We start from the raw sequence: 288,358 nt of genomic DNA on the forward strand, positions 1-288,358 counted from the left end.
TTCACATCAGGTGGCCAAAGTACTGGAGCTTCAGCTTCAGCATCAGTCCTTCCAATGAACATTTTAGGATTGACTGGTTTGATCTCCTTGCAGTACAAGGGACCCTCAAGAGTCTTCTCTTCACTATAAAATTCTTACATAGTCTTCAAATGTGAAAATGTCACATTAGTTATGGTAATGTATATTAAATAAATAACAATTGAGCTTGAATATCTCAGTACAGGAACATTGATTTACGGCTTATTTAATGTTTGGGACAGAATTGAGTACAAAACGTTGCTAGCACATTTCCCCAGCGTATAATCTACTATACCTTCAGGGTAAATTTTTCTTAAGGTACCTGTTTGGGCTCGCATATTGGTTGCTATTTTAAACTTGGGTTTTGGCATGGTCTCTGCTCCTTGGCTCTATGATAGGAATTCTCAGCCTAAGTGAGGTGTGACTGGGAAGGGGAAACACATTGAAACTACTTGGGGGAACTTGCTCAGACAGCACAGGTGTCACTGATTAGATTTATGTGAAGTCATCTGTGTGCATTTGCATTATTGCAGATTCTTCCATCTGTATTGCACTTTTTAAAACTTGGTATTTAATGAATACTTTCCCTGTCTGGCATATCAAACCATTTTGGTGTTGTTCCTTGTATTATTGAAATGTCAGGTTATCTGCTTGGTTTGTGAATGCATTATTTTGACATACATTGGGTTGAACTTTTTGGCCAACTCAATATTTTCTTTCATATTCTCCAACTTGTTGACTCTTTATTTTTTTCCTCTATATTCCTTTCAACCTCTAAGATGCCTTTGCATGACATTTTTAAAAGCTACTTAGGGTGATTTCATGTGCTGTCAGAGTTGAGAAACAATGCAAAGAACTTTTACTGGTAGCTCACTGGGAACCTGTGGGACTGGCATGTAAGACTTCATCCTGTTAATGTTTGTTTTTGCTGATAAAATACACAAGTAGATTGAAAAAGCTCCAGTAATAATAGATGCAGAGTAAGGAGGCTTTCTTTCGTAGGCCTTCTGAAGTAATGCTTCTCAACTTCAGATGCCATTAGAGTCATCTGAGGACCTTCTAAAGTTCCCAATTCCCAATCCTCACTCTATACCAATTAAGTTAGAATCTCTGGGGGGTTGGGGAAAATCCTCCTGAGATGATTCCAGTGAATAACCAAGTTTGGGAAGCATCATTATAAAGATATTTATTACCCCCAAATCATAAATTAGTGCACATTTGGTTTTAATTAACAGTTAAACTGCCTTTATTAGCTCCTGTTTATCAACTTTCAGAACCAACAGCATCAGTGGGTCTTGAAACATGAACCCCAGCCATCAGCATCAGCATCACCTGGTGTACTTACTAGAAATGAAAATTTGGGGGCCCTACCCCAGACCTAAAAAAAAAAAAAAAAACAGAAACTCTGATGTCTTTTTAAATAAGCCTTTCATGTGTTGGTTCATGGTCAAACTTGGGAACCATGAATCTATATATAGCATTGGAGACCGGTGAACTCTGCGGTGTTTGACTGTGATGTACTACTTGTATTTACTTTTAACAGTCCAAACTCAGATTACTTGTGTTTCTTGGGTTTGGATGCAAGTTTTTTGCTAACGTGTCTTCTCCAGTATGCCCCAGAAAGCCATGATCACTTGCTATATTTTAATAAAGTTTGCAGTTCTCCAGATTACAGCTTGGGAGGAAAACTATATGTGGATAGCTAAATCCACAGTTGTGATATAATCATTCCGATGCTGCTGCTGCTAAGTCGCTTCAGTCGTGTCCAACTCTGTGCGACTCCATAGACTGCAGCCCACCAGGCTCCCCCATCCCTGGGATTCTCCAGGCAAGAATACTGGAGTGGGGTGCCATTTCCTCCTCCAGTGCGTGAAAGTGAAGTCGATTAGCAAAACCATTTGGATTAGCAGAATTTAATAATAATTTACTGTTTGCTAAGCACTAGGCACTGTTTTAGCCACATGATTTCATGACACCGTAAGAACTGAACATGACTAAGTGACTGAGCAACAACACCACTATTAATATTATCCTTATTTTGCAGATGAGGAAATGTGGCTCAAGGAGGTAAGCCCTCTATCAAGGTCACATAACTTGGGAATGGTGGCACTCGATGGGAACCTAGGCAGTCTTTTTTCAAAACCTATGCTATGCTGCCCTCTTTTTGTTTTTTTTCCATTCCAGTTTTTATTTATTTATTTATTTTTTAAATTTTATTTTACTTTTGCTGCCCTCTTACAGTGTGTATGGTATGGAAGCACCATAATGATAAGAGCTGTTCTCTATTGATCCATTCCTGTGGCTGGTGCTGTGCTAAGCTACAGTAGCCCCTTACCACATTTAGCTCTCACAGTTAACCTATGAATTTAGTATATTTAAATACCATCCCACTCTTCTTTATAGATGAGGAAATTGAGCTCTAGAGGTGGAATAAGTTACCCAATGTTAGAATGCTTATAAGAAGTAAAGCCCAGGACTTGAAGCTCTTTTTTAAAACAATTATTTGACTTCTACTAACTTAAGAAATAACTAATATAGCATAGTGGCTAAGGGTGCAAGTGTTGGCGTCAGAAAACTTGTATTCATGTGCTAACTCTGTTGCTTGGGCTGTGTCCTTTGGTCAAGTTAATTTCTCCCATAGAGGTATTACCTTTCTTATAGGGTTGTGAGGATTATGTGAGATAAATGGATGTAAATATGCTAAGAACAGGACCTGATTCACAAGCATTCTATAATGACTGCCAGTTCGGGGATGTTTAATGCACTAGTCCCTCTGTATTTCTAGATTTTTAAAGACATTCTACAGTGCATTTATATTTTTCTCAATATTTGGATCCAGTGTTTTAAATTTAAATATGTTTTAAGGTGGAAATAAAACATGTTGAGCGTATTATTTGAAAATAACTACATGCTGTTTAAAAATAAGTTTGTTATTTAGTCACTAAGTTGTGTCCGACTCTCTGCGACCCCATGGACTGTAGCCTGCCAGGCTTCTCTGTCTGTGGGATTTCCCAGGCAAGAATACTAGAGGGGTTGCCATTTCCTTCTCCAGGTGGTCTTCTTGACCCAGGAATCACACCCAGGTCTCCTGCCTTAGCAGGCAGATTCTTTACCACTAGCACTATTGGGAAGCCCAATATTACCAATAAATGCATAATACACAGTTTTTGGAAAATCATTGTGTAACATGAAAGAAACCAATAGAATATTATATAGCTATTTTTCTTATTAACATGAGAAATAATTTATATACAATAAAATACATCCATACATATGTTTAAAGACAACAATTCATTGACTTTGGCAGTTGTGTATACACACAGCACTATCAGCACAATTAAGACCATTTCCTGCATCTCCAGAAGAGTCTTCTGTCTCTCTGCAGTGCATCTCTCCCTTTGCTCCAGCTTTAGGCAACCACTGATCTGCTTTTGATCATCATAGATCTGTTTGCATTTTATATAAATGAAATCACACACACTGTAACATTTTGTACCTGGCTTCTTTCACTCATCCTAATTGAGATTCATCCATGTTGTGTGTGTCAGTTTCTTCCTTTTTAATTCTGAGTAGTATTCCATTGTATATATATTTACCCATTCACCTGTCAATAGCCATTTTGGTGGTTTGCAATTCTTCTGCTGTTGTGAATATGGCTGCTGTGAACATTCATATATAAGGCTTTGTATGAGCAAATTTTTTATTCTCGGGAAAATACCTTAGACATGGAATGTCTTGGTGAATATTTACCTTTTACAGAAACTACCAATTGGTGTGTCTGAAGTGGTTGTGTTACCTTTCATTTCAGCAGCAATATATGGGAGTTCCATTTGCTCCACATCCTTCCACATTTGGTACTGGCGATTTTTAAACTTTTACCCATCCCAGTGTGAAATGTGTGCATTGTGGTATGCAACTCTCTAGAGCCTACTCCTATGCATCTTTCCATGTGCTTATTGATTGTTCATATATCTGATGGGAAGTATTCGAAGTCCTTTGCCATTTAAAAATTTAGGTGGGTTTTTTTTCTTATTGAATTATGAGTTGTTTTTTTAAAATTCTGGATGCAAAGTTCTTTGTCACATATTGCAAGGTTGTAGCCATTTAAAAACAATGTTTTGTAACCAGTAACATTAGTTAGGTGCTTAAAAATAATAATGATCTCTGGCTGTGCCTCGGAGCAGTTGGGAGAGCAAACTGCTAAACTGAGAAATCTGTCAAGCCACGTCTATATTTTGTGCACTTGGAGTCCTGCTACCAAAGAGCCCATAACATAAAATATTACTCCTAAAGACCAACAGAGATAATATAGTATAAAATAAATAAAACAAAAATGTCTCTGTGACATATATCTTTGCTGATGATAGTCTGTGATCAGGGAAACTTTGAGCCATTTTGTATTATTGGGCATATCTTTCAAAGTGTTCAAGTTACCAATAAAGCATTCTTAGGATAATAATCATAAGCTAGACATACATATTAAACTGGGCTGATAAACTAGTAGGATGCTGGGCTTTCTGTTTGGCTTTGATCCTGAATCCTGGGCCACGAAATGGGCGGGGCTAGAGGGCGAATGAGATTGAGCTGACCGACAGTCACCTCGGGCAGCGCATGCGCCCGCAGTCCCCTCCCGTCTGGAAGGTGTGTTGGCGTTGCTGTGGTAACCGCTGTAAACGGAGAACTGGGACTGATGCTGTGACTGCGAAAGCCGAGAGCCCGTGGAGTACCTTAGGTAAGCCTGGCAGTTCCCACAACCTCCCCTTCAAATCTGTTAGTGAGTCAGGGCGCAGTGAGCTCTATTTGGACTTCTCTTAAACTGAACTAGTGTTTTCCGGACTTCGTTGAAACATATTCCTTATCCTGTCTGTGGATCAGTTTGCTAAACATTTGAAGTGACAGCATTCGCAGGAATGGGGTTCCACACTGTAGATACAAAGTGGACACGGTTCCTGCCTGCAAAAGCTCATAATCTAACTAGGGAGGAAGACAGGACAGCTGGAGTCTGAGTTAGACCCGGCTGAGCCAAAAGCCAGGGGGGTGGGGTGGTTGGTGGGAAAGTGCCTGGGTTCTCAGTCAACAAGACACCCCATCCCACACTAAGCGGTGTGACACTTGGCAGGTTGACCTTCTACACTTTAGTTTCCTCATCTAGGCAGGGAAGGTGGTGGTGCTTACTTCATGGGGTTCCTGTTACAATTAAATAGGATAATACAGGTCAAGTATGTAGCACATGCAAGATACAGTAGGATATAGTAGCATGCAAGTCGGCAGCATGTCCAGGCAACCGCTGAGTTGTCCCAGTTGGCTACTGACTAAAACTTTCTGGAAGGAGGAGGGGCTGAGGAGCGTTCAGGGAGGGGGAAGGTGACAGGAGATAAGCTGCAGACTTTACAGTGAAGGCCTTTGTGCCACGCCAAGGAATCTGAGTTCTTATTCTGCGGCAATGAGGAACCACAAAGTTTTAAACAAGAAGAGTGGCACACTAAAAGCTGAGTTTTAGACATATAAGAGGCAGTGTAGAAACGGACCAGAGAAAGAGAATGGGGCTGTGGTAATGGCAGAGGTGAGACAGGATGGGGACCAGAACTAGGATGGTGACAGTAGGACTAGAAGGCAGAGAATGGATACAAGAGGCACAACTGGACACTGGGCAACAGCACTTGGAACTCAATTGCATGAGCTGGGTGAGAGGAAAGAATTCAAAGAGTAACTGCTTTGCTTTCTCATCTGTAAAATGTACCTAACTCATGGAGTTTTGAGAAATACGTGAAACAGTAAACAGTATGTGTAAGATCCTCAGAACTGTGCTTGACACATGGTAAACATTAAAAAACAAAACAACAACAAAAAAACCCACAAGCTATTATTCTATCCACAGTTGTATTTCACACTATAAAGTAAAAACTGAGTGTCTGTTTTTATGCAGGAATCTATGACTCTCAACGTGAGCAGCTCTGGCACACAGTTCGTGAGAGTGGGGACTGACTCTGGAAATCTAGGAAATGAATCTGAGTAATGTCACCTTGGGGAGCTCTCTGTCTGGCTTCTAGCCAGCTTCCTTCTAGCAACACATACTCTGCATCACTGTGTACTGTAATTTTCTTTTTTCTTTATACTTCTTCAGGGTTGACTCAAAACTTCACAGTCTACCTAGTGAGTTGGTTAACAGGATTAGCCATAGGCTGGAACAGTGAGTGTGAGTCTAATGAAAATAGATGTAAGATAGTTCTACAAATAGACTCCCAAACCTAGCTAGTTTAGTTGTATAAGATAGGACATGGTTCAGTTCAGTTCAGTCACTCAGTCGTGTCCGACTCTTTGCGACCCCATGAATCGCAGCATGCCAGGCCTCCCTGTCCATCACCAACTCCCAGAGTTCACCCAAACTCATGTCCATTGAGTCAGTGATGCCATCCAGCCATCTCATCCTCTGTCATCCCCTTCTCCTCCTGCCCCCAAACCCTCCCAGCATCAGAGTCTTTTCCAATGAGTCAACTCTTCATGTGAGGTGGCCAAAGTATTGGAGTTTCAGCTTTAGCATCAGTCCTTCCAATGAACACCCAGGACTGATCTCCTTTAGAACGGACTGGTTGGATCTCCTTGCAGTCCAAGGGACTCTCAAGAGTCTTCTCCAACACCACAGTTCAAAAGCATCAATTCTTCGGTGCTCAGCTTTCTTCACAGTCCAACTCTCACATCCATACATGACCACTGGAAAAACCATAGCCTTGACTAGACGCACCTTTGTTGGTAAAGTAATGTCTCTGCTTTTGAATATGCTATCTAGGTTGGTCATAACTTTCCTTCCAAGGAGTAAGCGTCTTTTAATTTTATGGCTGCAGTCACCATCTGTAGTGATTTTGGAGCCCCCCAAAATTAGGAACACACAAATAAGGTTTAGTGATTCTAGTTGGCCACAAAGGGATTATGAAAACTCGGTATATAATGAGCCTGCTCATGGCACCTTTGCAGATAACGTAATATTAGGCTACCTTGAAAAAACACAATGTCCCTAACCAGTAAAGTGATGGTTCATATCTTCTGGAAAGTGTCCTGATCCTTCAAAGTACATATAAAATTGGGAGGGGTATATGATGCACTGGGAATTAATTTCTTGATCTGTCCAGATGTTGAAAAAAGTTGAAAACATGTTAGTGAGGAATAGTTGAAAGAATTGAGATGCTTTGGCTGGGAAAAGAGGATCTGGGGAGGAAAGTAAACCAGCTACAATTATTTGAATGGCTATAGTAAACAGAAAAACTTGTCCTATGTGTTCCCAGAAGAATAAGGGCCAAATAGATCCAAGCTGCAGAAAGGGAGATTTTGTATAATATAAAATGAGCTTACTAAGAAATAGTACTCATTAACAGAATGTGTTCACTCTCTTGATATGTTTAAATTGAAGCTGGTGTCTCTTGGTGTGTTCTTTCATTTGTTCCTTTATTCAGAAAGTGATACATTCATCCCGATTTTATATAGTGATTATCAGGTACTCTTCTTTGAAAACTTTACTGTATTAACTCACTGAGCTCTCAGAACAACCTTGTGAAGTAGATATTGCACTTTATAGATGAGAGGGCACAGAGAGGTTAAATACTGAGTCAACACCCCACAACTAGTAACAGGAAGAGCTGAGACTACTTTTCTAGCGGTGCTGGGCTTGAGCTGTAGATGTGTGACTTGGGTGAGAGGTTGGACCAGATTAGAACTCTTTCAACTGTCAAGATTGTATAGTCATATTTATTGAGCCCTCGCTGTATTAAAGAGAATGTATAGTAATCATAGTAAAATTCCCATTTTCCAGTACCTAACAAGGAGTTTGCTCTAAACCACTGATCTTTACCCCTGGTTTCTATTCTCTGTCTGCCCAAAATAATTATAGAGGGAGTGAGACCGTAAGAATGGTATGTTGTGAAACATTTCCCAAGTGATTGTAAAGTGCAGCCAGAGTTGAGAACTGTGGGTATAAAAGATCTCATTTGATATTTACAGTGATTCTGCCAGACAAGCTTATCATCTCTATTTTACATATAAAAGGACTAACAGGTTAAGGGATGTTAGGAGCTTGGCCTTTGGCCAAGCTAACCTTTTTTTCTTGGCCAAACAAGTCTCTCTGTCATCAAAGCCTCACCAGGTTACAACTTCCCAATTCCTTCATTCTAAAAGAATTAAAATGAACAAAAAAATCAAGAGGGGGCGTCATTATTATGTCAGTGCAAGAAAACAGATGGATTAAAGTATGTTCAGAAGATGAAGGTAGGTGGTAGTCATCCTACCCTCTCATGCACTGATCATGTAGTGTAGATCATAGCTGCTTTGGGGGTATAGTCTTCCTTTGGAGATCAGAATGGTATAATAATGCAGTAGTTCAGTTAATTTTCATAGTAGCCTTATAAGAAGTTTTCTCTACATTCCCATTTTACAGCTGAGGAATTGATGTAAAGTTTTATTAGCTAGTTATGTGGCAAAACTGGGATTGAAACCTGAATCTAACCACAAATCTGATCCAGATAGGACTTCTACTCCGCCTGCCAGCCATGCCATAGAAGGATGCTGAGGAAACAGGCAATGTTTAGTGCAGGAAAAGGAAGACTTAGAAGAAAGATATAGTAGGTGTTCTCATCTACAAGAGCTGCAATAGAGAGAGAGGACAGAGAAAATGTCTCATGTCATTCCCCTCCTTAAAGACCTTCAGTGGCATTCAATTTCCATAGAAATAAGTTCTAAACTCCGTAGCAAAACTTAGAGACAATTATATAACCTGCTGCCTGCCTCCTCTTCAATGTCCATTTTACTCTCCTGATCTAGCCAGTAGCCTGCTTTCAGCCCTTCATAGACGGAAGCATCTCTCTGAAGCTCCCTCACTTCCCACTTCATGCCTGGCCAACCTCTTCTAATGTCCCATCTCAAATGCCCCTTTGCTAACTCCAGACATGGTTTCATCTTCTTGCTATATGTGCCCACAGCACCCTAATTTTTGTAAAACTCATTACATTTTAATTGCTTGTTTAATACTTGTCTTTCTAAACAAGCTCCACTAAGTTAAGGGTTGTATCTTTGTAGTTCAGTACTGTAATTTATTGCCTAACATAAGACTTGATACAGAGAATATGTCCTCAACAAATATTTAAGTATTGAAATTGATTAGCAACACCAGGGGAGTTTGATGATGGGAAGAGGAAGCAGAGGGGATGAACCCGAGGCAGGATGGCAGAGGGTTAATTTTAATGGTGGAGCATTTAGGGAATGATGATGGGCTTGGGTGGCGTCTCACTGTGGGCCTCTGGAAAACCACAGCTTGTCTGGTGACAAGTTTGCCTGGAGGAAGGGAGTATCTGACTCTCTTTCGCCACACCGCAGAGGTCTCTGATGGTAGTTGTGGCCTCCCGCTGGTAAAGTCATTTCTGATACTGTGTAAATACACGATTGTCACCACATATGGTGTTTGGTGCTTGTGGAATTTGTTGAGAGGAAAAAAATTCTGATTTCTGTTTTATAGCTCTCTCCCTTTCTCTGTCTCAATTTTATGCTTACAGGGAAAATGAAGGAACCAGATGATCAGGATACTGATGAGGGGAAATCAGATAGGTCAAACAGTGACAGAAGGCAGTCTCATTCCTCTAGATCTCCATCAAGAAGTAAGTAAAGATTTTAGTATAAATTTAGGGTCTTTATTATTAAATTTAGGTAAAATAATTTTTAAAGAGTGTACGTCTAAGTTTATATGACAGAAAAGTTTACTTGTTGAATTCCCTTACTAAATTCTTGAGTTCTTTAGGGGGCAGATTCTGTGTTTTAATCATTTTATCTCTAGCTCCTAAAGAACAGAGAAGCTACTATCATCTCTATACTGATAGTGACCCATTTTCGCATCTGGTCTGGCTCCTTCCTGTCGGGTCTACAAGGTCTTTAATGGGCCCCTCTGATACAGTGTCGTGGAAAGAGAACTGGACTTCAGTTTTGAGTCCTGGGTCTACTATTTAGAGATGCTTGATCTTAGATAAATTATTTCAGCTTTCTGCGCCTCAATTTTCCTACCCACAAAATGACCATTGTGAGCTGTCTGAGAATTAAATTGGATACCATACATGGAAGAATATCACATGTAGATATAAGGGAAAGTGAAGACTTTGTAATAGGATTTTTAAAAGACTGCCAGTTCTTTCTGACTGGGCATCATGGGTGTGAGGTAGCTTAGTGGAATCTTGACTTTTTTTAGTTTCTAGTCCTAAATCTAGCTTCAGAAATACAATTTTTACTATTCACCTAGAGGAGATCAGGTCCTGGGGAAATCAATTTACTTATAAATTGTACATTAAATTCTTTCAGTTTATCTGAGGCATTATCTGGCCAACCCATGATTTCTCCATATTATGTTTTATTTTAGGTGTTTATCTTCTCTTTTAATTTCATGGCTGCAGTCACCATCTGCAGTGATTTTGGAGCCCAGAAAAATAAAGTCTGACACTGTTTCCCCATCTATTTCCCATGAAGTTGTGGGACCGGATGCCATGATCTTCATTTTCTGAATGTTGAGCTTTAAGCCAACTTTTTCACTCTCCACTTTCACTTTCACCAAGAGGCTTTTGAGTTCCTCTTCACTTTCTGCCATAAGGGTGGTGTCATCTGCATATCTGAGGTTATTGATATTTCTCCCAGCAATCTTGATTCCAGTTTGTGTTTCTTCCAGTCCAGCGTTTCTCATGATGTACTCTGCATATAAGTTAAATAAACAGGGTGACAATATTCAGCCTTGACGAACTCCTTTTCCTATTTGGAACCAGTCTGTTGTTCTATGTCCAGTTCTAACTGTTGCTTCCTGACCTGCATACAAATTTCTCAAGAGGCAGATCAGGTGGTCTGGTAGAGACATTACTTTGCCAACAAAGGTTCGTCTAGTCAAGGCTATGGTTTTTCCTTTGGTCATGTATGGATGTGAGAGTTGGACTGTGAAGAAGGCTGAGCACCGAAGAATTGATGCTTTTGAACTGTGGTGTTGGAGAAGACTCTTGAGAGTCCCTTGGACTGCAAGGAGATCCAACCAGTCCATTCTGAAGGAGATCAGCCCTGGGATTTCTTTGGAAGGAATGATGCTAAAGCTGAAACTCCAGTACTTTGGCCACCTCATGTGAAGAGTTGACTCATTGGAAAAGACTCTGATGCTGGGAGGGTTTGGGGGCAGGAGGAGGTGACTACAGAGGATGAGATGGCTGGATGGCATCATTGACTCGATGGACGTGAGTCTGAGTGAACTCTGGGAGTTGGTGATGGACAGGGAGGCCTGGCGTGCTGCGATTCATGGGGTCGCAAAGAGTCGGACACGACTGAGCGACTGATCTGATCTCTGATCTTCTCTTACTTGGACTTTTATAACAAGGATCTCTACTCAAGTCATCCTGTCCATACCTCCACTAGAATTATCCTGCCCAAATATCACTCTCCTCAAAAAACTTCAGTTTGCATCTCTTTTGTTTACACTTTTCTCTGCTTCCTGCACAGAGGATTCTCTACTTGATAGCTTCCAGTCCTTTGCAGCATTTTCCTGGATGGATGGATTTAATGATAATGACCCTTTGTCCAGCACTGCCTGTTAGTTTTTTCTTTCCAAGCTGCACTTTTGCTATCAGTGTCACAGCCCTTCAACTAGGCTCAGAATATTCATTTTTAGAAAAATGATTCACTCCCCTTCACCTGTATTCACTCCCACTTCCATTTTCCTAGCTGGCAGCCTTAATTCATTTCATGGCAGCTTGGGTGTCAAGCTTTTAATATTGTAATCTAGAGGCAGGGAAATAATAATTGATTGTGATAGTCACATGGAAGAGCTAAGATAGCTGTTCAGTGGTATTACTGGAGAATAGTTACCCAAGGGTCCCTCTTGGGGCAATTCAAGAAATGGGGCCACATTTAGGTGTCCAAGATTATTTTCTTTCCATCCAAATGCATGAATCCTATAGAACCCTATCCTGTTGTCTTGTTGATTGGCTTGGCCCAGCTTTCTCACCCCATTCATATTAGTCTTGGGCCTTGTTTCTCATCTTTTACCTTCATCTCAGCTAGATCTTGGCTCACACAGTAAAGAATCTGCTTGAGGGTTTGATCCCTAGGTTGGGAAGACCCCCTGGAGAAGGGAATGGCTACCCACTTCAGTATTCTTGCCTGGAGAATCTCATACACAGAGGAGCCTGGCGAGCTACAGTCCATGGGGTCGCAAAGAGTCAGACACGACTGAGGACTAACACTTTCACTTTCACAGCTAGATCTGCTAGGCGGTTCCACTTATGTCTAGCACACTTACCATTTCTGCCTTGTTATTCTGAAACTTTACCTGGCCCATTCACCTGCTCGACATGGTATATTTGAACAACACTCATGTTTGGACTTGGTCTGAATGTTAACTTAGACCTGTTAGTAGGTCTGTTTTACTCCCATTCCAATTCTCTTTTTCTTCTAGCTTGTTCTAAAGAGAATAATCTGACTTATTCCTGGGATATCATTCAGAGATAAATAGTCACACCCAGAGAAGTTTATTCTTGTCTGTGCTTAGTCACTCAGTCAGCTTTATTGATCTTTGACATAAAAGTTAAGTGAAAGTTGCTCAGTCACGTCTGACTCTTTGCAATCCCGTGGACTGGACTGGGTAGCTGTTCCCTTCTTCAGGGGATCTTCCCAACCCAGGGATCGAACCCAGGTCTCCCACATTACAGGCAGATTCTTTACCAGCTGAGCCACTAGGGAAGCCCTTAAAAGGTCCCATATAAATAATAGGTTGGTCAAATCAAATTAAATTGAAAAAATGACAGCAGCATACCAGCCAATCTTTTTTTCTTTACCTTTTACTTTCTTATAAGTCTGTTTTGATAGGAAATAGACTGGTAATGAAGTGAAAATGGAGATTAACTCACAGGAAAAGCTTGAAACAATTTTTGTAAAGCTACAAGAGTGACCAAATAAAATGATTTTTGTAAGAATTTTAGAGTTTAAAATTCATTCAATTTAGAGTACAAACGAATTGGACATATTAGCTTCTTTGAAAATAAGAAAATGTTTAATTCAAATTTAGAAATTATTAAAACAATTTATTTTTAATAGCTTCTATGAAAGAGGATCACAAGTCTATTGACAATACCACAGGTGAAGCATTTACTGAAGGGGAAGAATCATATATAGAGGATGATGAATCATATATGGAACGTTTGGAAGGAAGTTCAAGTTCATTTCAAGATGATTATGCAGAAAGCCTTGGAGGTAATTATTATTAGTTTTGTATCAGTGATTGTCCCTGTTTTAACTTAACAGTTGTAAATCCATAAAAGAAATGTTTGTAAGGTATGTGGGGAGTGATAAAAGGAAGAATATAAAACATGTTCTGATAGGGTGGTTTAGCAGCTCTGGAGCTGTACATTTCATTTCTGAGAATCACACACTCATACTGGATTTTTCTGGGCAGTGGGATGGTATAAGGAGGGATCAACCCTACATCAGTGAGAATAACTCTTCCTTGGAACTGATCATGTGCTGTCTTTTGAGACTACTGTAGCCAGGTGCTCCCTTGTGGTGCATCCTGTGTTCAGGCCAGAAGTAGTAGTTACTGCTAGAGTATTATGGGCTAGATACATTTTTCTTGTCTTCATGAAATATGATATTAGGATTGATCAGACACTCTTCTTAGTTAAAATATTTTTCACTTTTTAGAATCTCGGTATATGGAAACTCCTGCCCCAGATGCAGAGGAGGCAGAGGAGGAAGTTAAGAAGAAAATATCAGAAAGCTTCTTCTACGATTACATGGAGCTTGTCTCAATGCCTTTTGTGACTCCAGATTCAAACATACCGCTGGATCTTCTTACACTTGTGTATCCACTCCAATCTTGTATAATTTTGGATTTCAGCTTTTTAGGTCAGGGCTTGGCAAACTATAGCCATGGTCTTAATTTAGACTAAGCTTTTGTTAGAAGCCAAATAACCATAAAAAGAAATAATGCTTTTCTGGCTGTCATTTCAGGAGATCTGATGTGAAGGAAACCAGGAGGACTTTTATTCCCATTTATCACTACCAGCTTTGCCCCCTTTTTCAGTGCCTGTCAAGTGAAAATCATTGATCTCCCTTCTTAAAATACTAACATGGCCATTGTCAGGCCTTAGTACTTTCACATTATTTATCAGATAAGTTATAGAGAAGATAACCCTGAGGAGGAAGCAGGGAACAAAAGTACAGGTTTTAATAGGAGAATAAGAGTCTATAGAGAAATGTAAAAGTAGGATAATTAACAAGGAGATTTGGGGTTTGCTATCACTTTATGATGTAGGTTTGTAAGGCACTGGTTTGAAGACAGTTTCCATTAAGGCCTTTGTTTAGCAGTTTAGTATGCTTACCTTCCAAAGAGCAGTGTTTATGACCACATGGCCTGAACACTGAGGTTTAGGCCCTTTATAAAAGGGGTGCTTACAGAGGTAGGGCAGTGTTCTTCCTGACTCAGTATTGCTTTTTATTTAAAAATCGAACAGATTGTTATTTTAGCTTCTAACTCTGTTTCTCTAATCCTAGGTATAACTAAAACTAATTCACTCTGAAACTTGTAAACCTGGAGTTTTCTCTCGAGGGCCTTTTTAAAAAAAAATTGTAGCCCTTGGACAAGTTATCAATGAAAGTTATGCTGTTGGCTTTCTAGCCTATTTTTTCAAATGAGGTGGTTTATTAGTCATCCAGAAGCTTCTACTGACATGCGCATGCTCAGAAAGCTTCCTGGACCTACTGGCGTTATTTCCGTGAGGACGGGGCTTTGGGCATATGTCCTCTGAAAAACTTCTCAGGTGATTTTCATTGTGCTGCCTTCTCCTGGATGTCAACACTAGGGACTTGCTGCTTCAGAATACAAGGATCTCTGTTTTAGAGAGAGACGCCGAGTTTATAAATCAGGGAGCCAGAGAGATCTTGACTTTTGACTCAGTGCATGAATCCTTTCTACTCATGCTGGATGAGGGAATGTATAAGCTTTGGGCTTGTCTTGATCACTTTCAAAACCAGGGCAGTCACAAAGCAGCTGATCCCATTTTTGAATAGCTTCCATTGTTAGAGAGCTCTTCCAGATCTTGAATCAAAATCTGCCTTTATGGATGTCCTGCGTTAGACTATGTCCTACTCTCTGGAGATTGAACAAATAATCTCTGTTTCCTTGTGAGAAGCTCCAAGAACTCAGCTGTCATGTGTTCCCCAGGTACTTTTAAAATTCTTTGTATATATCAGATTTAACATTTATGTCTTCTAAATCAATCAATAAATGTGTGCTATATAAAATATCACCTAAACCACAGCATAATTTGTAAAAGACACTAAACAGAACTTAAGATAGTGTTTAAACACCATTTTAAAGTGGAGGTCCTAGGTGGCTATGGACAGACAGTGAAGTCCCTAAGCCTTTGGTAAGAAGTTAAAAGATGCCGGAAGAAAGGATGAAGTAAAACACAAGGGAGTTGGAGATGTATCAGAACACATTTTTACATTTTCAGAGCTCTGCTTATGGACTGTCTTGTCTTCTGGGTTTAAAAGGGGGAGTTCAGATTCTAGTTATGCATTCATTCATTTATTCATTTAGCCTAATGGGTTCAAGACTCTGGGGGGCATTCCAGGAAACATAAATGAGAAGCAGTCTCTGCCCTCAAGCAGGTTGTGATTGATTTAGAAAGAGTGTCTGGGAAGATACAGTCTTACCCATTCTGCATTTGAAAGGGCTCTCAATCCATGCAGCTGCAAGGCAAAGTTTCCCCCTTGAAATCAGAGATGATAATATTAGATTAATGAGCATGTCTCTGATTCTCTACTAACATCCAAATTAGTGAGGTGATTGTACCTCATTTCTCCCTTTATAATTACAGATGTACCTCTAGCCCTCTAGAGTGTTACACTGATATCTGGGAAAAGGGAAAAGAGAGGAAGAAGGAAAGGTGAGAGCAGTGATTAAGGAGAGGGAAAAGGAGGGTAGGCAGAACTTCCTGCCCCATACCAGGCTCTGTCAAGGCTGTATATTGTCACCCTGCTTATTTAACTTATATGCAGAGTAAGTGCAAGCGTGCTAAGTTGCTTCAGTCATGTCTGATTCTTTGTGACTCTATGGACTGTAGCCCGCCAGGCTCCTCTGTCCATTGGATTCTCCAGGCAAGAATAGTGGAGTGGATTACTGTGTCCTCCTCCAGGGGATCTTCCTGACCGAGGGATAGAACCAGTATCTCTTGTGTCTCCTGCATTGGCAGGCGGGTTCTTTACCACTAGCACCACCTGGAAAGCCCTATATGCAGAGTGAAAGTGAAAGTCACTCAGCCATGTCTGAGTGTCTATACAGTCCATGGAATTCTCCAGGTCAGAATACTGGAATGGGTAGCCTTTCCCTACTCTAGGGGATCTTCCCAACCCAGGGATCGAACCCAGGTCTCCCATACTGCAGGTGGATTCTTTACCAGCTGAGCCACAAGGGAAGCCCATGTGCAGAGTACATCACGTGAAATGCTGGGCTGGATGAAGCACAAGCTGGAATCAAGATTGCTGGGAGAAATGTCAACAATCACAGATATACAGATGATACCATTCTAATGGCAAAAAAAGAAGAGGAACTAAGGAAGAGGAACTCTTTTCATGAGGGTGAAAAGAGAAGACTGAAAAAGCTAGCTTAAAGCTCAACATTCAGAAAGCTAAATCATGGCATCCAGTCCCATCACTTCATGGCAAATAGATGGGGAAAAACTGGATACAGTGACAGACTTTATTTTCTTGGGCTCCAAAATCACCACAGAAGGTGACTGCAGCTGTGAAATTAAAAGACACTCCATGGAAGAAAAGCTATGACAAACCTAGATAGCGTATTAAAAAGCAGAAACGTCGCTTTTCCAACAAAAGTCCATATAGTCAGAGCTATGGTTTTTCCAGTAGTCATGTATGGATGTGAGAGTTGGACTGTAAAGAAAGCTGAGCACTGAAGAATTGATGCTTTTGAACTGTGGTGCTGGAGAAGGCTCTTGAGAGTTCCTTGGGCTGCAAGAAGATGAAACTAGTCAATCCTGAAGGAAATCAGTCCTGAATATTCATTAGAAGGACTGATGCTGAAGTTGAAGCTCCAATACTTGGGCCACCTTATGTGAAGAAGTGACTCATTGGAAAAGACCCTGATGCTGGGAAAGATTGAAGGCAGGAGGAGAAGAGGATGCCAGAGGATGAGATGATTGGATGGCATCACTGACTCAATGGACATGAGTTTGGGCAAACTCTGGGAGATGGTGAAGGACTGGCAAGCCTGGCATGCTGCAGTCCGTGGGGTCAAAAAGAGCTGGACACGACTGAGTGACTGAACAATAACAAAAACCAGGCTCTGTTAGATTCTAGTCTTTATTTGTGAGGCAGCCCCAGGTATTCTCCATAAGGCAAGAATACTTTCATCTAGATCTTAGATCGCATATTCATTTGCATTTCTACATAAGATTCCATTTTAGGCATTTGTGTCTTTAAATTTATAAAATTCCTTTTTATTGTACAAATGCCCCTGAAATGTTTTCTCTCTCTTTTTCAATTTAACTATTAGGCAATGAGATAGCTATAGTTACTTGTTGTTAGTTATAATTTATACTTCATAATTCAAATTGCACTAGTTAAAATTTGATCATTTTTTAACATCCTACAGATCCTCTTGTTAAAATCTCTGTATAATTTTTTTTGAAAGTATTTACTAAAAAATATGAGGAATCCTCTAAAATCAGATTAAAAAGAAAACCATGGGCTCAAAAAATAGATACTTGTCCTGTGAACCTTCAACTTTTGTGGTCAGCAATGAATTCTTGGAAAATAAGAATCTATCTATTTAAGTTACACTACGTAATATATTTCTTTGCAAACGATAATTTTTTAATAGATTGATTTCATTTAATTATTATAGTCATATTTTGGATTATATTAATTTGAGCTTGAGTATAATAACAATGTACATTTGAAAATAGTTTACAGCTCAATTTTTTAAACCTATTTTGAATTAATGAAGTTATACTCTGTAGCATAAATGCACACACATTCATCTATATACCTGTGTATACTGGTTAGTGATACAGAAAGGAAATGTTAGCAGGAGAGAGGAAAATGAAATTATTTAGGGAGCACCTTTGTCCTTGGTGGTGGTTTAGTCACTAAGTCATGTCCAACTGTTGTGACACCGTGGACTGTAGCCTGCCAGGCTCCTCAGTCCATAGGATTCTCTAGGCAAGAGTACTGGAGTGGGTTGCCATTTCCTTCTCCAGGGGATCTTCCTGATCCAGGAATTGAACCTGGGACTCCTGCATTGCAGGCAGATTCTTTACTGACTGAGCTACGAGGGAAACCTATAGTACTCAAATTGAAAGTTCAACTTTATTTTTTATTGAAAACAAAATTAAATACAATTAATGCTCTTTCAGGGTTTTCCTAGGAAAATTAAATTAACTTAGAGTATGAGAATTTTCACATAATTTAAAAATAAGGTTACATTAGTAATACATTAAAAAACTGTTTCACATAAAATTTAGCTACTAAGGGTATGGGTTTAAAAAATATATTCATTTCCTTGCTTACCCACCCCCCACCCCCCATGGTTACTTTGTTTCACTTCTTTTCCTTAGCAACTTACCCACAGACATTCCTTTGGTTATGACTGCAGAAAGCGGGCCAACCTACAACTTCTGGAAAGCAATACCGTGATGTACATTGCTGGGAACCAGTTGATTTTTCTGAATTTGAAAACCAAAGAACAGACCTACTTGCGAAGTAGCAGTGGAATAGGAATTGGTGTCATTGGGGTATGCCTTTGGTAATTTAGGGAAAAAAAATCCAATTGTGTGTTCGTTTGGAGTCTTATGGGATTGCATGAGGTGCACAGCAATCTTTATTCTAAGGCATTTTCAATTCGTGATTACAACCACTATGTTCACTGACATTAGCTCCAGGCAATATTACAGTATTTATATTGATATTAATAATAGTGTCATCTCATTTTGCAGATAAGGAAATGCAGTTAATAGAAGTTGAGTGACTTTCCTAGAGTCATTCAGGTTTTTTACACTAAATGCTATTTTGCCATTCTGCAAAAATACCAAGATGAATAACATGAGTGGTAATTCATGTAATAATTAGAGCTAAATGCCAGATAAAATGCAAGTATAGAGTTGAACATTAGGAGATGAAGTATAATTGTCTATTCAGTAATTTCAAGTAGTCGACAAAAAGATGTGTGATTTCAAGTCTGTCTTTTCCTTCCTCCCAGGTGTCTGTCTCCATTAGTCATTTTCTCTCTTGTATCTTCACCCTCTACCTCCTTGGGCATCTTCAGCATGAAAGCATACTATTAAATCAACTTGTTCTCATTTTAAAAGGCCCCTCTCTGGGACTTCACTGGGGGTCCACTGGTTACCCTTGTTGGGGAATTAAGATCCTGAAAGCCTCAAGCCCTGATTAAAAAAACAAACAAACAAACAAAACCCTTTTAACCATGTATTCTCTTTACCTACTGACTTTTTAAAATATATAATTTTAAAAATGTATTTTTGGATATGCTGAGTCTTCATTGCTGCACGGGCTTTTCTGTAGTTGCAGAGAGCAGGGGCGACTCTCTAGTGTGTTGAGTGGGCTTCTCATTGTGGTGGCTTCTCTTGCTGCAGAGCACAGGCTCTAGGGCACCTGGGCTTCAGTAGTTGTGGCTCCCTGGCTCTAGAGCACAGGCTCAAGAGTTGTGTGTGACACGTGGGTTTAGGTGCTCTGTGGCATGTGGGATCTTCCCGGATCAGGGGTTGAACTCGTTTCTTCTGCATGGGCAGGCAGATTCTTTACCACTGAGCCACCAGAGAAGCCCCACCCCCCTGATTTTTGATCTTCCCCTCAAAGCTGCTGAACTTCTGCTGTCTTCTTCCTGTCACCTCACTAAGGTGGCCAATGACCCTATTAGTGGCCACATCAAAAGAATACCTTTCTAACTATCTTACCTGACCTCTGAATAGCAATGGCTTTTCTCTTGGTTGTTTCTCTACTCTGTGCTCCTTAAAATAGGCATCCCAGATCTGTTCTCACCAGTAATAGGCAGCCTGAGTGGTCCTCTCAGCGTCACTGGTATCAGGAGAAGGGCATCTGTTGAGATTAATCTGTGAGAGACCTCACAGGGAAAGAGAAAGGAGGAGAAATGGACAGGATGTGGGGCTCATACAAGCAGCAGTTCCCTATGAGATGCTCAAGAGGGTTTCTAGAGGGATCGTGATCTGAACATCTAATCTTTCCCTTGCGCTTCCTACTGGTTGTGAGCAGACCAGACAGAACAAGTGCAGAGCCTGCTGTGAAGAAATGGATGTAAAATTACTGAAAGTGTGAAAGATACAATATCTCTAAGTCAGATGCAAAGGAAATACAGTAAATATTCCCTGGATAAACTATTTGTGTCAATGAACAGAAATAACAGGAATGAACATACGATTCCATCCAATGTATATGGCTATCATTTGAAATACTGAGATATGTATTGCTGGTTAGGTGAAATTTAAAAAATTGTGACACAGCTTACTCTGAGACATGAATTTTCTATTCAAGAAGCTAGGTTGATTTATATGCAAGGTAAACAGTCTGACTTAGTTGTTTTCAAAGAGCAGCCCCCAGATTCAGCAGCACCAGCATCACCTGGGCAACTGATAGAAGTGTAAATACACAATCTCAGATCTCAGCCGCAATTTACTGACTCAGACACTCCAGTGCTAAAGCTTGCAGTCTGCGCTTTAATAAGCCCTTCTTGTGATACTGATGCCTGCTAAAGATTGAGACCCACCGTTCTAGCTCTTCAGATGGCAATTTAAAAAATTGTAGAGTTAAACACGACTCTATTAATCAAAGTAAAACTTAAGTGCATACCCTTCTAGTTCTCAGTTTAAATTATATCCACTGTCACGTATTTAGTAGATGTCCAGCTTTGAGTTTTCTGTTGGAGTGGATCCTAATAAACCAATTATAAAGTAACAGGTTCTGAATACTTGTAACAATTTATATGAAAATCTCCCTTTTAATACTTGAGTGACCTTTTGTTTTTTATAGGTTCACCCCAATAAAACTTATTTCACAGTAGCAGAAAAAGGAGTTTTCCCAAAGATAATCATTTATGAATATCCTTCAATGAGGCCCTATAGAATTCTTCAAGGTGAGTCTTAGAATCTTTAAATATCTCATGTTTAAGGTGAACAGAATTCTCAAGATGACCTCACATTACTGTAGCAGTCAGGGTCTGCCAGAGAAACAGAACCGGTCTGCGAGAGAAGAGAGATTTATTTGAAGGAATTGGCTTATATAATTGGGGGCTGGCAGATCTGAAGTTTGTAGGGCACACTCACAGCGTGGAAATTCTTGGGCAGGAATTGATTCTATGTCTTCAGGCAGAAGTTCTTCCTTGGGGAAACCCCAGTTCTGCTTCTACATGCTTTCAGCTGATGGGATGAGGCCCACTCGGGTTATTAAGGATGATCCCTTTTTTGGTTCTTAGGATTTTCATCTCTTTGCTGACATTGCTCTTCTGCTCTTAATGTTGGCTACTTTATCCATTAGAGCTCTTAGCATATTAATTATAGTTGTTTTAAATTCCCAATCTGATAATTCCAGGATCTATGCCATGTCTGGTTGTGATGAATGCTTTATCTCTTCAAGTTGTCTTTTTTTTTTTTTTTGCTTTTTGGTATATGCCTTGACATTTTTTCTGAATAGCGAGACACGATGTGTTGGGTAAAAAGAACTGTGGTAAACAGGCGTTTGGTAACCTGATGGTAGGTTGCGGGGGAAGGAAAGAATTCTTTAGTCCTATGATTAGGTCTCTTTTTTTTGGTGAGCCTATGCCTCTGAACTCTGAACTTCACAAACATTTCTCAGCATTTTCTCCCAGCTTAGGTGGGAGAGGATGGCTGGAGTGGGCTGGGTTGGATATTTCCTTCTGCAGGGCAGTTAGGCCGCTGATAAACCCCAGCTGTTCAGGCTCTGGTTAATTAGTTAATGAGTTTCCCCTGAGGGCAGACCTTATTAAGACCAGAGGACTCTGGGGTATTTCAAAATGGCTCCTTTCTCCCTCCCTCTGTTGGAAGCCTCTGGAGATTTTTAGTTTAGGAATCTAGTCAAGCTCCTGGAGATAAATCTCACAACATTGTTGGGACCACCTTGTGACTGGTTCCCCTGGAGTTTTTAATTCCCAGACTTGTCCACAATGAGCTTCCTGCAATCAGAGTTCAGGTTTTATTGCCAGGCAGTGGTTCCTCAAGCTGTTTTGGCTGTTTCTGCTTGGAAGTCTCTGCTGTGGTGACTTGAGTATCTCTTATATTTTCCTGTCGGTTTCTCCGTTCTCACATTCTCAGGGGCAGGGCTTTGCCCCCGTTTCTTCCCTCTCTTACAGATTCAAGAAGAACTGTTGATTTTTTCATCTTTTCAGCTTTTTACTTGTTGTTAGGATGGAATGGTAACTTCTTAGCTCCTCACATGCATTACCAGAAACCGAGAGTCATCATTTTTATTTTGTGAAAAATTCAGTGGCAGATTTTAAATTGACTTCTCTCTGCTGTCTAACATGTTTTTGTTAGACATGCTCTCTAACATGTCTTCCCTGCTTCATAAAATAGAATATATTCTCAATGCATCTTTCTCAGGCAAAATGTGATTAAGACTTCTTCACGCTTACCCTTTCCCTCCATATCATGTAATACATTCTCCAGCCAGAGGTGATGAATGGTTTTGAAATTGTTTCTTTATGGGATTCTTGACATTCTTCCACCAATGCACGTCACTACGGGTGTTCTTTCTTGCCTTTTTATTTTGGAAATAATACAGTTTTGAAAATGAAATGTTATCTCTGTTATTAGACTCCCATTCATCTCCTCATCCTTTCAGATGGAACTGATCTGGCCTATGCGTACGTGGACTTTAACTTCGATGGTACCCTGCTGGCTTCTGTCGGTGGCAGCCCTGATCACACCCTGACCATCTGGAACTGGAAAGAAGAGAAGCCTCTACTGAGGACAAAAGCTTTCTCCCAGGAAGTTTTTAAGGTTACTTTCAATCCTGAAGATGACGAGCAGCTCACTACCTCGGGATCAGGCCACATCAAGTAGGTTGCGCACATGATACAGATGCTGGTCGTTTATCGTTGGGATCTTTTCTAAGAGGTTTGATCAGCTGGAGACAGCTTTTGCTGATGTTAACATTAGGATACTTTTTAAATGCGTTATGTTGAAAACCAACTATACTGCAACTTTTCTAGTTGGTTATGGAGATTTTATTACTGAAAACAGCATAGATAAAAGAAGGGCTTTGAATTTAGCCTGCTGCCTTCTTATAGGCTTCTCTTCCTGAGAGAGTTTGTGTAATGTCTTACTAACATTGGTGTGCTGTGTCCAAGTTCATACTGTGCTTTCAGATCCACTGTTCAGTGTGTTGAAGTGATTCTGTATGATGGACAAGTCATTTTGACGTCTCTGAACTCGGTCTTCACTTGTGAAATGAGAGTTATAACAGAGAGTTATATTCTTGACACCTGACTCTTAATACTAAATGGTAGCAGAGCCTATTCCTGGTCTCTGATATCTGGGTATTTTCACTGTATCACACACTGTTCTTTGTTCAGGATGGAATGATTTTTTGCCTTTTATTTAACAACCTTCTGGCACTACTCTCAAGCTGCCCATAACTTGCTTCCAGTGTCTCTTTATGAGAAATAATCTATCCTAAATTCTTTTTATTCCAACTTAAAACTGGTCTTTTTAAAATATAGAATAATTGAACAGGTTTTTGAATCTTGAGAAGTCTCAGCTAGCTCTCTGCTAACTATAGGTTGAAAAATTTTAACTTTCCTATTGCTTACTAAAGTGTATATTTTCTATGTACTATATCTTTGGAGACAGAGAGACTTTAAAGGATTTCATGTGTGATGTGGTATAAAAAGAAATGCAGAGGAAATGGAAATATATGATCAAGGACCTACCACAGCCTCTGAGAAGGATGTTGATTGTTGAGGCTCTTGGCTTCATATTATTAACTTGTTAATACTGTCCATTATCTATTTTACATCCAGTTGGTAGGTCAGATTCTTTTTTCAACATAACTTTCTTCATTCTGACTATTCACTTGTTTAGGTTATAAACAAGAAGATATTAGTAACTTAATATTTATTGATTTTATATACTAGACACTCTTCTAAGAGTTTTTTTCCAACAATTTCATAAGGTTGGTGCAAATAATATTCTCATTTTACACATAAGAGAATGAAGATACAATGTGATCAAGAAAATTACTCAAAGTTACACAGCAAGTAAATTAGAATTTTTGGAAAATATTTACATCTTCTAAAGCGGTACTATGTAGTAGAACTTTCTTCCAGGGTGGGAGTGTCCTGTGCTGGTCAATCTAGAGACACTGGCCACATGCAGCTACTGAATTCTTGAAACTGGTTGGTCTGAATAAAACACTAATTTTTAAATTTTATTTAATATTTACTACTTTAAATCTAAATAAAAATAGTCAAACGTATGGCTATTGCATAGGACAACACAACTCTGAAATGTAAGATTGACAAAGGCAGGAAATTTTTTCTTTCTGGACTATTTTGCTTGATGCCGAATTCATGTTGCCTAGAGCTTTGCCTGACAGGTGGTTGATGCTTAAAACAAATGAACTGAATGAATAGATAAATGAACTAATATGTGGCTTTTAAATATGTAAATGGTTGACATTAAAGTTAAAGTAAGATTTCTCTTAAGTACATTTAATCTCTCATTGTTTGCAGGTTCTGGGAAATGGCTCTAACATTCACTGGCCTCAAACTTCAGGGTTCACTGGGTCGATTTGGCAAAACAGCCACTACTGATATAGAAGGTTACATGGAGCTCCCGGATGGGAAGGTGAGTACAGCTGTTATTCTACAATAATGAAATTAATGAAATGAAGTGATGTACATGCATGAAAGCATGCTATACAGTCTAAAAAGCACTGCCAATATTGTCAATAACAGATACTATAATTGTAAATATAATGAGCATTTAATTTTGCCTTTTCAGATTATCAGTTTTAATTCTGTGAAACTAGTCCACATGTACATATCATTTTGTCTTTACAAATATTATATGTACGTAGAAAGTATGCCGGCATTTTCATATATTAATGTAGTGACATACTTGTCACTTTTAATTTTAATTATGTCATGGAGTTGCAATGTCTATAGTGTTTCTCTCCCGCCTGTCTTCTTTGCCATGATGCTTCAAGAGGATTTACTGGGTCAAAGGTTAAAAGATTTACTGGGTCAAAGGTTTACTGGGTCTTACAGCTTTTGTTTTTATTACCAGATTATTGCAGGGTGTCAGACATGACTGAGTGACTATCACTCACTCACTATTTCTCAGGAAGATTGAGACACTTTATAGTGATATCTGCAACACTGAAATTTTTTTTAAAAAAAGCTTTTAATTTTGTTTTAGTTAGTCGATTAACATGTTGTGATAGTTTCAGGTGAACAGTGAAGGAACTCAGCCATACATATACATGTATCCACTCTCCCCCAAACTACCCTTCTATCTAGGCTGCCATGTAACATTCAGCAGAATTCCATGTGCTATACAGAATTCCAACAAAGTAGGCTGTTGTTGGTTATCCATTTAAAAAATATCAGTGCAACATTGCAATTTTAATCCATTATTTTAGTCGTTTCTTCTTATAAAACTTATAGACATATTGCCTGTAGGATAAGTTTTCCATTAATATTGTATTTGGCTTTCTAGTGGGTTGAGTTGTGGGCTTCCCAGATGGTTCTAGTGGTAAAGAACCCACCTGCTAATGCAGGAGACATAAGAGACGTGGGTTATATAGTATTTGTGATCATCTCAAGTATAAGAAAGCGCCAATATACAAATACTACTCTGAGAAACCAAATGGTCTAGTCATTGCCTAGTGGAAAATTATCAACTTGAAATAATGATGTATGGGAGGAAATAAAAAGCCTTGGATGCTGGCTAAATCTTTAGTTATATATCTAAACCTATAAGATGATGATAAATCATTCTAGCTTCAAATTCTGCTAAGAATTAGGCTAAGATAAAGATCATTAAAAACTTGGTTTGAGATATATCTTGAAAAGTCTCAGTAGAGTTTGTGTAGATGTAGGGGAGAAAAGAAGTCATTTTAAATGAGAGCCACAAAAGGAAATAGTTAAAGTTAAGAGTAAATATTGGAAAAGGAAATGGCAACCCACTCCAGTATTCATGCCTGGAAAGTCCCATGGACCGAGGAGCTTGGTGGGCTATAGTCCATGGGGTCAAAAAGAGTAGGACACGACTGAGTGACTTCACTATTACATATTTACCGGATTAATTTGGAGCACTCATCTTGGGAAGGAGTGGGAAGTTAGATTGAAAAGTATGGTGGGCTCCTAAGGTACAAGGACTTGGTCAGGCAGAACTATTAAGCAATGAAGAGCAGAGATACAAGTGGAAAAAGTTATTTATAAGCTTGACCACAAAATGCCAAGCAAGTTAGGAAAATGGAGTCATGGAGATGAGCTCAGAGGAAGATACTGCTTTTATCCAAGAAGAGATGATGAGAGTCTGGACTCTTCTCAGGACAAATGGAAAAGGAAAGCTAGACACGAGTGACATTTCAGAAAGGAGTGAGTTGATAGACTTCAGTGACTTTGGGTGGCTTTAGTTACTGGACAGAAAAAAAGCAAGTCTAAAGAAAAACAAGTGGGCTGAGGCTCGACAGATAGAATAGATAATATGCAGGCTGGAGAAATAAAAAAAGACTGAGTAAGGTCGTAAGTGACTCTCAGTGAGAGGGCCATGGGGCTGCCAAGTCCTCGAGCAGGCAGGAAAGAATTAGATCAGAGTTCCCCAAAGGACATTTCATGCAGTATTCTTTTACGCAGAAGCTCTCTGATAATAAGACTTTCCTGGTCAAATTCCTTTGTTCCTAAAACTTTATTAAAGTGATTCCCAGTGAACACTTCTGTATTAAAGCTTCCAAGCAGTTCTAGAGAAAAGAAACTTGTTTGACTTTGTTTATCCTAGCATATGTCTACTGAGGCAGCGTTAGTTGAGCGCCTGGTTTAGAACCCTGACTCCTGGGTAATTTGGGGCAAGGTAATTAATATGCTTCCGGGTTTTTTTTGTTTTTTTTTCACTTTGTAAGATGGGGGATAACAATAGGACTTCCACTGGCCCTGTGGTTTCTTTGTGCCAATGAGAAAAACTGTGCCCAACCTGTACAACTGCACATGGTATCCTCGATAAATGTACCTAGTTCATATGGTTTTTAGGATTAAAGAATAACATGTGTTAAGTGCTCAAGCAGTGCTTGGCATGGAGTCAATATTCAATTAGTATTACTTACTATGTAATAGTAGTTCAGTTATCTTAAGAGTTGGTGTTTGGTGCTACATATTTTGGGATGTGCTGGATTAAATGCATTAATGTGAGGTGGTTCCAGATCATTGTCCTTGTTTGAAATTGGATATTGTTCTGCTATAATTTGCAGTAATGGCCTCACAATTTATCAAACATCTTATATAACATTTGACTATTATCACTCTCATCTATCAAGAACTTTAAACATATCTCTAAATTTTGACCCAGCAGTTCCACTCCTGGGTTGTGTCCTTAAGAGATATACAAAGAAATCTGCAGATGTGTTTGAAAATTTAACCACCAACATACTGCCCGACATCATTATGTAAAACTACAAATTGTGATAAGTGGTTGTTTCTGGGGTAGTAGATTTTCATTGCTGTGTTTTCGTGTTTTAAAAATAGAAATATTTATTTTCATAACCAGGAAAAATCTTTAAACATTTCTCATTAGCTATTTGAGGCAAATATATATGTTTTTCTGTCTCAAGTACATTCTTTCCTTTCCTCACACCTGCCAGGTGCTCTCAGGGTCAGAATGGGGCAACATGCTGCTTTGGGAAGGAGGCCACATCAAAGTGGAGTTGAGTCGAGCTGCAGGCAAGCCTTGTCACCAGGGTCCCATTAACCAGATAATGCTGGACGAGGGCGAAGTCATCACCATTGGGTCAGATGGATGTGTTAGGGTAAGTTTTCTCTAAACTTGAACAGTAGCACCTGCATCAAAGTCTTGTAGATGACCCTATGGGTTTTATCAAATTTTTATTTCTCACAAAGGTCACTTGAAGAAGGGCCAACTCATTTTAAGTAATGCTTCTCTTGTGGTAGATTTATAGTTGCTAATTCATGTCTGACTCTTTGTCACCCTCTTGGACTGTAGCATGCCAGGCTCCTCTGTCCTCCACTATTGCCTGGAGTTTGCTCAAACTCATGCCCATTGAGAAGGTGATGCTGTCTAACCATCTCATCCTCGCCACCCTCTTCTCCTTTGGCCTTCAATCTTTTTCCAGTATCAGGGTGTTTTCCAATGAGTTGGCTCTTCGTGTCAGGTAGCCAAAGTATTATAGCTTCAGCATCAGTCCTTCCAGTGAAGATTCAGGGTTGATTTTCTTTAGGACTGACTGGTTTGATCTCCTTGCAGTCCAAGGGACTCTCAAGAGTCTTCTCCAGCACCACAGTTTGAAAGCATCAATTCTTTGGCGCTCAGCCTTCTTTATGATCCAACTGTCTATGTAAATTCTAGTCAACATTCATTAATATCTTGCCACTGAAATTTTCTGAGGGGACCTTTTGTTATTTTGATTCTGTTGTTGAAATAGTCGCTTCGGAAAATGAATTAGCACAATGTTAACAGCAGACTCCAATGTCCTTCCAAAATGCCTATTATAAATGGGTCACTTTCTAGGGAAAACAAGGCCAAACATTTATTTATTTATTTATACTGACTTTACCAATTAGGAATACACAGGTGAGCTGATGGGGTTTGCCAATGGATGCTCCCCTTCCGCCACCCCCTATACTAATGAACGTGCTTGTCCTCACCCGTGGACACCGTCCTGCCCACAGGACTGATCTGGGACACTGCTCCTGCATTTCGGTCTTTCTGGCTGTTGTCACACCTCTTCTCCCATCCCCATGTGTAGTTACCCTGCTGTTGCTGGCCAACCTGCAGGCTTCTTTGCAGTCCCCTCAGTATGTGTTTCTTCTTGGGCCTTTCATAAGAAAATATTCTTAAGGTAGTATTCTCGGGACATTCTTTAGGAAGTGGTATTATCAGGAGTAAGACCATTTTTTTTTTTCCAACTATCTGGTTACTCTGACACTTACTGAGCTTACTTATGGCTCAGACAATATATTACAGCCATGTCTTTCACAGTTTGTCCTCTTACCGTTGCCTCTTTGAACCCTGTTAAGTTTAATTTTGTTCTGTTATGCTCATTTCTCTGATAATCTTTTATGTCCTTTATTATGTTACACAATACATTCACTATCCTTCCAAAGCATATGTCACCCCCAAATACATCAAGATACCAAGTGGAGGAAAACTTCGAGAGAAGTTGGATACTTCACAGAGGATTCCTTCATGGCCATCACTAATTTCTAAGCTTGCTTCCCCTTTGCAAAGCCCACTCTCATCTCTTCAGTCTTTTATATTGTAAATCTCTACCTCTCTCCCTTTAGGAAAAACCCACTCCAACTCCCAGGAGTTAGTCTGACCCTAGGATCTGGGACTCTCCTCCACGAGGGTACTCAATGGAACAACACCAGTCCTTCCCAAGTCTGAGTTGCTGAGTCTAGGATGATGTAGCAGGATGTGTCTGCAGAACCATCCAGCCTGGGCTTTGGCATTTCTCGGAGGAAGTCCCTCTGAGTCTCTCTACCACATTAAAAACTGTGCTCCCTCCTTCTTCCCCAGTGTTCTCTTGGTCTCCTATCCTAAGAACAACAGTCGTTACCTGAATAGTATAGTCTAAATCCATGGTAAGGAAGAGAAACATTATCTCATGAAGGCATTACCTACATCTTTTTTTTTCCCCCTGCTTAATGAAGATTGTTCTTGAATCATTCAGCAAGAAGATCTATGTCTCTTTTCTAGGGTCCCACGGGTCTAATATAATACAAGGCTTGTCATAATGTTTCAGTGAATGACCAAACCATTTATTCCTTACAGCCATGTTATATGCAGAAAGACCTAATAGAAACTTTGAAATAAAGTTTACTTTGGGCAAACTAGAATTCTTATTCAGAATGGACTTTTTCTCTCTAATCTCTATAAATAAGAGGAAATTATGATAATTTATTATTTCTCAGAGTAAAATCTCAGAGGTTAGGTTTTGTCTGGTGTTTTAATTATATCTACTCATCATTAATTTTCATGAAATAAGAAATGACTTGAAAAAATTGGGGTCTTTCCTGGCATAGAAAATATATATCCATTCTGACTTAGAAAATACATATTCAGAAACTGCTAACTCATTAAGGTATTTTCTTATTTTTTAAGATATGGGATTTTGAGACTATAGACACTGCTGATGTTATAGATGAGACTGGATTACTAGAGATTGAGCCCATTAATGAACTTCAAGTAGATAAAAATGTCAAACTCTTCTCTATGATAAAAATGAATGAAGTTGGAAATAACTTTTGGTTGGCTCAGGTAAGATACACCGTTTTCTCTTTGCTCTTTAAAGTTATCTGGACATAAAATTAACATAGTATTATAGTTTACTGTCACTTAAATCCACAGAACTATCAAGACTGCTATTGCTAGTATAATGAAGAGTTCCCTGAATTCTGATATTTAGAAGTGAAGTGAAGGGAAAGTCACTCAGTTGTGTCCAACTCTTTGCAACCCCATGGGCTATACAGTCCATGGAATCCTCCAGGCCAGAATACTGGAGGGGATAGCCTTTCCCTTCTCCAGGGGATCTTCCCAACCGAGGTGTTAAACCCAGGTCTTCCGCATTGCAGGTGGATTCTTTACCAGCTGACCCATAAGTGAAGCCCAACAATACTGGAGTGGGTAGCCTATCCCTTCTCCAGTGGATCTTCCCAAGCCAGGAATCGAACTGGGTTTTCCTGCACTGCAGGTGGATTCTTTACCAACTGAGCTATCAGGGAAGCCTAATATTTAATTGACCTATATTTTATACACAGAAAACCAGTTAGCATTTTTACTATGTTAAACTGACTACAAGGTTTATGAGATTGCTTTATTATGTGGTTGCTATTATTAAATTTCAATCACACTTTAAAATATATGTAAGTATTGGTATTGTTGGTCCTTTAAATCATAAAAAGAAAGTCCTTTAATTTGTTAAATTTCAAAATGGTGAACAATATATTATTGAGTATTTAATTTTTTAGGATTCCAATGGAGCCATATGGAAGCTTGACCTTAGCTTTTCAAACATTGTAAGTTGCCTGTTTTTATCATTTGTTTCAAACTCTCATAGTAAAATAGTCGTTATTCTTCTTTAAAAGATACCTTATCTTTCTCCATATTTGTTGTTCCCATCAAAAACTTGCTCAACATATCCAAAGAATTTATATTGTGTCTGTCTTTCTCTCGTTATGATTTTACATAAAAAATATGAAAAAGATTCTATCTCATTAAAAAATTTACGGGAAAAGTGGCAATGACAATGGCTAACGTTTTATGGTGCTTTATAGTTTTCATAAACATTTGACATTTTAATGTATATTATCTCAAACAATCCTCTCAACTGCTCAGTTTTGTAGGGAGGCAGTTGCCATCATCTCATTTTACTGATGAAGAAATAGAAACCGGCATTTGAAGTTACTTGTACCAAATCACACAGCTATCAAGTGTAAAGCCAGTATTCTCTTTCTCCTAATTCTGAACTTCAGCGTTCTTGCTGTCTTATAATGCCTTTTCTTATTTCTATTCAGATGAAGTCATACATGATACAGAGTTCTATTTGCATTTCTTTAAACTTGGCTTTAATTCTATGTTAACCTGACTTTGGGCTCTAATAGAATCTCTCTGTTATCAGACCCAAGATCCAGAATGCCTGTTCTCCTTCCATTCTGGAGCCATTGAAGCTCTGGCCGTCTCTCCTGTCACTTATCTCATGGCCACTACTGGCTTGGACTGTAAGTAAGAACTCATATCCGGCCTTTTGTGTTTTATTTTCAGTACATTTTAAAATGTGTTTGATTAAGGCATTTGAGAATTTTTCCAAAAGGGAAGCCTCCTGATACTAATGAGGTAAGTTTTTGCAGAGGGGAAGGGCCCAGAATATAGCAGCCTTGGTTATTGTGAGACATAAAAGATATATCAATAAATTACTCATGAAAATACCATTCATCTTGGTGTTCTCCACAGTAGTGCTTTTCCTTCTCTTTCCATGTCCTTCCTTTCTTCTTGACTTACAGTAAATCTATGGGGACTGTGAAAGGGGAAACTGACTCACTAGTCAATCAGCAGTTGTTTTCTTCAGTACAGTTGTCTCATTATCTGTGGTGGTGGTGGGGTTGGTTCCAGGACTCCACTGATACCAAAATCCATAGATGTTCAAGTCCCTTTTATAAAATGGCATAGCATTTATTCATGTTTATAAATTACCTGATTGAGGGTATACACGTAAAATTTTAACTAATGTAAAGAAAGACTACGTCAGTTGATTTTTCTATGACATTTCTTGTTATAGTGCTTAGATATAAATGAACCATGGTAATTAGAGCTGTTACATATATATATATACTACATATATAACTTGTTTCTTTAAAACTGTCTTTCTATAGGCTCTATTAGATTCTATGACTTTGCTGGCAAAACCCCTTTGCTTCAGATGAAATTCAAGCAAGGAGGTACTGCCCTTGCTTGGGTACCACGGCTGGTAAGCTTATTATAATGAATTTTACTAAAAATCTATTTGTAAATATGATATATCAGTGCTATTTCTTAGAAATATAGATATTTTCTGAATCTGGATTTTAGAGCAGAATAAAAATTCGAACTTAGTTTGTCCGTTCAGAATATGATAGAAATCATATCATGACTTTGTTATTGTGTTTTTAATGAAAAGTCTATTCTTATGCCACTTAAAGTTTAGAAATAGTTTTGTGTTAAAAAGTAATTACCTGATAGAACTTTGTGTATCTATCTTCTGTTTAACTCTGGTTCATTCTATGTACTTCTAGAATGTCTACAATGTGCTGGGCCTATTTCTAGATTCTGGGAATATAGCAGTAAACAAAAAGACAAAAATACTTGCCAGCATGAACCTTTACCCCGATAGGAGAATGTTACACCCCCATGGGAGATGGTGGGAAGGACAGACAATGAACAAAATAAGTAAATTTATGTGATATGTTAAATAATGGGAAAAAATTAGAGCTTTGTTCTAGTTGTCTGTGGCTGTGTAGTAAACCACTCCAAATGTAGTGGCATAAAAAAAGCAATCATTTTTTTGCTTACTCCGCTTTGGGAATTCAGACAGGTGACACCAGGGATGGTTTGTCTCTTCTTCACAGTATCCTGGCTTCAGTTGGGGAGATTTGAATGGCTGGGGCTGGGAGTCATCTAAAGGCTTCTTTGTCCCAAGTCTGGCACCTGGGTTGAAGGCTGGGTTAAGCTGTGATGCTAATAGGAGTGCTTACCTGAAGCCCATGCCACACAGAGAGGTCATTATCACAGCATGGTGGCCTCAGGGCAGTCAAACTTCTTCATGGTGGCTCAGGGCTCCAAGATCTTATGTTCCGACAAAGAAGGCAGAAGCTGCTATCATTTCATGACCTGGCCTTAGGAGTCACATATGATCACATGTACTATACTCAGTTAGGGGGTGAAACAGCCATAAGCACCACACAGATTCACAGAGAGAGGAAGTTCAACTATCTTTCTATGGGAGGTATGTCGATGAATTTGCAGCCATGTTTTTATAAAACATCATGGGAATATTTGGGGAATGGTTAATCCTTAATCCTTTGAGTTGAAATCAAAGAGAAAATGTTCCAGGCCCAAAGTAGATGTAGAGGTGGCTGGAATGGAGGGGACTTTCATGATGGGATCAAGATCAGAAGGAGAACTCAGGGCAGGAAATAGAAGCAGAACAATGATGAGGCTAGATTAAGTAGGAACCATGGAGTATTGTGGAAAAAGGAAGAGAGTTCCAGAAAAACATCTATTTCTGCTTTATTGACTATGCCAAAGCCTTTGACTGTGTGGACCACAATAAACTGTGGAAAATTCTTCAAGAGATGGGAATATCAGATCACCTGACCTGCCTCTTGAGAAATCTGTATGCAGGTCAGGAAGCAACAGTTAGAACTGGACATCGAACAACAGACTGGTTCCAAATAGGAAAAGGAGTACATCAAGGCTGTATATTGTCACCCTGCTTATTTAACTTATATGCAGAGTACATCACGAGAAACGCTGGGGTGGAAGAAGTACAAGCTGGAATCAAGACTGCCAGGAGAAATATCAATAACCTCAGATATGCAGATGACACCACCCTTATGGCAGAAAGTGAAGAGGAACTAAAAAGCCTCTTGATGAAAGTGAAAGAAGAGAGTGAAAAAGTTGGCTTAAAGCTCAACATTCAGAAAATGAAGATCATGGCATCTGGTCCCATCACTTCATGGGAAATAGATGGGGAAACAGTGGAAACAGTGTCAGACTTTATTTTTCTGGGCTCCAAAATCACTGCAGATGGTGATTGCAGCCATGAAATTAAAAGACGCTTACTCCTTGGAAGGAAAGTTATGACCAACCTAGACAGCATATTCAAAAGCAGAGATACTACTTTGCTAACAAAGGTCCATCTAGTCAAGGCTATGGTTTTTCCGGTGGTCATGTATGGATGTGAAAGTTGGACTGTGAAGAAAGCTTAGTGCCGAAGAATTGAAGCTTTTGAACTGTGGTGTTGGAGAAGACTCTTGAGAGTCCCTTGGACTGCAAGGAGATCCAACCAGTCCATTCTAAAGGAGATCAGTCCTGGGTGTTCATTGGAAGGACTGATGCTAAAGCTGAAACTCCACCTCATGCGAAGAGTTGACTCATTGGAAAAGACTCTGATGCAGGGAGGGATTGGGGGCAGGAGGAGAAGGGGATGACAGAGGATGAGATGGCTGGATGGCATCACTGACTCGATGGACTTGAGTTTGAGTGAACTCTGAGAGTTGGTGATGGACAGGGAGGCCTGGCGTGCTGCAATTTATGGGGTCGCAAAGAGTCGGACACGACTGAGTGACTGAACTGAACTGATGGAGTATTTAGATTACCAAACCTGGATCATTCTTTATCTAATCTATTTACACTCTTATCTGAAGTCTTTAAAATACAGCTTACCAAATTGAATCATTTTTTTCAGAGGTTTGTGGAATGTTCATAGAGCATTTAATTTTTAGCCTTAAATCCAAGTAATGATTTATAGATATTATGCTAGAATTTCCCCTTCTCCATACCCTCTTACCTTTCTGGAAAGCTGCATATCATTCTTCACAATTTAAGTATTAAGTGAAGTCACTCTGTCATGTCCAACTGTTTGTGACCCCATGGACTTTAGCCTACCGGGCTCCTCCGTCCATGGGATTTTCCAGGCAAGAATACTGGAATGGGTTGCCATTTCCTTCTCCAGGGGAACTTCCCAACCCAGGGATTGAACCCGGGTCTCCCGCATTGTAGGCAGACGCTTTACCGTCTGAGCCACAAGGGAAGCCCAAGTCAAATATCATCACCTCTTCCCAGCCGTCCACGAACCCATCTTGAAGGGTACTCCTTCCTTCATGATCTAGGACTGTGTTTAAGGAGTGTGTATATACCTCTTTTGTAGCACTTAATCACAGTGTACTAAGATGACTTGCTTCATTGTCTGTCTTTCTCACCAGGCTGTGTTCTTCATGGCAATACCATATCTTATTCTTCTTTGTGTTAATACTTCCAGTGCCTGTACACTTACTGGTACATATAGGCACTTAGTAGATTTGAATAAGCAACATTCAATCGGAATTGAATGTAGTTCTTATTCCCAAGACTTTCATAATTGCGTGGCCTAAGGGATGATCACTCCATTCTAAAGAATACCAGGTAGAAGATAGAATGGTAGAAATAAATGAATCAGAGAGGATAAAAGAAAAACGAATTAAAAGAAATGAGGACAATCTCAGAGACCTCCAGGACAATATTAAACGCTACAACATTCGAATCATAGGGATTCCAGAAGAAGAAGACAAAAAGAAAGACCATGAGAAAATACTTGAGGAGATAATAGTGGAAAACTTCCCTAAAATGGGGAAGGAAATAATCACCCAAGTCCAGGAAACCCAGAGAGTCCCAAACAGGATAAACCCAAGGAGAAACACCACAAGACACATATTAATCAAATTAACAAAGATCAAACACAAAGAACAAATATTAAAAGCAGCAAGGGAAAAACAACAAATAACACACAAGGGAATTCCCATAAGGATAACAGCTGATCTTTCAATAGAAACTCTTCAAGCCAGGAGGGAATGGCAAGACATACTTAAAATGATGAAAGAAAATAACCTACAGCCCAGATTATTGTACCCAGCAAGGATCTCATTTAAGTATGAAGGAGAAATCAAAAGCTTTTCAGACAAGCAAAAGCTGAGAGAATTCTGCACCACCAAATCAGCTCTCCAACAAATACTAAAGGATATTCTCTAGACAGGAAACACAAAAATGGTGTATAAACTCGAACCCAAAACAATAAAGTAAATGGCAACAGGATCATACTTATCAGTAATTACCTTAAACGTAAATGGGTTGAATGCCCCAACCAAAAGACAAAGACTGGCTGAATGGATACAAAAACAAGACCCCTACATATGTTGTCTACAAGAGACCCACCTCAAAACAGGGGACACATACAGACTGAAAGTGAAGGGCTGGAAAAAGATTTTCCATGCAAATAGGGACCAAAAGAAAGCAGGAGTCACAATACTCGTATCAGATAAATTAGACTTTAAAACAAAGGCTGTGAAAAGAGACAAAGAAGGTCACTACATAATGATCAAAGGATCAATCCAAGAAGAAGATATAACAATTATAAATATATATCCACCCAACATGGGAGCACCGCAGTATGTAAGACAAATCCTAACAAGTATGAAAGGAGAAATTAACAATAACACAATAATAGTGGGAGACTTTAATACCCCACTCACACTTATGGATAGATCAACTAAACAGAAAATTAACAAGGAAACACAAACTTTAAATGATACAATAGACCAGTTAGACCTAATTGATAGCTATAGGACATTTCATCCCAAAACAATGAATTTCACCTTTTTCTCAAGCGCACATGGAACCTTCTCCAGGATAGATCACATCCTGGGCCATAAAGCTAGTCTTGGTAAATTCAAAAAAATAGAAATCATTCCAAGCATCTTTTCTGACCACAATGCAGTAAGATTAGATCTCAATTACAGGAGAAAAACTATTAAAAATTCCAACATATGAAGGCTGAACAACACGCTGCTGAATAACCAACAAATCACAGAAGAAATCAAAAAAGAAATCAAAATTTGCATAGAAACGAATGAAAATGAAAACACAACAACCCAAAACCTGTGGGACACGGTAAAAGCAGTCCTAAGGGGAAAGTTCATAGCAATACAGGCACACCTCAAGAAACAAAAAAAAAGTCAAATAAATAACCTAACTCTACACCTAAAGCAACTAGAAAAGGAAGAAATGAAGAATCCCAGGGTTAGTAGAAGGAAAGAAATCTTAAAAATTAGAGCAGAAATAAATGCAAAAGAAACAAACAAACAAAAAAGAATACCAGGGCTCTTGCCCTTCTCCTAAATGCCTTCCAAGACAGCAGATTTAGTACATACAGACACTGCTAGATTTATATCTCCAGCCAAGACTTTTCTTCTAAGCTGCAGACTATTTGTCGTCTTCATTTTGAGATCTCCAGGGGGCCTCAAACTCAACATGTCCAAGATTAAATTCATGGTCTTCTACTGGTCCCCAGTCCCCCTCCCCCCACTTCAAAATAATAAATGCAACAACAGCCCACACACTCACATACCTGGCTCTCTTCCAGGATCTCCTGTCTCAGTAAGTATGTCATTCTTGACACCTCCCTCTGCCTCATTCCCCATATCTAGTCACCACCAAATAGGACCATTATACCCATCTCTAAAATGTGTCCAGGTCTCTCAGCTCCACAATACCACCTCAGACCACATGACATTAATCAGTCTCCAGGAGTAAAACAGCCATCATTTTAAAAGTCTCCCTACACAAAAATAAACTCAAAATTAATTAAAGATCTAAATGTAAGACCAGAAACTCCTAGAGGAAAACATAGGCAAACACTCTCTGACATAAATCACAGCAGGATCCTCTATGACCCACCTCCCAGAGTAATGGAAATAAAAGCAAAAATAAACAAATGGAACCTAATTAAACTTAAAAGCTTTTGCACAACGAAGGAAACTATAAGCAGGGTGAAAAGACAGCTTTTAGAATGGAAGAAAATAATAGCAAATGAAGCAACTGACAAAGAATTAATCTCAAAAATATACAAGCAGCTCAATACCAGAAAAATAAATGATCCAATCAAAAAATGGACCAGAGAACTAAATAGACAGTTCTCCAAAGAAGACATACAGATGGCTAACAAACACATGAAAAGATGTTCAACATCACTCATTATCAGAGAAATGCAAATCAAAACCACAGTGAGGCTCTATCTCACACTGGTCAGAATGGCTGCTATCAAAAAGTCTACAAACAATAAATGCTGGAGAGGGTGTGGAGAAAAGGGAACCCTCTTACACTATTAGTGGGAATACAAACTAGTACAGCCACTATGGAGAACAGTGTGGAAATTCCTTAAACTGGAAATAGAACTGCCATATGACCCAGCAATCCCACTGCTGGACATACACACCAAGGAAACCAGAATTGAAAGAGACACGTGTACCCCAATGTCCATTACAGCACTGTTTACAATAACCAGGACATGGAAGCAACCTAGATGTCCATCGGCAGACGAATGGGTAAGAAAGCTGTGGTACATTTACACAATAGAATATTACTCAGCCATTAAAAAGAATACATTTGAATCAGTTTTAATGAGGTGGATGAAACTGGAGCCTATTATACAGAGTGAAGTAAGTCAGAAAGAAAAACACCAAATACAGTGTATTAAATACAGCATATATATGGAATTTAGAAAGATGGTAACGACAACCCTATGTGCAAGACAGCAAGAGACACAGATATAAAGAACAGAATTTTGGATTCTGTGGGAGAAGGTGAGGGTGGGATGATTTGAGAAAATAGCACTAAAACATGTATATTATCACATGTGAAATAGATCACCAGTCCAAGTTCGATGCATGAGACAGGGCACTCAAAGCTGGTGCACCGGGACAACCCTGATGGATGGAGGTAGGAGGGGGGTTCAGGATGGGGGATACATGTATATCCATGGCTGATTCATGTCAATGTATGGCAAAAATTGCCAAAATATTGTAATTAGCTTCCAATTAAAATAAAATTAATGAAAAAAATAGTCTTCCTAAAGTTTCCCATGCATCCTGTCTCGGCCACCTCAGATCCATTCTCTGCATTATACCTAGGATGACTTTCCTGAAATAGTAGATCTGATCATGTCACCTCCCCACTCTACATCCCCAAACTAAAAACTGTTTGACTCCTTAGCTCTCTGGGATGAAAGCTATCCTTAATGTGACATATAAGCCATTTTGTGACCTAATGCTTGTGGAAGCACTGTTCCCTCACTCAGTCTGTTCTAGTCAAACTGACTCTTTCCTCTTACATTATTTCCTGCCACATGACCTGTGCACAAGCAATATCCTCTCCCAGAGGTATTTTTATGCTTCATTAACTCCTGGGCATCCCTCTGTTCTCAGCTTCACTGTATCTTCCTTAAGGAAGCTCTGAGTCTAGGTTAGCTTTCTTTGCTATACATTCTCACAGACTGTTTCTTTCCTTTAACACTTATTTAAGTTTATAATTCCACATTCCTTTGTGTGGTTGATTAATGAAGCTCCAATACTGTGGCCACCTGATGTGAAGAGCTGACTCATTGGAAAAGACCCTGACGCTGGGGAAGATTGAAGGCAAAAGGAGAAGGGGATGGCAGAGGATGAAATGGTTAGATAATATCACCAATTCAATGGACATGGATTTGAGCAAACTTCAGGAGATAGTGGAGGACAGAGGAGCCTGGTGTGCTACAATCCATGGGGTCACAAAGAGTAGGACATGACTTAGTGACTGAACAACAACAATATGTTCTCCCACTCAACCATTAATTTGTGAAAATGGGTTGAGACTGTCTATGCTTACTCTTGGGTTGCTGCTGACGGGTCTCTGGCACATAGTAGATAGATTGTCCTTGTTTACCTGTCTCATGGTCGGCAGTGATAATGGACTGTCCTGGAGGAGATGGAGTTTACCATAGAGAAGTATAAGGAATTATCAATGGGCCCTTATTTTCGTTCATTATTTAGTTAAATTACTGAAGTCTAAATAAAATACAGAAAATTCTCCAGGCAAGAGTACTGAAGTGGGTTGCCATTTCCTTCTCCAGGGAATCTGCCTGACCCAGGGATCAAACCCTGGTCTCCTGCATTGCAAGCAGATTCTTTACCAACTGAGCTACTAGGGAAGCCTAATTATTTAGTTAAGTTACTTAAGTCTAAATAAAATACAGAAATATCTGTAATTTGCTCAGTCATGTCTGACTCTTTGTGATCCTATGGACTATAGCTCACCAGGCTCCTCTGTTCATGGCATTTTCCAGGCAAGAATACTGGAGTGGTTGCCATTTCCTTCTCCAGGGGATCTTCCTGACCCAGGGATTGAACCAGGGTCTCCTTCATTGCAGGCAGATTCTTTACCATCTGAACTACCAGGAAAGCCCATAATGCAGTGTAGCTCTCTTAATTAACTAATTTTGGAAACCTTGCATTTCTTTTTTGTCCAAGATAAGCTATGGTGGAGCACAGATTACTGCAGGATTTGAAGATGGCGTTGTTCGAATTCTTGAACTTTATGATCCAAAAGGGCTCACGGTTTTTGTGGGACGGAAGAAAGTTTCGGAGGCAGATATTCGTTTGAAACAGGTTTTCAAACCTCATACTGCTGCTATCACTGCTTTAGCTTATGATCGTGATGGAGAAGTTCTGGCCACAGGGGTAAGGAGTAGATTTCCTTTTGTTTCCTATTGAGTTTTTGTGGTTAACCTTGCCTTATTAGTCGTCCTACTTAATGATGCCTTCTTTCCTTACATTTCTTTCCAAGAACGTATATCTATTTCTGGTTTTCTTTGTATTCACATTCTTTCAGTATAGTCTGTGCCTCGCTATAAAATATTAAAAATATTCTTACAAATCGAGTTGTAATGCTTATTTTAAATGAATAGAAATTCTCAACTGGGAATAATGCAACATGTTTTATGTATGGTCAGTGTTTTAAATGAAGAGAATAACCATGTAAATTCATTATGCATAAATAGGTGAGCATATGCATTGTGGAATTTTTTGTGAATTAATTTATACACAGGTATGGTGATCATTTTATTTTTATTTATTTATTTTTTTCTTTTTTTTTTCATTTTATTTTTAAAAACACAAGAAAACATGTGACAGGTTTGTCAAACATTCTCACAGGGAAAATGAAGCAAATATTTGAAATAAGAATGTTCCCAGAATAATCTAGGATATATGATCATTATAGATATAAGTATGCAGTGGGTATAATATAGCTGTTAAATATTTCTTTGTACTCTCTGGAATAGATTTCCATAATAATATATATTTGGATATCTCTCTTTTTCTTAGAGTAAAGATAAAACTGTCTTCTTTTTCGAAGTGGAAAGGGACTATAAGCCTATTGGTTATATTACTACTCCTGGACCTGTTTGCCAGCTAACATGGTCTTCAAGCTCTCATGTAAGTAGTTATTGTCTTCATGTTTAAATCTCAATTACTACATAGTGAAGTGATCTGGTAGAAAATAGTGGGTAGAATTACTAGCTCCGCTCTTGGGTCCTGCAGCAAGGGGCCAAGGAAGCTATTCAGCTTGACTAGTGAAACATCACTCGGGAGCTCCAAGCCACCACCCTCCATACTCCCACTACCTCCTCTCTCTTCTTTAATCTAATCAGTCTGTTATATCAGACTTTGCTTCAACAACAGAGACTTTATCATGAAACACAACACGTCAGAATGTGTTGACTTGGATCTGGCAGTCCTTCTGACATTAAGTTCATTTCTAAGGTCTGAATGTATTTGTCCTCATCTTTATCGTTTTCCTGCTCCTCTGTCTGAATTTCACCTCCATTTTCTTTTCTAACTTCCATTGCCTGTTTCCTAATGACAATGGTGATTCAGTATTAATTACTAATCTTATTAAATGCCTCTAATGTCCCTAATTTTGAGCATAGGATAATTCAATCACCTGAATATTGATTGTCTAAGCCAGGTACTGTACTAGGGTCCTAGCATAATAATAATACCAATGAACTATGTAGAAGTGCTATCAGAATTTTGGGGATAACATCTGTAACCTATTTTAAATAGTTATATTGTTCTGTGATAGAATTATTTAAGGTTTCACAAGGGAGTGGGTGACTAAAATATCAGTATCAGTGGTTTAGATAGTATGTACTATGAATATGGGGCTTTTCTGGTGGCTTAACAGTAAAGAATCTGCCTTCAATTCAGGAGCCCCAGGGAGACACAGGTTCAATTCCTCAGTCAGAAAGAGCCCCTGGAGAAGGGCATGGCAACCCACTCCAGTGTTCTTGCTTGGAGAATCCCATGGATAGAGGAGCCTGGCAGGCTACAGACCATGGGGTTGCAGAGTCGGACACGACTGGAGCGACTTAACAGGCACGTACGCACTATGAATATAGAGAAGGGGAATATCAAGAAAGGGGGAAGTTAACATGTTATGTTACATTATTCTATATTAATCTTAAGGAATTGGCAGAATGTGAGTCAGAGAGGAGGTGAGTGCAAGTGGTGTAGGTGAAGAGAATGAGAGCTGCAGAAGATGCTCTGTTAAAGCATGAGCCGTTATATCACAACATATTTGTGCATCCGTCAGTCATTTCTCTCGACATCAAAGTTACAAAAAAAAGCAGCCCAACATTTTTCAGGAGTCAGGAACGATGGGTGGGAAAGGAGTGGGTTTGACTCTATAAAGGGACAGCTTGAAGGAGATCTTTTCGGTGGTGGAGTAGTTTGTATTTTGCTTGCTATGGATGATTACTTGAATCTGCACATGTGATAAAATGACATGGAACTATACACACTGCTGCTGCTGCTGCTGCTAAGTCACTTCAGTCATGTCCAACTCTGTGTGACCCCATGGACTGCAGCCTACCAGGCTCCTCCACCCATGGGATTTTCCAGGCAAGAGTACTGGAGTGGGGTGCCATTGCCTTCTCCATAAGACTCTTAAGTTACTCCTATATCTGGCTTAAATGTCATGATTCTTTCTATCAATAAAGTTTAGTAACACTTTTCCAATGACTTGAGCTCCTTTCTCTTTTTTTCATACATTTCTGGCAAAAACCCATCCCTGACTGTCCCCAGTTGATCTATATTTGCCTACAGTGATTATCAAGGGCAGTTAGAGATAGTCATGCAACAGGAAAGATTAGCTTCTTCATGATTTAGTGACTCAAATGGCCTCAACACAATTCATAGTAGGGCTTAGTGATTCTATGATGTTGTTCTTATCAACTCTCTTTCACCCACAATCATCATTTAAAAACTCCTCCTCTCCTCAAAGCTTCAAGCCTCCAACTTGCTCACTCACTCTCATTCTCAGCATCACTTACTTCACAGAACAAGTAGGAGACCTCTGCCAGGAACTCGTTCACCTTCCCACTACCAAATGTAAAATCCTATTACTTCTGCAGGTACCTGTTTTTCCCCCCTCTATTTTTTTTCCTACAGTAGAGGAGCTATGTGTCTTCCTGCTTGAGGCCAATTCTCCCTTGTGACCTTGGGAATCTGCTCCCACTGTTTTCAACATTTCACACTGTTTTCTCTTTTCTGTCATATAAAATTAACCCCACCTGTTTAATGAATTACTTCCATTAATATTGAAATATATTCAAGCCCTCTTACTTATTGAGAAAAAATTCCTAGTCCTCATGTTCTCGTCTAGTCACTGCCCCATCTTTCTCCTTCCATTTTTCTCCTGGGGGTTGGTTATTCCCATGAACTGCATTTCCTTACATCCTACTTCTTCCTTCACATGCTCTCACAAGTTTGTTGTCTCATAATCCCACCAGGTTAACACTTCCAGAGATACCAGTGTATCCATTTAACAATTTTAGTTCTTATCTTTCTTGCTCTCTTAGCCTCAGTTGACCTTGTTGATCTTCATTTCCTCTTTGAAATACCATCTCCCTTTGACTTTTTGGGACATTATGCTCTCCTAGTTTCTTCTCCCATGTCTTGTCATTCTCAGCCTTCTTCGTTCAGGCATTAAGTGTTGCTTCCCGAGGCTGTGTCCCAATCTGTCTTCTCACTTCTGTTCTCTTGACCTTAGTGATACCACCAAGGCCATGGCTTTCTTAAAAGCCCATATGTGCCACAGGATATTTGCACATGGTGTATTCTTTACATAGCATATTCCCTCAAGCCCTCCCCCAAGTCATTATGGAAATAATCTACTCATCCTTCACATCGAGACTTAGGTACCACCTTCTCAGGAAACCTTTTACAACCTCCTTGTGGTACCTCTATAACACTAGTTGCAGTTCTTTTTTTTTTTTTTTTGCAGTTCTAATTTACATTTGTTTATATGATTTGTTAAGTGACAAGCTTTCCCATTGGAGGTAAGCTCCATAATGGCAGAGACAGTTCCTATTTTTATTATAATTTTACCTCTAGCACTTTATAAAATTCTGAGTACATAGTAGGTACGTAATAAAGAAGTATAGAATAAAATAACTGAATGAATAAACATTTTGAATAATGCACCTATGGAGTATCAAGATGGGAATTTCCCACATGTGGTTTAAATACATGATTTGGAAACTCAGAAGAGAGGTCTGGACTAGAGAGATGAATTCAGAGTCTAATTGCTTGTGAGTGGTAATAAAGCCATGATGGCTACAAGATTTCTCAGGGAATGTTTATGGAGAGGCAGAAAAAGAGGGGAGAGAACAAGAATCTTGGGACATTCACATTAAATGCATTCAAGCAGAGGATGATTCATCAAAGGAGGCAGAGGTTGTATATGCTGTCCACATACTGCAGATTTTCCTTGGAAGTCCTAATTTTAATATTCTGCCCTTTCAGCTGACATATTTTACAACCCAATTTTTGGCTCAGAAAAGAGGTCATCTATAAAACAAATATAAATCTAATTTTAACACTTGGTTTATTAATTAATAATGATATAACTGTATTAATGTGTATAGTGGTTGATAAGATTGACTTAGTTCCTCACTGTGGTTATTGCTGGTAATAGTATCTTTTTTAAATGGCTAGTATACATAGCAATTATAGTTTTTATAATTTTAAAATTATAGTTTAAAATATTTTTGAACTATGTTTCTAAAAGCTTGCCTAAATGTAAATGATATGTTTAATCTTTTTTTTTAGCCTGAAAGTACTTTACTGATTATTTGTGAGAATGGCTATGTTCTTGAAGCTCCGTTTCCAGCTATAAAGGAGGAAGAGGAGGACCATGATGTAGTTTCCTATGAAATCAAAGACATGTGTTTAAAATATTTCCATTTCACAAGTGTCAAATCTAAGATTCTGGTATGAAATATCCTTGAAGCATTGTCTTCTAATTATTTTCTTTCTTATGATATAAAACAGCCTGTGTTAAGTGCTAGGAAAATATGAAGAAGAAGATACAAACTTTTACTTTAAGGAGCTTATCTTGTAGAAAGCAGCTAACTGTATTAGAAGGAGGTAATGAATAGATACTAAAATCACAGTGCAAAGAAAAGAATTTTAGGGGCATGCAGAGGAAAGAATATATGGTTGTGATGGCGAGATGAGAGGAGATCAAGGATGACTTCATTGAGCAGACATTTAGTATTTAATGAAAGGGAAGGATTTTGAGAGGTTAAAAATGGGAAAGCAATAAAAGCTGGGAGAACATCCTGAGGGAAGGCAGAATTGCAAGAGTTTTGTTGTTTTCAAGAAATGAAGACTGGGCCACGAAACAAAGGGATGCAATTTGTGGAGGAGTTTGACAGGAGTCTGTGACCACCACAGAGGACCATTTAAATTTTAGCCAAGATGTTTTATTTCTCAGGCCACTGGAATAAATTGTGACAGGTTTTTTTTAAATTTAATTTTTAATTGCAGGATAATTACAATATTGTGATGGTTTCTCCCATACATCAGCTATAGGTATACATATGCCCCTCCCTCTAGTACCTCCCTCCCACCTCTCTCCCCACCCCACCTCTCTAGGTTGTCACAGAGCATGGGCACTGGCTATCTATTTTACATAAAGGACCGACCAAGGGATACCAAGGGAACATTTCACACAAAGATGGGCTCAATAAAGGACAGAAATGGTATGGACCTGACAAGCAGAAGATGTTAAGAAGAGGTGGCAAGAATATACAGAAGAACTGTACAAAAAAATCTTCATGACCAAGATAATCACGACGGTGTGATCACTCACCTAGAGCCAGACATCCTGGGATGTGAAGTCAAGTGGGCCTTAGAAAGCATCACTATGAACAAAGCTAGAGAAGGTAATGGAATTCCAGTTGAGCTATTTCAAATCCTAAAAGATGATGCTATCAAAGAGCTGCACTCAATATGTCAGCAAATTTGGAAAAGTCAGCAGTGGCCACAGACTGGAAAAGGTCAGTTTTCATTCCAATCACAAAGAAAGGCAATGTCAAATAATGCTCAAACTACTGCACAATTGCACTCATCTCACACACTGGTAAAGTAATGCTCAAAATTCTCCCAGCCAGGCTTCAGCAATACTTGAACCGTGAACTTCCAGATGTTCAAGCTGGTTTTAGAAAAGGCAGAGGAGCCAGAGATCAAATTGCCAATATCCGCTGGATCACTGAAAAAGCAAGAGAGTTCCAGAAAAACATCTGTTTCTGCTTTATTGACTATGCCAAAGTCTTTAACTGTGTATCACAATAAACTGTGGAAAATTCTGAAAGAGATGGGAATACCAGATCACCTGACCTGCCACTTGAGAAATCTGTATGCAGGTCAGGAAGCAACAGTTAGAACTGGATGTGGAACAACAGACTGGTTCCAAATAGGAAAAGGAGTACGTCAAGGCTGTATGCTGTCACCCTGCTTATTTAACTTATATGCAGAGAACATCATGAGAAACGCTGGGCTGGAGGAAGCACAAGCTGGAATCAAGATTGCTGGGAGAAATATCAATAACTTCAGATATGCAGATGACACCACCCTTATGGCAGAAAGTGAAGAAGAACTAAAGAGCCTCTTGGTGAAAGTGAAAGAGGAGAATGAAAAAGTTGGCTTAAAGCTCAACATTCAGAAAACTAAGATCATGGCATCTGGTCCCATCACTTCATGGCAAATAGATGGGAAACAGTGGAAACAGTGTCAGACTTTATTTTTCTGGGCTCCAAAATCACTGCAGATAGTGACTTGCAGCCATGAAATTAAAAGATGCTTACTCCTTGGAAGGAAAGTTATGACCAACCTAGATGGCATATTAAAAAGCAGAGACATTACTTTGCCAACAAAGGTCAATCTAATCAAGGGTATGGTTCTTCCAGTGGTCATGTATGGATGTGAGAGTTGGACTATAAGGAAAGCAGAACGCAGAGGAATTGATGCTTTTGAACTGTGGTGTTGGAGAAGACTCTTGAGAGTCCCTTGGACTGCAAGGAGATCCAACCAGTCCATCCTAAAGGAGATCAGTCCTGGGTGTTCATTGGAAGGTCTGATGTTGAAGCTGAAACTCCAATACTTTGGCCACCTGATATGAAGAGCTGACTCATTTGAAAAGACCCTGATGCTGGGAAAGATTGAGGGCAGGAGAAGAAGGGGACAACAGAGGATGAGATGGTTGGATGGCATCAGCGACTCAATGGACATGAGTTTGGGTAGGCTCTGGGAGCTAGTGTTGGACAGGAAGGCATGCTGCAGCTCATGGTGTTGCAAAGACTCAGACACGACTGAGCGACTGAACTGAACTGAAAGGACAGACTTTTGAACACAGTGGGGAAAGGAGAGGGTGGGATGATTCGAGAGAGTAGCATTTAAACATATATATTGTCAGTTTTTGAGGAGAGGATTGATATGATGGGTCACATAAATTTGGAAGTTAATTCTATAGGGTAAACAATAAAAAGGTGAAAGATGGGAGGTCAGGATGCTAGTGTTAGGGGGCTTTTGCAATAGCCAGTTGATAGAGGCTAAGGATATAAATCACTTTACCACCAAAGATAAGTCACCTTCTTTCATGGACTATTTCAATCCACAGAATTCATGGGTTGACAATGATAAGCTCTGAGAAAAATTTTACCTAGCTTCTCTATTAGGAAAAAAAGGCAAAATAATTTCCATAAAACCAGGATCAAATTCATATTGATGTATGAGGAAATCAAACTGATATTGTAAACCAATTATCAATCAATCAAAATAAATATTATAAAGAAAACAAAAAACCAGGATCAGTGGGAGTTATGAAGAAAGTCATTCCAATGATTTAAAAAATTTAATGGTAAAGATATATTCCCAAATTGATAATAATTAAAAAGAAATTTTATCTTTAAATTATGAAAGTATGATAACACATTTACAGGAGACTTGGAAAATACAGAACAAGGTTACATATAGTTCCACCATATATTACAATTATTTTTTTAAATAGATAAGAATTTTAGTTGGAGTATCAATATCAAACTCTCAAAAAGTAATAGAATGAATATATAGATAAGTAGAAGGATACAGTAGACCTGGAAAGCACTGTGAACCAATTCAACATAATTAAGATTTATATAATTTTCACACAGTAGTAGGATACAAATTCTGTTCAAGTTCCCATAGACAATAAACTAGCAGACTCTGGAGCATATCCAGGGACATAAAACAAGGTACAAAAATTTCATGGTCTAAAGGTATTGAAATAATACAAAGTCTGTTCTCTTACCAAATTGATAGTAATTTTTAAATGACATTATTTGTTGCATTAGAGCTATGAATTTTCCTAGGGCTCTATCTTCTATTTTCTAATTGTGTGAATGAATGAATTACAATTTTTTTCTTAAATCCCTTCATCTCTTTTGCTAAAGAGATTAATAGAAATTGAAAGGAGAAAGAAACAAAAGGAGCTGAAGGAGAAGGAAAAGCAAGAAAGAAGGAAAAGACTAGAAACAGAGATGGGTGAAGATGTGGAATGGGAACTCCAGGAAGAAGACGAGGAGGAGGAGGAGGAAGAGGAGCCCTTACCCGAAATCTTTGTTCCTTCAACCCCCTGTCACATCCTCTGTGGATTTTACTCTGAGCCAGGGAAGTTCTGGATTTCTTTGGTGAGTAATAATGTAATAAATTTTTATCTCAGTCCTAATCCAATATATGTATTATTTTCTATCACATTCTTAATTCCTTACTCTGTGCTAAGACTTCAGTTGTTTTCTACTATTGAAGGCTTGGATTTTGATAAATGAATGTGTTAATTTTTACATCATCTTTTATATGCCTGTCTACTATATCTTTTATCTATGATCATCACACATGTTTCAGAAGGTCAAAGGGAAGAAGAATCAAAGATAGAAGGGCAAAGGGCTAAGAGGTTTTCCAAGTGAGTCTGTCATTTTAAAATTTTGAGTATGATGGCAGCACAATCCACTGGACTTGCTTACCTTTCATTACCTACAACTATGCTATGTAGCCACATGGAAATCTGGGTAAATGGCTGTTTTTATTAATAGATGATCACAGTGCCACCATCAAAGAAATTGGGACTTGGCTAATAAGGAAGCACAGAAAAATGGGAGACAGGTACCTGGGAATGTTACCATAGTGTGACAATTACATCTCCTAAATACATATTTTCTACTCTAATAAAATATTTTATTGATCTATTGCAAAGCAAGATTTCCTTCACTGTATAAAAAATTTGTGTATAGTACCATAGCTTTCTTATCCATTCATCTGCTGATGGACATCTAGGTTGCTTCCATGTCCCGGCTATTATAAACAGTGCTGCGATGAACATTGGGGTACACGTGTCTCTTTCCCTTCTGGTTTCCTCAGTGTGTATGCCCAGCAGTGGGATTGCTGGATCATAAGGCAGTTCTATTTCCAGTTTTTTAAGGAATCTCCACACTGTTCTCCATAGTGGCTGTACTAGTTTGCATTCCCACCAACAGTGTAAGAGGGTTCCCTTTTCTCCACACCCTCTCCAGCATTTACTATTTGTAGACTTTTGGATCGCAGCCATTCTGACTGGTGTGAAATGGTACCTCATAGTGGTTTTGATTTGCATTTCTCTGATAATGAGTGATGTTGAGCATCTTTTCATGTGTTTGTTAGCCATCTGTATGTCTTCTTTGGAGAAATGTCTATTTAGTTCTTTGGCCCATTTTTTGATTGGGTCGTTTATTTTTCTGGAGTTGAGCTGTAGGAGTTGCTTGTATATTTTTGAGATTAGTTGTTTGTCAGTTGCTTCATTTGCTATTATTTTCTCCCATTCTGAAGGCTGTCTTTTCACCTTGCTAATAGTTTCCTTTGATGTGCAGAAGCTTTTAAGGTTAATTAGGTCCCATTTGTTTATTTTTGATTTTATTTCCAATATTCTGGGAGGTGGGTCATTTGAATCAGTTCTAATGAGGTGGATGAAACTGGAGCCTATTATACAGAGTGAAGTAAGCCAGAAGGAAAAACATAAATACAGTATACTAACGCATATATATGGAATTTAGAAAGATGGTAACAATAACCTGGTGTACGAGACAGCAAAAGAGACACTGATGTATAGAACAGTCTTATGGACTCTGTGGGAGAGGGAGAGGGTGGGAAGATTTGGGAGAATGACATTGAAACATGTAAAATATCATGTAAGAAACGAGTTGCCAGTCCAGGTTCGATGCACGATACTGGATGCTTGGGGCTAGTGCACTGGGACGACCCAGAGGGATGGTATGGGGAGGGAGGAGGGAGGAGGATTCAGGATGGGGAACACATGTATACCTGTGGCAGATTCATTTTGATATTTGGCAAAACTAATACAATTATGTAAAGTTTAAAAATAAAATAAAATTAAAAAAAATTTGTCACAAATTCACATAAAAATATATGTGAAAGGGGGCGGTCCTAATATGGTGGAGGAATAGGATGGGGAGACCACTTTCTCCCCCACAAATTCATTGAAAGAACATTTGAATGCTGAGAAAATTCCACAAAACAAGTTCTGAATGCTGGCAGAGGACATCAGGCACCCAGAAAGGCAGCCCATTATCTTCGAAAGGAGGTAGGACAAAATATAAAAAAATAAAAAGAGAGACAAAAGAGGTAGGGACGGAGATCTATCCCAGGAAGGAAGTATTAAAAAAGAGAGAAGTTTCCAAACACTAGGAAACACTGTCACCGGTGGGTCTGTGGTGAGCCTTGGAATCTCAGAGGGCAACATAACCAGGAGGAAAAATAAATAAATAAACCCCACAGATTACATGCCTAACGGCAACTCCCAGTGGAAAAGCAGCCCAGACGCTCGCATCTGCCACTAGCAAGCGGGGGCTGGACAGGGAGGCACGGGCTGCATTGCTTAGGGTAAGGACCCGGCCTGAATGCCCTGAGGGCAATCTTAGGGAACTAACTTGAGGTAGCAACCCAGACTGTGGGATAGCTATCCCACAAAAAAGCCCTAACCTAGAAGAAATAAAAAAGAGTCAATATATAATGAAAATGCAATAAATGAGATAAAAAAACACTTGGGAGGGAACCAACAGTAGAATAATGGAGGCAGAAGATAGGATAAGTGAGGTAGAAGATAGAATGGTAGAAATAAATGAAGTAGAGAGGAAAAAGGGAAAAAGAATTAAATGAGGACAACCTCAGAGGTCTCTAGGACAATGTTAAATGCCCAACATTAGAATCATAGGGGTCCCAGAAGAAGACAAGAAGAAAGACCATGAGAAAATACTTGAGGAGATAATACTTGAAAACTTCCCTAAAATGGGGAAGGAAATAGTCATCCAAGTCCAAAAAACCCAGAGAGTCCCAAACAGGATAAACCCAAGGTGAAACACCCCAAGACACATATTAATCAAATTAACAAAGATCAAATACAAAGAACAAATACTAAAATTGGTAAGGGAAAAACAACAATAACACACAAGGGGATTCCCATAAGGGTAAGAGCTGATCTTTCAGTAGAAACTCTTCAGGCCAGAAGGGAATGGTAGGACATACTTAAAGTGATGAAAGAGAAAAACCTACAGCCCAGATTACTGTACCCAGCAAGGATCTCATTCAAATATGAAGGAGAAATCAAAAGCTTTACAGACAAGCAAAAGCTGAGAGAATTCAGCACCACCAAACCAGCTCTCCAAAAAATGCTAAAGGATCTTCTCTAGACAGGAAACACAGAAAGGGTATATAAACTCGAGCCCAAAACAACAAAGTAAATGGCAATGGAATCATACTTATCAATAATTACCTCAAATGTAAATGAGTTTAATTCCCCAACCAAAAGACAAAGACTGGCTGAATGGATACAAAAATAAGACCCCTATGTATGTTGTCTACAAGAGACCCACCTCAAAAGGAGGGACACATACAGACTGAAAGTGAAGGGCTGGAAAAAGATATTCCATGCAAATAGAGACCAGAAGACAGCAGGAGTAGCAATACTCATATCAGATAAAATAGGCTTTAAAAAAAAGGCTGTGAAAAGAGACAAAGAAGGACACTACATAATGATCAAAGGATCAATCCAAGAAGAAGATATAACAATTATAAATATATATGCACCCAACATAGAAGCATTGCAATATGTAAGGCAAATGCTAACAAGTATGAAAGGGAAAATTAACAATAACACAATAATAGTGGGAGACTTTAATACCCCACTCACACCTATGGATAGATCAACTAAACAGAAAAAACAAGGAAACACAAACTTTAAATGATATAATAGTTAGACCTAATTGATGTCTATAGGACATTTCACCCCAAAACAATGAATTTCACCTTTTTCTCAAGTGCACATGGAACCTTCTCCAGGATAGATCACATCCTGGGCCATAAATCTAGCCTTGGTAAATTCAAATAAATTAAAATCATTCCAAGCATCTTTTCTGACCACAATACAGTAAGATTAGATGTCAATTACAGGAGAAAAACTATTAAAACTTGTATTCCTGCTTTCTGGAGGGTTTTTATCATAAATGGATGTTGAATTTTGTCAAAGGCTTTCTCTGCATCTATTGACATAATCATATGGTTTTTATCTTTCAATTTGTTAATGTGTATTACACTGATTGATTTGCAGATATTGAAGAATCCTTGCATCCCTGGGATAAAGCCCACTTGGTCATGATGTATGATCTTTTTAATATGTTCAGCCAACATATGGAGGCTAAACAACATGCTGCTGAATAACCAGCAAATCACAGAAGAAATAAAAAAAGAAAATATGCATAGAAATGAATGAAAATGAAAACACAGCAACCCAAAACCTATGGGACACTGTAAAAGCAGCGGTAAGGGGAAGGTTCATAGCAATACAGGCTTACCTCAAAAAAACAAGAAAAAAATCAAATAAATAACCTAACTTTACACCTCAAGCAACTAGAAAAGGAAGAAATGAAGAACCCCAGGGTTAGTAGAAGGAAAGAAATCTTAAAAATAAGGGCAGAAATAAATGCAAAAGAAACAAAAGAGACCAGAGCAAATATCAACAAAGCCAAAAGCTGATTCTTTGAGAAGATAAATAAAATTGACAAACCATTAGCCAGACTCATCAAGAAACAAAGGAAGAAGAATCAAATCAACAAAATTAGAAATGAAAATGGAGAGATTACAACAGACAACACAGAAATACAAAGGCTCTTAAGAGACTACTATCAGCAACTATATGCCAATAAAATGGACAACTTGGAAGAAATGAACAAATTCTTAGAAAACTACAACTTTCCAAAACTAAACTACGAAGAAATAGAAAATCTTAACAGACCATTACAAGCACATAAATTGAAACTATAATCAGAAATCTTCCAGCAAACAAAAGCCCAGGACCAGACAGCTTCACAGCTGATTCTACCAAAAATTTAGAGAACAGCTAACACCTATCCTACTCAAACTCTTCCAGAATTGCAGAGGAAGGTAAACTTCCAAACTCATTCTATGAGGCCACCATCACCCTAATACCAAAAACTGAAAAAGATGTCACAAAAAAAACTACAGGCCAATATCACTGATGAACATAGATGCAAAAATCCTTAACAAAATTCTAGCAAACAGAATCCAACAACATATTAAAAAGATCGTACATCATGACCAAGTAGGCTTTATCCCAGGGATGCAAGGATTCTTCAATATCTGCAAATCAATCAATGTAATACACCACGTTAACAAATTGAAAGATAAAAACCATATGATTATGTCAATAGATGCAGAGAAAGCCTTTGACAAAATTCAACATCCATTTGTGATAAAAACCCTCCAGAAAGCAGGAATACAAGGAACATACCTCAACATAATATCAGTTCTAATGAGATGGATGAAACTGGAACCTATTATACAGAGTTAAGTAAGCCAGAAAGAAAAACACCAATACAGTATACTAACGCATATATATGGAATTTAGAAAGATGGTAACAATAACCCTGTGTACGTGACAGCAAAAGAGACACCGATGTATAGATCAGTCTTATGGACTCTGTGGGAGAGGGAGAGGGTGGGGAGATTTGGGAGAATAGCATTGAAACATGTGTAATATCATGTATGAAATGAGTCGCCAGTCCAGGTTCGATGCACGGTACTGGATGCTTGGGGCTGGTGCACTGGGACGACCCAGAGGGAGGGTAGGGGAGGGAGGAGGGAGGAGGGTTCAGGATGGGGAATGTGGGTATACCTGTGGCAGATTCATTTCGATATTTGGCAAAACTAATACAATATTGTAAAAGTTTAAAAATAAAATAAAATTAAAAAAATAAATAAAAGCTATATATGACAAACCCACAGCAAACATTATCCTCAGTGGTGAAAAATTGAAAGCATTTCCCCTAAAGTCAGGAACAAGACAAGGGTGCCCACTCTCACCACTACTATTCAACATAGTTTTGGAAGTTTTGGCCACTGCAATCAGAGCAGAAAAAGAAATGAATCCAAATTGGAAAAGAAGAAGTAAAACTCTCACTGTTTGCAGATGACATGATCCTCTACATAGAAAACCCTAAAGACTCCACCAGAAAATTTCTAGAGCTAATCAATGAATACAGTAAAGTTGCAGGATATAAAATCAACACACAGAAATCCCTTGCATTCCTATATACTAACAATGAGAAAACAAAAAGAGAAATTAAGGAAACAATTCCATTCACCATTGCAACAAAAGAATAACATACTTAGGAATATATCTACCTAAAGAAACAAAAGACCTACATATAGAAAACTAGGAAACACTGATAAAGAAATCAAAGAGAACACAAAATAGATGGAGAAATATACCATGTTCATGGATTGGAAGAATCAATATAATGAAAATGAGTATACTACCCAAAGCAATCTATAGATTCAGTGCAATCCTTATCAAGCTACCAACGGTATTTTTCACAGAACTAGAACAAATAATTTCACAATTTGTATGGAAATACAAAAAACCTCAGATAGCCAAAGCAATCTTGAGAAAGAAGAATGGAACTGGAGGAATTAACCTGCCTGACTTCAGGCTCTATTACAAAGCCACAGTCATCAAGACAGGATGGTACTGGCACAAAGACAGAAATATAGATCATTGGAACAAAATAGAAAGCCCAGAGATATATCCACGCACCTATGGACACCTTATGTTCAACAAAGGAGGAAAGAATATACAATGGAGAAAAGACAATCTCTTTAACAAGTGGTGCTGGGAAAACTGATCAACCACTTGTAAAAGAATGAAACTAGAACACTTTCTAACACCATACACAAAAATAAACTCAAAATGGATTAAAGATCTAAATGTAAGACCAGAAACTATAAAACTCCTAGAGGAGAACATAGGCAAAACACTCTCCAATGTAAATCACAGAGTATTGGAAATAAAAGCAAAAAAACAAAAAACAAATGGGACCTAATTAAACTTAAAAGCTTCTGCAGAACAAAGGAAATGATAAGCAAGGTGAAAAGACAGCCTTCAGAATGGGAAAAAATAATAGCAAATGAAGCAACTGACAAAGAATTAATCTCAAAAATATACAAGCAACTCCTGCAGCTCAATTCCAGAAAAATAAATGACCCAATCAAAAAATAGGCCAAAGAACTAAACAGTTCTCCATAGAAGACATACAGATGGCTAACAAACACATGAAACGATGCTTAACATCACTTATTATCAGAGAAATGCAAATCAAAACCACAATGAGGTACCATTTCACACCAGTCAGAATGGTTGCTATCCAAAAGTCTACAAGCAATAAATGCCAGAGAGGATGTGGAGAAAAGGGAACCCTCTTACACTGTTGGTGGGAATGCAAACTAGTACAGCCACTATGGAGAACAGTGTGGAGATTCCTTAAAAAACTGAAAATAGAACTGCCATATGACCCAGCAATCTCACTGCAGGGCATACACACCAAGGAAATCAGAATTAAAAGAGACGCGTGTACCCCAATGTTCATCACAGCACTGTTTATAATAGCCAGGACATGGAAGCAACCTAGATGTCCATCAGCAGATGAATGGATAAGAAAGCTGTGGTACATATACACAATGGAATATTACTCAGCCATTAAAAAGAATACATTTGAATCAGTTCTAATGAGGTGGATGAAACTGGAACCTATTATACAGAGTGAAGTAAGCCAGAAAGAAAAACACCAAGACAGTATATTAATGCATATCTATGGAATTTAGTCCAACCAGTCCATTCTGAAGAAGATCAGCCCTGGGATTTCTTTGGAAGGAATGATGCTAAAGCTGAAACTCCAGTACTTTGGCCACCTCATGCGAAGAGTTGACTCATTGGAAAAGTCTCTGATGGTGGGAGGGATTGGGGGCAAGAAGAGAAGGGGACGACAGAGGATGAGATGGCTGGATGGCATCACTGACTCGATGGACGTGAGTCTGAGTGAACTCCAGGAGTTGGTGATGGACAGGGAGGCCTGGCGTGCTGAAATTCATGGGGTTGCAAAGAGTCAGACACGATTGAGCGACTGATCTGATCTGATCTGATGGAATTTAGAAAGATGGTAATGATGACCCTATATGTGAGACAGCAAAAGAGACACAGATGTAAAGAACAGACTTTTGGACTCTGTGGGAGAAGGTGAGGGTGGGATGCTTTGGGAGAATGGCATTGAAACATGTATATTATCATATGTGAAACGAATCGCCAGTCCAGGTTCGATGCATGAGACAGGGTGCTCAGGGCTGGTGCACTGGGATAACCCAGAGGGATGGGATGGGAAGGGAGATGGGAGGGGGGTTCAGGATGGGGAACACATGTATACCCGTGGTGGATTCATGTCAATGTATGGCAAAATCACTACAATATTGTAAAGTAATTAGCTTCCAAATAAAATAAATAAATTTATATTAAAAAAAAAGAAATACATGTGAAAGATTACCACTAGGTCATAAGTGGTCTCAGATCCTTGGCCAGGCCAGAGGACTGCCTAGCTAAGGACTGTTGTTGTAAGGAATGATGAGAGTTCATGCTACTCCTCATCAACATTTCTTAGAAATATATCTTTAATAGCAATTTTTAAGGAGGCAAGCAGCAAGAAGGATGGAAAGTAGTGATGAAGGCACCTTAGGATTCCATGTATTAGCGCCTTGACCCTTTGTTTTCTGTGCTTTATAAAACAATTATTGATGGGTTCTGTTGTGTGGGGTTCAAGGGGTAAAGAGATAAATAGGACATGGTCCTGCCCTCTGGAAACTTCCTCATATCATGAGGGAGAGAGGTACAGAAACAACTGTAATAGAATAGAGTTCTAGTGTCTTAAAACATGCAAAAGTTACTAATTATCTAACAAACATATTTAATGCTTATTAGCTTTAGGGTTGCCAGATATTACATGGGACATGCTTATACTAAAGATAAACTTGCTGATTATCTGAAATTCAAATTTACCCGTGCACCCTGGATTTAAAGTTTTTTTTCCCTAGTTTTACTGAGATATAATTAACATGCAGCACTGTATAATTTAAGGTACATAGCATAGTGATTTGACTTGCATGTATCATAAAATGACTACCATAATAAGTTCATTTTATGTTCATTCAGTTTTTTATTTGCAAAATCTGGAAACCTGATTACTCTATACCAAGCACTATTCTAAGTGGCCACCTTATAAAATAAGTGCTCTTAATAATTTGCATTTTACATAAGAAAAAACCATGGCAGGGAGAGGTTAGGTAACTTATTTGCAGTCATATAATTAGAGGTGGAACAGGATCTGGACTCAGGCAGTCGGGGTCTAAGCTCTTAACCATTAAACTACACCAGCAAACAAGGTTAAGGTATAGTTCAGAGACAGTGACACTAACCCTGTTTGACTCACTTGCCAGCTCTGTGCCTGTACCACACAGATGCTGTAGAAAACCAGCCTTGTTTTGAAGCCATGACCACAGTTCTCATATCTCACAGTGTTCACACTGTAGGCTGGTTCCACTTTCCCACTTTCCAAATGATCACTAATTCTTCTCCTGTCAGTCGTTTTCACCTTCCCTCAATTTCTAGTCATAACCTTACCTCACGTTTTCTTTTCTTTTTGTTTCTGTTTTGTTGTTTCTGGTTGTGCTGTGTGGCTTTCGGGATTTTAGATCCCCTATCAGGAATTTAACCCAGGCCCTGGTGGTGGAAGCACTGAGTCCTAACCACTGGACTGCCAGGGAATTCCCATCTCACATTTCACTGAGAAAATAAAAACAATCAGATGGCATTTCCTTATCTTGTCTTAGATCTCATGTTCTATGGGGATCCATACAAGTTTGTCTGCTACTGTTAACAATTGGTGAATCGTCTGTTACAACTTCCCAAGGACACTATTCCAAATGGCCTCTTGATCCCATCCCCTCTCACTTTCTCAAAGGTTTTACTTCTGAAATAAATGAGCTGGTCTCCTGTATCTTCAATCTCTCTCTGTTTACTCACTTCTTATCATCAGCATATAAACATGCTCCTAGTACTTACCAACTTAAATTTTTTTCTTTAACATCCTTTCTTCTCATCCATTGCTCCTTTATAGGAAAACTTCTTGAAAGAGTTGTGTGTAATCATTGGCTTAATTTCTTCATCTCCTGTTTGGTCTTTAACCCATTCCACTTGGGTTTTTATCTTCACAATTTCACATCATCAAAGATTTCCATACTGTAAAGCCCAGTGGCCACTTCTCTGTCCATTTGGCCTCTCAGAAGCATGTGATAGAGTTGACCTACCATCTTTCTTAAAGCATTTTTTTGGGGGGCCTGGCTTCTATGACACCACTTTCTGTTGGCCAGGCCACTCCTTTTTAGCTTCTCTTGCTGGCTTCTTATTTGTTGAACTAGCTTTTAACTTTGAAGAACTTGAGGATGTTCAAGTTCTTGGGCAGCCTCCTTCTTGCTAGATGATTTCATCTAGTCCCATGGCTTTAAATATCAATTATATGTCAGCAAATCTCATGTTTATCTCTAGTCTTGACCTCTCCTCTCATATTCAGCCTTGAACATCCAACTTGACATCTCTACTTGGCACCTCAAAATGAACATGTTCAAAATAGAACTTTAAAAATCACACTTTCCCTGTACAAACTTGCTCCATCTCCATCTCAGTAAATGGAACAACCATCCACCCAGTTTCTAAGCCAAAACTCAGAGCTGTTGATGATTCTTCTTTTTCCTTTACATTTCATATTCTTATTTTGAAGTATATCTTTTGTAAGCAGCACAAAGTTAGGCTTTTTCTTTTTAATCCTGTAGTAAAATCTTTATTTTAATAGAATGCTGTATCCATTTACATTTAATGTAGTGACTAATATATTTTAGATTAAAGCTACTGTCCTATTATTTCTATTTATCACATCAATTTCAGTTATATGTTCCCCTTTTCACCTTCTATCAGATAATTAGGTAGTTTCCCACCCCACCCCCCCAATTTTCCTCCTCTATTATACTTTTTTTTTTGTTTTTACTATTTTTAGTGGTGACTCTAAAGATCATAATATATACCCTTATTTTAATATGCATGCTCAGTTACTTCAGTCCTGTCTGACTCTTTGTGGTCCTGTGTACCATAGCTATGAAATCAAAAGATGCTTGCTCCTTGGAAGAAAAGCTATGAGAACCTTAGACAGCATATTAAAAAAGCAGAGACATTAATTTGCTAACAAAGGTCCATCTAGTCAAAGCTATGGTTTTTCCATTAGTCATGTATGAATATGAGAGTTGGACTAGAAAGAAAGCTGAGCACTGAAGAATTGATGCTTTTGAACTGTGGTGTTATAGAAGACTCTTGAGAGTCCCTTAGGCTGCAAGGAGATGAAACTTGTCTATCCTGAAGGAAATCAGTCCTGAATATTCATTGGAAGGACTGATGTTGAAGCTGAAGCTCCAATACTTTGGCCACCAGATGCAAAGAACTGACTCATTGGAAAAGACCCTGATGCTGGGAAAGATTGGAGGTGGGAGGAGAAGGGGACGACAAAGATTGAGATGATTGGATGGCATCACTGACTCGATGGACATGAGTTTGAGCAAGCTCTGGGAGTTGGTGAAGGACAAGGAAGCCTGACATGCTACAGTCCATGGGTTGCAGAGTCAGACATGACTGAGTGACTGAACTGAACTGTACCAAAGCCCTCCAGGTTCCTTTGTTCATGGGACTCTTCAGGCAATAATACCAGAGTGGGTTGCTATTCCCTTCTCCAGGGCATCTTTCCAAACCAGGGATTGAACCTCTGTCTCTTATGTCTCCTGCCTTGGCAGGTGGGTTCTTTACCACTAGCACCACCTTTGAAACCCATAATTTCACATAAATTTATTCTTTTACTAGCTCTAGAGAAAAAAAGATCTTTGTATGTTTAATGCTGTGTATCCTCCCCCACACCTCATTGTCAAATTATTTATATACACACACACATATATATATGTATATATGAGTTTGGGGTTTTTTTTTGCCTTATTGTGCCTATTTTGCCTTTAAATGTTTTTTATTTCTTCTGTATATTTTCTTTTCAAAACTATATTTTTATCATCTTTTGTCTTCCATTCTACCATCTACATCTTTTTATTATTCTTTATTTGTAATCTTATGCATCTTTCTTTCTCATTGTTTTGAAGATTTTGTGTTAAAATGTGTAAATTCTTTATTTTTTTATTGATGTATAGTTTTACAATATTGTGACAATCTCTGGCTATACAACAAAATGACTTGGTTATATACATATAGATATTCCTTTAAGAAAATTCTTTTGCTCTTATGGTTTATCACAGGATATTGAATATAGTTCCTTGGGCTATAAAGTAGGACCATGTTTGTTTATCCATCTGTAACAGTTTACATCTGTTAATCCTACACTCTCAGCCCTTCCCATCCCAGTCCCCTTGGCAACCGCAAGTATGTTCTCTATGTCTATGAGTGTTTCTGTTTTGTAGATAGGTTCATTTGTTTCATATTTTAGACTCCACATATTAGTGATATAGTATGGTATTTATTTTTCTCTTTTTGAGTTAACTTCACTTAGTATCATAAGCCCTAGTTGCATCCATGTTGCTGCAGATGGCATTATTTCGTTTTTTTTTATGGCTGAGTAGCATTCTATTGCACATGTGTACTTCATCTTCTTTATCCATCCATCTGTTAATGGACATTTAGGTTGTTTCCATGTTTTGGCTAATGAATAGTGCTGTTATGAGCATAAGGTTGCATGTATCTTTTTGAATTATGGTTTTGTCTGGACATACATATGCCCAAGAGTGGGAATGTTGAATCATACAGCAGTTCTATTTTTAGTCTTCATTGTAAATTTGAATTTTATTTCTCTAATTAGTGATATTAAGCATCTTTTCATGTGCCTGCTGGCCATCTATATGTCTTCTTTGCAGAAATGTCTATTAAAGTCTTCTGCCCATTTTTTGATTGGGTTGTTTGTTTTTCTGTGTGAAGTTGTATGAGCTGTTTGTATATTTTGGAGAGTAAGCCCCTGTCTTGTCACATTGTTTGCAAATATTTTCTCCTATTCCATAGACTGACTTTTTGTTGTTGTTGTTTTTATATGGTTTCCTTTGCTGTGCAAAAGCTTGTGAGTCTGATTAGGTTCCATTTGTTTTCATTCTTATTATTTTTTTTTTACTTCTATTGTGTTGGGAGACTGACCTAAGAAAACATTGGTATCATTTATGTCACAGAATGTTTTGCCTATGGGCTCTTCTAGGAGTTTTATGAAATTCATGTTAAAAGGTGTAAATTCTTCATATATCTTGCTTGTGGGTCACTGGCATTTCTTGCACTTTAACACATTTTTACTCAGTTTTAGAAAAGTTTCAGACATTTAAATATGGACTCTTTCTAGTCCATATTTTTGGTCTTGTGGAATTCCAATTTTATGTATATTAATCCTTATTATTACGCCTCATACAGATCTTACACTCCTTTTTAAAAATTTTTACATCTTTATTTTCTCTCTCCTGCCTTAGTCTATTTTTTTTCTGATCCTGTCTCACTTTCATAACTCTAGCTTTGGCTGTGTCTAATTGTTTTTAAACCAATCTATTGAATTCTAATTTCTGTCATTTTATTTTTCAGTTCTAGAATTTTCATTTTTCCCATTATCTACTTTTTCATAGATCCTAGTTGACTTCTAAATTTTTCTGCCTTCTAAAGTCCTTAAATATATTAATCATAGTTATTTTGGAGTCCATTTTGGAAACACCTCTATCAATATTTCTTATAATTTTGTTTCTTGGCTCTGTTTTTTTCTCTTGATTTTCAGTCAAGACTTTGTTAATACACTTAGTTGCTTTTTTGCTTTCTTTTTAGTTGAAAGCTAGACTTTATGAAAAACTGTAGCATCAACTTGAGTCTCTGTATATTGCTATTATCTCCTGGAAATTGATTTTCAGTTCTGGAAAGCAACTAGAAATCCTAGGTCAGTTTCATCCAGTCAGTGATTGAGATGACTTGAAATTAGGTTTTACTTTCTGCGAGGGCCAGTCTCTTTCTAGTTTCTTCATACATGTGGGATACAGTGCTTTGGGATTGCAACAGAAAGCCCAGTGGAAGGTGTGTTTACAATGGCTCCTTCTTTTTGGAGGACCCTGGGAATTCTTTGCCTTTTTCTAAGCTCATGAGACTACAGATTGCTCTGCTCAGCTTCTTAATTTCTCAGCTTCCATTTTCAAGATTAGCAATTGCTTTAGGGAGAAAAAAAATGTCCTAGACTGGAAATCTCTAAAAACCATGATCTATAAAACTCTATTGTTAAATACTACTTATACTGAATAATCCTTGAAATAAAATGGAATTCAGTATGTAGACAGAAGTGATATCTCTCTTGTGTTTTAAGTGGAAACAAATCATTGTAAGGTATTTTATTTTTATAATTGTATGGCTGAATATAAATGAATAATAGACATGCTTTATAAAACTTATTTATAATCATAGAAATTATATAAAATATATGTTTTAAGACATCTGTTGTATGTGTTAAAATTTGAAATTATCAAAAACTCCTCATGTGGTCACATGTGTCTTATCTTCAGGTACTATATTCTATGTGGTTTCACTCTTTTCTAGGGTGGCTATGATTCTGGTTTTCTGTATCACTGTGAATTCCCCTCAGATGACAAAAGCAGTGATAACACAGTAAGGAAAGATGAACCTTTTGATTTCCGTCTTCTTGAGGATACAGAGGATAATCCCATCACAACTATCACTTTCAGGTGACCAGAATTTCAGGATTCTTAAAAAAAAAAACTGTATCCCATTATTGTCTGTTTTTTCCATCATGAGTATTACGATTTCTAAAGATCTGTCCAAATGGAATACTCAATGTTTAGTTAAATCAAATGACTAAAGTAGAGTCAAAGCTAATCCTGAAACTACTTCAACCTTTTTATCAAACGTTCTGTCAGAATATATTACACAATTGAATTGTATCAATTTTCTTTTTGTTACTTAGGAGGATGCTACTGTGTAGTCAGATAGCAAAAGTTCCAGGTTACAATGATTCTGGAGAAATCACAAATTGAATAACTGAGAATTAAGCATATATGCTGATCATTCTTTTAAACCAAAATATAATAGCTCCAGATTTTAAATTGTCTTTTTCTCCTTCTACCCTTTTGTATTAATTTACTAGAGCTGCCATAGTTTTTTAGGGCTTCAGCATCTGAATTTTGTGGGGACACAATTTACTCCATAACATCTTTGTTGTTAAAACTTTAGCCATTTGTTGATTAATTTAAAATTAAACATTTTCAGATTAATATGAAAAACAATGTACTTTGCTTGTGTTTCATAGTATTAACCAAGAAATGATGTTTTGTGGAATGCAAAATGGAGCGATTCGAGTATATATCCTAAGTAAGAATGATTCTTCATTGACCAGCATGGAGGACTACTGGCATTTCAATATGCATGACAATAATTATGGACGTGTTAATGCCATCTCTACTAGCTTTGATGACCGGTTCTTGGTGACTGCTGGAGCAGATAGTAATATCTTTGTTTTCAACATTTTTTCTGAGTTTGAGTTAAAGAAAGTTGTGAAAGCCAAAGTGCCATCTCCCAGGGTATGTAACTGACTAATAACAGTAACAGCAACTTTGTTTTAATGTTTTGGTGTTAAAATGTTCACATTCAGTTAAAGATGAATTTGGATATAAATACCTTACAGTCTAATCTTCCTACCAGTATTATAATTTGGCCTTTCTGGTGTCTCTGTGATCAAATAATATGATCAAAGATATTGAATTCACTTTATTACTTTAGTTATTTGATATATTATTTAAAGATATAGAAGTCCCTCAAGTAAAAAGACTATTAATTCTTCTGTCTCCATCACTTTGCAAAGTTTTGTTTTCAGGATGCAGTTTTTTTTCAGATATATTTTGCTTTCTATTTATTCATTCACTCATTGAAGAGGCATATGTGGGATGTATACCATAATTTGTACCTTTGAAAGGGGTTGTAAAAATATTATCATCTTTACTATTAGAATGTGACAGTATTATCAAAGAGTCAAATTATTGTATTCTTAAAAAGAATGCATTACTGACTTTGTAAAGAAGATTGAAGGTTTGGATCCCCAAATTATATACCTTTACCCTATCACAAGACCTAAATTTTCTGTTATCAAAGTGATTCCTTTGGCTAAAATCACTAATAACTGTTAGAATTGCTTGTAAAGAATGAGTTGTATTCGACCAAAGTTAAAACTCCTGTGAACACATCAGCTTCCTGTTTAACAGGTAGCCCACTTCAAAAGAACATGCAGAGAAAGTAGGGAAGATTTGAGCAGGTAAATTTTCATTTCTATTAACTGCAGCAAAATTTGGAGAGTGAACTGTTGTCAAAAGAGATCCAGCTCAGGAAGAGAAAATTTCCAGCAGACAAAATAGATGAACAAGGTGAAAATCTTTATCTTTCTACTTAGTACCAACTCTCCATGGAAACCCATACTGAATAGAAAAAATCCATTCCACATTTTTATAATGGTCTCCTTTTATTTATGACTGCAATTAATGTTTAAGTCTCTGAAGCAGCCTTTAAGAAGGCAAAATCAGAAAGAATTGAATATGCAAAGTAAAAAAATTAAGCTCTGCACCAGTCTGAGTTTCTTAACCTATTTTAGAATCACTGGGGAGCTCTTAAAAGTATAGATGCCTGAGCCCATCCAAGAGGAATTAGGTCAGAATCTCAGAAAGTGAGTCCCAGGCATTAGTACAGATCTTCTTCAACCTATGATGCATTGGGGTTGTGTCCTGATAAGCCCATCATAAATTGAAAATATCTTAGGTTGAAAATGCATATAATACATCTAAGCTACTTAATATCACAGCTTAGCCTAGCCTAACTTAAACGTGCTTAGAACACTTACATTGGTGTACGGTTGGGCAAAATCATCTACCATGAAGCCTGTTTTATAATAAAGTGTTGACTATATCATATAATTTGTTGAATGCTGTACTGAAGTGAATATAATGGTTTTGTGGGTACAGCCAGTGGTGAGGGTACCAGTTGTTTACCCTTGTGGTTGGGTGGCTGCAGCAGCCGCCAGCATTGTGAAGGAGGATCTACTGCATGTCCTTTGCCAGGAAAAGGTCAAAATTCCGAACTTGAAGTATGCTTTCTACAAAATGCATATTGCTTTTGCACCATCATTAAGTCAAATAAATAGTCATTAAGTTGACCATCTTAAATGGTCACTAAGTTGACCATCATAAGTCAGAGACCATCTGTATTTTTTAAAACTTGCCTCTTCCCCAGCCCCAACAGTTCTAGAGTGCAGTCAGGATTAAGAACAATTAGCAGGTGTTTGGAACTCTTTGGAAGCACATCTGTTTAACTTATTTGCTGTAAACAGGAGATGGTTGGCTGTTATTAGTATCGTCTTGCAAATTGCAACTGATATTGGAGAAGCAAGGGGCTTAGCTCCGAGAAATAAAAAAACAAAGTTCAGTCAAGTTCTGTCCTAAATGATTAATAGTAACTAAAATGTATTAGCCATCCCTTGTCTCTGACATTAGTCGTGACCTTATGATCTTGTCTTACATAAATGTACGTTTATATTTTATGTGTATCAAGATGAGCACTTAAAAACCAACTTGATCAAAAGAGAATCATTATTTCTTTACAACAAATGACAGCAAAATAAAGACCCTATGTGGTATGAAAGAGAATAGAAAATAAGTTCAATTTTACTTAAGAACAGGTTAGCTAGAAAACTAGGACTTTTTGTTTCATTCATTGGGTCATAAATCCTTTTCAGCAACCTAAGACATTTTTCAGCACAGAACCTGTATTTTTAAAACAAAGTACTTTCAAGTGATTTACTTCATAGTACTTCTTAATTTAAGCTTCCTTTCTAAAGGAGAGTCATACTTCTGATTTCATATCCTTCTCAAGGAGAGGGATTATATTATTCTGTGTATTTCCCACTGAATGTTTTTGATAAGGTCAAGTGAAACACTTAAAATTTTTAAAATATATGTATTTGAAGTTTTTCATTGTATACGCATGAGGTATTTTGAAGGGACTCAAAACATGTATGAAAGGAATATGCTTTTTTAAAAAGAAGTATTTGAAAATAAATGACCTTGAGGATTTCTTTTGCTGTATTTTTGTTAGTAACACATGAATATCAATAATTCCTATTTGGAAGGGGAATGTGATGATATTAACATTTTGCATACTTGAGATTGGGTTTCTTTTTCTACTTACCCCTTTAACTGAAGTAAAAACAAATATAAGTTTTTTCCCTAGTTTATTTTTTTGTGAAAGTACTTTCTAGGCCTCCAACTGTTAGAAGAGAAAACCCCTCGATTTACTACTTACTAAGTCTTTTAAGGGAAATATGTGATTTAAAGGGGCTAACCTTTCATTCCTTCTCCTACAGTTTGGAATAGAAACAGAGCCAATTCCAGAAGATATTGAAGATCCTAAAGCCTACAGGTATGAGAATTTTTGATCAATACATACTAGGTCTGGGCTTTTGCAAACTACATCAACATTTTAACAAAGTTGACCAAGCTGAATGAATTTCCAAATTATTAAGTACTAGTTTTCTTTTTGCTATTTCTATATTAAAGTTATGTTATCTTTTAAAATTTCTATTTTCAGTATTGAGAATGCCAGAAGAAAAAGAGAACATGACAAGTTAATGAAAGAAGTAGAAGAAATTAAGGCTGGAAAGAGAGAACGGATCAAAGCTTTAAGGAATCAATTACAGAAACTACTACAGATGAATGAAGAATTACCCAAACATATGCAGTTTAAACGGACAGTAAGCCTCAAATAAATTTGATTTTAATTTTAACATATGTTGTTTCTGAATTGAGACTGCTATTTGACCAAGCAGAACACTTAAACCCATCTTTAAATTTCCCTTGCCTGGCCGGTCAGTGTTTTAACAACTAAACTACTGTAGAACTTGTCACACAAGTTGGTTTGGATGTAGATGAGTCTCTTTGTACAAAGTTTACTTCTGGATTTAGCTACTTCATATGCTTTTGGTAATAAGATAAATATAAATTTGAATCTGGTTATCAATCATTATCATACCTAACCAAGTTATCCAACCAAGTGTTGGATAGGCACATACTATGTAATTTGATTCTCTGTGATTTCTTTTGTATAATTCACCAGCTCTATTGGAAAGATAAAAACTGGTTCATCTACAAAGTTGCTAAAAAATATTTGCAGCTATGGGGACAGTCACCAAATTAAGCTGATTTTTTATTAAATTTTTCTCTTGTGCCTTATTGACAACCCCTTCTGAGCCACCAGGGAAGCCCAAAAAAGCTTCTCGGTGTGACCCAAATAGGATAACCACTTCTACCTGCTAGTAATATTTTCCCCCATTTTTGTTATCTTAAATGGAATTACTATCAAGAACCTAGTCAAATAAAAGCTCAGAATTTATTTTCTTGACTATACCCATGGATTACCCAGTCCTATAATTCTAGAAGCACTTAGCCAATTTCATTAAAAAAAAAAAAATTGGTGAAATCACATTGATAAACTCATATTGGCGAAAAGACCAACTTAATGGTTAAAAGATGTTTGTTATGGTACTAATAAAAGGATTGACACTTGCAGAATATGGGTGACTTAGTCCAAAATAAAGAACAACTGGGGCAAGTTCTGTGGCTGAGCATTTTACATACATCGTTACTAGAAGCACCAACACATCTGGAAAAAATAATTACTTGTAATTTAGTGTGAATGAGGGCCCTGTTATTTTTCCAGGAGTGAAGTAAAGAAACACGAGGTCCCTAAGTATCCTCATGGGGGAAATGGCCTCTTTGGTGAAGAATATTCAAGCCTGACTCGGTTTTATCAGCAAGTCGCCAAACACATTATGGCCTTTCCTAGGTGGGGTCACATGGGAGGGGAGGTTCAGCTGATGAACATGTGCCATGAACTTCTGCCCTGTGCACAGCTAGTTGTGTAATAGTAGCTGCTTCGGGGTAGAGGGAGTTCTTTTTTTTTTTTTTTTTTAATTTGGTACACTCTGCAAATGTTCTGTTAACATTCATTGTTTTCGATTGTGGGACTAATCTTTCAAGATGTAACTCTGTTTTCATCATTGTTAATTATTTCTGAGAACTTTTCTCCATATTTTGTGACAGTAAAATCAAAGTCTGCAGTTTCTAGAATCAGAGAGTTTATGATATGTAGGAGAGAGTTATGTGGCATGGAATGGAGGACAAACCTTAAATGTCTATATTTATGTATGAAATAGGATTGCTAAAGTCCATTGGTAACAGTACCCATTTTGGTGAACAAGTCTACTTATCTTCAGGATTTTGATCTAGATTCCAAAATTCGTGCTGAGATTGGCAGGAAAACAGCTAATAAAATTCAACGAGTGGAAAAGGAATTGGCTTGGGAAAAGGAGAAACACCAGCTTGGTCTAAAGAAGCTACAGAATAGGTAGGATCCATATTTCCTTCAAGTCAAGATGTTTATGAACAGATATTTGAATAAAGTAGTTTCCAGTGGTTTTATGGAAGTGGTCAAATAGTTGGTCTCCTATAGTACCTACTAATGCCTAAAACTCTGGTAATTCTCTCGTCACTGCTGCTATCTCCCTGAGCTCGTTCCTTTCTCGTTTAAATATGCAAAATTTTTACAAACCAAATTATGTCATATGTATTTGTTTTTGGTTTTTGACAAATTATTTATTTTATATTTAATTAACACAGTATGTATGTGTGCATGCTCAGTCGAGCGTAACTCTTTGCAACCCCATGGACTATAGTCCGCTGGCCCAGGCAAGTATACTGGAAGGGGTTGCTATTCCCTTCTGTAGGGGATCTTCCCAACCCAGGGATCAAACTCACGTCTCCTGCATTGAAGACAGATTCTTTACCACTAAATCACCCAGGAAGCATCAAAAATAAAATAGAGGCAAAGGACTTGTAATGAAAGATGACAACTTCCTATCTGATTCCTCTCATGCATTAATATGACTTCCCAGAGGAGACTGCTTTTTCTTTCTGCCTTTTTTAGATATAATTTACATACATAAATGCTTAAATCTCAATACATTTTTGTAGATACATAAACACAAATATCCACCACCTAGAGTAAGAACATTTGTAGCACTCCAGAAAGTTCCCTTGTGTCTTCCTCCCAGTATTTACTCTCTAGAGATGAATGTTTATCACCATAGGTTAGTTGTGTCTGTGAACTTTCATATATATGTAAAGCTTCAGTATGAACTCTCTTGTATCTGGCTTTTTTATGCAGTATCATGCCTAAGATTATCCATGTTGATGCAGGTAGCAGTTTTCATTACTTTGAAATATTCTATTCAATGGTTATACTACAATTTATTCATCTGTTTAACTGCTGATGGATATTTGAGTTTTTTCTATTTTTGGCTACAGCGAGTAATACTGTTATGAACATTCTTGTGTATATGCCTTTTGGTTGACATAAGCAGTTTTTTTTTCCCTCTAGATTTATCTATTTGTGGCTGTGCTGGATCTTACTGTGTGCAGGCTTTCTCCAGCTCCAATGAGCAGGCTTCCGTGGTGGCTCAGTGGTAAAGAATCTGCCTGCCAGTGCAGGGGACACAGGTTCAATTGCTGATCCAGGAAGATCCCACATGCTGCGGGACAACTAAGCCCTGTGCCACTATTGCTGAAACAGCACTCTAGGGGCTGAGACCTGCAAGTATTGTGCTTACATGCCGCAGCTACTGAGGCCTCCATGCCTAGACCCATGCTTAGCACTTATTTCAGTTTGCTTGTTGATATAGCACTCCAAACCTTCTGTCTTTATATGGAATTCTCTCTGTCTCTTCAGATATATTTCCTCTGTGCTCGTCCAAATTTCCTCTTTTTATAAGGATACCAGTCATGTTGGATGAGGATCCACCCTAATGATCTCATTTTAACTTGATTACCTCTGTCAAGACTTTATTTTCAGATAAGGTCATATTCTGAGCCACCTGGGATGGTTAGGACTTCAACATATTCTTTTTAGGTGACACAGTTCAACCTGTAACACTCATGCTTGCCATCACTGGGCAGTGTCAGATCTTTGCATTTCAGTTATTCTGTGGTAGTGTGTCAGTGTGATTTAAATTGACATTTCCTGGATGAGTGACAATTTTCACTCCCATTTCAAATACTTATTGATTACTTGTATATTCTCTTTCATTAGATGTTTGTTCAAGTCTTTTGCTCATTTAAAACTTGGGTTGTGGTAGTCATATTCTGGATGAGACTTTTGTCATATATGTGACACATGTATATAGTGACATATCTGTGCATGCGTGTATACATGCATGCATGTAAAATATCTTGCTCTACGCTGTAGCTTGTCTTTTCATCCTTATTATAGTGTCTTTTTGAACAGAAGTTTTTAATTTTGACAAAGTTCAGTTTACTGGTGTTTTTCTTTTCACTTTATCAACAGTTTCACCAACTTCAAAAAAAAAAGTTTATTTGGTTGTGCCGCATCTTAGTTGCAGCATGTGGGATCTAGTTCTCTGGCCAGGGATCAAATCTGAGCCCTCTGCATTGGGAGTGTGAAGTCTTAGCTACTGGGCCACCAGGAAAGTCCCTATATTTTCACTAACTTTTTATGGTTAGTGCTTTTATGGTGATTAAGGATTCTTGGCCTTTTTCCAGTTTGTGAAATAATCCTCCATTTTCTTCTAGAAGCTCTACTGTTTCGCCGTTTTCTGTCTTGGATAATTTTTGTGGGTGCTGTAAGAGAGATCAAGTGTCTTTTGTCTCTGTATTGATATCCAGTTGACCTACTATCCTTTGCTGATAGGTACATTCTTTCCTCACTAGATTGTAGTGATGCTTTTTTCAAAAGTCAGGTAACCATTATGTTGAATCTATAAATCAACTTAGATGCAACCGAGATTTTAAAGGAATGATTACATACATAAATTAAATTAAATCCTAAAGTTAAAAGATGAGGAAATGTGAACTGCTGCCAAAAAATAGCAACAATGAAATTGATGAAGAACTTTTAAAAGATAAATCTCTGTAGGCTATAAGAGGAAGGTAAACCAGAAAGTAGTATGAATTCCTGAGCTTAATGTTTTTGTAGAGAAAATAGGGTAATATATGATATACATTTATCATCTCCCCATCTATTATCTATCATAACTATATGAAATATGTATTATTTTGTATATGTACTATATGAGATAATAGGAAAATGAATTGCACTTCCTCAGAGTTTAATATGATCCACTTACCATAAACTGCAGTCTGTTTGAAAATTTTGACTCTTCTACATACTAGCAAAACCATGGTATGTTGTTAATAATGAGATGTTTAGTATTCTCATGAGAAAATTCTACTTTAAGAGCTATTCAACTTCCACTACATCCTTGTTGGTATATACATGGTTGAATTTTGGACTCAACATGATATAATGGTATTGTTTATCAGTATGTACATTGTGATCTTATTTTATTGTGTAATAATTGTGTAGCATGATTGAAATGGTGACCATTACAAGTACTTATTTTCCCCCAGATTTCGTGATTCATTGGAAAACGATATTATTGTAGTTCATGCCATTCAGAGTGATCACAAGATATCCTCCTATAGGCTTGTGAAACCCTCTAAGTACTCCAAAACCAAACGGGCAAGTCAATCAGAGAGAAGACCAAGCAAATTTGAGAGGTTTGAAAAAGAAGGAACTGGAAGAAAGGATAGCCAGAGAGATACAGGTAACATAAATGACAAGAAGGCTTTTGAGTCTATATTTATCAAAATTTCAAAATTGAATTCTCTTTTTGTGAGCAGAACCTTTTGATTCCCAGTCATGTGACTAAGGGTGGATAAGAGCACCAAGTACTACTGATTTCTTGCTTCCCTTGTCCACCTGTTCTTAAATCTAGGATTTTCCCAGATGCTAGTTTTCCTAGGAAGTGTATGTTCCCAGACTCCTGGGCCCCACTCTAGATTGTAGGGCTAGAACACAACTCACACTCTTTTCCAAGGACATAAACAGAATGAAGAGCTGAGAATACAGGTGTGAAAATAAATCTCTAATCCCTGCCTCCTGTGACTGCCCACAGGGTGACTGGGGTGAGAAGAAGCAAGACAGGAATTCTGGGAACAGATGTGGAGAGCCTAATCAAGGGTAAAGGGCACTGCAGCCTGGCCAGATGTAGGCTAGAGCCCATGATTCAGTACTGACATTATTACTGTTTCACACTCTTCATTGAGAAACATTTAATGGCTTCTTTCTGCTTCTAGGATAACTTCTGAAACCCTTATCACATATTTAATCCTTCTGCAACATATCTCTATTTTATCCCCAATAGTGTCTTCTCATACTGCTTGATTGGCACATTTAGCTTATTGTCCTGCTTGCTGCTTCCTAATTATGTCTGAAACGTCCACATGCAGGTTCCTAATGAAGTGACCAATTCACTCCTCTCCTCTCTGAATTCTACCATTTTGGGGGGATCCAGATCAAATTATACTTTTATTTTTTATTGATGTATAGTTGATTTACAGTGTGTGTTAGTTTCAGGTGTACAGCAAAGTGATTGTTCACACACACACACACACACACGCATATGTTCGTTAATCAGATTCTTTTCCCTTGTAGGTTATTACAAAGGTTGAGGATAGTACCTGTGCTATGCAGTGGGTCTTTGTTGGTTATTTATTTTATATATACGAAATACACTTTAATTATCAAATCTTTCTGTGGCCACCCAGGGCATATTTAACTTATTTTTCCACAGTACCATAAATTTGAAATATGAAATAAAATGGTAACCATGCATATTATTTAACATTTTTCATGTATATCTAAAGTGTTATCTCTATGTAGCTTGAACAAAAATTGAGTAATTCCTCTAGTAGGTACTTATAACTGATAAAACCAATAGTATTATTTTAATTAATTGTTACTGAAGTATAATTGACCTACAGAACTGTGTTAGTTCCAGGTTACAGTATAGTGATTCCATATTTCTATACAGCACAAAATGATCACCATGGTAGGTCTAGTTATTATCTGTTACCATACAAAGTTATTACTACATTATTGACTGTTTCCTGTGGTGTCCATTTCATCCCCCTGGCTCATTTATTTTGTAAGTGGAAGTTTGCACCTCTTAATCTCCCTCACCTATTTCATCCTTCGACCCCTTCCTCTCTGGCAACCAGCTATTTGTTTTCTGTATTATGAGTCTATTTCTGTTTTGTTATGTTTATTCATTTGTTTTGATTTTTTAGGCTCCACATATAAGAGAAATCATACAGTATTTGTTTTTCTTGTCTTATTTCAGTCAGCGCAACACTCTCTAGGTCATCCATGTTGTCACAAATGAAAATATTTTATTCTTTTTTTATGACTGAGTAATGTTCTATTGTGTGTGTATACCTCGTATTCTTTATCCATTCACCTATCAATGAACACTTAGTTTGCTTCTATATCTTGGCTGTTGTAAATCATACTGCAATGAACATAAGGGTGCGTATATCTTTTTGTGTTAGTGGAACTTTTTCCCTTGGAAAAATACCCAAAAGTGGAATCCTGGATCATCATATGGTAGTTCTGTTTTTAATTCTTGAGGAATCTCCTGCACCAACTTAGATTCCTACCAACAGTACACAAGTGTTCCTTTTTCCCTGTCTCCTCACCAACACTTGTTATTTGTCATCATTTTGATAATAGCCATTCTGGCAGGTATAAGGTGTTATCTCATTGTGGTTTTGATTTGCATTTCCCTCATGACTGGGCTTCCCTGGTGACTTAGACGGTAAAGAATCTGCCTGCAATGCAGGAGACCCGGGTTCAGTCCCTGGGTTGAGAAGATCCTCTGGAGGAGGAAATGAAATAATACTCCAGTATTATTGCCTGGAAAATCCCATGGACAGAGAAGCCTGACAGGCTACAGTCCATGGGATCGCAAAGAGTCGGACAAAGCTGAATGACTAACACCCTCCCTGATGACTAGTAATGTTGAACATCTTTTCATGTGTCTGTGATAAAGCCATTAATTTTAAGTTCTAGATTTGTGCGTTTCTGACCAGTTTTTAAATTGGCTGCAGACCACTACAGTTGATATATATCACCTCAAATTACACATCAAATATGACTCACTTGCTGTTTTCTTCCTCCATCATCATGTTACAGAACTCTTTCCCAGCTTCCCAGTATCTACCACTAGTCTGTTATTCATGATCATGTTCTTTACTTCTTTAATATATGTCTTATGTCACCAGTTTTTTAAAAAATAAATTTCTAAGGAGTAAAAATTGTGATTTATATCTCTTTATTTTGGTGTTCTAAAGTACTTATTGCTAAGTCATTTCAGTCGTGTCCGACTCTGTGCGACCCCATAGACAGCAACCCACCAGGCTCCCCCGTCCCTGGGATTCTCAGGCAAGAACACTGGAGTGGGTTGCCATTTCCTTCTCCAATGCATGAAAGTGAAAAGTGAAAGGGAAGTCGCTCAGTTGTGTCCAACCCTCAGCGACCCCATGGACTGCAGCCTTCCAGGCTCCTCCATCCATGGGATTTTCCAGGCAAGAGTACTGGAGTGGGGTGCCATTGCCTTCTCCGAAAGTACTTATGGTGGGGTTTAATTCATAGTGATTGCTTAATATACACCATAACTATGGATTCGGTATATTCTTGGATTTTTAAAATGTGGCAGATTGAAAACAATATTTGAGTTTTGCTTGATATTCCATAAAGATTGAAAACAATTGTTGGCTCTCTGTATAGGTGGAAGTATTAGTGTGCCAGAAGAATCAGTCATAGAGAAAGGGAAGAAATTTCGGCCTAAAACCCTAAGTGAAATTATGGTGGAAAATCAAATTGAGAAAACAAGGAAACTTATATTAAAAGCTGAAAGGGCCCAAATGAAGATTCAGCAACGAAAAAAAGAATGGGAGGAACTGTAAGTTTTTTTTTAATCTGAAATTGCACCACAGACTCAGAATTATGCTTTTGCTTTACGATTGAATTTGATTCTATACCTAGAATAAAGTAGAAAAGTTAGAGTTTATTTTTATGTTTATGGCTGTGTTTTCGGTTTTTCTGATAGGTACAAAAGTAAACCTGATGATGACTATGAAGATCCCAAAGATGTTCAGGCCATCAAAGAGGCCCAGTTATTTATGGGAGACTTTAATTTGAAGACAGCTGCAGACTATAAGATACCTGAACACATGAGAATAAATGCTGCCAAGAAGGAGGAGGAACTGGGATACCTAGACTCTATGGTACTTACCCGTAGTTTTTATGACAATGAGACATTCCTTTTTTTAAAAAAAAATTCTGCTAAGACCACCCATTTTGTTATCTGATCCATAAAGATATATAATCTTGGAAAAGGCCTGCATCATTTTCCTAGAGTAATGCCCATTTTTACACATGAGGAAATTGAGTCCTAAAGATAAGAGATTTATCCATGATTATTAACATCACAGAACCAGTGTTCAAATTAGTTTTTTGGTTCAATACCAGTTTCATGGGTGAAAGCAATATATTTTATGGACTTTGAACCTCTGAAATTCAAACACATCCTTATTGGATATTGTTTTTGGCTGCTGTGGACTACCAGAAACTTAGGAAAAGAGGCTACTGTGGTTAGCCTTTGTTTGAAGGACTTGCAGACTTTGTAGATGACTCAATACTAAACAATTAATATATTCCATTTTGATTCTCTCTGCATTCTTTCAAACTGCTTCTAGTCATCCTGATCTCTCATATCTGTTTTTGTACTAAAGTTTCCTCTCCCTGTCATAGTAATTACTTACTTTGAATTGACAAGTGACTTTTCACATTCAGAGGCTCAAAAGGCATCTGAGCTAATATTTTGAGGAGACTTTTGAATATGGTCACCTAGTATGACTCTGCACATTGCGCATTTCAAGGCATCACATTGGAAAGAGTGCCAAGTCATACCACAGATATGATACATTTGAATATTTTATAATTTTCTGAAAAATGGAAGTAAAGTATATTGAGGAAGGAGTGTCTCTTTCAATTTCACCGAAGATGCTGTACTTACCAGCATCAAATATTCAATAGCCACAGGTAAATTTTCATAGCTCATAACTATATTTTTCTGATCAAATGGACATTTTTAACATTTTATTAGTGACTGTTTGGATTGTTTTTCTAGCTGTTTGTCTAAGGAAATTCCTGTTTCCACTATCGTGTGTCATCCTTTCTTATAGAGAAATGTTTTTTCAACCACAATTTGCCAGTCAGCCAACCTGAAATGTCATGGTCCAGCTAGAGGTGATGGACAGGTGTGATGGACAGGTGTGATGTCCTGAACTGAACTGCACTATACTGAAATCTATTTTATTAAAGTAATAGCATTAAATAATGTAGAATACACTAGTGCACAGGTCAGAAGATCAGAGTTCTCTTCCACTTAATCTCTGCCATTTAGTAGTTCTATAAACTTGGCTAGTCATGTAAAGCTCCCAAAGCCTCAGTTGTGTTGTCTATTAAAAACAAATAGTATTTCTACCAATGAACAACAATAAGACAAGACATGTCTAGTCTTCTTTAGAGAGTTAATGAGCAGTCATTCTTTTTTAAAAAAATTAATTTATTTTTTATTGAAATATGATTGCTTTGTAAGTCATTCTTATCATGGTTAAATTCAAAGTCATTGAAAAGTATCAAGCATTTTATTTATTAAAAAAATTTTTTGGTGGCACCAGACATGTGCCATGCCATGCCATGCCATAGACATGGCATATTGGATCTTAATTCTCCGACCAGGAATCTAACCCACACCCCCTGCCTTGGAAGCGTGGAGTCTTAACCACTGGACCACCAGGGGAGTCCCTCCTCAAACATGTTAGAAATGGTATATTATACACCCCCCTCCCTGTGGCTAGTATTTAGTTTGTGAGATATTTGGAAAACTAGAAAAAGAAGCTTGGTATGTAAATAGGGCTCCTCAAAGACATCGGCCTTACAGGCATCAGGCTGGTTTGGGTTTGTTCTTCTCAGCTTAATTTCAATCCTCCAGGTACTTCAGATGTGGCCCCAACTCACCCAAGGGCTGGATTTTGACTTTAAATCTTAATGCTTTAAAGGTTTATTCTTAAGTATGTAAAACATGTCCTCTATTTTATTGCAATAGCTTGTAAATACATTGTAAGTTTTATAAGACTACTTGAAGAAGTGCCTTTTGATGTTTAATTTTTGTTAACCTGAATATTTATGCAAAGTTACTCTTAATAGCTTTGGGGCCATCTGATTGCCTAACTGCACACAGGAGTAGGGCTGCATGTGATTATAGGCTCTGGTAAACACATTTAAGAAAGACAGACTGGGGAGGGGACTGGCGGCGAGGAAGCACCTGTGGCACCAGGGAGCGGAAGCAGGGGTGTAGCCTGGCTTAGATAAATGGAGAAGGAACCAAGGAAGAATCCAGGAATGTCTTGGTGTGGCGTGATACTGAAATTCAGAATCATGACCTTGCCTGCACAAGGAGTTACAGACATTACGTGGCCAAAATACAGAATCAAAACAGGTTAAATTGTAGTTTGATACTAGGTGGATACCCCTGAGTCTAAGCCCATGGGACCTGAGTTAGGATGTTACTCGTGTGTTCCTAACTAAAGGATGACCTTCCCCCTCCTGGGATCTGGCTGAGTACAGGGCTCAAGAAGGACTTCTGTGAGTAGTGGGACGAGGACAGGGGAACTCAGCCTGATAAGCCAGTTGGGGGACACCAGAGGTCATATCCAGACTGTCTCCCCCTTATGGAGAGATGAAATAGGGAAAAGCCTAACCATCAGAGAAAATAACCTGGTAGTGAATAGGAATGATCAGAAAGATTTTTTTCTCAAATTTTTCTAGGCATACCAGTCAAGGGACAAAAATCAAGTCATGTTTCAGACTGCCCTTTGTGGCTGAGTTGTCATTTCACTTCCCTCCTGTTCCTTTTCTCAGGCCTATTCAAAGAAAATGCACATGAACAAGAGCATCGTCTCTCTTCGAGACCTTAAGGTGGCTGTCATCGAGGAAATACAGTGTCTGGTCCAAGAACTGAAGAACATTCAGTCGACTCTTCCCGTATTCAAGCACCTGCCCATTCCCCAGGTCCCTCAGATATACCCAGAAGAAGTTCCAGAAAAGAGATTTCAGTATGATGATGAAACCCTCCTAGCTTTTAAGCAACAGCAGGTGAAAAGTCAGGTTGAAAAGGCCCACCAGGTGGGACAGACAGCATTGGCAGGCTCAGCTGGAGGCTTCCTCAGACTCTCTTCTGGAAAGGAGCGGGATTTAACGACACGTGATTCATTGTCTAGAGCATCAAAAGCATCAGCATTCAGTCTGGACCTTCCAAAGTTCACAGAATTTGAAAAAGCAGATCCAACTGACGTGGAGCTGGAGATTATGAAGAGGGAGGAGATCAAACACGTGTACATGCAACAGTATTTGATCAGACGGGTAAGAAATGCGACTGCTTATTTAAAGCTGAAAGACGGAAGAGCTAGATCTAGATTCTTACTTATTTTTAACTTCTCTACATTAACCTCTTCCTAAACTCTGACCAGTCAACTCACTGATAGTTTGGCTTCCCTCCCCATCCCTGGACTTGTGAAAATCATTCTGTTCTGCCCAGAACTTTGGAGCTTATCAACTTTTTGAAAAGCTAGGAATCAAGGGCAAATCCATGTTAATTGGTATCTAAAGTCACGCTAAGGAAGTGATGGAGCAGCTTTCAGATGATGGCTGGAGCATGATTTAAAACCTTCCAGTGAAAGTGAGGCACCATCTGCCTTTCACCCCTGATCTTTCTCTAATGTATGGTTTGCCCTGTTAGTGGGAGTGTTCAGAATCATGGAATAGCAAATATTTTTATTTCTAGGAAAATCAGGACCAGGTTGGGGCCAGTTGCGTGCAGGAGGTGCTCTGAATAGGGGAGGAAAAAGTCCTTTCTGGGATGGAAAGCTCCCTCCTGCCAGCTGTACAGAGTCGCCTTGCTCAGTGTGTCTTTCTGGCCACACTCTGAAGGCACCCCTGTTACCCTGCCCCCAGCCTTACTCATCACCATTATGTCTACTTCTTCCAGTCCTGTTTTCTCAGTCTTCCTGTTTCTCCCCACTCACTTCCCTCCTTCTGAGTTTCATCTGTGCATTTTTCTTTGCTATTTCCTTCTGCCTGCAATGACTTCCTTTCAAAGTTGCCATCTTTTAAAACTCAGCTCACTTCCAGACTCGCTCCATAATCTTCTGCCTTCACTACATACTCTCGTTTCTTCTAAACTCCATTTGCACTTAAATCAGCACCTCATGCTTTATACTTATTTTTCCTGCTGTTTTGTATTGTTAGTTTTGTCTTATAACTTAGATTATACAATTTTTAATTGAGGTATAGTTGATATACAATGTTATATGTTGCTGCTGCTGCTGCTGCTGCTGCTGCTGCTAAGTCGCTTCAGTCATGTCCGACTCTGTGCGACCCCATAGATGGCAGCCCACCAGGCTCCCCAGTCCCTGGGATTCTCCAGGCAAGAACACTGGAGTGGGTTGCCATTTCCTTTTCCAATGCGGGAAAGTGAAAAGTGAAAGTGAAGTCGCTCAGTCGTGTCGGACTCTCAGCGACCCCATGGACTGCAGCCTACCAGGCTCCTCCATCCATGGGATTTTCCAGGCAAGAGGACTGGAATGGGGTGCCATTGCCTTCTCCGATGTTATATGTTACAGATGTATAATAAAGTGATTCACAGTTTTTAAAATTATACTCCATTTGTAGTTACTATAAAATATGGTGCACAATAATCACTGTAGCTTGTTTTATACCTAATAGTTTATACCTATTAATGTACCCTTATATTGCCCCTCTCTTCTTTCCTCTCCCAGCTTGTAACCGCTACATTGTTGTCTATATTTGTTTCCTTTTTGTTATGTTCACTCGTTTGCTTATTTTTTTTTTAGATTCCACATATTACTGCTAACATATAATATTTGTCTTTCTCTGACTGACTTATTTCACTAATCATAATATTCCCCGGGTCCATCCATGTCATTGCAAATGGAAAAATTTCATTCTTTTATATGGCTGAGTAGTATTACATTTCACATATGTATGCATCACATTTGATTTTTCTATTCATCTGTTTATGGACACTTAGGTTGCTTCCCAAGTGTTGCTTCCTTAGGTTGTATTTTGAGAGACCTCCCTCTCCACATTCTTGATAATATTTGTTATTTGTGTATGTATGTGTGTGTGTTTGATGATAGCCATTCTATGAGATGTGAGGTGATTATCTCACTGTGGTTTTGATTTGCATTTTCCTAGTGATTAGCAATATTGAGCATTTTTTCATGTGCCTATTGGCCACCTGCATTTCTTCTTTGGAAAAATGTCTATTCAGGTCTTCTGCCTATTTTTAAATCATTTTTTTGATGTTGAATTGTATGAGTTGTTTATACATGTTGGATATTAACCCCTTATCAGTCATATCATTTGCCAGTATTTTCTCCCATTCAATAGGTTGTATTTTCTTTCTTTCTTTCTTTTTTTTTTTTTGGTGATTTCCTTTGCTATCTTAAAGCTTTTAAGCTTAATTAGATTTGTCTATTTTTGTTTTTGTTTGCTGTAAGAGACAGAGCCAAAAAAAAATATATTGCTGTGATTTAATTTACGTCAAACAGTGTTCTACTTATGTTTTCCTCCAAGAATTTTATGGTTTCCAGTCTTACGTTTAGGTCTTTAATCCATTTTGAGTTTATTTTTGTGTATGGTGTTATAGAACTGTCCCATTTTCCCAGTATCACTTATTGAAGGGACTTCTCTCCATTGTATGTTCTTGTCTCCTTTGTCACTGATTAATTGACCGTATGTGCCTGAGTTTATTTCTGCGCTCTCTGTTCCCTTTCATTGATTGATGTGTCTGTATTTGTGCCAGTATCATACTGTTTGATCATTACAACTTTGTAGTATGACCTTGAAGTCAGGGAGTATGATTCCTCCAGCTCTGTTTTCTTTCTCAAGATTGTTTTGGCTATTTGGGGTCTTTTGTATTTCCATACAAATTAAAAAAAAAATTGTTCTGTTTCCGTGAAAATTGCCATTGGTATTTTGATAGGGATTGCATTGAATCTATAGGTTGCTTTAGATAGTATAGTATTTTAACAATGCTGATTCTTTCTATCCAAGAGCATAGTATATTTTTCCATCTGTTCCTGTGGTCTTCAGTTTCTTTCATCAGTTTCTTAGAGTTTTCTGAGTATAGGTCTTTTACCTCCCTAGGTAGATTTATTTCTAGGTATTTTGTTCATTTTGAGGTGATGGTAAATGAGATTGTTTCCTTAATTTCTCTTTCTGATAATTAATTTTTAGTATATAGAAATGCAAAAGATTTCTATATATTAACTTTATATCCTGCAACTTTACTAAATTCATTGATGAGCTCTAGTAGTTGTCTGGTGGTGTCTTTAGGATTTTCTGTGTATATGTCATCTGCAAACAGTAATAGTTTTGCTTCTTCTTTTTCAATTTGGATTCCTTTTATTTCTTGTATGACTGCTGTGGCTAGGATTTCCAATATTCTGTGGGATAAAAGTTGCAATAATGTGTATCCTTGTCTTGTTCCTGATCTTAGAGGAAATGCTTTCAGTTTTTCACCTTTTGAGTATGATATTAGCTATGGATTTGTCATATTATGACTTTTATTATGTTGAGCTATGTTCTCTCTCTGCCCCCTTTCTAAAAAGTTTTTATCATAAATAGATGTTAAATTTTGTCAAAAGTTTTTCTGCAGCGAGATAATCATGTGGCTTTTATTTTTCAGTTTGTTAATGTGGTGCAACACACTGATTTGTGTCTATTGAATTATCCTTGCATCCTTGGGATAAATCTCACTGATCATAATGTATGATTATTTAAGGTACTGTTGGGATCAGTTTGCTAATATTTTGTTAAGGACTTTTGCATCTATGTTCATCAGTGATATTGGGCTGTAATGCTCTTTTTTGCATGATATATTTGTCTGGTTTTAGTATCAGGATAATACTGGCCTTATAGAATGAGTTTGGAAGTGTTCCTTCATCTGCAATTTTTGGGGATAGTTTTAGGATGGTTGTTAACTCTCCTTTAAATGTTTGGTAGAATTCCCCTGTGAAGCTATCCAGTCTGATTTAACTTCATTACTGGTAATTGGTCTGTTCATTGCTGTGGTCTCAGTTGTACTGCTTTTTCATTTCTGATTTTATTGACTTAGGCCACCTCCCATTTTTTTCTTGATGAATTTGGATTAAGGTTTGTCAGTTTTATCTTTTCAAAGACCAGCCTTAGTTTTATTGATTTTTTTTTTTCCTCTAGTCTCTATTTCGTTAGATCATACAGTTCTTGAGGGAAGGGCCACATATACTTCTGATTCCTTTGAAGCGTCTAGGACAATTCTAGACATATAGTAGGTATTATGTAAAAAGTTTTGATTGATTTAACTAGTTATTAATTTAACAAATATTTATTGGCCATTCTATGTGTAGAAACAGTGTAAGTTAGGTAGTAGGGATGCAACAATTCCCAAGCCAGATATGTACTCTATCTTCATAAAGCTTACAGGTATGAAGTATAGTGAGAATAAAACAAGCATAACCCTTACAACCTTGGACACCTATGTGGTATAGTTGCAGAATGGTGTTGCACTAAAGACAATATAGTCCTGTCTCCAAAGAAGCTTAAAAATAATTCAGATTCATTAAGCCAGCATTAAAGCGGAACCCACTTAGTCTACGGTCAATCATTAAAAGTTTAATTTTTCTTTTCCTTGGTTTGTTTTTTGTTTCTGTTTTTTAGCTCTCTGAAATGCTTTAGCAGTTTCACTGCCCCAGACCCACAGATGTCTTCCTGCTTCTCAGCCTTAGGTTGAACCCACACTCACTATAGGCGTTACATAGTCAAGGCTTCCTATGTACAGCCTAATGACAAACATGGAATGGTGTGTATTCTTCCTGTTGTACTAGTTTCTTTAAGAGAATCTGCCCCTTGGGGCTGTCTTTTGCTTTCTTAATCTTCTTTGGGATGGGACAAGGGAGAAGCTGTGTCAAAATCAAAGTAAAACTGAGGATTTAAGATCATTTGAAATGGCAGTGGGATAAAGTCTAGACCAGGCCCTGAGTTACTTGAGTTCTTATCTGTAACAAATTAGTTTTGGTCTCAAGGAAATCATTTTTAGTCTTAATTTCTTCATCTATAAATAAACTAAGAAAAGAAGATTGAATAAATTTCTTATGGTTCCGCAATTATGTTTATCTATTTAAAAATATTTGCTGTTCCATAAGTTTGAAATTTTTGAAAATAAGGCGAGGGAAGTAAAAAATTTTTAGTGCTTACTGTGTGAAGGACAGTGTAGAGATACTGTGGGGACGGAGTGGAGACAAATACTAACAGTATCCATGAAGAGCTCGTAGTCTCCAATTTAAACAAAGATTTAATCAAGATTTGTTATAAAACTCTGATTTAAAGTAGGAAGGACATTCTTGATCAATGGGTTAATCAATGATGAAGAAATAGCTAGAAGGACTGCAACTTCTTCAAGACTTCCTACCACTTAATAAATTTAATTTATATTCATTTAATACCATTGATGAATTTATGTGACTACATACATACACATGTGCCTACTCACCCACCTTTATAATTTTCCACCAAAATAAGGGCAGAATAAACAAATGCTTTTACCCAAACAAATCAGTATTGTTGGGTAGTTTTAAAGATGCACTTATCTGTTTTAAGCTTCTAACATACCCTCATATCTTTTTGCACCTCAGATCAAAGAACTGATTGTCACCTTTGATGCAGAACTCCGTCTCCTGAGACATCAGAAACTGAAGTTAGATACTCAGATGAAATTATCTGACCTGCACCATGTCACATTATTTCAAGAAATGCTTCTCCTAAAGAACTTTGAAAAACAGGAGAACATACTTCAAGAGCGTGTTAATTCATTAGACAAAGAGGAACAGGACATGCAAGTATGAACGGTCGAAAGATTGCTAACTGGCTACAGCCTTAGTTATGGAGGGGACTCGATTCTTCTTTTCTTCTTCTTAATTTCCCCCCTTGTTCTAGTCTACATCTCTTTCTTGTCTTCTCTTCATCCTCCTCCTTCCTGTTATTCCTGTTTGCTCTCTATTTTTGGTAACCTTGCTCAGGGAACAGTGAATCATAATTTTTAATGAATTTGATCTGATATCTTATAAAGTAGGAGAATTAATTTTTCAAAAGTGACCCTTATGTTTTGTTTACCCTGGCTTTAAAATTATTTTTGTTGTTAGTAGCTATCATGTGAAGTTGAGTTTTGATTATATATTATCATTATGAATGAACATACGTGGAAAAGGAGTTGGTAAATTTCTTAAATACAATAGCTACTTTCAGAGTAATACATAATTGACTAGCACAGGAAATTTTCTTTATTATATATATTAATATGTAAATTTAAGGAGATTAATTATACCTTCTCTCTTTGTCATGAAGGAAGAAGGAGTCTATTACATAATGCATGCACAATAGTGATGTCAGTTTGTAGATATATCTGCTTCACTAAGAGCAAATTTGCCTTTTTGTTTTCAGTATCTTGTGTTGATATGAAAGAGAGTCTTTTTTGAGAGCACATACAGAAAAATATTAGCTGACATTCACATATAAGTAAAAATTTTAAATTAATTTAGTTTTTTGAGGAAATTAAACATCAAAAAAATCTATCTTATCTGATTCTGACCTTAATTGATTTTTACAAAAGAATTCTAAATTTTAACCAAATGAATGACTCTGCAAACATCAGCAATGTAAACTTCTATTAAGAAGATTTAAAAATGTTTGTAGGCTGTAACCTTGCACTGTAATGTACATTATTCTCTGATCCTGGTTTATCAGGAAATATTTTATTTATCATTTGTTCATATTCTTTTCCATTTAGTGGAAAATAAATGAAACTCTTAAAGAGATGGAAGAGAAAAAGAATGAAGTAGCCAAGCTCCAAGACCAAGAAAAAGCACTCTATTCTGGTTTCCAAACAGCGCTTGGAGAAAACAATAAATTTGCTAATTTCCTTATGAAGGTACTAAAGAAGAGGATTAAGCGGGTGAAGAAAAAAGAGGTCGAAGGAGATGTCGGTTTGTATTTCTTTCCTATATATGATTCTATTTTTTCTCATTAGCATGAAATAGAGAAATAACTAAGGGACATATTACACACTTTTTCTTTTTTTTTTCCCTACAACATAAGACAGTGTAGAGGCATGTGGGGTTACAGAGGAGAGGAGAGAAACCTTTAGGTCTCTGACCATCAGAAGTGTGTGTGCATATGCCATGAGATAGCACAGGGTAGTTTCATTTAACAAGCACTTCTTTCCATGTTTACTTGACACCTGTGTATCTTTGATAAAATTTCTCGTCCTGTCTTTTGCTCACGTTTGAATACAGTTGCTTGCTTTTGTACTGTTGAGTTTTGAGAACTCTACATATTATATCCACTAGTCCTTTGTCAAATATGTGGTTTGCAAATATTTTCTTCTAGTCTGTAGCTTGGTTTTTCATTCTCTGAATAGGATCATGTGCAGGGCAATAGTTTTGAATTTTGTCAATGCTCAATTTGTCATTTTTTCCTCTCTTGGATTTTGTTTTGTTGTCAAGTCTAAGAATTCTTTGCCTAGCCCTGGGTCCCAAAGATTTTCTTTTATTTTTTTTTCTAAAGGTTTTATAGGTTTACATTGAAATCAATGATCCATTTGGAGTTAAGTTTTCTGTAAGGTAGGAGACTTAGGTCAAGGTTTTTGTTTTCTCCTAGGAATGTCCAATTTTTCTAGCACCATTTGCTGAAAAGGCTGTCTCTCTTCTGTTGGATTGCCTTTATCTTTGTCAAAAATCATTTGAGCCTATCTATGTGGACCTATTTCTGTTTTTTTTTTTTTCTTTTTAATTCTGTTCTGTTGATCTGTGTGTTTATCTCTTCACCAATACTAAGGTCTTGAGTATGGTAGGTATTGAGTTCTAAAATCAGGTAGACTAATTCCTCCCACTTTTAAAAATTACATTAGCTATTCTGGTACCTTTATATTTCCATGTTTAATTTTTTTTATATATCTACAAAAGATATCATTGGAATTCTGACAGCAATTGTGTTAAACCTCTATCAGTTTGGGGAGAATTAGTGTCTTTCCTATATTGAGTCTTCCAATGCATGAACAGGGTATGTATTTATTTAAAGCTTTGATTTGTCATCAACACTGTGTAGTTTTCAACATACAATTCATGTTCATGTTTTACCTCTAAAGTACTTCTTTTTTATTTTTTTATTTTTTGAGTAATTTGTTTTTAATCTTGGTGTCCACATATCCATACTAGTATATAGAAATATGGTTGCTTTGGGGATATTTATCTTGTATCTTGTAACCTGACTTATTCTAGGAGTTTTTGATTGATTCCTTGGAAATTTCTAGCTCTAAAGGGCAATTTCATTTTTAGTCTGTATGCCAGTTACCATTTCTTGGCTTATTGCCCCGGTTAGAATTTTCAGTACTATCTTAAAATAGAGTGTTAAGAACAGACATCCTTGCCTTAGTCCAATCTTAGGGGGAAAGCATTCAATCTTTCACTATTAAGTATGCTGCCTATACCATTAAAAAACATCTGTAGGTGTTTCTTGGATACTTTTTACCAAGTTCAGGAAGTTCTCTTCTGTTTTGTTTTTCATGAATGAGTTTGAATTTTATCAGATGCTTTACTGTATTGATGATTATGTGACCTTTTTTTTCTCTTTAGCCTGTTAAGATGGTGGATTATATTGGCTGATTACTAATTACAAAACTAGGCTAGCATTCTGAAATGTTGGCTTCCTGGGTAGCTCAAATGGCAAAGAATCTGCCTGCAATGCAGGAGACCTGGGTTCGATCCCCGGGTTGGGAAGATCCCCTGGAGAAGGGCATGGTAACCCACTCAGTATTCTTCCCTGGAGAATTTCGTGGACAGAGGAGCCTGGCGGGCTACAGTCCATGGAGTCACAAAGAGTCAGACACGTCTGAGTGACTAACACTTTCACTTTCTGGTATAATGTAAAATTCTTTTTATGTATTGTTGAATTCTATTTGCTAATATTAAGAAATTTTATGGGAGGAGAACAAGATGGCAGAGGAGTAGGTGGACGTGGAGTACATCTCTCTCCATGGATACATCAGGAATACACCTTCAGACACAGAAGTGCATGCAAAACACCAGCTGAGAGTAGACAGGAGTACTCGACCAGAGGAAAAGAATATACAGAACCAGACAAAACTCTGTAGGACAAAGGAACTGGGGGGAAAAACAGGAGTGTTAGTAGGACTGGACCTGTCTTCAGTGGGTGGGGGAACTGAAGCAGGAGTCTGATCCCCACATTGGGGCAACTGTCTGAGTCAGAGGAGAAACATTTAAGGCTGAGAGTGAAACAGCTGATCTATGGCAGCCTAAATAGAATGAGACTCAGATAGACCTTGCTACAGCCATACGTATCTTGGACAGGAATGCTGGTCCCCTGGAAGGCACAGGGGCTGGGAGCTGGAGTTTGGGGCGTGTGGAGTGATCCCAGGATGAGGGCTGCTATTGACTGTGGAGAGATGGATCCAGGGGAGGTGAGGGAGGAGATTGTGCTGGGAAATGCCTGTGGAGGAAAGCCAGGCAGCCACCTAAGCAAGGCGATACTGCTTAGTCATGTGTAGGGGGTGGAGACATGACTATAGCCTCTCTCTCCCCACAGGCCAGCATCAGCAGCTGAACAATAGACAGGCTGGCCCATCAAATGCCTGAGGCACTGAACTACAGAGTAGGACCCCACCCAGGGTGCCCCTTTAAGTGCCTGACGTGCCAATCTACAGAGTAGGACCCCAGCAAGGGGGGGCCCTCTATGTGCCTGATGCTCCGAACAACAGAGAAGGACCCCAGGCAAAGGAGCCCTCTAAGTACCTGAATGGGCAGAGCTAAGGAGAAAGACTGGCCAAAGAGGCCTTCTGATCACTAGCTACAAGAGGCTCAAAAAAAGGCGCTGATAGGACCATAACTCCTGTGGCAGAGGCAGTCCATGTCCCTGCACACTTGGCACTGCCAGGGTCCCCGCAAGCCAAGCAGCTGCACCACCTGCACACTCAACTCTCACGGGGGCAGAGCTGCCACAGGCAAAAAAAAGTCTTGCATCTATGCCTACAGGGTCACTTCAGTAGTGTCTGACTCTTTGCAACCCTGTAGACTGTGGCCTGCCAGGCTTCTCTGTCAGGGAGGGGTTCTCCAGGCAAGAATACTGGAGAGTATTGACCAATACTGGTTGCCATACCCTACCAGAGCACTATATTTCCTGCTGCCCTGGCCGTCAACTCCCCTGAGTACCTGGTGCTGCCAGAACCCCTGTAACCCAAGCAGCTGCACCACCTCCACACCTGGCCCTCACAGAGGCAAACCTAAGTCCTCTAGGGCAGCCTCAGGAGCAAACCCCAGTGGACGAGCCACATGCAGAAGTGGAGATAAAACCACAGTTGAAACCAAGGGGCAGTGTGGCTAAGGAAGAAGGCCCAAAATCTTCCCACCAACTGTACAAGTTGCAGGTTAAATCCACATGATCAACTAGGCAGACTCTGTGTTGATGGAATATATAAAAAGTCATTGAGAGCTCCCACAAAAGAAAATGCACAAGTTCTGGTAGCTGAGGACATTGGAGGCAAGAACACATAGCAGTAGGACCAGATTAGACTCAGAGCTGCCCCCACAGCAGGTCCAGAGATCAGCACAGTGTTGGAGGGCATCCTAGGGAGGTAAGGTGGACTGTGACTCCCAGCAAGGGAAAGGACTCTGAGAGCAGTGATTCAAGAAAAACACTTATTATTCTTATGTTTTGACTTTCTCTGTAGATTCTTTTGGATTTTTTCCCCTTTATTCTCTCCCCCTATTGTAGTTGTTGATTTTATTGGCACTATGAAATCTAATTAAGCTTTTGAGCTTGTTTTTTTCCTCAGTCACATTTGTTAGTGCTGTTATAAACCTCTGCCTCTACATTGGGCTTTTGCAGTTATGTGGAGTTTTCCTTTTTTCTCTCTTTTTTAATTTTAATTTTTTTAAGCCTATTATATTTTTTTCTACATTTATTCCTTTGTTTGCCTTTCCTACTGTTCTTTTCCCCTTGCAGTTAATCTTTAATGTATATAAATCTTCTTCGTGTACCTCTATTTAACTTTGCATATCTATTCTTTCTTTCTTTTCTTTCTTTCCTTTCCTCTCAACATTTTGTCAGTTTTATTTTCATTGCTTTATTCCCCACTTAGCACCTTGCTTTAGTTTTGTTTTCCAGTTTTTGCTTTAGTTAGTTTTGTCCTGGTAGATATAATTTTTGGTTTCCTTTGTTTGCCAGGTCAGTCTATTGTACTTTATTTTTGTTGAACTGTTCTGATTTTGCTTATGGGTGTATATGTATGTGTGTATATTCAGTCACACTTTTATTGTTGCTATAAACCTCTGCCTTTACATTGAGCTTTTGCAGTTCTGTGGAGTTTTCCTTTTTTTCCCCTTTTTTCTTCCTTCTTCCATGTTCTTTCTTTTCTCTTTTATAATTTAAAAATTTTTTAAAAACCTATTATATTTTTTTCTACATTTATTCCTTTGTTTGCCTTTCCTATGGTTCTTTTCCCCTTGAAGTTTAATCTTTAATGTATATAAATCTTCTTTGTCTACCTCTGTTTAACTTTGCATATCTATTCTTTCTTTCTTTTCTTTCTTTCCTTTCCTCTCAACATATTTGTTAGTTTTGTTTTCAATACTTTATTCCCTACTTGGCACCTTGCTTTAGTTTTGTTTTCCAGTTTGTGCTTTAGTTAGTTTTGTTCTTAACTGGTAAATATAAATTTTGATTTACTTTGTTCACCCGACCAATCTATTGCACTTTATTTTTGTTGGACTGTTTTCACTTTGCTCATGGGTGTATATGTATATGTGTATATTCCATTATTTTAATTATTATTGCCTGATTTTGTAACTGCCATTTGTCTGGGGTTCATCTTTGGTTTCTCATTTTTGTATATTTGTTTTACTCTCACTTAATGCCACAACAAACCACTTGTGGAAACTTTGTTCCTGACCAGAGATCAAGCCCTGAGTCTTTGGAGTGGGAGCACTGACTCCAAACAACCAGACCACCAGAGAACTAACCCTAAGGAGTATCAAATAGTGAGAACTCACAAAGGAAACCACTTGAATACAAGACCGGCCATCACCCAATCATCAGTAGCACCCTGTGTAGGACACCTCATCTAAACAACAAACAAAATAAAAATACAAACCAAATCATCAGCAGACAGGATTACCACCTCACTCAGCCTTGCCTATCAGAGGAAAAACAAACAACCAAACAAAAAATCAGCACAAATCTCACCCTGTACGAAGCTCAAACAAACCACTGGACCAACCTTAGGAGGGCAGAAACCAAAAAGAAGAAAGAATTCAACCTTTAAACCTGGCAAAAGGAGACCTCAAACACAATAAGTTAAAAAAAAATAACAAAAAGGCATAGAAATATTATACAAATGAAGGAACAAGATAGAAACACTGAAGTCCAAATAAATGAAGAGGAAATAGGCAAACTACCTGAAAAAGAATTCAGAATAATGATAGTAAAGATGATCAAAAACCTTGAAAACAAAATGGAGAAAATGCAAGAATCAATTAACAAAAATCTAGAAGAATTAAAGAATAAACGTACAGAGACAAAGGACACAATGACTGAAATTAAAAATACTCTAGAAGGAATCAATAGCAGAATATCTGAAGCAAAAGAATGAATCAGTGAGCTGGAAGATAAAATGGTGGAAATAACTTCTGAAGAGCAGAATAAAGTAAAAAGAATGAACTGAGGATAGTTTCAAGACCTCTGGGACAATATCAAATGCACCAACATTTGAAGTATAGGGGTCCCAGAAGAAGAAGAAAAAAAGAAAGGGTATGAAATTTTTGAAAAGATTATAATTGAAAATTTCCCCAACATGGAAAAGGAAATAGTCAATCAAGTCCAAGAGGCACAAAGAGTCCCATACAGGATAAACCCAAGGAGAAACACACCAAGACACATACTAATCAAACTAACAAAGACTAAGCACAAAGAATATTAAAAGCAGCAAGGGAGAAGCAACAAGTAACATATAAGGGAAACCCCATACACTTAACTGCTGATCTTTAAGCAGAAACTGCAGGCCGGAAGGGAATGGCAAGATATATTTAAAGTACTGAAAGGGAAAAAACTGCAACCAAGTTTACTGTACTTGACAAGGATCTCATTCAAAATTGATAGAGAAATAAAAAGCTTTTCAGACAAGCAAAAGTTAAGAGAATTCAGTATCACCAAACCAGCTTTACAACAAATGTTAAAGGGATTTCTATAGTCAAGAAATACAAGAGAAGAAAATAGATCTACAAAATCAACTCCAAACATTTAAGAAAATAGCAATAGGAACATATATATCAATAATTACTTAAAATGTAAATGGATTAAATGCTCCAGCCAAAAGACACAGACTGGCTGAATGGATACAAAAATAAGACCCATATAAATGCTGTCTACAAGAAACCCACTTCAGACCTCAAGACACATAGAGACTGAAAGTGAGAGGATGGAAAAATATATTCCATGCAAATGGGAAGCAAAAGAAAGCTGGAGTAGCAATCCTTATATTGACAAAATAGTCCTTAAAGAAGATTCCAAGAGATAAGAAAGGACACTCCATAATGATCAAGGATCAGTTCAAGAGGAAGACATAACAGTTGTAAATATCTATGCACCCAACATAGGTGCACCTCAATAGTTAAGACAAACACTAACAGACATAAAAGGAGAAATTCACAGTTACACAATAATAGTAGGAGACTTTAACACCTCACTCACACCAATGGACAGATCATCAAGATAGAAAATTAATAAGGAAACACAAGTTTTAAATGATGCATTAGCTACGATGGATCTCATTGATATCTTCAGGACATTCCATCCAAATGCAGAAGAATACCCCTTCTTCTCAAGTGCACATGGAACATTCTCCAGGACAGATCACATCTTGGGTAAGAAATAAAACCTCAGTAAAATTTAAGAAAATTGAAGTCACATCAAGCATCTTCTCTGACCACAATGCTATGATTTGTAAGACATAAATTACAAGAAAAAAACTGTAAGAAACACAAACACATGGATGTTAAACAACACATTTCTAAATAACCAACACGTTACTGAAGAAATCAAAAGGGAAATGAAAAAAGTTCTGGAAACAAATGACAATGATAACATGACAGCTCAAAACCTATGGGATGCAGCAAAAGCAGTTCTAAGACGGAAGTTTATAGCAATACAATCCGACCTCAAGAAACAAGAAAAAAAATCAAATAGACATCCTAACTTTACACCTAAAACAACTGGAAATAGAAGAAGAAGAACAACAACAAACCGAAAATTAGTAGAAGGAAAGAAATCATAAAGATCTGAACAGAAATAAATGAAAAGCAAATGAAAGAAACAATAGTAAAGATTAATAAAACTAAAAGCTGGTTCTTTGAGAAGATCAACAAAATTGACAAGCCTTTAGTCAGGTTCATCAAGAAAAAAAGAGAGAAGAATCAAATCAACAAAATTAGAAATGAAAAAGGAGAGGTTACAACAAACAATGCAGAATACAAAGGATTATGAGAAACAATTATGAACAACTATATGGCAATAAAATCGAAGAAATGGACAAATTCTTAGAAAAGTTCAGTCTTCCAAGACTGAACCAGGAAGAAATAGAAATTATGAACAACCCAATTGCAAGCACTGAAATTGAAGCTGTGATCAAAAATCTCCCCCCAAACAAAAGCCCAGGACCAGATTACTTCACAGGGAAATTCTGTCAAACATTTAGAGAAGAGCTAATGCCTATCCTTCTAAAACTCTTTCAAAAAATTGCAGAGGAAGGAATATTTCCAAACTCATTCTACGAGGCCGCTTTCACCCTGATACCAAAACCAGACAAAGACAACACAAAAAGAGAAAACTACAGGCCAATATCACTGATGAACATAGATGAAAAAATCCTCAACAAAATTTTAGCAAACAGAATTCAGTAGCACATCAAGAAGCTCATACACCATGATCAAGTTGGGTTTATTCCAGGAATGCAAGGATTCTTCAATATATGAAAATCAATATGATACCCCATATTAACAAATTGAAAGATAGAAACCATATGATAATCTCAACAGATGCAGAGAAAACCTTTGACAAAATTCAGCACCCATTTGTGATTAAAACTCTTCAAAAAATGGTCATAGAAGGAATCTACCTCAACATGGTAAAGGCCATATATGATAAGCCTACAGCAAACATTATTCTCAGTGGTGAAAAACTGAAAGTGTTCCCCCTAAGGTCAGGAACAAGACAAGGGTGTCCACTCTCACCACTATTATTCAACATAGTTCTGGAAATTCTAGCTACAGCAGTCAGAGAAGAAAAAGAAATAAAAGAAACCCAGATAGGAAAAGAAGTAAAGCTCACACTGGTTGTAGATGACATGATACTATACATAGACAACCCTAAAGATAGTATCAGAAAATTACTATAGCTAATAAGTGAATTTAGCAAAGTTACAGGATACAAAATCAATACACAGAAATCACTTGCATTTCTATATACTAACAATGAAAAATCTGAAAGAGAGTTTAAGGAATCAATCCCATTCACCATTGCAACAAAAATAATTAAATATCTAGGAATAAACTTACCTAAGGAGACAAAAGAACTGTACACAGAAAATTATGACACTAATGAAAGAAATCAAAGATGACATAAACAGATGGAGAGATATTCCATGTTCCTGGGTAGAAAGAATCAATATTTTGAACATGACTATACTACCAAATGCAATCTACAAATTCAGTGTGATCCCTATCAAATCAGCAATGGCATTTTTCACAGAACTGGAACAAAAAATTTCACAATTCATGCAGAAAAACAAAAGACCCTGAATAGCCAAAGCAGTCTTGAGAAAGAAGAATGGAGCTGGAGGAATCAACCTTCCTGACTTCAGATTATACTACAAAGCTACAGTCATCAAGATAGTATGGTACTGGCAGAAAAACAGAAATATAGACCAATGGAACAAGATAGAAAGTCCGGAAATAACCCCATGCATACCTTATTTTTGACAAAGGAGGCAAGAATATACAATGGGGCAAAGACAGCCTCTTCAATAGTGCTAGGAAAACTGGACAGCTACATGTAAAACAATGAAATTAGAACACTTCCTAACACCATATACAAAGATAAACTCAAAATGCATTAAAGACCTAAATGTAAGACCAGAAACTATAAAACTCTTAGAGGAAAGCATAGGCCGAACACACGATGACATAAATCAAAGCAAGATTCTCTATGACCCACCTCCTAGAGTAATGGGAATAAAAACAAAAGTAAGCAAGTGGGACCTGATTAAACTTAAAGGCTTTTGCACAGCAAAGGAAACTATAATCAAGGTGGAAAGACAACCCTCAGAATGGGAGAAAGTGATAGCAAATGAAACAATTGACAAAGGATTAATTTCCAAAAATACAAGCAGCTCATACAATTCAATGCCAGAAAAGCAAACAACCCAATCAGAGTGGGGAAAAGACCTAAACAGACATTTCTCCAAAGAAGACATACAGATCACTAACAAACACATGAAAAGATGCTCAACATTGCTCATTATTAGAGAAATGCAAATCAAAACTACAATGAAATATCACCTCACATCAGTCAGAATGGCCATCATCAAAAAGTCTACAAATGGAAATGCTGGAGAGGTTGTAGAGAAAAGGGACCACTCTTGCACTGTTGGGAATGTAAATTGATACAGCCACTATGGAAGACAGTATGGAGATTCCTTAAAAACTAGGAATAAAACCATCATATGACCCAGCAACCCCACTCCTAGGCATATGATCTGAGGAAACCAAAATTGAAAAATGTGCATGTATCCCAATGCTCATTGCAGCACTATTTACAATAGCTAGAATGTGGAAGCAACCTAGGTGTCCATCGACAGATGAATGGATAAAGAAGTCATGGTACATTTACACAATGGACTATTACTCAGCCATAAAAAAGAACACATTTGAGTCCATTCTGATGAGGTGGATGAATCCTGAACCTATTATACAGAGTGAAGTGAGTCAGAAAGATATGTATTCTAATGCACATATATGGAATCTAGAAAAATGGTATTGAAGAATTTATTTACAGAGCAACAATGGAGAAACAGACAGAGAGTAGACTTATGGACATAGAGAGAGGGGAGGAGACGATGAGATGTATGGAGAGAGTAACATGGAAACTTACATTACCATATGTAAAATAGATAACCAACGGGAATTTGCTGTATGGCTCAGGAAACTCAAACAGGGGCTCTGTATCAATCTAGAGGGGTGGGATGGGGAGGGAGATAGGAGGGAGGTTCAAAAGGGAGGGGATATATGTATACCTATGGCTGATTCATGTGGAGGTTTGGTAGAAAACAACAAAATTCTATAAAGCAATTATCCTTCAATAAAATAGAAATGAAAAAATTTTTATGTCTATATTCATGAGGATCACTGTACTGTCTTTATACTATATTTAGTTTTGAGTATCAGGAGAATACTAGCTTCAAAATATGACTTGGGAAGTCTTCTCCCCTTTTTTGGTGAAGGAAATGGCAACCCACTCCAGTATTCTTAACTGGATAATTCCATGGGCAGAGGAGCCTGGCAGGCTATAGTCCATCAGGTCACAAAGGGTTGGGTGTGACTTAGCAACTAAGCAACTCCCCTTTCTGATTTTTCTGGAAGATACTGTATAGAATTTATGGTAATTATTTAAATGTATGGTAGAGTTCTCCAATGAAACTATTTGGGCCAATATATTTCTTCAAGGTAGTTTTACAATTAGAATTTCAGTGTTCTTAATAGTTACAGAACTATTCACATTATCTCCTTTATATTGGGTGGGTTGTGGTAATTTGTATTTTTTGTGGAATTGGTCTGTTTCATTTAAGTTGCCAAATTTATGTTAGAGATGCTCATTGTATTTCCTTGCTATCCTTTTAATGTCTGCAGGGTCTTTAGTAATACTGTCTGTTGCATTCTCGATATTGGTACCTTGTTTCTTAAATTCCTATTTTTTTTTTTTTTTTGTAGTTTTATTAGAGGTTTGTCAATTCAACTGATTTTTTTGAGAACAAGTCAGCTCTTTGCATAAGTGATTTTCTCTGTTTTCTGCTGTCAATTTTATTGCTTTCTGTTGTTATCTTTACTATTACCTTCCTTCAGCTTGCTTTGGGTTTATTTTGTACTCCTGTTTTTTAGGTTTTCAGGTGTGAGCTTAAATCACTGACTTGAGAATTTATTCTCTTTCCTAATTTAGCACTATAAATTTCTCTCTCAGCACTGCTCTAGTTGTATTCTACAAAACTTGAAGTTAATTTTCATTTACATTCAGGACAGTGTAGTTTTAAAATTTACATTGTGACTTCTGGATTCCGTGGATTATATAGAAGTGTGTTGTTTAGGTCCAAGTGCTTTGAGATTTTCCTCTTATCTTTCTGTTATTGATTTCTAGTTTGATTCAGTTGTGGTCAGAGAACACATTCTGTGTGATTTCAATTCTTTTTTAGTTACTGAGATTTGTTTTATGGTCTGACATATCTATCTTGGTGTATGTTCTGTGAGCACTTGCGAAGAATGTATTATATGTTGTCTGTTTTGTGTGACATGTTCTATTACTGTCAGTTAGATCCTGTTGATTGATGGTATTGCTCAAGTCTTCTATATCCTTGTTGATTTTCTGTATGGTTGTTGCATCAAATGTTGAGTTAAGGTGTGGAGGTCTCCAAATGCACTCATGGATTTATCTATTTCTCCTCTCATTTTTATCAGTTTTTACTTCCCATATTTCTCTTGTTTTATGCATACACTGTTAAGATTTCTATGTTTTCTTGATAAATTGGCATATTTATCATTATTTAATGTCTTTCTCTGTCTTGGGTAATTTTCCTTGCTCTGAAGTCCATTTTATCCTATATTATTATAGTCATTTCTGCTTTGCTTTTATTTGCTTAATAATTGTATGATATATCTTTTCCCTCCTTTTAATTTCAGCTTGATTATATAGTTGCATTAGAAGTGAATTTCTGGTAGCATATGGCTGAATAATGTTTTTCATCCACTCTGTCTTTTAATTGGTGTATTGAACCACTTATATTTGATCTATTAAGTCTGCCATTTTATATCTGTTTTGTCTTTTTTCTTTTTCCTACCTTCCTGTGGGTTAGTTGAACATTCTTTAGGATTCCATTTTATTTTCTCTTGCACTTTTTACAGTAGTCATGTATGGATGTGAGAATTGGACTATAAATAAAGCTGAGTGCTGAAAAATTGATGCTTTTGAACTGTGGTGTTAGAGAAGACTCTTGAGAGTCCCTTGGACTGCAAGGAGATCCAACCAGTCCATCCTAAAGGAAATCCTAAAGGAAATCCTGAATATTCATTGGAAGGACTGATGTTGAAGCTGAAACTCCAATACTTTGGCCACTTGATGCGAAGAACTGATTCTTTTGAAAAGACCCTCATGCTGGGAGGGATTGGGGGGCAGGAGGAGAAGGGGACAACAGAGGATGAGATGGTTGGATGGCATCACCGACTCAATGGAGATGAGTTTGAGTAAACTCCGGGAGTTGGTGATGGACAGGGAGGCCTGGCGTGTTGCAGTTCATGGAGTCGCAAAGAGTTGGACACAACTGAGCAAATGAACTGAACTGAGCACTTTTTAATGTATCTCTTTGTATAACATTTTTAGTCGTTGCTCTGTATATTCTACATATATGTGTGTGTGTGTGTATATATATATTCATTGTTTATCCCAGTCCACCAGTGTCATCATTTTGCCAATTTAAGTCAAGTATAGAGTCCTTACCTACCTTTATATCCCAGTTTCTTCCTCATTTATCATATGATTGTCTTAAATATTTCCTCTGCATACATCTGGAACCATATCAGACAATGTTATAATTTTTGCTTCAATTATCAAACATTATTTAAGCACTTGGAGGAAAGCCTATTCATATAGGCTTTATTCATATTTTTATTCAAAATTTCCTTTTTTAAAAAAGAAAAAAATTCCCTCTGCTTAAAGAGTTTCCTTTATCCATTCTTTTAGGGAGGGTATACTGGTGGCAATTAAAAATTTTTTCCCATAATCTAATCAATAACCTCAGATATGCAGATGACACCACCCTTATGGCAGAAAGTGAACAGGAACTAAAAAGCCTCTTGATGAAGGTGAAAGAGGAGAGTGAAAAAGTTGGCTTAAAACTCAACATTCAGAAAACGAAGATCATAGCATCTGGTCCCATCACTTCATGGGAAATAGATGGGGAAACAGTGTCAGACTTTATTTTTCTGGGCTCCAAAATCACTGCAGATGGTGACTGCAGCCATGAAATTAAAAGACGCTTACTCCTTGGAAGGAAAGTTATGACCAACCTAGATAGCATATTCAAAAGCAGAGACATTACTTTGCCAACAAAGGTCCGTCTAGTCAAGGCTATGGTTTTTCCTGTGGTCACGTATGGACGTGAGAGTTGGACTGTGAAGAAAGCTGAGCGCCGAAGAATTGACGCTTTTGAACTGTGGTGTTGGAGAAGACTCTTGAGAGTCCCTTGGACTGCAAGGAGATCCAACCAGTCCATTCTGAAGGAGATCAGCCCTGGGATTTCTTTGGAAGGACTGATGCTAAAGCTGAAACTCCAGTACTTTGGCCACCTCATGCGAAGAGTTGACTCATTGGAAAAGACTCTGATGCTGGGAGGGATTGGGGGCAGGAGGAGAAGGGGACGACAGAGGATGAGATGGCTGGATGGCATCACTGACTCGATGGACGTGAGTCTGAGTGAACTCCAGGAGTTGGTGATGGACAGGGAGGCCTGGCGTGCTGTGATTCACGGGGTCGCAAAGAGTCGGACACGACTGAGCAACTGAACTGAAGTATGCCTTGATTTCCCCTCTTTTTCTGAAAGACGTTTTCATTGGATGCAGTATTCTAGGTTGATATTTCTTTCAACATTTGACAAATACTGTGCCACTTCCTTCTGGTCACTGTGGTTTCTGGTGAGAAACCCTCTGATATTCAAATTGCTTATCCTCTGTAGGTGAAGAATCACTTTTCTTTCTTTGCCTTCAGTATTTTTTCTCTTTAGTTTTCAGAAGTTTGACTGTTATGTGATTTAGTGTCGATTTTGGAATTATCCTCTTTGGAATACATTCAAGTTCTTTAATCTGTAGGTTTATGTACTTGCCCAATTTGAGAAGTTTTCAGCCATTATTTCTTCAAGTCCTTTTAAAGACCTCCTCTTTCCTGACTCCTTCATGGCACTCTGATGCCATGACTGTTAGACTTTTCATTATGAGCCCATTGGCCCCTGAGGCTCTGGGGTTTGGGTTTTGTTTGTTTCAGTTGGTTTTCTTTTTATGGTTCAGATTGACTAATTCCTATTTTTCTATCTTCAAGTTCATGGATTCATTTTTCTGTCCCTTCTATTCTACTGTTGACCCCATCCCTTAGTTTTCATTATTGTATTTTTCAGTTCTAAAGTTTCCATTTACTTTTTCCTTATATAAATAAATAAAAAGCCTCAGACTATTTTATATCTTTGCTTCAAGTGTGTTCATCATTGCTCACTGAAGCATTTTTATCCTGCATGTTTAAAATACTTCATCAGATAATTCTATTTCTGTCATCTTGGTGTTAACATGTATTGATTGTCTTTTTTCATTCAGTTAGAGATCTTTCTGGTTCTTGGTATGACTTTCAGCTAAAACCTGGAAACTTTCCTATTATGTATTAGACTCTGTATCCTACTTAAATCTTCTGGTTTACTTGGCTTTCTCTAACACTGTTTTGCCAGAGGAAGGAATGGGTGCCTCCTCCTTATTGCCAGGTGGAGGTACTCACATTTTACTGTCATGGAAGGAAGGGAGATCTCCTTGTTCCTTCTGTGTGCAGAAGGGAGGGCTAGTTCCTCACAGAGTCTCTACTGACAACATGGTGGGGAAGGCCTTGGCACCTTTGGGCAATGGTAGAAGTCCTGACTCCCCACCAGGCCTCTTCTGACACCACCTCTGCAGGGAGGGTGAAGAGAACCTTATTGCTGCCCTCTGAGAATGAAGGTCCAGACTGTGATCGCCACAGACATCTTGGTGGTTGGTGGGTAAGGGGACTGGTTACCCTCAGAAAGAATAAATATCTTGACTCTTTACTTGACGTTTTCTGACACCATCCTAGTTGGAATGGTGGGGTGCCTCATTACAGCTTGGCAAGGGTATATTCTGTGAGCACTTGCAAATAATGTACATGGTACTGTTTTATGTGAAATGTTTTGGCTTGTCTAGGCTCCATTAGGCCTTTGCCAATGTGGGTGTGAGTGGGACCATGGTATTTTTGTGCGGTGTTTCTTCAAGTTTTCTGTGTTGCTAATCTGCCTCTTTTTGGTCATTTGGCTGGAGAGAGCAGGTTCTGATTGGGTCTTCCTGTGTCCCTACCTGTTGGTGTTTCAGGTTAGACTGACTCAGTCTTCTTCACCTCAGAGATATATATGGCAAAAAGAAAATCCAAGGAAATCACCACAGTGTTGTTCCTCAGGATTCAAAGTGCATAGTAGATCTGCCTTCTCCTTTCCACTTCTCAGAGTTTTCTTGTGTTTGTTTTATATTTAATGTCCAGGGGTTTTAGCTGTATTTAGTGGGAAGAGTAGGGGAAGTAGATCTACTTCATCTTCCTGAAAGCAGACATCTATGTAAGAATTTTAAAGCCTAATTATAAACATTGATTTATTTCATAAGGTGGTACAGATCACTAATTTTAGGAGACATCTTAATTTAAGAAGTTTTCTAGTGAGTATGAGGTCCACTTATCTTTATATTTTTTGATGTTCCATAAAATAGAAACCATTAATTGTTCATACATGGACTCAAAGTGTTTTGAAAGAAAATGGAGTAGAGTTGAGTGGAAGAGGCATACAATCCTTATCTAAAATTCTTGGGAACAGATATATTTTAGTGTTCAAAAATTTTATATTTTATAAAACATATTCAACATGATATGATAGTGTTAAAGAAATAATCATTCATGACACTTGTTAATGAACAATAAGGCAGACTTTATTCAGGGGACCACTATCATGGGATTTTATAGTAAGAGAGAGATCAGCTCAACTCTGAATACAAGGCAAATGGAGACTTATAGCCAAGGAGTAAGATTGGGGTTAGTTAATGGAAAATTACTGAGAGGTAGGGTAATTCTTTGCTAAACTGACATAACAGGATTTTTGTTGAAGGCAGGCCAGAGTGATAAGATATTAAGGCTAAGGGAAAAGGAATTTAACCGGATATTAAGGGTAGTGAATTTTACTAAATTAACTCAACAGGACTCTTGCTAAAACTCGACTAAATGGGCCAAGGACAGAGCGTGGGCCAAGGACCAGACAGAGGACTCAGAGGAGCCTGACTCAAGTTTGGTTAAAGGAGAGCCTTTGTCAACTAACAACCCCAACAGGGTTTGGTGCAGAATCTCTAAATCAAACGTTTAATATTAATACTTCCACAGTAAGACATGACTATTCACACTAAGTAGGTTAAGTAAAGATTATAACTAGTATTACTTAGTTCAGAGAAGTTACGAAAATCCTCTCTGTTTTCAGAGCACTATGCTGTATAACCAAGGGTGCATTAGGTAGATCACAGCACAAGCAGCTCGGTCTCACCCCGCTCTGACTCAATGCACCGAAATTAATTGCATAACCTTCTGCAGGCACTTGAGTTTGCGGTCCCTGTGTCCTTAACTATTTTAAATTCTTCTAAAAATATTGAGTAATTTCCTTATTTACCCCTTGTTTTCCTAGTAACTAATTCATTGAAAATGATTTATTTTTAAAATCTGGGACTTATCTTAACACAGGAACTTCTCTGCTTATTAACAGTATTTTTCTCTCTCCTTAGATGAAGAGGAGGAAAGTGAAGAATCAAGTGAAGAAGAATCCAGCTTGGAGAGTGATGAGGATGAATCTGGATCTGAAGATGAGGTTTTTGATGATTCTATCTGCCCGACAAGTAAGTTGGATAAAACCGTGCATTCTTTGTGACGTTTGACTATGGATGATAATACCAAAAAGGCCCTCTTTTTTGGTTTCTCAATTGTTTCATAATATTTAAGGAAAGGATGGTATAATAAGCATGAAGTATAGTCTAATACTTTTGGGGACTCTCTAGATAATTTACTTCCTATTTCTTGAGGCTGCTATTTATGAGTACCAAATTAAATAATCTGCAGACAATCTATAGTTGATTCAGTCATAAATTATGCAGAGTTTCATTTTACCGAGAAACAGAAAATTTATATATGTGTATGTACATGTGTGTATTTAAAACTACATATGTGTATTTTTATAAAACTCTCCCTTTTTGCCAAACCATTAAATTTTCATATTTCAAACCTGTTTTTTAAGGGCAATTTTTATGTCTCCTAGAGATTCTTGGCAATTTATATTCACTGTTTTCACTGGTGAAACCAGTCTGAAATATTCTTACAGTCTTAAGATTCTTATGTGAGTGAAAGTCAGTCAGTCATGTCTGACTCTGCAACCCCATGGACTATACAGTTCATGGAGTTCTCCAGGCCTGAATACTGGAGTCGGTAGCCTTTCCCTTCTCCAGGGGATCTTCCCAGCCCAGGGATCGAACCCAGGTCTCCTGCATTGCAGGTGGATTCTTTACCAGCTGAGCCACAAAGGAAGCCCAAGAATACTGGAGTGGGTAGCCTGTCCTCTCTCTGGGGATCTTCCCGACACAGGAATTGAACTGGAATCTCCTGCATTGCAGGCAGAACATCAGTACTAACATCACAGCCACTATCATGATTATTATTCTTTTTTTTTAAATATTAGCTACGCTGGGTCTCAGTTGCAGCACTGGGGTCTTTGATCTTCGTTCCAGCATGCAGAATCTAGTTCCCTGACCAGGGATTGAACCCAAGTCCCCTGAATTGAGAGTTCAGAGTCTTAGCCACTGGACTGGCAGGAAAGTCTCTATCATGATTATTAATACCATTATAATTTCTACCTGGAGCCCTAAGTGTAGTGAAACCTTATTGGAGCAGGTGGACATTAATTCTGAAGCCCCAAAGTCCACACTTATTACTATATTCTCTAACAAATGGAGCTGCTTTTTCATTTTGACTGTCTTTTCAGATTGTGATATGGGTCTCTTTGAACTGGCCCTTCAACTTCGAGAGAAAAGGCTGGACATTGAAGAGGCTTTAGTTGAGGAAAAAAAAATGATCGATAACCTCAAAAAAGAACACGATACACTGTCCAAAAAAGTACGTTATTCTGCCTTTTTCAGGTCTGTTTATCGTCTCCCAACATGCTACACCTCCTTCTAGCTATAATACTGCTATTTCATAGCAATGGCATGAGTTAAGGCTTATTGTTAGAAGAGAGACATATCCCATGTTGCATCCATTTACAGACGTCTTTGAGGGCCGTTGCCCCTTTGATGATTGGAACTTTTTCTAAATCATTGGCCCCGAAACTTTTTTGATTATATACTTCTGGAAATTAAAAAAAAAATTGTGGAGCACATATTCCCACAGTAAATGTATATTTATTTAGATATTATACCCATAAACTATTGTACTAATTATATTTCATGTGTTATGAAACATTTCGGAGAAGGCAATGGCACCCCACTCCAGTACTCTTGCCTGGAAAATCCCATGGATGAAGGAGCCTGGTAGGCTGCAGTCCATGGGGTCGCTAAGAGTTGGACACGACTGAGCGACTTCGCTTTCACTTTTCACTTTCATGCATTGGAGAAGGAAATGGCAACCCACTCCAGTGTTCTTGCCTGGAGAATCCCAGGGACGGGGGAGCCTGCTGGGCTGCCATCTATGGAGTCGCACAGAGTTGGCCACGACTGAAGTGACTTAGCATAGCATAGCATAGCATGAAACATTTACAAAAACAGAGAATAAAAAGAATAAGATAAAAATTAAAAAAAAAAGGAAACTCTATTTTCTTTCTGGACCCCAGTAGAACACTTTGACATTCTGAGGTGTATGCATTCCTTTGGGAGTCCACTAAGCTAAACTTCCGGTACAGTTGTATAGATTTTTTCTGCCATATCTACTCAGTTTCCCTCTTAGGTACTCTTTCCTAGAGCAGCATCACTTGATTCATATTCAGAAATGTTTTTGGTAGGCTGCTTCTCCGCTTGCAAAAGGGAAATGGCTTGGAAAGCTTTCAAGTATTTTAGGAGATGAGGCATGTACTTTAAAAATACTGTAGTTAGTAATTTCATTACCATAAAGGGCTTTCTTCGCTAATTTATCGACGTCTTTATGACCAAATGAGATTTGAACCATCCTTACAGAGATACTAGAGGCTGAGAGATGATTTTCCTGCAGAAAATAAAAGGGAGATGGGAACACGTCCTCTGCGTTTTCATTCACAAAATCTCTACAACTCTGGGGTCATAGGAACAAGTGAAAAAGTGGTGTGGCTCATGACTTAGCAGAAAGAGAATAATACACACTTCTGGGGAGCAGTCTGGGATTATCTGTTTAATCCAGCCCAACAAGGCAGATCCAGCTCATATTTTTTGTTCCTCCCCAGTGGTTTCATTTATCACCTTGGGTATATATTCACCGAATCCTGTTAACATCTCGCACTTGGGGCTTTCTACAGGTAAAAATTGTGGCAACTAATCTGAACGCAGCAGAGGAGGCCCTGGAGGCTTATCAACGTGAGAAGCAGCAGCGGCTGAATGAACTGCTGGTTGTGATCCCGTTGAAGCTCCACCAGGTGATGGGGCTGGAGGTTGCCCCACCCTCTCTGAGCAGAAGAGCCATCACCCTCAGACTTTTCCAGAGAAAGATTCATGGGACACTGGTGGGGAGAAAGGCAGTCCTTGTCTGAGACATCTACTTGCAGAATGACACCCCAGTGGTTCTACCTCTTCTGAGATTATTATAAAAGCATAATATCAAAACATGTATATTTCCTGGTGGTCATTATGACTTTGAAAGTTGAATCACTTCAAATCTGAAGCAATGAGGAGCCTATGACTTAAAGGAATGGCTTGGAGGTTGAAATCTTGTCTCTTGGACACATGTCACTTTTCACACCTTCTTTAAATAGACGTGGATTAATGGTGCAAGAATGATCTTCCCTATTATTGTTAATGAGGGAGGTTAAGATAAAAGGAAAATACTTTTTTCCCTTTTCTTGGTTCATCTCTATATCCCACTTGAATTACAACTTACATTAAAATGCAGAGATCGTATCAGCAAAAGCCCCTTGTGATATATTTTGTCAGGTAAAGAAAGAAAGCTGTATTTGAGAAGAAAAACCGAGGAGGATCAGCCTTACATATATCTTGTTTAACCTGACCCAAACTGGATTCACTGTCTGTAGCAGTTTGCCAAATATTCCAGCCCTGAAATGTCTGTTCCATCCTTAGGCAGTAGATATCCAGCGTGGTCATTTTGGAAAGATTTGCTGTCCCAGAGGGATGTAATGTGACTTCTTTTTGAAAGCAGCTTCCTGCTTTTACCTTCCTCAGTGGTGAGAGTTAGGAGACCAAAGGTCATGACCTAACAAGGGACAGGAAAAGAAGCACATCCTTTTCTATGACTTTACAATTAATTTGGTTTTTATCTATTTGATACCAGTTTTGTCATGCTTTTGTAGATAGAGTATGTGCTATTTGGAGAAATACCGAGTGATCTTTCTGGAGCTTTGGTCTTTTCCAACCGCTCCTTGGGACGACTGCAAGAACGAATTGTCCAGCTCCATGAGGAAAATTCCAAGCAGCAAAAACTTAACAAAGAATGCCGGGAGAGGCGTAAGCAGCTTATCCGAGAAAAGAGAGAGATGGCCAAAACGATACAGAGTAAGTAGTAAGCCCACGGCTTACCTAGTAATATTTATTGATTACAGAGGGAATGTCAAGTGGTCATTTCCAGCTCTGAAAACAGTAGGTTGTCACAGATCCAAACCGCTGAACAGAAATAACACCTTCCCCTCTTTCTACTTACTCTCTCTCCTGATGCTATCAAAAAGTTACTCTATTTTAAAAAGGATAAATCTTTTGTCATAGAAACAATTTCTCACAATTTTTAAAGGTTTTATGTTTAATAAAATGTAGAAAAATATTAAAAAATACCCACTACCAAGCTTAAGAAATAAAGCACTGAAGATATAATTGATGGCCTTTCTCTTTCTAGTATCATTCTGCTCTCTGCTTCCCCAGGATCAACCATGAGGCAGGTACATACACATATAGATGTATTCACACACACTATATGAAGTGTCTTTGCATGTTTTGGGTGTAATTTGCAACTCACTTTATTAACCCATTTTTTGAGAGTAATCTGTAATGCTACAGATAATTAGCCATTTTAACTGCTACTACAGTATGCCATTGGACTATAAGAGTTTTTCTTTGGCCTCCTGTTGATGGATATTTAGGGTACTTGTAATTTTTCATGATTACAGACAATGTTTCAGTGAACCTTCTTGCACATGTCTCCCTGTGCATGTGTGGGAGGAGGTGGGTCCCCAGGAGTGGAGACTGTGGGTGACACGGGGTGTGTGTGCATTTTCTGCTCGCCCGGGTGTTGTCAAGTTGTCCTCCAAACTGGTTGCACTGTTTTCTCTTCCTACTGTTTGCCTCGCCACCTGGGAGGGTGGGAATTGCCTAGGTTCCATAGTCTCATCAACACTTAGTAATGTCAGACTTTCACATATCTGTCAACCTGGTATATGTTATATGTTAAAATTGTATTTCACTGTGCTTTTTGTTGCTCTAGTTCCTTGAGGTTGAATGTCTTCACATACACTTATTTGCCATTTGTGTTCTCATATGAAACTTGCCTGCTATACACCTTGCCCATTTTTTTACTTCTGTTTTTTATTTTTCTTATTGATTGTAGGGAGTTTTTTTTCCCCCTCTATATTCTGTCTTTATCTATTACATGTACTTTGAATCTTTTCTAGTATGTATCTTGCCTTTTTATTAGGTGTATCTTTTTGGGATACAGACATTTAAAATTTTAATGTAATTAATTTATCAACCTGTTTATAGTTTGCGCATTGTGTGTACAGCGCAGTGTATGTGTATGTCTTAAATCCTTTCCTATTTGAGGTCATATTTTTCTGTTGTTTCCTCTGTTAGTAGTGTTCCTTACTTTTATGTTCTTAGTTCACCTGGAATTGAGGTATATAGTATAAGATGTCGGAGAAGGCAATGGCACCCCACTCCAGTACTCTTGCCTGGAAAATCCCGTGGACGGAGGAGCCTGGTGGGCTGCAGTCCATGCAGTCGCTAAGAGTTGGACACAACTGAGTGACTTCACTTTCACTTTTCACTTTCATGCATTGGAGAAGGAAATGGCAACCCACTCCACTGTTCTTGCCTGGAGAATCCCAGGGATGGGGGAGCCTGGTGGGCTGCCGTCTATGGGGTCGCACAGAGTCAGACATGACTGAAGCAACTTAGCAGCAGCAGTATAAGATGTATGGAGTAAAGACATGGAACATATATGTAAGTGATGAAGTATTCCAACTTTAATAACAATAAAATTACGAGTGGTATAATAGCATCTACCTTAATGCCCCAGAACTGTACACTTCTTTTTTTGGCCACATCACATGGCATGTGGACTCTTAGTTCCCCGACCAGGGTTTGAACCGTGCACTGGGAGCATGGAATCATAAGTACTAGACAGCAAGGGAAGCCCCAGAAGTGTACACTTTTAAAATATTAAAATGGTACATTTTGTTATGTGAATTTTGCCACAGTTAAATATTTTTTTAAAAGAAAATTTGGAAAGGAAAAAGGGAGGAATATAGTTGTCAATCAGTCCAAGTTGCTTGAATTTGTAGAGGTCAGTCTTCAGGGAGATGGTGGTTCTACTCTCATGGGTGGCTGGCTTATAAAATTTTAAAATACGTGTAAGGACTCTATATTTGAATAACATTTGAGACACAGAGTTTTCTCAGGTGTAAACCTCGCGGCCCCAGTGTTTCTCTCGTACTTTACATTCCTTTGGCTTCTGTAGCTTGTGAATGTTGTTTATATTTGGAAATACTATTTGTCAAACCAAGGGAACAAACTAGCATGAAAATGAGAGAAACTTGTTTCCATTTGAGTAACCTCTCAGTTTGGGAAAATGTGTGAAGATGAAATGAAGTATTCATATTTTTGGAATGTTGGTTGAAATTTAAAAAAAAAAAAAAAAGGTTCTGTGTAGTAGAAGTTTTATTCAGTGGTTTTCAGTTCTTCCGCCACCCCTGGTTTGTTTTCTGAAAGCAAGTTGTGGGTCTGGTTAAAGACTGATCTAATTCTGAAGGTGAAACTAGGAGTGGGTTCCTTTCCTATAACTCAGAGAACAAAGGCTTAACAGTGATGAGAAACACCACAGTCGCTCACTGGTGCCTTCCTCCATCCCAGACCCAATGGGGAAGAGGAGGAGAGTTTAGAACATGAGGTGGGAAGGCAAGTTCTCTCCTTTTCAAGAAGAGCACAGCTTGAAGCCATGGGGAGGGAGATGGGGAGCAGGGGGTGTTCCGGAAGGCTTTCTGTCCCCAGGGAATACTAGCTGTGGGAAGGGCAAAGACCAGAGTCCATGTCCTAGTACATGAGGCTGCCTTGGGAGAGGGCACCCTGATATATGGGCTAGCTGGGGGAGTCAAGGTTCTTACTGAGGGGGCCAAGTAGGCAGCCACAGGCTAGATACACTAGAGCAAATAATCCAATCACTATTTCATTTCCATCACTAATTATCATGGCCACCACATGATGCAAGTACATGGAGGTGCCACTCACATAGAAATGAATAACCCTTCCTGGATTGTGCAAATGGCAGTCACGCCAATTATGCCATTATCATTCAGTCGTGGTAACGATTATACCTGAATACACATTCCTGCCCAGTTACTGAGTTGCATCATCTTGTTATCTGTTAGGGCCTTCAGAATTCACTTAGGGGATTCTGGTCAAAGAAAATTTTGTTACAAGGTTATACTTTCTTAAAATCCCACAAATGGAATTTTATCCAGGGTTTCCAGCATTCCCATGTTGAGGAAAGACAATAACACAAAAGGAAAACGTTGCATGTTAGATGGAGAGAACTGTTCAGAAGAAAAAATTAAAAGGAATGGGAAAGAGTGCTGAGGCCTGTAGGAGGCTAAGGAGGAGTTCTCTGTAAATGTGATATACTTGCTAAGACGTGGTTCTCCCTAATGGTTAGAGGACAAGTTACACTTGGTTGCTGCTGTTGCTAAGTCGCTTCAGTTGTGTCCGACTCTGTGCGACCCCATAGATGGCAGCCCACCAGGCTCCCCCGTCCCTGGGATTCTCCAGGCAAGAACACTGGAGTGGGTTGCCATTTCCTTCTCCAATGCATGAAAGTGAAAAGTGAAAGGGAAGTCGCTCAGTCGTGTTCGAACCTCAGCGACCCCATGGACTGCAGCCCACCAGGCTCCTCCATCCATGGGATTTTCCAGGCAAGAGTACTGGAGTGGGGTGCCATCACCTTCTCTGGTCACACTTGGTTACACCTTCAGAAATGAGTGTACGGGAAATGAGTCTATCACAGTCTCACAGCTTGTTTTCAGAAAATGGGCTGTGTGGGACCAGCCACGTGGCTATACTGGGAAGAGAATTCCAGGCAAGGTAATTCCAGAGGATTCCTTATGAGAATACCCAAGTGAGCCTGGAATGTTTGAGAAGTAAGAAGGTGTCTGGAGTAAATGAGAGAGGTGTGAGAGCTAACAGGGGCAGGGCAGGTAGGACCCTGTGAGCCACTGCCAGGAGTTTAGTGTTTTTACTCGGAGGTGGAAACTGCTGTTCAGTACCTATTTTAGTCTTAGCACAAGATGTTACAGAGATCAGTAGTAGAAAATTAAAACCCAAAGGCTTTATAACCCGTTGGAGCCCATGAACAGTCTGAGCAGGGGCAGACCGGAGCGTGTAAACCACCTGAGAAAGGTGAGTCTGTTTCACCCAGGAACTTGAAGCTGATGAAAAGCCAGTGCAGGAATGTGCATCCTAAGTGAGGCAAGCAGTAGGTGCAGTGTCGCGGAGGAAAACCCAACTGGTAACATAAGGTCTCTTACCATCATCTTGCAAAAGCTGTTCCTTAGAATGGTATTGTTCGTTTAATAACAGTGGGGGCTTCTGAACAGCCTGACAGTGGTTGTCTTCTTTTAGAAATGGAAGAAACAGTCAGTCAACTAATGATTAGCAAGTTTGGCCGCGTGATCAATCTAGAAGCCCTTCAAACACTTTCTGTGAATACAACGCTTGAAGAACTAAAGATCAAAAAGCTTCGAAAGGAGCTATCGAATGTAAAGGAAATGAAAATGTGGGAGGTAAGGATGAGAGGGCAGGTGACCCCCTGGGCAGAGGTGAGAACTCCTGGTGAGCAGTCAGGCGGTCCCTGCAGAGCATCTCTACATCTGTACAGCTAGAGCATCTCACAGGCCCCTGTGAGCCCCACTGAGTTCCCCCATGGTCTTAAGTCTGTCTCTGCTTCCTCATCATTCACTTAATTGGAGGTACTGGTCTATCTTGGGATGAAAGCACCAGCACTGGAGTCTGGGGTACAGGATTCATGTAAATATAAGGGCAGCATGGCATGAAGGAGAGATTCCACTCTGAGGTCCACATTAACGTGTAAATGCTCTAAGTGTTAGACGTGAACTGCTGTACTCTGTGCCTGGTAAGTCACTTCAGTCGTGTCTGTGTGTCTGTGACCCCATGGACTGTAGCCCATCAGGCTTCTCTGTCCATGGGATTCTCCAGGCAAGAATACTGGACTGGGTTGCCAAGCCCTCCTACAGGGGAATCTTCCCAACCCAGGGATCAAACTCTCTTATGTCTCCTGCATTGGCAGGTGGGTTCTTTACCACTAGTAGCACCTGGTAATGCTCTGAGGATCCTCCTTATATAATTCTATATAGGTTTTGCATGTCGTTTGCATTCTGGAAATTAGAAAAGCATCTTGAAGTAATAGATTTTATAACAAGGTATATACCATTTAGCTGGTAGGGTCTTAAATGTTAAATGCCTGCACTGTTCCTGGAGCCATGAGATGAGGCAGGATTCCAGTGACAGCCTGATTCAAAGAGAGGGGCTTTTACAAAGATTTTATAAGCTCACCAATCACACGGCTTCTCTAGTTTTCTGACTTAACAGCAGATAGGGAAGGAGGAGAGGTTCCCAGTGTATCTTTTCTTATCTAAGATTTGTCACTGTACTGTGGAGAAACAAATTACTCCAGCGCTGGTGTCAGTGGGACTGGTTCCTATGAGGGTAGTGCTGGAGATAATATGTGCAATCTAAAATAATTTGTTGGAGCAATAGGGTAACAAAGGAAAGCCACTGGCAGACGTATGGCCATTGAAGCTGGTCACCTTGAGGATTCTGGGCCAACACTGGGGGGAAACGTGGTATAGGAAAGTTTCTGGTTAAACAATCATTCTCCCTTTTAATTAATGAACACGAGCACTCAGTCAGCATACTAATGTCCTTCCTCAGAAGTGGAGTGATACGTATCTCCACCTTATTTTTGCCTACTTTCATTCTTTTTTTTCTCTAATCAAACCACACCCGATGCACCTGCTTCTGATTATATTACTGGCTTACTATATATCCCCATGTGCATAGGGCTTCCCTGGTGGCTCAGATGGTAAAGAATCTGCCTGCAATGTGGGAGGACCTGGGTTGGGAAAATTCTCCTGGAAAAGGGAATGGCTACCCACTCCAGTATTCTTGCCTGGAGAAATCCCATGGACAGAGGAGCCTGGTAGGCTACAGTCCATGGGGTCGCAACGAGTTGGACGCGACTGAGCAACTTAGCAGTAGCAGTCACTGTATGTGACGGGGTGAGTACAATAAGCATGCTCTTGGCCCTTGTAGAATTTAAAGTCTAGTTTGTCAAGAAAAACTTCTGGGCTTCCCTGGTGGCTCAGACAGTAAAGAATCTGCCTGCAACGCAGTAGACCCAGGTTTGATCCCCTGGAGAAGGGAATGGCAGCCCACTCCGGTATTCTTGTCTGGAGGTTTCCATGGACGGAGGAGCCTGGTGGGCTACAGTCCATCGTGTTGCAAAGAGTGGACACCACTGAGTTACTAAGACTTTCACGTTCATGTGCATATCACTCCATTTGCCTGATGGTTTTGATCAAATCTGGACATTTGTTTTTGTTTCCTCTCTCATTCACCAAATCCATTTTACATCTTCCTGCCCTGGTAGGAAAAGATTGCTCAGGTTCGATGGGAATTGATGATGAAGACAAAAGAACACACCAAAAAACTTCATCAGATGAATGATTTGTGTATTGAAAAGCAGCAGCTTGATGCGAGACTGAATACTCTACAGAACCAGCAGGTATGTTCCTTTTCTTTAGACCCTTGGTCAGAATTAGGGATGTTCTGTAAAGGGAGCTATTCATAAGAACACTAAGTGCTGGCTTTTAAATGAACCTTGATCTTGAATGGGTTTTGGCCCACCTGGGTCTTTGAGGACACTGAGTTGATGCTGTTTACATTATTGACTATGCCAAAGCCTTTGACTGTGTGGATCACAAGAAACTGTGGAAAATTCTGAAAGAGATGGGAATACCAGACCACCTGACCTGCCTCTTGAGAAACCTATATGCAGGTCAGGAAGCAACAGTTAGAACTGGACATGGAACAACAGACTGGTTCCAAGTAGGGAAAGGAGTATGTCAAGGCTATATATTGTCACCCTGCTTATTTAACTTATATGCAGAGTACATCATGAGAAACGCTGGGCTGGAAGAAGCACAAGCTGGAATCAAGATTGCCAGGAGAAATAGCAATAATCTCAGATATGCAGATGACACCACCCTTATGGCAGAAAGTGAAGAGGAACTCAAAAGCCTCTTGATGAAAGTGAAAGAGGAGAGTGAAAAAGTTGGCTTAAAGCTCAACATTCAGAAAACTAAGATCATGGCATCCGGTCCCATCACTTCATGGGAAATAGATGGGGAAACAGTGGAAACAGTGTCATACTTTATTTTTGGGGGCTCCAAAATCACTGCAGATGGTGATTGAAGCCATGAAATTAAAAGACACTTACTCCTTGGAAGGAAGGTTATGACCAACCTAGATAGCATATTCAAAAGCAGAGATATTACTTTGCCAACAAAGGTCCGTCTGGTCAAGGCTATGGTTTTTCCAGTAGTCAGGTATGGATGTGAGAGTTGGACTGTGAAGAAGGCTGAGCGCCGAAGAATTGATGCTTTTGAACTGTGGTATTGGAGAAGACTCTTGAGAGTCCCTTGGACTGCAAGGAGATCCAACCAGTCCATTTTAAAGGAGATCAGTCCTGGGTGTTTTTTGGAAGGAATGATGCTAAAGCTGAAACTCCAGTACTTTGGCCACCTCATGCAAAGAGTTGACTCATATGAAAAGACCCTGATGCTGGGAGGGATTGGGGGCAGGAGGAAAAGGGGATGATAGAGGATGAGACGGCTGGATGGCATCACTGACTCGATGGATGTGAGTCTGAGTGAACTCCGGGAGTTGGTGATGTACAGGGAGGCCTGGCGTGCTGCGATTCATGGGGTCGCAAAGAATCAGACACAACTAAGCGACTGAACTGAACTGAACATTACAATGAGCCTGAGGGACCAGCTTCACTGTATGCCTATTGGGTGCTATGAATTCAAACAGAAAGTACTGATTAAGGGATTTGCCTTGACCCTAGAGAGGTAAGGTGATTTAAGTATAAATAACGATGTCAGCATGCTCCCTGAATCTGGTGTCAAACATCCATTTTCAATATCGGGTATTTCCTTTGACCTAAAGTCTAAACCACGTTACGTATTAAAACACTTGTTACTTTTTATGGCTTTCAACTTGCTCTGATAGGTTTTTTGAGGCTAACATAGTAATACTTAATACATAGTATGTGGTGGGTAATACTTATTTAATAATTAAGTTTCTATTTAAGCCTTGCCTTCTAGGAACCAAACACAGGTATGACATATTCTAAACTATATGCTATAATATTTTAATAGTTTCTGCAAAAATACTGTTTTCTCTTGGTTCTTACTTTTTAAGCTCCCAGGAAATGGTCTAAACCAGGGGTTTTCAAAGTGTTTCTGTGAAGAATGGCATGTGCATCCCCTGGGGAGCTTGTTAGGAATGCAGATTCTGGTTCCCCAGTCAGACATACAGAATCAGAAGCTCTTGGGAGTGGGCCCAGAATCTAGAACAAGCCTTCCAGGGGACTCTGCTGCATGCTAGAATTGAAGAATCACTGGTCTGAGCAGAAGTCCAAAAGAAAGAATGAATAAAAGGCTTTGGGAGGTTTACAACTAGAATTAGAGAAGATGACTAGAATCTGAATGTCAAAGACTCTTTATCCACTAGACAATTTTTGAGCTGAGAGTCGAGGCAGTGTTCAGGAAGGATGATGCCTAGACAGAACCTTCAGAGTTGGCCATGAAATACACATCTGTTGACCTGGCAGATACCTTGGCAAGGAAAGAGTTTGGACCCAGGAGATCAGGGAAAGAAAATTATTATCTGGGTCTCTTTACATAGTATCTCTTCATAGCTTTACAGGTATGGTCTCATTCCATTGGTGAGGTCATTGAATCTTCAAAATATCGATTTTCAAAGCTCAGAGTGGTCAAGTAACCTAATTAATATGTGGAGAAGTTTGTTTTTCAACTGAGGTCTGTCTGTTTCCCAAGCTGACTCCACTGCTATTATTCTTACAACACTCTAGGCATGAAGTGGGGTGTAGATGGCAAGGCCAAAGACATTTCAAAGTAAGAGAAGCCAGAATTTGTTTGGATATGGTAAGGAGAATGAGGGAAAAGCTATGGTGACTTCAGAGTGACCATCTAGACTGACTAGGCATGGCGGGGAGAGGGGCATGCATTTAGCTATAAGTAACAAAAGAGAGTAGCTCAAACAAATAGGGGCACTTTGCCTCACTTAAGTCTGCAGGAGATGAATTAGGGGTTTTGGCTTATGGGCCAGTATCTCTGTGATTCTCTCAGTGACTGGTAGAAATTCCCTTCAGAGTCACAGAGGCTGCCTTGGCTCTGTCGTTGATGCCCAAATGCCAGCCTCTTGTCCCTTTCATTGAGAAAGCAAGCAAATGTTTTCTGCTACCTCTACTGAGCCCCTCCCAGCTGGAAGAGGAACTGGGTAAGGTTAGTATTTAGCTTAAGGCAATGGCACCCCACTCCAGTACTCTTGCCTGGAAAATCCCATGGATGGAGGAACCTGGAAGGCTGCAGTCCATGGGGTCGCTGAGGGTCGGACACGAATGAGCGACTTCACTTTCCCTTTTCACTTTCATGCATTGGAGAAGGAAATGGCAACCCACTCCAGTGTTCTTGCCTGGAGAATCCCAGGGACGGGGGAGCCTGGTGGGCTGCCGTCTATGGGGTCGCACAGAGTCGGACACGACTGAAGCGACTTAGCAGCAGCAGCCTCTGCAGTGAAGGTGGGCAAGGGGGAAGATACTAGGTGTTATGTCCCTTCCTTTAATGTGCATTCAGATTTAGTGAGAATGTACTTATGAGCTATATAGGAAAAGGAGGTATCTTACCTTAGAATTCCAGCCATGAGCCCTGTAGGGTATGAGTGACTGATGGCCAGTTAATCAGTTACCCTCTAAAGGGGATTTTTGCATGTAAGAGTTGCTTATTAGCACAAAGGGACACATTTCCAATGGGGGGATTTCAGTGGAAGAAGTGAAAGTATAAGAAAGTGAAAGCGAAAGTGAAGTTGCTCAGTCGTGTCTGACTCTTTACAGCCCCATGGACACCAGGCTCCTCCGTCCATGGGATTTTCTAGGCAAGAGTACTGGAGTGGGTTGCCATTTCCTTCTCCAGGGAATCTTCCTGACCCAGGGATCGAACCCAGAGCGGTGGCTATTTTAGACTGACTGCAAGGCGGGCACACCTAATAGAGCAATGAAGACAGAGAAGTTTCCATATTCCAAATGATGTTTACAGCAGGGAGGTGTTTTCTCTCAACAGGGCAACGCCTTCCAGGGCCCTCGGAAAGCAGATACTGAGGCAAGAGCAAGGGTCACTGAACTGATCCAAGTCCAAGCCGAAAGGATTCAGGCCTTAAAGGAAGAGATTGCTCTTTTGCGTAAGAAAGGTGGTCTCCTCCTGCCCCCGATTCATCACCCACAAGAGAATGAATGAAGTCCCAGGGCCTTTAAGTTTGCTTTCTCCTCAAATCCATCCATGATTTGACACACAATTCAACAAAAGTTCTGTTGTCTGCGACAATCCTACTGTTTTAAAGTGAACGTATCTGAAAGTCTAAAACCAGATCCAGTCATGTAGTTTTAATGATTTCTCCCCAATTGGTTATCTCAGAACTGACTAATGCTCAACAGCTACTTATATTGAACTGAGCCATTTTAGATGTGCCTGGAACCAACTGGATCAAATATAAAGTCTCAGGAGGCGGTGTCTCAAACCCTCAGAAAGAATCAGTAGTATATACTGTTTTGTAAAATTTGTTTTTTGGTTATCTGAATGTTTAGCCATTGGCAAGAAAATCTATTATTCAGCAAACCATGAGAAAAACCTCCTTTTCTTGAAAAATAAACTTTGTTATCAGGTATTCTCTGAGAGGACACAAGAGAAAAAAAAAAAAAAATTTTTGCCAACAAACAGTATCAGGGAAAAAGAAATACAACTTAGAATTCTGACATTGTTAACTTTCTAAGTCAGTTACTTGAGGGCTCAGGATTCAGGAAATGGATACAAAGAACAGAGCAGTGGCCTTCAGCTGGCATAAAGCAAGAAATAATCAGCTTCCTGAATCACCCAGAGTTTTAGCAAACTCCTCAGCTCTGGGTAGAGCAGAGAAGTGTGTTTTGCAAAATGGTTAAGAAGGAGGCTCTTCTCTGAAGGTGTCTAACTCTACCAGCATTTCCTATAGTTTCTCACATCCTGTGCCTTTCTTTTTCTGGTTCTACTTGAGTCATTTGCTGGCTTTAATACAGATAAGGAAGTAATGAAATAGATTTCAGCACTGAGAGATCATCTCTAATAATAACTTTTGATTGTAAACGTTTTGGGAGTATCCGTTTGGTTTGGGGGTAAGTGGTCATTGGAATTCATCTAAGAATGATTTCACCAACAGTTGGACTCCTGTTAGTAATAGGTCTAGTAACAGGTCCACTTTAATGACAGCCTCTCTGGAGGCTGTCCCAGAATAGAAATTGGTTATTGAAAAGGAAAGGTAAAGAAGACAATATTGCACCAATGTAGAAAGTGACTCAGCAAAGTCAAGTCTTCCTAACCTGTGGCTAGCCTGCTGATCTGCCTGCCAAAATTATAAACAGGACTTGGGTTCTTTGTTGGAATGTATATGTTAGAGGTGGCCACCTGGCCTGCTGTGTCTGAGATCCTTTCATCTCCCTATTTAAGAAGTCCAAATAGCTTACCATTTGTGCCTGTCAGCACAGAGCTCTGACGCAGTAGCCTCTCCACTGGACAGCACCCTTTACCACCTTCTCTGTTCTTCACTCTAAACTATGTGTGCCCTCCAAGCATTTAAGAAAAATATGTTAGTCTTAGCTCTGAGTGTTTTAATTTTTATGTAGGAATAAATAAGTAAAACAATATCCCACCCAATTTCTAAGGGTCAGGAATCTGGGAGCCACTTAGCTGGGCCTTTCCAACCTGCATCTCCCATGAGGTTGCATTGGGGCTGTGTCCATCTGAAGCTTGGCTGGGGCTGGAAGGGATACCACCAGACCTACTCACTCAACTGGCTGGCCAGCTACCACCCTGAGCAGCTGCCTGCATACAGGGAGTGGTCCTGAAGGGGACACTGTCCCTTGCTATGGTGAGAGCCAGGGTAAGTTCCATTATTTTCCTGGGCCTCATTATCAGATAAATGAGAGATTAAGACAAGCTCTGAGGCTTCCTCTCATTCTGAAATCCTAATTCAGAATGAATGAATTCAGTCTATAGAAGGGCCATGTCAAGGATTCATGTGTATATCAACTTAGGAGTAAAACCAGTCAAGATTATTATGTTTTGTCCAGTTGAACCAGACAAAAATCACTGAAGTTTACAAATATTAAGCTTTCATACAGTATGTTTGGAATTTGACAATACAATTAATTCATTCTTCGAATTAGACAAGAAATAGAGGTAGCTTTAGTTTAATTTCATTGATCCCAGGCTCAGTCCTGCATCTATAACCAAGTATGAGCATCTGAGTCTTTGGCAGGTTTACTATCACACAGGAGAGCACCAGGGTGCGGCCTTGACTAGGGACAGATGGAAAGCTGTCCCAGTTTCCTGAGCAAACTCTTCTCTGCCTCTTGCTGTGCCCTTAGAGAGGGCAGCCACCTCTGAGAGAGGCCAAAAATCAGTCTGAGTTATTTGTGGGTCAGTTGTTATCATTAAATATCAACATGGAAAGAAAAAGAAACTGTAGAGTCCAGCCCCTCTGTCAGAACTTCATAGGAAACCGAGTTAGTCGTTTTGCCAAGACAGCCTATTCTGTTGGGCAGCTTAGGTCTCCTAGCCAAGAGCTGAACTCTGCACCCTCACTAGCTCCCACACACCTAAGTCTTACTCTTCCTTTTGATTGTTGACTGAGTCAGACTTTTAAAAGACACTATGGTAATTAACCTGAATCTAAAGAAATGCAAAACGCAATGCAATATAAATTGTTTTTTCTATGCTAAAATTTAAAGGCCTGGTACCCTAACCTTTTCCTGCAATTGGCTAAATATGCACATTTATCTTGTTTAACCTGCCTTAGAAGTGCCTTTTCTTTCCCAGGACTTTTTTGGGGAGCTAAAAGCATTCAGTGTTGTTATTTAAAACTACTTTCCGCACAGCACTGGAACATACCACTTCCATCCATAGCATTCACCAAAACTTAGACAACCAGTAAGCATAAAAACAAAACAAAACAACACGAAGATTTAAAAAAGCCAGTGGGCTAGGTGAGTTACAGCCCAGATCTGAGAGGTGAGACTTGTCCCCCTCCTCCTCTAGGCCCTCCATGCCAGATTTTATCGGAAGTCACAATTCTGCCTGAAATCTGAATCTTCCCTGCTTCTTCAATCTTGTGTGAAGTCTTCTCTTCCCTGTTCTGTTTCTCCTTTCCTATAATTTCCATATTCCTTACAGTCCTTCATTTCATTTCTTAAAATATTTTAAAAATACTGCTTTTCTAAAAACCATGTTCCAATTTAGCTGCTGGATGGAGAAAGGCTGCAAGAACCTATTTTTGCCAGCAGAGGGTGCACTTGTCCAGAACCATCAAAGTCACTCCTGGGGCCTTCCTAGGACTTTGACTAGAGTGTGAAGCTAGAGTCTGCCATTGATGACTCTTAACAGGATTAAGTGTCTCAAGTGGCATTTCATCTGTAACTCAATTCTACTGAAATCTAGAAGGTACATTTCCCTCCTGAAAACAGTTAAAAGTGTGTTAGGGCTCTCAGCAAAAAGCTTTGGCCTCCATTTTACCACTTGTACATACAAAGGTTGATCTTGTGGTTGGAGGGCAGTGAGTAAACGTTCATTCTAAACAACTAGTGAGTCAAGTCCTCCGGCTACGTTGGTGTGTCTTTGGGAAAAGGGAAGTGAATTTTACCAGGCAGCGTACATTCAGGTGTAGCACAGCACTTCACTAAATAGCATTTTAGAGAAAATACTTAGTCAGCACACACCTGCATAGAAAAGATGAGTCTCATTCCTTCGAGCTGCCCAAAGCTTTACCTCAAGTCCAGTCAGAGAACAGTGAACCTGCTTCTCCTCGCCCAATGTACCCCGTCTCCCTCTTGGACAGACAGTTACCACGCATCTGTATTGATGAAAACACAACTGACATTCAATATTTAAAAGGACAAAACCAGAAACATTTGCCGCCTTTTCCAGATCTCTCCTTGACGAATCTGAAAACGTTGCAAGTGGATGTTTCTTCAAATGCTCAGACTGAATCCTAACATCTGAGGAGAATGCTGACTCATACATGACTAAGCTGAAGGTTATAGGGAAGACTAAACATTTATTTAGACGTTACAGTGTTTATTTTTACAGAGATATGTTGTCACAGATTATTGCTTCTGGAAGGTTTGCTAATGCTCACAGTACTATACACATCTCGGTCTATCTCACGGGCATCTCGGGAAAACGTTGCCAGCAGCACCAGATCCAGCTGCCGTCACGGGTGGCTCCAGCTCTGAGGCCATGGCGCTGGCTTTGTCTCTCTCACGGTCACTGTGGATGGTATGCCTAGGAGTCCTCCTTCCACAGGCTTTTCTGTGGGTCTGCTGCACCCCCGCCCCCGGGCAGTGGCACAGGGTCCAAGGGAAATGTTGCCTCCTCAGACTGTGTTGCTCTTTGCCTGTTGATGCCTGTTCCGTTGTGGCTTGTTTTCCATCTCAGACCTCAGTGGGGAGGACTTGCTGTGTCTCTCCAGAATTATAAAAACATATACATTTATTTACAAGTGCATAAATATATAAATATGGCTATTATAGAAAAATAAATACCAATTTCTTCTCTTTAAAAAAAAATAATATATAGTCTTTGTGGGATATCAGCTTCTGCCTAAATTGTAGGAGGTGGTGTTTCAAAAGACACGTGCACTGGTGGGCTTGGGGAGAGCCGCACCCCGAGTTCCTGCCCTGCATAGGACCCCGAGGGGTGCTGGGGACACCAGTCTCCTCTCCCCACGGGGCAGGAGTCGGGACTGTCCACCTCTTCAACCGGCACGAGGCCCAGGCAGCAGGGGGGTCCTGAGGGGAGAGAGAAGTGGGCAACGTTAGGGTCCAGACTGACCAGGAACAGCGCTCAGTCTCTGGAACAGAAGTTGGCTACAGTGGCCTTAAAGGAGACACAGAGACCCACAGCTATCGATACACAAGAACAGCTGCACTCCCTCTATGGACAGTCACAGACCTGGCATGGTCCACTTCTTACCCACGTCCCACCTGCCCTTTTCAGTGGTGGAAGCGGAGACCCTCCTGCATTTACCCTGTAACTGGGGGGGAAATGAGGGGGGCTGAGCCCAGGAACTGTGCAAGAGAGTCCTATTCTCTCCAGGTATGGGCTGCCGGCCCAGCCTCCCCATGCTTTCTGGCCATGAGTGTCCCACTCACAACTGTGCCTGTATTGGAATTTTATCCTGGAGGGAAAGTCTGGTGGAAGCACAGAGTTCTATGATGTGAGAACTTGGCTTCTTAATGATGGGTGCAACCTCATTCCTTAATAAAGACGTAGGACCCAGCAAAGCAAGGTGTTTCAGAGTGATGAGAAAGTGCCCCTTGGTTTGATGAGAGGGGCAGCAGGAATTTGCAAATTGCCTTGAAATGCTGAGACCAAAAAGGTTTCTTTCTCTGAAATGGAGAAGTACCCTTTCTCAGGCTCTGAGCACACAGCTTGGACCTAACGGACACCCTCCTGCAGATCTGCTGGGCCTTCAGCAGGGAAGGAGGGGCCAGCTCCCCTTCACACCCCCATCCTGGATATACAAGCTGTGGATGGTCTTCACCAAGCCTCACCCTCAAGCACCACTGTTCTCTCCCTGCCTCATGTCACTCCTGGGACATGGATGTCTATCTTATTCCATCCTGCCCTTGGCGCTGACCTGGGTGAAAAACAGGGTCCCACACGGCTTCTAGCCCAGGACTCTGGGGTACACTCCTCGTGCCTGGCTGACCCGTGGCTTCAGGCTGCTCCTGGAGGTGGTGGCAATCCCGGTGCGGAGGGAGCAGCTGGTGAGCTGAGTCATCGGGCAGCGTATATAGGAAAGTGCCCTCGTCCGCGTTAGACCTGGGTGCTCTGCATGCACAGAAGCAGATGGGGGAGGGGTGAGGGAGGCGAAGAGTGGGCCTGGATCCCACATCCCTGGCTGCTCCCCTGTCTGTGGGCACCAAAGCTAGGTAGAGCTCAGACAGGGCAGGGGCTGCTCCCTTCAGGACATCAAGAGTGCCACATCTTCACTTGCACGGGCGAGTCTAGTCTATTTCCATTTGATTCCATGTGTGTGCTGAGTATGTGAAAGGATGTGGAGTCAGGTGTCCAGGGGCCTGTGGATATAGCCAGCTGTGTGGTGCTGCTCTGGACTGACAAGCAAGGGGAGAATTTCTGAGCAGAAAAGGCATCATAATTGCAAACACAACAACTCCCTCTCCGGCTCAGTCCAGTGGAGCAAGCTGTCACAAGGGGATCCCTGAGAGGCGCGATAGGGCTCCCCTCTCAGTGACTGATGCCGGGTTTGGGGAGCCAGGGAGAAAGCAAGCTCTGAGGCTCAGGAGTGGGAGGCCGGGGTACCTGGGAATCTGTGGACTGTGGGGGTTGTATCCATTGCCAAGAAAGGTCTGCCTCAGCACGCTGTTCACATCCTCCTGCTGCTCAAAGAGTGACGAGAAGGTCACATCAGAGTCCAGGTAACTTTCCCATTCTTTGTTCAGCAGCCCAGGATTGAGAGCCTGGGAGGGAAGAAGTCCCAGGAGGTGGCCCGACCACCCCTCTGTGGCACCCCATACCTGTGCGCCCACGCTGCTCCCAGAGCCACGTTACCTGCTGAAGCTCCCCTGGACAGTGCTGCTGTGGTTTCACGCCTGGGTAGCCCACGGCAGCTACAGGGCAGGCCCTGTTCACGCGTACCCCGTTGGCACAGGCCCGGCCGTTGGTGCCACTGAGGTAGGGCTGCCCACTGGCCCGGTGGCCTGGCAGCCCTCCCAGTGGTACCATAGTGTACTGGCAGGAGGAGGACAGAAGGGCACTTCGAGGAAATCCCAGGTCTGTTGTATGCTCTGAAAGAACACAAGACAGAGCTATGTTTAGGTCAAGGAGGCCTGGGGCAGCTGGTAAAAAAGTCCCATGTGAATCTCAGAAAACTGAGGATTTAACGTCAAATAAGGTAGGCAGGGAATTGACACTGCCCCAGGTGAGAGAATATTCTCCCAGAAAATTCTTCCTATCACCCCCTTCCTCACAGCTAGACTTTATTTTTTGCAGTAGGAGAAGAGACGTAGGACCAGGGTCCGGGAGAACACAGTGGTAAGTGAACAGAAGAAGCGCGATATTTAAATGAAGCCAGGTGACCAGATGTGTTGCCATCTGAAGCAGAACTCAGTGGATAACTCAGATTAACCGAGGGTTAGGGGGACAGCTCAAGGCAGCCGCAGACCTGAGGAGGCAGGCAGAGGCAGGGTCAACGTGTGGTCAATCGGCAGCTTCACAGAGTAAAAGGAGACAGACCTAGGTAAGCGCTGAGACCCCGGGAATGCCGTGAGGACAGAGCAACTCCCACTTCCTCCTCTCCCCCTTCAAGACCTGTGAGCATCCCATGACTCTCCCATCCCTCTGGAGGACCCACCAGGAACCTGAGCTCCCATCAGCACAAAGCAGGGCACCTGGGATCCAGCTCCCTGGGACCCAGGCAGAGGCCTCCTTGGGGGCTGCAAGGCCCCACCTCCTCTCTCCCTGCCCTGGGCGCCTTCCCCTCGGTGCTGAGGAGGGTCACTCACTCACTTTGCTTAGACCAGGCCCTCCACAAGCAGAAGGGGATGAAGGCAACGATGATGAGGACGACAGAGCCCAGGACGACCCCAACGATCAGGTAGGGCAGGTCGCTGGAGCGGGCCACCATGGCCCCCGTGCCCACTGGCCGCTCCATGGTTTCAGGGGGTGGTGGCTGAGGTGGGGCCAGAGTTGGGGGTGGAAGTCGACCGGGCTGACCAGAAGACTTCCGAGCTGTAATGGGGACAAAACTCACGTCAGCCTCTATTTCTTTGACGTTTCTTTCATGACAAATAGGACAACAATACCCCGATTCCACAAGTGTGAGAAATGGGGTCAAACTCATAAGGCAGTGCCTCTGGTAGAGGAGTGTGGTGTCCAAGCTCAGCACGAAACAGACATCTAATGTGAAACTGGGTGTGGCTGAAGAAACTCGACCCTTACATTTCAAAATATATCCTGAGATATTTATGGACCAAGAGTGAGGGTCAGGCTGGGTCTTTGGGGCAGAAGTGGTATAGGAACTTTTTAAAAGAATAGTTGGGGATCTTTGGGAAGAAATATTTTAAAATGCATTGAAACCAAGAAGAACTGAAAATGGAAGAACTTCCGTGTGACGCTGCTATTCCTGGGCACCCTGGAGATGCAAAGCCCTGGGTCTGAGCTGGGACATGGGTTTGGGCTCATGGACCGACAGTGCTTGGGAAACACCAATCCCAAGTCCGTGAGGTGGCACCTCCTCATCCTTCTGGTCTCATCAGGGTGTGTCTGACGCCGTCAACTCCTTTCCCCAGCTGTCTTTCCCCTGAGTTTCTGATACAACAGTTCTCTGGGTTTCCCACAACCTCTCTGAGTGCTGCTGCTGCTTGTATCTCTCTTTCCTTGCCCTTTTCTTCCTGTCTCTGCTTCAGGCACCGACAAGTCCTCCTGGTCCCGCTCAGTCTACACTGTCTCTCCTTCTTCACTCTGTTCTGTTCCCACAATTTCAGCCTATATCCTGACGAATGCCAAATACCCTCACGCAGGGCCCTGCCTGGGCATGAGACCTGCTCCCTCACAGGACACCTGCATTCCAGTGTCTCAGAAGAGCCAGACTCGGTGCGTCTCCAAGTGGTTCACACCTCGCTCCTTCCACCTGGGATGGGGTTCTCTGCTGGTCTCTCCATCTCGATAAATGGCACCTCCACCTGAGTGCCACCTCAGCTCAAAACCTCAAGTTTACCCTGAACTCCTTTTGCTCTCTCTCAGCCTGTTGGGCACCACGTCCCTGGTCCTCCCTATATGTCCTCAGAAAAGAAACTCACACCCACCCTCCTCCTCTTCACCTTTGTTTCATGGCCCCAGTTGTCGCCCCTCAGTTCTGCACAGTCACCTTCCTGACAAATGCAACGATGACCCTTCTCCACCTCACAGCCCACGGGGTCCTTGATGATCCCACTGCCTCCCAGTGTCCCTGGCCTCTTCTCTGAACGCTGCCCCCTCTCGCTTCCAGTGCCACACACTCCTACCAGATGGAGGTACGTGCAGGCTTGTCCTGTCCCCCAGGCAGCTCCCTCCACCCGGCTGAAGGCTCAGTTCTTCCAGAAGACCCTTGCAAAGCCCATGTAAAGGCTCTGTCCTCTGCCCTGGGCACTTTGTGTCACCTGACAGGGGACTGCTGGCTGTGTGTGCATCCCTCACTTCTCTGCACGAGACAGACAAGGGCAGGAAGGGCACACGGGAGAGCGAGCGAGCTGACGTCACAGGAAAACCGACTGTTTCCTTGTCTCCATCCTCCAGATCTATCTTCTCCAGACTGTTTTCTTACAATCTACCTTTCAGTGTTTGCAAAATGGAAATATCTATCCACTTGACTAACTGCAAAAATGTAACGTGTTTCAGTGCAGGGAGAGAGTCTGGCCTTGTAGTTAGATGAACCTGGCCCACAGCGTGCTCCACCACTAACTGGCTGTGTGACCCTGGTCAAGGTATAACATGTCCTGATGCTCGGTTTCTCTCATGGGATTGTAGTTAAACTAAGTAAACCAACCAGTGTTAAGTACCAGATGTTATCATAGGAATAAAGTGTTTATAGAAAGCTCTCAAGACCGGGTTCTAGTCCATGAGATCACGTATGCGTTAAATCCCAAGTTCCATGAAACTGTCATGATGGCATCCCCACTGGTACTTGATAAGAGGCGCAGGCCAATGAACAGATGGGTAAAAGTGGCAAAGCTGGGGGATACGTGGAAGATAAGGAGTCATTCCAGAGAAAAGAAACCCAGCACACACAGCAGTAGCTTTGCCCAACCTGCTGGGAAGAGCAAGAGGAGAGTGGCGAACCGGAAGAGACTCACCTTTGGTCTCACAGATCATCACGTTGCTGAACTCGCTCTCCCCTCCTTCGTTGAAGCACTGCATCTTAATGTCATAGGAGGTCTCTGGCTGGAGGTGGCTGATGGAATGCCAGTATCGATCCCCTGGGGGAGAGACCGAGAGAGTCAGTGGTGATCGTGCACGTGTTTGCTCGCTCCCCGCTGGAGGAGGTGTTCTGAGGCCCATGCATGGTCCTGTTGTGCCATCACCCTGGGAAGGAAGCATGAGGGCCTATGAACCCAATGACCCCAAGTACATCATGAAAGAGCCAACACCACGGGGCATGCTAGCCCAGGTTTTCTCCTTTCACCAGCTTCTGGCTCCCCTGACAACCGGGGCAACTACCTCACACGGGAAAAACCTCAAGGGTTTCTCACCTTCCACCATATCCTTCTTGTAGTCACTGTCGTTGTCACTGTCTGTGGGTCGGTAATAGATATAAAAGCCGTGGATCGGGGTGTTGTTGTTACTTGCTGGGATATACTGCAGGGAATAAAGAAGAAACAAGTTGACAATGGAGCACAGAAATCATCATGTGAGCAGAACCACTGGTGGATGGAAATATTACCCAGCCTAGAATTCACTGGGGACCCAGACAGACATTTCTGATGATCTCCAGGCTCTCTGGACAATGACATAGAGATTACTCGTTATTTTACGTAGCCTAGGAGTCCCCAGCTTTTAGAGAAACAAACTGCCATTTCTTCAGAGTCCCCTCTGAAGCTTCCTGGGTATTGTGAGGGTGAGCCTCTCGGGCCCAATTCCCAGGAACACCTAAGGGGAGGTAGCTTAGGATGAGCCAAGGGAGAAAAGTGACTCCTTCCCGCCCACACTGCCGTCCACTTCTGTCCAGCACACAGCTTGGTCCCGTCACTCTGCTGCCGGCTGCACCAGACCACTCACCATCCACTTGAGCATGATGGTGGTCTCATTGACGGCGTCAGTGAAGGTGATGTAAGGGCCTGCCACTGGCCTCTCGTACACTCGGCTGCTGTAGCCTGACACCACGTAGGGCCGGGAGGGGGCGCTGGGCTCGCTCTCCCCAAGCATGTTCAGAGCCCGGACTCGGAACTTGTAGGAGGTGCCTGGGGAGAGACACTCCCTGAACTGGGGGCCGGGAGACACCACCTGCCTCCTGCTCAGCCCATGCAGGCTGAAGACCTAGAGGGGTCTTCTGGGCAGTCTTTCCCCAAAAGCAAGCCCTAAAGGACTCCAGAACTCCCACCCTCATCAGAAAAGAGCCAGGAGGTGGTTTGGGACTATTTATGGAAAGAGGGAGGCAGAGGGGGCTGAGGTAACATGACCAAGAATGGCCACGTGAGCCTGGTGGTGGGTGGGGGAAAAACAGAGAGAAGACCCTCCAAAACTTCCCTTCTCCTCCAGGGAGCTGGCGGCCGCCAGGGGACAGAGGGCAGTTGGCCAGGGCCCTACCTTTCTCTAGGCCTGTGATCTCCACCGAGAGCCGGGAGGGAGGGATGGCACTGGTGGCTAGAATCCAGTCCCCCACTTTCTTCAGCTTCTTGTACTCCACACGGAAGGACTGGATGGGGAAGCCACCATTCCCACGGGGAATCCAGGTCACATACACTGAAGTCTCAGAGGCCATGGAGATAGTGGGCCTGTCTGGAGCTTCTGGAGCTGGAGGAGACCATCCACGTGGCAGGAAGGAAGCGGGAGGGAGGAAGTGATGAGAGGGTGGTGGTAATGTGACTAGACTTGGTCTGTTCCTGACGGGAGCCAGCCCCACCCCACAGCCCTCTACCCTGGTGGGAAGGGAGCCAGCCCCACTCCACAGCCCTGCACCCCTGCTGGCCGCATCAGATCCCTGGGCTCCCTGGGTCACTGTCTAGGGAGGAGCTCTTGAAAAGTTCCAATCTATTATCTCTTCCTGTGGTCAACCGCGGAGAGGCCAGGAGTAGGTCACAAGAACTCCCAGGCCCCACTCACTGCAGCAGTGAGCCTTCTGAGGCAGTGGCCCTGGGTGCTATCCTGATGCTCGCCGCCCCGCCCGCAGGGCTGCTGGGGCCTTACGGGACAGGCGGCCATGGTCCGGCTGGCTGCTGCTCTGGGGGCCAGCTCCAGGGTCATCTCTCTGGATCTGCTGCTCCTTGCTGGCCACAATTTCAGGTTTGGGCCGTCGTCCTGGGTAGAAATGGGTTGAGATCAGCACAAGAGAGAATGTGCGTTAGGGCTCTCCTTCCATAGTCTTTTCTGCCTGGGGTTCTACCAGGGTGTCTGACAAGACCATGCAGATAACAGAGGGCATTAGAAGCGTGGTCTGATTTTTAGCTCCATCTGATGGGCATGGAATTGCATGTGGCCCCCAAGTGTGAAGGGGCGAAGGAAGGCCAGAGGCCAGCTGGTACCTCTCCTGATGGGAGGTGGGACCGCAGCCTCGACAGGGCACACAGACCACAGGGAGGCAGAAGCCAGAAGGAAGATAAAGTTCAAGATGAACAGCCGGAGCAAGGTGAACAGGGCTTCCATCTGACCTTGTAGGACTGCTCAGGCCCACGGAGACCCTAAGCCAGGGAATACTGGACCCTTACCAGTTCGGAAGGTGACCATGGCCGTCTGGCCTTCGCCTGCACAGTTGTAGGCCGCCATCTCCACCTCATACAAGCTCCCAGGGTCTAGTCTGGTGAGGGTCAGGCGGTGTTGGCTGGCTGGAATGCCAGAGATGGTCCAGTCATCAGAGGAGTTGGTGACCTGCTAGAGAAGGTGGCTGGTATAAGGACCAGCCTCTTGCATGGAACTACAAGTGGCCATGGTTTACAAGGAAAGCAGAGTTGAGCCCAAGAGGGCAGAAGAAAGGGAGGGAGACGGGCAGATTGGCGGGGAAATTGGCCCTACCGAAGGCAGACTGGTCCTGCAAGCCCAGGACATTGTCCTTGCTGGGCCAGGAAAGCCAGGCTCCTGAATCCCTCATCTAACGACCTCATGAAAGAAAACTCAGTGGGGAGGGGCAAAATGCCCAACTGACACTACTCAGAGTTTCTCCAAAGGCCTCTCCCTCTTTCTAAAAACATCCCTATTTAACTTCTTTCTCCTTGATCTGCTGAAACCAAACAGTACCCTCATATTCTAATGAGATGACAATGAGAATGATAAAAATAGCACCAGTGGAAATGGCCACATTTGCTGAGTGCTTGGATGTGCTGGGGCTTCCCTGGTGGCTCAGATGGTAAAGAATCTGCCTGCAATGTGGGAAACCTGTGTTCAGTCCTTGGATTGGGATGATCCCCTGGAGAAGGGAATGGCAACCCACTCTGGTATTCTTGCCTGGAGAATCCCCATGGACAGAGGAGCCTGGTGGGCTACGATCCAAGGGGCTGCAAAGAGTCAGAAATGACTGAGTGACTAACACTAACTTCTATGTGCTACAAGACATAGTTACATGCACCAAAAAGCACTTCCATGACAGCAGTCCAAGAGATGGGTGTTAATACCATTCCCACCTCACAAGTAGGGAGGCTAAGGCTTAGAGGGACAAGTGACTTGCCTAAGACCACATCACTAGTGAGTGCAGAAATACTGGCTTGACTCCAGAAAACAAGCTCATAAACATCACCTACCCTAGAAAGAAAGTCTGGGAGCTAGAAAGTCCTGGGTTCAAATCCGAGCTGTGTCTCTTACCACACACAGATTACCAGCTGGGTGAAACCCTGAGCAATTTCCCTAATCTTCCCGACCCCTAAGCTTTTCATTCCTAAAATGAAGCAAGTTAAATCCCTCAGCCTATTCTGAAGATTAAACCCGATGACTCACTGAAGCTGGCACACAGTAGGTTCTCAACAAGTACCTGTCCTCCCCTTCCTCCCTCAGTGAGGACTTCAACCCTCTTTTTTTCCTACTCCTGCCCTCAGGCCTAGATCAGAACTTAAATACCATGGATGAACCATAACCATCACAGATTACTCTTGAATGGCTTCAATTTCCTAGCTCTGTAAAGAAAAAAAATCAAGGAGCTCCAGACTTCCGGATAGGTGTTGCCAAGAGGCTGTTTCCCCCTCCCCCACCCCACCTTTGAGGACACAGCCTTCCCGCCAACTGTGCACATCTCCAAGAGCCTGCTGGGGCCTGAAGCTTTGGTCTGCTGAAGGAATTACACAGCTGGTAGGAAAAGCTCTTACCCCCAAGCAGAATATTCCAAAGTAGAACAAAACCTACTATTCAAAGGCCAGGGATGGTCTGGGCTCGTTCATGTCAGGCTTCCAGGATTTGTTCCAAGGGGAGAAGTTTTTACAAACTGAAAATCCCCAATGGTGCTGGAAACCCAAACACAGTAGCCCAGGGTCTGCAGATGCACCAGGAAATGAAAACTGGCTTCATGCATGTGAAAAAGTGAAAATGAGATGAATGACTCCCAGGCTCCAGCAAGAGAGGGGGGCTGAAAAAATACAACCCAAAGGCTGATTTTTGCTTTCAAAGTCCTTTCCTGTGTGATGATCTTTATGACAAGTTAGTCCCTCAAGAATGAAACTGCTTTCAAAACATAACTGTGCCTTGGCAAAGTCCACCTAACAGTTCCAAGTGCCCCACAGGCCAGATCCCCACAGCAGCCAGGCCCAGCGGGGCCCTGTCCTCCCACTTCCCCTGCGCCCCTTCTCCCTCGGCCTCCCAGTGCTGGCCTCACTTCACTGGGCTCAGAAATGAAAATAAGAAATGGAATGGCAATTAGTCACTGTCACGCACACTGAGAGGGTGAATGCAGCCTCAGCCTGGTGTTTCCGGATCACCTCGTGTGGCCTCTGCCAGCCTGCCTCTTGGGGAGGCGGTTTTACGGCCACCTATTGGCCCGAAAAATATTATTCTTGCTGTCATGCTGGTTCTTGTCTCCTGGGGACCATGAGCATTTGGCCTGCCCTGATCTTTGTCTCAAACTCTGCGATAGAGGTGTCCAGTTACATAGGGAAATAAGGATTAGGACCATAACCTGGGCTCAACAATACTGCTTTTTGTTAAAAACTCACCCACCCCCTCTGCTAGCTGCCTATGAGGAGGCCAGCAGGCCAAGGGTTAATGAGAAACTGCCTCCTCTCACCCCCACCTAGGAGGCGGCTTGACCACAGGTGTCTCTGTGGACGGGTCTGACCAGAGGTCTCCAAGAGAGCATGGAAAGGGTGAGAAGAGAGCGCTGGGGCTGCCGGGGCCCAGAGCAGGAGCCCAGCTTCTGCAGAGCCTGCACTGTTCCCTGGGCAAAGCTGGTTTCCTTTGGTTTTGGAGAGGGAGGAAAGTTGATAAATGTTTTCAGTTCCACAGTCATATATCTTCCATATTTTCTACCAAGTGCAACTAGCACTTTTATAAGCAACAAATAAATGCATAATAAAATCTAGCATTTATGATACATTAAAAAGTGAAAGTGAAGTCGCTCAGTCCTCTCCGACCCTTTGCGACGCCATGGACTGTAGCCTACCAGGCTCCTCAGTCCACGGAATTTTCCAGGCAAGAGTACTGAAGTGGGTTGCCATTTCGTTCTCCAGGGGATCTTCGCAACGAGGGATCGAACCCTGGTCTCCCGCGTTGCAGGCAGACGCTTTACTGTCTGAGCCACCAGGGAAGCCCTGCTTATCAAATAAGATTTTTAAAAACCCTTTAAGAACAATAGTTTTCTACTGTCTAATGGCCTTGGGCCTCCCTGGTGGTTCATATGGTAAAGAATCCACCTTCAATGCAGGAAACCCGGGTTTGATCCCTGGGTCAGGAAGATCCCTTGGAGAAGGAAATGGCAACCTGCTCCAGCATTCTTGCCTGGGGAAATCCTACAGACAGAGGAGGCTACCGTCCATGGGGTTGCAAAGAATCAGACATGACTGAGGGACTAATACTGTCACACTTTTCAATGGCCTTAGGAAGAAAACAGCATGCACCTGGGATAAACAGAAATGTTTCCAGGATATTTTCTTAAAGGAAACGTCCTTCTCCCCTGGGAGCAGCAGGTTAGCGTGTAAGCCCTGAACGAGGGTGGCAGCCTGGGGGCCCCGTCCTGTCTCAGAGGGCACAGTGTTTAAGAGGACAGGCGGGCCCAGTTCTGTCCCTGATCCAATCAGACCCAGAGATTCCCTCCTTGACAGTCCCCAAAACATCTACCTGGACAGACTTCCTTCTGTCAACGAGAAATAGCTGAGGTCTGAACAACAAGATGTGTTTTTTAGCTCAAATCCCTGCTTGCCAAACCTGAGCTGTAAGGAGTCCTGAGAACTGAGGCAGCATTTTGTAGCCCTCAGAGAAAACACTTGTCCACAAATATTTGTTTTCCTGGCTCTAAAGCTAGCTTGCCATGCCAGAGTTCCTGCAGGTATGTACCCAGCAGAGCTTACTTAGATTAAACAACGAAACATCAACAACAAATGGCAGAGGAGGCGGGGGGATGGTCAACAGGAAGTCTATGAACTCTCCTTGGGACTGGAAGCTGGTTGGTGGGCCTCAGACCTAGAGGCACGCCCATGGCTTTTTCTTGAGCCTCTTAGGGCCCCAACACCCAACTCACAGCCAGCTTCCTGGGAGGTGGTAGGAAAGTACACTGGAGAGCACAAAGGTTGGGATCAGCCTTGGAGATCACCTGAAAGCTTCAGGAGTTCAGTGGGAGATGGGCAGGGTGCAGATACCCCAGCCAGCCTCACAGTGAGGTGGCCGCAATACCCGACGTCATACCTTGCGGTGTTTCACCACGTAGTAGAGGACCGGTGCCCGGCTGCTGCCCTCATGCCGAGGCCGCCACACCAGCTCGTACGAGTCAGTCTTGGACGTGCGGGGCGAGCTGAGGATGATGGGCGCCTCGGCGGGGGCCACTGGCCCCTGATCCCCGGGGCACTGTGGGGAGGCTGGCTGCTCTGATGCCTGGGGCCTCAATAGCCCTGGGTGGCCCTTGGGCATCTGGTCGGGGCCGCCAGGTCTGGAGGGCGGCACTGGAGGTGTGACAGTGGCTGACTGAGCATCCCACCATGGTCTCAGGGTGGTGCCTGGAAGACGAGCAGGAGGGAGAAGATAAGGACAAGCAGTTAGTCCCCTGGCCACTCGCTCAGCTGTCCCCCCACAGAGAAAACAGGCAGAGAAATCAGAGGGAAGAGCTGCTTGGGCAAGAAGAGCCCTGGGCTGGGCACCTGAAGGGACATCAGTCCCCTCAATACTCTGCCGGGCTCTGTGGGGACAGAGGGCTGTGCCCCTGCCTGCCAGGGTGGAAAGGCAGCCTGAGGGCCCCTCCCAGGCTTCCTGCCACCAGCCTGTTTTCCTGCATTCACGTGTGTCTTAGCTGAACTCTCTCAATTTGCTCTCAAGGTGCTAGGAGCTCTTTCTCATATCTGTGAGTGCGTGTGTTGGGGGTGGTATGGGGACACGTCCCCCCTCACTGGGGGATCTGTACCATAGCACAGTGTGGGCCTCTTCCGGCTCCACTGCGGGGACCTGGAGATGTGAGCTGTGAATGTAAATGTGTCTGAGACTCTCAGAGGCAGGAGGGGCCTCACTCCCTTCAGGAAGGGTCCATGGACTGTGCCAACGCTAGTTTCTGTGGAGCCCTATGCCAAGATCACATGTGAAGCCCTGTACCAAGTTCACAAGATAAAAATCTCTGGAACTGACGAAGCTCCATAGCAACTGTTGCCGTGGGCCTCTGGATCTAAACCCGCCAGTTCCCTGACCCCATATTAGGTAAAATACCCACCCTACTATCCATCCTATAGCATCCTAACCAATCACCTAATGCCACCATTGCAGTAGGAATTTTCTCTGTCTTGAGGCTATAAAAGTTGACTGTGAAAGGCTTTGGCTGTCCCTTGAGCCGGCCCACTGTTCTAACAGCATCTCCCACTCTAGTAAACTTTAGTCTCTTCTATTTCTGCCTCATGTCCAGAAATTCTTTTCCAACCTGCACACGGACCATGACAGTTTTTATTACCTGACCTCCTGCACTAAAGGAGGTTGGCTCCTGATAATGCTGACTCAGCGTTATTCCTGGCTGTATTTTTCTCCAGTTGATTCTTCAGTAAGTTTTATTTCCTTCCCAGGAAAGTTCTTGAGGGCAGGGTCTTTATTACATTTCTCTGCATCCCCCACATTGCCTAGACCAGTGCTGAGCAAACAGCAGCTCAATCTATACAGACCAGAACATACTAGCCTGTTACTTACATGGAGATGCTTGGTCTTTGCTGAGCAATTATTAAAATTATGATCTATGCATATGTCAACTGAAATGAATCAAGCTAAGAAATACAGACATGCTTTGCTTTGTGTTAGAACAGTGGTTGTCAAACTGGGTTCTACAGAACTCTAGGAACTCAAGAGATTCTGAAAACTAAAAGTTTTTTTTTTAAAATACAGTATTTAAATGGGTGATTTGCACTGCTGAAAATCTGCACTTCTGACTTATTAGTAAGTTAATGTAAATTTGAACTTAACTGTGTTAGTTGCTCAGTCATGTCCAACTCTGTGACAATGACTGAGCAACTAACATTATTAGTTGTGAGTTCAAATTTATATTAACTTACTAACAAGTCAGAAGTGCACATTTTCAGTAGTACAAATGAACCATTTATATATTATATTTAAAGCCATTTTTATTTATTGTACACAGGGGTTTTAAGTTGGATTTCTTGAAGTTCTGTAAATGTTCAGCTGGTGTCCCAGTGCCTTGGATTGCACTCACCTGGCCTGGCGGTCTTCAGCTGGACCACAGCGTGGGCGCTCCCAACCTCATTCTCGGCCATGCACTGGTAGACGCCTTCATCCTCGGGCCCCATGCTGACCACCCGCAGGGCGCGACGGGACAGTCGGAGGCGCTGGCTGGAGGTGAGGGGCACAGCATTCCTCAGCCACAGCACTGAGGGCGGGGGGTTCCCACGCACCTCACAGGTGAGCTTGGCGCTCTGGCCCCAAGGAATGACCAGCTGGGACAGCTCCATGGTGACCTCGGGGGGTTCTGCCAAGAAACCAGAGCAGAGGTAAGGAAGGCAGAGTCCTTCAACCCAGGCCCAGACAGGCTGGGGAGGGGACTGCTGTGGGGAAAGCCTCGCTCCTTCCCTATGACACTTGTAGAGGACAGGAAAGGCCCCACATCTCCTCCATCAGAGTCATAGCTGGGAAGGACTGTCAGCCCCTACATCCTGGTCCCTGGGAGCCAAGGCCTCTTATACTCTCAGTTCTTCCCCACTCACTCACTTGGCATGTGATCTCTCAAAAGGCACGTAACCCTGTCTGAACCTTGCTTATGAGCTTCTAGCGAGGCTATGCAGATAAGAGATGGCCAAGGAGAAGGAGGTCTGTAGGAGGCACTCACCGAACACCTGGACGTTGTAGAGGATGACTGCGGCCCCAGGCTCCCCAACCCCATTGTCGGCCATGCAGCGGTAGGTCCCCGAGTCCTCCTCACTGGTGGTGTCAATGAGGAGGTTGCTCAACAGGAAGCGTGTCTTGTTGTAGCTGGCAACACTGGAGCCATCCTTGGCCCAGGTAACCCTTGGGGGTGGGATCCCGCTGGCCACACACTCCAGGATGAGACTCTGGCCTTTGGTGACAACGATGGTCTGGGCCTCTGGTGGGTAGATGATGCGGGCAGCCTCGGCAGTGGAGCCTGGAAGAGCAAAGAGAGAAAGGACCGTGTGTGGGACCAGGATAGGGTGCAGAGGATCCCCTCCACCCTGCTTCAGGTAGCCCAACCCCAGGACGCAGCCTGGAGGGTTGGAATTGGAATCAAACAACCTGGTGGGGAGCATCCTGCTGGGCTGAGTGGGATAGATCTTTAAAGCTATGGTTTGTGTGTGTGCTAAGTTGCTTCAGTTGTGTCTGACTCTTTGCAACCCTATGGACTACAGCCCACCAGGCTCCTCATTCCATGGGATTCTCCAGGCAAGAATACTGGAGTAGTTTATCATGCTCTCCTCCAGAGGATCTTCCTGACCCAGGGATGAAACCTGCGTCTCTTATGTCTCCTACACTGGCAGACAGGTTCTTTACCAGTAGTGCCACCAGGGAAACACTTTCTGGTTTAAAGATACACATTTCTCATATCCAAAAGCTGGTCAAGTATTTCATCAGGCGCTCAGCTGAGGAGGCAGAGAGCTTTATCTAATATGAGGCAGAAACTGCACAGAACTGATGGAGAGGAGTGCTGCTCTCCTACACGGGACCTTCCTCAGAACTCCACAAAAAGCACACTCTGTGTGATATTTCTTTACGCACCAACCAAGGGCAGCTTCAGTGTTTGTTAAGATCTGAAACTTACACAGTTGGGAGTCTGTCTTGAAGAAAAACACAGTATTACAGATACAAAATTAGGTGAGCAAGGACCCATTGAAGTTTTGCTTCATTAGCTTCATGGTAAATCTGCCACTGGTGCCAATTCTAAACTCTAACTCCACATAAGATGTCACTCTACTGAACACATGGGAACCTGGAAAAGTGCCTGCCGCACAGGACTCGCTCAGCCAAGGCAGCCATCGTTCTCACAGAAATGGAGAGTGACATGGGCCTCCAGGGACTGTCCCCAGAGAGAGAAGCTGGGCGCTTCTGTAGTGCACACAGAGGAATGCAAAGCACTCCTGGCGGCCTCACACAGGCACAAACGCTCCTGTCATTTGTCCTGCCCCAGAACACACATCCCAACCCGTCCCCCTCCCCTGAAAGTTGGTACTTTCGGGGGAGGAAAGCTCTCAAAAGGCAGGAGTTAGACAACGTCCCTCACATGGCGCTGACACGACCAGTGAGCGTGGCCACTCCCGGACCCTTGACAAGCCCGAGGGCCACATGCAGAGAGAGGCTGGCTGAAGGAGAGACCTCCCACCGCCGCTGAATCCCCGAGTCCCCGATGTCCCACCAGCCGCTCCCGCCCCCATCCGCGAGACCCGCCTCTTACGGCGCACGCGCAGCCTGTCGCTGGAGCCTGAGGTCTTCACTTCCTGCGTCACCGGGTTGTAGGCGGCGCACTTGTACATCCCCTCGTCCTCCTGGCTGGCGTTCACTATCTGGAGGTTCCCCGACGGCATGATCAGGTAGTTATCTGAGGGGAGGACAGGGCAGAGGGGCAGGGCATGAGTGCGGGCCCAGAAGAGTGCAGCCTGCAGCTCCCGCAAAGGTTCGGGGCAGGTAGGGCAGAAGCCAGGAGCTGACCCGAGTCCCAAGTCCAAACTGAAACCGCTACTCTTCCCATGAAACCTCACACCAAGTGGTACAGACGTGCCAGGAGTGCCACCACACAACCAGCTAACAAACTGGCCGGCTGACACCCCACCACCACCCTGAGTTTGTACATAGGCCTGTGGCGGAGCATTTCTTATTTTCAAGGGTGCTCAAGAAGCACAGAAAGCAAGCAGGATTTGGGATCTGCCAAACACTGTGTGATCTTGGGCAGGTTAATTAACCTCTCAGATCCTGTTTCTTCACTTGTAAGATGGCATGATATATGCTGCCTCAGAGACTTCTGTTAGGACCGAGAGGCCATGCTGCATAACACAGGAGATGAGCTGATCATTCCTCCAAGCCACCAGGAAGGAGGGAATTGCCTTCAGAATTTCCCATCAGTCTTTATCATGGTCACAACTCTGAGCCATCTCACTGCTGAACTTCTACAGCTAAGGAGGAATATTTTAATCCCCAACCCTAGCCCTCTCCATGAATACCATGGAAGTCCTTCCCTTGGCATTACTGGCCTGCTAGGCTCTGTCTGCTTTTGCATTGAGGTGTCACGGGGTGGGGTCCCAGGGCTGAGTTCAGCTTCTATCCGCAGGGGACAGATTCATAGTATCTGCACACCTGGCAACTAGGATAGTGTTTGACTTCCTGACAGGCAAAGCACTGGTCATCAGCTCTGAGCTTTCTGGTGGCCTGCCCTTGGCCATCTGGATGTCCCTGCAATCTGGCTCGTTGAGTCTGGTGCCTGCCTGTCACTGGGCTGCCCCAGGTGTGAGCTGCTTAAGCAAATGCCAAATAGGATGGAAAAAGCCCTTGATTCTTGTGGGATGGGCAGGCCTCCTCCAGGGGCCACTGCCAGGGACAGTAGACATTCATACTCTAATCTCTTGGTTATTTCTGAGTGGCAGGATTAGACTTTTGATCTTTTAAAAAATACTTTTTGTATTTTCTAAAGTAAACATATAACCATAAAGTTTCATAACCAGAAAGTTAACAAAAATATTTAAAAATCTCTAGGGCATTTTAAAAGGTATACATTTTGAGGTGTAGGGTCCAGCCACAGGGTCTATTTGGCCTTAAGTGCAGGTCATCTGTGGGAGGAAGTGCCCTGTGGGCACTCTGCGGATGAACACTCAGTCTCCCCTGGACCAGCTGTCATGCCCACCGTGGCCTGAGCAGGAAGCTGTGATGGCTGCAACACCAGGAAGACGGGGAGAGGGAAAACCTCAGATTCCACTAGAGAGACTGCTGTACTGTGCAGGGAAGAGCCCCGCCTCCCACCAGGGAGCCCTCAGCTCTAGGAACATCTGGCTCATCGGGCAGCCTTCCAGTGCGTGCCTGGTGGCAGGAAGATGGCACGGGGAGGGACTGGAACTCCGAGCTGAGAGCTCTGATTCAGTGGCAACAGCTCAGCAACATCTGGCAGGGCCTCAAAGGATGAGGAGATTCTAAGGCCCTTCAGTATCCTGTAGAGCTGCATCTTAGGATAGCAGATGGCTGAGCAGCATGGGGAAGGTGCTGTGGGGCATTGACAGGGTTTGGGAGGCACTGTAGAGGCACCAACTTCCTTCCTGGCCCCAACCTCCAGGTTCCTGCTTGTTTACTCACCCCGGGAGGCCTCCAACCACTCCTGTTTGACACTGTACCGGACCTGGGCTTTAGGGTGGCTCTCGGGAAGGTGGCAGGCGATGACCGCTGTGTTCCCCTCATCAACTTCAATCACATGCTGCACATCTAACTTGAAGTCCTGGAGATCTGTGGAGAGAAGAAAAGGGGCTGGTTGGGCCTAGATGGAAGACAGAGATGACCAGTGCGCTGTTTCAGGCTGGGCTTGTGCCTCAGTGTCTTTAGTCACAATTGACAGCTGCAAGAACCTCACACGCTGAGGGGTCCTCTGGGGGTGCTCTGAGTCCTTCCTCCAGCCGTTTGTGGTCTAGAGTTTACAGGAGGGAATGTGTGGCTCGCATCACTTCATGTGAGTACAACTGGGTGTATATAAGCTGCCGGTGGGTGAGTGTAGAGAATTCCATCAAATGGTGCCTGTGACACAGACCAGCCTCTTCTCTTATATTGACCTAAGGCAGCAAGGGGCCTAGGCCCATTGGCCCCACTGAACCTGGCTAGAAATGGGTCATGGTCAAGGCACAAATGTCCTGGCACAGCTCATGGAGACTGAAAGGAACAATGACAGAGAATGCTTATGTCTTTTTTCCAGTTCAGTCAAGAATAGCCTTCTAATCCGATATCCACATCAAAAAGTGAAAGGCCTGAGATTCTGCTTGATAGCCAACCATAGTTACAACCAGAAGGCTGATTCCTGCTATGCACAGCTATGCGGTCCTCCCCCAGTATCCTTGGGGATTGGTTCCAGGTGCCCCAGTGGCTACTAAAATGGAGATACTCAAGTCCCTTATATAAAATCGTGTTGTACGGTGCTTATAGTCTACACCTATAGGAAAGCCTGCGTAACCTCGGGTTCCCCATCCGCAGAAACAAAGAGCCAACAGTATGTCGTATCATGGCTAATTCAGTCTCTGGGCTGGGGATGGAGATTGTGGATACCCAAAGGGTTTTCTAAGGCAGAGAGGAATGTCTCCAGTGGGGTTTAATGGCAGTGGAATGCGGGGGAACCGAGGTCCTGACACCAGGCTGCAGTCGCTTCTAACTTGCCGTGGTGGCAGGAAGATGGGATTTAAACTGGATTGGATGGAGATCCATCTGGAACAAAAGCAGGATATTTCCCAAACAATCCAACAGCCCACACAACAAAACTCTCTTTGTTTGAAGCCAAATCACTGATGTCCCTGAACAAAATGGGCTATTTGTGCAACAAAACCACATGCCAAATTCGGTTTTCAGGACTGTAGCTGAATTTAATTTAAGAGAGGAAATAAAACTAATAGAGAATAAGATAAGAGAGATGAAAATATTTACCCAGACACTCTCCCCACAAAGGTGCTTAGAAAGCCCTGGAGGCACCCTCTCTGAGTGCTGACCACACCACATTCTACTCAGCTCCTGAGAACTGATACCATCACAGTGTAACTGCAGTTCACAGCAAGACTCCACCTGCCTGTGTGGTTCGTTCCCAGACAAGGCAACAGCAGCAGTTGGGAGTCAGGTTTCTCACAGAAGACATGAGGTAATTACCAAAAACAAACTACTGTCACCAAGGAGAGCCCTGTGATCATGGCACTCAGTGAGGTCAGGAGGTTTCCCACTTAACGCAACTTTCTAGAAGCTCTTAGTCAAGTCGAGCCAGAGCAGCACAGGAAAAAGCCCTTTTATTTCTATGAAAGGATCATTGTCCCTTTGATTCCAATATTTAACTGTGAACTTTTTAGGGTCAGGGACCAAGTGTTGTTATCTTGTCCTCTGGCCTAAGTAGATGCTCAGTGAATGCTAGATGACCAAATGAATGACTATCTTGGAGCTGGGCCCCTCCAGTCAGGTATAAGATGCCCATGCATGTTATTTGTGAACTCAGATTTTGTAGTTGAGCTGGGTTGACATTATGAGCTCAAGGGCTTAGCACAACAAATTTTCCATCAACTTTTTATCCAAGTGTGGCCAATCTTTATCTAAGTGTGGATATTTTGAAAACAGAATATTTCTTGAGTGTTTACTTCCAGGGTCACAGGAAAGAGGTAAAACAGGTCTAATAAATGTGAAATAAGGAATACATGTTGTTAGGATAAATGGCAGCATAGAAGACCTTGAGCTCACCTCCTCCCACGAAAATACCAAAATCACACCTAACCACTGAACAACCATCAGTAAAAAAGTCTGGAACCTAACAAAAAAGATACTCTACATCCAAACACAAAGAAATCACTACAAGATGGTAGGAGGGGCACACTTGAGATATAATCGAATCCCATATCCCCAGGGTGGGCGACCCACTAACTGGAGAATTATTATGTCAAAGAAATTCTCCTATAGGAGTGAGAGTAGAGTGCTGAGGTCATGGCAGGCACCCCAGCTTGGGAGGTCTGGTATGACGAGCAGGAGCCCCCAGAGCATTTGGCCTTGAAGGCCCGTGGGGCTTGATCGCAGGAGTACCATAGGACTGGGGGAAATCGAGATCCATTCTTGGAGGATGCATACAAGGTCTCATGCATACCAGGACCCAGGGCAAAAGTAGTGACTTCACAGGAGCCTGGCCCAAATCTACCTGCTGGTCTTAGAGGGTTTTCTGGGGATGCAGGGGATGGCTATGGCTCTCTCTTAGGACATAAGAGCTGGTGGCGAACATATCCAGGAGTACTCACCTGAAGGCTGACATCTTGTTGGGATATTAAAACTGGGACCTGACCCCACCCAACACTTGTAGGCTCCAGTGCTGGGGTACCTCACACCAAACAACTAACAGGCAGGCCTAAAGACTTCCTGAGAGGCTTCCCTGGTGGTCCAATGGTTAAGAATCCACCTTGCAATGCAAGGGACGCGGGTTAGATCCCTGGTTGGGGAATTAAGATCCCACATGCCTCAGAGCAACTACTGAGCCTGTGCCGCACAGAGTCTGTGCACTGCATGGTCCCATATGACTCAACGAAGATCCTAGGCACTGCAACTAAGACCTGATGCAGCCAAATAAATAAATGTTTGAAAATAAAGACTTCCTGAGCACACACCACCTTTAAATATGGTCCTGACCCCCAGAGGGCCAAGACCCAATTCCACCCACCAGTAGACAGGCACCAGCCCCTCCCACCAGGAAGCCTGCAGAAGCCTCTAGCCCAAAGTCACACACTGGGAGGGCAGACACCAGAAAGCAAGAAAAATAAAATCACACAGCCTGTGGAACTGAGTCTGCAAACACAGGTCAGAACCTCCCCTGGGACCTGCTGGTCCCTGGCCATAGGGAGTGTACATAGGTCCCTTACAAGAGGGAGTGTAAGGCTGAGATACACAGGAATCCCCTATAGAGGGCCACTTCTCCAAGGTTGAGAGACATAACTAACCTTCCACATACATACAAATACAGATACAAAATGCCACGACAGGAATATGTTCCAGAGAAGGAACAAGACAAAACCCAAGAACACATGAGTGACGTGGAGACAGGCAATCTACCAAGAAAGAGTTCAGAGCAATGACTCTAAAGATGATCCAAGAACTTGAGGAAAGAATGGATGAGAAGTTACAAGATGCTTTTTAACAAAGAATAAGAAAGTATAAAGCACAACCAGAGTTGAATATGATAACTGAAATGAAAATAACACTAGAAGAAATACATGCTATTCACCAAGTAGTGTGGTAAAAATGACAGAATGCATAGTTCATCTCTATAGACCCATTTCACTTTCCAGGCTGAACACAAGCGGTTCCTGTGGGTCAAGGTGAGATCTCTCGTGGATCCCTTCCTTTGGGTGGGTGTGGAGCCTTCTGGGTTTTTAAGGAATCATCTCATGATTATTTAATTTTATGTTGGTGATGGTGGTTTAGTGTCTTAAGTCGTGTCTGACTCATGCGACCCCATGGACTGTAGCCTGCTAGGCTCCTCTGTCTATGGGATTCTCCATGGACAGAATATTGGAGTGGGTTGCCATTTCCTTCTCCAGGGGATCTTCCCCACCCAGGAATTGAACTCGGGTCCCCTGCACTGCAGGCAGATTCTTTACCAACTGAGCTATGAGGGAAGCTGTGTTGATGATATCCAATCCTAACTAAATTGCAAATTCCTAGTGGGCAAACTATCAATTTTGGACTCCGTGCCCCAGCCCCAAGCCCCACTGCACAGTCTTCAGGAGGCACCACGTTCACTGAGTCCTTGTTGAATGAACAGTTTGGAAGATGGTGCCCAAGGCCAGCTTTGTCGGCATGCAACCTGTGCAGCTGTGCCTGGCCCCTCACTTGGAAGAGGCCAACGCTTGGTTTAATGCTCTATCACTGCCTTGAAATTTTAAATAACATTTGACCAAGGGACCTCATATTTTCACATTGCACTGGGCCCCCCAAAATCCATAGCTCAGTCCTGGCTGAACCTCTCAGCCAAGAGAGCGGATGCATTTTCTCTCAGCGAGGAGGATGGTGGACTGTGGGAAAGGGTGGACAGCCTGTGCTCAGGGAGTTCTAGCTGGATGTTACTACCTGCTTTTCATAAGCAAAGTACCTCAGCAATGCAAAAGCCTTAATCCTCCTCAGCACAGGTACCTGCCAAGTCAGGAGACTCCCCACAGAGAGAGCTGTGAGCATGTGAGCCCAGGGGCATCTGGAAAATTCCTCAGTCACAGAGAAGCATGTCTCTTGCACGCTCTAATAAATCTAAAACTACTCCACCAAGAGTTTTTGAGTTTTTGTTTCACCCTCTTCCTTTACTTCATTCCAAGAAAATCTGCCTCAAGCAAGAATATACTTAAGCCTAACAAAGCATTTTGCAAGAAAGATGTGAGTAACTGAAAGGAGTCTGGCATCAGAATGCCATTTCCAGCTTAGCCCCGGGCTCCTGCCCCCTGTAACTGAGAACTTATCTGTGCACAGAGCACACTCTCCTCCATGTACACACCTCACTGACTCAAGACTGGAAAATGCTACACACCCCAGGCCCCTCTGGGGGCCTTCTGCGCACTCCAAGGATTCACTGCTGGGTTGGAGACAGTGGGCTGTGCACTGAGGGAGGCACAAGCTGGGCACTGGTCAGCCGGGCAGCCCTTCTGTTCTGATGCCAACATGTGCACAACAGCCCAGGCAGGCAGGACCCAGGACACCCCAGCTGGGTTTCTAGCTCCCCACAAGGGCCGACTGGCAGGCAAGCCTACTGGCTTCAAAACAAGCAAGCAGCAGCTGGGTCCCGGGCCCTGTCCTCCCCCCACCCCACACCCTGAGCTTAAGCTTTAGCTGTTGCTTCACTAGACAAATGCTCCCAATTTGGCTGGTGGAGCAAAAGTTGAGTTTCACTAAGGGATCAAAGGCAGAGTAATGAAGTGATGAGCGATCTGAAACTCAGAGCACCCCCTTTTCTAGTATTTTTTGGGCAGGAAGGAGGCCAGGGAGGGGCAGAGGCTTCATGATCAATAACAGCTTAATCAGCCACCAGATGAGAGGCAGATGCAGAGAGATCTAGTTGGCTGCATATGAAGGAAACCAGCCTGTTCCCAGGCCCCTTTGTCTGCAAAGCCAGTTTCCTGGCGAGTCCCTGCGCTGCTCAGAGCACTTCCCTGGGAATAAGGGGCAGGCCCTTCAGTAACAAATGGGGTTAGCAGGCCTCCAGTCTCCTTGCAGAATGATGGATCAGGTTTCATGGGGGAAATGGTTTGACAGGACACCTGCCCTTGCCTGTTGGCTGGTGTGTTTGAGAAATCCATTAGAGGAATGTTTTTGCAGCTTTAATCCTCTTACCTTCCCTCAGACCCTTCTTTTGCATCCTCTCTGTGTATTCTTCCAGCTATTTTATTAACTTGTCTGCACTAATCAAATGCCGTGAGGCCCACTCTTGTCCCTCAGCTCTCAACAGGTCAGAAGCCCTGGTCTTTGGGGCCATCTCTTGAGTTTACAGACCTTCTTTATTAGTCCCAGAACTTTGTGCTTTCTGAGAAAGTCGAATATCTTAGGCTCCATATAGAACCCTGCCCAGTTCCCTGCCTTCTAAGCACTCAATTTCTTAACGGAACATTTTATCTTCTGATAAGTCACTTCCATAGGAGCTTTGGATACACAGGTGACAGGGATCTGTTCGGATACAATCATGGAATGTGCTCTGACTTTTCTCTTCACATTCCCAGGATACATCAGGCTCCTACCTTCTTGCCCGTGGGGAAAAAAGAAGGAAAATAAAAACTTTTAGAGGCATGTGAGTGTGGCTGTCACCATCAGGCTCATTCGTGAAACTACAAATTGACAAGTTTTATCTTGAGCCCCTTTTGACTTACTTTCTCTTTCTCTCCACCTTCTAGCCTTGATCTTTCCTTTATGAATAAAAGGTTCAGTAGATCTATGAATTATATCACAATATTTAGTGTTTGTTTTTACATTCTCATAATACAGAATTGTTAGATCTTCATTGTAGGCTCATCTTTCAGTTCTTATATACTCTCCATGCCCCATTACATGGTGCCTTGTGCCTCCACAAAATGCCCCCATGTAATCAATAAACCTAACCTTTACTTTCAAGGAGTTTCCTCATTTGATCCTCTTCTCCCTGAGTCCTCCCTTGAAAGTGAAAGTCATTCAGTCGTGTCTGACTCTTTGTGACCCCATGGGCTACACAGTCCATGGAATTCTCCAGGCCAGAATACTAGAATACTGGAGTGGGTAGCTGTTCTTTTCTCCAGGTGATTTATCTGACCCAGGAATCAAACCAGGGTCTCCTGCGTTACAGGCGAATTCTTTACCAGCAGAGCTATCAGAGAAGCATCCTCCCTTAGGGTGCAAATTAAAAGTGCAATTCTGCTTAAGAAATAAGTCAGGTAAGACAGTGCCTTCAGATAGAGGCTGCCTAGAGTTACCAACATCCCCATCTCCATCAGTTCAGCTGAATGATTACAAACATTCTGGCTTTTAATCCATCCAGGTATTTCTTGTGTCTGGTCAGTCTTGCCCTTCCCTCCTGCCTGTTCTCAGGGCTCACAGGACAAGCCTGCACTCATCTGTTGAAGCTTGGATGCGATCCACCGATTGCGGGGGCACCACATCAGGCTCACTGGGCAGTGCTGCCAGCGCGGCTGGGCAGCCTCGTAGCCATCAGCAAGTTTGGGCTGACTGATCGTTCCATCTCCCAGCTCTCCTGCTTCCAGGGCTCAACTTGTCCCTGTAATGGCTTCCTGCGTCTACAGGCAGTGTTACAAAGTGTAGAAAGATTTCACCTAATGGAGTAGCCCAGTGACACACTGACCCTGTGGCCTGGCCCTGCACCTTTTGAAAGGTGGCAAAGGTACAAGGTGAGTAAAATTAAGAGTGCATGGCTCACTGCTCTACGGATGGACTTGGAGGTGGTCTGAGCAGGGGAAGGGTCCCACACCTGCCTCCCTGGGTGGGCTCTTTGCCCTGAACTACTTCACGGATGGGGAGAGAATCACAGCATAACTCTTGGTCTCCAAGTCACCTGAAGAGCCATGGCTTGGCACAACCCCCAGATCAAGCCTCTGAAAGAAAATTCTCTACAAGTGGAAAGCCATGGTGATGGACTGCAGAAGTGGAGTGGAGGCTGGAGCCTGATGGTGCTGCCTTTAGAGATGGAACTGCCTGTTCTTGATGAGTGAATAGGGTTGACTGCGGGATGGGCAGGCCTCTGAGGCACGCATTCTGGGGAGTGACTAAGCCTATCACCAGTCCGTACCCCTGGCACATAGACCACTGAAGTCAGACCCTATGGGAGCCCACAAAGCTGAGCAAAATCAGCATATTCTGTAGTTGGCATCTGGCACAATGCCATCCCTCCAGACTATTCATATTCACTATTCATTCACTCAGCCAGGCTGAATTTGTAGAAGATACCAAGAAGATAAAGACATAGTTCCTAACCATGGGGGGCTTTAATTGAAAAGACAGTTAAAGCAACACGTAGGCTGGCTATAACAGTTCACAAGAGTAGTGTCCCTAAGCGTAGTCCCTGCCACCTTCACCAGTGTGCCAGCCTAGATTAGGTTACCTCGATCTCCAGGCAATTTAGAAGGGGGGCTGGTGGAGTGAGCACTTCTCCTTTTGCAGGCTGGAACAGTGGACAAATGCATTTGCTGTCTTTAGGATTTTTTTTTTCTGCCTGTTCAATTGCATGAATAATTTTGGCTCCAAAGCGCTCTCCTGACAGCCATGGAAACACGACATGAAATTTCGCAAACACACTTTCTGATGAAAGTAAAGCATGCTCTCTTTTACTTAAATAAAAACAGTTCCTATGAGGGTAAAAAAAAAAACAAAAAAACAAAAAAAAAACACCTTTGCAGATGCCAAGCACATTAGTTGTTAAATCGTGTGTTTCTTTCTTTTGAATTAAGGTGGGGTGTGCACCCAGATTTGAGTAGCAGGAAAAAGCTCTGGGTGGAGAAGAGATGAAAGAGCCACAGGGAAGAGGGCAGAAGATCAAAGTCAAGAGTGGAGGTGGGCACGACAGGAGACAGGGCATAAAAAGAGGAGTGTGACCAGTCAGAATGGCTGCGATCCAAAAGTCTACAAATAATAAATGCTGGAGAGGGTGTGGAGAAAAGGGAACCCTTTTACACTGTTGGTGGGAATGCAAACTAGTACAGCCACTATGGAGAACAGTGTGGAGATTCCTTAAAAAACTGGAAATAGAACTGCCTTATGATCCAGCAACCCCACTGCTGGGCATACACACTGAGGAAACCAGAAGGGAAAGAGACACGTGTACCCCAATGTTCATCGCAGCACTGTTTATAATAGCCAAGACATGGAAGCAACCTAGATGTCCATCAGCAGATGAATGGATAAGAAAGCTGTGGTACATATACACAATGGAGTATTACTCAGCCATTAAAAAGAATACATTTGAATCAGTTCTAATGAGGTGGATGAAACTGGAGCCTATTATACAGAGTGAAGTAAGCCAGAAGGAAAAACATAAATACAGTATACTAACGCATATATATGGAATTTAGAAAGATGGTAACAATAACCCGGTGTACGAGACAGCAAAAGAGACACTGATGTATAGAACAGTCTTATGGACTCTGTGGGAGAGGGAGAGGGTGGGAAGATTTGGGAGAATGGCAATGAAACATGTAAAATATCATGTAGGAAACGAGTTGCCAGTCCAGGTTCGATGCATGATGCTGGATGCTTGGGGCTGGTGCACTGGGACGGCCCAGAGGGATGGTATGGGGAGGGAGGAGGGAGGAGGGTTCGGGATGGGGAACACATGTATACCTGTGGCGGATTCATTTTGATATTTGGCAAAACTAATACAATTATGTAAAGTTTAAAAATAAAATAAAATTAGAGAAAAAAAAAAAAAAAGAGGAGTGTGAGAGGAAGGAGAAGGAAAATAGAAAGAACCTAGTTTGCAGTGTCATTCAATGATTTGCAGTAAACTGGCCTAATGCTTCAGGAATTTCTTGGCTTGAACCAATTAAAAATATTTTTTTTTTTTAAAAAAGACACACGAGTACGAGAAATGCTATTAATCCTTGAAAATAAGTCAAGGATGGGAGTCGTTTCTCCACTGAGTCTGGCAACCAGATGAACAGAGACAACGTCTGTAGACCATCCCATTTATCTGATTCCAGAGCTGCTGTGAGGTAGGGCTGGCTAGCAGAACTAGGGAGTTTCTTTTGGATTACATGAAGGAATAAAATGGTTTGAAAAAATACACTGGGGAGAGAGAGAAGAAGGAAAAAAAGATTTACTTGCCAGCAACCCACATCACACATATTTCTCTGATCAACCAAATATAAACTAGAAACTTAGCAATGGGAAAATTAATGTGAACCCCGGTGGTCTGGACTCATCAGAGCCAGAACTGGTTCCTGGCACAGTGTTTGGCTGGCTGGCGGCCTGTACAGGAAGAAAGAGGAGAGAAGACCGAAGCCAAGGCGTTCAGAGGAACAATGGACGTGAGCCCTTCAGTGTGTCCCTGAAAAACCAGAATTCCAGGTGGAAGGGGTAGGGGCGGTGTCTTAAGGCCAGTGGAGTCCACAGTGGTTCCCACTGCCCCCACCCTCCACTCACACACGGGAACTGTGTAGTCCTAAAAGCAGTGGTGACTACCCGTGCCATCTGCCCACCCTCTCTGACAGATCCTATGAGGCGCCTGGTAGGACTGCAGCCACAGTCACTGGCGTCTGCCTTCAAAGGTTGCAGAATTTCCACCAATACCTTAATTTCTTTTATGCTTTATGCTTCTGACATCCATCAATTTTTCTAAACCCTTCCTAAATCTATTTGTATCTTTAGCTTGTTTACATCCCAAGTGTTGCTTCATCCTTTCTTATTTACTTCCTCAAAACTTCTACTATACCACAGTCGGGTGAAGAAATCTTTGTCTGCCTTCTGCATGCTCTTTTTGATCTTCTAGACTTCAACATATCTTATCTGGGAGCCTGCCTCTCCCTAGACATTAACTGAAGGCCAAGCGTGTGCCGCGGTGTGGTGATCACAGAGGTGAAGGGCAAAGAGACGGTGGCTGGAGAGGCCTAGAGAAGTGAACACAGGATGGCAGGGAGCTCGGAAGAGGGGACCCCACTCCAGACCTGGGGAGTCAAGGAGGGGTCAACAAAAGATTCCTAGAGGAGAAGACAGTTGAAGGTTGATCACCAAGAAGGAAGGAATTAACCCAAAGTGAAGTTGCTCAGTTGTGTCTGACTCTTTGTGACCCCATGGACTGTAGCCTACCAGGCTCCTCCATCCGTGAGATTTTCCAGGCAAGAGTACTGGAGTGGGTTGCCATTTCCTTCTCCAGGAGATCTTCCCGACACAGGGATTGAACCCAGGTCTCCTGCATTGTAGGCAGACGCTTTACTGTCTGAGCCACCAGGGCTTCCCTTGTGGCTCAGCTGGTAAAGAATCCGCCTGCAATGAGGAAGACCTGGGTTGGGAACATCCCCTGGAGAAGGGAAAAGCTACCCACTCCAGTATTCTGGCCTGGAGAATTCCATGGACCATATAGTCCATGGGGTCACAAAGAGTCAGACACAACTGAGCAACTTGCACTTATTAACCTAAGGGAGGTGGGAATTCTATGGGAATGGGAATGAAAAGGAAGTTGTTACAGGCAGACAGAGCACCCAGGGAAAGTGAGAGATGAGCCAAGGAAATGGCAGATTTGCTGCGTCTAGAGGAGGAGGCAGGGCTGAGAGGTGTGCTGAAGTGTCACCCTGTAGCCTGAGTCTTACTCTATGATTCCTTCAAATGTTTTTAAGTAGAAAAGGAGTACCATCACTAAAAATTAAGCACAATTTTCCTACAGAAAAAAAAAAAAATGCTGTTTCTACCTCAGTAAGTTTTCCCCCCTTTTGCTTAACCGTTTTTTTCTTCACTGTTAAGTGACAGTGTTTTATTTAAGCATTTTGTCCCATTTGCAAGACAGACTCACTGTTCTATAGCTCCTGGGACTAATACTAGATTCCAAAAAATGGTTGAAAGTCTACAAACAAGATCAGAGTGGAAATCCCTAAACTCTTAGACACATACACACAAAAAAGGGGAGCAAAGGAACTCATTTTCTCTCTTGATTCGTTTTCATTTTAAAGGAACCATCATACATCATGTTCTTTAGAGTTCCAGGGATTTCAAGCAAACTAATCAACACTTCCCTCATCTTCCTGGGCAAAAGGCTTCTCCAAGTCTGTTCTGGCTCATTGAATCTATAGTTGTACCTGCTTAACTCACTGTGTGGTCCTTCCCTTTTCTCTTAGCTTAGAAAATGGACCTAGGATTTTATTAAAGCCTGCGGCTGAGTGTGCCAAGGATAGGTTGAGGAGACGAATGGGGAATTCTAAGCACGTCCTTGGTAGAAGATGCACCATGGAATTTTTGAGTCTTTGTGTGTCTGTGTGTGTGGTAAATATTGACTGTTGCTAAATAGAGAACTAGAACCCTGGCTGTGTGGGGCAGAAAGTTGCTGCCATGATGCCCTGAGCTTACACCACACATTTGCCTGAGCGCTTGTCCCAGACCAATGGGACCAGTATTGCCCATGCCCTTTGAAGATGAATACCAGGGGAGACTTCTGTGAGGTGTGAATTTCTGCCTGTACTAGTAGAAAGCAGAAAAGAGTTACTGTGACTCTGACCTAAAGCTGTAAGGTATTCCTAAATAGGTCATCTCCTATTTAGGTACTCAAGTTGCTCAGTACCTTTGGCATTTAAGCTATGTTTCAGTGGGTCACAAAGAGTTGGACGTGACTGAAGCGACTTAGCAGTCAGTATCTTTCATTCTTGTCCAACTGGCAAAGTAAAGCACACAGCATGTATGGGCATAAAACAGCTGCATTTCAAGCTCAAGTTAGTTCTCCTTTTCCAACTACACCCCCATGTGGAGCTGTCTAGAGCTCCCCCAGCAAAGGAGGCAGACTCACGCTCAGTCTGGCGGGTAGCTTCAGACCCAGCTTTCAGCTGCAGACCCCTTCCTCTCCTAGGGAAATACAGCCACCCGGTGACTGTTACCCCATCCTGATTTCAGAATCTGACCGCACTCACTGTGAAATATCTGCACCGTCCCAGAAACAGCACTGGGCTTAGGTCTAAGCACACAATGTAGAGAGCTGAACTTAGTTGAAGGCCTGAGAAAGATGAGAGGACTCAAAACACTGGAGATAAATGTTGTCCCACACACATTCTTCAAGGCTCAACCTTGAGTCTTCCTCAATTCCCTGAAATGGAAATGAATGACTCTTCCCCTGAATTCCCATTAAAATCTGTTTATGTCCCTCAGGCAACTCATGGCTCTGACTGACTTGTTTTGTGGCTAACAGGAACTGCAGTCCATCTTCTCCATCAGACTGAGAGATCCTCAATAGCCCAGAGCAGGTCTTACTGCACTGTTGTAAATTCTAAACACTCCCTACTTCTCAGGACACCAACCTGCAAAACATCAAGCTATTGAACTCAGGGCTAGAGAATGTTTGGTTTCCTGGTTCCCTAGTGGATTGCATGAATCTCCAGCCTGCTGGCTCGCCCAGTGATTTTGGACTTTCCAGCCTCCATAATCATGTGGGCCAACCCTTTGAAATAAATCTTTTTCTTTATTTTTTCCTTTCTCTATTTCTCTCTCTCCCCATACATGTGAGTGTGTGTATAATTATATATATGTTCTCCATAAAATTACATGTATGCTTAGTCACTCAGTCATGTCTGACTCTTTGTGACCTCATGGACTGTAGCCTGCCAGGTTCCTCTGTCCATGGGGATTCTCCAGGCAAGAATACTGGAGTGGGTTGCCATTCCCTTCTTCAGCATATCTTCCCAACCTGGGGATGGAACCCAGGTCTCCTACATTGCAGGCAGATTCTTTACCGTCTGAGCCATGAGGGAAGCCTTAAAATTACATGTGTGTGTCTATATGTGTGTGTGTGTGTGTATAGTGATTGATTCTGCTTCTCTAGAGAACCCTGACTAAAAACAAGGATAAAGGAAGCTAGAAATGTTTTAAGAAAATTTCAACAACTGGCCTTAGTGGCCTGTTCTAATTCAGGGTCACAGCATAGAAGACCTTAAGGAAGTGTTTGATGGGACTCAGAGTTTAGGGAGCTGAGAAAGAAGAGACATGGCTTCTGTGTGTGGAACTTAACCACACCAAGGGCCAGGGTTGGCCCAGCCTGCCCATGCTGCCTGGTTGCAATTACATGCATCAGTGAACCAATAAAGGCATAAACGGACACCTCTTTGGGCCACAGAGACAAAATACACGCAGGGACACTGTGGGCTGCTCTCAAAGTGGCAGGGAGGTGGGAATCTGGGCTGGAGAACATGTGTGGAGAGAGAGCTACGAAATGCACAGGAAACGGGTTTGTCCTCTGCCCCTGATAAGCCAGTCCTCTCTCTTGGCTCTGGCTGAGATGGAAGCTTTGGCCCCCTGGACTGTGTCATCCTAAGGGCTGCTCCCAGAACGGAGCTGGCCAGCACAGAGCTCGGGCCCCAGAGCCCCCTCCAAGAGGATGCTCCACAAATATGTGTTGACCATATGGGTGAGTGAATAAAGCTGGCTTCAAAATAGTACTATCATATATTCTCTCATTTGAGTCTCTAAAAAACAAAACCATGAGACAGATGATGTAATCAGTACTGAGCTCATTTCACAGTTGTGACCATCCGAGAGATGAAGGGATTTGTCCAAAGCTACATGAACTCTTCAGTGGCAGAGTTAAAACTTAAAAGATCCTGGGTTTAAGTTTCATGTTTTTTCCATTACACCAGTTTGGCTCTTCATTTCCCTCCTGGGTTAAATTATGGTAACAAAGGGCCCCTGTCTCCTTCTGACCTTTCCTCAAAGGCACAGAGTCATGGAGACAGCTGCCGAAGGGGAACTCCTACCTCTTCTGTCCGCTGCCTTGCCTCTGATCTCTGATACCAAAGAAAGATCACTCTCTGACTGGCCCTAGGGCTTAAAGACCTTACGAAGGGGTTATGGATCTGCTCACAACTAAACTAGCACCACCTTAAGACTTCACATTAGCCAGTGTCAAGTCATAGAGACAATTATGTATCTTCCCAGATAGAGAATATCCCCTCAGTTACTGCCTATTTCCAAGTACCAGTAGGATCTGGGGATGATAGAATAGCTGGAAGAATTAATTTAAAAGATAGGGAAGAAGATAAAAAGTGAAAGTAGGAGTTTATCTGAATGGTAGATAACTGGACATGGTAAGGGACAGGAAACAGCTTTCCTATGGCATGCGGCTCTGAACTGGTCATGTTTACTTGCTATGCTGTGTGGAGAATGACGCTAAGGCCGTCTGGGGGCCAGAACAAGGAATGAGGTGTCCGTGGGCAACGTCTGCTTTTGGTTCAGGTGCGTAGAGTGGGACCCTCAGAGCCATGTGGAATGGTTGCCCTCTGGGTATCAAGCTTATGAAAAGACAGGCAAGAAGAAGAAAGGAGATCAAAGTAAAAACATTTCAAAAGAATTAGACAAGATGGTCTGAAGTGAAGCATTAGCAACAAGAGAGATTCACCACAAGGAAAGCTTAAGTGAAACAGGAAAAAATACTTCTCCATAGAGGAGAACAGGAAGGACAGCAGGTCTCCATGTGGGCAGGACCACTCAGAGGAGAGGGTGGGCGTGCACCACCGAGGCTTCATGTGTTCCATTTTACCTGATGCCACCAGGCAGGGGTGGAGTTCAAGTACACCCCCTGGCATCAGAGTGAAAGTGGTCTGGACCAGGAAAGCTCTGTTGGCAGCCTCCTCCACATCCCTGGATCCTCAAGCCAGGTTCTAGCCCCCATCATAGGAAGCCCCCAATGATCTCTGGGAGTTCACTCAGACACAGGAGGCAGCGTCCTGCCAGGGAGGTCAAACAGCACGTGCTCTGTCTGAGGATAACTGTTTGAATGCACACAGGAGAGGACGGCGGAGAGGAGCAGAAGGAAGCCTGAAAACACCAACTGCGGGTGTGCATGCGTGCGTGTGTGCGCGCCAGCACGCTGCTGCCCAGCCTCACCTCTGAATGCAGACCGTGCCTCCTGTAATCCCTTCTCCGGCTCAGCCTCCCTCGCACACCAGCCAACTGGCAAAACACAGCCCCCATTCTGCTCAGGAATGTGCTTTCGGAAACTTAATCTAGCTGCTGAGTCTGGGCCAAATCCCCCGTGGCATTAACCCAAAGACAGCACCCCTTTCTCCCACCTTCCCGCCACCCCGTCACTGCCTCCTCCAAGTCTGGGAGGCTGTAGTTCCAGTCCACCAACTCCCTCTGTCCCAGGATACAGACCCTGCGGGCCTGCTCTCCATTTCCAGCACTTCTCCATCCATCTTCTGGTCAGGCCCAAACATTTCCCTTCTGATTCATGTCTAAGTGACACACCAATAGCTCTTGGCTTTCAAACAAGACTCGCCTCGGCTTCTGCACAAGCCCCCTCTTCTCTCACTGTGCCTCCTTGGGTTGCAACCAAACCCTTCCCTTTGTCCTCACTGCCAACTGCAGATCCCTTCAAGCACCAGAGAAAGAGGGGCCAGGAATTTTTTAAAAATAAAGGCTATAAATTGTTTCTCCTCACACAGATTCACCTTGAAGTAGAAGAAGTGCTCCAAAATAAATCTTCTCTTCTCCAGCTCTCCCTTCCTCCAAACAGTGAAAGGTGTAGCCTAGCTCCTGAGTGGGCCAAGTTACAGAGTCTCCTGGATCCTCACAGACAAGGGCTGACTATCTGCAGGGTACCAAACCTCCTAGAGGAGCAGTGGCTCCCTTCAAAGACACAAACATTGCTAAAAAGCACCTCTTACTTGTAAAGATGAACAACTGGCAGGGACTTACTCGCTCAGCACTAGGAGAAGGGTGCAGTACCTTAGAGTGGAGTCACTCTGGGATGTCCCAGGGCCATGCACAACTGTGCTTCTGCTCTGGTGGGTGATAGAAGACAGATGAACTAGGAGCCTGCTGGCGAGGTGGTTACACAGAATGTACATGCAAAAAACACATCAAAGTGTTCACTTGAGATTAGTGCACTTTGTGTACTTTACTGGATACACTTTATACTCAACAAAAAATGTAAATATGATCATACGGCCAATGGAAAATGCTTGTCCTACAATGTCAAAGGGGAGACACTAAAGATAGTAACTATCTTCAGTGCTGTAAAAATACGGGTACAGATGCAGGCTAGAAGGGTATGTTTTAAAATGACGATGGTGGCTCTGCGAGGATGGTGAGGAGACATTTTCTGTATATTCTAAACTTTCTATGTGTCATTTTAATTATCATTAAAAAATTATACAAGAGAAGTATGATGGTAAGAAGCATAGCTCTGACCTCAGCCCCTCTTGCTATGACAAGATGATCCCTCCCCACCTTCTCACCTGAATGAAGCATCCTCCCCTAACCCATCAGCACAGCTGGGGGCCCAGGGCCTGCCTCCCTCACTGATCCCTGACTGTAACCTGAACTCTAAGCCTGCTGTCTAGAGGTGTGGCGCTGAGGGTCAGTGAGTTCTGCTGCAGCCACTAAGGAAAAGTGGCTCCCACGGTGTGGGGGCTCTAAGATGCAGCTCCCCCTTGGCCTTGCCCCCAGGAGGGTAGCTGGGGACCCCCTGCCTTCCTCCCCGCGTCCTCGGAGCAGAGGGCAGGGCTGCTAGACTGCTTCCCAAGAAAACAGGCACTCTGTGGCAGCCTCTGTCTTATTATCTGTTCTCCCACAGACTGAAGGCCAGAGGCATCTGGAAACCAGGGCAATGAAGGGCCTTTTCCCCCGCTGCTTTTCTACTTTCCCAGCTCTCACCACTCTCCTCCCAGGACTCACGCCTCACACTTCAGGGAGCCCAGCTGACTTACAGGAGCATTTTATAAGTTTCCTGCCTCTGATATGACCCATAACATAAGGACCCCAACCTCCCAGAACTACAACAAGGGAGACGATGATGGTGATATGAAGGCAGGGTGTCTGGGACAAGGGGCACTGCTGAGGGGACAGAGACCTCGAAGAGTAAGTCCAAACACCATTAAACTCTCAACAAGGTTCCCCGTTCCCTACACTTCAGCCAGCAGAGAAAGTGAAAGTGTTAGTCATTCAGTCGTTTCCGACTCTTTGTGACCCCATGGATTGTAGCCCCCAGGCTCCTCTGTCCATGGGATTCTCCAGGCAATAATACTGGAGTGGGTTGCCATTTCCTTCTCCAGAGGATCTTCCTGGCCCAGGGATCTAACCAGGGTCTCCAGCATTCAGGCAGACTCTTTACCGACTGGGCCAGCAGGTAAGGGGAAGTAATTCTTAATACTGTTGGCCCTTCAACAGCAAGGGTTTGAACTGCATGGGTCCACTTGGCCATGGGTCTCTTCCCATAATAAATACTACAGTACCACATGACCAGAGGTTGGTTGGACCTCAGATGCAGAGGACCCCTATGAGTTATATGCAGAGTCTCAGCTGTCTAGAGGGTCAGCAACCCTAACCCTGCATTGTTCAAGGGCTAAATGTTTCCTGGCCATGGACTCAGCATATAAGAACAGGTGCCAGGGCTGCTCTGTAGCTTCGGGAGTTCCAATCGGCCAAGTTTCATTTCCCATGGCAAATCAGGTACTGTGTGCACTAAGCTTGGGCACAACAGTATATCCAAGTCGTAACTACTGTAAGAGTGGTAAGCAGACTTCTCCTGGCATCCTCTCTGGACGAACTGTCTCCTCATCTCTTCCTCTCTCCCTCTTTATCACATAGTTGCCTTTCCATCATGTTCTAGTTTCTATTCCAGGCATTTGGAATAGGCCTGCCCCTCAGAGACGCAGGAGGCCAAGAGGAAATGCGCAGTATCTGTTCAGACCATGCGTAGCCCTGTACACGCTCTGCCTGCAACTGCTGTGAGGATGGAGTGGGCAAGGGAGGGCGGTGGGGTGCAGGCAGCAAAGAGCTGGCACCACCCCATCTAAGACCACAGAGTGACCAAGTAGAAAGGCATGGCATGGCCCAGCTCTGGGGCCCACAGAAACAGGTCAACCATGTCAAGCTCCTTCGGGAAAGACACTCACTCCTGGTATGGCCCCTAGCCAGAGAGCACAAAGGTCCCCCAGACACTGGAGATAACTGGGCGGCCACCACTGTCTGATCAGAAAGGTCAGCTGGTAAGGCCCCTTTTAGGATAGGGCTAACAGGGGGGGTGTTGATTGGGATGGGGAACAGAGAAAGAGTAGGAGGTGGGCGGAGGAGCGCGACTCACTGGCTAGTGTCACAGTGGCTGGCACGCTGGCCACGGCCCCTGCAGGCATCCGGGCCACACACTGGTACCGGCCCACGGTGTGGTTGTTGAGGGCAGTGACGACAAGGGTCCCGCGGGTGATGAGGATGCCCAGGCTGTCGTCCGAGCCGTTCAGCTCCCTCCCGTTCAGGCGCCAGGTGGTGTTCATCCAGGGGGGCTCCACCACGCAGCCCAGGATCACGGTTCCTCCAAGCTTCTGGACAGTGGAAGAAGGCTGGACAGTGACCTGAGGAACCTCATCTGGAGGAAGAACAGGGATGCAGTGATGAACTGACACCCCCCCCCCAAGAAATCGAGAGCACGACGTGCTCAGAAGCACAGCTCCCAGGCAGCCTTTCAGAGCTGAGCCATCCAGAGAGGGGTTGACCCTTCTCTGAAGAAACTCTGCTGACCTTAGGTCCAGTCCCCAACCTGGCCTGGTTCCCAGAAGGTAGGCTGGAGTGGCAGTATGGTGGGATGACAAGAGCTCAAGCTTTGAACTTGAATAAGACCTGCATCTGGATCCCACTGCCACCGCTTCTGAGCCAGGTGACTTTAGCCTTTTGGAGTCTCAGTTCCTCATCTGTAAAATGGGACTAATAATATTGCTCACAGCATTGCTGGGAAGCTTACACACAATGCATATAAACTGCCTGCTGTAACCCCATATAGTAAGTGCTCAATAAAGGCAGTTCAGTTATTACTCTTATTCTTCCCTAGCATATGTTTGAAATGATTAAAACAGCAAAGTAACAACCAATATGATGTAATTGAGCTCATTTCTCATATTATTGAACATGTCCCCGAAGGTCAGTGGGAAGAAATCCAGGAGGAAGAAGGCCTTTTTAGAGGGTCCTTGTCAAATGATTCTCTCTGACACTAGGGGCAAAGTGCTCCTCCCAGGGGGCCTCAGAGAAATCAAGGAAAACACTCACTCAGGTCCGCGAAGCAGCCCGCCGCAGCCAAGAGGAGGCAGGCGAGTGTGACCTCGGGCTGCTTTCCTCTCTGCATCGCCATCATCCCACGAGGCATGCTGTGTCACAAAGCGTCCAAAGCCAATGTCCCAGAAGCCACCAGAGTCACTCAAAGAGGTACTACAATCCCCTGCCACGCTCTGCTGTGAGAAAGAGAGAGAGAAAGGGCCGTGGTGAGAATGCCTGGGACACTCCCATGGCGGTGACATCCAAAGAGGGGACCTGGCTGGACTGCTGGAAGACCAAGGAACACAACATTCCATTTCTTATCTAAAATAAGCTGCTTTTAAGTTGCTCCTCTGAGCTGGAAGGTGATGTCATGGTAAGAATGGCAGAGCCTTGCCCAGGGTATCCATAGCCACAAGGACAGGAGAGCCCAGCAGATGGAGAGGCTGAGACCTGCAGCCATGTCCCAGGCTGGGGACAGTGAATGTTTAGCAATGATGCTGGAAAGGAGGCAGATGTTTTCACCATGTTTTTGAGGAGCCCAGGTGTCCAAAGCCACGTGGCATGCCATGCCACTAATACGGACCACTGTGCGTAGCGCTGTCACAGGTATAATGAATGAAACCTGCATCCCTCATTTAGGTGATATTACTAACACCCCCAGGTGGTGCAGTGGTAAAGAATCCACCTGCCGATGCCTTCCCTGATCTGGGAAGATCCCCTGGAGAAGGACATGACAACCCATTCCAATATTCTTGCCTGGAAAATCCCAAGGACAGAAGAAAACTGGTGGCTACAGTCCATGGGACTACAAAGAGTTAGACATGACTGAGCGACTGATACGACTACTATGACGAATAAGTAACATCCCTAAAGTCTCCAAGGCTCATGAAAGATGTATTTCAACTCATACCAGCTCATCACCAACATCTCTGTTAACATTCTTTGATTCCTGGAACCAACCAACCCTCCTCAGCTTGTCTGTAACCTCTGTACCCCCAGACAAAAACACAGACCAAAAAAAAAAAAAAAAAATCACATATCATCCAAAGCCCCTGTTCTTCTCTCTGCCCCTGGTGCTGAAATTCTAGTGTTCTCCATTTCCACAAAGTCTGTACTCCTGACACTGTGTTGCATCTCCACCCAGAACATGTCTCTGGGGTCCAGATTGCACTGCTCCTCCAGCCACTGGATGACAGATCTCAGCTTGCCTGCTGAGAATTTTAATTCCTTCTCCTCTTCCACAATATTACTTTTCATGCCTCATTTAGGCTACGGTGTTTAAAGGATTCATCAAAATCACAGAGAGGCAAATGTGTGCACACTTCTGTCACAGCCTAAACCACGGTCTTGTGTCTGTGCTTTTCACTGCTCTATAAAGAGCATGAGACCAACGTGGCAGGTGTGCCAACCTCCTATCAGGCAGGGAGACTTCAGAGTTTCAGGTCCCCGGAGGCAGCGTCACAATGACCTAGGCAGTGGATGCATCTTCCTGAAGCACGCACACGTGGCAGTTTTCATAATTATTTCCAGGAGGGTGACTTAGATTTAAAGTGCTAACTCTTTTGGACCAGTTATCTAACCAGCAACTCTTTCCAAAACTTACAGTCAACCATGAAAACTCAGAGAGGGGTTAAGCTGCCCAACTGAGAGCTGTGTCAGCTCTGCAGTCTCTCGAGTTCTGGCTACCTGCATGGGCTGGTGTCAGAGCTCGTCTTGGGCCTCTCAACCCCCATGGCTCCTCACACATGGGCTGAAGGGTGGGCTTGAGGCTCTTGCTCTGTGCTAGGAAGTACTTAAGATCTGCCTAAACCTTTCCCTTCTCCACGTTCCTCTGGCTCTTCAGCTTGTCACCTGGCTGCTGAGTGAACAGGGCTACATAGCTCTGCCCAACAAGCACCCCTCCAAACCAGATCTTGAACCCAGCTCTACACTGGGGTTTGCAATGTTTTCTAGGAAAGAGGCCTTTCCCCTTGAGTTTTAATCCTTCCCTTTGCCTCATATCCTTGACATCAGAGGACCGCCCAAGTCTCCTCCACTGTTCTGGAAAAGGACAGGAACATTTTCTAAAAGAGGTTTGAAAGAAAACGTTAAACTTTTCCTGACAAGTATTTTTCTTCTAGGTGTAGATAGAGTTTCTGCTCTTTTTCAGACAATCCAATAGATCCATGCTATTAGAACAGTGAAATGAAGGAAAGCTGCTAAGGATGCGAGCATGACTGGGGAAGGCATGCTGGTTACCACTACAGGTACCTGGCTAAGCTCTTTTCATGAGGTATGCTTTTAATCTTCAGAATCACTCTATAAGATGGGGACCATTATCCCCATTTTATAGGCAAGGAAATTGAGTTCCAGAGGGTAAGTAACTAGCCCAAGGTCGTATAACTGTAGGCCTGGAATGAAACCAGGTTGGGCTCATTCCAAAGTTCTGTGCTTTTAACCACAATAGTAGCCTTTTCATGTTTTTTTCCTACCAGCTTTCTGCACCCAGTGGGTGCTTAATGAACTGACTCTGAACAGGATGAGGCAGAGCAATGAGGAATTTTAACAGTGTAAAATTTTAATTTTCAGATTTCTGAATCCCTGTTTAAGGAAAAGTTCATTAATACAGTTACACACAAAAACCAAAAAGCAAGCCTTTGGTGTCCAGATACTAGTTTTAATCACCCAGATCCTAGTTTTAATTTTCTACTTTCCCTTAATGAAATAACATATTTATCTAGAATATGGCATGAGTGACCAGTTACAGGATTTTAGGGAACTTGCTTGCTCATGACCTGCTCTTTCCATGCTCCAAGAAAGAAAGGAGGAATGGAAGGAAGAAGGTAGCAGGGAGGCAGAATGAAGACAAAGTAATAAAGGGCAGGAAGAAGACAAGCCGACAGAGGAGGAGAGGACGGCTGTTTCTTACCCTAGTGCATGGTGGCCACGGAGGTGTTTGGGTTGTAAAGTTGACAGAGGTTTTACTGAGGAAATTCAGCCTAGACCCCCTCCTGCTTAACGAGGACCAGCCAAACAATTCCTGTTACTTCTGCACCCTGCCTGATTTATAAGGTTCAAAATGGAAACAGACCCCAATACTGGTGCCAGCCACACCATCCTGCTTTTAAAAGCAACGAGGAGGAAAGAATGTAGCTGGGGAGGGAGGAGATTGAGGAAGCAGGTGTCAAAGAGGGAGAAAGGAGTTAACTCATGAATCCCCATGACAGGGTTGTAAGCAGGTACCCCTCAATGAGCCCAAAGAGGACCCGTGGGGTCTCCTTCGTGTCAGAGAAACTCTGACAACAGTATGGAGGTGGAGGGGTCCCCCAGCCTATGATGTGTCTTATTCAGCAGCTGGGGAAACTGAGCTACTTCCTGGACCAAGTGACCTAGAGGGCTTGGTTTAGAAAAATAGTTGCAAAAATATAGATTTCTGAGAACTTTTTTTTTAATGATAAAAAAAGGCAAGTGAGGCTTAACTGGAGTACCTAATTGCAGTGCAACTTTGTCCCACTGTGAAATGAACAAGGTAGAATTTCAAAGTTGGGTGAAGGCAACAGTAAGGCCTGTTATTTTTCTTGGCAACGCAAAGTCTGCGTAGATCCTTTTTATTTTCTCTGCATATTTTCAGGAAAAGAGAGCAAGGAAAAAAAATCAGAAGAAGAGCGAAGGGAAAACGAATTCTTGACATGACTTCCTCACTGAGGCCTAGGTACTTTCCATTTTTAAGGGTTATTTGAACACGAAAAATAAAAGAAAATGCATCCAAGAAGCTGAACTGCTGACATACATGTTCCCACTGAAATAATCTCCAAGCAGACGTTTCTGAAACTTTCCAAAAACAACAGCAGCAGAATACACGTCTAAGGTTGAGACCAAGCACGAGAAATTACAGCCTTGGAGTATTTATTTTGTGAGAGAAAATTACAAACAACCGAGAGTCGATCATCAGCTGGAGGAGGCCAGCTCCACCTTCTCCCAAGAGGGCCGGCGGAAGCGAGAGTGAGCCAGGGGCACCCGAGGCCACATGTCACCCCCGGTCAGCCATGCACTGTAGCTCTCGCAGAGAGAAGCCTCCAGCATCTAAAATGCCAAACACCCCCTGTGGGTGTCCCATGACCAGCAAAAGGAGGAGTTGCACAGGAGAGCAGCAGACAGCACAGAGCGTCCTTCTTTGAAAGGCAGCTGTGCTCACCACTCTACCGCCCATGCCGCATGAGAGTCTTTCTTAAAAACACCCTTTCAGGGGCAAGAATGAGATCTGACAATGTTCTTATTCCATTGGCTGATGGGGGCTGGTTAGATGAAAAAAGAAGTATTCTTGACCCCAAGTTACATTTTTTCCGTATGTTCGAAACTCTGTGGAGTTAAGACAGGCCTTTCCCAAGGCAGAGAGTTTTGCCCTGAGAAGGTGATGCTGAGTGCCTGGAGGGTGTGGGCTGGCAGCCCTCGGGCTCAAGAAGGAGGGTGGTCCTGGTGCACAGAGGCGGGCACAGAGGAGTGACATGGGGGAAATCCTGGGCAGAACTGAGCTCTCAGACAGCTGAATGCGTGACTGTAGGCAGATCCAGGAAGAGCATTTAAGAAAGGGCATTTTTTTTTTTCAACATAAAAAGCTTTTACCCACAGATGTAACTAAAGGGAAATATTTTAAATTAGGAGGGACCTGAGGAAATGATAGGACTTCCCAGGTGACGCTAGTGGTAAAGAACCTGCCTGCCAATGCAGGAGACATAAGTGGTTCAATCCCTAGGTTGGGAAGATCCCCTGGAGAAGGACACGGCAACCCACTCCAGTATTCTTGCCTGGAGAATCCCATGGACAGAGGAGCCTGGTGGGCTACAGTCCTTAGGATTGCAAAGAGTTAGACACGACTGAAGCAACTTAGCACACATGCATGCACAAGGAAAAGATAATACCTCAGGAGAACACATAACAGGTATCTGGTGTTCTAAATGAGGAAAGCCAGGTGCAGAGAAGCTGATGGACAGTCTCCCAACTAGGAATAGGGATCCAGGACTGCAAGTCAGGTCTCCCGACGCCTAGTCCAACGCTCTTACTATACTGACAATTGCCTCTCAAAGACTTTATGGGTCACATTAACCAACTGCTTTAAACTGCTTTTAGAACCAAATTTAGAATGTTTTTGAATTTACTTCCTTATGCATAAAAACGTTACCTGGATCATTAGCTACAAGAATAACTGTGTCGTCATTTTCATTCTTTTACCATTTAGATTCCAACCTAGAACAATCTCTTATTGTTCTTCACAAGAATGCCTTCAATAGAATTTTCTGCAATGATGAAAATGTTCTATATTTGTACTGTCCAAACTGCTAGGTAGCCACTGGCACTTGTGGCAATTAAGTACTTAAAGTGTGGCTAATGTTTGCTGTGATAAGTCACTTTAGTCATATCTGACTCTTCGCGACCCCATGGACTGTAGTCTGCCAGGCTCCTCTGTCCATGGGATTCTCCAGGCAAGAATACTGGAGTGGGTTGCCATGCCCTCCTCCAGGGAATCTTCCCCACCCAGGGATCAAAACTCGTGTCTTAAATCTCCTGCATTAGCAGGTGAGTTCTTTACCTGCCAATGTAAGACTAAAGAAATTAATTTTTAATTTTACATTAACCAATAGGTCTAGTGTACATTAGGCAATACAGTTCAAAACTAGTATCTGGAACATCTACCCAGACCACTCTGAGATCACACAGGGAAGAACAACAGTGCTTAGATGGTCCTAAGCATGAGTCATGCTCTAGCCAGCTTCTGATATGTTTCTAGCTTATTCCTTATCCAAAGTTTGTGCATGTGTTTTCTATTTAAAAAAACTATGTGTACTACAATATTATTATAACTACTGAGAAGAAAAAAATATCACCGTGAACTATCCTACAGACCACCATCTATAGGATATGAATTTGAGCCAATTCCAGGAGACAGTGGAGACCAGAGGAGGAGTCTGGCAGGCCACAGTCCATGAGGTCACTGTCAGACATGACTTAGTGACAGAAAACAACAAATGCAAGGTACTGTACTAGAAGATGGATTCTGTCCTGAGAAGCTTGAAATAAAGCTTGGAACATGGGTCAATCAGTGCAAATATCCTTTAACTCCTCATTTCGCAGCCTGCTCTGCAGTTGGCCTAGGGCCACGTGACCATGGGACACGTGCCGGCCATTGATGTGTAAGTGAGCATGTTCTGTGTTACTTCTAGGCCAAGACAGTTAAGAGCTAAAGAACAGGGGGACTGCTTCTCCCTCCTTCCATTGCCAATGGACCACATCCCGTGTTTCAGAAACCATAGCTACGAGATGGAAGAAGACTGCACAGTCTGCAACAGAATAATTCATTGTTGCATAGAACCACTGAAGTTTTGAGATTACTCTCATCTAACAATTTCAGCATTATTTACTCCAAAACCTTAATGGGTCACCAATTTAGTCACAAATGGGAAGTGGCAAATGAGATCAGAGGGAGGAAAGCATTTTCAATTCTAGGCCTTCAGGAAAAGCTTTTCTGGATACTGGGTTTGAAACTGGGCTTTCTGAGATATGCATATGTAAAGAGCTGGAGGGCATGTGGAGGGTGACACTAACCTGGTGGGAAGAGTCTGTTCGGAGGCCGGTGCATCAAGCCGACACTTCTCTTCAACAGTGGTCTCCTAACCTTTCTGATTTTGCTCCCTCATGAGAAAAATGTTCTGGGCAAATATCCCTAATACACACATATTTATTTACAAATAAAATGCACATACTGCCAAACTAAAATTTAAGAGTAGGTAAAAGTGAAACCATATTTTAATGACATGTTAATCATGACTGTCTTATAATATCATTAAGCTAGTACCTTAAGGCAGAAAGCCTATTTAGGATTAGATTTATCATTAATGATATGGATGTAATCTCTTTCAAAGGGACTGCATGAAAGTTAATTTGTTGAGTTCTCATCAGATGTGATTCCAGTACTACTGTTTTTACCTCCTAATGTGACTTGAGAAGGGTCAGCTCTGCTGTTTTCATCCTGTTTGCAAGTGCCTGGATTATCAGCATACTCTTCAACCTAGTTTCTTTGCAGCAATCTCTTCAAGCCACTTGAAGAGATTGTGAGGGTTAATTTAGTTAAAACTAAATAATATAATCTGTAAATCCACTTAACGGAGAACAGGAGAGCTGGGGAGTGAATGATTAATGGACTGAGGTCCCTGTTGTCACGCCTTCCAAGCAATGAGGATCTCTGCCCAATGTATAGACTAAAAGCATGATCATCAATCCTGATACTAAATATCAGAAAAATGGAATGTCTTTCCTATTCCTTCTGTGGACAGAAATAAACCTTTAAAAGAATCTCTACTATTTTCTTCCAGTGCCCTAATGGAATATCTTGCATTTCCCCTTTGGAGTTTGCACCCCACTATGGGGACCATTCTAAAGGAATGGGAAGAAATTGAGATTGGGTCATGCCACAGAAGACTAGGAAGAAGAGATGGAAATTAACATCATAGGCAGAAGGCAACTATGATGGTTCTGAGAAGAGGAGTATATAATCAGACGCATTTTGAGGAGATTAGCTAATCCCAATTCACATCGAACCCAAAATTTTAAACAAGCTGCTAACCAACATGGACAGCGCTTCTTTCTTCTCTGGGAGGTAGATTCCTTTCCCATCCAGGCAAGGGGAAAGGAAGAGTCTGGACACAGTATCTGGGAGGAATCCCCCCTCAGAGAGAAGCTACTTTTGCCTTCAAGTAAAGAGCTCTGGTCTCTTGATTTGCCCACTAGACAATTTAATCCTCTCCCACCTCCACTGTATGAGGAAAAAGTTACTAAGGGATCTCATTTCTTTATCACATATATCTTTTCCTGAAATGGTCTCATTTCCTCAAAGAGTTGTTTTTTTTTTTTTAATCTACTTTTAAAGACAGAAAGACGGAGGGAAAAAACTCTACAAACCTTATTGCCAAAGTGGAAAAAAGAGAGAAAAGGAAAACCACTTCCTTTCTTCCACACTCGCTTCTCACTCCCCCCACCCCTATTCCATATAAATTCAATTTGACAACCCTGCTAATTGGATAAACGCAGCTCCTACACTCCTAGAAGGCCATTCCCTTTTCTTTTTTTTTGTTTTTGGAGGGCTCAAAACAGGGTGATTGTGCTGTTCTTTAACACGAATTCCATCTGCTTTATTTCTCTCTCTCCATTCAGGGCTCCTCTTGAATATTTATGAGGCCTTTCCTCCTCGCCTATCCCTTCCACCCCACCTCTACAGCCTTCCACAACGCCCCTCTCCTCCACTCTGCACCTCCAGCCTCCTCTCCCTTCTCTCAGAGCTGGACAAAAACCTTCCAAATGGCCCCCCCTCCTTGCTTTAGATAAACACAGGCAGTGTCAAGTGTGAGGAGTAGGGGGAGGTGTGGAGGGGGTTCAACTGCCAGTCAAGCCCCCGGCCTTCAATGAGGCCCAGGGGCCTCCCCTAATCTGCTGCATGCTTGCCATATGGGGGCTGTGTTGCCCGGGGAAACACTAACAGGCAGAACGGAGCTTAATAGAGTCCATATTCATTGTAATGCAGTGAGATAGCTCAAGGCACCACTGCCTCTTCGGTCTAGTTTCATTCTTTCTTTCTGTTTTTTCTCCCTTTTTCCTTCTTTCTTTCTTCTTTTTAAAAGGACTGGGTCCCCAGAGAGCTCTAATCTAGAGAGGTCTGAGCTGGCAGAAAGGCAGGAGGGAGGAAGTGAGGTGATGCTGAGATGGGGCCTGGGCTTGGCAGCAAGAGGTAAGGAGTGGGAGCTCCCCGGAGAGCAGAGCAGCATCTGTGCAGGGCCTGGGCACGTGCTGTCGCAGGTGTGTGCAGTCCGTGCCCATGTGGAGAGACAGCGTGGTGGGTGGGCATGGCCCACTGGGGCCTCGGACCACAGACTCTTTCCTGCTTATTCAGCTTTCTATGCCTAGGTACCCACCCCTACCTACTTATCCCCCAGCACCCATCCCAGTCAGTTTAAGGGCATTCAAGTCAACAACACCTACCTCCCTGAGCTATCAAGCCTGTAGTCAATCCCTAGCTCTCCACAGTTGCCTTGAAAAAGTCACAAATTTTGCAATAGGATGAAACAACTTTACAAATAAATCGCTGTAGGGGTTTGTAAAGGAGGACACACCAGCCTGCCAAGCTGGGGTCCACTTTCTCCCCTGGCTGGTCTGGTGCTGCCTGTGGTCTGCCACAGCCAAACTCAGGGCATATGGGGCCTCCAAGTCAATGGAGTGGGTTGTCTAGCAGATGAAGCCTTGTCGTGAGTATATCGGCCAGAAGTGAGACTTCGGGCTCCCCGAGAACAGAGGTGATCTTTCCTCAGGGCTGAGAAGGGAAGGAGGGGAGAGATGGTAAGGAGAGAACAGAGTACATTTCAGCTTCTCAGAAAAAATGAAACTGGTGCCCAAGCTCTGATAGAATTCCTAAAGAATAAAGAATCAGTTTTGTAAGTTGTGAAACATAGGCTTTTGTTCTGTGACCGTGAAAAATCACAAATTTAGAATTAAGATAGAAAATAAAACCAAAGAAAGACTATAAAAACTTTTACAATCTCTCCTACAGTTAAAATTTTAATCCCATGGTCTGGCACACAAGAAGAGCTCAGCGAATGGTGGTTGAAGGAATGAACCATGTACATGCTCCTAGAGTTGTACTAGCCCCAACCAAGAACTTGAAACTCCTAACCCAACTGACAACTACAAGCAGGGTCTGTGGGGGTAACAATGGCTTAAAAAAAAAAGCAAAACGCTGCTGCACCCTTGCTAGGATTGCCCCTGCCAGAGTGATGCTAGCACCTACTGTACGGCCCTTTCGTCACCTGCCTCGCCCAAAGTCCAGCAGGCTAGGCCAGATAAAACTGTTCAAACCAAGGCAGGTGCCAGTGCTTGCTGTGGTTTGTTTTTGTCCTCCAAGCTTGCTCTGTTCTACTCCCCACTAAAATGCCATCAAAAATCTGTGGTTTCTTAAGCTCAACCCCCAGGGCAGGCCGGGCGGCGGGGGTGGTGGTGGGGGGGAGGTGAAATTGGGCAAGACTGTAGGAGAGTATATAAAAGTTCTCATCATGTTTCTTTGCTTTTGATTCCAAGGCCCTGTATCCCAGCAACCCTCCAGGAAATAGTACAGTGGATATTTCCAGAGCCAGGTACATTTTCAATTCCTAGTTCTAAAACCTAAATAGCATTTGGTTTTCTGAAATGCTACCCAGAGGTCAGTCTCAGCATCGTATCCATCTAATCCATCAATTAGGGACCTATGAAGGTCTGAAGACCATGAACCAGAGTAGGTGAACACACACACAACTGCACAGGGCTGACCTGGACCCTGGGCACTTGCGATCCCTGCAGAGCAACCTTCCCCTCCAACTTCTGTTCCTATTGGAACGGAAGACTCCTGTACAGAGTCCTATTCCTGGTTTTTCTGACTCCATACATTGCATGTTACAGACAAGTGTGTGGGAACACCTGGGGTCACCACAAAGGAGCAAGTGGGAACAGCTGGGGTTCCGGTACAGATCAGTGCTGGAGTGCTTGGGGAGTGCAGCAGAGCGGCCACGCTCTCCCCAGCCCTCCCAGCAGTGAACACTTTGGTCAGTAATCTCACCACGACGTGTGTGATGTGGCGAGACCAGAATGGCAGCTCTTCAGGAAAGCAGGGACAGCTTCTCTGGTCCAGACCAATACTTTTCATTTCCCTGCTCAGAGGAACCCCCTGCTTCTTCTCCAAACACAGACTCAAACCCATCTACTCTTCCCCTGTCTTACGTAAAACAATGTAACGATTCACCATCCACTTAGCTACCGGACCTGGGACATATCCTTATCTCCAAGCTCCCCCAACCACTCCCCGATCCCCTACCCCAGTATCTGATTAGTCCTGTGGACTCTAACTCTGGTCGGAGCAACCAGAGAAACACCATGCAAGCCACATACAGTGTTTAAAATTTTCTAGTGGCCACACTGAAAAATCAAGTAGAAATCATTTTATAATGTCTTTTTTAACACAATATATCCAGAATATTATCAACACATAATCAATATAAAATTATTAAGTGTTTATATTTTGTCTTATACCAAGTCTCCTAAATCTAGTGTATGTCTTCTATGTACTACACATACCAGCACAGACTAGCCACCACTCAGGCACTCAGTAGGCACATGTGTTAATGGTTACTGTGCATCAGACAGTGCGTGTTGAGGGCCCTCAAACTGGCTCCCTGATTTTCCTCTGCCCAACTAACAAGCCTCCACATTGTCACCTACCTTCCTTCCAGAACATCAAGCTCAACCAAACAGATGTCATCTTTACATCTTCTAAAGATGACCCGTGAACAACTACCATTCACTGAGCAATCCCTCCTATAGGCCACAATCAATAATTGGCCTGGTTTGATATAATTCTCACAATGGCCCTGTACAGTAGGTGTACAACCAACTTATTTTATAAATGAGGAAATTAAAGCTCAGAGTGATTTAATATTTTGTCCAAGATCACACAGATGGCAAACCAGAGAGTTAAGATTTGAACGAGGTCTGGCTGACTCTTAAAAACTCTTTTCGCTCTACCATACTGATTTAAATAAGTTAAGGTGGAATAACCGATGGACTACTGTGCAGCCATTAAAAGTGATAATTAAATCAAGTAGCAACATGAAAAATGTTTAAAAGATATTAAGGAAAAAAACAGATCTCATTTTGTTAAAAGCATTCAAGCACTTGGGGGAGGGGCCTGGAAGTGAATATGAAACAAAAGCTGATTTCAAAGTTGATTTGAAAATGTGAAGGAATTAGGACTGATTTTTTTCTCCTTTTGAGTTCAGTTAAAAACAAACAAGCAAATGAGCTAATAAGACTCACATCTTAGCTTCCCAAACTTGAAATATGACTAAATAAGGTTCAAACTCCTTCACACAACCTTGCAGGCTCTTTATAACTGGGCTGCAGTCAACCTTCCCCTTGTCTTCCTCCCACAAGTCCTAAACCCTGGGCAAGCTGCTTTTTCACACTTTCCTTCTCCCAGAAACATCTTCTCCCTTCATGATCCTTCAAAACTGACCTCCACGTCACCGTATAATGCCTCCAGTGACTATTTCTCATCCCAGCTTCCACAGCAGTTTGCACACCTCCTGCAACATTTCCATGATGATATGTGGATTTGTCTGTCTGTGATGTGTCTCTTTTCCCAGAATATAAACTTCCCGAAGGCAAGGATGTGTCCAATTCATCTCAGTAACCCTAGCACCTAGAAAAGCCTTGGCACATTAGGGGCTCAGTCAATGTCTGCTGAACCAAAGGGTTTATTCAGATTAGAAATTTGGGATTGAGAAAAAACATTAATCTGACCCATGCACCTATAGAAGGAATGTACAGAGACACGTTTATCAGTGGTGGAACCAAGGGGTTTTTCTACGGGGAAACGACTTTAACGGTGGCCTTTATTTTTCAAACCCAAATGGCCCTTGGATAAGTAGGCAGCCCTTGTGGAAGACCAAGTGCCCCAGCACATGCTCTTGAGGTTTCACTCAAGAGCTTTCTTTATTTTGGGAGAACGAACACCCAACTAAGCCTCAAACTTCAGGCTTCTGAAGCCCCTGAACTGCAAGGAATCTCATCTAGGATGATACTGTGATTGGGTTTCATCTAGCCAGTGTCAACATGGCCTGAGCTTGAGGCCAGTGTGGACGGAGGCAAGCAGAGAGGGAAGGGAGAAGGAGAAAGAAAGCTGTTAAGTGAGAAAGAGGACAAGTTGAGGCCTGAACAGAAAACATGGGGAGGGTAGGAGAGATGAGAGCAGAGCTGTGGGTAAGGCCACTGGATATGCTGAGCACACACTCTGTGCCCAGCCCAGTGCTAGGGTGCACACACATGATCACTGTCACAGCCCAGGGAGTGCTACTGTTCCATTTAGAGATGGGGAGAGAGGTTATGAAAACCCCTCTCGATGCTTTACCACAAAAGGACATTAGGGCTCATCTGAAATTTGTATCATAGACAGAGCTTCTCTACTCAGTGACAACACTGAAACTCTGTAGGATCAGGTACTGGAGAACCTCAGGTTTGGCTGGGAGCTCTGCCACTTCCACCCTTGATAGGGGAGGTGCCTCTGGGTAAATTGCTTAGTATTTTCCACTGAAAGCCACTCACTGCAGGTCTAATTTCCAACAGTGGCATTGCCACCTGGTGGGCTTTGAGATGAATGTCCTTTAAGACTTAAGGACACGTTGCATTTGAACTCCAGACACACGTGCCATGTTCTCTGTGCTCATTGCTCCTCGTAAGCTGTACACAGTGAAGCAACGGCGTGATGTTGCTGCCCTACAACACATGCATCAGAAGTTCAAGAAATATTCTTTGTTGGAAAAAAGCAGTAACACACACATTCTATAGTGTTTCACAGAACCTCACAACAGCCTGATGAGATAGGAGATCCTCAGACGGTACTATAATTCCCAAGTTTGTGGCAAGACAATTCTAGCCTCTCCATCTCCACCCAACACTAGTCAACATTTATATCACTTAAGCTAATAACCTCTCCTGCCATCCCCCTGTTTATGCCCTCTCTCTGCACTTTCTTGATGATGATAATGATGATAATGATGATAATTTCTCTGTGGTGTCTCTACTTGTTCGCAGAGAAAAGGGAAAGATCCCTGTCAGACAGCAGGTCATTTGGGACAAGACTTTATGGAGAAGTGTTTATAGAAAGGAAAACACACCCTCAGCCCCTCTGTGACCCTCCCCTCACTCCCAGCCCCAGAATGGAGCCCACCTCCAACCTCATCAGTTAGCGCACAAAGCCACAACAACCCACCTGCTCTTTTGGCACCTACCTGTTTCTAATCACAGCTTATGGCCCAGGCTATAGCCAAACAAGTAAACAATAAAGTAAAATGGTTAACAGTGACCGGAGCGGAAACAGGAGCATCCGCCTCCAAGGCTTTTGATGTCCATGGCTAATGCAAGATCCAATGTAAAAGGAGTTAATTAGAGCTCCGGGAGACGCACCAACAGTACATAAACCAGTCCCAGACCCGAACAGCACTTAAGGCAGATCTTAACAGCTTAAGTCCTATCTCTTAGGACAAAGGACTTTGGACAAGTGAGCCATGTGTGAACACAAACCTTGCTATCATAAGCCGGCTGGAGAGAAGGAGGCCAGAACACGGATTCTGCTGAAAGGTGCCCACTGAGACAATGGAGCCCTGGGAAGAACAGGATATATTATCCCAGGAAATAACACCTGAGAGCAAGTCTGCAACATACACATAACCACAGAAAAGGCATTTTTCACAAATGATCCAGAAAATAACAGGATTTGGCTCCAAAGAAGAGTAAGACAGACAAGGCTGCTCTGCCTAGTGTTCATGCTGAATGGAGCAGATAAAACAGCTGGCAATGCCAAAGTCACTCCTGACAAGAGGTACAAATCCCAGGGTGGGCTTAGAGCAGGATTCAGGTCAATTCAGCAAAACCACACTAAGCACCCACTAGGTGCCACGCACTGTATGGAAGATGGAGGGGATGGAGAGAAAACCAGGCAGTTTTCCACCCTTAAAGAACTTGGCACCTAGTCAGCGTTCACTTTGACAACATCTTTCTACTTTACTCAATGCAGCAGGGCCTCGAGAAAAGATCAAAGACAGACTGGGTTTTATAAAGTGCAGGCAAAGAACCAGAACTACTATCAGTCACGACAAAAAAATGTGGCACACACTCGAGCACATGCACACACACACATGTGTACACTCAGGCCCAGCACAGCACAGAAGGTCAGTCCTCCAACTTAGTCCTTTTCACAAGTGCTAAAAGAATCCCCCTTTTCATCATCCATGCTCATTCCTAGCATAGTCCTGGGAGATGTCCTGGGAGGAGGACGGAAGAGAGTGTGAGGAAAAGCAGGCACCCAAGGAAACTGGCTTCCCTTCGCCAGGCACGTCCCCAGCATCCACTCTATGTCAGGCAGCAGTTGGGCCAGAAGCTCTCGTCACACTGCATGTATCAGTGTTAATTGTTTACTGGCTACTGGACCAAAGGCTTCAGGGATCAGGAATGTCGGTGATCTTATTACAGGGTGATCTTCAGTGTCTAACACTAGGTATTCAGCAAAGACCTGCTGAGTGAATGAACAACAGCTGGAGACACAAAAGTGAAAGGGTATGGAAGAGAGGAGAGAAAAGTGTAGTCACATAGTCAAGAGGGAACTTTTTCTTAGGACTTTGACTTACTCTGTTAGGCAGCATAATTACCACCAATTCCAACTAAGCGGCCACGTGCAGTCGATTTCTATGCCCCTTTCTCATGATTAGCAACCAAGGCCCCACACCCGTACCTTCCTCAAGACTCAAAACTGGTCTCGGGTTCTGTGACCCAGAGTGATGAGACTCAGGCTGCCACTTCTTGACCTGTGTGCTTCTGTGGCTAATTCAAGCCAAGTGCTGGGCAAAACCAGCCCCAACGCCAACACATGGACACACACTCACACATCAACCCCTAACACACAGACACACGTGCCCCCCCTTAACAAGCTCATGCATACCGGCAGGAAATCTGAAGCATTCAACTGAAAAGCTGAGCCACGGGGCAAAATGGCTGAACTGCTAAGTCAGGGCCTGACGGGATCAGAAGATGCCTCTTTTCAGTTGGCCTCTGACCCAACTGCCCTGTGAAACTGGCAGTGTCTCTCCTAGACTCTCCTGCAAGCAGGAAACCCTGACCCCGACATTCAGGAGGAGGCATTTTGACACGGGACAATAAAATCTCTCACACAAGAATGCTGAAGCAAAAACATCACATTAGCGAATTATCTAGAGTAACAATTGATACGAAGCAGCTTTTCAATAAATGACAGCAACTCATTCAATCTGAGTAACTTCCTTTAGGGTTACTCGAGGAAGGCCTTCCATTAGTCTGGTCCCTGTTGCAGACTCGCTTCTGGTATTTCAACTAAAGAGGTTTAACAACAGGTAAATACCTCAGGGGCCAGACCCTGCCTCCCAGGCTTCGCATGTACCCTGCACTCAGTGCCTCTAGGACAGGCAACACACACACACACACACACGCACGCGCGCGCATGTGCACATGCGCTAACACAGCAAACAACTCCAGCTCTCCAGCTGGTAAGTACGCTTTAGCATCATGACAGTTTACTTTTCTCCTATCTGACCTCATACAAACAGACTTTCTTCACCTCTCTGACCCCCAAATATACACATTCATTCCCTCACCCACCCCCAATCTTCCTCACTTAGAAAGCTCTTTTAAACCACCTAAAACTTCAAATAAATACCAATCTGGAAACCTGAAGCATGCTCCAGTCCAACCGTCTGTCCTTGTCTTCTGCTGGAAGCGTGGGACCCCAACTCCTGTCAGCTCTCCCCAGCGTGTGAAGCCCAGTGGTCTGGGAGCAGGGCTGACACACGCAGAGAAAGCAAACAGATGGCATCATGCCAGCTGGGTCAGGCACCACTATTTATAGCCTAACAAAGTGTGGGGGGAGAGGGATGGGCGACGTGTTGAAGGGGTGGGGAGAGTCTGAGCCGCTCCTCCCGGGCTCACAGCTGTGGAGGATCCCTGCTGCCGCCCCACAGGCCCGGGTGCGCACCATCCTGTGTGACTAATACCAGGCCTGTGCTGGAGCCTCCCAGGGCAGAGTCTACACATTACCAGAGCTTCAGCATCTGTCACATGCTTGGCACCTAGTAGGAGCACACGTTTTGGTAATTAAACGAGCGGATGCGCTTTTTTCTTCCTGCCTACCCCATGAGGCTGCAGTTGGAGGAGCAGGAGGAGGTGGAGGGAAGGCTGGTAAGGAATGCCTAAAATAGCGCTTCTAAAAACCTATCATTGGTTAGAATGGGCTAACAAAGAAAATCAACTTAGGTTTCTTTAGTGCAGGCCTTGTCAGAGCCTTTAATATGCTATTACACATTGTGAGTCATCAAGACGGGGACCGAGGCTGAACTCACTTAACCACAGGCCTGGACTGACTTGACCACAGGCCTGGACTGACTTGACCACATTACTCTTTTTTCTCAGAGTACCATTAGTGAGGAGAATTTCATCAAATACACTTTGGGAAATGTTGGCCTAAGAGGTTCCTGGAGAATATCCCAAAAGCAATTTGTAAAACAGCATCCCATGTTGGTAATTTTTAAAAATCACATGTGAATACGTGGTGCACAGCTATTTGGGTTGTCACAGGATAAGGTCAGGAGACACTTAAATGTTAACATCAGTTGTTTCTGAGGAGTAGGAGATTTGCACTTTTTATGTTAAACACTTCAGAAACATTCAAAGTGGATACATAGTTATCACTTTTGTAATTAAAAAGATAAATTAAAAATAAAACTGTCCCCAAATATCACATCATCACTGAAAATTTATCCTCCCCCAGGCCTGGGACCTCATTTCCTAACAACTCCTTGGGCTATAAAATATTGCTTTTTGCTCCATGATCACAACTACAGAGTATCCTACATTCATTTCTAAAGTCAATTCCTTTGGCTTGTAAAGAACCTCTCCCCAAATTCCAGGATTCTGTTGCTTCCACACAAGATGGACAAGTATTTTGGAAAAAATGAAAACACATTTAATATTCTTTTGACAACCTGCACAAACCTGAAATTTACTTTGTTTAGTAAGTTATATAAAATATCCATCAAGCACTTAGTTTGCTGAAATTACGATGCTGGGCATATTAACATTTAAAGATCGCCTTTCTTTTTTCCTGCTAAATCACTAATTTCCTAATTTAACTGATTTGTAAACGTAATTAAAAGTCATCCTGATTTAGCGAATGTAACACACCAGGTTCTATCGCAATATGCTGCTGCTAAGTCGCTTCAGTTGTGTCCAACTCTGTGCGACCCCATAGACGGCAGCCCACCAGGCTCCCCCGTCCCTGGGATTCTCCAGGCAAGAACACTGGAGTGGGTTGCCATTTCCTTCTCCAATCGCAATATGAGATTACAGCAAATATTCAGAATCGGAAGAAATATTCAATCAGCATAAAAGAGTATACGACAATTTGTTGAGTTACTATGTGTGAGACAATGTGCACATATTATCTTGTCTAACCTCTACCTCTGTGAAGTGGAAGTATTAGCCACTCAGTCATGTCTGATTCTTGGTGACCCCATGAACTATAGTCTGCCAGGCTCCTCTGTCCATGGAATTCTCCAGGCAAGAATACTGGAGTGGGTTGCTACTTCCTTCTCCAGGAGATCTTCACGACCCAGGGATAGAACCTGTGTCTCCTGCATTGGCAGGCAGATTCTTTACCGTATGAGCCACCAGGGGGATCTACCTCTGTGAAGGAGGTAGTATTGTCATCCCCATTCTACAGATGCAGCAACTGAGGCTTAGAGAACTTACACATCTTGCTCAAGGAAAGGTTGAGCCAAGCCAAGGTTATCTACTTCCTCTGCCTGCTGGTCTTGGAGTCCTTGATAGACTCAAGCAGGCAAACCAGAAAAGGAAATTGAGGAAGCCTGAAAAAAACAAACCCAAAATCAGTCTGGATTGGAGTCATGCACTAGCCACCATGTTTCAGGAGGGATTGGTTCAACAGGTCCCACAATGCACTCTGCAGTCAGTTTCTGAAGATGCACTGTCCCCCACCCCATCTGAGTCAGTCCTGAGGTCTGAGCACCTCAATCCCATCCAAAAGTTGGCAGCAGCCCACTGAGTCTGGATCCAAGTAATATGCACCAGCATGTGGCAAGAGACAATAAAATTCTTCCGTTTCTTAATCTGGCCTCTCTCATCTTCCTTCTGTTCTTACACAATAACCATAAGACTGGAGGTTCCCAACGCTGGCTGCGTAGAACAATCATACAGGGACACTAAATCACATCAATGCCTGAGCGGCACCTCAGGCAAATTCAGTAAGAACCTGTGGAGGTGGGGCCCAGGCGTCAGCATTTTCAGACCTCTCTCCTGGAAACTGTAATGTGCAACCAGGGTTGGGAACCGTTGGGAGTCTCTGCCATGGATGTGCGGGTCACTGGGGCAATGAAGGGCTTCCAGAAATGCCCTGGCTGCACTGGACGCCATGGTTGAAATTGTGGAATCGTGTGCTTTGTATAAAGATGTTCCCTGATGTATTATTTTTAGAGAAATTTTTGCCATTTTTAAAGCTAAAATTTTTTTTTATTCTACAAATTAAATATCTTAATATATTTTAATGAATAAAACATTTTCTCACTGTTTCTCTCAGATCTCTCCAGATATTTTCTGGACTTTAAGATTCCTAGTTTTCTCCTCTTCCCACATAAATAAAAACCCAAAAGGAGACCACCATTGCAAAGAGCATCTGCTTTGGGGGCCAAGACAACTTCCATGGTAGCAGATACTCCAACAGGTCCCTGGGCCATAGTCATCTCTGGTGGGGCCACCCCCACTTTGAGGGGCAGGGAGGTTAGCAAGGAGACTAGCAGTTTTCCAAGCATATGCACGTGTTAGCATTTGCACAGGAAAACCTGAAATGCCATTCCCTTAACAAACTCAGAACAGTCTCAGGGGCTCACAGACCACCAGGAAGTGGAACAGGTGTGGGCCATCTAGGGGACCCACACCCACTTGACACCAGAGCGCACCAGAGGGCCTTGGCTCCCCAGGAACTGGCTTTCTGACATCCCAAAGGGCTAACAACTTAGCCTTCCCCAAGGAATGGATTTTCAGTTTGGCCCCTGCGGGGAAGGAGACAGCTCCCCACCCCCACCTTAGAGATGTGGGTCCCACCCCACCCCTCCCCATCTGTGGTCCTCCCACTCCAGGAATGAAGCTGCTGCTGCCCGGCATATACCCAGACTGGTTTCATCTCCTTCCAAATTCATTTTGTGTCTTAACTTCTGCCAAGAATAAAAATTGAAACACTCACATACACATCATGCGTGTATGGGAGGGGAGGACAGAGCTGGAAGTTTAAACTGAAAAAGACCAGGCGGGGAAGGGGAGGGGTAGGTCACTGATGAAAGCCAGGGCTTGAGACCTCCCTGGGGTCTGTGTGGGCCTGGAACACCCTTGCCTGAGTCCCCTGTTGGTAAACACCCAGGGTCACGCCTCTAGTGGCTCCAATACCCGTTTCACACCACCCCACCCCTGCCCAGGGGGGCCAGAGAGCAGCTGAGCTGCGCAGCACTCCACAGGCCAGAAGCAGACTCTGGTCCTCAAACTTGGACGGGCCGGCTTCTTGCCAACTCCCCAATGAATAAAACAGTGCTTCTGAGCCCTGGTGGTGCAGGCGGCTTGCAGACTGCTTGTGGCCACCCAGAAAAACGGGGCTGGAGCTGGAGTCGCCATGCTTAGACTCCTATCCCCTGACACTCTGGCCTGCAGACGCCTGAACCTGGGGGCCAGGCAGAGCTCCAATCCAGCTCTCTCCTTTTTCTCTTGCTGCTGACTTCTTCCTTCTGGGCAAAACCAGGAGCCCCTGTACTATAGAACAATCACACCTGATCCTTCACCCATTCATGATCCCCCAGGGTTCAGATAACAGCCCCTGACTCAACTTGGTGGCTCAAATGGTAAAGAATCTGCCTGCAAGGCAGGAAACCCAGGTTCAGTCCCTGGGTGAGGAAGATCCCCTGGAGAAGGGAATGCAACCCACTCCAGTATTCTTGCCTGGACAATCCAGGCAGAGGAGCTTGGAGGGCTACAGTCCATGGAGGTCACAAACAGTCAGACACGACTAACACTTTCACTCACTTTATGCTAAGTCACTTCAGTCGTGTCCGACTCTGTGCGACCCCATATATGGCAGCCCACCAGGTTCCCCCGTCCCTGGGATTTACTCAACTCTAAACCCCATCATACTGTTCATACCGTTCATGGGGTTCTCAAGGCACACCGGGTCGTCGGCCCACCTCTGCGATCTCTGCTGCGGCGGAAGAGGTGGTCGGGGAAGTAGGTACCTTTGGCTGACCTCCTGAGGTCAGGGGCAGTAACGAGAGGAGTTACCCCGCGTCTGAGGTCGGGGGGGGCAGCCAAGAGGGGATACCCAGTGTCTGAGGTCAGGGGCAGCGACGAGAAGAGTTACCCCACGTCCAAGGTCAGGGGCAGCGACGAGAGGAGTTACCCCTCGTCGGAGGTCAGGGGCAGCGGCTGGGAGGAGATACCCCATGCCCCCACGCCAGAGGCCAAGGGCTGCTGCCGGGAGGAGCAACCCCTCGCCCGAGGCCAGGGGCGGTGGCCGGGAGGACCAACCCCACGTCCAAGGAGGAGCTATCCCACGTTGAAGGTCAGGAAAGGCAGCAGTGAGGAGATACCCCTCGTCCAAGGTAAGGAGCAATGGCTGCGCTCTGCTGTAGCAGCCGTGAAGAGATACCCCACACCCAAGGTAAGAGAAACCCAAGTAAGATGGTAGGTGTTGCAAGAGGGCATCAGAGGGCAAACACACTGAAACCATACTCACAGAAAACTAGTCAATCTAATCACACTAGGACCACAGCCTTGTCTAACTCAATGAAACTAAGCCATGCCTGTGGGGCAACCCAAGATGGGCGGGTCATGGTGGAGAGATCTGACAGAATGTGGTCCACTGGAGAAGGGAATGGCAAACCACTTCAGTATTCTTGCCTTGAGAACCCCATAAACAGTATGAAAAGCCAAAATGATAGGATACTGAAAGAGAAACTCCCCAGGTCAGTAGGTGACCCATATGCTACTGGAGATCAGTGGAGAAATAACTCCAGAAAGAATGAAGGGATGGAGCCAAAGCAAAAAGAATACCCAGCTGTGGATGTGACTGGTGATAGAAGCAAGGTCCGATGCTGTAAAGAGCAATATTGCATAGGAACCTGGAATGTCAGGTCCATGAATCAAGGCAAACTGGAAGTGGTCAAACAAGAGATGGCAAGAGTGAATGTCGACATTCTAGGAATCAGCGAACTGAAATGGTCTGGAATGGGTGAATTTAACTCAGATGACCATTATATCTACTACTGCGGGCAGGAATCCCTCAGAAGAAATGGAGTGGCCATCATAGTCAACAAAAGAGTCCAAAATGCAGTTCGTTTCCAAGTTATCTCTGTTCGTTTCCAAGGCAAACCATTCAATATCACAGTAATCCAAGTCTATGCCCCAACCAGTAACGCTGAAGAAGCTGAAGTTGAACGGTTCTATGAAGACTTACAAGACCTTTTAGAACTAACACCCAAAAAAGATGTCCTTTTTATTATAGGGGACTGGAAAGCAAAAGTAGGAAGTCAAGAAACACCTTGACTAACAGGCAAATTTGGCCTTGGAATACGGAATGAAGCAGGGCAAAGACTAATAGAGTTTTGCCAAGAAAACGCACTGGTCATAACAAACACTCTCTTCCAACAACACAAGAGAAGACTCTATGCATGGACATCACCAGATGGTCAACACCAAAATCAGATTGATTATATTCTTTGCAGCCAAAGATGGAGAAACTCTATACAGTCAGCAAAAACAAGACCAGGAGCTGACTGTGGCTCAGATCGTGAACTCCTTATTGCCAAATTCAGACTTAAATTGAAGAAAGTAGGGAAAACCACTAGACCATTCAGGTATGACCTAAATCAAATCCCTTATGATTATACAGTGGAAGTGAGAAATAGATTTAAGGGTCTAGATCTGATAGAGTGCCTGATGAACTATGGAATGAGGTTCGTGACATTGTACAGGAGACAGGGATCAAGACCATCCTCATGGAAAAGAAATGCAAAAAAGCAAAATGGCTGTCTGGGGAGGCCTACAAATACCTGTGAAAAGAAGAGAAGCAAAGAGCAAAGGAGAAAAGGAAAGATATAAACATCTGAATGCAGAGTTCCAAAGAATAGCAAGAAGAGATAAGAAAGCCTTCTTCAGCGATCAATGCAAAGAAATAGAGGAAAACAACAGAATGGGAAAGACTAGGGATCTCTTCAAGAAAATCAGAGATACCAAACGAACATTTCATGCAAAGATGGGCTTGATGAAGGACAGAAATGGTATGGACCTAACAGAAGCAGAAGATATTAAGAAGAGATGGCAAGAATACACAGAAGAACTGTACAAAAAAAAATCTTCACGACCCAGATACTCATGATAGTGTGATCACTGACCTAGAGCCAGACATCCTGGAATGTGAAGTCAAGTGGGCCTTAGAAAGCATCACTGCGAACAAAGCTAGTGGAGGTGATGGAATTCCAGTTGAGCTATTCCAAATCCTGAAAGATGATGCCCTGAAAGTACTGCACTCAATATGCCAGCAAATTTGGAAAACTCAGCAGTGGCCACAGAACTGGAAAAGGTCAGTTTTCATTCCAATCCCAAAGAAAGGCAATGCCAAAGAATGCTCAAACTACTGCACAATTGCACTCATCTCACACTCTAGTAAAGTAATGCTCAAAATTCTCCAAGCCAGGCTTCAGCAATATGTGAACCGGGAACTTCCTGATGTTCAAGCTGGTTTTAGAAAAGGCAGAGGAACCAGAGATCAAATTGCCAACATCCGCTGGATCATGGAAAAAGCAAGAGAGTTCCAGAAAAGCATCTATTTCTGCTTTATTGACTATGCCAAAGCCTTTGACTGTGTGGATCACAATAAACTGTGGAAAATTCTTCAAGAGATGGGAATACCAGACCACCTGACCTGCCTCTTGAGAAACCTATATGCAGGTCAGGAAGCAACAGTTAGAACTGGACGTGGAACAACAGACTGGTTCCAAATAGGAAAAGGAGTTCGTCAAGGCTGTATATTGTCACCCTGTTTATTTAACTTATATGCAGAGTACATCATGAGAAACGCTCGACTGGAAGAAACACAAGCTGGAATCAAGATTGCCAGGAGAAATATCAATAACCTCAGATATGCAGATGACACCACCCTTATGGCAGAAAGTGAAGAGGAACTCAAAAGCCTCTTGATGAAAGTGAAAGAGGAGAGTGAAAAAGTTGGCTTAAAGCTCAACATTCAGAAAACGAAGATCATGGCATCCAGTCCCATCACTTCATGGGAAATAGATGGGGAAACAGTGGAAACAGTGGCAGACTTTATTTTTCTGGGCTCCAAAATAGCTGCAGATGGTGATTGCAGCCATGAAATTAAAAGACGCTTACTCCTTGGAAGGAAAGTTATGACCAACCTAGATAGCATGTTCAAAAGCAGAGACATTACTTTGCCAACAAAGGTTCGTCTAGTCAAGGCTATGGTTTTTCCTGTAGTCATGTATGGATGTGAGAGTTGGACTGTGAAGAAGGCTGAGTGCCGAAGAATTGATGCTTTTGAACTGTGGTGTTGGAGAAGACTCTTGAGAGTCCCTTGGACTGCAAGGAGATCCAACCAGTCCATTCTGAAGGAGATCAGCCCTGGGATTTCTTTGGAAGGAATGATGCTAAAGCTGAAACTCCAGTACTTTGGCCACCTCATGCGAAGAGTTGACTCATTGGAAAAGACTCTGATGCTGGGAGGGATTGGGGGCAAGAGGAGAAGGGGACGACAGAGGATGAGATGGCTGGATGGCATCACTGACTCCATGGACGTGAGTCTGAGTGAACTCCAGGAGTTGATGATGGACAGGGAGGCCTGGCGTGCTGCGATTCATGGGGTCGCAAAGAGTCAGACAGGACTGATCGACTGATCTGATCTGAAACCCCATCAACTGCCCTCTTTCCTCCCCAAATGGTGAACTAAGTACTCACATCACTTACAATGTCCGGATGGAACACATCCTGACTTATACAACCCCTTCCTTACACAAGGCAACATGTATTGATTGCTTATCAGTCAACATGTGTTGAGTGCGCATTCAGTATTAAGCTCTGTGGATCCAAAGATAAAGTCCAAGCTTTCTCTAAGAACTCAGCATCTGGTAAAGGAGACACACAAACATCTCAGAGCAGCATGGAGCAACTGAGACTCAAACCCGAGTGCCCTGGACTGGTGTTCTTTCCTTTACATGCCCTTATTAGGAGGGCATGGGGAGACTGGATCACACACTGCTTTTGGAACGGGGACCCTTGTGGTTGCCCTATCTGCCCACAGGGCAGAATAATGAGAACAAAGATTAAAAAAAAAACAAAACAAACCTCTTCTGTTTGTCTTGAAAATTGTTGCATCTGGATGATGGGTACACGGGGTTCATGATTCTCTTCTTTCTGCTCTTGTGTATTGAGTTTTTAAATAATACTAAAACTTGCTTTTTCTATAGGATGACTAGATCAAGATTGTCCCAAACCTTCTCAGTTCTTCACCAACTTCCAGGACACCCTTCCCCTGCTGTCCCCCTTATCACCTCAATTAAGCCAAACAGCACTGTCAGGCAGGTTTCCACGAGCATCCAAGTTCCAGTAATGGAGGGCAGTATACCCCTCTTCAGTCTTCAAAGGCTCCCCAGTGTTGGGCCAAAGAGGCAGTCCCACTCCTTTCTTGGGAAAGAATTATAAACCAGCAGCTTATCTCAAAAGCCAAAGTAGTAATAATCATGATGGCAATAATGGTGACATCTAGCACCCCTTCTGACTCAAGAGCTCTTCCAACAAGAGAAGGTAGATAATGCGGTTCAATGACCTCTTGCTTGGATTTGGGAAATATTCAGAGTCTGGGTTTTAAGCATCTTAAGGGCCCCAGGCATGGTGCTCAATAATCTGTTGGCTGATCAATTGAAAGGCCATTCTTAAATGGTTAAGAACATGTCTTTGGGGCCATGTGGAAGATGCCTGGAGGCACAAATAGCGCTGCTCTCAACAAGGTTTACTGCTGGGTCTTTGGAGAAGCAGCTCAGTGCAAAACCTCAGTGACTGAAGGGAGGCTGGATGAAGAGGGCATCGTGAGTTTCAGAGGGTGGGAGACAGGTCAGAACCCCCCGCCCAGGGAAGGGTCTCACACCTCATCTTGACTGAGTTTCAAAGAAACAAAGCCTCACTCTCATTACCCCGTCTGGACCATGGGCGTCAGTGCCAGCACTTTGATTAGCCTCCTTGTGTGGGGAAAATGAGTTCTGTCTGCCTATCATGGTGGGTCGGGCTGGTCCTCTTACCTCCTGACTTTGAAAGCTGTAGAACTCAGCAGTTCAAGAGCCACCCTATTCCGCGGCCATGGAGACTTTGTTGAGAGAGGGGAGGATGGCAGTGGTAAGTAAAATTGGGACCCTGCCCTAGTTCCCACAGGCTTTTTTCTGGAGAGAAACTGCAATAGAGGACTCAGACCGCCCTGGAGACTTCCTTCCACCAGCATTCACTGGAGCCTCACGTGGCGAGGCCCACACCACACCTTCCGGCATAACCTACTCTAACAGGGACCATGCCATGGGGAGGTCCTGGCATGGCCCCCACAGTACAGAATGCCATTCCTTGTGCTAAAGGGTGTGTTTTAAAATATCACAAGATATTTATAAACTCAGTGCTTTTGAGATTTTTTTTTCACCAAAAAATCAGGGGGGAAAAAAGCCCCCCGCACCCCGCCAAATGCTTTGTCAGATCATGTATTTATCTTTCGGTTTAGCAGATAAGGCCCCTGCCTGGCTGCACCTACAGAAGCTGGTCTGGGATACAGCATCAGGGCTCTCGCTGTACCTCCCAGGGGGACAGCATGTGAGGGGGTGACTCAGGAGTGAAGGCTGGATTTGGTAGGAAACAGGTCTCACCCTGGAGAAGGCGATGGCACCCCACTCCAGTACTCTTGCCTGGAAAATCCCATGGATGGAGGAGCCTGGTAGGCTGCAGTCCATGGGGTCGAGAAGAGTCGGACACGACTGAGCGACTTCACTTTCACTTTTCACTTTCATGCATTGGAGAAGGAAATGGCAACCCACTCCAGTGTTCTTGCCTGGAGAATCCCAGGGACAGGGAAGCCTGGTGGGCTTCCATCTATTGGGTCGCACAGAGTCGGACACAATTGAAGCAACTTAGCAGCAGTAGCAGCAGGTCTCACCCTCACGTGTTTACCAGTTTCCTGTCCTCAGCCTCCACAGGCAAACTGAGACAAGGGCCAAGCCTCCCATGTGTCAATGGTCAATAATCAGTTATAGCCTTCCAGGCGCTGGAGGGAGACCCAAGAAGACAAGAGGGGGCAGGGCGCACCACCCTGATTCCCAAACAACAAAAGCAAGAACAGCTTGTCTGTAGAGAATTCATCTCTGAAGAGTTTCAGGAGCACTAAACTCACTGGAAAAGACTCTGATGCTGGGAGGGATTGGGGGCAGGAGGAGAAGGGGACAACAGAGGATGAGATGGCTGGATGGCATCACCGACTCAATGGACGTGAGTGTGAGTGAACTCCGGCAGTTGGTGATAGACAGGGAGGCCTGGCATGCTGCCATTCATGGGGTCGCAAAGAGTTGGACACGACTGAGCGACTGAACTGAACTGAACTGAAACGCTCCACTACACTAGTGTTCACCCTCTTGGTAACAAACCTGGACAAGTACTATTAGTCTCCACTTCCACGGGGTACAAGTAGGAAGAACACTGAATGGCAGGCTGCAGATGGGAGGGTGGGCTCAGCAAAGAGCAAGCCAGAGGAGGAGGTGGGAAGAATTGAGGTCACGGGCGTGGAGTTTCTACAGTGTGAGAGCTGACTTTCCGAGGCCATGTCTTCTTTTTCCTGTGTACTGAATTCTGAGGCACCTGCCTGGTGTCCTTTGAAGTGAGAAGGTACCAGCTGGCTTTGGCTCTGTGTGTACTCCACACCGGGAGCAATGAAAGCTGGGGTCTGAGTTTCAGTCCCTGCTCCCCAGGGTTGGCTCCCTCTCCATTTACCCCTGCCTGGTTAGTAGTTTTCAGCCTGGTTCAACCAGATGGCCCAGGGGCCCCATTCATACGCACTGCCCTTTCCTCTGTGGTCCTGAGGCGGAGCAGGGTTGGAAGAGCCCCTTTCTCTGCTCCTGTTATAAAATCCATCATTACCCCCATCCCCAGAGAGCCTTGCTATCAAGTGACTGGTGAGGACACTGAAAACTGGGGTTCCTGCCACCACACTCCCAAGACATCCTCATTTGCTTTTGAGGGTGACTGCAGAACGAAGCACCTCTTGGCAGGGAAAATGCTTTCGCTCAGTTTTGTGCCGGATCATTCTTCCTCCTGAACGACCAAAAACCAGCCCCGGTGCTGGATCCCCCTCAGGACTCGGCAGACACGCTGGGGCTGGGGCAGCGCCCTCAGAGGCCGAGGGAGCTGTGGGGCTGCCGGATGAGGTGTGAAGGAGTGCGGCCTGCCCTGCTTGCCCCGGAGGGTCACTTCCCCGCGGCTCCTCCGAAGCTCCAGCGCAAGTAAAACAAACTCCTGAGAAGGAAGTCAAACAGCCTGATGCAGGCTCCTCCTGTCTCTCTACTTAAGAGTGGGACGGAAGGTCTGCTCAGCTGATATTTCCAGATGTGGAACCAAAACACAGGCAGCAACTGACAGCTTCCCAGCCTGGGCTGAACTCCAGTAGCACCAGCGCCAGGCTGTTCCGTGGGCAACGACAGAGCGGCAGCACTGTAGACCCCTGGGTTCTGCGCAGGTGGTCTCAGCACCGGCTGTGAGCCCGCCCTTCATCAGCACCTTGTACCCCAGATGGATGGGGTAGGAGGGGCGCATGTTCAGAGAAGGCCATGCTTAAAAATGACTGAAGGAGATGGCTAAGTGAAAGAAGCCAGTCTGGACTACATGTCCTTGTGATGCCAACTACAAGACATTCTGGAAATGAGCTACGAAGACTGTAGAAAGCGCAGTGGTTACCAGCAATTGGGAGAGAAAAGGAAGGAAGGCCAAAGAGGTGGAGCACAGGGGATTTTTAGGCAGGAAAAACTATTATTCTGTCTGACACCGTAATAATGGTGGACATGTGTCATTATGCATTTGTCAAAACCATACATTGTATACCAAAAAATGAGTCTCAATGTAAACTATGGACTTTAATAATGATGTGTCAACACTGACTCATCAATTGTAACAAATGCATTACACCAATGTAAGATGTTAGTAATAGGAGCAATTGGCGGGAGTTGAGGGTATGTGGCAACTCCCTGTAATTTTCACTTAATTTTTTATTATTAACCTAAACCGCTTTTTATTTTTTTTAAGGCTATTAATTTCTTCTTAAGTTAAAAAAATCTGGAGGGGAAGCCCTGGACCATTCCCAGCTCCCTGAGATGCTGTAGATGTTGGGTCTAGGGATCTCAGTAGTGTAATTTCTCAAGCACATTTATTGTCAGCATGAGACCTCTTGGGATACTAGTCCCTATTTTTACTCTTCCTTAATTTCTAAATCTAGAACCAAGTCAGAAATGACTAAGATGAAGTCAGATCTACCCCCTCATGGGCAGACATCCAAACCTGCTCTTCCTTGCACTTGCAGGCTGTCAACTCTGCCACTGCAGAGACCATGCCTGCTTCCTCTGTGCCTAGCAGAGGGCCTGACTCCCACCAGGCCCCCACGTGTAGGGAACCGAACTACTCTCAAATTCATCCTGTGCTCCTCACGTCACAGATGCAACAGGCTAGGGTTAGGGTATGTGGAGGGCGTGATGGTGTGTGGAGTTTTCTCTGAATACAACAACAGAGAGTGCTGAGCAGAGAAGTGACCTCGCCTGGCTCCTCTTTTGCAAGCTGACACTGACTTTTCTATGAAGGATAGACTATGGGCAGGGAGGTCAGGGGTGAGTGAGGCAGGGAGAACACTTAGGAAGATATCCCAACAGACAAGGTAAGCAAATGTTGATGGAAGACAAGAATGGTGTGAAGTTGCAGGATTCTAAATACATCTTAGAAGCAAAGCCAAGATCATTTGCCAACTTACAGCGGAGTATGAGAGAAAGAACAGAGTCAAAGGGGACGCTCAAGTCTGGGGCCTAACCAGTAGAATGCAATGTGCTGAATCAGGGAAGAGGCAAAGGAGAGGCTGGGTGGAAGCTGTTTCCTCAGTGACCAGGCCTGAGGACTGGTATAGACGGGTACACCTGGGCTGGGGCCTTGCCCCATTGTGGACTCCTCACTTTCACCATCTTCTCATTCCCTCATCACTATATAGCCTTGAGCCAGTGGGGTTCTATGGGGTCCCATGGGGTTCAGTACATCATCTACCTACTCATCTTCCCAGCTGCCCCATCCAGCAAGAACACTTCTTCCAATCTGTTTTTGTTTCCTTTCTTATTAACAGCCACCTTCTGTGAACGTTCACAGTGCATTTTGTGTGCTGTATATGCAGTATCTTGCTGCCTTTTTGCAACCACTTTAAGAACCTAGGTTTTCAGAGTTTAGGTGACTAGCCCAGCAACTGGCAAAGTCAGGTACAAACCTGAGCCTGTCTGGTCCCAAAGCTCATCCTTAAACAGGATGCCACTCAGTCTCCAACCTGGAAATGGCCCCAGAAACACTGCTGACTCCTGCAAATATCATCTTTCTTCTGCACCTCTGTCTAATACGATTCACTCCAAGCCTCTGTTCTCTCAGGTGGGGTCCCCCTGACACTCCTCAGACTCCTCTGTTCCTTCCTCTCTCAGGATCTTCTTGACATGAAATCTTTTCTTCTCTCAACTCCTGCTAGATCCTGAGACCTTCACTGTCTTTTCCCACAAGAGAGGGAAAAGCAGCTTGTCTGGCAACAGGACCTAACTGCCTTCAGTTCAGGCCCCCACTCTTAGAAAACAAATACACTCATATGTGGAATCTATTTTTAAAAAAGGTACAAATGAACTTATTTACAAAACAGAAGTAGAGTCACAGACACAGAAAACACATTTATGGTTACCAGGGGATAAGGGGGAAAGGGGGAAGTTGGGAGACTGGGATTGATACATGTACACTATATACAAAGCGGGCTTCCCTGGTGGCTCAGATGGTAAGGAATCTGCCTGCAATAGAGGAGTTCCAGGATCTATCTCTGGGTCAGAAAGAGTCCCTGGAGAAGGGAATGACTACCCACTGCAATATTCTTGCCTGGAGAATCCCATGGACATAGAAGCATGGTGCGCTACAGTCCACAGGGTCGCCAAGAGTTGGATGCAACTGAGCGACTAAGCATATATATAAAAGATACTTAATAAGAACCTACTATATAGCACAGGGAACTCTTACTCAATACTTTGTAATGGCCAACATGGGAAAAGAATTAATTCACTTTGCTAAGTCACTTCAGTTGTGTCCGACTCTGTGTGACCCCATAGATGGCAGACCACCAGGCTCCCCCGTCCCAGGGATTCTCTAGGCAAGAACACTGGAGTGAGTTGCCATTTCCTTCTCCAATGGATGAAAGTGAAAAGTGAAAGTGAAGTCGCTCAGTCGTGTCCGACTCTCAGTGACCCCATGGATTGCAGCCTACCAGGCTCCTCCATCCATGGGATTTTCCAGGCAAGAGTACTGGAGTGGGGTGCCATTAACTAATACAATACTGCAAATCAACTTTGAAAATTGTGTTGAAAGTGTTAGTTGCTCAGTCATGTCCAATTCTTTGTGAACCCAGGGGCTTTGTGACTCCATGATCACCAGCCAGTCCATGGAATTCTCCAGGAAAGAATACTGGAGTCGGCTGCCATTCCCTTCTCCAGGGGATGTTCCTGATCCAGGGATCAAACTCAGGTCTCCTGCATTGCAGGCTGATTCTTTACCGTCTAAGCCACCAGGGAAGTCCACTATGCTAAATCAACTATACTCCAATAAAAAATAAAAGAAAACAAAACAAAACAAACATAGCCACAGAAGCAGACACAGCCCTTGGCCCAGACTCTGACCTCTGCCTGTGCCCTCAAGTGTCTTTTCTCTTAACTCATCTTGGGTGAGCATAGATGCCAGAGGCTTTTAGGTGAGTAGAACCTTCTGCATCAAAAGCGTTCCTTTGTGCATTTCTCTGCATCCTTATAGAGCCCCGAGAAGGCACCTTGTAAGGATGAGGTAATAAAGGCTCAGAGTTCCCACGATTTCCTCTTGGTTATCCAACTAGTTGGTCACATAATTATATCTTAAACCCAGGTGTCCTGAACCCCATCCCCGCACCTCCCCATACACACACACACACATAAAGCCAGAACATCCTGGCTTCAGATTTTCCACATTTGTTACAGAAAAACAAGGAACCGAGGGCAACTGCAGGCTCATCACAGGCAAATCTCCCAGCTCTCTGAAGCCAGTAGGGAGAGTCAGTTTCACTCTGCAGGTAACAGCCTGTAGAATTCTTTCTGCTGACTGCTCTGTGAGTATTTGCCTGGCAGGTACCATCTCCTGTCAGTTACCTGTCTGTTAAAGTTGCTACTTCCTTCCCCAGGGTATTTTTCTGCACAAGCTGCCACTTCTGACCAGGAAAAGTATCTGCTGGGCAAAACTCCTTTCCCCCTTCACCCCACCGAGGCCCAGAGGGCCTACTTGATCAGACTTGCAGAGATCCGAGGAGCCCGTGGATTCAGCTGGCACCTGCAGTGGAAGCAGAGACTCAGACAGCCAGTTCAGATAATGTCCCAGAGGGAGAAAAGCCGGGAGACACATTCCAAGAAGAGACCCAAGAGAGCAGCAGCTTTCAGCACTGCCTGAGGAGCTGGACCTCAGCTGGGTCTCAGGACCCGGCTCCCCTCATGCCTCGACTGCTGCGAAGCCAGTTGGGACCTTTCATTTGTGGCCCCAGTTTTCAATTCCTGTCTCTTAAGGCAAGTCTCACAAAGGCCGCCACCTGCCCCTTGCACTTTGTTAGCTACAAAAGAAACAGTTTTCCCAAGCTAAGAGAGCTCTGCTTAGAGAGAGTGATTGTCTGGATACTTTTTTTTTTTTCTTCTCAAAGCCTGAGTTTTGGAGTTAGCAGCCCAGCCGTGCAATCTTGGCTCTGCCAGTTACCAGCTGTGAGACCGCAACAGGTCTCTACAGTCATTTAGGCTTCAGCTCCCTTATCTGCCGAGTAGGATCATGCTGCCCATCTTCACAGGACTGCTGGGGGTTGCGGGACAGTGCTCACAGGACTGTGCTCACAGGACTCAGCACAGCACCCTGGTGCGCAGCAGGTCTCACTAAATGGCAGGTCTTGTTCTCCACATCACCAGAAGGAGGATGGAGGCAGGCAAGGCTGCCTCTTTGGCTCTGGGATCTGCCAGTCTCAGCCTGCCCTTGAGGTCCATAGATGATTCCCCGAATGGGGAATGTTTCTTCCCTCTTGCCCTGAAGGAAGGGCGCCTGCTGCTCACGTTTGCTCGCCCTCTTAAGGGAGCATCTCCACAAGTACGCAACGCTTTGTTTGTAAAATCAGGGGAACAAAGATGAACTCCATCAGAATACTGCCTTCAGCAACCTGTTCCGTTCTTTTCACCCACACTCAAGACCTCTGTGGTGTCTCAGTGACAGGGAATTGGCTGCCAACCTTCTTGTTCCCCGTTGGGTAGGAGAGCTGAGCTCCCCACCCCTACTCTCTTCCATTGTTGAAGACCACCCAGTGAAACGTGCTGGCAAGCTGCCACCGTCCAGGCAGGCGAAAGCCGGGCCTGATTCCCCAGCCCGCGCCTCTGGAACAGAAGCCTACAGAACACAAGGCACCTGACTGTGGGGCTTTCACCTGGCGCTGATGCGGTCGTCTCGACGATGAGACCACCAACGCCGTCCAGGAAGAGCTGCAGGTGACTGCTTGGCAGGCCTGCGCAATGGAAGAGCCATTAGACTCTACCTCTTGGCTGTGACACAGCGGATTTTTATGTAACTTGTTCACTACAAAACATCTATTCATAATGACAGAAGTAAACAGTCATGAATTTCCATCACTCAATGGTCTCACTTGCAAAAGCAGGTACTGTGTTGACTGACTACATGACGAAATCCTCCTCACGTGAGCACAGGTGTGTAAAAAAGTACACGCTCCCGTCACACTTCTGTGGGATGATAGTCATCAGACTGAAAAGTGGGGGAGATGCTTTGTGAAGTAATTAAGAGCAACTTCTGCTTTCACAGAAAAGTAATAAACTCAGAACCCCCAAATTTTCCTCTCCAATTAACTGTGACCCACACCTAATAAACCTGCTGGGATTGTAATGTTAGGTAAGTTCAGGCTAGTAAACCCACTTGGCTGGGACTATTCTGGAAAAATATTGGCAGGCCAGGAAAAGTGAGGGAGTTGTCCCTTTAAGAGTCCAATTTCAGCCAGGCCTGGGCAAGGGAACCTCCAAGGTCAGCTGGTTCCACACACCCTCCTCCTCTTACCTGGAGCTCCCATCCTGTCTAAGCTACCTCTTAGCAGTCAAGGAGGGTCCTGGGCAAATGGAGAGCCCAGGAACTTATCTGTGTCCCTAAAATAAACATCTCCTCACTTCCTACTCTGGGAATGACTTTGGAACTAAGCAAAGCTACCCTAGACAGTAGAACAAAGGGCAAACAAAACTGAAAAGTGAAAAGATGAATTCAGGCACATGTTTCTGCTAAAATCTGCACATTCACAGCTAAAATCTGATGGGATGAGAAAGAAAAGACAATCGTGTGTTTCTCCTTTGCCCCCTGAAAGCTATCAGTCACTGCTTTTAGAACATGGTCAAAGACTCACATTTCTGAGATTCTGTATTCAATGCAGAGATTCCAGTTTTTAACTTTACTAAAATTAAAAAAAAAAAAAAAAACAACTCCGAACTTGAAATATCCTGTCTTGAGAATTCTTCAAAAAAAAAAAAAAAAAGAATTCTTCAGCCTATTATCCTCTGAGGAAAAGTACATTTGCAGGAAGGATGTTTATGTCCTGCCAGCCCCACCTTGACTTCTAGGACAGCCTGAGATACTAGCTCTCCCCACTCAAGAAGCCTTGCTTCACGATCCAGCCCAAGAACTTTCACACTGGAGTCTGCATTGCTGTGCCTGCATGTCCCTTCCCTGCAGTCATGGAATTCTGGAAGGTGCGGGCTCTGGTATTAGTCCGGGCATTCAATAAAAAACGTGTTGAAAGGATGAAGGCTACAACCGACACACGAGTCATCACCCTCATCTTGTCCACTGCTGTGTCCAAACTCAGTTTGGAGGCGCAGAAGCATTTCTTTGCCGTATTTTCTGCTGCTCAGCTCCTTTTAGATGATTTTTTAAAAAATTCAACCCATATTATGTACTTTCCTGTTATTAACCAGGAGAAGTAGTTGAGACTTTTCTCAACATTTTCTCTGGCAAGCAAGGTAAGTTGATTGTGAATCACTGGCTCTCATCTTTCTCCTGTGATTTCAAAACTCTTACTGCCCAATAACTCTGTCCCAAACATCAAAGACCTTCTTTGAAGATAAGGCCAAATTCTCCATTAGGAAAAGACAAACTATTTCCTAACTTAATTTTAGAAGATGGAATAAAGATGGAAGATGGAACGACATGGAATCCCTCTAGGTTTTGTGAGATAAACACTGCCCGGTACACCAGACCAGAAGGCATTTGCTGTAATACCATTGGTAGATGCATGAACACAGGGCTTTCCTCATCCACACCCAAGCAGGACTTTTCCACAGCAGTGTGACTCCAAATCCATAGTAAATGGTTTACATCCAACAGGTTGAACAGAATTTGGCTCAGGAAAGGAGAGTCCACTTGGTCACCCGAGGGAAAAGAAGCTCTGACTACAAGAGTATCTGAGCTGAACCAACCTGTTTTGTCAAGATTCCACTGAAAACTGGACCCTTCCAATACTGAAAGGTGAGAAACAGTCTATCCTCACGTGGCAACACAAACTATGAAAATATGACCGACCCAAGCAGCCAGACATATTAGACTGTGGGCAGAAAAGCTCACCTGCTTCTTCTATTTCATCGCTGACAGCCTCGGACAGTGTGAATGTTGACAAGCCTTCATGGGTCATGGGTTCCAGGAAGTTTGTTCTGCGCCTGAGGAAAAAGAAAGTGTCTCAAACAAAATAAACAAACACTTTGAAAGTATTTGCTTTTTATAAGGTGCATTGCTATAAACCAGACTAATTCCTTATTAATCCATTTTACAAATAAGAACACGGAGAAAAGGCAGTTTTTTCTAAATCATAGGCTTCCTTACATCTCCAGGTACCTGGCCCTTTGCTAGAAATGGAATAAACAATGGATGAAGAACAAGGATTACATTGAAAGCAGTCATTGATCTTACAAAACCATTACCGTTTTCACCAATATTTACCAAATATCTGTTAAGAACACACTATGAGCAGCCCTCATACAAAGTAAGGTGGGCTAACGGGGAAGGGGTTGGGGGTGGAAGGGCAGCAGGTGAGGAATGACCCCCACACACAGCAAAATCAAGGGTCATCTCACAGATGGGTCAGGCTGGAGTAGAAGGGTTCTATCAAGGTAATCATCATGAGACACAGCCACATGTGACAGGGCTAAGAAATTTAGATTGTAAACTTAGAGTGATGATTTGTTTATGGGACTGATGAAGGATGGGTGGTGGCGGGTGGTGGCAGGGGGTGGGCATGCAGGGGCATTGGGTAGACAGTGGGGAGTCCAGCCATATGTCAGCACAACTGTCCAGGGCATGCAGAAGCATGGTGGTAGCAGGAAAGGAAAAGACGGTGGGATGGAAGGATAAAGGGAAGGGCAGGAGAGACCGGCAAGCTTAGGGAGGAGCTGACAGTAGTGATGGAGACACAGGAATCGATCGGTTCGGTGGATGGAGTCAGCGTGAATAGAGTCCACAGCACAGCCAGGGCTCCCATCCAAGTTTCCTAATCCTCAGGGCAGTGCCACTTGAGATGGATCCTTTAAGCCTTACTTCCTGATTCCACCTCCCCTTCTCTACCCATTTCCAACCCTGAGGGCTCCAAGGAGGCTAGAGCCCAATTTATGAAGGCTTTTTGTAAACATGGATTTCTAGATTAAAAACAAACACCATCTTCCATCGCACCCTCCAGCCCCAAACATTTGATTCAGCCTCATAAATGAAAATATTACATGTAAAGGCTCCATGTGGGAGCACTTTCAGCATTTAGCTTGTTCCCAGCAATAGCAAAGGGGACATACCTGTTCTCTACGAGCCTTTGGTCAAAAGTATAGAGACACTTCAGGCCTGTCTGACTACAGAGTCTACACTTTTATTGCAGCTATGTGAAAAGTCTGTATGCACATGGATGAACAGAAACAGTTGTGTTATAGTACAGGCATATGAGTAATTTTAAAACACATTTTATTATTAGTAGATGCTTGTACAATAAATAAAAATGGGGGGGGTAGTATTTTGGAGAACCATCCTTTGACTAAGAAAGCCTATTCAGGGACAAACAAGCTCCCAGTCTGGGTGGGGTCCGATATACTAGAAACGCCTGCTAAATGGCTTGCTGAATCAAAGCATGGAGATGACAAGAAGTTCCATATGTTAAAGTAAATACATTTTAAAAACTGTAATGAATCACTTGCATTTCTCTCCCTCCCCAATTCCCATTCCTACGCCCACCTTATTTTCCTAGATAGCAAGGAGGCTTGGAATTTGGAGGAAAGAAAGCAAACTCCCAATGTACAATATCTCCTGGTGCCAGGTTAATACTTTCTTACTCAGAGGTCAGAAAATACTGGAAGCAATTATCTGGTACACTTGTATCCTCTTCAGCTTCTTCCCACTTGGTTAAAAGATACGGAAGAAAAAACTCTTATTTCTTAACCATCCTGGGGACTTTGTCAAAAGCTGAACTCAGATCCCCAGGGTCCCATGGAAGACTATGACCACCAGGTTCATGTCTCACCATCCCAGCTTATACCCTGGGGATCCCTGGCAAAGTCCACTGAATTATTCCACGAGTAAAATCTCTTATTCCTTCTTAGGGTATGGAAACCACAGGTAAGCTGCTGAAGAGAACTAGAAGCCCAAACATTTGAAAGAGCATTTCAAAGAAAGGAAAATTTCTGGACCCATTTGGAGGAGGGTAAAGAATATAAATTACCCTCTTAACACAAGTTGACCAACCAATCAACAGCTAAGCAGGGTGCTCTCTGTTCCCCCCTTTCCCATCCCAGCTGTGGTCAAGGAACCAACTATCCTGGCTTCTATCAACTTCCTCTCCCCAGTAAAGCCAACGCTGTGGCTTGGGCGATTTCTCCTGAGAAAATGTGTCTTGTAATGTTACTCTTCTGAGATCTCTTAACAGAGGATGAACAAGACAGTGTCTCAACCCTCAGCTTTTATAGGTGTAGACGGCTTCCAGCTTTTTAAAGAGCCAAGCTCTGAGCAATAAGTGTGGGCAGGAAATGTCAGCAAAGCAGCAACTCCTACTTCTTTCATTTTCCATACACTCACTCAAACACTCATGCCGCAGGAAAACCGTAACTCCAGTGCTGTTCCCCCACCTCCCCCCATCTCCGTCCCAGGGACCCCAAGGTGCTTCAGGATTACCATGGGAACCTTCTGGGTTTCAATTATGAAACCATTAAAAAGTACCAATTATAAGACCTCAGAAACGTTCCTGGGAAACCTGTTACACACCTCAAAATGGTCAAACTCTTGCCTCAGATTCACTTTGAGTTCAGAAAACAGGTCACACAGATGTTTGGGAGCCTGAGCCCCCACCTTAGTCCAAGGAGACTGTTTCATGCTGCCCTTGAGAAAATGAAGACTGATTTATTGGCTATATCCAAAGGGATGACAAACCATGACAGGGCTGGGCTGCCTGCAGGCCCAATTGTGGAATAAATCAGAAATGTGTGTGCATTCAAGAATTTTGAAAATTTCATTCATTCACCGGCCAATGTTCGCCAAGTTCTGGGTAACAAAGATCTAGGTGATGAATGTGAGCTGGGTACAGGGCACCTGGAGGTGGCACAAGGGCCTGAAACCAAAACATACTTTTCACTCAGTTCATTCAAAGAGGTAACTCCGGGTCAAAAACTTATTGGAACCCATCTGAGCTTGCTGAGAAGGGATGGGGGAGCGGCAGAATACCCCACCACACCCAGAAAGTGCCTGTTTAGGATTGCTGGTGTGTGGTTTGGGTATTCTTAGCTCTACTGCCACATCTCTGGAGGCACACAACCTTCCAAGCAACCCTGCCACTGTAACCCCATCCCCAAAACAAAACCAAGCAAACAAATCCCCAGGGCTCCTTAATCTCCTCCAGTTCTCTCCCCACCCCCCAACCCCCAATTCTCCTACCATCTGGAAGAGCAAACGAACACTGGCATCCTGAAAGTTAAGCAGAGCCTTCAAAAATCCAGGAGAAAATTCTTCTTGGGTTTCCTGCCCTTCCCCACAGCCCCTTCCCACTTGTTCCAAGGGATCATTTCCCCACCTCTCACAGTTACACAAACAAACCCCCGCAAGAGCACAACCCCAGGAGGACGTTGTACTAGAAAACACACATACACACACACACACATTTGACCGCACGCTGCTCCAAGCCCACAGACACCTCTGAACACCCCCACTTCAGCCTCACCCCTTCCACCTTTCCAGCGGGGTATGTTTTCCTGGCGCTGTTTTACTCCCAGTCCGTTCAGTCTATCTAAAAAAAAAAAAATTTTTTTTTAAACGCCAAGACGGTAAACTCCGACCCCACTAAGAGGCCAAAGGGGCGTGCGATAGTTTTGTGTATTTGCAGGCTTCATGTGGGCTTCTCCCCACGGCCCTGCTGCGCTCTGAGCCTGGAACTGGTGTCAACCTTCGGGGGAAGTTTGGGAGGCTGTCCCGGCCCTTCTCCCACAAGGGAAGCTTCCGGGAATGATCAGCCAGACCGTGCCCGCAGGGAACGAGACGCAGCGCTCCCGGGCCCGGAGACGGCAGCCCGGCACCCCGCAGCCAGCCTGGGCCGCAGCCCCCCGCCGGAGCCCGCGGGCAGAGCGCTCGGACCGCTCCCGCCGCCGGCGCGTCCCCATCAGCCACCCGCCGGCGCTTCCTCGGCATCGCTCGGCCTGCGGCCGCCAACCCGCCCCCTCCCCTCCCCAAACCAACAAACACAACTTTTTATGAAAAGAAAACAAACTTCAGCGACGTGACTCACCTCTGGTGCAGCCGGCTCCTAGGAAGGGCGAGCCGGGGTCCGGGGGCCAGCGCCGTGGGCGCGGAGAGAGCCACACAGCCCGGGGCCGCAAGGACACACAACCCGCTCAGTGACACCCAGGGACACACAAAACAGGAGGACGGCCGCAGTGGGAGCAACAAAGGAGCCTCGGACGGAGAAGTTGCCGGCCGGAGAGGGGGGGGCGCGTGCGGGCGCGTGTGGCTGCGGCGGGCGTGAGTGTGAGTGTGTGCGCGCGTGTGTGAGTGTACGCTCGCGGCAGCTGACACGGGCGGGCCGGGGCTCAGGGTCCCCGCGGCAGGGAGCTGCGGCCGCGGCGGTGGCAGCAGGAGGACAAGGCAGGGAACGCCGCGCCCTGCGCACCCCGTCCCTCCATATGGAAGAAGCTTTTTTGGATGACTGAACTCGCAAACAATTCCTTCTTTTGCTTCTCCTGCCTAGGAGCCTCCCATTACCGCGCGCGGGGGAGGGGGAGCAGAGGAGGCGGGGAGGAGGGGAGGAGCAAAGTGGAGCCAAGAAAGTCTTGGAAAGGAAGCTGGAAGAAAAAAAGTCTCCCCAAACTCACTTTTTCTCCTAATACTCATTTTCCTTCTGTTGCGCCTGAATCCCGTGCTTTCCCCCAACTTCTCTTTCTTTCCCATGCCAAAAGCAAAGTCTTCTAACTTTCTCCCACACCCACGGCTCCCCTGAACCCCCACTTTCTCTTTAGCTTCACCTCAGACCCTAGCTCGCCTACACTTATCCTCTCCCCTCGCCTGTCTCTTCTCCCCAGGTCTTTTTATGATACCCATCCCCGCCCTTCTTAATGGTCTCCTTCATTCTGCAAACAAACGATTGCATAAATCATTAAAAGTAGACTTTGTTATTAAATGCTCCCCTACCCTCTACCCCCAAATGGGGCAGCAGCTGTCAAGAAAATTATAGGGAAACCGAAGCCCCAGTGCTACCTCCCTTGACCTACCCGGTGGGTCGGGGGAGAGAGAGTTTGCCGCGTCCTCGGTTTACAGCGCCCTGCCCTGACCTCCATTCATCATCCCAGGGTGGAAGCTTGAGGAAAAGGATGAGAGAGCTGAGGTCAGGGAGGGGGAGCGGCTGCAGAGGAGTTGGTTACCTCCTTGTGTGCGTGTGTTAAGCCCTCCCTTTAGTGTTGGGCAGATAACACTCAGAGTATCAGCTCTCAAACTTGAGCTACATCAGAACCCCCTGTAGGCTTATTGAAACCTTGCTGAGCCCTGCAGTATTTCTGAGGTGGCAGGGTCTGGGGTGGGCCCAAGAATTTGCACTTCTATTAAGTTCTCAGGTGATGCTGATGCTGTGGGTCCTGGGCCACATTTTAAAAACGACTTTTGCAGGGTATTGAGGAGTAAAATATGCTTTGAGTTGGGGCAGATGGGGTCTTCTTAATCTGTAAGGGATGGAACAGAGATCGTGAAGGGTCATCCAGTTCATACCCTTACACTGCAGTTAGAGGAAACCGAAACCCAGAGGGGTTAAGGCAGACATTTGTTCAAAGTGAACCTGGAGTTTGTGCCAAGGTGGGAAGAAAACTGTTCTGAAAGTTGGTCAGGCAGGCCTCGAGTGGGGCAAATGAAAGTGCTGCAGCCTGTGTGGCAGGAGCACTGCCCCCCCGCAGGCAGGGGTCACCGTGTGACTCTGAGACAGTCACCCGACCTTTCTGACTTTGGTTTTGTCCTCTTTAGTTTCTCATCTGCAAAAATTCACTTTACACTGAATATATGATTTTAATTGAACCTGAATCAAAAAGGGTTTAAAAGGGTAACATAAATATCTTTTAATCAATACATTGTACTATCTTTTTTTCTCATGCTTTTGGAAAATTCAGGCATGAGCCAGTTTCTTTATTGATGTATCTGGTATGTTCAGCCCCATGTGCCTGGATTCTTGGGTCTGTCCCCAGGGGAAAGTGGATAAGGGGGATGATCCATTTTCAACAAGGTGAAAAAGACTATGAACTCCTTCTTTGAACTATGTACCTGTATTCTTCCCTCTCCTTTCTTCTCCAGTTCCCCACCCTCCCCACCTAATCACCATTCTCCCCCTAACATTCTCCAAGACATATTTTTGTCTCCACTCAATAACCATACTAGCTTCTACCTTATCCTCTTCTGCTGCTGCTGCTGTTAAGTCGCTTTAGTCGTGTCCGATTCTGTGCGACCCCATAGATGGTAGCCCACTAGGCTCCCCCGTCCCTGGGATTCTCCAAGCAAGAACACTGGAGTGGGTTGTCATTTCCTTCTCCAAGGCATGAAAGTGAAAAGTGAAAGCGAAGTCGCTCAGTCGTGCCCGACTCTTAGCGACCCCATGGACTGCAGCCTACCAGGCTCCTCCGTCCATGGGATTTTCCAGGCAAGAGTACTGGAGTGGGGTGCCATTGCCTTCTGCATTATCCTCTTCTAGGGTTCAGGATTACAAGGCTTGGGGGCCATCCTGGGCCATTCTCCAAGGAAATGGGCCAGCCAGCCTTCCACTGCAGTGAAAGCACTCTGTCTCCCCAGAGCCTCAAGCAGAGTACTGAGTTGTCTGCTTTTCAAAGATGACTCCAAGTACAACTCCTACTGACAAGTGAGATACCAATGCATGGAACTCTTACACTGATTCTTCCATATTTCTTCATATACTATTCAAAATGTCTCTTACCCCTTCCCATTGTCTTCTTCTGAAGACTTTCTCCTAGGACTCTTGATTCTCTCCATTCTGGCCTTTGGGTATCCCCTGAACTCTGAGTCAACCACTCAGAGCACAACAGAAAATAAAGAAGCTTGAAGTCCTTACCAAAATTATTTAACCAAGAGAAAGACCCATGGCCTGTACTTCTCTCCATCCCAGACAGCTCATGCAGCTGCTCCTCTTTCCCATAGAGTTCAGACAGAATGCAGATCACACCCTAACTGAGTAGGCTTAATTCTGCAGGGGCACTAAGCACACTGTTGGCACCTCACATGTGTTTATTATTTTTATGGCTCTTTGTATTAACATAATTGTGTTTATTATTATTATTCCCGTAAGAAACTCTCTCTCTCCCTTTGCCTGGAGCAAGTTCCTTGGCTAATTCTCCCCTCCCCGCTCTATCAGTTTCCTTATCCCTGCCCTCCCTACTCCACTCTAACCCCCTTCCCACCCCCTACTCCCAACCATCTCAAGACAGAGTGTGGGCTTGCGATCAGGTGCTCTCTGCTACTCTTGATTTTGTTCGTGGTGATTTCCCTCTGGCATTTTACTCCTTGGGGGATTCCTGGGCCTTAATCAAGGAGGAAGAATTAAGTGAGGAAGTGATCATCATTTTGGGGGTGGGCAGGCAGAGGCTGTAGGTCACCATTTAAGATCACTATATAAGTCACCATTATCACTAAGTGTGCAGAGTGAGCTGGAAGGAATCACAGTGAGTGACATTAAGAGAGGATGCTCCCTCCTTAGTGTATTGCAGGCTCTCCATTTGTATCATGAACGGAAAGAGCGCCTAGGTGGTGAAGGATATCTGGGAAGGATTGTGCTGAGAAAATTACTAACATGTAGGCAAAGAGAAGGATTTGATCATTTATCCTCTGTTTTAATATAAATCTGCTTTCCTGATTATAAAATGTGTTCACTGAAGAAAATTTAGAAAATACAGAACAGCACAAAGAAGGGAGAAAGTACCTTAATTCCACTACCCACAGGTAATACTGTAACAGGGTGTTTTTTCTACTCATTATTCTCTTGTTTTTGTCTTTCATCATACAAATCCATACTTCAATTTCGCTGAGTACATGATTCTAACTGATTATAACTGGAAGATGTTTAAAAGGGCAGTATAAATGGATACACAGTATAAGGGAATATTTCATGCAAGGATGGTCACAATAAAGGACAGAAACAGAAAGGATGTAAGAGAAGCAGAAGCAATTAAGAAGAGGTGGCAAGAATACACAGAAGAACGATACAAAAAACAGTCTTAATGACATGATAACCACAATGGTGTGGTCACTCACCTAGAGGCAGACATCCTGGAGTGTGAAGTCAAGTGGGCCTTAGGAAGCATTACTATGAACAAAAAGCTAGTGGAGGTGATGTAATTCCAGCTGAGCTATTTAAAATCCTAAAATATGATGCAGTTAAAGTGTTGCACTCAATATGCCAGCAAATTTGGAAAACTCAGCAGTGGTCACAGGACTGGAAAACGTGTTTTTATTCCAATCCCCAAGAATGTTCAAATTACCAAACAAGTAGACACATTTTGCATGTTAGCAAGGTAATGCTCAAAATCCTTCAAGTTAGGCTTCAGCAGTACGTGAACCAAGGACTTCCAGATGTACAAGCTGGGTTTAGAAAAGGCAGAGGAACCAGAGATTAAATTGTCAACATTTATTGGATCATAGAGAAAGCAAAGGAATTCCAGAAAAACATCTACTTCTGCTTCATTGACTATGCTAAAGCCTTTGACTTCGTGAATCACAGCAAGCTGTGGAAAATTCTTAAAGAGATGGGAATACCAGACCACCTTACCTGTCTCCTGAGAAGCCTGTATGCAGGTCAAGAAGCAACAGTTAGAACCTTACACGGAACAACTGACTGGTTCAAAATTGGGGAAGGAGTACAATAAGGTTGTATATTGTCACCCTGTTTATTTAACTTCTATGCCAAGTACATCATGCGAAATGCCAGGCTGGATGAACCACAAGCTGGAACCAAGATTTCCAGGAGAAATATCAAATAACCTCAGATATGCAGATGATACCATTCTAATGGCAGAAAGTGAAGAGGAACTAAAGAGCCTCTTGATGAGGGTAAAAGAAGAGAATGAAAAAGCTGGCTTAAAATTCAACATTCAAAAAACAAAGATCATGGCATCCAGTGCCATCACTTCATGGCAAATAGAATAGGAAAAATTGGAAGCCGTGATAGATTTTATTTTCTTGGGCTCCAAAATCACTACAGACAGTGACTGCAGCCATGAAATTTAAAGACGCTTGTTCCTTGGAAGAAGAGCTATGACAAACCTAGACAGCATATTAAAAAGCAAAGACATCACTTTGCTGACAAAGGTCCATATAGTAAAATCTATGGTTTTTCCAGTAGTCATGTATGAATGTGAGAGTTGAACCATAAAGAAGACTGAGCACCAATGAATTGATGCTTTTGAATTGTGGTGCTAGAGAAGACTCTTGAGAGTCCCTTGGACAGCAAGGAGATCAGACTAGTCAATCCTAAAGGAAATCAACCCTGAATATTCATTGGAAGGACTGATGCTGAAGCTCTAATATTTTAGCCACCTGATACAAAGAGTCAACTCATTGGAAAAGACCCTGATGCTGGGAAAGGCAAAAGGAGAAGAGGATGGCAGAGGATTAGATGGTTAGATAGCATCACTGACTCAATGGACATAAATGTGAGCAAACTCTGGGAGACAGGGAAGGACAGGGAAGCCTGGCATGCTACAGTCCACAGGCTTGCAAAGAGTTGGACATGACCGAATGACTAAACAACAACAATAAATTTATACCTTTATTTAGTATATTGTGTTCTTTTCTTATGCTTTGGTAATTTAGGGGTCAGTTTCTTCACTATACATTTGGTACTTTCATATTTTGTAAAACCATGTTTACTATATACACAAGTTGTGATCCTCCTTTTCAAACTTAACATTCAAATGTGATTATTTTTCCCAAGTCATTAAATCATCTCCAAAGTTCAACTTAAATATCTGTGTGCCATTCAAAGAGAGGTTACTTATTCAACCATCCTCCTAATGTCATATTTTTAGGTTATTTCTATTTTTATTATGATCATGCACCACAGCTGAATAAACATCTTATTAGAAATCTTCATTAATAATTCTGATTATTATCTAAAGGTGAATTTCTATGAGTAGAAATTTTGGACCGACAGAACATTTTAAAGGCTTTTGGTTGGTATTGCAAAACACTCCTCTCTTGACTCCAATATATATTTTCATCTCTCAGATTTCCACAACAATGAGATCATCAAATACAAGGCTCCAAGTGGAGAGTTGATTGAATTATCCAGTTTGGATGACTGTACAGACTAGATAAAGAAAACAATTGCCAAATATTCAGTACAGTGGAGACAGTGCTCAAGTGGGAAGAGTAAAACAATAATTTCTTACTATGTGAGCTCAATTATATTTATGATCTTATTTAATCTTACCAATAACTCTCAAAGAAATAAGCTAACATTTACTGAGCACTTACCTCTCACAGCCTCTGTTCTGGATTCTGTGTGTACATATGATCCTGAATCCCCACAGCAACCCTTTCCTGCAGGTTTGATTATCTCTATTTTACAGATATGGAAGAAACTCAAATAACTTGCCTAAGATCCCTACCAACTGAGTACTAGTACTAATTCCAAAACTTGGGATTTTTGAAGTGCAACATATGGTTTCCCTGCAACTGTTTCATGAATTAATTACAGACTTCTTAGTGGAGTAAGAAAGGTGTATCAAGAAAATGATTGAATTTTGTCAAGTCGTTAAGGAATCTTTTGTGGGCTACCAAATGACTGTTTTTTTGTTTTTTTTTTTAAGGACATCCAAATGCATTCAAAGAGCTAAGGTGACTTACCAACTGCAATTAATAGAAGAGTCCAAGGACTGAATACCTTAAGAGAATCCAGTTCTGATGTATGAGTTAACATATCTAGATTAAAGGCTAGATATTATAATTCACAATACTGACAGTAATTAGAAAATTGGCTTTTGTATACATTCCTATTCCCAAAGCTAATGTTTGTATAAAGACTTTTATCTTGATTAGAGGTACTAGAAATAAAATATTTGTGCATCTTACTTCCTAGTTTCAAATTCTAGCTGTTGAATATATGAAGTTTTATTTATTCAGGCAATTTCTCAAAACATTTTCAAAATATGTGTAAAACTTAATTCATTAATCTATTATAGGAAAATTAGGGAATTCCCTGGGTCCAGTGGTTAGGACTCTGTGCTTCCACTGCAGAGGAACTAAGATCCCACAAGCCACATGGCACAGCCAAAAAGAAAAAAAAAAAAGGCAAATTAGCCCTCATTTGCTCTTTAGTAGGCCATTAACAGTTATCTGAGTTGGCCTACCTCTCCATGCTGGTTATCACAGGGGCTGCCAGAGGAGGAATGTGCCCAGTTGCTCCAATATATTTGATGACTGAATGAAGAATGATGAATAAAAGTAAAAGATTGACCTCTGCAACAATTAGTAAACAACTCAAGACAGCATATAATTAAACCCTAAATTGCATGGTTGAGGCAGAATTACAGGTGAGCCTGGTACAATGCCATTTATTCCCTATTCAAGTTGAGCTGGCTGGGACTGACTCGTCTCATCCAGCACTGCCAACTCAGGTGTTCCTACTGGCCATGTGTTCTTTAAGGAATCATTTTTCAGATGTCCTTGAGGCTGCCTGCAGACCAGGGTACTATAAGGGGAGGATGACATAAAAAAGCAAGATTGTGGGATCAGTCTGGATTTGGATCCAGTCTTCAGCTGAGTCTGGATACTCTAAATCCCGCTTTCTTCATCTGTGAAAATTCAAAATAACATATATGAAGTCTCTTAGTATATGACTCTTTGTGGGTCATCTGGTACAAGAATACTAGTTGTTTACAGCTAGCACGTCTTCTGATTGGTCAGTTCTAATGACTTGACCATTGTCTTACATATTTGTTTAATGTAATCCTTGGTGGGTGCTCTATAAGTGGTGGTTATATTGATAAAATTTTGAGTCAGAGGTAAAACTTCTGCTGCTGCTGCTGCTAAGTCGCTTCAGTAGTGTCCAACTCTTAGCGACCCCATGGACTGCAGCCCACCAGGCTCCTCTGTCCATGGGATTTTCCAGGCAAGAGTACTGGAGTGGGTTGCCATTGCCTTCTCCAAGAGGTAAAGCTAGGGCAGAGAAATGGAGTAATCCAGGGCCATTTCTATGATCCATGCTGCATGCTTGATTTTGCACACTCCTTAAATCTCAAACAAATGGAATCTGTCTATTGACCCAGAGTTTTAAGAGACTACATTTTTCCAAGATGTAAGATCCTCTGATAGAAGCACAGTCCCCAGTTAGTCCCACGTGAAACCCCTCTCTTAGTCAACTCTGTCTGTCCCTTCTTCCCCATCCCCTTCACATGTTAGGCTGAGAAATTTGGATCCTGGAGCTGCCCAGACTCCAGCTGTTTGATATTGTGAGGCTGATGGCAGCAGAGGGCAGGGGGCAACAGGCTCCAGATGAAAGCAAAAATTCAAACAGAACGAGACCTCAGAGATTTGATACCAAACTCAGTGGGTAACAGCCTCTGTTAAATTTGTTCAGTCAGCCATTTAAGAGGGAAGGAGTTTCTCACACATCCTGGAAGGGGTATTTAGTGATGAGATGCTTCCAAAGAAGGGAATCAGTATTTCAGGGACTAAGCAGAGCGGAATCAAATGTCAAAGCTGCCAGAGCAAGCTTAGAGACAGGTAGTGTGCTGGCTTGTTTTGCTCCCGGTGTATTATTTTCTTGCTCTTTCATGAGTTACTAGGGAGTTACTAGGAGTTTTGGTCACAGCAACAGAACACCCAGCTGTGCCCCACCTTAACTCCACCCTACCCTGCTTCTTTGGGTTTTGGGGAGTAGCCCTCAGGGCAGAGGCCATGACAAAGAAAGGGGAGTTGACAAGAAGACAGAGCTATTGCGCTGGTGGTGCTCTCCAACTCAGATTCAGAACCCAGTTTCATCTTCTTTGCCCTCTATTTGTTGGATTCTTCAACTGGAAAATGGAATCATTTGAGACTTGGTGGGCCATTTGAGAAGCATCTTGCCTGTGATAAGAAAGGACTAGGAAAATGAATTACACAACCCACTGATTTCCTCATTCTTTAAAAAAAAAAAAAACAGAAATCTTTTTCTTATTTATCCAGGGGAGGTGAAGATGGGATCAGTCACGTTGCCTTATTTAAAGCTTTTTAGCATCTCCAAGCTCCCTTGGTACAAGGGGGACAAGTGCTCCCTGCTCTGGTCCAGCCCACCTTTCCAGCCTGGCTCCGCAGTGGCCCATCTGCCTGTATCGTGTGCTCCAGCATCTCTTTGCCCTTCCTCAGAGTACCACACTTTCTCATGCTTCCCAGCCTGCCCAATTTCTGTCTTCTTTGCCTTAAACCTGTTCTTCTCTTCTATACTCACCCTCTTCCTCTTTAAGATTTCCCTCTAACATAACATCAGTTCAGTTCAGTCGCTCAGTCATGTCTGACTCTTTGTGACCCCATGGACTGCAGCACGCCAGGCCTCCCTGTCCATCACTAACTCCGGAGTTTACTCAAACTCATGTCCATTGAGTCGGTGATGCCATCCAACCATCTCATCCTCTGTAGTCCCCTTCTCTTCCTGCCTTCAATCTTTCCCAGCATCAGGGTCTTTTCAAATGAGTCAGTTCTTTGCATCAGGTGGCCAAAGTATCGGAGTTTCAGCTTCAGCATCAGTCCTTCCAATGAATATTCAGGACTGATTTCTAATATCACTTCCTCTAGAAAACTTGCCTGAACCTCTCCTCTCCAATTCCAGTTGTCCTGCATGGATCCCTCTTCTTACCTTTATTACAGCATCTATCATGAGCACTTCTCCGCTTGACTGGAATATCTTCAAGCACAAAGGCAATCCCTGTTTCATCTTTGTACTCCCAGAGCTTAGCCTGATACTTGGCACAAAGTGAAGGCCCAATATAGAAATACTTGAATGAAGAATTAATAAAATTAAGTATCTCCGTCATAGAAGTTGAAGCCTAATGGATCTATGTAATCTAGAATGTTGAAAGGATTCTAATAACTGGTACTTCACCTGAGGAGAAATCATAGTTATAAAACCAAAATCCAGGCTCTTAACTAAAGCACATAAAGACTGATTTGTCTTAAATATAAAATTGGATGGCTATTGTATAGTATTTTGCATTTAGATGTTAATGGTACATTTGAAATGATAGCACATGACTGACTTAGTTGCATGTTTTTTTTCTTTTTCTTTTGAGATAGTCACGTGTGTTGTAAGAAATACCAGAGAGATTTCCCCCTAACTACAGCATACTATCTAGGAGAAGACAATGGCACCCAACTCCAGTACTCTTGCCTGGAAAATCCCATGGGCGGAGGAGCCAGGTAGGCTGCAGTCCATGGGGTCGATAAGAGTTGGACACGACTGAGCAACTTCACTTTCACTTTTCACTTTCATGCACTGGAGAAGGAAATGGCAACCCACTCCAGTGTTCTTGCCTGGAGAATCCCAGGGACAGGGGAGCCTGGTGGGCTGCCGTCTATGGGGTCGCACAGAGTCGGACACGACTGACGTGACTTAGCAGCACAGCATACTATCTAGCCTAAATGGAGTACAATATCTTGAATCAAAGATATTTTAACAATACCTTAACATTTGATTCTGATACATCAGTCATTTACTTTCTTCAGATTTTGCCCGTTTTACTTGCACTCATTTGTGAGTAGCTGTTTGTTTTAAAAATGATTTGTAGGTTATTTCGTGTATGCAGCCCAGCCCCTAAAAGTCTGGCCACAGTCAGTAAGACTCAGGACCTTGCCCAGCTGGTCCCAAAAAGAAAGGGCTTGCATCTTTTCCAGAAAGTCTGTAGCAACAGGATTCATTCCTGACTCAGTCTCTGTTTACACCCTCTTTAACCCTTCTTTGGGCTTCCCTGGTGGGTCAGAGGTTAAAGCATCTGCCTGCAATGTGGGAGACCTGGGTTCAATCCCTGGGTCGGGGAGATCCCCTGGAGAAGGAAATGGTAACCCACTCCAGTATTCTTGCCTGAAAAATCCCACAGACAGAGGAGCCTGGTGGGCTACAGTCCATGGGGTCGCAAAGAGTTGGACATGACTGAGCTACTTCACTTTCACTTTCACTTAACCCTTCTTTGAATGTTGTGTTCCTCCTCTGACAGGTCAAGCAAGAACCCAGTTTCTGGAGGATGCTTAATGAGTTGGAACAATCCCACCATCCACATTTTCTGCCATTGGTCAACACACCCACAGGTAGGCTGTATTATTTGCAGAATTCAGTGGAAAATAAAAATGCAGGGAGGGTCCCAGTCAAGAATCAGGGTGTCAATTTCCCTTTCCCATACCCAGAGCAGAAAGGTGAACCCCCAAGGAGTCACAACCTCTATACAAGATACACTAGGGGATGGATTAGAGGCCCGAATCCAGTTGTCTGTTGAGAGTGCTATAGATCTACCAACCCAGGGTGGGGACAGCCACTGCCTTGCCCTTCTCTGAAATGCAGTGGGTACATGCTGTACTCCCACCCTCCCCATACTTGTGCTCTGGCCCCCACCAGGGGCAGAGGGCAACTGAGGAGCACTTATGTGGTGGGGAAGTCTGGCGGAAGCTAGGGTACTAGGGTTCAAAGGACTGAACAGCTGAGAACCTATCCCAGGAAGGCAGAGGGAGGCAGGACCCATGTGAGCTAAGACGCCAAGCCTCCTGTGTATGTTCCACTGTCCAGTCTAACTTCATTTACAAAATACTAAGTCAAAGACAGACTTTCAAGATGATGGCCACAGAGATTAAAACCAAGCAGGAGGCCCTTCTGAGTACCAGACTCTGTAACCACACTGGCCACATTCCCATGAAGCTGCCTGAACACACCAAACTCAAACCTTCCTGAAACTGTAACTTTCTACTCTCCCTTGAGACTGGAATCATCTCCTTTAATCTACAACGGGGTCTAAGAATAATGGCATGGAGCAGTGAAACTTTCTTATATTTGATTCTTCTCAGTAAAATGAGTAATGTTAGCAAAGAAAAAATCTGCTTCTTTCTCTCGCTCTTTTTTTTATATCTGTCTGATGCAAACCAATAACAAAAAAAGAAAAATTAGTCTTAAAACTGCCTTGGTGAGTAACCCCATGATCTATTTAACTGTTAGAAAAACTTGGGGATCATCTTTGGTGCCTTTTTTTCCCTTCACTCTTTTCATTCAATAGTCACCAACTTCTGTAGAGCCACCTCCAAAGTCTCCCCAGAATTTATTACCTGCATTCAGTCCCTTCTGCAAGTGCCCTAATCCAGACTTGCCTCATTTCTCATATTGAAGCAACCTCTTGATTAATCTCCCTACTTCCCATCTGCCTCCATTTGTCACATTCCTGATAGAGACATCTTTAGAAATAGCAAATTCAGTCATGCCATATCCATTCCTCTTCCTGACCTCACCACTTTTAGGATGAAATCAAACTCCTTAGCAAAGTACACAGCACCTTTCACACAGTCCCTAGCAAGTATCTCTTAAATATGCTCTCCTACCATTTCCCACTCCTGACCCTATTCCCTCCCTCACCATACAGAACTTCTTTAGAACACTCCAGATCATTCCTTTCTCTAGGTCTTTGGGTATGTGGTGCCCTGGCTTGGAACATCTTTTCTGTCATCTGCACCAGACTCCTACCTGTCCTGCAAAATTGAGCTCAGTTATTAGCTCCCCTGGCCCTCTGTGCCCATCTCGCCTTCCTGGCATGTGAGCGGTGCCTGTTAACCAAGGACCAATATCACTTGCTATTTACTCTTATCATAACGTCTACTGCACTGCTTTAATAATTATTTCAAACTGTCATGTTTCTCAACACAGGGGATGCCATTCACATTATGGTGTATTTTTAATTTTCCTTACCTGATGTGAAACTCTGCTAGTCAGGTCCGGGCCTTAATTATCTTTGAACAACTTCTGGAATATGGAAGGCAATGGGCAAAAGGAAGGAAGGAAAAGAAAAAGGAAGCCTTGCAACTGCCATTCTGTAATATTTCTTTCTGTCTCAACTCTGGTCCCCCATGACCTCCCTCCATCAGTTTGATATCTTAAGAGCCAATATAGATCGACAGCAGAGCCAAACTGATTGTGCAGACCTGGATTCCTTAGGTGATGGGAAATCATGATTTGACCAAATCTGAAGCAGGGGCTGCATGCAGACTCAGTTTCGTTCCTCAACTTGGGGCCTTCTGATGTGGAACACAGAGATGCTGAAACTTTTCTCCCTCAGGAATGACTGGTTCATAAAGTTATAAAACACTTTGAAAAACAAATGGAAATGCCTAAATATATACAGCCAGAAAACATTTCTGTTTTATGAACATAAAAAAAAACTTAAAAATGAATAACATGCAGTTGTCAAAACTCACAGAATTATACTTCATAAAAAAGGAAAAACAAACTACTGCATAACTCAAATGGTAAAGAATCTGCCTGTAATGCCAGAGACCCAGGTTCAATCCCTGGGTCAGGAAGATCCCCCTGGAGAAGGGCATGGCAACCCACCCCAGTATTCTTGCCTGGAGAATTCCAGGGACAGAGAAGCCTGGCAGGCTACAGTCCGTGGGGTTGCAAAGAGTTGGACATGACTGAGTTACTAACACACACACACTCATACTTCAAAAGAAAATTTACTATATAGAAATTTTAAAAAATGAACCAGGATGAAGGAGGAACCCCAAATGGAATATAAACTGTAACAACTGAACCTAACTATATTACAAATGAATAACAGAATCATAATATAGGGCTGGGGAAGAAAAGAATTAAGTACTTTGGAAATCAGTATTTTGGCTGGTTACTATAAAGCTAATGGCAAAAAGAACTGTATACAAATACTGTATTCTAGTTAGTAAATCTACTACTTGTGTATATATGAGGGTTGAACATATACTTAAATACACTGTAGATAATCAAAGTCAGGCTTTTCACTGTCAGAGTAATAAGTTACAAATAAGGAAAGAAGGAAGGCTAGAATGAAATCTGTGGTTTTAGATGAGAGTCAGAGGTATCAGTGTGTCATGGCTGTGTGTGTGTGTGTGTGTTTAGAGAGAAATGCAGAAGTATAGGTGTATTTAAGTACCTAGTATGCTCCTAGTATTCTTATGTAGATTTCCTAGCTCTATCTGCTGAGAGGCCTAGAAGCAGTGACATCCCAATAGCAGCGAACATACCCACCACAGAAGTCCTGGTTTTTACATCCTATTCTCCAGTCTGAGGAATTAGGGATTCTTAAAAAAAGTGTTTGATTCCAGGGCTGCTGCTGCTGCTGCTCCTAAGTTACTTCAGTCGTGTCCAACTCTGTGCGACCCCATAGAAGGAAGCCCACCAGGCTCTCCCGTCCCTGGGATTCTCCAGGCAAGAACACTGGAGTGGGTTGCCATTTCCTTCTCCAATGCATGAAAGTGAAAAGTGAAAGTGAAGTCGCTCAGTCGGGTCCGACTCTTAGCGACCCCATGGACTGCAGCCTTCCAGGGTCCTCCGTCCATGGGATTTTCCAGGCAAGAGTACTGGAGTGGGGTGCCACTGCCTTCTCCGGATTCCAGGGCTGGGGTGAGATAAATATAAGTTGAGGCAGGAGCATCTAATGCTGCTAGAGAAACAAAGAAGTACTCAAAAAAGGACAATGGCACCCCACTCCAGTACTCTTGCCTGGAAAATCCCATGGACGGAGGACCCTGGTGGGCCACAGTCCATGGGGTCGCTAAGAGTCGGACACGACTGAAGCGACTTAGCAGCAGCAGCAGCAGAGTTGAAAGGGCAAAGTAGCCAACATGCAACCAAAGCTGGAATAATTTTATCCACAAAACAAATATGGATTGTATTAGATTATAACTCATAGAACAAAATAAATATCCATGAAGCCAGGTTGATATAAATAAATAGCTGAATGAATGAATGAGGTAGAAGGGGGAGCTTTTCCTTAGAGAAGAATTCCAAATAATAAATGTAGAAGTAGTTAGGGAAATAGAAAATATTTATTAGAACACCACAGCAATAATTTTTCAGGCAAGACTGAGTGATGGATGGTAAAATTAGCAGACAAAATTTGAAGAAAAACAAGGTATTTGCATAGTCTCAAACTATCGGTCCTAATATTAGTCACAATGATTAAAACCTGCCTTTACTGTGAAGAAACCCAGGAGATACCACCAAGTGATTAATGCCACCCCAGCATGGTATACTGAGGAGGACATATCACATCTGTGGCATTCTTGTCCCCAGATGGAAAACATCAGACAAATAAAAGTTGAGGGACAGTTGATAAAATAACTGACCAGTTCTCCTCAAAATCATCAGGGTCAAGAAAAGACTAAGAAATTGCTGCAGATTAAGAAGACCAAGGATACGTAAAAACTGCATTCAATGTGGGATCCTGCACTGACTCCAGAGCAGAAAAAGGACATTAGAAGAAACACTGATGAAATCGAAAACAGTCCATGGTTTAGTTAATAGTACTGTAATGATGTTTCTTAGTTTTGATTACTGAACTTGGTTGCTAAGGATGATAGCAATAGAGAAATCGAGTGGAGGACATAAAGGAACTCACTGTACTGTTTTTGCAACTTTTATAAAGTTACTTGAATAAAAAGTTGAAAAAATGAAGGGGGTCCATGCAGGTAAAAAGGAAGAGGTGGATGAAAGAGAAAAGTAGGTACAGCATGTCTGAAGTTCTCTGGCAGTAAATGCACTGTAGGAATGGAAGTAAGTTCAGAATGGCTCAATAGAGCGGGGAGGTGGGGATTTTCTTCTTTTACATGATAATGGAAAAATCACAGTTTCTCATTTTAAGTCACTCATTTAAAAACTGGAGGACCATTCAAGTGGCCATGGGCTAGTCCTGGCCTTCACAAATGTTCAGGCCTACTCTGGAGCTACAGACAGCACCTCCAGGACTTGCTCTAGATGTTTCAAAAGAGTACGTGAGTGCTTAGCCAGGGGCCAGATTGGGGCTCACCTGGAGAGCCTGGGGACTTGTATCTCACAGACCGCTCAGACATATTAAGTAGGGAAGTCAAATCTTAGGGTTACTTAAGACAGCATGGAAAGAACACAAGGGGACTAAGGCTTTTGGTCCAAATGTTAAAGGACATCTATTATCACAGTGAAGCTGTCCATGCCACTAGGACTGCATGGGTCGTCATGGGGCCACATCTTCCCCTAAGCTGAGCTCAAGTGGGTCTTGCCACATTTGTCTCTGGGAGGATGACCAACTCCCTTTTCTGCCTGTCATATAATTTCTTAGATGTGTCATGACATCTTAACAGATTTGGGAGGCATTCTCCCCATAAGCTGACCTGGGATATCTCTTGTCTACTAGAGTTAACTTTATAGTTTCATTCTCATGAAGTGAAAGTGTTGGTTGTCCAGTCGTGTCTGACTCCTTGCGACCCTAGGGAACCTGCCAGGCTCCTCTGTCCATGGGATTTTCCAGGCAAGAATACTGGAGTGGGTCGCCATTCCCTTCTCCAGGGGATCCTCCAGACCCATGGATTGAACCTGGGTCTTCTACTTTGCAGGCACATCCTCTACCATCTGAGCCACCAGGAAAGCCCTAGTTCATTTTCATAGGCAACCTTATTTCCAGTTTAGTTAACCATCAACTTAGACATGGTTTCCATGACACACTTCTTTCTCTCTCAAAAATATTTGAAACGAACAAAATATTGAGGCAGCTGGCTCTGAAGCTGAGCTACAGCAGTGTCAAGGTGTGAGGGGGTAACTGACATGTCTGCATTCTCACTATTCGCTGGGGTTCCTGCAGCAACTGTGAAGTCATGGATCTTGGGATCAGAAGACCTGAGATTGGCTTCTGTTGCCACAATTTCCAATTGTATGGGTTTAAACAAATCACCAAGCCTTATGTTTCATTTTCTTATCTGTAAAATGAGGACAATGATAATACCTATCTCACAAGATTAAGAATCAATAGAGATATTATATGTGAAAATACTGTTCAAAGAATAATGTGGTTTAGTTCCTAAGTCATGTCTGACTCTTGTGACCCCATGAACTGTAGCCCTCCAGACTTCTCTGTCTGTGGGATTTTTCAGGCAAGAACACTGGAGTGGGTTGCCATTTCTTTCTCCGAGGGATCTTCCCAACTCAGGGATTGAACGTGGGTCTCCTCATTGCAGGCAGATTCTTTATCAACTGAAAACGCTTAACAGATGTCAATTTTAATTTCACTGTTCTAACACAGAAAAACATATGGCATTTAAAAAATGTTAAATAAAACCCCATAGGCACAAATAGAAGCCAATAATTTCAGTAAAGCCATCCCTTTTGTTTTTAAACCTAAAACATAATTTTCTACACTCAGCCATGTAGTCAGATGTGAGACGCCGAATTCTTTTCTATGGCATCCTTAGCAGTGAGAGCCCAGCCTGGTCGCCAGGACCATAAAAACAGAAGGCTGTTGATCATTAGCCTGCGTAAAACACAGCACTTGGGCATCTCACTTGGAACTCGCTTTTTAACTTGTTTCAAGAGGTGGCGCTTAGAACTGAAAAGAGCATTGTATGTCTGAATGAGTGCACCAAAACACCAGGCCAGACTGGGGTGTGGGCACCCACTTATGTGTGCAACTGCCTTTTTACCTAATTAATCCTCTCCTTGCAAGCCTGAACGTGGCCTGTGAACTTCACATTCCACTGGTAACTGGAACTCTGGGTCCTACAAAACCTGGAGGCTTTAATGGAACGTTATTTGTTCAGGGTCCTTGAAGCAATGATATCTAATGGAGCAGAAGCAAAGAGAAAATGGCCTGAGTGTTAGTGAGAACAGTTGATTTCCATCACGGATCTGGCCCTGTCACTGCCCTGCTTAGAAGCCTTGGATGGCTCCCCTCCTGGACAGAGTCCAAACTCTTCTCAACCAACCCGGACACATCTCTCCACACACTCAGGCCACACCCACTGCCCCTACCTCCCACACATCCCAGGGCCTGCACTTCTCCAAGTGTGGTTTGCAAGGCTACCTGTAAGAAAATAAACCAGCTGTGTTTGCACAAAATGCAGGTATCACTGCTGGCCCTCAGGGCTACTGAATCCACGTTTCTGAGTGTAGAGACATCAGAATTTTGCACATCAAAAGTAGCTCCTCTAGCCATTCTCAGAAACACAAAAGTTTGGGGGCTGCCCATCTGGCCACACTCAGCAAGCTCTCTGTTCCTTGAAGTCGGCATGCATATTATTTCTCAGTTCCTCTGCCTCATTCTTCTTTTCCTCTCCACAAACTTACTAAGGGAAGCGCCCTTTCTTGAGTTCCTTCTGTAAGCCAAATGCAGTCCATACATTGAGGCTTCGAGGCTCAGTACAGATTCCTGGATTCTCTGCTGCCTTTCCTCATTCCCTCTCAAACAAAACTGAACACTTACTAAGCTTCATGTCCCCAGTGCAGAGAGAGAATAGAAATGGATTTAATTTAGTCTCTGTCCTCAAGACGCTCAACCAGAGTGACAGAGATCTCCTGTGTCTGTGCCTCTAGTCTCTCAGTTGAGAGAGACTCTCAGAACCAGGGCACTGGAAAAGATGGGGTGTCAGCCAGCCGGGGCCGGGGTGGCGGGTGGCTCTATGGGCAGTAAGATGAGCAGGCACCTTTGTACCCAGAATTCATCACATGCCAAGCCAGCAGTCCTTTTCTTTTAAAAGTATCTTTCACTGAGGGAATGACAAAGTGCTCTACTAGCAGGTTTGATTTGGGTACAGGTTTTAACAGAGGGTAAAACTGAGGCTCTGGGGTATTGAATCTCCTTCTGTAGGTTTTTGAGTAAGACACGGCAGAACTGAGTCCATGAGAACTTCTCTGAGCATATGCTGGCACGGGGCCCACACGTCAACGGCCCTTTCCTAATGTGCTCCGAGTGAGAGAGTGAATCGGTGAACAATCCATCTGCTTTATAATTTTCTAAAAAAAATAAACCACCTCTGACAGAACTAGCCTAGAGCTGGAGTCTCTGCTCCAATACTGAATTTCCCTCACATTCTGAGACTTTGGGCCTACTCCTCTTCCTCTGTATTTTTCGTCCCTTGTTCTCTTTTCAGATTTTTAGCTTTAATTTGTCCAAACTGTCTTTTCCCCTTAATTTTGCAAATTAGTTTCTTTTTCTTCCTAGGTTTTTTACTTGGTACTTCTAAGTTTCTTTTTCTTCTCTCACCTTATACCCCTCCTTTTCCCACCCCCTTCCCCCCTCCCTCCCCGCTGTCCCCTCCCTCCCTGTGGCCCACATCCTGAGTCTGAATGCAGGCAGGATTAATCCAGCAGAGAACACGATGTCTGAGAGCCATGACAGATGCACTAAAGCGTGCAGCGGTGATAAAAGGCAGCTCTGATGGGCTCTGTCAGGAATCCCTCAGAAACACTGAGGGGAAACATTTGCTAACCCCTTTCCTGGCTCCAGGCCCCGGGGCCCCACAGCAGGATCATACCTAGAAAAGCCAAGGGAGAAAAGTAGAGAAACTAGAAAGTCTCCTTCCCCTCCTGTCACCCCACACAAGAGATTTTCCCCCACAGTCCCAATTCTCTGACTCTTCACCTGAAAAGCCCCCTAGGTTAAAACTGTGAGTGGCCACAACCTTTGATTTAAGTCCTGGGTTGTTGAAGGAATGCTGTAAGGCATCTTAGAAGAGAAGCCTGCATAACCTACTGCTGGCTTATAAAGAGCAAGATGAGTGGTAGGAAAAAAGGTCCCTATAAAGGGTCTGATCCAACTTCCAGGGTATGTGTACAAATGCACACGTATGTATGTATGAACGTATAAACACACTAGTGCATTCTGCTTCTACTTCCCCTCCAAGTACACTCAATTAGAAAGGATTTGCCCAGCTCAGAGAGTGTGTGGGTGTGTGGGACAAGAAATAGAACATGATTCATTACCTACTGAATTGGTTTACTAAACAATACAAACTTTTACCCAGATTGACTTAATTAACCAAACAAATAATGATTGATACACTCTGTGTAGAAGAAATAGAAAGATCAAAATACTTCCCAGTACTTATTTATGTTTCCAATTTTGTTTTGTCCCCTTGGACTTACTTGATTCCCTAGACCCACTGCCATCCTAAACGCTTCTACATTCGTCACTACTAGTCTGTTGGGACACTGAGCACCTTCCTTTCACAGGGCTGCAGCCTGGTTATTTAAACACTGTCCCACTGGTACTGTCTGTCTCTGGTTCTCCCTTCCTCCCCTTGATTTCTGACCCCTCCAGCTCCAATATCCAGATAGGCAGGGGCCTAGCCAGGCTAATGGTTGACTGTTGGGGTCTTCTGAGGCAATAAAAACTGGGTTTCTATAAAACTCGGTTCAAATGCTCACCACTTCTGGAGAGCCTGAATTTTAGTCCTTTCCCATTATTACTTTAGGAAAAAAATAGATTTACCTGGTTGGTACTAAGGTGATAAGTTGCAGGGCTTTAAAGTTTCACTAGGGAAAAGCAAGGTAGTTTCATGGTTCATAGCCTTCTCCTGGAGAAGGGACTTGCATAACTCAACGAAGCTATGAGCCATGCCATGCAGGGCCACCTAGATGGGATGGATGGGTCATAGAGAACAGTTTTGATAAAACTCAGTCTACTGGAGGAGCAAATGGCAAACTGCTCCAGTAATCTTGCCTAGAGAACCCCATGGACAGTATGAAAAGGCAAAAATGACATCTCCTGATACTTAAGCCACCAGATACAAAGAGCCGACTCGTTGGAAGAGACCCTGATGCTGGGAAAGATTGAAAACACAAAGAGAAAGGGCTGGCAGAGCATGAGATGGTTAGATATTATCACTGACTCAATGGACATGAATTTGAGCAAACTCCAAGAAATAGTGGGGGACAGAGAAGCCTGGTGTGCCGTAGTCCATAGGGTCGCAAAGAGTGAGACACGATTTAGCCACTGAACAACAACAACAAAACATCCAATCATTCACCAAATAATATTCAAATACTATCACATGCCAAGCTCTACACGCAGTGGCAGAGGTCTGCATGGCAACCTTAGAAAGGGCTACTTCTTTGAAACACAGAAAAGCAAATTTAGTTGTTTTGTTTAAACAAATAGTCTCTGAATTTTTATTATGTGCCAGCCATTCTGCTTGGTCATGGAGACATGGAGAAACAGGCCTCTGTCCTTGGAAGCTCAGCCTAGTGGGCTGGGTGATCTCAGAATTGGAGGACTGGGGGAGTCGGGGAGAGGCAGGAAGCGGGAGTAAACAAATCAATTAAGTCTTCCAGAAGGAGGTAGCACATTAGCTGTGGTGTGAATAAAGGAAAAAAAGGATAAGACTTTGAGCTAGGAAGCAGGGACATTCTCAGAGGAAGAAGAGATCTGATAAATGACAGAGATAAAATTGCTCAAAGGACAGATTATTGACAGGCAAAGTTAGGGGTTTTTTTTAATAGTCATTACAGAGCATTAAGGGTTTTGAACAGGAAATTGACATGCTTTGAGTTATGGCTTTTGGAAGAAGGTAGAGATACAAGCTAGAGTACTAGAGGATTAATCAGGTAATTGTAATAATATGGTGAGATGAAGTGAGAGTCAAAACTGGATAGTGGGAGAGGGAACTGAGAGAACAGGTGAGATGGTCAACAGGCACATGAAAAGGTGCTCAACATTGCTAATTATCAGAGAAATGCAAGTTAAAACTACAATGAGGTATCAATTCACACCATCAGAATAGCCATCATTAAAAAGTCTACAAACAATAAATGCTAGAGTGGGTGTGGAGATTTAACCCTAGTTATTAGCTTATCATCTGAGAGAGGGACTTCTGCAGCACCTTCCAGCCCAGGAGAAATGTTACCTCTGACTAACCAGGAGCGAGCCAATTTTGCAAATTCTGGAAGTTTTAGGAAGTGATGCTTTCAGAATCAGGGGCTCCTGTCCTCTTGATTCCACACTGATTCAGGGTCCTAGTATTTTCCAACGAGGCCCCTGATTTTAACATAGCAGTCCTGCTTTGCTGAGCACTGAAATATCTCTGTAGCTCTGCAGCTTTATCTATGAGACCTATCTTTTGCACATTCTACTCTTGGCTGCATCTTTGTAAGCTATGAAAGAAGCCTTTGGGCTCACACATTCAGTCTTAGCTGTTTACTAATGGCCTGGTTTCTTATTAGCCCTCTGCAGGGAGTCAATACAACTTACCAGTAATCAGACTCCACTCTGTGGATACTGATTCCCTCATGGTTTTTCAAAGTCTTGACTCATTGGACCTGCCAGCATTGCCCTCCATGGAGACATTTTTATCTCTTGTGAAACCCTCACCACCACTGTGTGACCATCTGTGCCACACATATCACTGACGATGGTGTCCTCTTGACCCACTGCTGGTTGAAAGAGTCAGCCTCAGAACCCTACTTGTTGCCCCCATCCTCAGACCACTCCTGGCACTGTGTTAGTTTAGGTCCATTTCCGTGTTTTACAGATAATGACACTGAGGCTTAGGATTGTCTTAGGTTAAGGATTTTGCTAAAGACCATGCAGCATAGGATTTGAACCTAGGTCTCGGTCTGTGCTCTTTCCATAGGTAAATAGGGAAGAGGTAACTGATGGCTGAAGGGCACATGGGGGTGAGCCATCTCCTGATCCTTGCCCCATAAGCCAGCCTAAACAATGCCTGGGCCCAATAGAGTTCCCAAGGAGCTGAAGCGGACCGCGTTAGTCATTGTTTAGCTATATCATACTTATTTAGCCTTTTAAAAATTTTCTGAGAAATCATTTCTTTCTATTTCCTTAATCACTCTTGAATATCTTATAATAAAATACACAGAGGAAGATACTTGTGGCTGAGAGCGGAGGCCTGTCTAGGGCAGGGTTGGAGGCAGGATAAGGTCTGAAGCCTGTTTTGTGCAGAGGTGGATGAAGCATGTACTACTAGCTCTGTGCAGACACCCTGCCCAGGGACCAGCCCTCAGGGCAGCCAGGGACTCCCTCTGTTTATCCCGACAGCCTGAAAAAGACTCTTTGCTGACTGGCGTAATCTTTCTTGATAAACATATTAATTTTCTGTCTCAGCTCAGTGGAGACGATCCCTGGATCAGTGATACAAGTTCTAATAATATTTTTCTTTTCTATGGTGACTTCTGAGTTGGCTTAGATGGTAGAGGAGAAAGTCAGAGGTGACCAGTGTTCATAAAACAGCAGTCTTTGCTCTCGAAATGAATGAGATCACAATGTGCTCTTCTGCTGCCCCTGATGGACACAACTGAAGCGACTTAGCAGCAGCAGCAGCTGCCCCTGATGGGCAGGTGACGACTGCCAAGTGGACCAGGCTGATACAAAGGGAGAGTGAGGAGCAGAGGAACAAGAGTCTCTGGTCAGTGAGTGTCCTGGGCAAGCTGTTGGGTGCTTGACCAAGAATATCCCTGTTTAGCTCAGTTTACTACTGATCACTGGTGACTCCAGCACCTCTGAGTCAGGAGTATTATACATAATAGTATCCACCTCACTGGAAGTAAATAATAAAAAGCAGATTAAGTACTTAGCAAGTGCCTGACAAGCACACATTGCATATTAGCAATTACTACAAAGAAACCTATTAAGTGCACCTATTTTATTCTCAGAGAATGGATTTATATTGGCAGGACTTTTGAAGCAGAAGAGTTTTGAATCCATATGCAGTTAGATCCATCAACCTTTTCCTTTCTTGTTTCTCCTCCCCTATTGGTATATTCCTATATATTCTTAGAGTTCTTCTATAGTTTACTTTTTAAAAAAATATTTACCCCTTAATCCATCAGGAATGTACGTGGTATGAAGTAAGGAGATAATCTAATCTTTTTCCAAATAAACAATTTCCCCAAAGCCATGTATTGATTTGACATAATTTTCCTCTTGTGTTGATTCTTTCATGTATTTGGGTTTATATATTATGAAGCAACTTCTATACTAACATTTCTCAATAATGTTAATTGTGTCCTACACTAAGAATTTCTATTTAATTAGCTTACATTTAAAATCCTGCTCAAATTACTACTGCCTTTTGAATGGACTTCATATACTGCTGGAATTTAAAATTGTAAAAGAGTAACATAGACCAACTTTGTAGAGAGAGCAATTTGGTTTAAAAATGTTTATTCACCAAAGTTGTCCCACTCCTGGTAATTTTCCTGACAAAAATAAATCCAGACATTTATGTATTTGTATATAAAGTTGTGCTCTCATTTGTAGAAGCAAAAAGTTGGAAACTATTTTTTGAAAGGTATAGTGATGCAAATTATATTACAATTATAGAATGGATTATTACAAGTCATTAAAACGGTATTTTTGAAAAAAGTAATACATAGGAAATGCATTTTAGATGAAAATACAGTATGCAAAATTTTATATGTACTATTATCTCATTGTGTTTTTTAAAAATTAGCTGTAGTCACAATGGTCTTCTTTCATTTCCTTGAACAAACTTTTTCGGTCTCAGAGACTTTGCATATTCTGGTTCCTCTCCCTGGAAAAATTTTCTACCTGGTCTTTATAAGACTAGCTTTTTTCATTCTTTGTTGTTATTTTAGTTACTAAGTTGTGTCCAATCCTTTTAGGACCCCATGGACTGTAGCCTGCCTAGCTCATCTGTCCATGAGATTTGCCAGGCAAGAATACTGGGAGTGGGTTGCCATCTCCTTCTCCAGGGGATTTTCCCTACCCAGGGATCAAACCCATGTCTCCTGCATTGATTGGCAGGCAGATGCTTTACTACTGAGCCACCAGGGAAGATGGTGGCTCTTTAGGCTCTTTCAGTCTTCAGGTCTTTGCTTAAATGTATCATTTTAGAGCTTTCCCTAACTACTCTGTTAAAGGAGATCTATCTCCCCTCACCCATTAGTCTTCATGTTTAAGTATGTATTGGGCTTCCCTGGTGGCTCAGATGTAAAGCGTCTGCCTACAATGCAGGAGACCTGGGTTCAATCCCTGGGTCGGGAAGATTCCCTGGAGAAGGAAATGGCAACCTACTCCACTATTCTTGCCTGGAAAATCCCATGGACTGAGGATTCTGGTAGGCTACAGTCCATGGTGTCCCAAAGAGTTGGACATGACTGAGTGACTTCACTTTCACATTAAGTATGTAATTATCTATTCCACATGGGTGAATTCTGCCTACCCATTTGGAAGGTTACTTCCAGATATCTAAGACCACATTTTTTTCTATTTTCTTTCAGAGCACTCATTCCTGCGATCTGATTGTATTGAATATGCACTGAATACTGCCCAACCCACTTTGCCATTCCCTAAAATTTTAAATCACCTGATACATCCTTTAAATTGTCAATACATAAAAACATCAAAAAAGCATGGACCCTTATTTTACATCACTCACAAAAATTACCTGGAAATGGCTTAGGGACTTAAAAGTAAGACTGGAAACCATGAACTCCTAGAAGAGAGCATAGGGAAAAGCTTAGCAATGATTTTTTTTTTTTTTTTTTGGATATGACACCAAAAGCACAAACAACAAAAGCAAAAATAAACATGTGGAACTACATCAACCTAAAATGCTTCTGCACAGGAAATAAAACTATCAATAGAATGAAAAGGCAATCTATAGAATGGGGGAAAATATTTGCGAATTATATGTCTGATGAGGGGTTAATATCCAAAATACATAAGGAATGCATGCAACACAATAGCAACAACAATAATAATAATAACCTGATTTAAAAATGGGCAAAAGACCTGAACATTTTTCCAAAAATGATATACAAATGGCCAACAGGTACATGAAAATGTACTCAACATCACTAATACCAGGAAAATACAAATCAAAACCATGATGAGCTATACCTGCTAGAATGGCTGTTATCAAAAAGAGTTAACAAATGCTGGAGAAAAGGGAACATCTGTGCACTGTTGGTGGGAATGTAAATTGGCATGGCCATTACGGAAAACAGTATGGAGGTTCCTCAAAAAATTAAAACTGGGGCTACCATATGATGCAGAAAATCCAATTCTGAGTATATACCCAAAGGAAATGAAATTACTGATATTATCTTAAAGATATATCTGCACCCCAATGTTCACAGCAGCATTATTTATAATAGCCAAGACATGGAAATAACCCAAGCATCCAATTATAGAAAATGAATAAAGCGTGAACTATATATATATTTCAGCCATAAAAAAGAAGGAAGTCCTGCCATTTGAGACAACATAGATGAACCTTGAGGCATTATGCTAAAATAAGTCAGAAAAATACATATACTGTGTGATCTCATTTATATGTACAAATCTTAAAAAACTAAACTCAGACAAACAGTAGTTTGGTGGTTGTGGTGCATGGCGGGGGGAGCAGTATGATGGTCAAAGGGTACAAACTTGCGGTTATAAAGTGAATAAGTTCTGGGGATCTAATGTATACAGCAGCATGGTAACTGTGGTTAACTATACTATATTGTGTATTTGAAAGTTGCTAAGAAAGCAGATCTTAAAAGTTCTTGCCACACACAAAAAGTATAACTATGTGTGTTGATAAATGTGTTACCTAACCTTATTGTGGTAATCATGTCACAATATATATAAATATCAAACTGTTACATTGTACACCTTAAACTTACCCATTGCTATATGTCAGTTGCATCTCAGTGAAGTTGGGAAAAAAATAAGCGTCTCATTCTTTTACCAGGACAACCTGTGCAGAGGAGTAAGTTGCTGATGATCAAACTTAAGGCTGTTTTAACACATGAAACAGTGATGAAATCCTAGAGGGTGTATTTCAACAGCCATGGTCCCCTCTACCACTTGCATTCCTTTAAGTTCATGTGAGAAAGAGGATGAGAGTCTGGTGAGAGTGCAGTCAGTCTGGGAGAGTCAAATGCAGTTTTTTCTTCTAGGTAGATGGGGCCCTGGATAATTGGACCCAGGTGCCTGGAAGAGAGGCCACAAAGCTTTCAAGGTGTAATCAAGCCTACTTAAGATTATAAACAGCACGTGTCCTTTGCTTGTCAGAGCGCTCTCAGCCTCACCTCTGACAGGACTCTCCAGTTCTTTCCCTTCAAACAAAAGTCCTCGCCTCCTCCTGCTGTTTCCACAACCCAGTTCCCATGACTTTTGTTCTTCCCACTGCTGAAGGGATTCTGCTTCAATCCCTTTTCCCAATCCCAGAATCAATCAGATGCATCTCCAATGTCAAGGATTCCTGGCAGGAGCCCCAAATGGGCAAGAGTGGAGTCCAGGTCCTCTGCACAGATGGAGTTGGCCCTTGGCGGCCCTGCACAACACAAGATCACGGCAGGGCCACGATCTTGGCTAACTCCACAGTGGCTGTCAAGCTCGCAGTACAATGCCTGGCATACTGGAGTTCAAAAAACCACACCAAGGACTCATCACAGCTGACACCTGACACTCACAGGTTAAGAACAGGCAATTTTGATGAATCTGCCCAAACTTCAGCACCCATGAAATTCAAGTCTTTCATTTTCTGGAAGCTCAAATTTGAATTTCCTCTTTGTGAGGCTAATCCGTGGGAAATAGTGATTGAGCTGAGTCCACTGTTCAATTTCAAAGCAACTTGGTGTATTTGGACAGGGATATAAACTCTCCTCAGGGGACAGAAGGAACTCCTAACATTCTCACTTATACCCTGCTGTAATTTCTGGAGGAAATTATATGCTATGCAGTGGTCCCCAAACTTTTGACCCCAGGGACCAGTTTCGTGGAAGACAACTTTTCCACAGATCAGGCGGAGGGGGATGGTTTTGGGATGATTCAAGTACATTCTATTTATTGTGCTCTGTCCATGGAATTCTCCAGGCAAGAGTACTAGAGTAGGTAGCCATTCCCTTCTCCAGCGGATCTTCCCGACGCAGGGATCAAACCTGGATCTCCTGCACTGCAGACAGATTCTTTACCATGTGAGCATCAGGAAAGCCCTGACTAACTTTTATTTCCATTATTATTACATCAGCTCCACCTCAGATCATCAAGTGTTAGATCCCGGAAGTTGGGGATCCCTGCTATAGAGGTAGGTAAAAACGTGGAGCTCCACAAGGAGATCCTCTTGATTTTCATGGATCTGTTATGGGCCTTGGGGCTTCCCTAGTGGCTCAGATGGTAAAGAATCTGCTCACAATGTGGGATATCCAGGTTCGATCCCTGGGCCAGGAATATCCTCTGTAGGAGGAAATGACAACCCACTCCAGTATTCTTGCCTAGGAAATTCCACGGACAGAGGAGCCTGGCGGCCTACAATCCATGGGGTCTCAAAGAATCGGACATGACTGAGTGACTATCACACACACATTATGGACCTTATTTCTAACTCTTCCCCTAGCTTCTGAAACAGATAAACTCCGTGTCCTCTTGCAGTCAAGATTCATTTAGTGTTTTCAGGCTGTCAGAAGGTCAGTAAGAGGAACTTAGAAGAGGGTCCCCATTATGTATCTTAGCCACAGAGGTGGTCAAACCTGTGACATGTCCTGAAACTGTCCACAGGGTCACTCTCCTTCCCCCAAAGGGAAGAAAGCTCCTATTGCAGGCTGCTCATGGGTCAGCTGTTGGCAGTCAGGGCGGGCCTCCAGATACCCTGCACCTCCCCCCCATCATGCCCACGTGGGGGTGGTTAACACAGGGCCTCCTCCCCTGTGGAGAATTAATTGGAAATGTTACACTTCAAGAGGAAAAACAAGAGTAATGGAAAAGGCATCTGTGTGTGACCAAAGCCTTAACTGAAAACAGGTTTTCTCTGCTCCCAGGCTAGGAACCCAGGAGGAGCCTGGGAGCCCAGCAGGCAGCAAGCACAGTGTGCATCTGGGGATGGAGTGACCCTGCCGTGATCTGTGCATGAGGAGGGAAGGTGTGTGTGTGGAGGGGGCTGGGAGGTTCAGGGGAGCAGGGGGAGAGGAGGAAAGTGGGGATGAAGAATGAGGAATGAGAACTGTGGTGGGTGGTTTCTACTTTCTTCTGGGGTTGGGGTAGGGTAATGGAGGTAGGATGAACTAAGGTTATATCCGGTGGCTTCTTTGGAAACTGGGGCTTTTGAGTAATGACTAAAGTAATTTGACAAATACATGCTTAGTACCACTTAAGTTGTTTCTCCTCCCTTCTAAACTTATTCCCACCCAGATAAGCCCACCCCTTCCAAGGCTCCCAACCCCAGCTTCCCTTGGCTGCCCTTCTACCAGCCCCTGTTACACTGACCTTGTTTTTATAGACAGCCATTTTTTTCTCAAACCAAACTTAGGGGGACTGTAAGTCCAAATATTAGAAACAGAGTTTCCTGGCTTGGTATGTCTCTGGGTGCAGTCTATTGTTTTCAGATATGTCAATTAATTTCATAAACTTTTACTGAGCCCGCTCTGGGTCAGAAATGATGCCATGCACGGGAAATAAAGGCACAGCCACTTTTCTCTAGAGTAGTGAGAACCATGGAGAAGGAAATGGAAACCCACTCCAATATTCTTGTCTGGAGAATCCCATGGACAGAGGAGCCTGGTGGGCTATAGTCCATGGGATTGCGAAGAGTTGGACACGACTGAGCAACGAACACACACAGTGAGAAACAAATAAATTAGCAATTGGGATGCAAGGGGAAGAGTCATAGAGAGATGAAAACTTCCTGGAGATGACATCTGGACTGACTCTTGAATGGCGCGTGGGAGTTGCAGGCACTAAAGAGGAAAGGGGAACTCAGAAAAGACAGCTTAGTTCACATCCCAGGACTGCTTCTTCGAAATTGGGGGGGCCCAAGTTGGGCCAACTATGTAATGTCTCTAGTAACAACAACCCCACTGGGGGGTTATGAAGATAATTAAAAAACAAAGTGCTCTATGTAGGCCAGCCTTCTGGATTCTCAGTCCCAGAGGCCTTCATCTGCCTCTTCTTTCCTTCAGGACACTCCTGAGCAGCCATAAACTGCTAGGGCTTAGCTGCTAACCTCTAAGATCTCAAACCATGAAAAGTCTTTGTGTCTCTCACTCTCCCACCTCTCTCCCACCTGTGCCGATGCTGGACTGCCTCTGGATCCCATCTGTGAACTTTAGTCCCTTGATATTCCCCATCTCAGTTCATCTGATACATGACCTTCCCGAAGTGAGAGGCCATGGTCAGCAAATAAGTGGCCTCTCTGGCCTCATCCACGCCCTTACCTCAACGCTTCTGCTTGCATATGCCCAACCTTGCTCAGCGGCACTGTCTTCTTTAGATTCCTGCTCCTGTCACTTATGCAACCTACAGAAAGCCTGGGCTTCCCCAGTGGCTTATCAGGTAAAGAAGCCACCTGCAATGAATGACACACAGAGATGCAAGTTCGATCCCTGGGTCGGGAAGATCCCCTGAAGAAGGAAATGGCAACCTGCTCCAGTATTCTTGCCTGGAAAATTCCATGTACAGAGGAGCCTGGCAGGCTACAGTCTGAATGGTCACAAAAGTCAGACAGGACTGAGTGACTAAGTACACAAACACACAGAAAGCCCAGATTGCTTAGTTCCATTACACAGGATGCTTTCCAATCTCTCAGGAGCCCTTTCTACTTCTAAATTATCTTTCTAATTTGCTCCTATTGAAATAAGTCAATGTATACACAGGGCCTAAAGAACTGAAGAGCCTCCTGATGTCAGTGAAAGAGGAGAGTGCAAAAGTTGCCTTAAAGCTCAACATTCAGAAAATTAAGATAATGGCATCCGTCCCATTACTTCATGGCAAATAGACAGGTAAACAGTGGAAACAGTGACAGACTTTATTTTGGGGGCTCCAAAATCACTGCAGATGGTGATTGCAGCCATGAAATTAAAAGACGCTTACTTCCTGGAAGGAAAATTATGACCAACCTAGACAGCATATTAAAAAGCAGAGACATTACTCTGCCAACAAAGGTCCGTCTAGTCAAGGCTATGGTTTTTCCAGCGGTCGTGTATGGATGTGAGAGTTGGACTGTGAAGAAAGCTGAGCGCTGAAGAAGGGATGCTTTTGAACTGTGATGTTGGAGAAGACTCTTGATTGCAAGGAGAGCCAACCAGTCCATCCTAAAGGAAATCAGTCCTGAATATTCATTGGAAGGACTGATGTTGAAACTGAAACTCCAATACTTTGGCTACCTGATGTGAAGAACTGACTCATTTGAAAAGACCCTGATGCTGGGAAAGATGGAAGGCAGGAGGAGAAGGGGATGACAGAGGATGAGATGGTTGGATGGTATCACCGACTCGATGGACATGAGTTTGAGTAAGCTCTGGGAGTTGGTGAAAGACAGGGAAGCCTGGCGTGCTGCAGTCCATGGGGTCGCAAAGAGTCAGACATGACTGAGCGACTGAACTGAATTGATGCAAAGGGCCTAGCACGTGGCCTGAAACAGTAGAAGTCCAACATGTTCACGTCCCTCTCCTCTTCCTCTGATTCCTTGTCACATAAAAATGCTTAATCAAAACCTTTTCCATTCGTCTCACATCTCTGATTTCTTTAGGCCTAAGCTTTTACATTTTGCACAATCTTGTTCTAGTTCTTCATTCTCAGCTTACATATAATGATTAAGAGAACAGAGCTTGGTCTGGTCTGGTCATGTCTTTAAGCCTCCATTTTCTCTTCTGTAAGATGGAAATTACAATAGATATTATAAAAAGTACCCTTGCTATAGGTCTATTCAGGGGATTAACTGAAGAAGAGTGGCTCTTACACATATGCACAAGGAGACATATGAAAATTGTTTATAGCTCATTGCTCAGAATAGCAAAATGGAAAACAACTCACATGCTTAATGATGAGAGATAAGTAGTGTATTTTCACCCAATGGAATATAAACAATAGTGAAAACTAGTGTTATTTAGTGTCACGTAACGCATATAAATCTTAGTGACATAATGTTGAGTGACCAAAGTAAATTCCAACAGACATTATAGTATAACCTGTTTAGAAAGTTCAAAAACAAGCAAAATAAGTCAAACTTATTTTTAAGATAAGAATATATATGTAATTAAACAGAAAACAGAGCAAGGACTCATAGACACAGAAGTCAGGATCATGGTTTCCTCTGAGGTGGAGGGGTGGGATATGGATGAACACCTGGGTGGGTGTGGATTACTGGTAATGGTTGGTTCTTAAGTTGGGTTATAGGTTCATCATGTTCATCATATTATTAAAGATTAAATAAAATAAGATAGGGTCATGCATGGATCAATGAGAAGAAAACCTAGTTCTAACCAGTCTCTTAAATTCCCTTCCTGTTTTCTGTCTGCTTACTAGCATCTTCATTTGATTATTTCATTAGCTCTTGAAACTCAAAATATGGAAAACTGACTTTATATTGCCTTCAATTTGCTTAGGCTCCTTAATTCCAAATTTTTATAAATAAACTTCATCTGCTCCAGGGCAGTTTGTCCTATACCCAGATTTCTAAAAGACTCTCTGTTTCCCCTTAATTCAGCTATTTGACAAGTCTTACTTTCATGCCCAGAAAAAAATGCATCTAGAAAGAGGCAGAGCCAGAATTCTGCATCTGTTATACTATTTGTTGGTACAGCCTACGCTTTTACTCACTCTGTGATACTGGCTCAGTGTGACCCTGAGGCAATGACCTCTGGCATTGAGGCCTGAGGATGCATCTGCCCTTCCCATCAGGGAAGCTGAAGCACCGGTCCACTCTTCTTGTTGCTCCTACCTTCTGTTGAGCACTGGCCTCTCCAAATCCAGGCTGCTGAGTACCCAGACCCACCCCCTGAAGTCCTGCCCAGTGTCTGGCTTTGACAAAATTTGCCAGGCCTGTTGGACAGCTCTTAAGGCCACCCGGTAGGGAAGAGGGCTACACTGGGCTCAGTGTTGGTGGGAATAAACAGCTCTTGTGAGCAGCTGGGATCAAGGTGGACTCTGCCAGATGGAATCCCTGGCTTTTTCTTTTCTTGGGCCCTGCTGAGCAGCAATCTCCAAGAGCAACCATAGAGTACAGCCTCAATGAGTTCGTACAGCAGCAATGGGGAGGACAGGCTGGGGCCAGGAGATATGACGGAGGTTTCGAGCACAGCCTCGACAGCCACTTCTCTGCCTGCAGAAGTGATTATTCCTAATAAGGACACAGCAGTTCCTGTTTATAGTTGTTCCAAACATCCCTCACGCCACAACCCCTTTACAAAATATATGCCAAGGCCCAGCAAACTTTTCTATTTAAAGACTCAGACACAGAGAACAGACTTGTGGGCATGAAAGTAGGGGTGTAAAGGGTGGAATGAACTGAGAGAGTAACATTGAAACATATGCATTACCATATGTAAAATTAGATAGCTGGTGGAAACTTGCTGTGTGACGCAGGGAACTCAAATCCAATGCTCTGTGACAACCTAGGGGGTGGGATGGGGTGGGAGGGAGGTTCAAAAGGGAGAGGACATACGTATACCTATGGCTGATTCATGTTAATATGTGGCAGAAACCAACACAATATTGTAAAGCAATATCCCCAGATTAAAAAGAAATAAATTTTAAAAGTAAATAAAGAAGAACAACAACAAATATAAAGGCTCCTCTGACTTTACAACTGGTTAGGTCTGCAACCTTGCTGGATTCTGGTCTCTGCTCCCTTACAGAAGAGACTTGCTTTCTGTGTCTCAGCACAAATGCTCTGCCCTCTTTTCCCTCTTTTGTGTCTATCCTCAGGGTTCCCCTTGTGAGTTGAAGCTCATGAACAATGAACACCTACAGACAGGACCCTTTGGTGAGATCATTAACATTTCTTCAGATGTCTGGGCACCAGACACAGGAATTCTTCAAAATGCAAAGTAGACAATTCGTAAGAGATTGCCTATAAAGGGAATTTATGTAATTTAGATCCTAGAGTTTCAGGTTCTGTGAGAGGAGAGGTTTCTTGACCGACTCTGCTGTTCATTAGGAGGTAGGTCAGCATGGGAGATGAAGGGTCTCAGGACACAGAAAGAGAAACCTGTAAGAAAAGTTTCCTTTCTTTAGGTAGTTTGGGGAATGCTGGTTTTTTTGTTTTGTTTTGTTTTTGTTTTTTTTCTGAAACATTCAACAAACATTTATTAAGGAACTACAGTATAAAATCATGCTGTTCTAGGACTGCTATTTCCTTGAGATTTAAAAGAACTGGACTCTTGACTACTAATTTCTTTTCCTTCTTTCCTCTTCTCTTCACCCCCTCTCTACCTCCTTCATCGAAGGGACCTAGCTCTCTCTCAGGACTCTGTCACAGTACCTCTGTGAGAGGAGCTGGGCTCTGGCATTAGCTGGGGCTTGTGATGTCAACTTTGCAGATAATTCACTCTGGGACCTTGGGCAAAGGATGAAATCCTTAATCTACAGGGTAGAGATCAAAAAGTTACCTCACAAGGTGGTGATAAGAATTAAATGAGATAATATACACCAGACACTTAAAATAGTTCACATTTTATGATCAACAAATGATGGTTATTGTTATTTTTTGTTAATGCCATTCTCTAATCTAACTGGGACTCATCACAGAACCTCATCTATCTGGAAGTCAACCGAAAAATACAAAACACCTCAAAAGAAAAATATTTCTGAGCAACTAAAATTAGTGTCTATGGGTTGAAACACATTTTATTTGCAGAATGAGATTCTTATTTTGAGTCTATTTAATATTGCATGTGGAATCCTATTAAGCTCACAGCAGGTGAGGACTGTCAAACTAAACAGGGAAGTAGGCAGAGAGCATCAGAGTGTGAGAGCGGAACTCTGATGGTCAGAAACTAGAAATCCAGACTAAGAGGTAAGAATTACAACCATGCACTACTCAGGGGCATTCAGAATAGGTCAATTTATTGAACACCCAACAGACAACAGATACTCTATTGGGTGTATTGGGCATATTGTTCAATTTAATCCTCACAGCAATCCTCTGTAGCATCTATTTTTATTGCTATGTTACAAAGGTAATGTGGAGGTTCCTAGAGTTTAAGACATTTGTCACAAAGCTAGGAAGGGGGTATATCTCAGAGCCTGCCTACATTTAAAAAAAATTTTTTATTGAAGGATAATTGCTTTACAGAATTTTGTTATTTTCTGTCAAACCTCAACATGAATCACCTATAGGTATACATATATCCCCTCTCTTTCGAACCTCCCTCCCATCTCCCTCCCCATCCCACCCCTCTAGGCTGATAGAGAGCCCCTGTTTGAGTTTCCTGAGCCATACAGCAAATTCCTGTTGGCTCTCTATTTTACATATGGTAATGTAAATTTTCACGTTACTCTTTCCATACATCTCATTCTTTCCTCCCCTCTCCCCATGTCCATAAATCTATTCTGTCTGTTTCTCCATTGTTGCCCTGTAAATAAATTCTTCAGTACCATTTTTATAGATTCCATGTAAGTGTGTTAGAATACGATATTTATCTTTCTCTTTCTGACTCACTTCACTCTGTATAGTAGATTCTAGGTTCATCCACCTCATCAGAACTGACTCAAATATGTTCCTTGTTATGGCTGAGTAACATTCCATTGTGTATATGTACCACAACTTCTTTATCCATTCATCTGTTGATAGACATCTAGGTTGCTTTCATGTTCTAGCTATTGTAAATAGTGCTGCAATGAGCAATGGGATACATGTGCCTTTTTCAATTTTGATTTCCTCAGGGTATATGCCTAGGAGTGGGATTGCTGGGTCATATGATAGTTTCATTCCTAGTTTTTTAAGGAATCTCCATACCGTATTCCATAGTGGCTGTATCAATTTATGTTCCCACCAAAAGCGCAAGAGTGGTCCCTTTTATCCACATCCTCTCCAGCATTTACCATTTGTAGACTTTTTTTGATGATGGCCATTCTGACTGATGTGAGGTGATATCTCATTGTAGTTTTGATTTGCATTTCTCTAATGATGAGTGATGTTGAGCATCTTTTCACATGTTTGTTAGTGGTCTGTATATCTCCTTTGGAGAAATGTCTGTTTAGGTCTTTTTCCCACTTTTTGATTGGGTTGTTTATTTTTCTGGTTTTGAGTTGTATGAGCTGCTTGTATATTTTGGAAATTAATCCTTTGTCAATTGTTTCATTTGCTATTATTTTCTCCCATTCTGAGTGTTGTCTTTTCACCTTGATTATAGTTTCCTTTGCTGTGCAAAAGCTTTTAAGTTTAGTCAGGTCACACTTGTTTACTTTTGTTTTTATTTCCATTACTCTAGAAGGCGGGTCATGGAGGATCTTGCTTTGATTTACGTCATAGAGTGTTTTGCGTATGTTTTCCTCTAAGAGTTTTATAGTTTCTGGTCTTATATTTAGGTCTTTAATCCATTTTATCTTTGTGTATGGTGTTAGGAAGTGTTCTAATTTCATTCTTTTATATGTGCTGTCCAGTTCTCCCAGTACCATTTATTGAAGAGGCTGTTTTTGCCCCATTGTATATTCTTGCCTCCTTTGTCAAAAATAAGGTACCCATAGGTGCATGGGTTTATTTCTGGGCTTTCTATCTTGTTCCATTGATCTATATTTCTGTTTTTGTGCCAGTATTCCCCCATGCTGTCTTGATGACTGTAGCTTTATAGTATAATCTCAAGTCAGGAAGGATGATTCCTCCAGCTCCATTCTTCTTTCTCAGGACTGCTTTGGCTATTCAGGGTCTTTTGTGTTTCCATATGAATTGTGAAGTTTATTGTTTCAGTTCTATGAAAAATGCCATTGGTAATTTGATAGGGATCACACTGAATGTGTAGATTGCATTTGGTAGTACAGTCATTTTCACAATATTGATTCTTCCTACCCAGGAACATGGAATATCTCTCCATCTGTTTATGTTGTCTTTGATTTCTTTCATTAGTGTCTTAAAATTTTCTGTGTACAGTTCTTTTGTCTCCTTAGGTAAGTTTATTCTTAGATATTCAATTCTTTTTGTTGCAAAGGTGAATAGGATTGATTCCTTAATTTCTCTTTCAGATTTTTCATTGTTAGTATATAGAAATGCAAGCGATTTTTGTGTATTGATTTTGTATCCTGCAACTTTGCTAAATTCACTGATTAGCTCTAGTAATTTTCTGATATTTAGGGTTTTCTATGTACAATATCGGACAAGGCAATGGCACCCCACTCCAGTACTCTTGCCTGGAAAATCCCATGGACGGAGGAGCCTGATGGGCTGCAGTCCATGGGGTCCTGAAGAGTTGGACAAGACTGAGCGACTTCACTTTCACTTTTCACTTTCATGCATTGGAGAAGGAAATGGCAACCCACTCCAGTGTTCTTGCCTAGAGAATCCCAGGGATGGGGGAGCCTGGTGGGCTGCCGTCTATGGGGTCGCACAGAGTCGGACACGACTGATGCAACTTAGCAGCAACAGCAGCATGTACAGTATCATGTCATCTGCAAATGGTGAGAGTTTTACTTCTTTTCCTATCTGGATTTCTTTTATTTTTTTTTCTTCTCTGATTACTGTAGCTAGGACTTTCAGAACTATGTTGAATAACAGTGGTGGGAGTGGACACCCTTGTCTTGTTCCTGATCTTAGGGGGAATGCTTTCAGTTTTTCACCATTAAAAATAATGTTTGCCATAGGTGTATCATATATGGCCTTTACTCTGTTGAGGTAGGTTCCTTCTATGCCTATTTTTTGAAGAGTTTTAATCATAAATGGGTGCTGAATTTTGTCAAAGGGTTTTTCTGCATCTATTGAGATTATCATATGATTTTTATCTTTCAATTTGTTAATATGGTGTATCATATTGATTTGTGAATATTGAAGAATCCTTGCATTCCTGGAATAAACCCAACTTGATTATGGTATATGAGCTTTTTGATGTTTGCTAAACTTTTGGTGAGGATTTTTGCATCTATGTTCATCAGTGATATTGGCCTGTAGTTTTCTTGGCCAGAGGAGCATAGCTTGCCGTGCTGCTCTTGTGAGTGTGAACTACAATTCTCAGGATGAGATTACTGAATGCTGAATTGGAAGGAGATACATACAATCAAGTCCTCCAAGCTGACACAAGCAGGCTCCAGCATACCACTGGGGGAGACTCATTCTTACATGCAACACCAGAGATCAAGCCCTGAGCCTTTGGAGTGGGAGCACTGACTCCATGACCCTAGAGTACCAGAGAATTACCCCTAGGGAGTTTCAAATAGTGAGAATGCACACAAAGGAAACCACCTGAATACAAGACCCGGCATCACCCAACCACCAGGAGCACCCTGTGCAGGACACCTCATCTAAACAACAAAAATACAAGCCAAATCATCAGCAGACAGGATTACCACCTCACTCAGCCTTGCCCATCAGAGGAAAAACAACCAACCAAACAAACAAAAACTCAGCACAAATCTCACCCTACATGAAGCTTTCACAAACCACTGGACCAATCTTAGGAGGGAAGAAACCAAAAGGAAGAAAGAAATCGACCTTGAAGCCTGGCAAAAGGAGACTTCAAACACACTAAGTTCAAAAAAATAACGAAAAGGCATAGAAATGCTGTACAAATGAAGGAACAAACTAGAAACACAGGAGTCCAAATAAATGAAGAGGAAATAGGCAAACTACCTGAAAAAAGAATTCAGAATAATGATAGTAAAGATGATCAAAAACCTTGAAAACAAAATGGAGAATATGCAAGAATTAATTAACAAAGACCTAGAAGAATTAAAGAATAAACATACAGAGACAAAAGACACAATTACTGAAATTAAAAATACTCTAGAAGGAATCAATAGCAGAATATCTGAAGCAGAAGAACGAATCAGTGAGCTGGAACATAAAATGGTGGAAATAACTTCTGAAGAGCAGAATAAAGTAAAAAGAATGAAAAGAACTGAGGATAGTCTCAGAGACCTCTGGGACAATATCAAACACACCAACATTTGAAGTGTAGGGGTCCCAGAGGAAGAAGAAAAAAGAAAGGTTATGAGAAAATTTTTGAAGAGATTATAGTTGAAAATTTCCCCAACATGGAAAAGGAAATAATCAAGTCCAAGAGGCACAAAGAGTCCCATACAGGATAAACCCAAGGAGAAACACACCAAGACACATACTAATCAAACTAACAAAGACTAAACACAAAGAAAGAATATTAAAAGCAGCAAGGGAGAAGCAACAAGTAACATACAGGGGAAACCCCATACACTTAACATGTGATCTTTCAGCAGAAACTCTGCAGGCCAGAAGGGGATGGCAAGATATATTTAAAGTCCTAAAGAGAAAAATCTACAACCAAGATTTCTGTACCCAGCAAGGATCTCATTCAAAATTGATGAAGAAATAAAAAGCTTTTCAGACAAGCAAAAGTTAAGACAATTCAGTACTACCAAACCAGCTTTACAATAAATGTTAAAGGGATTTTGACTTATATAGTCAAGAAATACAAGAGAAGAAAAAAGATATAAAAAATAAACCCCGAACATTTAAGAAAATGGCAACAGGAACATATACATCAATAATTACTTTAAATGTAAATGGATTAAATGCTCCAGCCAAAAGACACAGACTGGCTGAATGGATACAAAAACAAGACTCACATATATACTGTCTAAAAGAAACCCACTTCAGACCTCAAGACACATATAGACTGAAAGTGAGAGGATGGAAAAATATATTCCATGCAAATGGGAAGCAAAAGAAAGCTGGGGTAGCAATCCTCATATCAGACAGATAGACCTTAAAATAAAGATTCCAAGAGATAAGGAAGGATACTCCATAAAGATCAAGGGATCAATCCAAGAGGAAGACATAACAATTGTAAATATCTATGCACCCAACATAGGAGCACCTCAATACATAAGACAAACACTAACAGACATAAAAGGAGAAACTGACAGTAACACAATAAGAGTAGGAGACTTTAACACCCCACTCACACCAATGGACACATCATCAAAACAGAAAATTAATAAGGAAGCACAAGTCTTAAATGATACATTATCTGAGATGTATCTCATTGATATCTTCAGGACATTCCATCCAAATGCAGAAGAATACACCTTCTTCTCAAGTGCACATGGAACATTCTCCAGGACAGACCATATCTTGGGTCACAAATCAAACCTCAGTAAATTTAAGAAAATTGAAATCGTATCAAGCATGTTCTCCGACCACAATGCTAGGAGACTAGATATCAATTACAAGAAAAAAACAGTAAGAAACACAAACACATGGAGATTAAACAACATGTTTCTAAATAACCAACAGGTTACTGAAGAAATCAAAAGGGAAATGAAAAAAGTTCTAGAAACAAATGACAATGAAAACACGACAACTCAAAACCTATGGGATGCAGCAAAAGCAGTTCTAAGAGGGACGTTTATAGCAATACAATCCTACCTCAAGAAACAAGAAAAACATCGAATAGACAACATAACTTTACACCTAAAATAACTGGAAAAAGAAGAACAAGAAAACCCCAAAATTAGTAGAAGGAAAGAAATCATAAAGATCTGAACAGAAATAAATCAAAAAGAAATGAAAGAAACAATAGTAAAGATTAATAAAACTAAAAGCTGTTCTTTGAGAAGATAAACAAAATTGATAAGCCTTTAGTCAGACTCATCAAGAAAAAAAAAGAGAAGAATCAAATCAACAAAATTAGAAATGAAAAAGGAGAGGTTAAAACAAACAATGCAGAAATACAAAGGATTATAAGAGATTATTATGAACAACTATATGGCAATAAAATGGATAACCTGGAAGAAATGGACAGATACTTAGAAAAGTTCAATCTTCCAGGACTGAACCAGGAAGAAATAGAAATTATGAACAACCCAATTGCAAGCACTGAAATTGAAGATGTGATAAAAAAAAAAAAAGAACTCCCAAAAAACAAAAGCCCAGGACCAGATGGCTTCTCAGGAGAATTCTATCAAACATTTAGAGAAGAGCTAATGCCTATCCTTCTAAAACTCTTTCAAAAATTGCAGCGAAACAAACACTTCCAAACTCATTCTATGAGGCCACCATCACCCTGATACCTGCCTACATTTAAAGTCCACATTTCTGATACTCCACACTTGCCCCCATACAGCTCTTTAGATCTCTAAAGATCCCATGTCTGTCTGTCTGTCCTCCCTCCCTCCCTCTCTCCCTCCCTTCTTTCCTTATTTTCTTCCTTCTATTCATCTGCTTGATAACTGATACAGAGTCCCTGATGTCAGGGTACTAAAGAAAACTTACTTTGAATGATTTTAGACTCACAAGAAGCTGCAAAATTATTTCCTATGTGTACTCTTCTGCTAGCTTACCCCAGTGTATTTTATTAGTTCATAATCAGAGGGAAAAAACTAATGCCAGTACAATGCCATTAAATGCACTATAGACCTTATTTGGATTTCACTAATTTTTGCAGCATTCACTTCTCAATGAACTTATAGTCTAGTATGTCTCTTATTATAGCAGTTTATAATTGGCATTCCTCAAATAAAATTAAGTTCATATATAAGAAGTTAAGGAAAAGTATATGCCTTTGGAAAAGATTTCATTCAAAATCACTGAAATAAAATTTTTCACTGAAAAGGGTAAACTCTTTGCTCTCTGGAATATTTACTTCTTCAAAACAATACATTTTCCAAAGCATTCTAGATAGCCAGAGGTGACACTCTATGATTTCTCTTTATGGGATGAAACTGGCCAAGTCTTTAGTGATATAGAAATCCCTAAAGAATTTAGCTCATGTTCAAGGTGTCCACATTTAACTATACAGAGGTTTTCCCACCCTGGTTCTTTTCAGTTTCTAAAATGCATCAGGATGCCACATTACACAGTGTGGGTGGGATATTTTTAAGTCTAGCTATCTCCTCAATTCCTTCCATGTGTGCCATGGACTTTAAGTGCTGGAGTCAGGCATTTCTGAACACAATTTTCCATAAGTAGATTCACCACTCCCCATTGAAGCACACACATCTGATCTAGTTTATGAGGGTGTGCGATGAGTCTTTTCTCTCACTTTAAGAACATTTAAAATGATCAAAAGTGAGATAGAGTGCTAGTTCTGACCTAGACAAGTTGGGGCCAAGAGAGTTCACTGTTTCTGCTGGCCTCCCACCAGGCAAGAGTGCAGCCCCTTAAACAGGGCTTTCAGGCTCTCTTACTTCCTGCTTATCTCATTTTTCTGCATTCACTTTTTTCTTTCTAGGCATCCACTTTTTTCTCCCCAAATGAATAAAGGTCTCCTGTAGAGCCCTTTTACAGAGACGTCCAACCAGATTGAGCAGGTAGGTTCCAAGCTGGTTGTGGCATCTTCCTTCCCAGCTGCTTTTTTTCCCTCTATAATCTCTGTTTTTGCTAATATATCACCATCCTCCAAGACACTGAGACTTGAAACTTCAAGAATACTCTCAATGCTGCCATGTCCTTTGCCCCTCACATCTGCTCGGGGCTGTCAATTCCATCTCTTGCTCATGTCTCCTTCTGTCCCGTTGTTTCCATTCACACTCTCTTGAATCCTGGGTGGGCAGGAAGGAAACTGGCTGCTTGCCTTTGCCAAACTGTGAACTCGCTGAGGGTGGGATCTGCATCTTAGCCATCTCTGTGGCTCTGAGACAGCTGTGCCATGCTTGACAGATGGCAGGCCTCTGTGCTATCTACTGAGTGGTTAACTCAGCAGCTGAATATCAATTTTGGAGGACTCATCCTCCAGGCAGAGCTCTGCTCATTCCAGGCTGGGCTCCAAGGTCCCAAAGGAAAAAGCACAATGGGGAGGCAGGCCAGGTAGCTTGGGGAACACAGGTCTCCCTGTGCCTCTCACCACTTGCTTAGGCCACTCCTATCTGCCCAAGAGCCATCTTCCTCTCTTCTCTTACCCCAAATTTCCCTGTCCCCGCAGGTGAGCCTATTATCTGAGAGTTGGAGGTTATGGATTCAGATTTCCTGTTACCTGTTCTCAGCAACATGCAGTCCCTTCTCATTCAACTATTGAGTTTGTTCTGCCATTTACAATCTCTTACTTTCTCTGTTCTTGCTCATTGTGTTTACATGGGACATTCATATACAAACGTTCTGTGTATGTGTGTGCATGTGCATATATCAGCACCACTTTGAAATGTACCCATCCCAGTCATTTCACCATTTCAGCTGTAATCGAACCAGAACTCAGAGACCAAAGTGGTGGCTCTGAGTTTACAGGGCCCGTTTGAGGCAGAGCCTTAGCAGACAACAGATGTCATACATCCCCTGCCTCATGGCCTGCCCTGAGATCGAACTGATCATTGAAAACCCATCCCACAGAACTATATCTTTGAGCTGCATTCTGGTGGGTTTTCTTAGCCAGGTACTTCCAAACTTCAAAAGCTGTCTCTAATACCCTAGATTTGTGTTTTATCTGCTTCAGAAGATAATCAAGATCAAGTCAGGCATTTTGCAGGATTACACATGGAACATGCATATGGAATATTGGCTGTGAAATATGTGCTGGAGTCTCCAGACAGATTAAGCTTTGTCCCCATTGGATACTGAAGGGTCACAGAGTCTGCCAAGCCTAGGACTTCCAGCTACACTTTGATTCACTGGAGAGACAGGGATGTGAGCCTGGATTGTGCTGGCTCCGAACCCCTTAAGCCCTTCAAAACGAGGATTGTGAAGAGGCCCTCAAATCTTTTTTGTGTTGAAGGCATTGTGTTTTTGGAAAAATACAACTTCCTACTTTTTTTCTTTTTTTTTTCTTCCAATTTTATTTTATTTTTAAACTTTACATAATTGTATTAGTTTTGCCAAATATCAAAATGAATCCGCCACAGGTATACATGTGTTCCCTATCCCGAACCCTTATGCTGAATGCAAGGTTTTTAAATCCCCAAATAATGCTCATTAAGACATCAAACAGATCTCGCATAACAATATTTTGATGATTTAAGGGTAAGTAAATCGAAAGCATACGCATTAAATGTCCCTTACAATACACACATGTTTTAAGATTATGAGGGGAAAGTGCTTGACAAAAGGCAAACTGGGTTTCCCCAATCCCTGAACGTTTGAACAATAGGACATCGGATGAATTTCAAATGAAACCAGGTTCTCCTCTCTATAGGAGAACATAGTAAGCCAGTTTTGTGTGTTTCCAAGGTAAATGATCAGCCTGATTCTGGAAAAGAGCAGCAGCCCTCACCCCGGCAAGCATGCTCTGCACTGTGAGCCACGGTTTTCAGTGGAGAAAAGGGAGTGAGGTAATGGCCACAGGCGCACCAGTTAACCCTCCAGAGTGGCCTGATTTACAACTGCTTTGGAAGCCTCACGATATTACATCTCTTGATTTTGTACACACAAATGTCTCAGCCTTCCCACCCACAGATGTGTTAGGTAGTATTAAAGACTTTCCACTGGGGCATGTGAAACCTTGGTTTTAGTCCAAGCCAAAATTCAGCCAATCCATGGGCTTTATAATTGAGGTCTAAATAGAACTTGGCATCATCCTAGGGGCTCTCAATCAATCAACTGCCATTAAATGCCTCCTAGAGCAAGGCAGTGCTAAGGTGGTGGGGGGATGGAGGAGGAAGGGCATTAAAAAAAGTTAAGAAACTTAGAAGACCAAGTCCCAGTTTTAAGTAGCAAATGATCTAGTTAAAAGGCTGGGACACATGGGAAATTAACAAATGTCACCAGGCCGGCCTAAAAAAGCTCTCTGAAAGAGGAGATACTTGTGATGGGCCTTGAGGATTGAGCTGGTTCATTCACTGTGAAATGTTTATTTACCACCTACTGTAAGCAACACCCTGGGCTAGTACTGGGGATACAGAAGTAAATCAGACAGGCCTGGTCCTTGCCTTTGGACAGCTTGCACTTGACTTGGAAAGATAGGCATCAAGTAGTAATTGTGATATGCAGATGACACCACCCTTATGGCAGAAAGTGAAGAGGAACTAAAAAGCCTCTTGATGAAAGTGAAAGAGGAGAGTGAAAAAGTTGGCTTAAAGCTCAACATTCAGAAAACAAAGATCATGGCATCTGGTCCCATCACTTCATGGCAAATAGATGGGGAAACAGTGGAAACAGTGTCAGACTTTATTTTGGGGGGCTCCAAAATCACTGCAGATGGTGATTGCAGCCATGAAATTAAAAGACACTTACTCCTTGGAAGGAAAGTTATGACCAACCTAGACAGCATATTGAAAAGCAGAGACATTACTTTGCCAACAAAGGTCCGTCTAATCAAGGCTATGGTTTTTCCAGTAGTCATGTATGGATGTGAGAGTTGGACTGTGAAGAAAGCTGAGCGCCAAAGAATTGATGCTTTTGAACTGTGGTATTGGAGAAGACTCTTGAGAGTCCCTTGGACTGCAAGGAGATCCAACCAGTCCATCCTAAAGGAGACCAGTCCTGGGTGTTCTTTGGAAGGACTGATGCTAAAGCTGAAACTCCAGTACTTTGGCCACCTCATGCGAAGAGTTGACTCATTGGAAAAGACTCTGATGCTGGGAGGGATTGGGGGCAGGAGGAAAAGGAGATGACAGAGGATGAGATGGCTGGATGGCATCACCTACTTGATAGACGTGAGTTTGAGTGAACTCTGGGAGTTGGTGATGGACAAGGAGGCCTGGCGTGCTGCAATTCATAGGGTTGCAAAGAGTTGCACACGACTGAGTGACTGAACTGAACTAAACAAGGAAAAGGACAGGTACTGGGAGAAGCCTTTAGCAGGGGTATTTGACCAACATTACATGAGTTGACCTGTCCTAGACTCTTGAAGTGTGGTTCATACATCAGCTTGTTATACAGGCAGAATCTCAGGCCCTTCCCCAGTCCTAGTGAATTGGAATCTGCATTTTTAACTCAATGCCAGGTGATTCTTAACACACTGGATTTCTAGAAGCAGGACTATGGTAACAGTACGCAGCAAGAGTGTATAGGACTCTTGGATCACATGAGTGTTCAAATATCTGGATTGAACAGAACATACACCTCTTTTCCTGGATGACAGTTCTACCCCTGAATCAAATGTGGAGGAGTATATATCTCTCATGTAGATATTGAAGGACACCCAAGGTCAGTTAATAGACCACTCATCTTTGACTCTCATGGGGGCCCTCTTTGTCTATTTGTGTCTTATTTTCAGTTATACGTCTACTGGGTCAGGATCCTTTCATGTTCCAAAATAGGAGATCTGTTCTGTTTGGCATCAGTATTTCTCTCCTGTTTCCCTCCCTCCACTCTCTGTGCTGGCTAATGCTTTCCAGATGAGGTGCGAGCAGCTGCTAATTGTACCCGGATCAGTTTTGATTTGTGTTTCAGTCAGCAAGGCACCTCACTAATGGGTCTGAAACTTGGCAGCAGGCCTGGGACCAGTGTCAAAGGAAACAGATCCAAAAGGCACACGGAGAAAGGCAAGGAGACAGGGAGTGGATAGAAAAGGTTTGGAGGATGAAAGGAGGGGGAGGGAATCAAAGGGACAGGAGAGAACTAGAGAGCTTCTTGGGGGAAAGAAGAGCAACAGATTGAGGAAAGCAGGGGATATGGAGAAGGGGGAGGGGGCAAACCCAGGAAAAGAGGGTGGGAGAGGCACAGAGGAAAGGAGCAACGGCATCTATACCTCTGAGAGGAGGCAAGATAATCAGACTGTGTTTTGTGATATGATCCTGGCGATGCCTGGGGTTGCTCACCCAGCTTGCTGTACAGGTAACGGCAACTCTGTACACAGTGGGTATCAGATAGGGTGACCCCCTCATTTTTGCAGGCAGTAATCTGATGCTTCTCTGTTCTCTCTGGCCCCCAGCTTTCCAAGGGCTTGACAGGGAGCACTGAACTCTGACAGCAGCCAGTGAGGGAAGGCTCAAGTTCCAAGCCTGAGAAAGTAGGGGGCCAGACACACCTTGGCTTTATGAGCTGAGGCCCGGGGAAGGGCCTCTCCTGGCTTGAGCTCCTGGAGCCTGATTTCCTGGAATCGAGTTGGAAAGGGGCCTTTTTAGGGGAAGCTAAGGACTAAGGCCTAAGGCCTTTCTGAATTGTGCACATTCATTGTATGTATTAAAGAAAGAAAGAAAGAAAAAAAAAAAAACACCTGTGTAAGAAGAGGAAATACACTTGGCAATATGAATTCCAAATTGTTTGAGTTGGGGGAGGACCCACATATACTTGCAGATTTGTGCAGGGAAGAGAGATTAAAGGAAAAATAAGGAGACAGAGCATCAAGAGGCACAAGAACAAGGAACAGAGGAAGATTGCCAGTGGGATAAGCTGAACCTTGCTTAGGGCACCAGAATATGGAGCCATACCCACCTCTGCCCCCAGCAAGAAACAAACAAGCCTGCATTTTGGAGAATAAAATTAATACTTCAAAAAAAAAAGCATTTTTGTTCAAACAAAGACTTGTACAAAAAAGTTCATAGCAGCACTATTTACAATCTCTGAAAGATGAAAACCACCCAAATACCCATCAACTGATGAGCACACGGATAAACAGAATATGTATATTCATAGAGTGAAATATTATCCAGCCATAAAAAAGAAATGAGGTCCTGATGCATGCTACAACAGTGATGAACTTTGCAAATAATATGCAAAGCTAAGGAAAATCATATTATATGATTTCATTTATAGGAAATATCTAGAAATGGCAAATCCATAGTGACAAAATGCAGTTTAATTGCTGTTGTAGCCTTGGGGGAATGGAGAATGGGGAATGCCTGCTTAATGAGCATGGAGTTTCCATTTGGTGTGATAAAAAAGTTCTGGAACTAGACAGTGGTGATGGTTGCAAAACTTTGTGAATGTACTTAGTGACACTGAATTATTTTAAATAATTAATAAACAATTATTATTTTAAAATGGCACATTTTATGCTGTGTATATTTTACAAATAAAAAATGCAAAAAAAAAAAGCACTGAAAGAACTTTATTGTGAAAATCTGAAAGAAAAATAAATAAAAGCAATTTGTTTTCCCGTAAACTTGTTCTATGGTTAGGTACTCCTTTTATTTAAACTCATGTTTGGAAGGGTGTTATTATAACTGCTGTAAAATGGCCCTAAAAGGGAAAGAGAGAATAGGAAGTTCTAATGAAGGAAGGAAAAGGGTGATGGAGTTCAGTTCAGTTCAGTCACTCAGTCGTGTCTGACTCTTTGTGACTCTGTGGCAAATTTGGAAAACTCAGTAGTGGCCACAGGACTGGAAAAGGTCAGTTTTCATTCCAATCCCAAAGAAAGGCAATGCCAAAGAATGCTCAAACTACCGCACAATTGCACTCATCTCACATGCTAGTAAAGTAATGCTCAAAATTCTGCAAGCCAGGCTTCAGCAGTACGTGAACCGTGAACTTCCAGATGTTCAAGCTGGTTTTAGCAAAGGCAGAGGAACCAGAGATCAAATTGCCAACATCCGCTGGATCATCGAAAAAGCAAGAGAGTTCCAGAAAAACATCTATTTCTGCTTTATTGACTATGCTAAATCCTTTGACTGTGTGGACCACAATAAACTGTGGAAAATTCTGAAAGGGATGGGACTACCAGACCACCTGACCTGCCTCTTGAGAAACCTGTATGCAGGTGAGGAAGCAACAGTTGGAACTGGACATGGAACAACAGACTGGTTCCAAATAGGAAAATGAGTATGTCAAGGCTGTATATTGTCACCCTGCTTATTTAACTTCTATGCAGAGCACATCATGAGAAATGCTGGGCTGGAGGAAGCACAAGCTGGAATCAAGATTGCCAGGAGAAATATCAATAACCTCAGATATGCAGATGACACCACCCTTATGGCAGAAAGTGAAGAGGAACTAAAAAGCCTCTTGATGAAAGTGAAGAGGAGAGTGAAAAAGTTGGCTTAAAGCTCAACATTCAGAAAACTAAGATCGTGGCATCTGGTCCCATCACTTCATGGGAAATAGATGGGGAAACAGTGGAAACAGTGTCAGACTTTATTTTGGGGGGCTCCAAAATCACTGCAGATGGTGACTGCAGCCATGAAATTAAAGGACGCTTACTCCTTGAAAGGAAAGTTATGACCAACCTAGACAGCATATTGAAAAGCAGAGACATTACTTTGCCAACAAAGGTTCGTCTAGTCAAGGCTATGGTTTTTCCAGTGGTCATGTACGGATGTGAGAGTTGGACTGTGAAGAAAGCTGAGCGCCAAAGAATTGATGCTTTTGAACTGTGGTGTTGGAGAAGAGTCTTGAGAGTCCCTTGGACTGCAAGGAGATCCAACCAGTCCATCCTAAAGGAGATCTGTCCTGGGTGTTCATTGGAAGGACTGATGCTGAAACTGAAACTCCAATACTTTGGCCACCTCATGCGAAGAGTTGACTCATTGGAAAAGACCCCGATGCTGGGAGGGATTGGGGGCAGGAGGAGAAGGGGACGACAGAGGATGAGATGGCTGGATGGCATCACTGACTCGATGGACATGAGTTTGAGTGAACTCCAGGAGTTGGTGATGGACAGGGAGGTCTGGTGTGCTGGGATTCATGGGGTCACAAAGAGTCGGACACAACTGAGCCACTGAACTAACTGACTGACTGACTGGACTGCAGAACACCAGGCTTCCCTGTCCATCACCAACTCCCGGAGCCTACTCAAACTCATGTCCATCGTGTCAGTGATGCCATCCAACCATCTCAACCCCTGTCATCCCCTTCTACTCCCAAGTTCAATATTTCCCAGCATCAGGGTCTTTTCCAATGAGTCAACTCTTTGCATGAGGTGGCCAAAGTATTGGAGCTTCAGCTTCAGCATCAGTCCTTCCAATGAATATTCAGGACTGATTTCATTTAGGATGGACTGGTTGGATCTCCTTGTAGTCCAAGGGACTCTCAAGAGTCTTCTCCGACATCATGGTTCAAAAGCATCAATTCTTTAGTGCTCAGCTTTCTTTATAGTCCTGGATCTTAAAAAGCAGAGACATTTGTGATGGAATTAGGAGAAGAAAAATCAAAGAAAGCCAGTTACCTATAGGGTAGAAAATAAAAGAGCAGGGATGGCTACCAAAGAGCGGTGGCTGGGATGAAGTGGGGAGAAATAACTTTAAGATGTTTCATTTGGAGAAAAAGAAACTTCAGATATAAAACGAGAGAAACAGAACAAAGCAAACCTTTGAATGGTGCCAGACAGCATGGAAAAGAAACTTAGATGAACTAAAAGAGACTCTGAGTCAAAACAAAACAACAGGGAAACAACAGAAAATGTCAGTTCTTTATTTCATCCCCCTTTCATTTCCCATGTGATGAGCTGTTAGGGCTATGAAGTGCCATAAATATGGGGGCTAGGAGCTGAGGGTGCATGTTATGTGCAGATAGATCCCTCCTCTCTGTAAGGTAGACTTTCTTAACTAAGGCCATTATCCAACAATGTCTGGTCTCCCCACCCTGTGGTCCCCAACTGGGGACATGAGTAACCAGAGGCTGGACAAGCCCCACTCAGGAGTGCAGAAAGGAGAGCTGTGCCCTGAGCAGGCAGTCAGGCAGGATCACTTCCAAAATCTCTGCCATTTCTGTGGTCTTGCATGTGAATGGTTCTAAACCATGTGCAGACACCTAACAAAAGGGGGTTGGTCAGTGGGTCAGGGGATCAGTCCATGCATGTTTACCACACACAAGTGTTCTATTTAAAAGAGGATTTGTTGGAGGGACTTACAAGGCTCTCCCTTGTAAGAGAGCTGTTAGATGGAAAGTATTGAGGCTGAGACAATGACTTTCTGATACTGTATCCAGGTAGATGCAATGTAAGGATTTTTTAAAAATATTTGAAAACACACACAAAAAAGATGAAAATAAAAATCATCCATAATGCATCACTTTGGTATTTATAGCTATGCATAATTACCTATACTTAGAACAGACACACAATGATACTGAGCATATTGTTTCACATGAATATCTTTCTAGGTCGTTAGTCTTCAACAATATTATCATGATGAGTGTCTGTATATGCATGCACGTGTCCAAGTGTGTTCAAAAACTTTATGATAAAAATGAAATAGGGAGATGGGAACAAGAACATATTTCTAAGCCAACGGAAGCTTATTTTGCAAAGAAAGCACAGAAGTGGGACCCTATTTTGCAAAAACCATCACTGTTTGGGAACAATCCTGAGGAGGATGACAAGCATGTTACAACAGACACTCTACCTTCAGCCTCAGTATGAAGGAGGAGGAGTGTCTTCACTGGAATGAAGACAGTATGGATCTACAGCCATGTAGAGTGGACATGCTGCATGAGCAAGAAGTAGACCACTGTGTTGTAAGCCAAACACACACACACACACACACAAACCAAAACGTACAGATGACAAGATCACCACCATTTTCTAAGACTTCAAAAGGAAGTTGTTGTTGTTCCTTTGTTAAGTCATGTCCAACTCTTTGCAACCCCATGGACTGCAGTCTGCCAGGCTTCCCTGTCAAGGAAGGACACCTGTAAAAGAAATCAACTTCTGGAATCTGAGTTCCTTCCTTGTGCATATCTGCTAATGCATTTGAATCTAATAAGGAGTGAGGGGTTTTCCAGGCTGAGTCTATAAACTTTCTAGACAAAGCCCATTCTTTAACTGTATGGGGACTTTAGGGGTATATCTTACTTCCTATGCAAGGAAGAAGCTTGCAAAGGCCTGCCTGGTCCTTTGTCCCAGAAAGAAGATGTTCACAGCAGGTGTTCTCCTAGGCTCTGTTAAGCAGAAGCCTGGTCTATGGAGGGGGTAAGAGGATGAATATAGGGAATGGGAAGCAGACACTGTTTTCTGAACACTGGAGTGCTGCTGCTGCTAAGGCGCTTCAGTCATGTCCGACTCTGTGCGACCCCATAGACAGCAGCCCACCAGGCTCTGCCGTCCCTGGGATTCTCCAGGCAAGAACACTGGAGTGGGTTGCCATTTCCTTCTCCATTGCATGAAAGTGAAAAGTGAAAGTGGTCACTCAGTCGCAACCCACCGACTCGTAGCAACCCCATGGAATGCAGCCCACCAGGCTCCTCCATCCATGGGATTTTCTAGGCAAGAGTACTGGAGTGGCTTGCCATTGCCTTCTCCGGAACACTGGAGTACCAGCCACTCATTAGTATAAGATGCAACTCAAGTCAGAAGTCAAGGTAACCCCCACCTACGAGGCTGCAGCTGACATCATCCAGATGAGGAAGCTTTGCTCCAGTGGCCTGAGATTTGCAGGCTTTGTCTTTCTTTCCATGTCAGGCCTCTCTGCAGCCCAGAATTATACAACTGGAGGTTGAGGTACACACCCATTTTTCCTGTAATTGAGGCTTTGGGGGGCAAAACCTTTCACAGGCTGGGAGGTGAGTACAGCACTAGAGAATCACACGTATGTGTCAGCGCAGCGTCTTCGAGGCTGTGCAGTAAACTGATGAGTATGTGATCCTCCAATGGCCTCTCAATGCACTCAGAATATTAGGTTGGTACAAAAGTAATTATGGTTACAGACCCTGGATTTTAAACCATTCTGACTTGTTTCAAACACATTTTTATTAATCAAAATAGAAACCATTACAATAAACACATTTTTGCCAATGAGAAATAGGTTTGTCTTTTCCTGTGGTGTAAAAATCCGTGCCTTGAGATTCAGTGAACTCTTGGAAAGCGTTTTCTGCATCCTGCTGGTTGTGGAAGCATTTTCCTTGCAAAAAGTTGTTGAGATGCTTGAGGAAGTGATGGTTGGTGAGTGGTCAGGTGGATATGGCAGATGAGGCAAAACTTCATAGCCCAATTGGTTCATCTTTTGAAGCATTGGTTGTGCAATGAGTGGTCGGGAGTTGTCGTGGAGAAGAATTGGGCCCTTTCTGTTGACCAATGCCAGCTGCAGGCATTGCAGTTTTTGGTGCATCTCATCAATTTGCTGAGCATACTTCTCAGATGTAATGGATTCATCAGGATTCAGAAAGCTGTAGTGGATCAGGCCAGCAGCAGACCACAATGACCCTTTTCTGGTGCAAGTTTGGCTTTGGGAAGAGCTTTGAAGCTTCTTCTCAGTCCAAATACTGAGCTGACTGTCCACGGTTGTCATATGCAATCAACTTTTTGTTGCATGTCACCATCTGATTGAGAAATGGTTTGTTGTTGTGTGAAATAAGAGAAGACAACACTTTTAAATGATAATTTTTTTGATTTGTGGTCAGCTCATGAGGCAGCCACTTATTAAGCTGTTTCAACTTTTCAACTTGTTCCAAATGCTGAATGACCATAGAATGGTTGGTGTTGAGTTCTTCAGCAACCTCTGGTGTAGTTGTAAGACAATTAGCTTCACTTATTGCTCTTAACTGGTTGTTGTCAACTTCTGATGGCCAGCCACTATGCTAATCATCTTCAAGGCTCTCATCTCCTTTGCAAAACTTCTTGAACCATCACTTCACTGTACGTTCATTGGCAGTTCTGGGGCCAAATGGGTTGTTGATGTTGCAAGTTGTCTCCACTGCTTTATGAGCCATGCTGACTTGAATAAGAAAATCACTTGAATTTGCTTTTTGTCTAATATCATTTCCATAGCCTAAAATTATATAAATCATCAAATAATAATTCATTAGCAAAAGACATAAACAAGAAATGCACATTAAAATGTATAACACAATCACATTTATTTAAGAATGTATTCCAACATCAAATGACAAAGTTCAACAATGCAAAACTACAATTACTTATGCACCAATCTGTTGTTCATTTGCTAAGTTATGTCTAACTCTTTGTGATCCCACGGACTGCAGCACACCAGGCTTCCCTGTCCTTCACTATCTCCCAGAGTTTGCTCAGATTCATGTCCATTGAGTCAGTGATGCTATCCAACCATTTCATCCTCTGCCACCCTCTTCTTCTTTTGCCTTCAATCTTTCCCAGTATCAGGGTTTTTTCCAATGAGTTGGCTATTCGCATCAGGTGGCCAAAATATTGGAGCTTCAGCTTCAGCATCAATCCTTCCAATGAATATTCAGGGTTCATTTCTCTTAGGATGGACTGGTTGGATCTCCTTGCTGTCCAAGGGACTCTCAAGAGACTTCTCCAACACCACATTCAAAGGCATCAATTCTTTGGCACTCAGCCTTCTATATGGTCCAACTCTCACATCCATACACTATTACTGGAAAAACAATAGCTTTGACTATACAGACCTTTGTCAGCAAAGTGATGTCTTTGCTTTTTAATATGCTGTCTAGGTTTGTCACAGCTTTCCTACCAAGGAGAGAGCATCTTTTAATTTCATGGCAGCAGTCACCACCTGATTTTGGAGCCCGAGAAAATAAAATCTGCTACTGCTTCCACTTTTCCCCCCTCTATTTGCCATGAAGTGATGGGACCAGATGCCATCTCCTTAGTTTTTTGAATGCTGTGAGTTTTAAGCCAGCTTTTTCACTCTCTTCTTTCACCCTCATCAAGAGGCTCTTTAGTTCCTCTTTACTTTCTGACGTTAGAGTGGTATCCTCTGCATATCTGAGGTTACTGATATTTCTCCCGGCTACCTTGAGTCTAGCTTGTGATTCATCCAGCCCAGTATTTCTCTTGATGTACTCTGCATAGAAGTTAAATAAACTGGGTGACAACACACAGCCTTGTTGTACTCTTTCCCCATTTTGAACAAGACCATTGTTCCAGGTAAGTTTCTAACTATTGCTACTTGACCTGCATACAGGTTTCTCAGGAGACAGGTAAGGTGGTCTGGTATTTCCATCTCTTTAATAACTTTCCACATTTGACTGATCCACACAGTTAAAGGTTTTCATGTAGTCAATGAAGCAGAAGCAGATGTTTTTATGGAATCCCTTGCTTTCTCTACGATACAATGAACATTGACAATTTGGTCTCTGGTTTCTCTGCCTTTTCTAAACCCGGTTTATACATCTGGAAGTTCTTGGTTCATGTACTGCTGAACCCTAGCTTGAAGGATTTTGAGCATTACCTTACTAGCATTAAAATAAATACAATTGTATGGTAGTTTTTACATTCTTTGGCATTGTCATTCTTTGGGATTGGAATGAAAACCGAGCTTTTCTAGTCCTGTGGCCACTGCTGAGTTTTCCAAATGTGCTGTGCTGACATATTGAGTGCAGCACTTTCACAGCATCATCTTTTAGGATTTGAAATAGCTCAGCTGGAATTCCATCACCTCCACTAGCCTTGTTTGTAGTAAGGCTTCCTAAGACCCATTTGACTTCAGAGTCCAGGATGTCTGGCTCCAGATGAGTGACCACACCACTGTGGTTTTCTGGGTTATTAAGACCTTTCTTGTATAGTTCTTCTATTAGGTTGCACCAACCTAATACATTCCTGAATCCTTGTCGTGGCCTACACCATGACATTCCTTCCAATCTCTGTGACTTTATCCCCTATAATGCCACCCTCACTCGTTTCCAGCCTGAGGGGCTTCCCTGTGGCCCCAGCACACTCCTGCCTGCCTCCGGGCTTACTGTGCCCTTTGTCTTGGATGCTGTTTCCCCTGTTTGCATGGCTCCCTTCTCACTTCATTCCAGCTCTGCTCAAACATCACATCATTACTCCTGAAGCATTCTATGTCCATCCAACATAGAACAGCATCCTCCCTGCATCACTTGTCTATTAACAGTAGGGAAATGTGCTAATAGAACCAGGGAAGAGGATAGACAGGTGGGTGATGGAGTAAGGGTAAATATAAATACATCATTATAGAAATATGTAGTATACAGAAAAATATCTTGTTTATTACCTGTCACTCCCACTACAATATAGGTACCAGGAGAGCAGGGGCTTTGCTTTGTTCACTGCTCTATCCCTGGTACCTTAAACAGTATTATGCACACACGGTTCAATGAATTCATTCATTGAATGAATAAATAATGGCCACTCTACCCCTTCATGCTGGCTGACTGATTACTTTTCAGTCCCTAACTTGGAGCCATTTCTCTCATGACTCTTAATCTCTTCTTTTTACATGTAAGTCTCAAGTCACTGCCATAGTTTCAGATAGAAAATATCTTCAAACCGCCCGAATCCCGACTCAGGGGACAATGGAAGGATCTGCCTGTAGAATTTCTCTGGATGTAGCTGCCTTTCTGTTGGACACAACCCCTTCCTCATCAATCCTGAGTCCCCTGACTCCAGTGAATCCCCTCTTCTTTCTACACCATCAGAAATAGGTGGGGACTAGCAATGTCTCATATGTTTGATAACTAATGCCCCAAATGTTAAATGACCTCATCCAGCTGCTGACTATGTAAGGCAGCCATAGAACAGCATCTCCAGGCCTCAATCATCTTGGCTTTCACACAGAGCTGTTACCACGACTATAACAAACCTCCCCTAGCCTTTAGCCCCCACTTCTAACTCTACCCCAAGATTCTATGTCTGTGATGCAGTCTATGAGAATGACCTAAGGAAACCTGACCTCCCGGCACCCACATCTCCTAATTCTGATCTCTGTGGCTGCCCATCACTCTGTCCTGCTGGACCCCAAGCAGCCCCACTATTTACCTCCTCAGAGCCCAAGTCCTGGGAGCACCTGACGACTGAGGCTAATATCCTCAGAGTGACCCACTGTGTATGACTCAATGGCAGCAGAGCTTTTGACCACTCCTCTCAGTGACGAACTTTGTGTAAGCAGGATATTACCTCAAAATGTCCCCAAACTGAGAAAAATCAAAGGACAAATCCTTAAAGCCTGAATGGTGCTTCTTGGAAGTAAGTCAAGGTGCCCTGGAGCCAAGTTTGGGTTCATAAGTGGCCAGCTTTACTGCTCTTCTGAGGTTGTAAATACACCAGGAAGGGGGCTATTGCTTCTACAACCTCAGATGCTGCCACCTTGGCAATTGATAGAGGTATTCCAATCCTGCAAGAGGGCAACTTTTTCTGCTTAGGTTCCTGTCTGGGATTCTGGCCTCATCTGAAGGAGGGAGCTAGGTTCCATGAGATTGGGAGGCTATGACTGGGGCAGATGGAAGAGGCAGGATGGCTCCAGCTTGTTATAGGCACCTCATTACACATGTCAGAGCCTGGCTCCGTCTTAAGCCCTGCCCAACCAAAGAGTGTTGGCTGAATGATTTCCCCCCACACCCCCACTTCCACTGAAATGCAAGTGTTGGGGGATCTTCTTTTTTTTTAAGCTATAATGAGTTTTTCTATGACTGCCATGCCAGAATCTTTATCTTTGAGGAAAAGCAGTAACAACAAAATTATGTAGACAGGAAGTACCCAGATGTCCAATAGGAGATATGACACTATTATATGCAGTGGTGAAGAAATTAAAATGTTTATGCGCACATGTCATCAAATCACCTTAGAATCCTCCTTTCACTTTCACATACACCTAGCCTGTGGAGCTTTGGTCATATTCATTCGCCTACAGCAGACAAATGGATAGAGTGGATGTCAGAATAAGCCCTCTTACCTAGCAACATAACCAGGAATGGAGAGGATCTGAACCCAGATTCTTACCACCTGTATACCCTGTCCCCCACCTGCTTTTTATTCCTGATCTCTCTAAGTTGTACCAGTCATTTAAGAAATAACTTCTTGGCTGATGTTCATTATAATGTATGATCAAGAAGAAACTTCTCTTCTATCAGAAGGGCTTTCTAAGCATGATGGAAAACTAGAAATGATACAAAACTAGAAAAAAACCCTAGTGGTACAGTGGAAAAGAATTTGCCTACCAATGCAGGGTTTGATCCCTGCTCTGGGAAGATTCCACATGCCACAGAGCAGCTACTGAGATCCCATGCCACAGCTACTGAAGCCTGCATGCCCAAGAGCCCACATACCACAACTACTGAGCCCTTGTGCTGTAACCACTGAAGCTTGTGAGCCTAGAGCCTGCACTCTGCAAGAAGAGAAGCCACCGCATGAGAAGCCCATGCAACAAAGAGAAGTTCCTGCTTGCTGCAACTAGAGAAAGCCCATGAGCACCAGTGAAGACCCAGCAAACCAAAAAGAATGTTCTCTCATCATGAAATGATGCATATATAATACTACTTGTGTGAGTGCGTGCTAAGTTGTTCTAGTCATGTTCGACCCTTTGCAATCCTGTGGATTGTAGCCTGCCATGCTACGGTCTACTCTGTCCATGGGATTCTCCAGGCAAGAATAGTGGAGTGGGTCACCATGCCATCCTCTGGGGGATCTTCCTGACCCAGGGGTCAAACCTGAATCTCTTACATCTCCTGCATTGGCAGGCGAGTTCTTTACCACTAGTGCCACCTGGGAGGCCCCAAGGTATGTAGTATATGTCATCTTTTTGTGGGAAAAAATGAAGTGGGAGAATAGGTGTACATATTTACCTATTTACAAAATAGCTATGTAAAGATACACACAAAGCTGGTAATGTTGGTTGTCCTGAGCAGGGGAGCTAAGTAGCAGATGTGAGGGAGATGTTTTACACATATACTTTAAAATTCCTAAATTTTCAACCATGTGAATGTATTACCTCTTCAAAAATTTTAAAGCAATTATTTTTGTTTTTGAAAAATATCAATTAATTTAATCATCAACTTATATAAAATTAAAATCTTGAATAAAAATCTCTTTAATAAAAGCTGCAAGTAATATTAAAAAAAAAAACATGATTCTTAACTCACAGTTGGATAAGGGAGAGAACAGTGGAGAGGGTGAGAAAGCAGGAGATAAAGATGCCATCAGGAGACTAAAGGGAGATGATGGGGAATGAGGCAGGAGATGACAAGGAAAGAGGAATGCATGGACAGAGTCACAAATTAGGGAAAGAGGCAAGGACAGGGGCAGCCGCTCCTGTAGTAGGTGCTGCCCTGGGTGAAAATGCTGCTACTGTACTTTGCCATTTATTTCTGGATGTGTTTCAGACCAAACTGTCCTTTGTTACTACTGCTCTTTGAGATTGAGTTTATTTTTCCATGGCCTTCTTGGGGTTTCTCTTGTATATAAGGAATTGACAAAGGTTTGAGAAATTTACTTAGGAAACATGGAGGTCCTCTGACCCCACCAGAGAAAGTAAACAAGTGTAAAGTGGTACTTAAGGGAGGATAAAATAACTGTGACTTCATGATTTGACAGGCAGTATCAATAATATGAATTGTGGCTATTCAGTGAGTTTATTGGATTTGCCTGTATATGTGTACACAGGTATATATGTATTATAAGGGGTGAGAATAACTTATAATGCTACACAATTTATTCCAGTACATTTTGCTCCCTTATTAATAATGATGACTGTTCCCATAACACTTTAAACAAACCTCTACTCTAGAAGGTATCCACTACACTAGAATGGTTTACTTAAGTATTTTCTCTCGTGCACTAGTCTGTGAATTTTCTGAGGGCAGTGGGTTTTATCTTTCTTATTCTCATATTCCCAAACCTAGAACATCATAGGTGATCACTGCTGAATTTAATTCAATTCAAATTGCTAGCAGTTATCGGTTATGCTTGGTTTCAGGCAATGAAGACCCAACAAACGGTGGCTTAAATAAGATGTGACTCACAGGCAGCAGGCCAGCGTTAGTGCAATGTCTGCTGGGACTCATCAAACACCTGGCTGCTTCGCTATTTCTGCTCACCAGCCCGGTATTCTGCAGTTCTTTTCTTGGGGAAAGAGGCTGCTCCCGGTGTCCACACTCACAGCTAAAGGACAGGAGGTCAACAAGGTGCAATTGCTCAGCGGCCAACCCCAGCGAGGTCTGCTCACATCTTGTTGGCCAGAAGTGGACCACGTTGCCCGTCCTGACTGCAATGGAATCTGGGAAGCTGAATGGTTTAACTGACGGCACAGCTGCAGCTTACAGTAAAATCAAGGTTCTCTTGGTGTGGAAGAAGAGGATAATAAACAGGAGTGTTGGTCACAAAAGTGTAAAGGCCAAAAATACAAACATATTTCCAACTCTGATACCTCCCTCTCATCAGCAATGTTTCTCCTTGTCTACAGATTCCCAGTGGTAATGGTCCACGCTCTTGCAAATCCCAGCCAGTTCAATTTGACTATACAATGTCAGAGGCCCTGCATTACCTCCCTCCTATCTACTCACTTTCCCAGGAGTGATGTTCCTGGCATCTTTTAAGACTCTAAAATAACATAAGTACTTGGGGGTGGGGTGGGGCAGAACATTCCCTGGGCTCCATGGGCTGTCTTCAGGGTTGAGGGCTGGATATTCCTGAGGAGCAGAATTGGATGCAAATTCCTTCTCACTCTGCTGCTCTTCCAGCCCCCTTCTGCCAGCCCCCCTCCCCCCGACACAGCAGTCCTCTGAGGATTGTATCATGGGATTGTCTCCATCAGTGCATTTCTTACAAACATCTGGCGGTACAGCCTTGCCTGTTCCAATGCTCTGAGTCTCAGACCACAGGCGTTCTCCTGGATAGTCAAGTGATCTTTCCCCTGAGTCTGAGGAGGAAATCCGTGCTGGTCTCCTGAGCTGCTTTCTGAGCAGTGGAAAGTTGTTTATTCCACATAATTAATGGACAGAGAAACTGAGCCTAATTTATTTTACTCATAGGAATGCAAGTCTGTTCTTTCAAGAGAAGAATGTGTGTCTTTGCCTCACCCAAATTGACTCACAATTTCCAAAAGGCATAGATACACTTGGGTCAAAGGTGAGGGGAAGGAGCAATTTTCAACCTAAAAGGGAAATTAAACATATTTTTAAAAGAAATCATGTTTCTGTTTTGGTCTTACCATTTTAAGCTCTTTGTGTGATCATCTAAAATTGTTATTGAAAGGTGTTTAATGAGGATTATGGCTATGTGTTACAAATTAGATTACTGTGGCCTTTCAGAATTTTCTAGCTAGCTCTTTTAGGAACTCAACATCCTTTAACTTATCTTGATCATTGGATTTTACTCACACATCTGAAGCTAAATAGGGAATAGTACATTTCAAATGCCTGCCTGCTGTATACAGAGCAGTGCACTGAAGACTGTGGTAAATTACAAAGGCTGTGGCTCTGAGACCCTGTCAAACTGCATTTGCAAAACTCTTTGCAGATGAATTTTATAAATTCTTAAGAGCAAATCAGCAAAACTCATGTCCTTCTCAGCAAAGGTCATTGATTCCACACTGGTAGTAGTCATATGTTTGTGTAGTAGAAAAGGGGATAGTGGAATGGGAAAAGCATGGGCTTCACACCCAGGCATATGTCTGGATTCCAGCTCTGCTGCTGTATTAGAAAAGTTACCCCTAACAAGGAACCTCTCTTTGCTTGATTCTTCAACATAATCCTGCCTTGCAGGATTGTTTTATAGAATGTACAGTTCTTGTCTCATGGCAAGGTATTTAGTAAATGACGGTCATCATTCACATATAAAGCTTCACCCAGTGTTTAGCTTCCTCTGAAACCTGCTAAACTCAGAACGAGGTGAGAATTGGCCTTAGTGCTACCTTCCATGACATGAATTCTATTATCACTGTCTTGGTATGGCATCTCTTCTCTCTCACTTCTAGTTACTCTGCTCAGCTACTCTGCCTGCAATAGTTTTTCCCAGCCAGACATTGACTCCTCTGGGAAACTTCCCTTGAGCACCAGGACTGGGTTAGTTGCCTGAGTGCTCCCACAGTCCCCTGGGATCACCTCCATGGCAGCTCATAACTGACAACATTCTAATTGCCTGCCTGCTCTGGGGGCTGCATTTTGCTTTCTTTTGACAGGGTGAAAGTCACGATAGCTGCTCTCCTCTTTTAATCAGCTTTATCGAGGTATAGTTTAAAATCCCATAAAATCCGTTCACTTTGTCTATAATTTAATGGGTTCTCAGTAGTTTTACAGAGTTGTGCAGTTATCACCACAATCAAGTATTAGAACAACTTATTGCTATTGTTCAGTTGCTCAGTCATGTCTGACTCTTCACAACCCCATGGACTGTAGCACGCCAGGCTTCCCTGTCCTTCACTATCTCCTAAATCTTGCTCAAACTCATGTCCATTGAGTCTATGATGCCATCCAACCATCTCATCCTCTGTTGTCCCCTTCTCCTCCTTCCCTCAATCTTTCTCAGCATCAGGGTCTTTTCTGATGAGTCAGTTCTTCACACCAGGTGGTGAAAGTATTGAAACTTCAGCTTCAGCATCAGTCCTTCCAATGGATATTCAGTGTTGATTTCTTTTAGGATTGATTGGTTTGATCTCCTTGCTGTCCAAGGGACTCTCAAAAGTCTCCAGCGACACAGTTGGAGAAGGCAATGGCACCCCACTCCAGTACTCTTGCCTGGAGAATTCCATGGATGGAGGAGCCCGATGGGCTGCAGTCCATGGGGTCGCTAAGAGTCAGAGACGACTGAGCTACTTCATTTTCTCTTTTCACTTTCATGCATTGGAGAAGGAGATTGCAACCCACTCTAGTGTTCTTGCCTGGAGAATCCCAGGGACGGGGGAGCCTGGTGGGCCGCCGTCTATGGGGTCACACAGAGCCGGACATGACTGAAGTGACTTAGCAGCAGCAGCAGCAACACAGTTCAAAAGCATCAATTCTTTAGCCCTCAGCCTTCTTTATGGTCCAACTCACACATCTGTACATGACTGCTGGAAAAACAATAGTTTTGACTAGACGGATCTTTGTCAGCAAAGTGATGTCTCTGCTTTTTAATATGCTGTCTAGATTTGTCATAGCTTTTCTTCCAAGAAGCAAGCATCTTTTAATTTCAAGGCTGAAGTCACCATCTGCAGTGATTTTGGAGCCCAAGAAATAAAGCCTGTCACTGTTTCCATTGTTTCCCCATCTATTTGCCATGAGATGATGGGACCAGATACTATGACCTTAGTTTTTTGAATGCTGAGTTTTAAGTGGGCTTTTTCACTCTCCACTTTGACCTTCAACAAGAGGCTCTTTAGTTCCTCTTTGCTTTCTGCCATTTTGGTGATGTTATCTGCCTAATGGAGGTTATTGACATTTTTCCTGGCAATTCCAGCTTGAGCTTCATCCAGCCTAGGATTTCGCATGATGTACTCTGCGAATACATCATTACGTCAATACATTATCTGCATGATGTACTTGCATGATATAAGTTAAATAAGCATGGTGACAAAATACAGCCTTGACATACGCCTTTCCCAAATTTGAACCAGCCAATTGTTCCGTGAGGGGTTCTAACTGTTGTTTCTTGACCTGCATTTAGGTTTCTCAGGAGGCAGGTAAGGTGGTCTGGTATTCCCATTTATTTAAGAATTTTCCATTTTGTTGTGATCCACATAGTCAAAGGCTTTAGTGTAGTCAAGAAGCAGAAGTAGATTTTTTTGGAATTCCCTTGCTTTTTCTATGATCCTGTGGATGTTGGCAATTTGACCTCTGGTTCCTCTGCCTTTTCTAAATCCAGCTTGTACATCTGGGAAGTTCTCAGTTCACAAACTGTTGAAACCCAGGTTGAAGGATTTTGAGCATGACCTTCTTAGCACGTGAAATGAGTGCAATTGTGTGGTAGTTTGAACATTCTTTGGCACTGCCCTTCTTTGGTATTGGAATGAAAACTGATCTTTTCCAATCCTGTGGCCACTGCTGAGTTTTCCAGATTTGCTGGCATATTGAGCACAGCACTTTCACAGCATCATCTTTTAGGATTTGAAATAGCTCAGCTGTAATTCCATCACCTCCATCAGTTTTGTTCTTAGTAATGCTTCCTACGACCCACTTGACTTCAGATTCCAAGATGTCTGGCTCCAGGTGAGTGATCACACCACCATGGTTATCCGGGTCATTAAGATCTTTTTTGTATAGTTCTTTTGTGTGTTCTTGCCCCTCTTCTTAATATCTTCTGCTTCTGTTAGGTCTATACCATTTTTGTCCTTTGTTGTGCCCATCTTTGCATGAAATGTTCCCTTGGTATCTCTAATTTCTTGAGGAGATCTCTAGTCTTTCCCATTCTATTGTTTTCTTCTATTTCTTTGCATTGTTCACTGAAGAAGGCTTTCTTATCTCTCCTTGCTATTCTTTGGAACTCTGCATTTAGATGCTTACATCTTTCCTTATCTCCTTTTCCTTTCGCTTCTCTTCTTTTTTTGGCTATTTGTAAAGCCTCCTCAGACAACCATTTTGCCTTTTTGTATTTCTTTTTCTTGGGCATGGTCTTGATCACTGCCTCCTATATGATGTCATGAACCTCCTTCCATAGTTCTTTTTCTTGGGCATGGTCTTGATCACTGCCTCCTATATGATGTCATGAACCTCCTTCCATAGTTCTTCAGGCACTCTGTCTATCAGATCTAATTCCTTGAATCTATTTGTCACTTTCACTGTATAATCGTAAGGCATTTGATTTAGTTCATACCTGAATGGCTTACTTTCTTCAGTTTAAGTTTGAATTTGGCAATAAGGAGTTCATGATCTGAGCCACAGTCAGCTCCTGGTCTTGTTTTTGCTGACTGTATAGAGCTTCTCCATCTTTGGCTGCAAAGAATATGATCAATCTGATTTCGGTGTTGACCATCTGGTGATGTCCCTGTGTAGAGTCTTGTCTTGTGATGTTGGAAGAGGGTGTTTGCTATGACCAGTGTGTTCTCTTGGCAAAACTCTGTTAGCCTTTTCCCTACTTCATTTTGTACTCCAAGGCCAAATTTGCCTGTTACTCCAGGTATTTTTTGACTTCCTACTTTTGCATTTCAGTCCCCTATGATGAAAAGGACATCTTTTTGGGGTGTTAGTTCTATAAGGTCTTGTAGGTCTTCACAGAATCATTCAATTTCAGCTTCTTTGTCATTAGTGGTTGGGGCATAGATTTGGATTATTGTGATACTGAATGGTTTACCTTGGAAACAAACTGAGATCATTTTGTCACTTTTGAGATTGCACCCAAGTACTGAATTTCAGACTCCTTTGTTGACTATGAGGGCTACTCCATTTGTTCTAAGGGATTCTTGCCCACAGTAGTAGATATAATGGTCATCTGGGTTAAATTCACCCATTCCAGTCCATTTTAGTTCGCTGATTCCTAAAATGTTGATGTTCACTCTTGCTATCTACTGTTTGACCACTTCCAATTTGCCTTGATTCATGGACCTAACATTCCATGTTCCTATGCAATATTGTTCTTATAGGATTAGACTTTACTTTCACCATCAGACTCATCCACAACTGGGCATCATTTCTGCTGTGGCTCAGCCTCTTTATTCCTTCTGGAGCTATTTCTCTACTATTAGAACAACTTTACCACCCTCAAAGAGATCCCTTATGCCCACTTGCTGTCACCCCATTCCTTAGCCCCAGGTAACCAGTAATCTACTTTCTATCTTGATAGATTTACCTTTTCTGGGCATTTCATATAAATGGAATCATATACTATGTAACTTTTTGTATCTCAACTTCACTCACCAAGAAGTTTTTGAGTTTTGTACACATTGTAGCCTGTGTCTGTAGTTTGTCCCTTTCTCTTGATACATAGTATTCTGTTGCATGCACACACAGGACTCTGTTCTTTGGACTAGTATCCTGCGGCTACTTCAGTGTCTGCTTATTACAGCACAAGCTGAGAAAATGTTTGTTGCTTGATTTAGGTTCACAATATGATATTATTAAAGTCTTAGTGCACACACAAATGAGGGGAGCAGACAAAACACACAAATGTTTTTGCTGTGCTTTGGCGATATCAAGGCAGTTACTAGAGGGACTCCTCGGTGGCTTCTTACCTTGCCACTTCACCTTGAGTAAATTTTTAAAATTCTGAAGTGAGAAACACTGCTTCTTCCACTCTCTTTGACCTTGCCAAAGGTCATTCTCATTCTCCATGCCAAAACTAAATGCTCATATTTGTCCCAATACATACTGGGTATCTCATAAATATTTATTCCCTTATTCAATACACTCACCTGCTGTGTACATTATTTTAGGTGCTTGGGATACTTCAGCGAACAAAATAGACAAAAATCTCTACTTTCTTCCTGATGAATGTTTCCCCAACATCAATAATGCGTAAGGATCTGGCCCACAAAAACTTTAACATGTTTTTCAAAAATCATTATACATGATGTCAAAAAACATAAATACACTATTCACATAGGAGGAGATATGGAAGATTATTCAACACATAGAAAACAGATCAACCTCAGTAACAGTGAAAGAAATTAAAATATAAACAATTTCATAGAAGTTATAATTGTAGAAATATGCAATTTAAATTATCAAAAAGAAATTTTAATTATTATATGCAATGTGGATAGGGATATAGACAACCAAAATGCACAGAAACTGCTGATACCATTATAAATGAGTTGGTCTTTGGAAATAGATCACATCACTGATTTAGAAATTAAATTTTTTTCAAGAATGTCCAAAGGAAATAAATTAGGGGAAAAGTTATACCAATGTTATTAATAAAAGGAAAACACCAACATATTCCAAGTGTCCCACCATTTGTGAATAAGTAAGATATCTAAGATACCATAGGATAGAGTGCTCTTATTTACTAAAAACAATAAGAAAATCATACACTCTGTGATATATAGAATGTGTACACAAAATAACAGATAAAACAAAGAATGAAAAATATCATGTAAGAACTGGTTATAGCTAAATAAAACGTATCAGAAAGGAGCATAAAGCGATACACATATTTGTATTTTAGAATTTTCTCTTGATATATACAACAGATTTTTAAAACTCAGTAGCCATTCTTCCCTGCCCTACCCCTCCAGCCCCACCTTATACGACAAAGCGTAATTTCCTTGCAAAATATAGTCTTCATTTCTACCTCTTTTTCTAGTTCTTTTCATAAGTAAATCAAAAGGACATTATTCTTCTCCTTAGGTGCTGCTCCCAGGCCTACTACACTAGCACAGATTCCCATGAGCTATAGAACAGCAAAGTAGAAAGGACCTAGAGACAGAACAATCCACTTTTATACTTTACAGAGGCAGGAATTGCCATCCATAGAGGGGAGGATCTTGCCTAAGATCTCCCAGATATTTAGTGGCCAGGATAAGTCTCAATCTTCTTCACCACCTAACACAGTCCCTGGTACATAGTAGGAAACCAAGATAATATGCTGAATGACAGACTGACTTTTATAACAGATAATTGATATTCCAGAATTCACCAAAATGCCCACATCCTGGGGTTCTTGGCTCTGGATACCCAGCTGAGAGTCAACATCTGAGTATTAAAGATTTGAACTCATCGAGCAGAACCAAAAACCAAACCAAAACAACAAAACCAAAAACCAACAAAAAACAAGTAAAGGAAACCTAAGCAGTGTTCTTCCTTGGTAGAAGGCTGCTATTCTACTAAAATACTTGGAATAGTCTTAATTTTAATGGGTGTGCCTGCTGTCCTGCAGATCTGGGTCCTGGACCGGTTTAAGGCTATGGGTTTATTTTGGTTCATTTAGGCGGCCTGCTGTGGCATCTTTCTGTTATGGTTGACAACTGTGTCTGGTTGAGTCAACCCTTGGATTCTTATTTGGATTAGGGCATAAGGCTCATTATCTTATTTTTAGAGGAAGCAGAGCTGGTATAGAAGGTCTATGGAGAACCCTGGGGGATACACTGACATCTCTCACTGCAGAACTGGGGCAATATGAGTAAAAAAAAAAAAAAAAAAACTGAGATAGAAAAAGGCATCTGGCTTCTTGTGTTTGTTTTGGAAGCAGCACAGACTAGAAGGGAGGAGGGGGCAGATTTCCATTCTAATGTGTGGTGTGATCCTGGGCAAGTCACTCTGATCTCTGTTTCTCCAAGGGTAAATAAATGGCAAACCCGACTAAGAGGTTCAGAGGCAGTAACAAATTTGAAACAAAATTTTTTAATATAAAGTACTATACAAACTAGTGGTGGTAATGATGGTCATTGGGACTGAATTCATCACGGGCAATAATTTTAAAAAGAAGTAGTTGGTGTGATGCCATTTCTTTTGAAATGACAGTGAGTAGAAGAGAGTGGGGCTTCCCTGGTGGCTCAGTGGTAATCTGCCTGCAATGCAGAAGACGGATTAGATCCCTGGGTTACGAAGAGTCTCTGAGGAGGGCACAGCAACCCACTCCTGTATTCTTGCCTGGAGAATTACATGGACAGAGGAGCCTGGTGGGCTTCAGTCCATGGGGTCGCAAAGAGTCAGACACATCAGCAGCGAAGCGACTAATCAGCAGCAGGAGACAGTGACCAGAGGAGGCCATGTTTATTAATAGGAAGGGAAATGACGTGATGACAGGTTTTATATAACAAGGAGAAAGAAAAATCTTTGGCTGGTTTCCTCTTATCCTTTCATCTACTTTCCATCTACCTCTAAACACTAACTAGTCATGAACTTTGGCCAAAGTTTTAGTCTCCCTGTTTCATTATCCTTTCCCTAATAGCACAGTGTTCATCATGGGATCTTCAAATAGCTGTGTTGAATAGAAAGGACAACAGACAGATTTGAGAGCCTGGGTGTGGATAGGAGTACCTCCACACATTAGCTGCGTAACCTGGACAGGTTTTTTTCTACCCCTTCATCCCAGGTGTCCTCATCTGTAGCCAAGGGAAGAACAACCTGTTTAACTGGCCATGTGCTCTTTACAAGCTGCTAAGTGCATTACAAATGCCTTTTGTAGTGATTACTTAGTCTCTTTTGGCCTCAGTTTCTGCATCTGTCAAATAGGATCACTATGGGTCTCAGAATGTGAAGTTGGGACCCTTATCCATGTTGGTGGTGGTGGTTTGGTTGTTAAGTCATATCCGACTCTTTGCAACCCCATGGACTACAAAGCCTGCCAGGCTCCTCTGTCCATGAGATTCTTAATGCAAGAACACTGGAGTGGGTTGCCATTTCCTTCTCCAGGGGATCTTCCCCACCCAGGAATCGAACCTGGATCTCCTGCATTGCAGGCAGATTCTTTACCAACTGAGCTATGACGAAAGCCCTCTGCATATAACAGTGTCACATTACTGCTCACCCAAGATGAAATCTATAGGCTCCAGGTTTTCCACCACAGACTGGAATATTTATTTCCAATGTGACATTCTTTCTTGTGTTCAGCTGCTCAGACGTGTCAGACTCTTTGCGACCCCATGGACTGTATCCTGCCAGGCTCCTCTGTCCATGGAATTTTCCAGGAAAGAATACTGGAGTGGGTTGCAAATTCCTACTCCAGGGGATCTTCCTGACCCAGGGATTGAACCCATTCTCCCGCATCTCCAGCATTAGCAGGCAGATTCTTTTATTACTGTACCAACTGGGAAGACTGGCATTCTTTCTATCCCATTATTAAATTTCACCTTTAGAGAACTGGCAATTTCCTTGGTAAGCTAAGGCTCTCCCACAGTTTACCTGACCACCCCTGTCTTACCAGAGCTTCCCATTTTAGGAAGCTGAAAACTTCATGTGACACAAGAAGCTCTTAAAGCCAAGGGGCTTTAGGTAGGCCACTGACTCTAGACAGTCTGGCCATGATGATTAGAGAGAGATTTGGGACGAGATAAAAAAGCCAAGTGGATGGTGACAACTGGAAGACACTAAGAAGGTGCTTGTGGACCTGTGCCACTAACAGCCCTGGGGAGGCCGAGCAAGAGGAGGGGCTGTGTTCCTGGGGCCTGCTGGCTCCTGTCTCCCCTCCCAAATGGATAGCCCCTTCCATTCAATCCACATGCGTCTGTCCTCTGCCTCTTGAGTGTGTCTGAAACTGGAAAACATCTGCACTAGTTTCATCTGGGTGTGATTTATAAGGACTCCCTGCAGTCCCCTCTCCCTTCTTCTCTTCACCTCTGGGGCTTGGGGGTTTGGGGTTTGTTTTTTTTTTTTTTTTTACACAGGCTCATGTTTCTTGAGACTGGATCACCTTGATTTATTATGCCCTAGACTCATTAACAAAAGACTCCAGGACAGGTCATTTATTTTGTGAGTGGCGATTTCCTGTCCTACCCCAGTCCTGCTTGGCAGGGGCCTTGGGGAGCACGGACTTATATGAGCTGCACTGTCACCATGGGAGAACAGGCTCGAACACAAGAGGATCAGAGGGCAGAAAGCGTCTCTTAAGAGTCTTTCTTCTCACTTTAATGGCTTCCTTCACAGTCCCTTTCGACAGTTCTTTCTCCTTTTCCTCCTCCAGCAAATGGGTCAAAGTTTAGCAAATAAATTGTGGGGTTGCCTTCTGAAAGGAATAAACACTGACCTTTATTTTATATTTGACTTGTTTAACATTTATATACAAAAATATTACATATATGTGTGTATATATATACATATATATGGGCTTTCCTGGTTGCTGTTGTTCAGTTGCTAAGTCATGGCCAACTCTTTGCAACCCTATGGATTGTAGCCCTTCAGGCTCCTCTGTCCATGGGATTTCTTAGACAGGAATACTGGGGTGGGATGTTATTTCCTTCTCCAGGGAATCTGCCAAACCCAGGGATCAAATCTGTGTCTCTGGCATTGGCAGGTGGATTCTTTACTGCAGAGACACCAAGGAATACATATATATGGGCTTCCTTGGGAGCTCAGTGGTGAGGGATCCACCTGCAATGCCAGAGACCTGGGTCTGATCCCTGGGTCGGGAAAATGCCCTGGAGAAGGAAACGGCAACCCACTCCAGTATTTTTGCCTGGGAAATCCCATGGACAGAGAAGCCTGGCCGTTACGGTCCATGGGGTCACAAAGAGTCAGACACATCTTAGCAACAAAACAACAACAAATACATATTACTCTATATATAGGATACTGGTGGGCACCCAAGCTAAGCATGAATTAACTTAATTAAATTTATGTTCACTATGGTCAATGTTTTTGTAGGGTGGACCCTTATTAAAAATTATACATTCATGTTTGGGCACTAAAAAACAGAGTTGTTAATAATTTGGAGATAGACCATCAGGCAAAAATACAATTATTCAAGATTTTCAGATAGGACTTCAGGAGGAATATGAATGAAACTGGCATTATTTAGCCTGAAGATCAGAGGCTGAAGAATGATTTATTAACTGTTTCCAGGTCTCTAGAAGGTAGTTATATATAGGAATGATGGTGACCAGCTGTTTTTCTGACTGCACTAAGGATAGAATGGAGGAAGTGGAATTAAAGTATAGCAAAGTGACAGAGTAATAATCATGAAAGTGAGTGGCCATGGCTAAAGTCTGTTAAGAAAGATGTGATACTTCTGTAAGGTAGTAAGTCCCATCTTATAGAGTAAGGAATGAAGGTTTAGAGAAGTTAAGCAGTTTGCCCAAGGTCACACAGTAGAGGACATGATAGAATCAGGTCTAGCTGACTCCAGTGTATGAGAAGGTTGACTTATAGAACAAAGACATTAGCCAAAACAAACAAACAATCTTACCTAGTTCCCTCCTAGATTGATTTGTGTTGAGAGTTTGAATCCAGGATCAGAAACAGTTTGATCCTGAAGGCTGCATTCTTAACCTCATGGCTTAGAATTAGGTGTTCAGATTCCCCTACTTCCTCCCACCCACCCATGGAGGAACTTTTGCTCTGAGGTCACTGACTTGACATTGCTTCTTGCTGCCTAGGTTATAAGAAGTACTGACAACTGAAAATAGTGCTCTGTTGTTGTTCAGTCAATCTGTCCTGTCCGACTCTTTGTGACCCCATGGACTGAAGCACGCTAGGCTTTCCTGTCCTTCACCATCTCCCGGAGCTTGCTCAAACTCACATCCATTTAGTCAGTGATGCCATTCAACCATCTCGTCCCCTTCTCCTCCTGCCTTTAATCTTTCCCAGCATCAGGGTCTTTTCCGATGAGTCAGGTGGCCAAAGTATTGGAGTTTCAGCTTTAGCATCAGTCTTTCCGATGGATATTCAGGGTTCATTTCCTTTAGGATTAAATGGTTTGATCTCATTGTAGTCTAAGGGACTCTCAAGAGTCTTCTCCAACACCACAGTCTGAAAGCATCAATTCTGTGTGCTCACATCCATACATAACTACTGGAAAAACCATAGTTTCGACTATATGACCTTTGTCAGCAAAATAATGTCTCTGCTTTTTAATACACTGTCTAGATTTATCAAAGCTTTTCTTCCAAGGAACAAAAGTCTTTTAATTTCATGGCTGCAGTCACTGTCTGCAGTGATTTTGGAGCCCAAGAAAATAAAGTCTTCACTTTCTCTTGTTTTCCCATCTATTTGCCATGAAGTGATGGAACAGGATGCGTTGATTTTAGTTTTTTGAATGTTGAGTTTTAAGCCAACTTTTTCACTCTCCTCTTCCACCTTCATCAAGAGGTTCTTTCGTTCCTCTTCGCTTTCTGCCATAAAGGTGGAGTCATCTGCCTATCTGAGGTTATCGATATTTCTCCCGGCAATCTTGATTCCAGCTTCTGATTCATCTAGCACAGCATTCTCATGATGTACTCTGCATATAAGTTAAATAAACAGTAACAATATATAGCCTTGTTGTACTGCTTTCCCAATTTGGAACCAGTCTGTTGTTCCATGTCCAGTTTGAACTGTTGCTTCTTAAACCTGCACACAGGTTTCTCAGGAGACAGGAAAGGTCGTCTGGTATTCCCATCTCTTTAAAAATTTCCACAGTTTTTTCTGATCCACACAGTCAAAGGCTTTCACCTAGTCAATGAAGCAGAAATAGGTGTTTTTATGGAATTCTCTTGGTTTTTATATGATCCAACTGATGCTGGCAATTTGATCTCTGCTTCCTCTGCCTTTTCTAAATCCAGCTTGTATATCTTGATGCTCTCAGATCACAAACTGTTGAAGCCTAGGTTGGAGGATTTTGAGCATTACTTTGCTAGTGTGTGAAATGAGTGCAATTGTGGAGCAGTTTGAACATTCTTTGGCATTTTCCTTCTTTGGTATTGGAATGAAAACTGACCTTTTCCAGTCCTGTGGCAGCTGCTGAGTTTTCCAAATTTTCTGACATATTGAATGCAGCATTTTAATAGCAACATCTTTTAGAATTTGAAATAGCTCAGCTGCAATTCCATCACTCCCACGAGTTTTGATCGTGATGCTTCCTAAGGCCCATTTGACTTCACAGTGCAGGATGTCAGGCTCTAGGTGAGTATAACACCATCTAGGTGAGATAACACTATCATGGTTATCCAGGTCATTAAGATCTTTTTTGTTTAGTTCTTCTGTGTATTCCCGCCACCTCTTCCTACTATCTTCTGCTTCTGTTAGGTCCATACCATTTCTGTCCTTTATTGTGCCCATCTTTGCATGAAATGTTCCCTTGGTATTTCGAATTTTCTTGAAGAGATTTCTTGTCTTTCCCATTCTATTGCTTTCCTCTATTCTTTTGCACTGATCACTGAGGAAGGCTTTCTTATCTCTCCTTGCTATTCTTTGGAACTCTGCATTCAGATGGGTATATCTTTCCTTTTCTCCTTTGCCTTTCGCTTCTCTTCTTTACTCAGCTATTTGTAAAGTCTCCTCAGACAATCATTTTGCCCTTTTGTATTTCTTTTTCTTGGAGATGGTTTTGTTTACTGCCTCATGTACAATGTCACGAACCTCCATCCATAGTTCTTGAGGCACTCTATCAAATCTAATCCCTTGAATCTATTTGTCACTTTCACTGTATAATCGTAAGGAATTTGATTTAGTTCATACCTGAATGGCCTAGTGGTTTTCCCTACTTTCTTCAATTTCTGCAATAAGGAGTTCATGATCTGAGCCACTTTGGCCACCTCATGTGAAGAGTTGACTCACTGGAAAAGACTCTGATGCTGGGAGGCATTGGGGGCAGGAGGAGAAGGGGATGACAGAGGATGAGATGGCTGGATGGCATCACTGACTTGATGGACGTGAGTCTGAGTGAACTCCAGGAGTTGGTGATGGACAGGGAGGCCTGGCGTGCTGCGATTCATGGGGGTCACAAAGAGTTGGACACGACTGAGCGACTGAACTGAACTGAACTGATGTGAGCCACAGTCAGCTCCCTGTCTTTTTTTTTTGCTGACTGTATAGAGCTTCTCCACCTTCGGCTGCAAAGAATATAATCATTGTTCTAGTTGAAGCCTTTTACAATTACCTTTTCTCTGTCTCTTTATCTTGGAGAGAAAACATTTATCAAACATTTTACACTCCCCAACTCAGATCTTGGGTATTTAGAAGTTAATTCTTCTTTAATTGCTCAGTTAATTACTTGGAAGGTGTAGGAGTAGGTAGAAAAGGAGGGTGGGTTTTTCCACAGTCAATCCTATTGGAAGGGGCAAGAACAGAGAACTGGTGTGTGCTAAGTACAGACCTGAGCTAAATGTCTTCCCATTAGTTACTTCATTTTCATCTTCCTAGCAGTTCTTTGAGGTAGGTGTTATCAGCACAATTTTACAAATGAGGGAGGTTAGGTAACTTGCCTGAGGTCAGGTTGCCTGTGTACTAAGAGCCTGGGATCTGAACCCAGAATATCCCCCTCCAGAGCTGTGCCCCAAACACATTCAATGCAAAGCCCGAGACAGAGGACTCGAGAGGCTCAGCCAGCAATAGGTGAGAGCACAGACATGGGGTGACCCTTGACCTCAGGTTGAGCTCAACTTTTCTGCTCTCCTGGGTGGATTTCAAACTTTCGTGTGTGGAGCAGCAAACTGGACAAACAAGAAGCCATTATTTCTGGGTTCTGCTCTGCCAGGGGCCTGGGGCATGACAAGATGGTTAATGCAAAATTTGGCATGCTTTCCCTTCTTAATTTCAGCCTCCTCCCAGGAGGGAATCCAGAGGCAGGGAGGGGAATGTGAGAAAGAGAAGGGAAAAATAATAAGAGATAAGTGAGAAAGGAGAATATTTATAGGGCTTGGAACATCTAATGGAAACCAGCTGCCTGATTGGGGGTGGGGATGGAGGGTCTCTGGTTTTGCCGGCAAGGGATCATGAAGCCTTCTCTTGTGCATACCTGTTGCACCTTCTCTTGTGTGTGGTGTGGCGGATGTCTGGGCAGAAAGGGAGAGAGAGAGAGAGAGAGGAGGGTGCCAGGAGGCCTGGGTGAAGGCTGCACACTCAGAACAATGGACACAAGAGAGCCGATATCCCCTCCTGGCCTCACTTCCCCCACCTCCTGCCTTCATTTTAAGCTGGAGCTGATTCAAACCTGCTGCTCTTGGAAAGAGGCCATCAGTACAGGCTCCAACAGAAAGATGATCTGCAAGGGGATGTGAGTGTGAGAGAGTGGGGCAATCAGAAAGAATGAGACAAGGGAATGGAAAAGGTGAATAAACAGGGGATGATGGAGGAGGGAGCGAGATTGAAAGATTAAAATGTTGGCGCAAGTGGGGAGCTTACAGAGAAGGGAGTAACTGAAGGACTCAAGTTGGAGCAAATCCAGAACTGATCCTTCTGGGCCCTGTTCTTTCTCACAGATCCAGAGGCTTGCAATAAAGATGTGTCTGTTTGAGATTTTCCAGGTCTCTTTCCCATAAATCTGTATTTTCTTCTTAATTAAAATCTTCTGGACCAAAGGTATCATCCAAGAATTGTGTAAAGAACACAAAGATAGGAAGAGGAATCATCAATGGGAAAAGTACGGTAAGTAAAGGGCAGAGTCTGGGGCACACATTTAGAAAGATGGCAGTGAACAATAAGGCACTTTCCAGAGGCCAACTGGTCCTGAAACCAAAGCGTCAAGTATCGGACCCTAGTTTTATTTCTGGCTTTTACTTAGGTTCTTGGGAGAGGATATACCCATGAACCACGGAGTTGAGTGTCATGTATTTTTAACTGACATCAGTTTAACAATATGTGTTAGGAAAAGAAAAGACAGAAAAAAAAAAGAAAGAAGGAAAGGAAAGAGGTTTATTTAAATAGCGAGGATGATTTGACTATCTTTCAACTCAGTGAGTACCTGAAATTAGAGATGTGAATCCACCCTTGTCTTGGTCCTTTTTGATCTTGGTTCCTAGATGTATCTCATAACATGATCTGATTGGGTTTAAAGAATTTATTTTACAAAACATGATCCTTTAAACAAAAGTCTACTACTTTAACTCTTACCCAGCTGAAGGAAAACACCCACAAAATTATGCTGCACTTGTTGAAGGATGGTATAACAATGAAAAGTGGTATAAAGATGTTGTAACAACTTGTTGAAAGATGGTATAACAGGAAATTTGAGGGATTTTTCAAAAGTTACTTTAATTAGACCTTTTTTTCCACCTAAAAGTGCTGCCTTTAGACGTCATTGTCCATTGGGGTTGGTGAGTGTGTGAAAGTGTTGAGAGTATTTGGACCTGTGGTTGACTAATGGACTGCTTTCTCCTGACTATCCCTCAGTCCACAGGTATATAATAAATTGAGAAAACGCCATAGGCCTCTGAACTCAGGCAGAGCAATAAGAGGGGGCCAGTGGAGACTCACTCCTTTCAACTGTGTCTTTCCCTCTTTTGGGGTACACTCGACTCCTGCCCCTCAGTCTGAAACAAGTGGCTGCCTTGCTCTCCTATGGCACCATGCTATACGTTACAGTGAGTCCTGTACACTGTCAGTATCTCACAAAAACAAACCTCTAGTTCCCTTGCTATTTCAAAGTGGTCTTCCCTTGTGCTTGTCTAGTTGATTCACTTCATTAACTCAGTAACAAGTCTTCTGTGCCAGAAGGATTAGAAAGAAAGCCAGTTCAAAGACCAGGCTAGCAAGAATGGCAACTTTCCTTTAGGAAAGAATCATTATTATTGCTTTAAGGATTTCAGGGGAAAAAAAGGCAGACCTTGAAATAAAAGGCAGGGATATTGTCCCATTTGGGAAGAAATTCCTGATCAAATTGTCAGATAGGTTCTGTCACAGACAACCTCCTCAGGCTGGCGGATTACAGCTCTGTGGCAGCCTCACCTTGCTCATGGAAGCCTCTGTCTTCTAGAAATGGTGTCCTTTATCATCCACAGTTTACACACTCTGTTTGGAAAACTTCTATCCCATTAACTCAACCAGTAATCCCAAGACACTGGACAGAGAAGGGCTTCTGAGAACACTTAAGTCTCCCTACTTTGACGTCCAGGTCAGACTGCTACTGAGTCTTTATTCTTCAAGACTCACCAGGAACATGATTCTCAGCCTTTCAATGTAATGCTAGAGAAGTTACCTAGGCAGTCTATAATTTTGTGTGCTGGGCTCCACTGGTTTGGTACTTTTTGATCTATTATGTTCCATATTTCCAGGTCATGCTTTAGCTTACATAATCTTTTAGATTTTTACTTATTTCTCTATAGACCCACTGTCTTTTTTTTTTTTTTTAATGAGCCATCTCTATTTGTGTCTTGATGAACTATAAAACATATTCCACTGTTCCTTCCGTCCTATGACCAGTCCTCACTTCTCTAAACTTTCTATTATTGTCTTCTCATTTATATGTTTTACAAAAAATGCTAAATGTAGGCTAATCACTATGATTATGCAAGTCAGTGAATGTTAGTAGGAAAACATTATATAAACTCCTATTTTACAATGGCAAGTGCATTATGTGGGGCATTCACCCTTGAACCTCTAATTCTTACCATACAAGTTGGTCTAAATGGAAATACTAATTTATTTAAACAGTATAGCATACCCAGATATCAATTTAAATAAAAGGTTCTCAATACTCTAGAACAGGAAAATATGAGTCCCACACATTATATAAAACATATAGAACCATGGTGTTTTATGACCTACATGTAGATCTTAGGAAAGTTGACTGTCTTTAAGGCCATTTAGTACCTCTACTGTGACAACTCAATCAATGAGAAACTCCAGAGGTACACTGATCTGGGTGTGAGGTGACTTTTTTTTATGGACACATTACCACTTCTACTGGGTGAATTGCCAATGATAAAAACAAGGAAAATGTGACCAGTGGCAGATTTGGGGCAAGAGAGGAGTATAATTTTGGTTCAGTGATTGAATGAGCTATAAATTTATTTAACCATACTTCTAGCCAGTCAACTTTTTTCCATTTGATTTGAAAATTTCATGGAGGCTTTGTCAGATTCTTTGCAGATAAACCTTTTCTATGCATTCCCTAATCTACTGGCCTACCACAGGTAGGGCCTACCATCCCCTAATCTACCATAGCATGTTCACTCTTGTCTAGGGACTCCCAAACACTCATGGTTGGGGTTGGAATGGCACATGGAAGCTGAAGGTTGTGAGAAGTGTTGCACCAAGCATTGAGTTCCCTCAGTAGATCCTTCCAGTCTGACTCTTCCACACATTGGCTCCTAACATACTCTTTTATACTTTTATAACATACTCTTCTCCCTGTGTAGTCTCTCCAACCTGAAATTCTCTCACTTCTCTTTGTATGACTAAGTTCTTCTCATTCCTCAAGACTCAAATTCATTTCCTCTTCCTCTGTGCTTTCCTTGACTAAGTAGCTCACCATAATTTCCCCTCCAATAGCTCATAGCACTTATTCTGTGCTCCTTCTTAGGTTTCTGTACTATTCAGTACTCTTTGCTAGGTTTCTGGGGGTTCAGGAGTTAGCCAGTGTGAATGGGTTCTATAACTTCCTGACAGAGAAGTTGTGGAGTCATCATACTGGATGTGGAAGAGAGAAATTATGGAGCTGGGAGACTCACATCAGAATGGATAACTGAAGATATTTAGCACAGTTAGCATCCTTTTTTTCCTTCTCCTTTCTTTCTCCCAGAGGAAGAATGAACAGACCAAAGCTTGAAACCAAGAAGACCAGACTGACCTAGATAAGGAAGACTAGGCGGAGCTATAGTAAGGTGTTTGTGGTTTATAAACAAGCCCTGACATCCTAATTTGAGTGTTGGCAAACAATATTATGGAACAACAATATTATGGTTCCAAATTGGGAAAGGAGTACGTCAAGGCTGTATATTGTCACCCTGCTTATTTGCAGAGTACATCATGTGAAATGCAGGGCTGGATAAAGCACAAGCTGGAATCAAGACTGCTGGGAGAAATATCAATAACCTCAGATATGCAGATGACACCATCCTATCAGTGGAAAGTGAAGAACTAAAGAGACTCTTGATGAAAGTGGAAGAGGAGAGCAAAAAAGTTGGCTTAAAACTCAACATTCAGAAAACTAAGATCATGGCATTGGGTCCCATCACTTCATGACAAATAGATGGGGAAACAATGGAAATGGTGACAGACTTTATTTTATTTGGGCTCCAAAATCACTGCAGATGGTGACTACAGCCATGAAATTAAAAGACACTTGCTCCTTGGAAAAAAGCTATGACCAACCTAGACAGTATATTAAAAAGCAAAGACATTACTTTGTCCACAAAGGTCTATCTACTCAAGTCTATGGTTTTTCCAGTAGTCATGTATGGATGTGAGAGTTGGACTATAAAGAAAGCTGAGTGCTGAAGAATTGATGCTTTTGAACTGTGGTGTTGGAGAAGACTCTTGAGATTCCCTCAGACTGCAAGGAGATCCAGTCTGTCCTAAAGGAAATCAGTCCTGAATATTCATTGGAAGGATTGATGCTGAAGCTGAAACTCCAATACTTTGGCTACCTGATGTGAAGAACCTATTTATTTGAAAAGACCCTGATGTTGGGAAACATTGAAGGCAGGAGTAGAGGACAACAGAGGATGAGATGGTTGGATGGCATCACTGATGCCATGGACATGAGTTTGTGTAGGCTTCAGGAGTTGGTGATGGACAGAGAAGCCTGGTATGCTACAACCCATGAGGCCACAAAGAGTTGAACATGACTGAGCGACCGAACTGAAACAGTATTATCAGCCCAGAAAGTTCTCAGAGATACACCAAGGTCCCAGGCTAAACTGCAAAGTAGGCAAAACTCTTCCCCACCTCTTCTCCCATCCCTGCAGTTCCCCAACACCCTGGACACTCCCAGCCTTCATACTACCCTTTTGGGACCTTTAATCCTTTGTCGCTAACTGAGTCTGATCATCATAAGGAACCTACATAAGGTAAAGTTAGTTTATCATAAGGTAAAATTAGCCTTTCTTACTACTCACCAGGTACTGATCTCTTAAGATATGCAGATGATACCACTCTAATGGCAGAAAGCAAAGAGGAACTAAAGAGCCTCTTGATGAAAGTGAAAGAGGAGAGAGGAAAAGCTGGCTTAAAACTGAAGATCATGGCATCTGGTCTCATCATTTCATGGCAAATAGAAGAGTAAAAAGTAGAAACAGTGACAGATTTTATTGGGCTCCAAAATCACTGCGGATGATGACTGCAGCCACTAAATTAAAAGATGTTTGCTCTTTGGAAGGAAAGCTATGAAAAACCAAGACAGTCTATCAAGAAGCAGAGACATTACTTTGCTGACAAAGGTCCATGTAGTCAAAGCTATGGTTTTTCCAGTTGTCATGTATGGATGTGAGAGTTGGAACAAAAGAAGGCTGAGCACCAAATAATTGATGCTTTTGAATTGTGGTGCTGAAGAAGACTCTTGAGAGTCCCTTGAACAGCAAGGAGATGAAACCAGCCAATCCTAAAGGAAATAACCCTGAATATACATTGAAAGGACTGATGCTGAAGCTCCAATACTTTGGCCACCTGATGCGAAGAGCCAACTCATTGCAAAAGACCTTTTGCTGGGAAAAATTGAAGGCCAAAGGATAAGAGGGTGGTAGAGGATGAGACGGTCTGATAGTATAACCGTTTCAATGGAGATGAGTTTGAGAAAACTCCAGGAGATAGTGAAGGACTGGGAAGCCTTGTGTGCTGCAGTCCTGGGGGTTGTAAGGAGTCGGACAAACTTAGTGACTGAACAATAACAAAGACTTTGGAAGGGATCTTCACCGTCTCATCTAACACCCAGCGCAGGATGACCTTTCACAATGTCTCAACTGGCAGCAGCCAGCTTTAGATAACGGAGAAGGCAATGGCACCCCACTCCAGTACTCTTGCCTGGAAAATCCCATGGATGGAGGGGCCTGGTGGGCTGCAGTCCATGGGGTCGCTAGGAGTTGGACACGACTGAGCGACTTCACTTTCACTTTTCACTTTCCTGCATTGGAGAAGGAAATGGCAACCCACTCCAGTGTTCTTGCGTGGAGAATCCCAGGGACGGGGGAGCCTGGTGGGCTGCCATTTATGGGGTTGCACACAGTCGGACATGACTGAAGCGACTTAGCAACAGCAGCAGCAGCTTTAGATAAAATACTTCCTCTGAGGGGAAGTTTAGTTCTTTCCAAGGCAGCCTGTTCCATTGTCCAACAGCTGTACTTGTTGGAAAGCTCTTTTTTATGTAAAGCAAAAGTTCAGTTCCAGTTGTACATCTTAAGGGATGTGAAATACAGTTCCTTCTCTCCAAGACCACACTTCAAATTACTGAACGACAGTTGAGGTTCTCACTCTGCCTCTCCTTCTCTCTCTCCCCACTTCACACATACACACAAGCACACACATAACCTTCCCTTAATGTTTCTCATCTGATATGGCTTCAGACTTTACTACTTTGCTACCTTTGATTCCCTTCCCTTTTCTGGACATTGAACTTTGTTAACATCTTTTTAAAAGTTTGGCCCTCAAGGTTGGCTATGTTTCATTTCTAGAAATGTGCTGCTGTTGAGACTGTACCCTCCCTTGATGTTGATTTGATTGAAGTAAAGTGTTTCTTATTTACATTGTAACTAGTATGTGTTAGGCTGATGCATTAACAAGGAACCTGTCCTGAAGGAATTCTTTTTTATCCATCAGGTAACAGTAGCTCACACTGAGACTGTTAGCTATTTAAAACCCCAAAGGTTCTTTCATGCAAAAACCTTTATCACACAAAAGTTCCCCATCCTATTTTATACAAGTATAACTCACATTCACCTGTGGCTTTTGTTTCTCTTTTGTTATTAGGCAGATATTTTTTCCTTTTCAATTATATGCTTCTCTAGAGTCTGGTAGGAGAAGGCGATGGCACCCCACTCCAGTACTCTTGCCTGGAAAATCCCATGGCAGAGGAGCCTGGTAGGCTGCAGTCCACGGGGTCGCTATGAGTCGGACACGACCGAGCGACTTCACTTTCACTTTGCACTTTCATGCATTGGAGAAGCAAATGGCAACCTACTCCAGTGTTCTTGCCTGGAGAATCCCAGGGACGGGGGAGCCTGGTGGGCTGCCATCTATGGGGCTGCACAGAGTCAGACATGACTGAAGTGACTTAGCAGCAGCAGCAGCAGGGTCTGGTAAGAGCATACTGATGGTCCTACCTTCTTTCATTCACTTGATGGGTTTATTAGTTAGGGTCGGCTGAACTACTATCACAAATAAACCCTATATGTATGAGGGTTCAAGCACAACAGAAGCTTGTCCCTCGTATAACTGTTCAAGGCAGGTGTTTCTCCCTGGGCAGAGCTCTTTTCTATGAGGTGGTTAGGGAACCCAGGCTTCTTAGACCCCTGTGACCCTGTCAACCTTTAGGGCCACATTCTCCAGCCCACAGAAAATGTGTGGAAGGACAGAGAATTTTTATCAGTCAGGCCTATAAAGAATATACAACAGTTCCACATACTTCATTGGGAAGAATTTAGTTACATGGCTCTACTTTACTTAACCACAAGGAAGACTGGGAAACCTAGTCTAGCCAGGTGCCTGGTGGTAGGGGGAGAGGGAGGAGAGACCTTGTAGACTGATGCAATAACATGATTCTATTTCTACTTTTTACCACTGTTTGCAGCCTTAGATTAATTTCTGTAACTTTTATATAACTTCTCAGGTATGTTGTTGGATGGTCACAGTAGTAAAGGATGGTTGGGTGTGTGGTTCAGGGCAAGGACTTAGAGCCAAGTGATCAAGGAGACCCAGAAGGTAGCATCCTGATGACTGATAAATTCAGAGGACTGGAGGAGACTGAGTATAGGAGGCCAGAGGTGACTGGGAGGGTAAAGTCAAGGACCCTGGGTGGGAGTTGATCACAATAGTGAAAGAGGCAGAAGACTGAGACAGGGAGAGACAAGAAGGTGCTTCATTTGGGGTTTGGCAAGGACTTTTTAATACCACAGTCATGGTCAAGATACTATACTCCTAATACTATATGTCTCCCAGGAAGTTTATAAATTGTGACGATAATACTGGTAACACAGTTAACAGCTGCACAGTTCCCTTACTTAAATACTGCGTCTCCAGCTTGCCTCCAGCCAAGGAAGTGCTGTCTGTCCTACTTAGAACTGATCTCATAAATCACCTCCTGTGTCCATCTGGAGACAAGGCCTTCCACTTATTTCTTTATCCACATTAGGGCAAGATTCAACTCCCAGCAGTAGGTTGTTGGCCTCCTTGGCTCATGAGATTTTTATTTAATTTTTTTTTCACTTTATTTTCTATTTTTGGCCACACCATGCTGCATGTGGGATCTTAATTCCTTGATCAGGGATCAAACCTGTACCCGTTGCCTGGAGTCTTAATCACTGGATTTCCAAGGGAAGTCCATAAAGTTTGTAAAAACAAAAGAAAGATGATATTTTACAGTCTCCTGGTTTAATTGGGAGGAACATGTGAGATAAATCACATAAAATTGCTTCAAAAACTGAGATGGACTGCACAAATGGAATGGCCAATCACTGTGATGACCACCAAAGATGGTCAGTCCCTTGCTCCTTGGAGCACAGCCTCTCAGGGATGGGTTCTTGAGCTGATATGTGTGCAGAAGGCCCTGACTTTTGGATCCTTAGCTTGCAGACTGTGCAAAGAGGCCAAGTTTGGCAGCCACAGTGACTCACTTCAGGCACATTTATCTGATTTGGCTGTTAGCTAGTTAGTTTACACTGGTATAGTTTGCATACAGAGCTGGGAGTCAGGTTCTTCAGATCTCTAATCCCTGCTCAGCTTCCAACTTGCTCTGTGGTCTTGTATGTGTGTGTGCGCAGTCATGTCTGACTCTTTGTGACCCTATGGACTATAGCTATCCAGGCTCCTCTGTCCATGGAATTTTGGGGGCAAGCATACTGGGGTGGATTGCCATTTCCTACTTCAGGGGATCTTCTTTACCACCGTGCCACCTGGGAAGCCCCCTGTGGCCTTGGCTAACCTGCTTAACATCTCTGTGACAGCTGGATTTTAACCATCAGCTCAAAGTCATGCTGATTTGCCTAAGAGGTGTTCTGTCAGGATGAGCTGATTATTACCTCTACATCAATTTTAAAATACTGAGGTAAGGACTTGCAGTTTCCTGTTCAGCATGGAAGAAGCTTACAAGTCACCACTCAGTCCTAACAACAAGTAAAAAGCTTAACAAACTGAAAAATCAACAGTTCTTGTTAGATCCACCAGAGAAGTAAGATCACAGGGCAAACTGCTGCTCCCTGAGAGCAAACTGAGAGGCAAACAAACAGATACAGAGACTCACAAATTACTGGACAGAAACCCACAAGCAGCAGCCTCTGCGGAGCCAGGACAAGATGAACTGCTAGAGGCTCAGGTTGAATGCTGAGAGAGAAAAACTCCAGGAGATCCCAGACATGGCAGTGGGGGCAGGGAGGGAAGTAACCCTCATATTTTCATCTTTTGCGGCTTTGAACTCCAGCAGTTCTACCAGGTGCTTAGAGTGAAGAGCAGAGAATAATATCCTGGACTTCAGCATTTTGTCTTCTTCACAAGGCATGCCCTCAGTAGAAACTGTTTTTTGGCCAGGGCCTAACCTGCTGGGATTCAGTTCGGTTCAGTTCAGTCACTTGGTCATGTCCGACTCTCTGCAACCTGATGAACCACAGCATGCCAGGCCTCCCTGTCCATCACCAACTCCTGGAGTCCACCAAAACCCATGTCCATTGACTCGGTGATGCCATCCAACCATTAATCCTCTGTCGTCCCCTTCTCCTCATGCCCTTAATCTTTTCCAGCATCAGGGTCTTTTCAAATGAGTCAGCTCTTCACATCAGGTGGCCAAAGTATTGGAGTTTCAGCTTCAACATCAGTCCTTCCAAAGAACACCCAGGACTGATCTCCTTTAGGATGGACTGGTTGGATCTCCCTGCAGTCCAAGTTCTCCAACACCACAGTTCAAAAGCATCAATTCTTCAGCACTCAGCTTTCTTCACAGTCCAACTCTCACATCCATACATGACTACTGGAAAAACCATAGCCTTGGCTAGATGGACCTTTGTTGGCAAAGTAATGTCTCTGCTTTTGAATATGCTGTCTAGGTTGGTCATAACTTTCCTTCCAAGGAGTAAGCATCTTTTAATTTCATGGCTGCAATCACCATCTGCAGTGATTTTGGAGCCCCCAAAAATCAAGTCTGACACTGTTTCCACTGTTTCTCCATCTATTTGCCATCAAGTAATGGGACCGGATGCCATGATCTTAGTTTTCTGAATGTTGAGCTTTAAGCCAACTTTTTCACTCTCCTCTTTCACTTTCATCAAGAGGCTCTTTAGTTCTTCTTTGCTTTCTGCCATAAGGGTGGTGTCATCTGCATATCTGAGGTTATTGATATTTCTCCCGGCAATCTTGATTCCAGCTTGTGCTTCCTCCAGCCCAGTGTGTCTCATGATGTAGTCTCCATATAAGTTAAAAAAGCAGGGTGACAATATACAGCCTTGATGTACTCCTTTTTTATTTGGAACCAGTCTGTTGTTCCCTGTCTAGTTCTAACTGTTGCTTCCTCACCTGCATACAGGTCTTTCAAGAGGCAGGTCAGGTGATCTGGTATTCCCATCTCTTTCAGAATTTTCCACAGTTTATTGTGATCCACACAGTCAAAGGCTTTGGCATAGTCAATAAAGCAGAAATAGATGTTTTTCTGGAACTTTCTTGCTTTTTTGATGATCCAGCAGATGTTGGCAATTTGATCTCTGGTTCCTCTGCCTTTTCTAAAACCAGCTTGAACATCTGGAAGTTCATGGTTCACGTACTGCTGAAGCCTGGCTTGCAGAATTTTGAGCATTACTTTACTAGCATGTGAGATGAGTGCAATTGTGCGGTAGTTTGTGCATTCTTTGGCATTGCCTTTCTTTGGGATTGGAATGAAAACTGACCTTTTCCAGTCCTGTGGCCACTGCTGAGTTTTCCAAATTTTCTGACATATTGAGTGCAGCACTGCTGGAGTTATTGGAGCCTAACCCACACAGAATAAAGGAAACATCCAACTAAAGTCCCCTTGGGCTTCCTCATGAAGGAAGGGCCCCCTCTAGCCATCCCATTCCACCAAAGGGAGATAAAAGACTAAGCACCGGTGAATTTCACAGTCTGGGGTGCAGGCTTACCAAAAGACTGAGACCTAAACATAGGAACATAGAATGCTTCCTTTCCCCACACATCTTACTAAAGGTCTATTTGTCGATTTCTTTTACCCAGTACATCATATCATATCTACCTTTTGACAAAAAATTACAAGACATATTAAAAGGCAAAGACACAGTCTGAGGAGACACAACAATTACCAGAACAAGACTCAGATATTGGCAGGAGTGTTGAAATTATCAAACCATGAATGCAAAACTATGGTTAATATGCTAAAGGTTCTAATGGATCAAGTAGACAACATGCAATAATAATGTAATCAGAGATGGAAATTCTAAGGAAGAGTCAAAAAGAAATGCTGGAGATAGAAAAAAAAGAAAAGCTGTAAAAGAAATGAAAAAAATGTCTTTGATAGGCTCATCAGTAGGCTGGACATGACTAACGAAAAAACCTTTGAGTTTGGGGGTATGTCAATAGAAACTTCCAAAACTGAAAGCAAAGAGGAGAAAAGACTGAAAAAACACAGAACAGAAAATCCATAAATGATCAACTACAGAAGGTATACCATATACTTAATAGGCAGACCTAGGAAGCTAAGAGAACATTAAGCAGATTAAGCAACAAAATATTACACCTAGACACATCATATTCAAACTGCAGGAAAAAAAAAGATAAGCTGGAGAAGAAAACACCTTATGTCTACAGAAGTAAAAATAAAATTACACCTGACTTCTGAGAAACTGTGCAACCAAGAGAGTGGGATGATATATTTTAAGTATTGAGAGAAAAAAGTCACTAAACAGAATTCTGTACTCTATGAGATTATCCTTCAAAACTGAAAGAGAAATAAAGACTTTATCAAACAAACAAAAATCAGAGAAATTTGTTGCCAATAGACCTGCCTTGTAAGAAATGTTAAAAGAAATTCTTCAAGGAGAAGAAAAATAATACAAAAACTTGGATCTACATAAAGAAAGAACATTGGAGAATGAATAATGAAGGTAAAATAAAAACTTTTATTTTTCTTATTCTTAACTGATGCAACAGGTAACAGTTTGTTCAAAATACTAGCTCCAAATATTTGATTATGAATGTTTATGTATATATATGTATGCTTATATATAGATGAAATGAATGGTATAAACAAGCAGAAGAACAGAAATAAAATAAAAATCAGAGCAGAAATCAATGAAATTGAGTATAGGAGATCAACAGAGAAAAATCAATAAAACCAAAAGCTAGTTCTTTGAAAAGATCAATAAAATCATTAAGCCTCAGGCCAGGTTAACTAAGAAAAAGAGTATAAACAATTGCTATTAATAATAATGAAAGTGAAAGAGGAAACATCACTTCATGGACATTAAAAGGATAATGAAGAAATGCTATAAACAACTCTAAGCTTATAAGTTTGATCTATAGATTCAATGCAATCTCAGTCACAATCCCAGAAAGTTATTTTGTGGATATTGACAAACTGATTCTAAACTTCATATAGAGAGGCAAAAGACCCAAATAGTCAACATGATATTGGAGGAGAACACATTTGAAGAACTGACACTACCCAACTTCAAGACTTACTATAAAGCTCCATTAATCAAGACAGTGTGGTATTGGGGAAAGAACAGGTACATAGATCAAATGAAACAGAAAAGGGAGTCTAGAAATAGATTCCCAGAAATAGTCAACTGATCTTTGACAAAACAAATGGTTCTGGAACAACTGGGCATCCATATGCAAAGAAATGAACGTAGACGCAGACACCTTTCACAATGTTAACTCAAAATGGATTACAGACTTAAATGTTAGATGTAAAACTCTAAAACTTCTAGAAGATTATAATAGAGGAGAAAATCTAGATAACCTTTGGTATGGTGATTTTTTTTACATTCAAGACCAAAGACAAATCCATGAAAGAAATAACTAATTAGCCAAACTTCATTCAAATTAAAAGCTTCTGCTCTAAGAGAGAAAATGTGAAGAGAATGTGAAGATAAGGCACAAGCTGGGAAAAAATATTTGGTGGACATTTGAAAAAGGACTGTAATCCAAAATATACACAGAACTCTTAACTTTTAACAATAAGAAAACAAATGATCACATTAAAAAATGGACCAAGGTTTCCCTGTTGGCTCAGAGGTGAAGACTCCGTCTGCTAGTGCAGGAGACAGAGGCTTGATCCTTGGTCTGGGAAGACCTGACATGCCATGGAACAATTACAGCTGTGCACCACAGCTATTGAGCCTATGCTCTAGAGCTCAGGAAATGTAACTACTGAAGCCTGTGCACCCTAGAGCCTATACTCCGCAACAAGAGAAGGCTCTGCAAGGAGAAGCCCGTGCACCACAACTACAGAGTAGCCCCTGCTTGCCGCAACTAGAGAAAAGCCCTAGCACTGCAACAAAGACCCAGCATGATCAAAAATAAATAAATTTTAAAAAATGGATCAAAGACCTCAAAGACACTCCACCAAAGAAGATATACAGATGGCAAATAAGCATATGAACAGATGTTCCACATATGTTATCACAGATTTTCAAACTAAAATAACGATGAGATTCACCTATTCAGTTCAGTTGCTCAGTTGTGTCCGACACTTTTCGACCCCATGAACTGTAGCATGCTGGTCCTCCCTGATTGCCAGCTCTCGGAGTTTACTCAAACTCATGTCCGTTGAGTTGCTGATGCCATTCGACCATCTCATCCTCTGTCATCCCCTTCTTCTCCCACCTTCAATCTTTCCCAGCATCAGGGTCTTTTCAAATAAGTCAGTTCTTCACATCAGGTGGCCAAAGTACTGGAGTTTCAGTTTCAGCATCAGTCCTTCCAATGAACACCCAGGACTGATCTGCTTTAGGATGGACTGGTGGGATCTCCTTGCAGTTCAAGGGACTCTCAAGAGTCTTCTCCATCACCACAGTTCAAAAGCATCAATTCTTCAGTGCTCAGCTTTCTTTATAGCCCAGCTCTCACATTCATACATGACTGGAAAAACCATAGCTTTGACTAGATGGACTTTGTTGGCAAAGTAATGTCTATGCTTTTTAATATGCTGTCTAGAACTACCAAAATCTGAAGCACTGACATCAAATGCTGGTGAGGATGTGGACCAACACAAACTCTCATACACTGCTGGTGGGAATGCAAAATGATACAGTTCACTTAGATGATCATTTGGCTGTTTTGGTAGGTGCCCAATAGCTACTGGAGATCAGTGGAGAAATAACTCCAGGAAGAATGAAGGAATGGAGCCAAAGCAAAAACAACATCCAGTTGTGAATGGGAATGGTGATGGAAGCAGGGTTCGATGCTGTAAGGAGCAACATTGCCTAGGAATCTGGAATGTTAGGTCCATGAATCAAGGCAAATTGGAAGTGGTCAAACAGGAGATGACAAGAGTGAACATCAACATTCTAGGAATCAGTAAACTAAGATGGACTGGAATGGGTGAATTTAACTCAGATGACCATTATATCTACTACTGTGAGCAGGAATCCCTTAGAAGAAATGGAGTAGCCAT

The 288,358-nt window shown here is 42.4% G+C and overlaps 2 protein-coding genes and 3 long non-coding RNA genes across 30 annotated transcripts; 3 read left to right on the plus strand and 2 right to left on the minus strand.

The window, feature by feature from the left end:
* Positions 1-4,571: 4,571 nt before the first annotated feature.
* CFAP44 (cilia and flagella associated protein 44) lies at positions 4,572-121,919 on the plus strand. Of its 5 annotated transcripts, none has more exons than XM_086405992.1 (35): positions 4,572-4,750; positions 9,555-9,656; positions 13,111-13,266; positions 13,714-13,873; positions 18,665-18,827; positions 21,097-21,199; positions 22,924-23,140; positions 24,815-24,929; positions 27,943-28,107; positions 30,423-30,578; positions 31,289-31,336; positions 31,939-32,038; positions 32,690-32,784; positions 40,892-41,101; positions 41,747-41,857; positions 45,536-45,697; positions 49,198-49,434; positions 63,834-63,979; positions 64,561-64,831; positions 67,657-67,712; positions 67,881-68,043; positions 69,565-69,695; positions 72,848-72,969; positions 75,993-76,167; positions 76,315-76,492; positions 79,194-79,694; positions 85,028-85,231; positions 86,179-86,374; positions 103,295-103,405; positions 104,542-104,672; positions 106,039-106,155; positions 107,044-107,245; positions 111,569-111,729; positions 113,616-113,750; positions 117,391-121,919. In XM_086405992.1, the coding sequence occupies exons 1-35, from the start codon at positions 4,630-4,632 to the stop codon at positions 117,562-117,564; spliced, it is 5,595 nt and encodes a 1,864-aa protein (XP_086262118.1). In that variant the 5' UTR covers positions 4,572-4,629; the 3' UTR covers positions 117,565-121,919. The 5 variants fall into 5 exon arrangements, 3 of the variants coding, with proteins under 3 accessions (XP_086262118.1, XP_086262129.1, XP_086262107.1); XR_015165448.1 differs by having other exon boundaries at positions 4,573-4,750; positions 69,505-69,695; positions 72,773-72,969; positions 117,391-117,991; XM_086406003.1 differs by lacking the exon at positions 117,391-121,919 and adding an exon at positions 114,135-115,245 and having other exon boundaries at positions 4,573-4,750; positions 72,773-72,969.
* Positions 121,101-199,835, minus strand: BOC (BOC cell adhesion associated, oncogene regulated). Of its 20 annotated transcripts, XM_086406065.1 has the most exons (22): positions 199,379-199,518; positions 198,818-198,883; positions 195,202-195,293; positions 177,931-178,046; positions 159,565-159,746; positions 158,612-158,890; positions 139,963-140,109; positions 138,080-138,223; positions 136,505-136,798; positions 135,875-136,147; positions 133,885-134,192; positions 129,777-129,939; positions 129,259-129,369; positions 128,659-128,865; positions 128,131-128,312; positions 127,605-127,710; positions 127,209-127,331; positions 124,885-125,106; positions 123,928-124,163; positions 123,679-123,836; positions 122,993-123,186; positions 121,389-122,141 (listed from the first exon to the last, which is right to left on the minus strand). In XM_086406065.1, exons 5-22 carry the CDS (start codon positions 159,659-159,661, stop codon positions 121,954-121,956), a joined length of 3,432 nt encoding a protein of 1,143 aa, XP_086262191.1. In that variant the 5' UTR covers positions 159,662-159,746; positions 177,931-178,046; positions 195,202-195,293; positions 198,818-198,883; positions 199,379-199,518; the 3' UTR covers positions 121,389-121,953. The 20 variants fall into 20 exon arrangements, with proteins under 20 accessions (XP_086262313.1, XP_086262191.1, XP_086262273.1 ...); XM_086406187.1 differs by lacking the exons at positions 177,931-178,046; positions 198,818-198,883 and adding an exon at positions 121,101-121,204 and having other exon boundaries at positions 122,017-122,141; positions 123,679-123,755; positions 129,777-129,936; positions 199,379-199,800; XM_086406147.1 differs by lacking the exon at positions 198,818-198,883 and having other exon boundaries at positions 123,679-123,755; positions 199,379-199,797.
* A 6,993-nt stretch (positions 199,836-206,828) lies between these two features.
* On the minus strand, positions 206,829-225,950 carry LOC147379993 (uncharacterized). 3 transcript variants are annotated; one of them, XR_015165629.1, is made up of 3 exons: positions 225,725-225,893; positions 224,500-224,547; positions 206,829-206,924 (listed from the first exon to the last, which is right to left on the minus strand). It is a non-coding gene; the product is annotated as an uncharacterized LOC147379993 (long non-coding RNA). The 3 variants fall into 3 exon arrangements; XR_015165635.1 differs by lacking the exon at positions 206,829-206,924 and adding an exon at positions 212,308-212,440; XR_015165634.1 differs by lacking the exon at positions 206,829-206,924 and adding an exon at positions 220,228-220,426 and having other exon boundaries at positions 225,725-225,950.
* On the plus strand, positions 209,391-214,771 carry LOC147379994 (uncharacterized). Its single transcript, XR_015165636.1, has 3 exons — positions 209,391-209,523; positions 210,318-210,408; positions 214,481-214,771. It is a non-coding gene; the product is annotated as an uncharacterized LOC147379994 (long non-coding RNA).
* A 1,881-nt stretch (positions 225,951-227,831) lies between the features above and the next one.
* On the plus strand, positions 227,832-258,466 carry LOC147379995 (uncharacterized). The gene is made up of 3 exons (XR_015165620.1): positions 227,832-227,961; positions 241,172-241,250; positions 258,330-258,466. It is a non-coding gene; the product is annotated as an uncharacterized LOC147379995 (long non-coding RNA).
* Positions 258,467-288,358: the final 29,892 nt, after the last annotated feature.

Source organism: Bos grunniens, chromosome 1 (assembly GCF_055505025.1).
Source record: "Bos grunniens cultivar Pamir isolate PY7600 chromosome 1, Bosgru_T2T1.0, whole genome shotgun sequence".
In the NCBI taxonomy this organism is placed as follows: domain Eukaryota; kingdom Metazoa; phylum Chordata; class Mammalia; order Artiodactyla; family Bovidae; genus Bos; species Bos grunniens.

Bases quoted from the DNA above. Each gene is read 5' to 3' on its own strand.
- CFAP44 (XM_086405981.1), top strand. From the start codon at position 4,630: ATGCGCCCGCAGTCCCCTCCCGTCTGGAAGGTGTGTTGGCGTTGCTGT. The intron at 32,785-40,891 runs GTAAGCTTATTA...TTTTTGTCCAAG, and splicing joins TTGCTTGGGTACCACGGCTG to ATAAGCTATGGTGGAGCACA. The intron at 69,696-72,772 runs GTAGGATCCATA...ATTTTCCCCCAG, and splicing joins CTAAAGAAGCTACAGAATAG to ATTTCGTGATTCATTGGAAA.
- BOC (XM_086406027.1), bottom strand. From the start codon at position 159,661: ATGCCTCGTGGGATGATGGCGATGCAGAGAGGAAAGCAGCCCGAGGTC. The intron at 136,148-136,504 runs GTGAGTGCCTCC...GTTTCTTGGCAG, and splicing joins CTACAACGTCCAGGTGTTCG to AACCCCCCGAGGTCACCATG. The intron at 134,193-135,874 runs GTGAGTGCAATC...CTCGTCTTCCAG, and splicing joins GCTGAAGACCGCCAGGCCAG to GCACCACCCTGAGACCATGG.